The sequence below is a fragment of the Strix aluco genome, chromosome 28 (genome assembly GCF_031877795.1).
Source record: "Strix aluco isolate bStrAlu1 chromosome 28, bStrAlu1.hap1, whole genome shotgun sequence".
NCBI lineage: Eukaryota > Metazoa > Chordata > Aves > Strigiformes > Strigidae > Strix > Strix aluco.
This window is the reverse complement of record NC_133958.1, coordinates 4,522,497-4,800,633: the sequence shown is the minus strand read 5'-3', so window position 1 is coordinate 4,800,633 and position 278,137 is coordinate 4,522,497. Positions and strand designations below refer to the sequence as shown.

The following is a 278,137-nucleotide window of genomic DNA, read 5'->3' as shown; positions in this document are numbered from 1 at the left end:
CATCTTCATCCTCATCCTCACTCTCATCCTCATCCTCATCCTCATCCTCATCCTCATCCTCATCCCCATCCCTGTTCTCCTTCCCATCGCATCCCATCCCATCGCATCCCATCGCATCCCATTGCATCCCATTGCATCCCATTGCATCCCATCCCATCCCATCCCATCCCATCCCTGTCCCCATCTCCATCCCCATCCCCATCCCCATCCTCATCTTCATCCTCATCCTCACTCTCATCCTCATCCTCATCCTCATCCCCATCCCCATCCCTGTTCTCCTTCCCATCCCATCCCATCCCATCCCATCCCATCCCATCCCATCCCATCCCATCCCATCCCGTCCCATCGCATCCCATCCCTGTTCCCATCCTCATCCTCATCCTCATCCCCATCCCCATCTCCGTCCTCATCCTCATCCCCATCAGCGACACAAGGGGCAGAGGATCAGTCTGGGCTCACGGTGCCCAGCGAGAGCAAGCCTGGCTCAGACGCGGAGCGCGTCTGCCTCCTCTCATCTCCAGCTCAAATGAAACCCAAGAACGATGGCGATAATTTCCTAGAAGGATAAACATCCGATTGCTTTTTCTCTCCCGTTCCACCAAAAATAAACACACCAGCCACAAGGAATTAAAGGCAGGGAGGAAAGGATGACTATAGTTTGACTGCAGGATGTCAACAAAGCGTGACCTTTCATTTACACCGGTCCCTCCACATTAACCTAACGGGCCAATTACACCCTCAACGGAGGGTAAGTATAGAAAAAGAGAAGGAGAAATCCAACTTTAGCAGACTTCCATGACATCTCTAAGTGTCATTTCCTCTGCTGCTAATCTTAGTGCCGATGGCAAGCCGGGCAGTGTGTTTTGTATTTTTTTCCCTGCGTTGTGGTATGTTACCCAGCTTCCTTTTTTTGTTGCTCTCCTTCCCGCCATGTCCTGCAGCTTCACCCAGCGGCGTGTGCCTGAGGGACCCCCAGGCTCCCTCATCCTCCTTCACAGCCCCTCACCCCAACCCCCGGCAGAGCGATTCAGCCCCTGCGAGGTAAACAGCCGTTTCCTGCTGGGGGGAAAGTCCCAGCCATGTTTAACCCCCCCTCCCGACTTGGAGTGAAAGCCTCTGTCACTGCTGGGGAGCCAGGGAGGGCTCAGGGAGTGAGAAGGGGATGGCACAGACCTGTTTTCTCTCTTGCATTGGGGACAGGTTGTTCTGGGACAGAGCCAGGGGGGAGATGCAGCAACAGGAGCATCGCCATCCCCTCTGAACGATGCTACACCTCCCTGCACGGCCGTGGGCAAGTCACTCCCTCGTGCCTCAGTTTCCTCTGCCTGCAAAATGCTCCCCGGGGTCTTGCTCCCTGGGGTTTGTTCAAAGAGCTCCCGGATGTGGCCATCGGGGCCATCGACAGGACAAAACCAGCTTTGGGACAGCAGAGCCACCAAGGACACGCTGCAAGGAGGACTTGCAGGCAGGTGAATCCAACCCTCAGAGAAAACGGAGTCTTAGTTGAAAGCCTAATTAAAGAGCTAATTAAAGGGGAGGTCCAGCTAAGTGGCCAGTAGGCAGAGCTCTTCTGATTTATGGCTTTCATTTCGGTTTTGCTTTCCAAGAGGAGCGAGGGAGGGCAGAGGAAGGGCAGGGCCCGGTTCCCACGCTGCCACCCTGCGTCGTGCTGCCAAGGGACCCCCCCGGCTGGGCACCACGGTTCTGCTCCTGCACCGGACCCCCCGCGTGACATGGGGCCATGCCCCGGCATCGCCTGCACCAGGGTTTTACTGGCAAACTCCCCCCCAGAACTGCAAAGGGTCTACTCCATCCCATGGTGCTGGTGTGGACCCCAAAGCAACCAGATTCGCCCAGTGCTGGTCCGGTATCGCCCCCGGCAAGGAGCCCGTGCAGCCCTGTGTGCTCCATCCATGGTTTATTCTGAAAGCTGCAGGCAAAAAAGCTCAAGACCCCTGAGGTGCAGGCGGGACATGCTGGGGGTTGGCCAGAAATGGGTGGTGAGGGGAGAAGAGGGCCATTGGGACACTCAGGGCAAGCCAGGACACTGCTCAGGATGTTACCCTTGGAGGGAAAGAGAAACCCCCCCAGGTTTTGGAAGTGTTGAGGTTTCTGCGTGCATCTGGACTAGTAGAAGGGTGGAAGCATCCTCGGTGGGTCCCGGGGTTTTCTCTCAGTCCGGGCAGAGGTGGCTCGGAGGTGTGGGGGTGCAGCTGTGCAGGGGAAGGGCACGATGGCCAGCACTAATCCTCGTAGTATTTAGTGAGAAATTGGGTCGAGGCCACCGGGGAGCCCAGCTGAAACTGCTTCTCGAAGCTCTCCATCGCCCAAGCACCTGGGGAGAGAGGGAGAGGGGGTGAGAGGGGGCTGCGAGGTGGCCGGAGCTGGTCGGGGGGATGCTCCAGGGCCGGCTCCAGGCCGGGGCTGCACGCTGCATGCTGCATGCCATGCGCCGGCTGCTGCGCTGCCCGAGCCGCTGCAGACCACATCCTGCACACAGCGGCAGGCGGGGAGGCACCGGGCTCTGCCCCGTGGGGCCGGAGGGCTGGGAGCCAACGGGGAGCCCAGCCCTGAGCATCCCCAGCAGTGGGGGAATGGCGTTGGCTTCTCTCATGCCCTCCCTTCCCACTGCTTCCTATGAGCCCACTTTGGGGTGCCTGGAAATGCCCCAGCAGCGTGTGGGGGAGATGGCAGGAGATGCCCTGGCCCCCTCGCTCGCATGCACTGAGCTGCTGCTGCTCTGCAAGTTGTTGGAGTCGCGGGAGATCTTCATTCCTGACCCCCCTCTTCCGCTGCCAGCCCTCACCCGAGGGTGCTGGAGGTGCAGGGTAGCTGGAGCCAGCCTCAGTTTTTCTGGAGGTGGCAGGGAAACCCTCGCTGGGGTGGGCAGGAGGGATTCCCTTGGGCCAGAAATCCCCCTGCACCCTGCCAGGGTTTAGTGAGGAGCACAGGTCTGGCTTGTGGCCTGTGGAGCATCCTCCTCCCCGGCCAGAGGGGCTTTCCCTGGGCTGCCACCTCTGTCCCTGCCCACTGGGACGCTGGATGGGACACGGCTGTGGCGTCGGAGGAGGTGGGGAAAGGGGCCCGTTGTTTATCTGAAACCTGTCCTCCCCTCCTCTCCCCTTCCTGGCGCTGCTCTTTAATGTCACGCTGCAGACTGGCAGCCCTTATCTGCCTTCACATCTCAGCCCCAACTGGAGCAAAACCATCCCCTTTGCTCTTGCAAAAATGCTGAGCAAAACCCGAGCTGCTGCATCACCCGCGTGGGGCGGTGGTGGCTTGGGGTGCAGGCAGAACCCAGCTCCCCCTACCCGCCCCCCACCTTGGGCAGTGAGTCAGGCCCCGCCGTGAGTCACCCCACAGCTAAAAACCCCCCGACGGGCTCTGCAGATATTCCCAGTGCACCCTCCGACCTCCCGGCGCTGCAGGAGGATGTGGCCGGGGTGGTGGTGCAGTGCCTGGGAAGGGGGTGTCAGGATGCTCAGGCTGGACCCTGCACCCCAGCACCCTGGCTGGGAGCAGATGTTGAAATGCATCAGGCTGCATGTGGCCGGGGGGGGGTCCCAAATGTCCCCACGTCCTCACTGCCACCCGCTCTGAGGACCCAAACTAAGCTGAGGGCAAGGACAGACCCACCACACCACACCGGGGTCACTGCCAGCCGGGACACCCCAGCCCGAGGGGGGAGATGCCTCCACGCAGGAGCCTGAGGGGGCTTCAGGTTTGGAGCCCCCGCACACTCCTGCAAACACGTCCCTCCCCAAATAACACCCTGGCACGGAGGGGCAGCCGCTCGCGTTGGGGTCTCAATCCATCCCCCCACTCCCAACTCCGGGGGTCCTGGTGGTGCCAGGGGAAGGGGTCTCAGGGGGAGGATGCTCCCGCTGCACCCACAGCCCTTCGGCGGGCGCCTTTCATCCGCTGGGTTTCAAAGCGCTCGGAAAGCTCCTGGGGAAAGCGGCCGGTGCCCCATGGGAGCGGGGTGAGAGCGAGATGCGGCAGCCCCCCAACTCCCAGGGGTTCCGGGAGCTGCCATTGATGTTGGTGAAGCCTCTGGAGAGGCGCGGATGAAAGGAGCCAGGAGGAGGAAGAGTCGCTGGCCCAGGCTCTCGCCGCCACGCATGGGGCCGGGGTTTTTCCTGACCTACTTTCTTTCCTACCTGCCATCGCACCGGTTGTGCCCGTTGCTCCGGGGGAGCCAGGACCGGCCGCAGGGAAAGCCCCGGGCGCAGCCGGGGTGATGCATTGGGTGGTTACTGGGTTTGGGGGTCCACAGCCCCCACGCCAAGTCTGACCCTTTAGGTGCATCCCCAAATGGCCATGACCCCCTGCACCCCCCGGCACAGGGTGACATCCCTCTGCAAACTGTCCCAAATCGTGTCACCGCACCGGCCAGCTCCCAGGGCTGGGGACTGAGAGTCACCGGGACCACGGAGGGGTAGGGGGGGGCCGGTGGGGTCCCCTCTCCCCACCAAAACAACACGATGTTTCACCCATGGCTTGATCCGTTTTCAATCTCATTTCCCAGGGGATTATATCATCGCGCTTGGCCTTCATCTGAGCACCTGCCGGAGGAAGAGGAGCACCCACGGACACCCACACACGTGTGGCGGCCGCCTGATCCCTGAGCACCAGATGGGGAAACTGAGGCACGAGGCAGCTGCTGGGCTTGGGGAGCTCAGGGACCCTCCGGCCTCACAGGCGACGGGGGTTTCGCAGCCCTGCCATCGCACCCTGCCCCCCCCCCCCCCCAAAACGACCGGCCCCCGCCTCCCCCCGGCCCCGCAGCGCTGGGGGCATGTTGCCAGCTATAATTTATCAGCCTCATCAGCGGGGCCGTTCTCCCTGATAGGAGCCCTGATGCTTTTCTGCCAAGATTAATGATGTCCCAGCGGAGGTAGGCGGGAGGCCGCCAGCTGCTTTGGTCACCATTAAGTGACACCCGGGGACTTCAGCCGGGACCGTGTGCTCCCCGCAGCCCTTCGCTGCCTCCCATCCCAGCCGCAGCCTTTCCCTCCCCGCCGGGGCCCAGTCCAACCCGATTTTCCAGCTGGGTGGATCGGAGGCTCACAAGGTCGGCTCATGAGTCAAAGCTGCGGCCCCGATGCGAAGCCGGAGCTGGAGAGGGATGGAGCCACAGGGAGGGCAGCTGGCAGGGCTCATCCCTGCTCCCTGGTCCCTAAAACACTCGCTGCTCCCCATTTCCAGGAGGCAAAAATCCATTTTTAGTTATAAAATGTCTTTCTGGGGCAAGGGGAGGTTTGGGGATGCTGGGGAGCATCTCCCCACGCTCACCGGTGCGGGTGGGCATCTGGCACCGTGGCACGGCAGGGTGGAAGCAGAGAGAGATACGGCACCGCCCCGGCAGGTGCAATTAAGCCTCAAGATCTTGTGCTAATTAAAGTTCCCCCACAAAGGAAAAGAAGGAGGTGGATAACAAACGGTCTCCATCCTCCCGCGGGCTGCAGATGGGCGGACAAGATCCCCAGCACTGCCGCAGCCGGGGTGCGCCGGACACCCGAATTCCCCCGGCCGAGGGGGTTTCCCACAGCTCACAGCGGAGCCCCCCCGCCGCATCGAGAGCCAACGCCTCGGGATGCGCCGGGTGGCTTTGACATTTTGCAGACCACAAACTATTATCTTGCATCTCACCAAAATACAAACACTGGCTTGTAACTCTCCTGGCTTTGGAGGGAAGTGGGGTGAGAGGGGAGGAAGGGCCTCACAGCGCCTGACGGTGCCCGTGCAGCCTCAGGGACACCCCGAGGGTCCCCAAGTGGGGACAGGGCTGGTGCCCAGTGACAATTTTCTTGCATGGCTGCAGCACAGCCAAAAAAGTGGAGTGAATCAGACTCCGGTGGAGAAACTGAGGCTGCAGGAGAGTTATTTGCCTGAGGTCACCCAGTGAGAGAGCTGCCTGCTGCAGGGATTGATCAGAAACACTCACAGAGAAGGATCAGGGTGGGTTTTTTTCCTGATGAAACAAGTCTTTTTGCTCAAGAGCCACCCTGGAGAAACGCCTCTGCCATAAACACCCGATTTCACCATTGCCACCAGTGCCAGGCTCATTGTGAGGGGTGGTGGCGAGGGGACACTGCAGCCTTCCTCCAGCTCTGCCACTGCCGGCCTGCACGCCCTTGGGCATGACACCCAACATGGGACATCCCCACGGCTGGGTGGGCACCGGAGCCACCGGCCACCGCGGAGCCATCCTGGCTCCCTTTGAGCCACCAGCACTGCAAAGCCAGGCGGGGGGCGGGGGAGGAGAAGCACAGATTTATTTTCCGCGCTCGCCATTGCCCCTCGCTTTTTAATTTCCCAGGGATTTGCTCCAGGAATGGCTCTTTCAGAAGCGCAGGGACGCAGCGGCACGGGCAGGCCCTGGTTTAGTGCCCTCTTCTGGAGGCTGCACCACTGAGCTCCTGCCATCCCGCCTGGCACAAGACACCTTCCCCAGTTCGGCCCAGCTTGGCCCAGGACTTGTCCTGGTGCGGCCTCCAAAGCGCAGCCCAAGCCTGTGCTTGGGCAGAGGGTGACGGAGGGAACTTCTCCCCAAGCTGAGTGGTGAGAGAAATGCTCTTGTGGGGCTCCTTCTTCTCCCCGAGCGGACTCGACACGCTGCCAGAGGTGTGGATGCGTGGCAGGGCACCGTGCTGGTGCTGCATGGTGCAGGGACCTCCCCTTCTCCAGTCAGGACATCCCTCCCTCTCCAGTCAGGACATCTCTCCCTCTCCAGTTGGGACATCTCTCCCTCTCCAGTCGGGACATCTCTCCCTCTCCAGTCAGGACATCTCTCCCTCTCCAGTCAGGACATCCCTCCCTCTCCAGTCAGGACATCTCTCCCTCTCCAGGCTTAGCACCTGGTGATGATGGGTGCCACCATCTCTGGTGAGATGGAGATATCGCTGCTACCAGATTTAAGACAAAATAAAAGCAACAAGAAAGGGCTGGTTTAAGGCCAAGCAAGATGGCAAAGCCCGAGCAGGGCTGGAAGCTGCTCCTGCAGCATCGCCGGGCAAACCTGCATTTTGCAGGAGCCGTGGAGGAGCTGGCTGAGTTTCTCACTTGTGGTCACTGGGATCAAGGTCAGGCCCTCCTTGTTTCCACGTGCTGCCAAAGGCATTTGCTCCTCTCCCTCGTGTTCTGCCTCCGCACCGCAGGGACAGACCCCAGCGCTCAGCCACGCAGGGCTGGATGCGCCGGTGGTTTGATCAGTGTTGGCCCCACTGTGATCCCTGGGGATGGATTTATTTAAAACCCTTCAGACACCAAAATCTCATCCTTTGGCTGCTTTTAGGGCTCCTTCCCTGCTCGCTGGCTGCCCTGGGAATTAGAGATGGGCTGCTGGCGGGTGGTGGTTCAATCCAGCAGCACTGGCCGGACAGGCCGAGCCTGTGATGCAGCAGTGAAATGGTTAAAAATAACCTTCAACCATCTACTTAAATAACAGCCTCGGCCAGAGAGAGCCGCAGCTGTCTGACAACCAGCGATGCTCAGGCGTCGGATGTTGCAGAGAAAATATCCAAATATCCGCTGCTGTTTTAACGGGTCTTTCCCAGGGAGCCTGGGAAGGGCTGAGAAACTTGAGGATGGGATGGAGACGGCGCAGGGGGGGGCCACCCTGCACCCCGGGGGATGGGGGTACGGGGAGGGGGTGGATCTTCCGCAGGACACACGGGTCTGGTGGCTGAACCCCTTTGGGTGTGAAATTTGGGGGCTGGAGCGGCACATCCTGCTAATAAAAGGATTTATGGGGAAAAAGCTCTTTGGGGGTGTCGCAGCCTCCCTTTCCCAGCCCTGGGGTGCTGCGATGGGGATGTGGGTGCGTGGACCCCCCTCCTCCAGCCACACCGGGGCCAAGGGGCCGGGGAAGGGCCCCACCCTGCTGGCAGAGGGGGTGACTTCAATACATGTCATTAAGGAGCAGAGCTAATGAGCTAGAAAGCAAACTGAAGGGCAGAAATAACCCGCGGAGAGACGCGCAGCAGCAGCAGCCCGCTCTGGCCACGGGACAAACATCACAGGGTTTTGGGGTCTCTCCCGACACGGGGGGTCCCCAGAGTCACCCCGCTGCTGCCCGCCTTCCCCCGGGGCCGTGCAGGGTTGGTTAACAGGGTGCTGGGGTGAGTCAGGCCGGCGCAGACGAGACGCACCGACCTGACCTGCCTCTCGAGCTGCGCTCATGCGGTCCAGGCTGGGAAAGTTTTGAAATTTCCCTTGCTCGGGCCGTGTGAGCTGCAGCGCCCCGCGCCCCAGCGCCGACCAGGGAAGGAACCCACCAGGATGGATCCTCGCCCATGGTCAGGGCACCCCAGAGCTCAGGGTGCACCCATCCGGGATGAAGCAGCGGGGGACGGTCCCGCCGCGTTTTGGGGTGCTTGTCTCCATCCTCACCGCGTTTTGGGAGGCGGCGGCCCTGTCCCTGCACGGAACCGGGCGGAGGGGAGCTGGGAGTTGACGGGCGTTGTGTCAGCCAGGTTTGAGCAATCCCTTGCTAAACCTTCTCCACGGCTGATCCTTATCTGCACGCTCCGAGGTGGTGGTGATGCAACTCGCACACAGCTCAGGGGGGACGTGCCAGCCAGGACTGGGCCCCGACTGGCCCTCTCCCTGCTTCCGATCCCGCTAGCCAGGCCGTTACTAGCCATTTTGCTGAGGGTTTCTGCTGCCTTGCAAGGACTTAACGCCCCAAACCACGTCCTGTGCAAGGATTTGAAGTCCCTTCGCACCACGCGAGCATCCCCAGCCCGGCGCTTCGGGCATTCCCGAAAATGTGGTGTTATCCGTACCCCCGGGAAAGCTCCTGGGGGCACAGCGTGGGGCCGGGAGCGAGGGCACGGCTGCTCCTTACCCAGCGAGACCTGCTCCTCGGGGCTCAGGGCGATGGCCTGGTGAGCCGGCTGCTCATACAGGCGGAGCTGGTAGCGGTGGTACCCGCTGCGGGGTGGGGGCGTGGGCCGGGTGTAATCTGGGGATGCGAAAGAGAACGGCTGAGCATCCTCGTACAGGCAGCACCCGCTTCTCCCCACAACCCAGCGCCCATCGCCCTCCTCCAGGCTGGGAGCAGCACCCAGGCCCAGCACCCAGGCCCCTCGCCAGGTGTGGGGCAGCAGCTCAGGTGTTTCAAGGGCAAGAGCAGCTGCTCTGCCCCCCCCTGCAAACCCACCCGCTCCCTTCTCACCGCCCAGATCCCCCCCATCTGCCCAGGGCCCAGCTCCTGTTTTCCCTCTCCTGAAATAACCTGCCCACCTCCTGCTGAGCCAGCCACAGCCCTCTCCTCCTCCTCATCCTCCTCCTCTTTCAACTCCAGAGCCCCGGGGTGCTCCCCGCCCCCGTGCCGAGCACCCCGACCTCTCCTCCATCACCCTTCCCATCCCCACCAAAGCGGGAGCGACCAGCACACAGCTGCCCAGATGTGGGGCCTGCAGCTGGCTCGGGGCAGAGGGGGACATCCCTGGGGAGAGACCCCCTCCGTCAGGGACGAGGGGATGTGATGCCAAGGGACAAGAGGCTGAAGCTCCTCCAGGACTCGGGCGAGCCCCCGGCCCCTCTCCCCCACCTCCTCGGGGTGTAAACTCCGTGAGCCACATCTGGCCTGTTTTGAACTGAAAGTCTTTGTTCTTGCAACATCACAGAAGTTGTTGGGATTCACCCACTTTTATCTTGTGTTTTGCTTTTTGATTATACTCACACACACACCCCCTGGCCCCTTCCCCCCCCCTCTGCTGCCTTTTTGCACTGGTTTGGAGCTCTTCCAACCGCTGGGGAGTTTTTTAACCACTTTTGCCTCTAGAAAAATAAGCGAAAAAGTGGCTCCTATTTCAGGCAGCGCCCATCTGTGCCCTGCGGGAACCCCTCGTGTCCCTCCCTCGTGTCCTGGCGTGCTCGTCCCCACTGGGCACAGCCAGCTCTGCCACCGCCTCGCCGCAGCTCCCAGCCCCGGCTGCAGGACACCCCATGTCCCCCCCTGTCGGGGTCTGCACTCACCCGTCAGCACGTGCCCTTTGATGTCCCCAGTCCTCAGATCTGCACCCTGAAAGGACAAGAAGAGGGAGGTGAGGTGCTACCGAGACCCCCCAGGAGAAAGATGTGGAGGGGATGGACCCCTCCTGCTCACGCTGGCTGCACCCGCTTCTCCCCAGGGATTTTTTTCCAACATTTCGAGTGTTTTCCTTGCAAAGGTCATTAGGGAGTTGGAGCGGAGGGGTTTTCCTTGGCTATTTGGGATTTAGAGGCTCGATGCACGGTGCCCTGGCACACAGGTGCTGCCATCACCATGCTGTCACCTGCACATGGGGACCAGCAGTGATCCGGAGCGGTGATCCAGGCTGGGGCACACCAGAAAAGCCACAATAACCCCGGTAAAAGTCAAGGTGCCGCCGGGCCCACTGGTATTTGGGAGGGGTGGACCATGCCGGGTGGGAAGGGGCCGGCAGCGGCGATTTGCACCAGCGTTCCTGTGGCAAAGCTTCGCTCCATCACAGCAGTTTTGCTCTCAACCGAAACCCCTGCCTGGCGAGCAAGTCCCACCGCCCGGCACGCTTGGCTCTCCATCCCTGGCCTGGGACACTTCCCTGGAGGACGGGGGCTTTTCTGAGACCACCCAGCATCCCGCTGGGGCTGGATTAACGACAAAGGGACAACGGTGGGAGCTTCGGCTCCATCCTGGCCCCGCACAAGCCCCCTCACCCCTGACCTGTTGTGCTATTCCTGGCCGGCCCCCACCTCACACCGCCGCCGCTGCCAGCGCTCGTAAATCCTCTCCCACGGCACCCGTTATTCCAGTCCTGCCCACACACGCACCCCTGCCAGGGCTCCTCCGTCCTAACCTGCCCTGGGAGTTATTACCCCCCCAAAAAAGATGCATCAGATAACTGCAAGCAAAAGCGCACGCGGGGAACATGGTCGGTTCCCCAGCACTTGGGGATCAAAGCTTTGCTTTCTCCAAAAAGAAACCTGCTTTGCACTGAGTCACGGCTGGCGACAGCCTCCTGCGAGCTGCCTGTGGCACAGCAAAGGTCACCGGGAAGCCAAAGTGCCTGCTTGGCTCCCTGGCTATCGGCTCCCCAGGGCTGGCTTGCCACCTTGGCAGCCAGAGCTGAAAATATCCCGGTGACAGAGAGGTGATGAGTAAGATTTTTGGGCAGCGACTGGTGCGTTCGGATGCCTCAGTTCCCAGCAGGAGGGGAAGGCGGTGAGCAGATTGCAGGGTGGGGGGGGGAGAAGCACCCTAGGGGGGGGACACACACGAGGCCGCGGGGCTGCGCTGGCTGCTCTCTCCCTGCCTGCTCTGCCCAGATGTGCGAGCACAACCCGCCCAGATGCGCGCGCCCGCTCCATCCAGACGTGCGCTCCCGCTGCACCCAGATGTGCCTCCCCAGCCCACCCCGCCGCGCTCGCCCGCTCTGCCCGGAGGATGTTGCGTGCCTCCTCCATCCAGATGTGCACCTCGGCTCTACCCCCAGCCCCTCCAGCTGTGCCCGCTGCCCCAGATGTGCCGGGCTCGGCCGAGGAAGCTCACAGCAAACCCCGCACTCGCCATGCGGCCGGGCCGGCTGCCAGCCCCCGCTCTTCAAAGGCAGGGATTGAGGCTTTTTTTCTGTTCCGGGCAGGGCTGCTCCCGTGCGGGGACCTCGCTGCTATTCCTGGCTTTGCCATGGGCTTATCGGGAGAGGCCGGGCCTCCTCCCTGTTTTCCTGCCTGCTGATGTGGGTTGCCCGCTCGCCCCGAGATGCAGTGGGTTCTGGCTAGCCCCGGGGATGGGAGAGTCAAAGGATAAAGTTCCTTTTAAGAGGCGAGAACAGGAAGAGGGCGGGAGGGAGAAAGTAGGGAGAGCACAGTAAACCCTGCCTTTTTTTTTTTTTAAATAGTAAACAGCTATTCTGGAAGCAAGGGAGCAAACTCTGCTCGCCATAGGCACGGGCTGCTGGGCTGGCAGGGTCGGGTGTAAAACTCAGCTGCGCCCCAGGGCGAGGGGCACCTGCAGATGGGAAGCAGGTTTTTGCTAGTTTGGGGGGGGGGGGAATGGTTTGCAGGGAGGAATAAACCCCCCTTCCAGCCCGTTGCCCCTTTGCTGAAATGCCGGCGAGGGGAGCATCACACACCAGCAGCCCCCGAAGATCCCTGCCACGAGCGGAGCTAATGGACGCTGATGAGCTGCCGGGTTTATTAATGCCATTTTATGAGAGCATTAATAGTTCCTAATGACACCATTTGAGCTTCCCAGCCTTTTATCTTCTCTTTCTCTCTTTCCCCTGCCGAGGACACAGTGTAGGAGGTGGAATTAGATATTTCCACCCTCCGGTCCGTGCTGCGCGGTGTCAAGTGGGGCACGGGATGCTGGTGGGATGCTCGCGCGGAGACCTGGACAGCCTTAGAAATCTGTGCCGCACAATTTCTGTGCCAGGAGCTCCTCTCCGTGCTCTTTTTCTTGGCCAAAAGTGAGGAAAATTATTCCCCTCCATTCCCAACACCCCTTTGCCAAGCTGGACGCCGGCCACACCGGGGCTCTCCGGGAGATTGCGACCAGCCCTCGGTGTTGCCTGCTGCTCGTTGCAGCGTAGGGCAGGGGGATAAATAAATACAAATAAATTAAGAAGGCAGTGAGTCACATTTTGTTTTCCTCTTGATCTTTTTTTTTTTTTTTTTCCCCCTTTCCTTTCTTCCCCCTCTCCAGAACGTGTCTGATCCCATCGGAGAGGAGGGGAAAGGGATGGGTGGCGAGCGCGCCAGCGATTCGCCCGGGCGAGGACGGAGGGTTATGGAAAGTGGGTGTGGGAATCGGCACAATCGCTGGCAGGGGACCAGGACAAACAGATGACGGATGGGACCCAGGGCTGCGCAGCAGAGCGGGGCTGGGCTGCTGCCACCTCGCCGGGAGCGCGCCCCAGCCCAACCCTGGGGACCCCGGGGACCCCCTGGGACTCATCCGGGTGCTGGGGGCCGTGTCCCACGGGGCAGCGGCCGAGGTGCCGGCCCGGCAGCGTGCTGATACGATTAACCAACAATTAGCCAAGTCGGGAAGTTAATCCCCAAACAAACAGGGCTCCTCCTGCGCTGCTCGCTTACGGCACGCTAGCTTGACGGGGGGAAGGCGGCTTCAAAGCCGGCACAGCCAGGAGCCCAGATTTGTTATTTTCTCTTTCTGTGATCTTTATAATGAGGTCAGGATTTATGCATTGGCTCTCGGGAGTGCAGGGGAGCATCCCGGGAAGGGCAGAGCCGCCGGGATGGCAATCCAGCCTCCTGTGAGCTGAGTGGAGGCTTGAACAAGGAATAGGATGCTAATTGCAGCTGGATACGGATCTGTTCAACCGTGTCCTTGCAGGGGAGGTGCACACTTTGGGTTTTCCTCCTCGCCACCAAAGCCAGCACCGCTGGTGAGGATCCGGCCTTGCCCCAGCTCCCAGAAACATTCAGGCTCATCCTGCTTTCCAACAAAAAGCATGTGAGAAAAAAATCCGGTCCAAGAGAAACTCTCCCTCCAATTATTTCTGCGTGGAGGGAGGCCATGAGAGAGCAGGGCAGGGCCCGGCGAGCTCCCAACACTCCCAAACTCTGGCATTTCCCAGCTCAGCTGCCCATTTGCTTTTTAACTCTCTTCCACGCCGATCCCCGCGCCGGGGTGTGGGATGGTGGTGAACTGCCCCGGCTCGCCCACGCCACGCCGACCCTCTCCCTGCCAGCACGGCTCCAGACCACCCTTGCTTTTCCCATCACCATCAAGCTGGGGCTTTGTGCCCGAAGGAGTCTGTCAGCCCCTACCATACAAATCCTTTTTTTCATATAAATGTCACATCCCGTTATGCCAACGCTGTTATGCCACTGAATTAAAGCTTGGCGCGTCCCCGTCGTGTCCTCTCCATCGGGAAAGGAATTAGTAGAAATAGAAAAACACAGAGAAAGACATGGAAGGAGCTCACGGAAGAAAAGCCCACCAAGGTGGGGATGTCACCTCCAGCCAGGGAGGTCCCTGTGCTGTCAGGAGGGGAAGGGCACGGTGGGGAAGAGTCTCTCCTGGCTATATTACTCAGAAAAGTGTTTTAACAGCAGATTCCCAGGGCGAGGAATGACTTAGCACAGGTGATGGTGGGAAGAGACCCCGGGTGCTCATGGAAATGGAGGTTTGTGGGGAGCTCGTGCACACAGGGAGCAAAGATGCTCCCCGGCATCCCCGCTCTGGGACGGGGGATGCACGCGCACTGCGCCTGCTGCCTGCTGACCAGGGAAGTCAGGAAAATTGAGGATTACGGACATCCTGGCACCTCACACACTCTTTTGACTGCCCAACCCCAGGGTCGCAACTCCCTGCACCCCTCCTGTGGCTCCCCGGCACGTTCTGGGGTGCCTGAGCCCTCTCCTGCTTCATCTCTACGTGCTCAGCCCCAAGCTGGGACAACCCTATTGCAGAGAGGAGACCAAGGGTTGTGTCCCCAAGGCCACAGATAAACCCACGCCAAAGCCCGGCAGAGCACCCCGCTCCCATCGCACCCCAAATCCAGAGAAACCTCCCCCTCCCACTGGAACCAGACCAGCTTTCCCAACGCCAGATGTAATCCTCAGCCTCCCGCTTTCTGGTGCTTCCCCGTAGCCCCAGTTCCCGGATCCTCAGGATGACTCAGGGCCCTCAGCTCTTGCTCAGAGCTGGTTTCACTCCGCTGGCACTGCTGGAGATGTGGCACCGGCGACCCCGGACCCGAGGCAGAAATGACCCCCAGCATCTCACCGCTACTGAAACACGGGTACCCCACGCCTCCAGCCTAACTTTCCACCTGGCTCTTAATTGCTCAGATGCTTTGCTTTTCATGCATGCAAATGGCAGGAGATTAACCCGCCGCTCAAGAGCCTCCTGTTCCTCTCCACAGGCTCCGGCGATGCGGGGTCCAGCACCGTGTCCCTGAGGACCTGCCGAGCTGCTCAGGATATGTGCCATTGCCCCGGGGCTACCAATCCCCCAGTACCTGTAGCCCAAGCCCATTATTTTCATTTCCTTTAACTCTCACAGAGTCTCACCATTCCGGGTGATATTTGCCTTGTTCGCTCTCAGTCTGTGCATGAAAGCTTAATAAACTCCATCCGAGCCACGTATGGGCGCAGAAAGAGTGGAAAAGGTACATTTCTTTCTGCGGGGAACTTCTCTTTAGGGCAGATCCAGAACCTCGGTGGGTGGTGGGGAAAAGCTAAACCCAGGTGGGCTGGTACCCCACGGCCGGTAGATCTGCCTGTTTGTGGACTGACGCTGCTAAAAGCGCCAAAACGGGGTGTTTTTAATACCAGCATCGTGCCAGGACACCATTTCTCAGCAGGCAGTGACCACCAAATAGATGGTGCTGCATGAATCCGCTCCGCTGCACTACACAACCTCATCTAAAAAAATGAACCGAGGCTCGTTAGAGCCCCTGGGAAATTTCCAGGCACAGAAGCAGCTCAGGGGGTCCCGTTGCCACCCTTGGGTCCCCGGCTCGGAGCAGGATCGTGGCCACGTTGGGATGTCACCGCTCCGACACGGCTCCAAAGAGCCTCTCCTCTGGCTTTCCGGGGTCAACATCGCTGACGATTTACCCCGATTGCTTTTAGGATTATTAGGTAGCAATTACAGCTTCTTGGTGTGGCCTGGCTTTTTTTCTAGATCGCTATAAACGGGGAGGGCTACCATAAAAATATATTAAAAAATAAATATCAGGCACGGTTGTAATTTAAATTAATGCTTGTCTGATACACCCTAATGCCCCAGGGAAGGACATGCTATAGGGTTATTAAGTAAGCAAAATAAACATAAATCACCTCGGTGTTCGGCTCTTTGCAAGATTTTTTAATCTAGGAGCATAAAAGCAGCAGAGACAAAATGCTGCTCTTAATAACCCGAACCGATCAGGATCCGCACTCTGCAGAGACCTTCACCGGGCTCCTGCCTCCCTCCTAGAAGCCCAAGGACAGCGTTTCCAGCGCCAGAACAGCCCGTTTCAAAAGAGGGAGGCTCTGCTGGGTGGATTTCCAGCGAGCGACAGATACCTGCCTGGCTTAGGCGTTGCTGGCACACGCGCTCTGCCTATCTGCGCCTTTCCTTAGCAATCTAGGTGAGGGGTCCAAGCCAGCGGGGCGGAGGCCGTGATGACACTCGGATGGTTTTGAAACTTCAGCCAAAACACTTCTGTTGAAAAAGGAGGGTTTGTTTTATTGTGTTTCGTTGGTTGTGTTTTTTTTTTTTTAAAAAAAAACACCTGTGGTGTTCTAGAGGCAGAGGGTAGCGCTGGGATGGGGGGAATGGGATGCAGGATGCTGGGCTCCGGCCCCAGACGTTCAGCCAAGCCGCCGCAGGAGGGCACGTGAGATGTGGCTTTGCTGGGACACTCGCCACGTGGCTACAGGTGATGGATTTGGGAGTCGAGGTTGGCCAGCTTGCCAAGAAACTGCATGAAGGAGTTTTCCTGCTGCCCCTTCTCTCCTGGGTCCCTGGCAGAGAAGCGCCAGAGTTTAAGCGAGAAAATTGCACCAGTTGAACAAAAAGATGATTTAAATGAGCCTATGGAAAGGGCTGTACATGCTCTGATTGCTGTCTCCACCGGCTCTGCCTTGTTTTTGTTCACAGCGGCTGGAAGCCGGCGCAGCAGCGGGCAGGCAGCAGGCAGCAGCACCCGGTGGGGTGGCTGCAACCCGGCGCACCCAAAAGACCCTTTTGGAGAGCGTCGCAATCGCGTCCTGCGCGGTTACACCCCGTCTCCCAGCCCCTGGGCCTCTGTTGTAAACCGGGATGATAAATGATGGATGCGATTGCTAAGAACAACAGGGATGTTGATAGCAACCCCAGGGGCGTGTTAGGAAGCTGCGTGGATGCCGGGCTCCGTGGCTGGCTGGGTTTAATATCCCCGCGGTGTTGCAATTGCGGGCGAGCTCACGGCGGAGCTGGCTGCCAAATGAGTCACCCTGACCCACTGGCCCCGTGCTGCCCCGCCGAGGGGGGGGGCTGGGGTGGACTTCATCCCACACACGATCCACCCGGGACCCCCCGTAAGCATCCCCTGCCTCCTCGGTGCCGGTGGGATAACGGCTGCGTTGTGGGGGTGGGAAGCGGCGCTGGGTTTGGGAGAGAAGGAGGAGGAGGAGGAAGGCCTGAGGATGGCTCAGGCGCAGGGGGGGGCAGAAGGGGGAGGGCAGTTTTTGCACCTCGCTGAGTTTTTGCCCCGGTCGCTGTGGCAGGGTGGCACTGCTCAAACACGTTGCTTGCGACACCGATTTTCCCAGCAGCTGCCGGGCCACACCTGCATCGCTCTGCGCGGCTGCTTCGCTGCGCTGGGCTTCGGCGCAAGCGCCGTCCTTCTCCTGGTGGGCCCCCCCCCCATTCATTCACCCCATGGAGCCGGGGGGCAAGTGCCCCTCAATACCGTCCACGCGTGCTGGGGCAACCCCATCACCCCCAGTTCTGACGGGGCATCTGCAAAACGCTGCAAAAACCCCAGAGAAAGGTGCACCATGGGAGGTTTTAAAGCCACGAGCAAAGCCCCCAAGATTTCAACACAGGGAACAAGCTTGAACTGGCCAGAAAAAGGGCTGGGTAGGACTGAAAAGGTCTTTTCCATCCCAAGTCTCGACAGTTCTGGAGAGTGGAAAACTTGTTTGCTCTGCGTGCGTGTAGCTTTAAGATGAGCTTGCTTTTCCAGCAGCAGATTTCCGGAGGATTCTTGGAGAATCACCAAATTTTGCCTAATTCAGTCATTTAAAGGCCTGAAGCCCGATTCTGTGCGGACGAGAGCGGAGCCTGCGCCGAAACCCTCCCCTGGGGCCAGGCGTGGGACAGCCGGGAGGATGCGCCCGTGGGGAGACTCTGCCGGCTGCTTCGCCTTTGGGGACAGGAATAAATTTGCTTCGGCGGTTGCAAAGCGCCAGCACGTTCCCAGCCACTGTCCAAGCAGTAATAAACGGTAATAAAACATGTCTGTGGGGCACGTGGGCCTCAACATTTCACGCGTGAAACGTGCAACGCTCTGCGAGGCTCAGCTGGGCTGGCAGGGATGCTCCAAGCTTCCGAGGGGGAAGGATGAAGGAGGAGGAGGAGGAGGGCAGGAGCCCAGTGGGTGCTGGACGCAGCGGTGCTGGGCGCACGGGACGTGCCGTGGCTTCTCTCAGCCACGATGGGAGGCTCTTCAGGATGAAAATACAGCCTGGTCACCTCGTATCATGCTGCAGAGGCTTTAGGAGCACGGATAAAGCTGATGTTTTCCAGCCTTCCCAAAAGCAGCGTCCCCTCCCGCCTCTCCGGGGTGGTCCTGCATTTCAGAGCGGGTTTTTGCACCGCTGACGTGATGCAAAGGCCGGGTCCACGCTGACACACCCGCGATGACCGGGATTGAAAGTCCAGGCTGTGAAACTGGGGCACGAGCCCAGCTTTTGGGGGGCGATTCCCAGCAGAAGGGGGCCCGCGGGGTTGGGAGGCAGGACGCGGAGCGCATCGCTCCCCCAAACCCTACGGGGATGCTGCGTCCCCCCTCCTCCAGCAGCCAAGCCCCGGCGCAGGGGGGGCATCTCGGGGCTGGACGGAGGAGGGTGGTGGCTGGGGGTGCACACACACACACACCCCACAAACCTCCCCTGCAAATTCCTCCTCCCTGGGGTGTCTGATCCCCAGCCCAGCCACCTTCCCGGGCGCGGGGGTGGATCAAAGCCCGCGCGTGCCAGCCCTGCTACCGCTCTGGGCCAACTTGGCTATTTTGGCTTCGCTAATCTGATGGGAGCGCTGGGGAAGGAGCGTGGGGTTGGGGAGGGGGGGTTGATTTGTCTTTAATTTTATTTTTTTTTTTTAATTCCTCCTTCCGTTGGCCCAAAAGTCTCCCTTTTACATCTGATGACGACAGCCCCCGGCGGGGACTCGCCAGGAGGGGAACGTGCTGTCTGGCCCCCGCCAGCGCATCCGGGCTGCCGTGGGCTCGGCCTCGCCATCCCCCCCCTCTGCCTCAAGCCGCTTCCTGACGGCAGGACTTGGCAGCACTCGGAGGGAGAGTCCAGAGCTGCCCCTGGGACGGGAGAAACTCCAACAGGAAACATCCTTTGCTGGAGCAGCACGAGCTCTCCCCCCGCTTCCCTCCTGCTTGTTGTTTTTTTCGGTGAAGGGGGGGGGTTCTTGAAGGATGAGAGCTTTGGGACGCTCACGGGCCCTTTGCATCGATTTAGATGATGAGAAAGAACCAGGCGCGTCTTCTCGCCGGTGTTTTTTGCTGCTGAGCATCCTACAGCCCCCAGCTCACGGCAGACCCACACCGGAGTTGCTGCCCCCCCCCCCCTCGAAGAGCTGCCCCCCAGCAGGCAGCAGCTGCCTGAGTGCAGGAGCCGTGCGGGCGGAGGTCTGGCATCCCCCGGCTCGAGGATGAGGGGTTAACGGCGGCGACGCCGCTGTTGCTGCGCGGCTGGCGGGCGCTCAGCGCTGCGGCTGCCAAGGCTGCGCCGGCGGTGCCATGGACTTCCCTTTCTTCCATAAAAGTCCACCGGATCCGGGCTCCCGTGGGATGCTCTCGGCGCGGGAAGGAGGAGGCCGAGCCGCCCTACCTGGGGCGCGTGCAAGCGCCGGGGGCTGTTTGTGCAATGCCCCATGTGCCTCCCCCCCAAAAAAAAACCCACCTTGGGAGCCAGGAGCCAGCACTCGCCCTCCTTCCCTACCCCGGCTTGGGCTCTAGCAAAGGAAAACTCATTTTTTACGGATTTCGGGGGCGGTGAGGCGTGCAGCAGCCCCGTTTTGGCCCGGCTGGGCGAGGACGTGGGGGAAGGCGGGAGGCGATGGCGAGGCTGGGTCTGGGCAGCGCAGACACGTGCTGCTGCTCGTGGAGTTTCATCATCACTCCAACAGCCCTGGTCTTGTCCAGGCTGGGGCTCAGACCCACGGCTCCTTCTCCAGGGGGATGCAGAGGTGGTGGAGAGGCTTGCGGGGTGGGGGGAGAGGGAAAGTGGGGGGCTGCCCCCCCAGGGATGCTCATCGGTGCTGCTGGAGGCTATTTCTGTCTCCTTGCACAAACCGTGTTTTCCTGCCTCCCAGGGCTGCAACAACCCCCCCTCAGACCAAGAAGAATAGTTCCCTGCCTCCAGCCCTGATTATTTTGGCCCACTTGCAGGTGGTGGTGCAAATATAAAGACCAAGAGGTCCCTTCCCAGCCCTCTCCTCAAACCAAGGGGTCAAAACTGCATTTTCCCAGGTACTCGGATGGAGCAGAAACGATGATATAAGCCGACTGCAAGAGCTGCTGTAACCTACAGGGATGCTCGGGCTGGCCCCACGCAGGTACCACAGCCTGGTTTGAGTTCAAACCCCACAGATTTAGGACCGATCTACATCCTAACCCCTCATGAGCCTATAGTCAGGGCCACCACCAAGACCTGAAGCAGATCCCTGTGTTTGGGGGGGGTGGGCTGCGTGGGGGTCCTGCCCTGACCCTCAAACCAGCTGCCAGCCTCTCTGGCTTGCAGGTGGCACGATGCGAGCCCCGTATCAGTTACAGCAGCAGACAAGATGTCATCACACCAAGAGGCTCTTCTTGCATCAGAAGTGTCTTGCAACGAAGAAAGCCAAATTTTTACAGGAGAGGCGCACACGCTCGCTCTCACACACACATACACACACACCGAGCCTCGGTAATTAACTTAATAGGTTTCTTACAGAATGCCCCGTGAGTGATGCTCAACATATTCAAGTGTTGACAAGACGGCGCTGAACCCGACGCCTACACAACGGGCAAACCAGGCACCGAGCGCAGACACACCTTCATTGTCTGAAACTTGTAGTAAAACTCCAAACCCGCCCTTGTGAAATGGGGAGCTGAGCAGATGGGGCTGTGTAACCCTTCGCCTGCCGGCGCCCGGCCGCAGAGCTCGGCAGGACACCGGCGAGGTGGCGGCGGGTTGTCCCCAAGAGGGAAAAATGAATTTATAAGTGTCTTGAACAGGCTAGAAGCAACAGCAGATGTTTCCATACACAAGTTCAGGGTATGTCACCAATGGGTTTTACCCCACCAGGACCATTCGCTGAGCACTGAAATAAATTAGCAACTTTTCATTCATCTAGAAAAATATTCACCCCTCAGAAATTTGCTGTAAACCCAGAGGAGGTGAACACGGTGTCATCCTCTGGATTTGCTCCAGGTCAATATTTGGGCCATTAATATAAAAAAGGGATGAGCATCCCCCGGCACTGCCGGACGGTCTCTCCCCGTGTCTCACCTGGATTTGCCCATTCCCAGAGGAGTCATTCCCTTCCCCACCGCCTTAGGAAAGTTTTTTCTATAAAGGCCGTGATTTTGGCTAATCTGAGCTTGATGCCGTGGGTGGTGTCAGCCCCCAGCCGGGGAAAACCAAGCCACATCAACGCAGCACCATGGTCCAACACAAGACCAAACACCCTCCCAAAGAGTCAACAGCACCCACAGTCACCCCCCCCCCCAAAAAGAAGAGGAAAAAATAATCCCTGGAAGAGGGATTAATGGGGAAACCGGTTTGGATGGAGATGTTTTGTAAGAGGCAGCAGAGAGCCATCTCCTGCTGACTCGGGGTGGGATCTTGAGTCAGGAAAATTGCTTAAGAAAGGGTGGTCGTTCGTACAGGTTTCGCCAGGTTGGGAAACGTTCTCCCAGCGGCTGGGACCCGCGTTGTACAATGCGTGGAGCAATCGCCAGCGCTGTCATCATTATGCTGATGAGCTCCCAAACCCGTCGGGCTCACTCGGCGTCCCCGCCGCCTGCTCCGGGCCGGCTGGGTCTCTCCACAGCTGCACCCTCTCGCTATCGCACGGGGATCAGCTCCGGCAGGCTCCGGGGGGAAAGTCTTTCAGCGGATGCTGGCGATGCTTCACGAGCCTCGCAGCACCCGCCAGAGCAGGCAACGGGCTCATTCCAACATGTCACATCGGCTGGAAACGTTTCAGCTGGTTTAGAGGAAGGGAGGGCTGGCCCGGAGCCGGGACATCGGGCTTGGGTGGCTCCTTCCCATCCTCCCCGTCCCCCAGCGACCTCAGGGCACTGCCGGGATGCAGGACCTGTCGTTATTCCTATTTTACAGAGATGCAAAAGGCGTTTCAAGGATTTTGATCGACTCGGTAAAAGCACCAGAACCTGGGGCACAGCTATTTTAGGGGACTTTTCCGCCAGGAGCATACAGACCACATCCGAAGGGCGCGATGCTGCAGCAGGCAGCCGATGCTGCTCAGTGCAGACGAGCCCTGGGCTGCAGAGAGCCGAATTCACGGGGCTACGGTGCGCAGGAATTAAGGATTTAGCTGGGAGTTAGCTCTGTATTGTCAGGGAATTAAAGGTTTACCTGTGTGTTGCAGACGGAGGCTTAAAGGTTTTACAAACACATTAGATTTGCAGCTCTCCGAAATTTCGACACCGTTGGGTTTACCCTGCCAGGGAGGATTTTGACCAGGTCAGGACACTTCCCCTGACGAAACGCGTGCTGGTGGGAACAGCGGTGGGAGCTGGGGCCTGAGCTTTGCCCCCGGCCACGTGGCATCCAAAATCAACCCCAAACCCTGCAAAGAGCCTGTCCGGGCTCTTGCAGAGATGGAGCCAAGTATGATCAAACCCTCAAACAAGCCTGGCCCTCCCATGCAACATAAAGCCATCGATTCAGCACTCATTGGAGGGGAATCTTTGCACTAAAGTCTCTTTTCTCTCCCCAAAAAGCACAGCGGGACCCAGGACAGCTTGTGGAAGCCGGCGCATCCCTCCTGCCAGCAAGGGGTGCTGGGGGGCTTCCCTCGGTCCTTAAAGCACGTAACAGAGGTGAGACCCGGAGGGGGCCGCAGAGCAGCAAAGGCAGCAAGTCCTGCACACCCAGCAGCACCTTCCCGAGAGCTCTGAAGGGTGAAAACGGGTCACAACACTGTCATTTCTGGCTTCAGGTTAGTCCTTCGGTGTGATGTTCTTGGACTGGCCTTTGTCAAAAAGAGACGCTTTTCCAGAAGCTGTTCCCATTCATACGCCATTGTTCATGCCTTAAACAAAGTATGAAGATGCATGGTAGGTAATTTTAAAATACGTCTGCTTAGGCTTGTGTGAAGATTTTGAAAGCACTAGAATTTTATCATGATATAAATATTGGAGAAGTTGCATTATTTAAAATCAAAGATCTAACTATTTCAGAGGAAGGAGATCAGCTGCACATTGACACAAAACACATCCCAAGCCCCCTGCAAAGCCGGGCCTAGGCCGGCCGCACGCGGGCCCGCTATCAGCCGCCCATCGCCTATTGCAGGGCAGGCGGTGGCAGCCCGGTGCATGCGTCGTGCAAACACCCTGCGAGCTGGGCCAGGCAGAGGTGCAGGGGCTGTGCAATGCCAGCCCGGGGCGAGCAGGCTCACCCACACACTGGGAACGGGAGCTCTTGCTTGCAGCCCGGTGCGAGGATGAGCCCTGATGGCAGGCGGATAAGCCCGCCCTTACGTAAGGCTCGGGGTTGCGTGGAGGATGCGTGGCGGGAGCAGACTTGCTCTGGCCCTGGGCTACCTGCAGCGTGGCCAGCCCAGCCCGGCCGATGGCCCCGGGATGGATCCAGTCCCGCGTATACCCGCGCACGGTGGGATGTGCAGCGCCGTGCACCGGCAGAACCAGTGGGAAGGAGATCAGGGGCTCTTGTCCCCTGCTCTGTCCCCAACGCTGATGGTCCTCTCCCCATCCCGGTCCCTACGGCCGGCTGCTCCCTTCCCACTCCTTTGGTACAAAGAGGTGCAAAATAGGTTGTTGTTCACGAGGGCGCTGGTGATTATTAATAATAACTCAGCTCCTTCATGCTCCAGTTTCCTCAGCGCTTTGGCAGCGTGCCACTGGGGCCCAGTGATTTAGTGCAACTTAATTATTCCTGGCGTTTCATCACCTCTTGTTTTTGATGTCTGTGTCTCTGTCAGTGCCTCACCTTCGTGACTAAGAGAGCCGGGGAAACAAACTGGTAGAAAAGGGAGAGAAAGGGGGAAAAACCCCAAGCCGGAGGGCGTGGAGCCGCTGCGTGGTGGCCAGGTGGGCAGGGAGGCTCAGGAAGGTGTCCCGTGGGGATGCTCGGGGTGTCCCCACCGTGGCGCGGGGCTGTGCATGGGGATGCACGAGTGGGGAGCCCGGCCATGGGGGACGGGGGGTCCCACCCAAAACCGTTCATGGTTTCAAGCTTTGATGGTTGCTCCCAGCAGCAGAGCGAGCAACAGCCCGTGTCTGCTGCTTGTCGAAGGGGAAGGGCAGCGCCGGACCTCGCCTGCCCCTTAAACACCTTCTGGGAGGGAGCGAGCGGCTGCTCCGACCCCGGGAAATGTTGGATTTGTTGGATTTGCCTCGCCAGCACCCGGGTGGGCAAATGGGGGCTGCCAGATGGAAGCCAGCAAATAGGATTCCCGTGACTCCTGGTTCTCCATCCCCACCCTAAGGCCGGGCTTGAGGAGCCACCAGCAGAGCTGGGAGCAGCTCCTGGAATCCACCTGGCACCCAGCGAGCGGGCACAGGGGGGGACATGGGGGACGCGCAGAGGGACACGGCGGGGATGCAGGGGTGCTGCAGGGGACAAGCTGCTCTGAGGAAGGAGGGCTCGAGGCTGGCAGCCCACAGGCAGAGTGGGGCTGCAGGGGGGGATGAGCGATGCACAGCGGGGCCCGGTGCTGCCCCTGGTCTGCTGGATTTCCCTGAGGAGGTAAAGCCGGGGGCAGGCGGGGTGAGGTGGCCGCCGTCAGCTGCCAGACGTTTCACCCGGGACAGCAGGGCACATGGAAAACGAAAAGAGTCTCTTTGAATGGCTAAAGAGCCACTTCGGGGTGCAATAAGGTGCCTGAGCTGGGTCTCCCACCCGCTCCTCCACCCCTCGTCCCCCCGTGCTGGTGCCACGGAGGAGGAGGAGGGTCGCGACAGCTGGCGTGTCCCTTCCAGCGAGAGCTGCTGGGCAGCGGCGACAAAGCGAGCGCCGCAGCAAAGCAGCGGGGCTTTGTGCTGGGTAAAGCCACCGTGCTAAGCTAAACTCCGTTTTAAATAGCAATACTTCCTTTTCCTATAGTATTTTCCCTCCATTCATTTCCAAGCATGTTAGAAAAGTGGGTGGGTGTCAGTAACCACATTTTATAGGTGCAGAAGCGCTAGTTCAGCGTGTTCAGTCACTAAACTGGTGTCAGTGCTGGGATTAAACCACCTTCCTGCCCTGGCAGGCGCCTGGTCCCATCGCCATGCCCGTGTCCCGGCGGGAACATCCCCAACCGTGGCGGGGTGCTGCCATGAGAGATTGGGGGTCCCCTGCCCCCTCCTGCCGAGCGGCTCGGCCAGCTCGTTGGGTTGGGTGCTTCCGTATTCAGGGAAGCATGTACGGCAGCGTGGTGCTGCCGAGGAGAGCGGCAAGGAGGGGCTCGGCACCGGGGGGATTCAGCTGCGTATCCCCGCCTGCCTGGGAGGGCACCTGCGGGGTGAGGGATGAGATACAGGGCTGGGATGTAGCACAGGGATGAGGGGTTGGGATGTGGGGCGGGGATGCAGGGTTGGGATGGAGCACCGGGATGCAGGGTTGGGATGTGGGGCTGGGATGTAGCACAGGGGTGCAGAGTTGGGAAATGGGGCTGGGATGCAGGGTCAGGGACGCAGGGTTGGGATGGAGCGCTGGGATGCAGGGTTGGGATGCAGGGCTGGGATGTGGGGCTGGGATGTAATACAGGGATGAGGAGTTGGGATGTATCACAGGGTTGCAGAGTTGGGATGTAGCACTTGGATACAGGGTTGGGATGGAGCATTGGGATGCAGGGTTGGGATGTAGCACAGGGATGCAGGGTTGGGATGGAGCACAGGGATGCAGGGCTGAGATGGAGCATGGGGATGCAGGGTTGGAAGGTAGCACAGGGATGCAGGGCTGGGATGGAGCACAGGGATGCAGGGTTGGGATGTAGCACAGGGATGCAGGGCTGGGATGGAGCATGGGGATGCAGGGTTGGGATGTAGCACAGGGATGCAGGGCTGGGATGGAGCATGGGGATGCAGGGTTGGGGTGCAAAGTTGGGATGTAGCACTGGGATACAGGGTTGGGATGCAGAGCTGGGGTGCAGGGCTGGGATGCAGGGCTGGGATGCAGGGCTGGGATGTGGGGTTGGGATGTAGCACTGGGTACAGGGCTGGGAAGTAGTGCTGGGATCCAGAGCTGGGATGTAGTGCTGGGGTGTGGGCTGGGATGCAGGCCGGGATGCTCACACTTTGGGGGGCAGCTGGGCAGCTCAGCAGGCCCCCGGCCAGAGCGGAGGATGCTCCACAGGCTGGCCAGGATCCGGCAGCACCTTGCCTGCAGGGCCGGGGCGGTGAAGAGCCGCGGGACCAGGCTGGCTCAGCATCCCTGGGAGGGCACCCGGCGGCAGGGAAACCCGGGCTCCACTCCAGGCCACGCAAAACTGCGAAACGCCAGCAAACCAGGGAGCGGGGGACGAGAAAGCCAGGAATTTTCATTAAAGGGGGAGGGGGGAAAAAAAAAAGAAAAAAGTATTTCCAGTATTTCCCTCTGTGGCTTTGGCCTGGTGCAGCCCTTCTGCTCACTGCTCTGTTTATACATGATAGACAACTAATTAACATCCAAGCCTCTTGAAAGGTCTTTTCAGAGGTAATGTACTGACAGAGGATGTCAGTAAGGAGCAGTGATTTGTCTAAGCAGTGATCACATTGTTTCAGACTGAATGAGGTGAATATTAAACTGCTTTAAATGCACTCTTCATAAAGCACTAATTACATACTCCCGGGGGAGTACGGGCAAGGAATACTAAACAGCAGAAAAGTCAACAGAGTGCTTTTTATAGTATGTTGCTGGGTTCTGTGTTTTTCTGTCTTTCTTTCTCTTGTGCGCTCTCTCTCGCGCTCACTCTCTCTCTCTCTTTTACAGTAAAATCACAGCACGCTGAAGAATACACATTTATAGCACAATGGTTCACATCTAATTATATGGCAATCATTAGTTTTAACCTGGGTGTATTATATTTTCTTTGATATATTGTGCCCCCCGGCATCTCTTCGCCTAGAAGACTTCCAATGGCATTTTTTCCCCTCCCTTGAAAAAATGTGCTCTTTTCCATCATTAGCATTTGCTTATAATTTTTTTTTTTTCTCCCCTAAACAAAAATTTTAAATTGGCAGGAATAAAAGGGGCAAGGAGGGGAGGAGGAGAAATCCGTTTAATCAAAATAAGAATCTGTTCCCTCCCTCCTGGAATCGTGCACTTTATTATTACCAAGGTAACTCCGCTGGGTTTTTAAAGAGAAAAGGAAATACAGAATGGGCCATTAATGAATTCCTGCAGATCCTGCTGCACTCCTGATCTGGCTCGGCCTGACATCCTGATGGGGTGAACAGCTACTCCATGCATTATTTATGTTTTTAATAGGACAACATGGCTCAGATGCATAGGGTCTGGCTCAAATGCATAGGGCCTGGCTCAAACACACAAAGTATGGCTCAAACGCGCAGGGTCTGGCTCAGACACATAGGGTCTGGCTCAAATACACAAGGTCTGGCTCAGACACATAGGGTCTGGCTCAAATGCACAGGAGAGGTTCCATAAACATGGGTATGGCTCAATGCATGGGGTAGGATCCATAGGCATAGGGTAGGGTTCCAACGCATAGGTTTTGGTTCAAACACAGAGGGTCTGGTTCAAACGCGTAGGCTATGGCTCAAACACCCAAAGTCCAGCTCAAATGCATAGGGTAGGTTTTAAATGCACAGGGTAGAACTCATATGCATAGGATAGGATTTGAATGCATAGATTTTGCTGCAAACACCGCGTAGGGTATGGCTCAGACACACAAAGTGTGGCTCAAATGCATAGGGCACATTTTGAACGCACGGGGCAGCACACACACGTATAGGAGAGGGTTTGAATGCGTAGCTTTTGGCTCAAACATAGGGCACGGCTCAAATGCATAGTGTCTGGCTCAGATGCATAAGGTACGGCTCAAATGCGCAGAAGTATGTGGCTCAGACACATAGGGTCTGGCTCAAGTGTATAGGGTCTGGGTCCAGCGCACAAGGTATGGCTCAAACGCAGAGGTTTGGATCCATACACGTAGGGGATGGCTCAGAGGCACAGGGTAGGAGTCGTAACCAAGGATTCGTAACCAAGGGTAGGATTTGTGAAAAAAAATGATGGCTCAAAGGCATCGGGTAGGATTCATATGCATAGGGTATGGCTCAAAGGCATAGGGTATGGCTCAGAGATATGGGGGATGGCTCAAAGACATTGGGGATGGCTCAAAGACTTAGGAAATGGCTCAAAGATATTGGGGATGGCTCAAAGATATTGGGGATGGCTCAGAGACTTAGGGGATGGCTCAAAGACTTAGGGGATGGCTCAAAGACGCAGGGAATGGCTCAAAGACTTAGGGAATGGCTCAAAGACATTGGGGATGGCTCAGAGACTTAGGGAATGGCTCAAAGACACAGGGAATGGCTCAAAGATATTGGGGATGGCTCAAAGACATTGGGGATGGCTCAGAGACTTAGGGGATGGCTCAAAGACACAGGGAATGGCTCAAAGCCTTAGGGAATGGCTCAGAGACTTAGGGAATGGCTCAAAGACTTAGGAAATGGCTCAAAGACACAGGGAATGGCTCAAAGACTTAGGGAATGGCTCAGAGATATTGGGGATGGCTCAAAGACATTGGGGATGGCTCAAAGACTTAGGGAATGGCTCAAAGACATTGGGGATGGCTCAAAGACACAGGGAATGGCTCAAAGACTTAGGGAATGGCTCAAAGACATTGGGGATGGCTCAAAGGCATCAGGTAGGATTCATATGCACAGGGTACAGCTCAAAGGCATTGGGTAGGATTCGACTGGGCGGCTTTTGGCTCAGACACGTAGGGTACGGCTCACACACTCGTGGCACAGGCTCGGACAAGCAGGGTATGGTTCAAGCGCACAGCGCAGGGCTCGGGACACAGGGAGCGTTCCTCCGGCTGTGCACAGAGGTGCAGCTCCTCCCGCCGATTGATACCTTTGTTGCTGGCGGTCCCCTGTAGCGTCGGTCCTTCTCGCTGCCTCCGAGGACACCCCGCCACCCCTGCCCGAGCTAAACCCAACGTGTGGCCTCGGGTGCTCGGGCCGTGCCCGCAGAGTCCTGTCCCTGGGATCAGCCATCACTTTGTATGGCACAAGGTGCCCACGAGATCTGGCCAGGAGCCTCGTGCAGAGCAGGAGAGCCCGGAGCTGGCTGAGACCACGCGCTGCCTTCCTTCGAGGTGCAAACTTCATTGGAAAGGAAGAGTCATGCAGCCTTTAGATTTTTTTTTTTCCTTTAAAGAACATGAAAGAATCTGATAATTACTTCTATCTACCACCCAACTGTACTAATTACCAACCTATTTCTTCACAGTATGACAGACACAGGCTCTCCAAAACACATAGAGATAAATTAGCACTAATTGGTTTTCCTCTGGCTGTTTGAATTAGTATTTAAAGCTCCAATTACAAAGCAGAATAATTACTATTAATGTCCTGTCGCAGTACAAAAGGCAGATATCTCGCGAACGAGTCCAGGTGTATTATTACACTGATTACGGAATATTTAACCTGGCTCGTTAAGACAAAGACAAGGGGAAACTTTAAAAAAAAATACAAGAAAGGGAAAGAAAACTGCAGATGGCAGGAGGTCCCTGCAGGGGATGGAGGGGGGGTCTTTGAAACCTGGGATGAGAGAGGTATGAGGAGGAGTGAGGGAGAAAGAGCAAAAAAGGGAAAGACGAGGGATGAGAAAAGAGCAATTCTGTCAGAAACCAAAGGAGATATTGGACGGATGAGGGGAAATACAAACGTTGCCTTCGTTGACAGAGCCCAGCAGCACAAAAGGCAGCGAGCGCATGGTGCTGCCGTCTCCCCCTGCCCTCCTCCTCCTCCTCCTCTTCCTCCTCTTCCATGGGCACTGGAGGCTCCGCATCCACGGGGAAGAGCCCGACTGCCCCCTCCCCGGCTCCCTGCCCAGGGATACCCTGGAGCCAGTTCTGTGCCTGGGGATGAAGGGCCCTTGCAGCCCCCCGGATGGAGGTGGGCAGGGGCAGGCAGAAGCATTAACAGCATCCTCGACATCCCCGGCACCGACCCAGTGATCCCGAGTCAGAACGGCTGGACAGGCACATTCTGAAACAGGATTGAGCATCCCCCACACAAACAGCCACGACGGGCTCCCAAAACCCCTGACAACCTGGGGTCTGTGTGCACACGAGTGTGCTCCAGCTGCCAACACACAGCCCCATCCCGTATCTTTCCAGGAGAAAAGACGAGGGTCTGGCTGGTTTGTTGGAGTTTTGGCCGTGCCTGACGCCGCCAGACCTGTGCCACACTCTGCCTTCGCACCCGGGTGTCCCTGGGCTGTGGCTGGTGCTTGAGGAGGACACGGGCTGCCTTCCTCCTCATCCCCTGCCAGCCACTGGCTTCAGCCATCCCTGGAAAATCTGAATTGAGGGACTCTGGGCCAGGTTATCGGTGGCTCCGGCTCATTTGCTGCCTGCACTGGGGGCACCTTGCAGTCAGGGCTTCAGCTCCTGCATCTGCACCAGCACTTGGTGCCATGGGGTTACATCCCATGCTGGCAGGACAGCACGGGGAGGGAGGGAGGGAGGGAGAGGTGGGCACAGTGGCTTTCCCACCCGGGAGGCTCCAGGGCTTGCAAACAGGGGGCTTGCACACCCCCCTGCCAGCAACCACCCCAGGCACGCTGCCTGCCCTCCCAGAGTGTTGGGCAACGCTTTGCCCAGCGCTTCATCACTCAGGCACGGGCAGGGCAAGGTGTGGGCAGACAGCCCGGCAGTGCCCTCTGCTGCTTTTGCTCCCCTGCCACCAGTTGGGGACCACGGTGGGCTCCCCACTGTCCCCAGGGCGGGGGGCTTGCCCTGGGAGCTCCATCCTGCCTCGGCGGTGCAGCAGATGATGGGCAACGGGCATCTCCCTTGGCACGACGGTCATCGGGGCAGGCTCTGCCCCACAGCATCCCCATCCTTGAGAGGGCACCCCGGGGAGCGGGGGACAGCATCGGGAGGGCAGCATCCTCCCGCGGCCGGGGGGGCCCGTGGGTGTGCGGCGAAGGGGGGAGGACGGGGAGGGATTTCTTTTTAAGAGATAAGGTGGGTGGCGTGCGGGGATGCCAGCTGGCGATGGGCTATATTTCTACTGACAAGGCTTTACCCTGTAGGTGTGAGGAATTCCAATTAAATATTCAGCCTATTTGTCTGTGTGTGGGAGAGGGTTTGCTGTGCAGGAGGAAAGCCTCACATTCAGCTCGGTAGCTAACCATTAAGAGAGAAATTAGCTCAGTTCATCAAGGGAAGCCAGCGGAGGGTTTTCCTCGCTCTCCTACCTTGTTCCGGCCCTGGTTCAGAAACAGCGGGGAGTAAGACCATTGCATTTTGCAGGGGAGAGGCGAGCCGGCCGGCAGAAGCAGATCCCAGCCTGGGAAAAGCCTTTTTTCCCAATGCCAAGGGGATGCGATCCCAGCTCAGCCCACCCCATCGCTTCCCCAGAGGCCGCCGAGCGAGATCGATGCGTCGGGAGTGGGGTCGTTGGGGCGCGGGCGCTGCAGATTTAATTGCTCTCGCATTTACCGGCCACCTCCTTTCCGAGTCATTTACAATGCACTAATTAATCGGTGAGAACCAAAAGCCCTCGCTTGGAGATGATCTTTTTAAGCCTGCCGGCAGCACCCCGCGAGAGTTGATGCTTTATCGATGAAGGGCCCTTTTGCTGGGGCAGCGCTGGGCGGTGGCAGACGGGATCGATGGGGCTTCAACGATCGCCCCTGCCCACGCGCGGGTATTTGGGGTCGGGCTCGAGGCAGCGGACAGGGTGGTTGCAAATCCCCCGGGGTTACACCCGTGACACCAGCTAGAGGAGAGAACGGGGTGAAAAAAATGACATTTTGGTACCAGGGATGCTCCTTCGCACAGCACCAGAGCGCGGGTAGGATGGAGAAGGATGGGGCCGGATCCTGCACTGATCCGGGGGGGGATTTGGGAGAGAACAGTGTTTCCGAAAAAATAAAAGCTGCCATCGAGCTGATTTCACCGTTTTCTGGAACTTGACGCGTTTTTGCCCTTTTGAAATAGCTTTCAGTCTCAGAATACCCAAATTTTAAATAGAACCCAAAGCGACAAGAATAAAAAAAAAAAAAAGACGACTTTTTCACGAAACCACAAATGATATCCTGTTTCCCTCCTTCACGGCGCCTCTGTTTTGGGGAAGAGTTGTTCCTGACGGGAATGAAGCCATATTTTCCCTCTCCTGAGTGAAAGCCAACCTCCCGGCTCCCCCAGGCGATGGGCAGCGCCGGGGGCTCAGGTCCCAGGACCCACTCACTGCAATTTAAGGCCTCTGAAAGTTGGGTCCAAGCATTTTTCAGAGGAAAATGAAGCTGTGGGTGATGGGTGATGGGGTGCTACTGAGCGGGGAGACACGGGCATCCTCATCTACAGGGGTCCCGATGCTGCACCATCTCCTCCCTGATCAAACCAGACCACAGTGTGTGGCCTCACCGGGGCGAGAAACTGGCTTTAATCGGCTTAAAATCCTCACTGTACATTTCAGAGAGAAAAATTAATCCTTTGGTCAAACTCCAGCCGTGCCTCCTCCAGCCGCAGGGGCCGGCACGGGGACAGCCCTCCCACCCTGGGGACACGTTCGCTGTCGACTTTGCTGATGCATCCGACACGGCTCCAAAAGTAATTAGGGAGCGAAAGCCAGAGCCACGTCCCGTGGGATGCTCCCTGCCACGCCGAGCTTCCCGATCCTCGCCCCATGCACGGGATGAGCTCCCCGACCCCCTTCCCATACAGAGCATGTGGGAGCCTTACGGGGGTTTTTAACCACTACCAAATCTCCTTTGGCTTTGCTGTCAGCTTTACGGGGCAAAAAGCACCTTTTTGGGGCCGAGCACCCCCATGGAGGACAGAACCCCCCCAAGGCCCAGCCCCGCCACCTCCCTGCCCCGCCCGCGCTGCTCCTCCAGCAGCATCCTCAGCTTTGGCGTTGCTACATATACATTTTATTTTATTTTTCCCTTTCTCTTTCTTTTCAAATCAGAAGCCAGAAACTCCATAGCAACCCGCGGCTCCCAGGGTCTGACTCCAGCGCTTTGATCGCGCTGTCACTTCGTTTAAGGCTACACCCCGGTAGGTGTGAGGAACTCCAATTAAGCATTCAGCTGGCTTGCCTGTGTGGGGGGACAGGCTCTGCTGTGGAGGAGGGAAGCCTCGGCGCTATCGCGGTGACTAATCGCTCAGACACCGGTTGTCTGTGGCACCAGGGGAGGGCAGGGAGAGGGTTTTCCTTCACCGTGCAGCTGCCTCTGCAATTCCCTTTTCGGGAGATATTGCGGCTCCCCGCCGGGCTCGGGGGCTCCCAAGCGGAAGCTGGAAAGATCCCAAGCATCTTCCCGGCGTGGCTGGGACTCCGCCGAGATGCTGCTGCGGATCTCGCTGCTGCGGCCCTGGGTCCTTGCTGCTCCCCCTCGCGCAGCTCCCGGGGTCGCGTTTTCAGAGGGAAACCAGATTTCTGAGTTTTTAAGGTGCGTGTTTGTACCTCGCGCATCCCCTTGCCACGGAGGAGCGGTTGGTGTCTCCGCCCTGCCTGTGCTTATATGCCCTTTGGATGAGCATCCCTAAATTTAGGTGAGCGTCATTAAATTTGGATGCCAAGCCCCAAATCGAGTATCTGGCCCTTGCCTGAGCTCCCACGGGAAGCGGAGCAGAGGATCCCACCCTCAGCCACGAGCCCTGGCCCTGGCAGAGATCTGCCCGGTCACCAACAAGAGCATCATTTGCTGCATCATTTCCCGCATCCTTGCATTCCCTACGGAAACAGCCCGGCTCCGGGGATGCCGCAGCACACCGCGGGGCACAGCATCTCCCAGAACACCCCAAAACCACCCCCCAGGCCTCAGCAAGGATATTTTCCAGGTGGTTGCAACCCCAACTCCCTGGGGGACCATGGCTGAGGGTGATGGATAAGTGGGGGATGCGGGTGCCTCGGTCCCAGCCCGGGGATGATGCCCCACACCAGTGAGGACACCAAGGGGGGGTGGTGCTCAGCTTTTTTAAGCACCTGCATGAGCAAGGGCAAGAGGCGAGGAGCAGGCCAGCCGGCGCGGCTTCGCCCCCGCTCCCCGGGGAGGCGAGAAGGGGGCCGGCGGCCGCCCCCCGCCACCGCCGTGGGCAGCGGCAGGATGTGCTGTCCCTCCCCTGCACTTCCCAGCGAGCGCTTTACATAACTTCTGCTGCTTAGTCACAGCTTCGACTCTTTTTTTTTTTTATTTTTTTTTCCTTTTTTTTTTTTTTTTTGGAGCGATTTTCTCAGCCGCATCAGAGCGCGAGTCATTTCGGCAAGGGAAGTCCCTTCCTTTCTTCCGTTCCCTTGGTAACTGCACAAATTTGCCTTTCAAATGATTCATGACCGGGGTGCTGTAGGAGTTCCCTCCTCCAACACAAATCGCTCCCACACAGCCACACATGCCCGATTAATCATTGATTAGCGTCTCTTCCGCAAGGTAGACCCGGCGAGCACACAGTCCCGCCGCTCTCCTCCGGCCATCGCCACAGGGGTCCCCGGGTGCTCGTGGGGGACGCGAGCGAGAGTTTGCAAGAAATCCCATCCCTGGACACATTTCATAGAAATATCCCCAGGGTGGTGGGGACACAACGCCGACGGGAGCTAAGGGCTCTCCGTGGGGCCAGCGATGAAATCAGAGCTCAGCTCTGGCTGACGGCGATGGGTAAGCCTGCCCTCAACTCCTAATTGCCTCAGCACAACTTTATTTTTGATCTAATTCTTATTCCCCCCCCCCCAACCACCTTAGACTAAACAAGAGGTGAGTGGAACCGAAGGAAAACCCGGTGTGCCGCAGGGTCAGCCACCACCACGGCCAGGCTGGAGGGACAGAGCTCAGCAGCGAGAGAAAAATGAGCCAGAAAAGTCCTTTTTGGACCCGTGGTGAGGGAGATGCAACGAGGCAGAGCATCAGCCCAGGCTGAGCGGGGCCACGATGGGCCTTCACACCCGCGGTACCCGCACCGAGGCTTGGGAAGTGGGTTGGGACGGAGCCGGGAGCCAGCGCCTGGTTGCTGGGAGCATCTCAGCCGGAAAATAAAATTAAACTGCAAAATATCTCCATACCGTCTTGGTACATTCTATCTGATTTATTCTCTCCTCGTTAAGAGGAGCTAATTAACAAACCATCGTTTAAATAAACAGCAGCGAGAGTGTTTGTAACCTCCGCTTTATTGAATTGTGACAAATTATTAGCCTTTGCATGTTAAATGAAATAGAAGCATCGAGGAAAAAACCTTAAATCCCATCTGCATAACGACGATACCTGCTGCGGAGACGAAGGCAGAGGGACCAATTCACAGGGCAGCTCCCGGCGAGTGCAACAAACTGCGTGTCTGGCGCAGGAAAACATCCCGAATAACTCCAAAACCAGCCGGGTTTCTGGATGCTGAATGCTTTAGCACCGCGGCTTCAGCCTAAATTCATCCCTACGCAATGGCAGGGCCTAAGCAAAGCCAAGAGCATCCACGGGACGGGGCTGGGCTGCGCAGGGTTGAGTGGAAAAAACTATGAGCAGCTCGCTGCCGGCAGCCCGGGCTTACAAGAGCCTCTTTGTAGCCGTCGTAATCACCTCGCTCATCATGGATCCTTGGCAATATAATGATAATAATCATAGAACGCACGTCTGTCATCCCGAGTGCAGCCCCGAGCGCTTCGCTCGGCGTCGCCTGTGCAGAAGAGGAAGGTGCTGCATGGCCGGGGGCTGAGCCGGGTGCGGGGGCTGCGGCCCTGCCGCGGTGTTGGGGGGGCAAAGCCGTGTCCGTGTGCCCTGCGCAGTGCCCAGAGCGGGGCGGAGGAGGAGGAGGGGTGCTGGCGAGGGGCGAGGGAGGGAACTAGATGTGTTGGGGGACCCTGTGCTTTTCCCCTTTCCTCCTGGCCCCAAAATGCCCCAAAGATGTGCTCGGTCCCCGCGATGGAGCCCCGGCCCCCCAGCCCCAGCCAGGCTATGGGGCGGCTGCTCCCCAAGACACAGCAGAGCCGTTGCACACCCCCCCCCGCGTGCTTTTCTGCTGCGTCCCAGGGGGAATTGCTCAGTGGCAGCTTTTCAGGGGATTTGGGAGTGTAATTACCTGGGAGCATTAATTACAAGGCAGGCAAGAATAAGCCCAAGCGGCAGCTCCACAAGAGCCTAGCAGCAGCTCCCGTGGGGCGAGCAAGCCGGGCTTTGCAGAGACGAGCAGTGGGTTTAACCCTCTTGCACACAGGGCGGGGGGTTGCAGCCTGAAATTCCCCCCCGGGCAGAGCACGGGAAGGGACGGAGCACCCCAGGACTGACAGACCACGGCAGCAAAGGGCGGCGCAAGGACAGGCTTCCATCCTTCCCTTCCCCTTTCCCCCTGCCCGGGGAAGGCAGCACTTTGCCCCAGTGTTGCCCCAGAACCCCCCCAGCTGAGCAGCTCTATTTGCCCGCAGCTGGGCCCAGTTGCCCTTTGGTGGTGGTTCTCCCACACCAGTAAGTTTTTGCTCTCGTATTGTTCCGGCATCGCAGGCCCCAGGGCGGCATTGTACCGTACGCTCACTCACTGATCCTAACGCTGTTGGCTAAAGACTATGTTTAAAGGTAATATAAACAGTTTGCTCTTTAAAATACATTTGATCTATAATTTCTATACATCGTTTCTGAACTTTTATTTTAAAACAATTAGCCAAAAAGCCCTTTTCATGTGATATTTGCAGAGAGCCTGACAGTAACAGCAATTAAACCCCATCTGTTTGCAGAGCGTGAATAATAGTGGTTGACACTCAACTTGGGATACCGCTCACGGGAAACCTGTTCAACACAAACCTCGTTAGGGAAACACGTGCCCCAGGGGCTGGCGCTGGGTCCCGGCAAACGCCGCAGTGCCAAGGCTCCCGCCGCTGCCGCGGTGCCGGCGGTTCGGGGGGACTTGACCTTGCCACATGCCTATGGAGGACCAAAGATGCTTGAAGTGCGAAGAAAACTACACCCGAGCAGCAACCTCTTATTCTTATTTTGCTTTTCCTTAGGTTTTTTTTTTTTTTATTAATAAAGGCTTCATTAACAAGCAGCGACAGAAACTCACACCGGGGAACTGACTATTCCAAGGAGCCAAGTCATCAATTAAAACAACATTTCTCTCTGTTCTTTCCCTTTCAAACACTCATTTTAATCACCAAAAAGTAGAGTTGAAAAGGCACCGGAGAGGAGGAACAATACTACGGCACCAACAACTACATCTGCCCCGTCCCCCCCGCGAGGCAGCAGATCCCACCGGCGTGGTGGGGGTCGGTGCTCCCGCGGCATCACGGAGCCAGCCAGCGGCTCGGGGACTGCGGATGCCGGATGGCCACAGGATCAGGCCTGGCACACTCCGGCATCTCCCAAAACAGGGCTCCCTCCCACCCGCAGGATACCCAAAAGCTGATTTTTTATTCCCCACCAGCACCAATTAACCTACTAAAACACATTCCCTGCCCCTACAAGATTTTTCTCCTCGCTGGCCGGAGCTGAACGCACCCGGATCCCAAGGGCTCTGCGAAAGCGTCCCCGGCGCATCCGTCCTCCTCTCCCAGCAGCCGAGGAGCAGCTGGCGATTAACAGCCGCTCTCTATTATTTTTAATAAACCCCAGCATTTTGGATAAGCCTGACCCCCATACCATGTGCTGTATAAACACGCTACAGGGGAAAAGTTTGCTTTAGAGCACGTGTGTCGGTGTTGCCTTGGGAAGGGGATGTTCACCGGGGCAGGGTGCGGGGTCACGTGTGTGGGCGAGCACCTGACCCCCCGCAGCTCCCTTCCCAGCCTCTAATCGTGCAAAAATCCCGTAACTTTTAAGGTTAATAAAGCCCTTGTTCGCTTAAGATAGCACCTGTTTCTATGGTGACACTTGCAACCCGGAGCCTGTTTATCAGCCGGCAAGGAGAAACGCTCTGACAAATGCAACCGCAGGAGCAGGCACCGCGGGTGAGGACCAACGGTGGTGCCTGGACCTCTGGGACCAGGGAGGGATGTTGGGGTCCCTCAGCACCCAAACCCACCCGTCCTGCACCCACGGGTTCCCCATCCCGCTCTGCAAAGCCACGGGAGCAACCACAGCCCCAGGGGGGGCTGCACCCCAGCGCACCCACCCTGGGGAGAAAAGCCAAAACGTTGGGTGATGGGGTGGGGATGGCTCTTGCTCAAACTCTCTGTTGACATATTTCCCCCAGCTGACCCCGGACTTGCCTCCGACCAGCTCCGTGCCTCAGTTTCCCCAACCCCCCTGCCCGGGGAAGGGGTCGGCGGAGCGAGTCGGGCGGCGGCAGCACCCGGTGGGTCCCGCTTCGCTCCAGCCTGGCGCAGGATTTCTCCCGGCTGGCAGAACTGGTTTCCATAACGACTTTCTGTTACAAACATATTTTGATAAAAATAAAGTTAAAGCAGCGAGGCTTTAGTGGAGTACAAATTTGCTGCTCTCTCCCTCCCCCTTCCTCCTCCCCAAGGAGGGGGAATAAAGATGGAAAGCTTTCCATTTGAAGGGCAGTATTTTCTCCCTTCTTTTTCGTTCCCCCGCTGAATACAAAATGGAAAGCCTTGTTTACTGGGTTTCTCTGCAAACTGGTTCCGACTCTGCCTAGTTACCTGATGCTCTACAGTATACACAGGATAATGTGATAAATTCATTTCCAATTCACTGCATTATCCTTTGAATATTTTAATGACTCATTGAATGGAGTAAAAAAAAAAAAAAAAGCTATTTCAAATGAACAATTATGCTGCATTAGAGTAAAGGCTGATTATATTTAAACACTGCTTGCATGGATAACGGGACATATCGACCTCCGCCTATAAGAGCTAATTTGGCTCTTATCTCTAAATAATTTTACACTGCAAATTACCATGAAAACCTAAAGGGCTTTAAAAACATTCATCAAAAGATATTATTCCACTTTGTAGCAACATTTTTATTTAAATTATTTTGAATGGGAGTGAAAGCATCTCTCGTGTTTGACAATCGGAGGAGCGGCGGAGCAGCGGCTGATAAGGAACGGCGAGCGGCACGGCCGCGATGGGATGCTCCATCCCAAACCCCACCAAATCCCGAGCTGAATCCCAAACTTGGTGGCGTGCCAAGGTACTGCAGCACCTACCACGGCATTTAGTGCTGCCACGGCCGCGTCTCTCCAAACTGGGGGACGGCAAAGCCCGGGTGACGCCGGGGCGATGCCACGGCGATGCCGGGGCCCCGGGGGATTTTGTAGCCCCCCAGCCATCGCGCTGGCCGCCCCGTCCCTCCCGGAGAAAGGCACTTGAAAGCCCCTTTCTGCACCAAAGCAACAGAAGGTGTCATGTAAAGCCTACACGGTTATTTTAGAGCCAGTGTGCAAATAAGCCTGTCAGCTGAAGCTCCTCGGAGCCAAGACTTCCATATACCCCCCAACGATCTGCATTTCAACGAGACACCATGTGTCTGAGCCCGGGGAGCCGCCGGCTTCGCAGAAGCGATTTTTGGGAAAGCTCCGGCTGCAGCCCCCAGCGGGGGGATGCTGGGACCCCCCCCCCCCCGGCAATGGGGACTGGCCTCAGGGCTGGAGCAAGATGATTTTGTGCCGGTGCCCTGCGAGGATGATGTTGGGTTTGGTGGTGTCTTATAGTGCCGTGGAGATTTATACGCGTGTATGTGTGTGTATACATGAGAGATATATATGCACACACACATTATGTGCATATATATGGGATATATATATCATATCATTATATATTTATATCGATCATACCAATATATATATTTTATGCACAATTTATCATAGAATCAAAGCGTATCTCAAGTTGGAAGGGACCCATAAGGATCATCAAGTCCAACTCCCTGCACATATAGGGGTGTGTGTGTATATATATATATATATATTTATCTCGTGATGAGAAAGCTTAAAGAAGAGTTGGGGTTGGGGTCAGCCCCATCCCTGACAGAGACATGGCACGTGGAGATGGGAAAGCCTTCTCCTTCCCCAAAATCTCCTTTTTTCCCCCTCCTGTATGGCCTGGCAAGGAGCTTTCTAACCTTTTATACAGCAGATTGAATCGCCTGCCAGGGAAAAAAAAAAAACACCTTCCATTTGTGCTGGAGAACTGGTTTTAATCCTGCATTTCCCTTCTTTGCTTAAATGACCTTATACTCAAAAAAAAAAAAAAAAAAAAGAAAAGAAAAACACAATAATTAGCAATAGCGAATGCCTCAGAAGGATCTGTGTACAGAAGGGAAAACAAGAGCTTGGGCTTCTTTGCGTTTAGTAAATATTAAAATTAATGAGAGACTTTCAGGACCCTGTTGTTAGAAATGCAGAAGGGTTTCTGTGAAGGATTAAAAAAAAAAAAAGCCCTGTACACAAATCTCTGCAATTATTCTGAATGCTTTATATTTTTCAGCCAATTATGAAATTCATGGAAAGTATTAATATCCAATTTTAATTTGCTCAATATTCCCATTAACAATAAAAAGTCTAATTAAGGTATCTGTACAAAAAGCCCTTAGCAGTAATTTCAGAGAATAATAGAGGAGAATGACGAGATATTTCTTGTTAAATGCATGCTGCAAATTAATTGATATCTTAATTAGACTTTAGTACTAAGATTATTAGTTAGATTGATTCAAGGGCTGAAACACCTCATCTTTTAAAATATAAAAGCAAGCAGGAGAGGAACAAACTGATTTTCCAAACCCTTTTTGGAAGCAAACCAGCGATACGCCGGGACGCCCCGCTGCGGGGGTAGGGGCTCGTCCGTCTGTCCCGTCCGTCTGTCCCGTGACCACGGAGCTGGGAAACACCAGGAATTCAACCCAAATCCATTTTCCCCCTGTTTGCTTCCTTGGGCTGGAAACACTTTTAGTCACAAAAAAAAAAAAAAAAAAAAAAAAAGAAAAGAAAAAGAAAGGGAAAATTTGGCACTGGCGAGATTTTCACCAAAACTGCTTTTTTAACCAAAAAAAAAAAAAAAATAAAAAAGGCAGCGAGAGATGTTTGAAACGACCGGTTATCTCTGCAGAGAAAACTGGTGGTGGGGAGTTTTCAAAGCGGGTTTTTTTCAGCATTTCCTTAGAAGAAGTAGAAAAAAAAACAGCAATATTTTTGGACCAGCTTCGCTCTATATAGCCTGAGGAAGCACTCCCCTACCTACACGCCGAGCACCATTTCCATTTCTCTCGCAAACGCTCATCCTTCGGGATTTCACTGCGCCGCCGGAGAGGCGCATCCCGTGGGAATCCAACCCTCCGGGGCAGGAATGACGCACCCCAGTTCTCAGGGAAGCCCCGGGGCTGCTGGGACCCCAATATATGGACCCCGCGGAGCGGGAACTCACTGGGATGTCGGTGACCAACCAGTGCCTCCAGAAACGGTTCCTGGGGTTGGCTCTGCTGGGAGCGTCGGGGTCCACCAGCACCAGCACGTACTTCTTGCTCTGCAACAGAGGAGAGCGCGATCAGCACGGCATGCGGGACTTCAGCGCAAGCAAGGTGTTTTATCAGCCCCCAAAATGCATTTTTTTTCCACGCTTTCCCATGCACGCTCAGTCTGACGGCTGCATTCGCACCAAATCCACCGAGAAGGCGAGGGGTGAACGTGCGCCGGGGGGACGCGAAGGCCACAGACCCGCTGGGGACAATTTACACCTCGCGATCTAAATCTCTTCAAAGAGAGGATGAACAGGGTTGGTTTTTTTTTTTTGCTGCCCCCAAATAAAAGGCACCAAAGAGAATTTCCTCCCCTGCCAGTCGTCCTCTAACCACAGCGGCGCGGGGCAGAGCGATGCACCACAGCACAAGGGACTTTCCGCCGAGGGTTGCAATCCTTGGGAGAGGGCGACAGGATATTTTTGGGATTCAAATGCAGCTCCAGCCCCAAACTGGTGTCCAGGAACAGGCTGGACATCCCAGCCTCCACCAGGGTGGCTGCGAGGAGCTAAACTCTACCTAACAAACGCCAGACTAACCGAAAAATGCGCCACAGACGCTACAAGAAGGCAAAGTCGCTGCCTCACCACACACCCAGGGGTTCAGGTACTTCTCCTACGTGAGGGCAACTGGGCAAAGAGAGCAGGGACTCTTGGATGATGCTGGCTCAGCCCCCCAGCATCCCCACAGCCCACCCTGGGTCCCCCCCAAGGGGTGTCCAGCACCCAAGGGTGCCACCAGCCCTATGAGACAAGGTGGATATTTTGGTCCCCCGAGGATGGAGCTGGGTTTGAAGTGACCTCTGGAGGTTGTGGATAGAAAACGTGCTGATCTCAGGGGATTTGGCAGGACCTCAGGCGCCAGATTATCCTGCAAACACCCAGATTAAGGGATCTATATCCTAATAAAACCTCCAGGTGCATCTGTCAGCTCGCCAGCGGTGCCACGCACCGCTCCAGCCTGCCCGAGGGCTGCGGTTTCATAAACGGCTGGGGGATTTAGCCCTGCAATTCCCACCCAAATTAGCTGGAGCTCTGCGGCTAAATCCCCCCGTCGCTTGTGAAACCAAGGCAGGGATTTTCACAGCCAGTTTGTTGGGGTTGAGACAACCTTTTTTGCTCTGTTTCCCAACCCTATTTCCATTTAGGACAAATGGAGTAAGCAAGCCCCAGGGTGTTGCCGTACCCTGAGATCCCCTGTATCCCTTTGCAGCCCAGAGCCCCCCTTGCAGACCCCACCTTCACAACAACAACCGGTTTAACAAGAAAATGTGGATTTCAACCCATTTTAGTGAACAGCTTGCAACAGTGGCAGAGAAAATCCCAAACTCATGGGAACACCCTGCCTGGGAGCACGGCCCGGCAAGGCGCTGCTGCCCTGGTGCATTAATCCCAGCCTGGCTCAAGGCGTTTGCATCACGGGGGCAGGTTATGCCAAGCATGCAGATGCGTGCATGGGAAAGGGGCTGTGATGATGCCACCGCGTGAGGCCGAAGCTCAGGACCTCGGAGCAGAGCTGCCACCTCCCTCCCCGCGGCGCTCGCAGCTGCAGCCGGCTGCATCGCCGCAAGCATCCTAGAAAAAAATCAGCAATATTCCTTGCCGGCACTGAAATCAGCGTTTAATGGGAAGGAGGAGGGGGGAGAGAAGAAGCCCGACAACCCAAAAACCCTACGCTGGAAGTGTGAAGGAATTCGAGCTCTAACTTTGGGGAGGGTGCGGAGCTGAGCACGGCGTTTCTGAATCTCTCGGCTCTGCTCGGGAGCCCAGCTGGTGGGAACAGAACGTGTAGTCATGGGACTGTCATCGTGTGCTGTCCAGGTTAACATGTAGCATTTCTATTACTATTAACAGACTTTCTGCTCCTCACTCCATCTGTTCTTCGAAATAATTGCAGTTGTACAGACCATGCCTTCGCTACAGGCAGGCTCTGGGGAGAGGATAGTGCTTTTATGCAAAAAAAAAAAAAAAAAAAAAAAAAAAAGGAAAAAAAAAAAGTGTTAAAAAATAACAGCAAACACGAGAATAGAGTGCAAGCGAAGTTAACAGCAGGCTCGCAATTCGGTACAGATTGTGGCCTAGAAAGGTGGCGGCGCACGCGGCCGGGGGCCGGCGAGGCCAGACCCCCACGGGGACGGGAGCCGGGGTCAGCGGCCCCGAGCCGCGCTGGGACCGAGGGATTTTTCACCCTCATTACCTGTAGGCCACCCTAAGAGGCACAATCCCTCACCTTCCACCTAAAGATAGCAAAGCCCTCCACGACCCGAGTTAATCTCCCGGGGTTTAGGTGCCGGCGCATCCCGCGCCAGCAGCCGGGCGCTGCTCCCGGGGCTGCCCCAGCCCCCTCAAAATCACCCCAAAATCCAGGCAAACCTTCTGGCTGGTGTCCCCGCGTGGTGTAGGTGTTTTTTTGGGGGGTTGGTGTTTTTTCGTTGGCTCTGCTTGCAAGCAACAGAGCAGCCCCAGTGCTGGTGATTTTAGGATTTTTTTTTTTTTTTTAATGCTGAAATCCCTCCTCGACACAGGCTAACAGCATTAGCGGCTGTCAGGCTCCAGACAGGAGCCAGCCCGGAGTGACACGGGAGCAGCTCAGCTTTACAAGCATGAACCAGCCCCGGGGATTTTTGGAGAGGAGGAAAGTGGGTTTAGAGCAGAAAATTCCTCAGTCCTCCAGTGCAGAAGAACGGATGGCGTCTTACTTTGCAGAGGGAAGGGAGGAAAGGGGAGAAGGATGAAAAAGCCATTTTGGCTTGGCACAGCTGAAAATTTAGGGTCACAAAGCACCCCCAACACCTTGTCACCCTTTTTCAGGTGGTGCAGGGGACTCGGTGGGGACCCAGCGTGTCCCATCAGCAACAGGGACACACGCAAGGATCACTCTTCCCCACTCCCCAGCCATTCCTCTTGCCGGGGTGCTTTGTAATTATCATTTAACCGTTGTAACGAGCTGCTGCCGTCCCCGAGGGGTCGGAGCTGCAGCCGGAGCCACTGTTTGACCCCCTCCAGCTTTGCACCCCTCGTCCCCGGGCGCCGGCGTCCTGCCCTGCTTTGACACCCGAAACGGAGCCAAAGCAGCAGAGCTGGTGGCAGATGACAGCAGCGCTGCGTGTCGTGTTTTCCCTGCTAATTGTTTCTAGAGGGAAGCAGCAGCGATATATCCAGTTATTACTGCAGAAAGCATCAGCTACTCCAATTAGGCACAGGTTTAGGAAACTTGCTCCGAGCAGGCAGGGACTTTTCAAGAGGCAGGCAGGCAGGCAGGAGAGGGATTTGTGCGCTGAGGATACACACACAGCTCAATAGATCCCGCGGAGCCGGGGCTGCACAGGAATTAAAGACTTATCCAAATGAAAGCAAATAGGGTGTTAAGCGACACACATGTAGAGCGAGCGGTTTCCTTGGAAACCAGCGCACATGGAAGCGGCACACATGCAGCGCCCCGGCATTTTCGGCAGCGCCGGGGCAGCCGTGGGGCTCTGCCCTGCTGGAGATGCTGGAGCTTGGCTGGGGATGGAGCCGGAGCAAAGCCCCCTCCTGCCGGGATACCTGCTGCAGGGCACGGAGAAAAATGGCACAAAATGCACTTTCTCCTGGTTGTGAAGGGAAGCTGGACGGTGCCCAGCTTTTCTGGCCCCACTCACCTTAGAAATTCAATCCCAAAACTAAGGAACAGTGATGGGCAAAGCCTCAGCCAGCCCCCCAGCCCAGCCCCTGCTGCCCGGCACGGGCTATAAGCGGGTTTCATTGATTTTGAAAAGTCCACCTGGATCTTCCCCAGCTCATCCATCCCTCCGAGCTGCTCCTCGTCCGCGCCCACGGACCAAGGGCTGTTACGCTGCTCACAGCAAGAGCCGCTGGCAGCACCCAGCCCCTCGCCACGCGAGGAAATAGGTGAGATTTCCAGCTGACCTACTGCCACCCATGTCCTTTACAGCTGCTAACGAATTTACCAAGGTAGGGAGCTGCTGCAGAAGCAAACCACGGCACCGGCAGATTAAGAGGGTATCTGAGCCAAAAGGCCCTCCTCCGCCTTCCCCAGAGCCAAAGCTCGGCAGTGCGATAGCCCGTGTTATCTCGCTGCAAAGGATCTCAGGGTGACTGATGGCACGAGACGACGGAGACGGCGGCTGGCCAGCCCCCCGCTGCAGCGGTGGGATGTGGCGATGCATCCCCAGCACGCAGCGCCCGCGCGGGAGCTCGCGCCCCAGCACGACGGCCGGGGGAGAGCTCCGTTTATACAACTCTAGAAAATCTAAATATACCCAAAGCGACCTGCTAGAGCAGGGCAGGAGATCCTGGGCGGGCAGGGAGGTGGGCAGGGTGCCCAGCGTCCTGGGAAACATCATCCCGGGCGATGGCTCGAGGGCTCCAGCCCGCGTCCCGCCGGTGCAAGAGGCAAAGCGGTGCTGCTCCTCCCGCGGGGTGGAAGCGCTGCGAGCACCAGCTGAGAGCTGAGAGTCAATCTGGGCTTTTTTCTTGGCTTGTCCCCAGTACTAAAAAGTTTCTATAACAGGCACATAGTTAGCAATTCTGCTGCTGATGCTTCGCCAAAGAGAAATTCTAGCTCCTTCTTCAGTGGCTAACAGCACGGGGGGTGAGGCAGGGAAAAAATTGTTTGCAACCGAGTCCGTTATTGTGGCTTTGGGAAAGAGCTGCAGAGCGCGGGCAGGATTTTACCTTCCTATTTTAAACCAGCACCTCACCGCTTCCACGCTCGTCTCCCCTTGCAAAAATAGGTCAGCAATATTAACCCTACTCCGCAGGACTTGCCCAAGGGGACAAGTGGCACCGTCTGAACGCTTGACCCAACTCCCCCAGCCGCAGGTCTCTGCTCCCCCCGCCCGGCCCCGCGCTGCCGAAGGGAACTTCATTGACTTTCTAACACCCTGCGACTCCCCCCATCCCTTCGCTCTCCCCCGGGGCTCGCCGCAGCGAAGCCGGCCAAATATTTATGCAGCCTAATGTTCTAATAAGAATTGATTAATCCAGGATCATTAAAGCGAGTGTGTTAAAGGTCTGTTCCCAGATTAAAGTCTTGGGATGCTTTAAGGAGCGGTTTATTTGCTACAGAAGAGCAGTTTGTTTTCCGCCGTAGCAGAATAAACTGACTCCTCGCAATAAAACTGCAATGGGTGTGTTACACACTTAACGTAACGAAGCAGAAAGTGGGATGAAGCTTTTAAGGGGTCCATGTAAATACAGATTTGCAAGAGGAGGCTGTGCCTCTGGGTCACTTGTGGGGAGGAAGGAGAGCAACAGGTTGTGCTTCCTCACTCCGAGACCCCACTGCAGGTCACGCTCCGGCTTTCCCCAAAATTGAGATCCGTCTAAATCATCATCATCATCATCATCATCATCATCACCTGCAAGCTGACTGCCAGACACCCCACATCGCGGCAATGGGGCAGCATGTTTCAGCCCCATCACTGCCCGTCCTCCAACCAGAAGAAAACCACCATAAACACCAGCAAAAAGGGAATTAACACCCCAACAACCCCCCGACCCACGCTGCCGAGCTGTTGCTCCGTCCCCCCGCCTTTCCCAGGAGCTTATTTATTGCTGTTTGGGCTTCGGGGGCGAGCTAACGAGCGCCGAGCGCTTGTCCCTGGGCTGGGGACGCCGAGGCCGCGGCGCTGCCCGCTCCGCAGCCGGGGAGCCGCGAGGAACTCGGGGGACGCAACACATTTCCCGAGCGGTCGAGGAGGAGGAGGAGGAGGAGGAGGAGGAGGAGGAGGAGGAGGAGGAGGTGGAGGTGGCGGCGAGCAGCCGCGGTGGCAGAGCGCAGCCTTCCAGCCCAATTACTATCACGCGGGGGGACACATGGATTGGTGACATTTGACATTTTCCACAAAATATTTTGATGCAAAATGGCACCTCCGTCACAAATTATTTTCCAAATCTTGGCCTGGGTTTGGGTGGGTTTTTTTCAGTGTGGGTTTTTTTTTTTTTTTTTGGTCTGGGGGAGGGAAAGGATTGCACAGAGTGACATTTGCAAATGAGCAAAGGAAAGGATCCTCGTTTCCCCACCATGAGCAGAGGGGTCACCGTGGCCGTGCCACTGGGTGGGCAAAGCAAACAGCACCGGCGGGGGCTAATGAGCCAAAAAAATTCCAGGCTTTGTTCTGGGGCATCGCCGTGCCCCTGCACGGCCCTTGGGGACCCTCAGAGGACTTTTTTCCCCCCACTCCCTTCCACCCCTGCAAGGGAAGGAGCTGCTGCAGCTGCTGCCCCGGCCTGGGAGCATCTTGGGGCAGGAGCCCCCCCGCCCCCGGCAAGGCAGGGGTTACCAGTCAGACACCTCGGGAAAGCTGAAATGACTTTAAATGCCTAAACATTTTAAAACAAACCCTGGAACAATTCAGCTCCTAACTCCTTGCCTGCTTTCTCTCCCTCCTCGCTCTCTCTCTCCCATTTTTACGGTTTCCAGAGCTGTTTTACGCCTCATTACCTGCACACTGTGAGTGATGTCTGTCGGTCCTAGAGCTGTAAATACCTTAAATCATGCTTCATTAAGAATATCTATGGTGCTATTAAAGAGCTATAATAGACAACGAGTTAACAGATGATTAAATATGAACTCCATTTGTGTCAGTCACCAGCGTGCAGGAAGAGGCTTTAAGTTTTTTAAACTCGCTCTCATTATCTGGGAAGCAGGGCTGCAGGTGGCGGGGATGGAGGGGGATGGAGGGATGCTCGGATGGGGATGGTGGGATGCTCCTGTGGGGATGGGGCACGGGGATGGGACACCCTGGGGGGGACCAGCTCCTCTGCTTTGTGACTCTGAGCTGATGATTCCTGGCAGCCCTTCGCTCGGCTGTTCCCACCGTACAGGCAAACAGCACCCGGCGACACGTGCAACAGATTGATCTTTAGGGTCTGGTAGCTAGAGATTAAAAAGAAAATAGAATAAAGGAGGAGGAGGGCAGTGAGGAGATGTCAGGCTGCTTGGGATGGGATGGGATGGGATGGGATGGGATGGGATGGGATGGGATGGGATGGGTTGGGGTGGGGTGGGATGGGGTGGGATGGGATGGGATGGGATGGGATGGGATGGGATGGGATGGGATGGGATGGGATGGGATGGGATGGGATGGGATGGGATGGGGTGGGGTGGGGTGGGATGGGATGGGGTGGGATGGGATGGGATGGAGTGGGGTGGGGTGGGATGGGATGAGATGGGATGGGATGGGATGGGATGGGATGGGATGGGATGGGATGGGTACCCGGGAGGAAGGGCTGGAGGCCAGTAGGATGGATGGTGATGCAAAAGCAGATTAAGCACTGCTGTCTTTCTGATAAAATAATAGCTCAGCACAAACGAATTGCCAAAGCACAAATTAAATAATAATTAATATTATTAAAATCCCCTGAGCACACAGAAATACTGGGGAAAATTAAATAATGAGTGTTTTCTTATTTTCTGGATTATATTTTTCTCTATAGAAATAAAGAACAGTTTCTCAGGCAGCTTCATCAGAAGTGGATTATCCCACTGTTACAGTCTCACCTCCCTGCCGGGGCTCAGGGCCGCGGCTGATGCCAAACACCAGCACATGTGTCCCACCACCAAACCGGCCCTGGAGAAAGGGGGAAGAGGCGGGAGGCTCTGGGGACAAGGACAGGCCCTGGCTGTAGCAAAGCCAGCAGACCTGACAACTACCCCTCTTTAGCAGCGTGGCCGTTGCCGCAGCGGATGTCCCCACGGTCTTTGCAAGGATGCGCTGGGGCTCGTTACACCCCACGGCACGTGGGGACGAGTGGTGCCCCCCGAGCCCCTCGCCATCCCCTCTCCCACCCCCTCCTCCACCGGGATCAGCCTTAAAAACCCTCCAGACACTGGTAGAGCTGGCACGGCCCGGGGTGGGGGCTGCCTGGCTCTGCCCCACGCCCTGCTCTTGCTTCGCTTCGGCTGACGCTCACCCCTGTGTTACTGTTACTGATTTGTTGTTAATTTGAGTTGATAATTTTTGGTGATTTTGATAAGGAATGGTTAGGACTAATCAATTAAGTGGAATCTCACAGAAATATCCGTTTTTATAAACGATAGTGGTGTAATTTTAAGTAGTCATAGAGATGTTGTATTTAGTTTAACGTAACCGTACAACCAGTTACGCTGCTAGACGAGGTACCATTGTTAGACTGGTGAGGATGATTTATCGCCCTGTAGACCAGGTGTTTTAAAAGTTGTATTGTGAAAGGGCCTCGAAGCATGTTAAAATTGCAATGTGAGCCAAAGTCCTTGAGGCAAGGGCGTTGGAGGGTCTTTCTTTTAGGTCAGCAGTCTGTGGTGGTCGCAAAAGCAGCCCCCGACTCATTTCAGGACTCAAGTGCGGATGGCCGGAAAGAGGTGGGAATAAAAAAATGAGTTACGGGAATTGTCATGTTTATGCATGAGAACTTGATTAATATGTATGACTGTATCCTATATAATCAGCATGTTGCACGAGTTAGGGGTGCGTTGTTGGTGAGACGACTCCCCCGCGCACCCGGCCGTTAATAAAGGAGTGTCTGCTTATCTACATCCCATTGGTGTCGATAAGTTCTTTTATCCCGTTTTGGTGACACCTGTGCCAAGGGGGAGACACAGGATGATGCTGAGCGGGTACCACACACCCTCCACGGTCACCAAATCACACCGCTGCCTCTGTTTTCCCGGCCCCAAAAGGGAAATCACCTCCCTGATACCCTAATAACGGCAGAAAAAGTTCATATTCCTCCAAGTGCCCGGCGCTCTGCAACCTCCTTATTTCTCATTCCTGAACACGCCTCGACCCCTCACTGCCAGCCACGACCCCGCTTGCCGGCCACGGGCATGTCCGCCGGGACCCACGGCCACCCCCGAGGCCGTGCGGGAGGACGGGGGTCCTGGGCGGGGGGGGGTTGGTGGCGTGGGACGGTGGCGCTGGCAGCCGGCGGCTGCGTGGGGACAGTGACACGCTGCTCCCCGGGGACCGAGCTCGCGGGGACGGTAATTGAATCTCGGCACTTATATTCAGCCGGAGCCGGCGCGGTGATTAAGTTAACTGGAAATGCCATTTCCGTATTGTTCAAACTCTTAAGAGCCCCGAGCTTCTTATCATTTGCTGGCGGTCCCCTCTGCTCCTTCGCTCCGACCTCGCCTCCCCTCCAGCATCGGGGTCAGGCTGCAGCGGCCCCCAGGGTCACCGAAAGAAATTAATCCCGGAGCCCCTTGGGAGCCGGGCTGGCGCCTCGGACGCAGAGATTGCAAGGGCTGGGAGGGAAGAAGAGCTCTCCTCCTCCCCATTTGGGGAAAAATAAAAGCATTTCAGGAGCGGCGGGAGCTGCTCTGCCCATCTCCATCCCCAGGGATGAAGCGCCAGCCCACCCACTGCATCCATTTACCTGCCGCGACTCACCCCCAGCATTTTGAATTTGCTGCTCCCAAGTCACAAAGTGCTGCCGGGGCCTTTCCCCCACCCCTGACGCACCATCACCACTTGTTGATCTACACCCAGAAACTGCTTTGGCAAAAAAGACCCAAGAAATAACCCTCCCTGCTACGCAAACCGCTCTTGCCAGGAACAGGAGGGAAAAGATGCTCAGCTCAGAACTTCCCTCCCTAGTAAAATATTTAATAATAAACTAAGAAGAGAAGCCAACTGTCTCCCTTGGATGTGGTTTTCATTTGGAAGTTAATAGGATTTTTATTCCCATCCAAAAATCTCTCTCTTTTTTTTTTTTTTTTTCCTAATGTATGTTTTGTTCTAATATATCCATCTTGTCATGCTAAATAAAATACAAATCGTACCGACGTAGCCCAACCGGGAGCGATGAACGCCCGTGTCGCACTCCATTTGTCTCCAGCACACAGACACACCAGCCACCCTCTCCCAAGGTTCTGGGTCCCCATCACTTTGTTAATCGATACCGGTCGAAAGCTTTAAATAATATTTTAAATACTCCAAGTGAGAAAACGTCCACGTTAATGTGTTAATTTCCACCATGCCTTGTTGCTTTGAAATCCCTGAAAAATGGGAAGCTTAAATGAGTCCTATGAAAAGGAACAGGGCATCATTAACACAGCCAGATCCATATCACAGACTGCAGCAATTACCATCCAGTGAAACACTGCAAGCTGTGAAGAGCTTTCATTACCGGGGGTTTTACAGGTCATTCACCTCTGGCCAATCTTACGCTAAAACAAGCATTTTCTGCACCACGGATTCCAGCTTCATTTAAATCTGTAATTGCTTTGATTTCGGTACATATGGAGCACGGGGACTTCATGACTAAGAAATCTATTAGTCAATAAGTTGGCTACTTTTATGGACCTTTAGTCATCTTGCCTCAATTTCTTCCCAGGTCGGGTGATGGATGGAGATGCTGATTTCCACGGCGGGCGCGATCTGCCCCGGCTCCCCTTCGCTGCAATTACGTTCCCGGGTCACCGAGGGGGAATTCAATCAGGGAGCCGGGATGCTGCTTCTGCCTCGGAAACGCAATTCCCTGCTGCCGACAGCCCTGCGCGGCAAATAGCCCTTCTCCAACCTACAACGAATATTTGATGGTTTTTCATTATTTCCCAGGCCGTGCAGAAGGTGGTCGGTGCAGGGATGCGCGGGTGTGAACCAGGTGTGATCCCTCCATCACTATTTTCCCCTCTCCCATATCCCCCCCCCCAGAACAAACAGCTTTTTGGGGAGATGCGGACAAAACAAAAGTGTTCTCATGTTGTTTTTTTTTTATTATTTATTTGTATTGAAATGAGCGTGTTCACCATGCATATATTACAAAAATCCCCAATTTAAGAGCTATAAACCCCCAATTTAAGAGTATAAAACCCAATTTAAGAGTATAAAACCCCAGGTGAATTGTGTATCGCGGGGTTATCTATTCCTCCGTGGGTGCTGGCGGAAACAAGAGACAATAGTCTATTCTCCTCCGTACGGGTTCCTACCCAGCCCTTGTATCCAAGTGCCTTCCAGGAGTGCATTAAATGCTGCGATTAACATCTGTCACGTGCAGTTCAGTCTCTCATTCAGTCTCTCCCGGGGGAAGGAGCCGCACGTGCAGGGGAAGGGTTTGTTTTGGTGGGTTTATCTTCTTTTTTTGTCAATGCGGGCAGCGCGCGGGGGGGAAAAATGCATCTTGGTGGGCAAAGGGCCCTTTGCGTGCCGGCTGGAGCGGGGCTGGTGGGGAGGGGGTTGGCGTCTTGCAACCAAACCCCTGTTATTTGGGGTGAGGGACTGAGCAAAATGCTGGTCCTGGGGTGAGGGAGGGTGTCGGGGAAGGTGCAGGGGCAGATGCTGAGGGGCTGGAGGAGCCCGCAGCGGCGGCAGCAGCGTTTGCACAGGGCTGGATTCCCGCAGCAGGAGCTCCCTTGCTTGCTTACACTCAAAAGGCTGAACCCTGCTTTAAATAACACCCATTTTCTGCGTGTTTCCATCAGGAGCTGAGCCCGGAGCTGAGCCCAGCGGTTTTAGGCAACCCACTGACACCCAACTGCGGCCCAACCTCCTGCGGGTCCCAGCCCCGAAAACAAACTCAAATCCCAGCACCGTGCGGGCGCAGGGGTGCTGCCTCTGCTCCCCATCCTGCCTGCACCCAGGGCGAGCCCTCAGCTACCAAAAACTACCGGCCGCAACCCCGAGCATACGCTGCCGCCGGGCAGCGATGCTCCCGCATGATGACGCAGAGCCGGCAGCGATGCTCCAGCCTTCGGGAAATTTGGAGAGAGAAAAAACAACACCCTGCTCAGCCCCGCCTTGGGGGGGTCGAGCCCTGCTGTGACTTTTTTGGGGGGGGGATAGGATGAAGCAGGATGGTTGGGTCTTTATTGCATCTTAGCAGGACAGGCGAGAGGATGGGATGCTGCTCCCGCAGCCAGGATCCTCTTTTAATTGATTCCTCATGGTTTATTGCCTCCTCGCTTTAATTGCAATACAAATGTTTGCTGATGCAATTATCATGCATATGTGATAAAGCTGTTAGAGGGTGTCATTAGGTCGTATTTCTTCATTTATTTTAGGGCGTGCGAGGGAAAGAGAGAAGTGTGCTTCCTGCACAGATTTCTGGCGATAAAATGCAATTCCAAGGTGGGTTTCTTTGTGGTGGGGTTTTTTTTCTTTGGTTCAATATACTGAAAGCAAAAAAAATTTGCCTTACAGCAGCTCATCTGGGGGTGAAATAATCCACTCAACATTCAGATTATCAGCTAACGCGCATTTGCATTAGAATAGGGTAGAAGAGCTCCCAGGATGGAGCAAGATCCCTCCGGATCAGCCGCAGTCCTGGCACAAAACAGCAACGGATCCTGGCCCTGAACATAAAACCACTCATGGATGCGGCCCCTGACCCCCGCGGTGGGGAATATTCCTTGGGAAGGAGACCCTGCCATGGGAGAAATCCCACAGAATATTTAAATTTAGGAATAATGGGGGGAAAAGAGCAGAATTGCCCAGAATTGGCCAGGGCAACTCATTTTGAGCCAAATCCCCGAGCTCTCCCAAGGGCTGGGACGTGCCCCACGCCGGGATGCGGGCGCCGACCCCACGGCATCGATGGAAGACCAGCAGCTCTGGGTCCGTGCCCGGCTCAGCTTTAAACCACCAGCAAATTCGGGAGCAGAGGGTGAAAGGAAGCCGGAACAAAACGCCCTGAACGGAGCTGCAAAAACTTGAGCAGCGAGGGCCAAATCCTGCACACGGAGCAGCCGGCAACGGCCCCGGGAGCTCCGGCATTCACCGCAAAACCTGACGCTGCACCTTTCCCATCGCAGCTGTCAAAATGAAGCTGTCGCTGAGACGGTCTCCTCGGAGCCTCGTTAAAAATGTGACGGTTCCCTTAGGCTACCAGGGGAGACATGGCCAAATTAATGAGGATGTGACAGAGTTTACGGGTCAGATTAGACTCCTCTTCCCATGGCTGCACTTGGCATAAACCTGAAAATTGAGTGAAAAGAAGGGAAGCCGAGGGTGAGGGACCGCGAGGGGTTTGGGGAGCATGTGCGCTCACCAAAAGAGCAATCCTGTACTTGTCATAATTAATCAGGCACATGTTAGACAAGCAGAAAGCGCTCGGCCCCTCCGGTGAGGGAAGGGAATTAAACCCTCATCTCCTCACCCCACAGATCCGGCCTCCCCGGGATGTGCCGCACAGGGAGCAGGTTTGCAAACACATCCTTACAGCTCTCCTACTTAATTTCCCCATTTAAAAATAAATAAACAGAATAAATTTTTATTTATTTTTTTTCCCCTTCCTTTCCCCAATCTGGAAAAACAACCCACTTCCACCAAGAAGCTGTGACAGACCGGAGACGTCGCCGGCTGGGAGCGGTTGGGCGAGGGGCATCTCACACGTGCAGCGATGAAGGGTTTGTGCCCTGCGAACCCCCGGTGCCGGTGCGGGCAGCTGCCTAAAACATCGAGCATCTGCCTCCCGGCCCATGCAACAGGGGCTGGTACCTCTTGGACACGTACAGCATCCAGCTGGCCACGGTAGTGGCCACTTCTAAAAACCCCAGCGCCTATAGCAACCTATAGAGATACAACCCTACAGCCCATGCTGGCGGTGAGGGGATGCCTGTTAGCCCCTCTGCACCCTTCAGTAGCCCCTGGGGGGACTGAGGAACTTGGGCAAGCACTGAGAGAGTCCCGTTTGAGGGCAGCTATTCAATCTCAAACCCTTAAAACCGAAATAAAGCTTGAAACAATCCTGAACCAACCCCTCGAGCCCAAACAGCAGCGAGATTTGGGACCCAGTCCAAGCTCTGCAGCTTAGGCCCATCTCCAAATATCTCCCAACAAGTTTATTTATGGAAAATAAAATCAGTCCAAGATGTTCACAGCTCAGGAATATTTAATGCTATTTGGTGAGAAAGTATTTCCAGCAAGGAGGGAACCGCACGGCTCCCCGAGCCCGGCTCCCAGGCATCGCACCGGGGACGATGCTGGCATGGACCCACACCAGTAACCCTGGGAGCTCGGAACTGGTCTGACTGGATCAAATACCTCCCTAATTTACTTCATACCAATCCTGCTTAATTAATCGGGCCTGGAGACATAGCGATGGGCTGTCTGCTCAGGTGAGCTGTGGGAAGAGCCGGGTGCTGAAGCATCACTGTGGGGGAGCATCGCCCCTGGGTGCCCACCGTAGCACCCACCACTGGGACACGCTGCCGGGGACCCGACCAGCCCCATCCCGTTGGGAATGGGAAGGACAATTTCTCTGGCTGGGAAGAGGAGGAAGCAGTGGCAGAGCCAGGGATAACCCAGACGATGCTCAGATACACAAACCCCACCTCCCGCCACCCCTGTCGCAGGCAGCGATGCCGCCGTTCTGCGGGCACAAAGCTCCAACCGTAAAAAAAATCCACCTTTGCACCCAAAACGATGGGAAAGGGGACGAATCGCCTGTCCCCAGGCGGCCGAGCGGCAGGGGCGAGCGCAGCACAGGGAGAGGGGGGGGACACACGCTGTTGCCGATCCCCCAGGAGCCGTGGCCGCCCCGGCGCTGGGGTTAAACCGCCGACACGGAGCTGTCTGCCGGGGCAGCCCCGAGTCAAGGGCAGGCCAGACGCAGCGGTGATGGGAGTCACTTTAATAGACACCTGTCACCTGATGGGGAGCATTAATGCGTCCCCTGGCTCCCGCCGGACATGGATGAACATCCTCAGCCCGGCGAGGCCACCACGTCCCTGCTGCCACCGCACGACGGGCTGTCACCTTGGCGAGGGGGGGACACACAAAACAGCCGGGGAGCAGGGGAGAGCGCCAGGGCAAGGCCTGGCTTTTACAAACAGCTCTAATATCCCTGGAAGACATCTCCGAGTCATACACCGGGTTGGAAATGTCTCCCATTATAATTATGAGTCATTCATGACTCAGTGACATTTCTGAAATTAAAAAGCAGTCGCTGGCCCAGCCCTTTGCTGCGCTGCTCGGTGGCCGCGCGAGCGCTAAACAACTTATTTTTAATGCTGTTTCCCAGACAAACAACCCCCCAGACCCATCATCCCCCACCTCGGCCGCGCAGCTGCCCGGGGACGGTCCCCTGGGATGGCAGGTTTTGCGTTCACACCCCGAAGTTGTTTTTTTTTTTTTTTCCCGTGTGGAAAAAGCCGGGATCTGAGCCCAACTTTGCAGCCCAGGCTGCTCCCGGGGGCAGAGCCGGGTGTTGGGTCTGCCTGCGCCGAGGTGGAAGGAGCTGCCCCAGGGATGTCACGAGCCGGGCCGGATTTCCTAGAGCGACGAGTTTAAATGCATAACCCTGAAAATAAATAAAAGCAACCTGTTGGGTATTTCCAACAGCCCAGGACTTCGACGAAACCTCCGCTAGAGGACGGTGCACGCAGCAGCATGGCACGTGCCGAGGCTCGGTGCGAAACCGGGGCCACGTTGTTGTGCAAATATCTGCAAGAAAAAGGGAGTTCAGGGACCCTCGGCCATGGGCAGGGCTGGGACGGTCGCAGCCCACTGGTCTGTGGCCTCCAGGGACAGGCCATTAGGCCCTTTTTCATTAAGGCAGCCCTACTCTCATCGCTCAGTTTTATTCTGGAACGGCCAAATCCAGGGCAGGAAACGCTCTGCGAACCCATAACCCCCAATCGCACGATTATTTCCCCCCCTCTCTCCACGGTCCCTTTACAGCCCGAGAGCTCCGTTATTAAAGCACTAGATTTTAGAGGCTGGGAGGCAGCTGCCCTCATGAAAGGCATGGGGCAGGGATACTCGGGGGTCAGGATGCTCAGGGGCAGGGATGCTCGGGAGGTCTGGGATATTCAGGGGCTGGAATGCTCAGGGGGTGGGACGCTCTGAGGCAGGGATGCTGGGGGGGTCCAGGATGATCAGGATGCTCAGAGGCAGGGATGCTTGGGGACAGGGATGCTCGTGGCATCTGGGATATTCAGATGCTCAAGGACAGGGATGCTCAGAGGAGGGCGGGTTGTGTCTGGGTTGCTCAGAGGCAGGGATGCTCGGGGGTCCAGGATGGTCAGGATGCTTGGATGCAGGGATGCTCATGGCATCGGGGATATTCAGGGGCTGGGATGCTCAAGGGGCAGGGATGCTCAGGGGGAGGTGGAGGGGGTGTGTGTGTCTGGGTTGCTCAGAGGCAGGGATGTTTGTGAGTCAGGATGATAGGAGGCAGGTATGCTGGGGGGTCAGGATACTCGGGGGGTCTGGGATGCTCAGAGGCAGGGATGCCTGGAGGCAGGGATACTTGGGGGTCAGGGTGCTTGGAGACAGCAATACTCGGGGGTCTGGGATGATCAGAAGAAGAGATGCCTGGAGGCAGGGATACTGGGGGGTCAGGATGCTCAGGGGCAGGGACACTTGGGGACCAGGCACGGTGGCCCACGCTTACTGACATCCCGGTTGCTCCATGCAGGGACGAAGCTCCTGGGAGCCCGGCGAGGCAGCAGCAGGGCAGGGTCCAACACTGCAGCAGGACCAGGTCCCCGGGTCTGGGGACTTTGGGATCTCAGGGAAACCCTGCGCGGTGCGAGAGCCCTCTCTGCACATCGTGCTTTGCCATCTGCAGCAGGTGAAGCGCCGGCGCGGCTCAGCACGGCTCGGCATCGCGCGGTGGCTGGGGAACGCACGCCGTCGGCGCCAGGACATATCAGAGCAGAAATAGACCCGGAGCCGTCGTCCCCCCCGCCGCCCCCTTTTTACTATTATGTCTGAGAAGCGACGTCTCTCCTTTTTTTTTTTTTTTGATGATGATTTAATCGCTTGGTGATGAGGGCTGCCTGGCTGGGATACAACTGAGCTCTGGGCATCGCCAAAAGAAACAGGGGATATAAAAAGAGGAGGAAGCATCAGTAGCAGCGACGCTGATTGACAGTGAATGAAATGAAGCGGCCAAATTTCATTGGCGTGCTTTGAAATCCCAGGACGATGTGGATAGCTGATGGCTCCTTTCCTAGGGTTTTGCCAGAGCTAGCATTTGCCTTTCATCCTTATTTAATTCACTGTTTGGAGACTGCCATGGGTTTGTGTGTGTGTGTGTGTGTGTGTGTGTGTGTGTTGGTATTTTAATTGCACGTTTCCCTCTTGGAGGAGATTTTTTTTTTTACATACCAGCGTGTGTGTGTGCGCTGAAATGCAGCTGGGTGTGCAAAGGAGAGGGGCACGGTGGAGGCACAAGCCTTTTGCCCAGCACCTCGGCAGCAGCCCTGCCCCGTGGCCTCAGGCCCTTGCTGAGAACAGCCCTTAAGTGCTTGTGCAATTTATACCCTGGATGTGGATAATTAAAGGACTCAAGGCTGAGCTTTGATAAAGCATTTTCCTGGAAAGGCGGTGTCCGTTGGGGCTCAAACTCAGCACAGCCGCTGCCGGCTGCCGGGGGGGGGGACGTGGGTCACGTCGCCCAGGCAGGGGTCCCGCAGGAATCCCCCCCACTGCCTGCAGGTATCCCTCTCCCAGTTACTGGATCTCTGCTGGGAAAACCAAGGACGTGAAGGCCGTGGTCTTTGCGAGGGACAGAGCAGCTTTGCACATGATGAGCTTCAGGGGCATCTCCCTGGGAGCATCTTCCCTTCGGCCCCAGCAGGTTCCTGCCACCAAAGAGTGGCACCTGCGGTGATGTGCCAGCAAGAGAAGATGAAAAGGTGGCAAAAGTCCTATTTTCCAAGCCTTCCTTCCCTTTTCAGTGGGGAAAGGTGCCAGGCTGGCAGCGCTGCCATTCCCAGCGCTCGGGTCAGCTCCGGTCTCCCCCTCTACCAGCAGTTGAGCCCAGGCTGGCTCATCTCATGGATGGCCCAGGAGAGGCTGAACTCAGAGCATCGGCCCAGCAAGCCCAGAGGTGGCCAGGAGCAGCCAGCGACACCAGCCAAACTGGTCTGCTCCTCCAATGCCAAGAGCTCTGCTTCTCCCTCGCGGCCCGATTTCCACCCAAATTCCCAGGCTTTTCACTCCAGCTGGAAGAAATCTGGCAAATCCATCAACTGCATGTGACCTACCCCTGTGAAGAGGGAGATCTCCCGGGGACAGCGGTTCCCAGAGGGACGGGACTAAGCCCAGCAGCTGCAGAACAAGCCAGGGGCAAAGCCCTGAGCAGCAACTGAATCCCAACCCACAGTGACCCCCGCTCCCAGCCTGGCTCATCGCCCCCAAAAAAGCAGCCGGGTCCACGCAGCATAGTAAGAATTACAAGTTTTAGTAGAGAAAAGCTCTGCTTTTGCAAATTTAGTGGGTGCAATGCCGTGTCCCCAGTCCCCGGCTTCATTTTGCTCGGCCATCGCCCTCCCTTTGGGCTACTGTTTGCCTGGGAAGGGGCCGGGCAGCATCGCGGGGGGCTGCAGCATCGCGGGGGGCTCGGCAGCGCTGCCGCCTCCCCTCCTCCTCCCACTCGCCAAATATTTGTTTAATGAGGGAATTCCTGTCGCATGTACGTGGGCTCCGGCGCTGCGGGGAGCGCGGCTGCCTGCAGCATCCTCAGACGCGGGAAAACCTGCGGAGAGGGCGACGAGCCCCTCGCTGCACCGACACCAGGCCTGGCGCGAGGGTGACGGCCGCTTGCAGCGGTGCAAAGACCCTTTGCGTGGGGGTTACAGCTTGCTGCTTCCCTGCCGCAGCAGCGGGGCTGTGCCAGACCCAGAGCACGAAGCGCTGCAGTCCCCGAGCGTCCCCCGTGTCCCCCCCTGCCACCACGACACGCGTCGCCCCGCCGGCCAGCCCTGCTGTCAGCCCCGACCCGCAGCCTGTGACACGGCCACTTTGATCCGCTGCTTAATTCCTCCTTCCCATTAATTTCTGATCAGGCTCTGAACCTTCTCACAGAGATGCTGAGATCAAATGATTAGTTAAGAGACAGTCAGGCGAGGAGAACATGAAAGGGAGAAGTTTTGTTTAAGGATATTAACCCCGGCGAGGCGGCGCGGGAAGCGGCAGAGCCGCGAGCCGAGAGCTCCCTCTGCTCCCAGAAAACCCTCCACGACCACAAACGCACCCGCCGCACCGCGACCTGCCTGCTCTGCCCCTTCCTCGAGGCCCTGCAAACTCATCACAGCCCACAGGGAGAAAGGACCCGGGGCACAAGGCTGCTGCGCGGGGAAACCTTGTTCCAGGGGACAAGTTGCTGCTAATAAAGCGTCGACCAAGTGTGAAATGGTCACAAAACCCCCCCTGAGCTGGCTGGTACCCACTAGCACCCCGACTGTGCAACAGGGGAGACGCCCCCCGGTGCAAAATAGTCTCTATATAATATAATATCTGATTTATGATTTGATTAGAGGCAGCCCAACCCCACGGCGGCACTTCTCCCATCACACGAGCCCCTTCCAGGATGGGGGAAAATGAGAGAGTTTGTATTGCCAGCGCCGAAAGTGTCACTTGGGAAGGGAAATAAATAAATGTCAGGCCAAAAAGAGGGACTTGGGGGAAGGAGAGCTCTAGTACCCAAAATAAAGGGAAAAAGCAAGGAGCGGAAAATGATTATTTCAATTACAATGAAAATGTATTTTATTAGAAAATGTGGATTCGTCTTTGAAACTTGATACCAAGAAAAGCAATATCCAGGAATATAATACCCCATCTCCATGCAGGGAGAATAAGTTATTAAATCAGAAGATGAATGGCTTGCAGTGCAGCTAACTGCTCCGGTTAAGAGAAAAATAGTTATAAACTTACTCTTTGCCCCAAAACGCATTCCTCCCCCTCATCCCCAGGCCTCGTGTCTCTCCTCTGGTGGAGCTCACTCACGTGCCTCATTTCTATGGCTTGTAAAAATTCAGGAGGGGAAATTTTAATAGAAGTAAAAAAGGTGAATTTAGAGTTGTGGGGTTTTTTTTTTTAACTCCTCCCCTTCCCCCACCTTTAAGAAAAAGAAAACACACATGAGGAATAAAAATAACCCACATAGTTCAATTGTGGGGAAGTAGTAAGGATGTAAATGAAGGTGCATTCTTATGTATAGCAGTGCACCCAGCAGCCCCGTGGCAGGGCGACTCGCTCGGCGCCTCTGTTCTGCATGAATAAATATGTATAAAAATGTAACGCTGCGAAGAACTCAAATCCGATAACTGAGATAGCGTTTCTCAGAGGCTGGGAGCGTCACAAGCCACCAGCTTTTCTTACTCTTCCGTATTTATGTAAAGAACCATTGAAATGATAATGCACGGCCCCCCCTCCCCGTGCAGGGGTGTGCGGAGCCTTTTTGTAGCGATGGATGCAAAACCCCCCCAGATATTACGGCCGTCTGGTGACAGTGGCAGATAAGGGCTTTGCTCGCCTCCCGGAGAGGGCAACGTGCTGGTCCCGCGAGCTCCGGGCGCGCTCAGGATCAGGCCACCTGCTCCAGCGAGGGGCTCTGGAGACGTGGTAAATATTTCCCTCGAGCGTGGCACCGGATCTCATCTGCCAGAAAAGTCCCTTTGCTACCAAGACCCCAAGAAACGGAGATGCTGGAAGTCGCCCGCTGACTCGATGAGTTTCAAACACGTCCTGCACGCTCGGACACGCACACGCGTGCCAGCCCACGGGGTCAGGACCTCCCGAGCATCCCCAAACCCCCCGGGGGAGACAGCGGCAGCAGCAGGCACCCACCTGCCTCCTCTCCCCACAGCACATCAAAGCAGATGGGACTTTTTTTTTTTCCCAGCACTACAGACTTTTTCCCCTCCTTCACCCCCAGATATCCAACACATCCCCCAAGCAGGATACCCCGACCGCCTCCCCCCCCCCCCAGCCCAGCATCGCGTGGCAGCCCCCCGGCGCAGCGCGGCTGCCTGGTTCCCCGTTACACAACCCTGCTCGGGAGATCCTACGTGGGCAGACGTGGGTTTTCCTCTGAATTGACAACAGCTCTCGCTGCAGCTCAGCAGAGCATGAGCAGCTTACATAAACAGCGCTCAGAGTTACCCTGCGTGTGGGCTGCACGCAGCCGCCCAGGGTGGGGGGAAAGCAGGGAGCCGCCTTCCCCCCCCCCCCCTTTTTTTTTTTTTTTTTCCTATAAAACAACCCAAACCCGAACAAGCTTCTCCTTGTGGGGGAAAAGGCAGCGCGCGCGAGAGAAAGAAATGACTCAAGTGTTTTGTAACTTGTCACATTCGAAGCTGCAATTTGGAGGCAGGAAGAAGGGATCCAAAATAGTCGCCCCAACCCCAGCTTGTATAACCGAGATCCCCCGTCCCCTCCCCTCCATCGGGAAAATGGGGAAATTTCTGCCGCAGATTGGCAGCTGGAAAGAGGCAGGCGAGCTCGGGGTTGTTACAGCGCAGGAAGGAGCCCCCAAATTGGGAAGAATTACTCATCTGTGGAAAAGGCTCCTGAGCGCTGGCGGGGAGGCACCGGGGAAGATGCTGCAGGGGAGGAAGGCTCCCGAGGATGGCTCCTCCGGATGCTGCGGCTCCCAGCCCGAGCTCCCCGGGAAGCCGTCCTGAGCGGGAGGTGATGCTCGGGAAGCGCAGCCGGGGCGGGAAAGCAGGACAGAGCGGGTTTCCCTGCGGAAGAGGGACCTGGCGAGGGCTTCTCCTTGATCTGTCAAAGGGCATCAATAACCTCCAGTGCCCAAATTGAGCCCAGAGCAGGCTCGAGCCCTCCCAGGCACCGGAGAGGGGACGGGAGATGCTCAGATAGTCCCACGGGAGGGGTCCAGGTCAGGGTGTGTTTTATGGGTAGACATCTCTCCCGTAGAGCACTTCCCCCCCCGGCCCTCCTGGACCAAACCAGCAGCACCCAGCACTTCCCAGCTTTTTCATCCACGTGCTCAGCAACTCCTCACATCCCAGCAAGACCCCGGCTGCACCCAGGCCCCTCCGCAAAGAGCAGGGAGGGCGATACCTGCCTGTAACAGCCGTGCCTGGCTCAACCCCCCTAATTAAACATGACTTCAGACCCCACAAACTCAATTTTCAAGGCGCGAGTTCCAGGAGCACCCAGAGGAACCTGCCTCCTGCTATAAACCCTCCTGCCCACCCAAAGCGCCACTAATCTCTTTTGAAAAAGTCGAGGCAGGTCCTGGGGATGTGGCAGGAGACGCAATAAGTGTGACACCTCACCTCGGGGCTCATTGATCTGCCATCGACCCGGGGTCAAATCTGACTTGAAAGCCCAGATGGGCTTTGGCATCTGGCTCTGCGTTTTGTGGGGGCAGCGCTTCCTAAGGGGCTCCTCGAAAATGAAATGGGCAAGGAGTTTAAATGAGGGGAGGGCCGAGCTTTGCAGCCTTTTCTCTAGTGTCACCCCAGCGGAGGATCTTAAACCCCAAGTGCCCGACGCCCACATCGCGGGACAGCGCAGGCTGAGGCCGGCACCCGGAGCATCCTGGGAAAATCCCAAACACAGGGTGGGCTAAAAAAAATAAGGTTATTTTCAATAGATTCATCTGCTTCTACAATGCAGCTTGGCTTCGCAATTAAAAAAAAAATAAATTAAAAATATCTCTTTCTTTACAAAAGACCCACCTGATGGGTGCATCGGTGCAACTTTTGGATTAACAGGTTAAAGTCAAAGTGGTTACAAAGGTGCCCTGTGATGGCAGGGACTTGCCCGTGTTAAAAACCAGCATCACCGAGACAAAAAGCTGAATTGCTGACTCCTCGGCCAGTGCACGATCACACACTCCCCAGGAGGCACCCGCTGGGATCCCGTACAGCCCCTGGCACGTCCCAGCTCCGCACGCACTCGAGCGCCAGCTCCGATTTTAACAGAAAACTGGGTGATTCAATACGAAGTATACATCTGCAGAAGCAACTCAATTATCTCTTGGAGTTAAGCGTTGATGGATAGAAGTTTTAATTACCAAACCTTTTCATCCTCCCCCACACACAAAAAGTATATTTTCTGGCATGTTTATTTAATAATAAAATATGATAAAATTATATGTTAGTGGAATAAGTGCATGGTGTGTGTAAAGTACAAGCTGAGCTGAAGTCTGTTTTGTCACCAGAGCTGAAAATATTAGCTCCTTTGATCTCTTTGGCTCCAAAGCAGCTCTAGAAGGAGAGCGCAGCACATGGCAGGGCGCACCCAGCCCATGGCGGGGGTTTGGGGAGGGTGCACCCCAGCTCCTGCCTCTGCACGTGCCGGCGCGCTCCCCGCTCACGCAGGGCGCCGGAGATTGACAGCCTCCACTCCTGCACATGTCCCCCGCTCCTGATGTCCCCGACGAGAAGAGCAAGCACAAGCCGCCTGCCTTAATCGCCAGGGACAGGGCGAAAGGGTGTCCCTGTCACCCATCAGTATCATTGAGGGCTTGGGAAGTGCCCAACCCCCGTGGGGAACGCCCTTTAGACCTCCGTGTTCAGATCAGTCTTAATTTTTTTTGGTTCTTAACCCCGTTGTCTGGTTCACGGATCCGGGCTGCAGAGCGACGCTCCCCGCTGCGGCCGATCCCCCGGCACCAGGACGGGGACGCTGCCCCAGCCCAGGACCAACCCTCAGCTCCAAAACCTGAGTGTTAACGGGCAACAGCAGCAGCTACAGCCCCTTTGAGACCGGGCAGATACAGGTTACTCACTCCTCAACGTACAGACACGCGGAGGTTGAGGTTTCCCCCCTCCCTCAGCATCGCAGCCTACAAGTTAATTCTCCAGCAGGAAATTTCTCCCCCCACCCCGCCTTGGAAATTCACAGCCAACCTGCTAATGAGTCTTTGTGAAACTTGTGCCTTCTTACCTCTAATTTTACAGCCTGTTAGGATTTGAGCTCTGTGGACAGCCTCACATTTGGTTTCGAATTATAGGCTGAGTGGCTGTTCTCTCCTATTATTGTGCTGTCAATCTTGTATTAGCACATTATAATATGGTACACTGAATGCATCTGTTCTGTATATCACAAGTCCTAATTGTCATTTGTTGAATCACTTTGTCTTATACGATTGTTAAGCAATTATTTCATCCAAAGCAGCTTAAACTTTGATTACTGTATAGTGTTTACAAGGATCAAAGTAAAATCATCAGCTGCTTCAAACATTTTGCTGTTGAAATAGGCACAAGCGTCTGCCCCGCGCGGGTGGGGATGCCAATACATAAGCAATGAGGAGAGCGGGCTCGGTGACCTGTAGGTTCTTGCTGTCTCTGAAGCCCATCCTTCTGCCTGAAGGGGAACGTTATTTGTCCAGGATGGTTAAACGTCCGGAATATTATTTGTCCGGGATGGTTAAACGTCCAGCAAACATGTAGGTAATGAAAGGGATGTGAAGTGACATTCCTGCCAGGATTGCTCATGGAAGGAGTTGTCATCGCGTGTGGCACCAGCTGTCCCATCGGTCCCCTCCGGTGGGGCAAGGGCCCGTTGGGGAATAACACCCCGTGCTCTTCCAGTGCTTTCCATCAGGGATGCTCTCCCGGGAAGCTCTCCTGGTGCTTCTGAGGTGCGTGGGGGGGGGGAACTGCACCCCGAACCAGCTCTGCCACGCAACCCCCCACCAAAGCAGCGGCGTTTATACCAGACCCGGTGCGGGTCAGCAGAGGACACGGCTTGATGCAGCGCAGAAGAGCCTGCAGCGCACAGATTTTTTTGCTTTAACACCCTCAAAAGAGGCACTTGGGTAGCTCGCAGGCCTCGCACCAACCCCTCTGCTCAGAAGCTGCTGCAGAGCCGGGCCGGTCCCAGGCGCCGGGGAGCCGCTGGGTTGGCCGCCCTCTGAAGTCGGGGGTGCTGGTATGCCACGGCGCGGTCCCGGGGCATGGGAACCCAAACCAGCATCAGCTCCAGCAGGGCAAAAGGGAGGGGTTCATCACCAGGGGCTTGGGCTAATCCCCATAATATCTGGCTGACAGCATCGGGAAGGAATGCTGGGCCATTGTTTTTTAAGTAGCCCAGACAGGATTGAGAGAAAAAAACACACAGTGGTGGCTCCTTAACCCCAGACTGTTCTAGGAGCCAGCGAGGATACACAAACTGTCAGAAATCTTCTGCTTAAAACCATCTTCTTTAATGAGACTTGAATTTAACCTGAGTGCCACTCAAAAGCCCCCTCTTCCAGCCAGCTGCAAATCACTGCCTGACACAACTAGAGCACATCCCAATTAGGATATTAAGCAGACCTTCGCCTCCTTTTGTTAAAAGCTAATGAATTTCCTCATACGAGTAATTTTCCAAATAATAGGCCCCAGACCCTAGAGCACAGAAACCTTTATAAATCAGGACTGTCCCCAACCCAGCCACTAAGTGTTCACAAAAGGGGGAGAGTCAGGGCCAAGGCTGGGATCTAACCCGCGAGTGGACTTGGCCATGGACTCCAAGCTCCTGGGAGAGGCTCATTCACTCTGGGCACAGCTGCAATCCCGGCCAAAACCAGGACATGGGTGCCATGGCAGGACATCACCCTGGCTCTCCAGTCCGGGAGCAGCACCCCGGGGTGCTGGTTACAGGCTTAGGCATCAAAGAACCTGATGCAACCCATGAGGACATCATCCCATGGTTCACATGGCTGGGGGGGCTTTTCCAGCTGCCTTTTCAGCTCCAGCTCCTCCTTGCCATGGAAATGGTTTTAAATAAGATATTATAAAAATGTACAGTTCTTGAAAGAGCAGAGAAAAGGGGGTGATCTGTACAGCTGCAGGAAGAAGTTCTAGTTCATGGATGCGCAAGTTTTCAGACTAGTTTAGACAGGAGAGGCTTCTTGCAAAAACACTAAGTTTTAAAAAGTATAGGTGGGGGGAGGAACCCTGAAAAAAGCGCTTTATTTTTGAGACATCTGGTCCCTGGGACAGAGAGCAAGTCCTACCCCTTTCCCGCACTCTAAAGGAGCAACGGCACAGCCCAAAGAGACCTCTGAGGAAGTTGTCAAACCCTGCGATGAAAACAAATCTGGAAGAGCAGGTAAAAGGTAGCGCCGTAAACCGCGGCTCGAGAACATCGCGGCAGGTAAATTGCTTTTTAACAAGCAGACAAGTTCTATCAATAGCATCTACCGTATGTTTTTATAAAGTGCAGAAATATGTTTTTAAAAGGCCAGTAAATAAAGTTCCTATCGATTTGATCTCAAGCGTAATCTGTTTTTCTGTCTGCCACCAACAGTGGTAATAAAACAGAATCATGTAACGGCGTTCCGGCTAATGCGACTATACATCACGGCAGGGGCCGTGTGCTCGCGGGCGATCTATCATTTTCTATTGGGATTGCTTAGCTGCAGAATTTATAAACTTGCCCCAAATTGATGCAATGTCCAATTTTCTTTTCCAATTTATTTTTGGTTGAGCAAAGCAATATCAAGGCAGGACAAGGAGGGCGCATTTCCCGTCTATCCAGATGTTCTCCCCTGCTCCTGCCTCCTCCCTGGCCTGGGAAAGGGCCTGGCAGCAGCTCCTCTGCCGGGGTTTTCAGGAAGATGCTGACAGATCCTTTAAGTGCTGAGTTTGGTGTTTGCTCCCTGTCACCCGCTGCCCCAAGGCTGCCCGCAGAGCCAAATATCCCATGCTCCGAGGGGTCTCCCAGCAAGGACCGAGCATCCTCAGCACCGCAGGGCTGCATCTCGCCCCCACCCGGGCTTCTGCAACACCAGGATGGACCAGGGGGTGCTCAGCCGCAGCGCAGGGCCGGGGACAGGCACTTCCCACGCGCCCAAACCACGCGCCCGGGTTTGTGCATCTGTGCCCAGCAGTTCAAGGGTTTCCAGGGCACCCGAACCATCCGTCACCGGTCTCCCTGGTCTGGCGATGCAGCTTATTCCTTTGCCTGAGCGTGCTGCTCAGAGATAGCAGCCAGGCCTAACGGCTGCCTTCACGGCACTAAAGAAGTCAAAGATGGGTCTTTTGGGAAGTAACAGCGATGTTTGATAAAGCTGGCTGCCAGGCTGCAATGGCCCAGTGTCTAAAAGAAGCAGCAAGGGATGTTAAAAACCCTACAAACACACATAAGATGATGGATTAAAGTCCCCCAGGCCTACCAAAGCTCAGCTTTGCAAGATGCCGCCCCACTTGAAGGACCTTCACCCAAACACTCTGACATCACCTTCATCAAGGGGCATCAAGGCTGCGAGCAGAGACCTGGGGCACAAACAGGGTGAAACATGGCCCCCCCCAGACCCGTGAGCCCTATCTGGAACAGGGATGGGAAACTTCCCGTCCCCCCACCTTGGAAAACTGATAAATATTTCCGGAGATAAAAACAAACACTCCGCATTTGGCTTTTTTGGTGGTTGTTTTTCTTGAAGAGACAAAGTGTTCCACAGAAAGCAGACACTTCCTACACAAGTTTTCATACTCAAACCCCAAGTTTTTCTGCCACTGATTTTGACAGAAAAAGCGTAGCCAGCCCTTTACCCAGCCCATCTCTCACCACTCCATCCACGAGATCGCCAAGCCTCGGCAGGGCCGTAGCTGAGAAGCATCGCATAAATGGAGATAACTTTAGCAGAGTGAGGTTTCCCATTCTCACTTGGGAATAAAAAAGAAATAAAATCAAGTGTCCTGACCTTAGAAATCCCATCGTAAACCATAAAAAGCAACCGCGTTGCCTGTGCATGCCTCAGCCCTGGCATAGGATGAGGCAACTCTTGTTCCCACTCACTTTAGGGTGATTTTTTTTGGGAAAAAGGTTATCCCAAAGCATCCTTACAGGTTCAGGAGTAAGAAAAACATATGTATTCCTATAAAGAAAGCCTGAGGAAATTCAGAGCCAGTTCTCTGCAACGGATTTCAGGCCGTCCAGCCTCTTGCCCAAAATTAAACCCCAGTTTGCATGCTGCAGAAGCTGGGAGCCTCCCGGCTGCGTGGAGCTGGGGATGTGTTTCTGGCAAAGGCCAGAGGAGAGAATAAATGCAAACCAAGGAAGCAGCGGGGCCCGTGTCCTCAGATGCCGCCTCAGCGCAAGATGTGCCGAGTTGTCTTGGACAGAAACGGTGCCAGATCTGCCAGCGGAGACGAGCCATCAGCCAGCCCTGATGCCAGCGGGAGCTGCCGACCCTCTGCAAGGGGTTCCCCGAGGAGCTGCCCCCCCACAGTCAGCATCCCATCCCAAAATAAACCTGCACCAGGGACGCACAGCCAGCTCCCAAGCCCAGCCTGGGCAGGTTCACTCACCTGCTCTTGTTTTCAGTTCAAAGCCAGCGTCCCCCCGGCACGGCCAGGCAAGGGTCTGGCTCTGCTTGTCCCCCAAATCCTCCCCACAGCATCGTTTACCGGACAGAGCAGCACCCACCAGCATCACCACAGCCAAGTCCCTTCCCTTTCCAGGACAAAAATAAAAAGAAAAGCAACTGCCTACATCCCTGGGGAATTTCGAACTACCGGAACACAACGCACAAGTGATGGATGATTTTGTGTACAGCATCCTCTGCCAGGGAGGATTTTTTTTTTTTTTTTTTTTGGAAGAATCAGACATCTTTAAGGGAAAGTTATACTTCAAACCATGTGATCAACAGGGGGAAGAGACTTTCCAGACGGCAACGAAACAGCCAGAAAAACTGATTCTTAACACTTCAAGGTAAAGCCAAGACACCAAGAGCCGAGTTTCTCCCTCATTAGCTACGGCTGAAGCATCCGCAGCTGCCAGGGCTGGAGCTACTGATGGGGGAACCGCTCCTGGCAGTTATCGGGGTGCTGACGGGGCCTGCGCTGGGGTTCTGGGCACAAAGTCTCCCCTACAAGCCAAAGCCACCCAACTGGTTGTGGTCCCCAAACCGGGCAGGTCCCAGCGGGACCCTGGGGGTGCAGGGTGCCAGCCCGACACCCCGCAGAGACCCGCACGACACCCCACTTCTCCCCTGCTCAGGGCATCCCCCACCCCACCCCCCAGCACGGGTGCAGCCCCCCAGCAGGAGCCCAGCGGCTCCCAGTGCTCCCAGTCCGGCACAACTGGGGCTCGGGAAGTTCAATGCTGCCACCTGGCGACAGCGGGAGGGAAGAGCAGCCCCGGAGGGGCTGAGCAGGGATCGGGCCCCCTCCCCGGGACCGGTTACCACCACCCCCGAACCCCCATTAGAAATCCTACAGCCCCTGAGCAACCCGGGAGCTCACATTAATTAATCTGGTTTCTCCAGGCAGGCACCAGCTCGGGATGTAAACAGCCAGCCAAAGCCTGTTTGCTTTAAAAACTTTACAAGCAATTGGAGGGGGAAGAAAAAAAAAAAAAAAAAAAAAAAATCAATCTATGCTTGCAATTTTTTTTTTTTATATAAGGTAGTAAAAAAGAAAAAGTGTTTCAGTTTAAGCACACCCTCGGACCAAAACTCTGAAGCAATGGGGAAGCACTGGGGAAAAAAAAAAAACTAAAAAAAACAACCCACCTTAGAAAGTCACCCTGATTTCAGGCAAAAGTTTAACAAGCACAACCCGAGTGGCTGATGGCACTTGGGCCGGGGACAGCGGTGCCAAACCCAGGTCCCAGAGTGACCCCAGCACCCAGTGCCTGCACGTTGGGTGTCCCAGCCCAGCCCCCCGGCAGGCTCTCAGGGCCAGGCTCAAAGTACAAGCGCACGCGTGTGTAAACAATTATTTCCCACGGAATTCCTCCCCTGCGATCCAGCTAATTAGAGGTGTCTAATTCACACGGAGAAGCGTGGAGCAGACACAAGTCGGGACTCACCTTGTCAGCCTGGGGGTACCGGACGCGGGGGCTGCCCCACTCCCTGCTGATCCGCCGCCGGTACCGGTGGCACTTGGGGATGTACGTGCAGCCCACGTCGCCCAGCTCTGGGTAGATAATTTCTACATCCCCTCTGGGGAGAAAAGAGGGAGAAAAGAGAATGTAGGGCGAGAGCACACCATGCAGGGGGTGGGTATTGATGCCCCTTCCCAGCCAGGCTTGAGCTGTGGCTGCGATGCTGGGCAGGGGATGCAGGATCCGACCCTGCATCCCCTGCACCTTGTGCACCAGGATAACACCCTCTATGCTCCACCATAACCACGGTGTCTGCAGCAAGACTTTAAACATTCGTCACGGCTCAGCACACCTTAGATTATGCCCAGTGTTTTCCATAGTCTATAAAAATTCGTGGCCCATGCGGGTTAATCTGAGGCTTGAAGATGGGGAGCAGGAGGGCAAAGCTGCGCCCACTCCCCCTTCACCTCAGACAAACTGTTTGAACTCTGAGCCCTCCCCTCCCGCTATGAAAGTGGGGACAAGTCTCCTCTGCGTTTTGGGCACTGATAGTGCAATAACGGGTCAGATACCTCCAGCCTCTGCACCAAGTGCTTTCCCCTTCTGCGTTATCTGACAGAGAAAGGGGCCGCTGGAGCAAGCTGCCAGGTCACTGCAGCGTGCGGGGAGCGTGTCTCAAGGCCACCCTGAAGATTAGCTGCCACCAACGTGACCCTCGAATCCTGCAGCCCGGGAGGCTGCGGAGCAAACAGCGGCAGCAGCACGGGCCTGGCACAAAGGAGGCTGAGTTCAAAGCTCATGGTTTGTGGGAGGAAGCTGGGGCCAAGTGAAGTCTCTGCTTGCCTTAATCTAAAGCTTAAGTCACTCATTCAGAGAGTATTTTGGTGAACTGAGAAATAGTAGAAAGGATGTTTTTGATACAGAAGTTGCCAGTAATGCAGGATATTAAGAACCCCCCAAGGGCGAGGGGCACACGTGTGCCGCTGCTCGCCCAGCCCTGCCTCCCATCTCCAGCAACCCACAGGCAACAAGAGATTAAGCCAAGGACCTTCAGTCTCAAAACATTTGATAAGGGGGTGCATTCGGTGGCTGTTCAGCTGGGGGGGCCCAGCTGGTACAGCAGCAAACCGCCTGCTTGCAGCTCCAGGAGCAGCCCTCCTCATCCTTCCTCCTCTTCCCATGCCCACGCTCAGTAAACATTAGCATCTCCGCAGCACGGGGTGAGCTCTGCGGGATGGACTGTTCTAACAATTTTCTTCCCCAAAAAGTAAGTGTCCTTCCTCTGAAACTTTTTGCAGAAAACATTTGTCACCTCCGATGCCATAAGTTGCTTGAAAAACCTCTGCACAACAGACTAGGAAACAACTCGAGGTGACCAGAGACACCAAGATCTCAGCTTGCATAAAACAAGAGCTGGACGGCGCGGCAGGCGCTGCTCTGCTTCGCTCTGGCCCAGATTCCTGGCAAAAGGAAGAAAGCAACCAATATTTATAGCCCTGGCAAAGGGGACACTGGAATTAACTGTCCCAGGAGGTGACACGCTGGACAAGGGCAGTGTGTGCCTGGACACCCAGGGCTGGTGCACTTGGAGAGGAGACACCAGGGAGTCGCTCACCTGCAGAACTCGCTGTCCACACCGCTGAGCATCTGGAAGAAGCAGGTCCGTGGAGGCTCGTCCGGCCAGGGGGGCTGCTCCCCCCAGGCAGCAGGGCCGAGCAGGCCAGCAGCCAGCAACACAGCTCCCAGCAGCTTCATCCTGCCCTGCGGGGACCGAGGGACAGAGTGTCACAGGCAGAGCCAGGACCCAGCGCTGCCCCCCCCGAAACCAGCTCCAGGCAAAGCACACCCATCCTCACACATCATTTTTTATTCCCACTTCCACCAGTTCCACACCATTAATCCCAGTTATGCCAGAAATGAACTCCGTTTCCTGCTGCTGCTCTGTACCAGGAATCACCGAGCCCCCAGCAAGAACCTGCATCTTAGAGGACCCGTTTCTGCCCACGTACGAGGACGGTGCATCGCCCCCGTCCTGCACGGCGCCAGCGATGCCGCAAGCTGGGAATCCAGCACGGCCACGATCACTTCCATGTGATCGGCGACACCCCAGGCAGCACCGAGAGGGGACAGAGTTCCCACCTCCAGCTGCTGCTCTCCCTATCTCTAACGTGATGGAAAAGATGAAAAATTGGTATCAGGCTTGGTCATGGCCTAACCAAGGCCATTATGGATGGCTGCACGACCAGCCACGACACGCTGAGCAGCACATCCCTGACCCCAGGCAGAGCCTCTGCAGGGGAGCAGCACAAGGGTTCACCTTGAACCCTGAGCCAGGCCTGAGCTTCCCCTGCATGAGGACAGCCATGGCCACCCATTCTTCTGTACAAAGCACAAGCCAAGCCCCGAGGATGAGGGGAGCCGGGGTACGGGGTTTATAGACCCACAGCCCTGCCAAGCCCAACTCCAGCCCTCACCTCCCCGGGCTCTGCCGAGGTGCCTGCGCAGCCCGATGGACCCGGTGGCCAAGGCCACCACGGCTGGCCCTGCCGAGGCACTTACCCGCCGGGTCCTGAGGATGGGCGAGCAGCTCCGAGGCAGAGCCCGGAGGTTTGAGGTTGCCGTGGAGATGGTTTCCCTGGAATGAAGGGAAGAAGGGACTGGGAACAAAAACACAGCCCAGGGAAGGGGCAGCTCATCCCCTAAAGGAGCACCAAAAAAAAAAAATAAATCAGGCAACAGGTTTTCATCTCGCCCATCCCACAGCGATGGTCTCCAGCTGATCCACCAGCTCTGGGTCCTCACCTGGCTCTAATTCCCCTCTGCACTGACAACTTCCCAGCTAATTAGAAAGGATGCGACCCAAACATTTATTTGCACTAGCCTGTCTTCTCCATTGCCTAATCAGCTCTGGATGAGGCATATGCAAAAAAACCCACTGTCAGTTGGGAATAGGTATTACAACACATACTGTATCATTATATAATGAAGTACCGGCACGCAGAGCGAACACGAGTAAGTACTAGCGCCACTGTCATTACAGAGAGAAAAAGGCATCATGCTTAACTAATTAGAAACATTAATGTATTGGGAATGATCTGGAGGTTTAGGGGCTAATGGCTCTGGTTCCCACGCTACAAGATGGGCAAACCCCATAATTAGAGCCCTGATCCTGCAAACAGGCTCACGTGAGTAACGCTTTTCCCATCGGAGTCAGAAGCGCCGGTTTGCGTGAGTCAGGATCATCAAAGTGGGGTTTATATCCTCACCCGGTATCACAAGCCGGGGGGGGGGGGGGTTGATAATGGGTTGTCCCACAGAAGCCACGCAGGGGGGGGGATGGCAGCCCCAGGCAAGGCATGCCCAAGGACTGCTAATCATTACAGCTGCCCAGGGACTCTCCGCCGCGGAAAGGTGGGTTTCTTCAAAGCAGGACTTCCCTCGGAAAGCCGACAGCTCGGCTGAAAGCTTGGTGAGAGGGTGGCGGGGGAAGGGATGGTGGCTTTGACCAAGACACACACAGGGACAGAGCTACAGACATGGAAAAGGGACTCATCCTGCCAAAGTGACTCTCACCATGGCAAACCCATCCATCTTTACTGCTTATTTAAGCGTGAAAGCAGCGAAGCCAACACAAGGCTTGCATTGCCGCAGCCCTGGCAGCTCAGACCCCCAGGTCAGCCCCAGAGGAGCATCATCACTTTGCAGTAACCAGCTCCAAGCGGTTCCTGCAGTAACTTTGCAGTGATCACCCAAATAACAGCAAAAGCCAGGGACAGTGTGGACCCCAAACAGACGAAACAGGGGTATTTTATTTTAGTTTAAGCCTAGAGGCAGAGAGAAGCCCTTCACCCAGAGGCAACGTCAGCCACTTCCATCTGGAGACCTCCTGAGAGGATCCTCACGAAATGGGAGCAGCACAAAAGGGTTTGCCAACAGGCAAGGTGCAGAGGGATCCCCCAGGGATGCTCTGAAAGAAAAACCCGTGGGAGCAGCAATCTCTCCTGCAGCATCCTGTGTAAGACGAACTATGGCTTTCTCTCTAAAAGCTATTTGCAGAGTAATTACAAAGATCCTATTTCTCCTACTCAGGACTTGCGAAGGCAGCGGGAAGCCTGGTGCAGCAAAATGGCTTTGCTGCCAGGCCACGGCACAGCGGCCCCGACACAACCCTGCCTGCACAAATCCTCCAGGCCTGGCAAACCCACACAGGGGATGGGTCATTTCCACCAGCATCCATCTCCTCCGGTCTGCCTGCACCCGGAGCTCTCACAGGCAGGGAACACCAAGAACCCACGTGCCTGAGCAACCTCCCCTCTGGAGAAGGAGCCTCCCACGGGAAGACACGCACAGAGCGTGTCCAGCACGAGCCAACCTCCTCTCCCAGCAAGCCCGGGGTGTTTGCCTGTCGCCTCTCCTGACTAAGCAGTGCAGGACTGCAGGAATCTTGTCTTTCCAGCTGCTGGGAAGTCTCCGGCACGGTGCTGCAGCTATGTTCATCCAGGATTCCCCCCCCCTCCCACTCAGGGACGAGATATGCCCTCCACTTACAGACGCTTCACACTTTTGTAAAGCCATTGTTGAAAAAGCTGCTGTAAACCCCCTCCTGCTTCTCTGTTTTATCATTTCTGTACAGGCCAGGCACGGGTCTGCCTTGCCAGGCAGCAAAACGACCCTGGGGATTTAACCAAGCTCAGACTACGCACCGCACCTCCACACACGGAACCCCTCAGCTCACCCTGACCTTTCCTCCAAACCCCAGCGGAAGGAGAGGAAGGAATTGCTTTTGAGCCACAGTTAATTTGGAGGATGGCTTGAAACAGCCCTGGCACGGAGCCACGTGGGCTGTGCTCCCTGCCGTGCCCCCTCCTCACGCAGCTCAGGGTCACAGCACCAGGTTCCCGACTTCCAGCACGAACCAGTATTTGGGAAGAAAAATAAAGCTTTCACAAAGTACCAAGTCCAACCCGTGGCTTTTGGATAGATTCGTTTGGTTAATCAGATGAGAGAAGCAATGTTGTGAAGCCCAAGGAAGCAAAGTGCTGCATCCCACTACCACTTCAGCTCATTGGGAGGAGACAGAAATGCAATATATATCATCGAATCACAGAATCATTCGGGTTGGAAAAGCCCCTCGGGATCATCGAGTCCAACCCTCAGCCCGACTCTACACAGTTCTCCCCTACCCCACATCCCCCCACAGCTCATCCAAACGGCCCTTAAACACCCCCAGGGGTGGGGACTCCACCCCCTCCCTGGGCAGCCTATTCCACTCTCTGACCACTCTTTCTGGGAAACATTTTTGCCTAATGTCCAGTCTAAGTCTAATATAATTTCCAGCAAACCAAATCAGCTCCTAAAGCTACTAAAAAGTCTTTCACAGTTGGCAAAGCTAAAACATAAGCAAGGAAATCATCATTTTCTATTAATATTAGAGATGAAAATGTTCTTCATGAAAGGAAACTACCTTAAGGCAGGGAAGGAAGGGAGAAGTCTGGGGCTTGGTTTAACAATTGCAACAAAGCACAAGTGAAAGCCAGAGCACCTGTGTTGGGAGCCAAGTTACACACACCAGCTGATCCACGGGGCCACAAAACGGGTGCCTGCAGAGGGGAGGAGGGAGTGGCTTGTTTCAGAGGAGGCAGCAACCCATCTGGGTGCTGCTGAGCCCCCCAGTCCTTTGCAGCCCACTTGTTGACACTCTCCCATGGCCCCATCAGCTGCTACCAAGGTCCCAACGTATTTGCCAGGGAGCGCTGAGCACATTGGGACACAGCTCAACCAAAAATCAAAGTATTTCAAGGAACCCCGTGGACATCAGCTGAATCTGACAGGCTCTCAAAGCTCCCACACGCAAAACCTCCAGCTCTATTGCAGTTTGTTTACTTAATGCTGGGCTGTAATGCAAAACAAGTGTTTCCAGGTCAGAATTTCTCCATAAACGCTCATAAGAGACCAGTTTTTTTTACTCTGACATGGGCCAAAAACATATTGTTTGCGAGGTTTGGAATTTCCCACCCAAGCCACTGGCTTCCTGTTGATGTTAGTTTAAGATTAACCAGTGCCATTTACAATCCACTTCAGTGCTTCTTCTGACTTCACCCAGCACTTGGTCCCCGCGCCATAAAAAACTATTTTATTTCATGGAATCTAAGTTTACCTCCATCCCATTTCATTAAGCGACCTCGGCTCTCCCCAGACATTAGTTGCCCGCAGGGGCAGAGCAGGGAGGCATTGCTGGGTTTGAGTTTCCCCAGTCCCGTGTCACAGGAAGCCTGGCACCGTGGGGTTTTTTTTCCCCCTCCCAGTTTGTTTCAGGCCGCAGCTCACCACTAAAGTCCATTAGAAACTCTATCCCTTTCTTTCCACAGAGCCAAGACTGTCGCTTTGCTCTAATGCTCAAGAAAACAAGTGTTCACTTTGCTTTGCATGAGCAAAGACATTTCTAGGCAATAAATCTGCTCCTTGCACTCCCAGCCAAGACCCCCAAGCATTAGTCCAGCCCAGCTGCTGCAGAAAGAACTCAGCTCCTCCTTCAAGGTCCAGCATTTTCCTCTGATTCGGGCTCCTCTCTGCCTCAGTTTCCCCATGAGGGTCCCGAGAAACTCAGAAACCAATTCCTACAGTCTGAACAACAGCTGAAAAAAATATTTACACTGTTGATATCCACCAGCAAGACTGTAAGGACTTCGCAGAGCCTCAGCAGCCAGGGGAATTCCCTCAATCTTTGTCTTGCAGGAAGCCCATTTTTCAGATATTTTTTCCATAGCAATCAGCAAAGGAAGCAGAAAACCACATCCTCTCTCCCCATTCATAACCTGCTGCACCTCCAGCCATGCCCTGGCCACGCTGTGCCTCTTATCTCACCTCTTCATAGGCTGTCCTCACATTTCCCTCTTTGCATGGCTAACAATTTCATTCCCAGCTTCAACTGAGTCACCACAAGGTCGTCTTCACCTTGCCCCAGCCAACCCTCAGGGCAAGAGCTTTGTGAATTAAAAAAGTGCTTGTCCCAGAACACACCATAAATTTGCATCTGCACTGATCTGTGGGGCCAGCTCTCCTCCTTGGGCAATGTTAAGGTTCTGGGAAGAATTAAGGGGATTTAGGGGATGTGACAGCTTTATTTGGCTCAGGTGGTCTCCAGTTTTGTGGGGTCTGCCTAGTGCCACGTAAGGATCAGGAGTTAAAAGACCCAGGTTGTCACTGCAGAAAACAAAGCTGCCCTCAGCGAAGTGCCCAGCAGCAGCACCAGCCCTGGGGTGAGTTACTGGAATAAGATGAATCTGAACCTGCTCGGGGGAGACCGATGATATCACTGCTAGGTCCTACAAGTGCAAGAGTTCAATAGCTGAGCCGGTATTTCTTGGTGTCTACAGCGTTAATAAGATGCTGGGGCAAAATACAGAGCAATGTGGTTGCATTCAGCCCCCCCAAACCCCCCCTCCCCGAGCCTGCAGACTGCAACAGCAGAGCTCTGCAGTTTGCAGAACGCCGGGTGCAGATCCGTGGTGCAGCCGGAGAGATTAACAGAGAAGGATTTTTGGCTTTTCTCTTTTTTTACCTGCTAAAGCCCCAGGTCTGAACTCTAACCCTTGCCTGCCCCATTTTCCTGGCAGGCAGCTGTGTCCGGGCAAGCTGGATTAAATGCTGCCACTGTCAGCACCGGAGAAAGTCCTGAGTGACCAGGGGGGGAAGGGTCAAAGCCCCAAAGGGGGTTTGGACCCGCAGCACCCTCTAAGCAGGAATCTCTAGGGCATCGGGAGGGGTTCCACGGTGCTTTTTGCCCTTTGAAGTTTCTAGCACCTTGCAGGCTCCTGCCCTCGCCTCCCAAGAGGAGCAGATGCAGTGCAGCACAAACCCAGCAGCGGAGCAGACCCAGGACCCCCGAAGCCTTCCTTGGCAGAGCCCCCCAGTGCCAGCCCCTCTCCCTCAGCTGGGCACTGCAGGAGCACCCAGGAGAGGAAGAATATTCAAGATTTGCCAGGCAAGATGCACATAGAAAGGTGCAGTGTCGTCCCCCCCCACCCCAAGCCTGGCAGAGCCCACAGAGCCACCCCTGTGCTGCAGCACACAGGGATCCCCCCTTGTTCCTCCTGCCAGCCCCGTCCCATCCCAAACCTCAGCTCCAGCAGCACCACAAGCAGAAACATGTTTCAGCCTCTGCAGCATCCGACGCTGCCCTGAGCCCAAGCACTTGCCCCGGCATGCCTGCACGAGACAGCGGCACCCATGGAGCCACCCGCCTCTGCATCCCCCCCCCCACCTTCATCCAAACCCCGCGGGTGCTCTCCCCATCCACAAACTCCTCTCCCAGAGCAGCATCGGGTACCCCAGAGCTGGCTGGTGCGTTTTGGGGAGGATCACTGGGCGGCTGTGGTATGCACAGCAGCCTCAGGAGCAGGGCCCAGGGAGGTGACCTTGGTGGCCGGCGACCTCAGTGGCCGGCGACCTCGGTGGCCGGCATCACTGGGAGCCAACCGCTTGCACCCTCGCAGGCTGGGCGTGCAACGCTGCCCACCCACACCTGCCGGAGCCCACCCGGCCACGGCAGGCACCTTGTGACTGCTCCTGCCGGAGCTGCAGCTCTTTCTGGGGAAGGTCTTCTATTTTGGGAAGAATGTTTTCATTTGGCCTATATTAAGCGCATCCATTTCGCAGTCACAAGGCAGGCGCAGAGCTGTGCAGGAGCCTCCTCTCCTCCAGCGCCAGCAGCTCCGCAGCCTGGCAGCTCCCGGATCCCAGCGGTGCTGGCACACACGCAGCCGAGCCCGCCGCTCACCAGGGCACTGCCTAATGCAATTAGCTCCCATTTGCATCCCTCCAGCCACACGCTTGCTGAGAGGCTGCTGCAACCCACCGGGCAGCTGCTCAGCACTGATTTAAATTTCTGGCTCGAGCTCCAGCATTAAGCACCTTCCCCTGCTCCCAAAGACAGGGGAAGCCACCGAGCGTTGCTGCAAACACCAGCACAGAGCTAAAGCATTGAGAAACCCTCAGGTGTGGCCTCTGCTCAACCTACCACCCAGGGACTCTGCGTGGGCAGGGTACAGCACGGCGACTGGGTTATGGAGGGGTCACCTACCCCAGGCAGGTGCTTTCACCTTTCTTCCCTCCTTTCCCCCCCTTCTCCTGGACGCTGCACCCTGGCAAGAAGGTGTGTCTCTGCCCCGTGCCTCATGGGTGCCCTAATTGTGATTACAGCCCTTTAGGGATGACTGCAAAAAAAGAAAAAAAAAAAAAAATAAACAAGCACCCATTCCCAGCCCTTGACATCTCACCGCCTGGGCTGGGTGATGCTCGTGGGAAAGCCCTGGGGCAGCGGGTTAATGAGGAGCTGGGGATGAGGAAGAAGCATCCTCCGCTCTGACTCAGATTGGGCTGAGCCTGGCCCCACGGGTCACCCCAACAAGGTGCAACAGGGTGGTGGGACCCGGCTGCTTCACCCACCCGCAGCCAGCTGGGCACAGGGACCTACGTGGAATTTAGGCCGGCTGAGCAGGGAGGTCTATAAATAGCACTGTTTCAGATTCAGCCTGCATGTGGCTCTTCTCTTCAGTCCCCGGTTTATTTTCTCCCTCTTTCAGGGGCTCTCTGCAGCCCGAGAGGAAGGGGAGCGCAGCCTGGACCCTTCCTTAAGTCGTACAGACAAAACAGGGAGACAGACTAGTTAAATTGGGCCAAATCCCCAGTGGCGATGCACTTATACCAGATTAACCTTCACATCAATAGACTACCAAATCACACTAAACTGGCTTAACCCTTCCTTAAAGGGGTTTAACTGGTCTGCTGCAGGGGGCTCATCGAGGTGTAATGAGCTCAGCTGAGTCCCAGCAAGGGTGCTTCCCTGGGAAGCCCTGAGCCCCCCCGCCCCAGCTCCATGCAGAGGGTGGCCCCAGGCCCCCCCCAAAGCTGGTCCGTGGGCTGGAAGGAACAAGGGTACTTCCCACAGGTACCCATGGTTGGGGGGACCCCTGAGCAGGGGAGCCTTTTCCCAAAGGTTTTTCCAGCTTCCCCCTCCCCAGGCATTACCCCCAGACCCTTGGCACCCTGGCTCTGAAGGGGACCCCAAGGTGACCCCTGTTGACTGTCCCCCCCGAGCCCCCTGCCCTTATACCCCAACAAACCAACCAGCTTCAAAACAAGAGGGAAAACAGCCTGACACCCCCCAACACACAACAAGCCAGCCAGTCCCCCCCTTTTCCACCTACCCCTCTTTCCACCACCAGTATCCCCAGTCCCGCAGCGGTGGAGGAGCCAGCAGCAGAGGGGAGCCTGTGCCCGGCCAGGTCTGGCAGAGCCCCAGCCCCACGGCTGGTCCTGGCAGGGCTGAGCCCTGGAGCTGGCTCAGAGGCTGAGCAGGGGGGGCAGTTTGCAAAGTCAAGGGCTGGCACACCCCCCACCCCTTCCCAGGGTGACCCTCGCAGCTGGGACACCAGCGAGCACCCCAGTTTGCAGAGGTCAGGGCCGTTGGCAGGATGCTCGGCGTTGTGCAGAGCAAGCAGCTGCAAACCAGGCAGGGAACACCTTCCTTGCTCTGTGATGCAGCAAAACCAGGAGCCTTTTTAGTACCAATCACAAAATTAGGCATAAAAATCCCCCTGGCTTTCTTTTTGAGCTTAGCTCAGCTCGGGTCAGAGCAAACAGCTCTGCCTCCCAGGAGAACACGCTGCATGTGTGAGCCCTGGGTGCCAGGCACGCACGGCAGCACCGGCACCCGATGAGAAGGTGAGGCAAGACCTGCACCAGTGGGGAAAAAAAAAAAAAAAAAAAAAAAGCCATGCATGTGCTGAGCAGCACGTTCTGCCTGTTATCAGCCAAATCAGTACCTGCAGCCAGCATTCTCCTGGGGTGCTCCAGTCCCTCCAAGAGCAGCCTGAGCAGAGCTGGCTCAGCCCTGGGGGCTCCTCCTCCCTTTTTTAAAGCCCCTCATTCACCTGCTGCCCACCAGCCCATTACCTCCCTCCTCTCCCATTGACTCACCAGCTGGTCCCACTGAGTCACCCCTTGGAACAACCTCTCCTTTCCGTGGCCCGTGGCCATTTCCCTGGTCCCTTGGTTCCCATTGACTCACCGCTGCTCATCCGAAGCTCACCCTCCCCTTTCCATTCCCATCCTGGCCCCTTCTGGTCACTTGGACTCCCCCAGCCCTGGTACCAGCCTTCCTTCTCGCCAGCACCGTGCCAGCACCATCCCTGATGAGCTGCGAGGAGCGTCCCGGTCAGGGACCCCCGGGCTGAGCATCTCGTGGCTCCCAAAGCACCCTCCAACCTGTGCAGAAGTGCCATTGCCAAGCCCCAGGGCTGCAGGGAGCGTTTGCTTTTTCAGGGGCAAAGGATTCCCCTCCATTTCTCGCCCTGGCTGGCATCTTCTGCTGTGTTTTCTTCCACGGACTGTGGGAGAAATAGCAAATGATTTTCAGAGTTTAGATGTAATCAATGGCTCTAACGTATTCCTTCCCACTTCCCATCCATCCCTCCATCATCAGGTTCATTTTCTCCCGCTGCAATACAGGAAGCATTTAGGGATGAGTTCTGAAAGACTTTGGAAGTGTAGGGAAATGGGAGTTTGGGAGCGGGGAGACGTGGGCCCTGGCGCGTGCCGTGCCGCCGGGGCTGAGCTCCGAGTGGAAAATTCCTGTCTGTTGAGCACGGATTGTGGTTCAACAGGTTTTAGTCCCGGCCCCTTTATTTGTGTCAGTGCAAAAACTCATCCCTAGGGCATTTGTTTGGATCACATGGGCGAGCATATAAAAATGGGTCCTACCTGTCCAGGCCAGTTAGCACCTCGGGAAAGCGAAGGCAGCTGCTGGACCGGAGGGGAGAGCCACGGGACGGTGCAGAGCCGGTGCACGCAGGTAACCAGCTGCCAGGAGCAAATTTATCCCCCGTGTTTATCCCCAGGGCTTTGCTGAATCCAGCCCTGGTAGCGGCGATGGGGTATGGCGAGGCTGAGAGATTTCCTCCCCCACACCATGCTGGGGAGCTGCGGGGGGGGATGCGAAGGGGTGTGAGGGTTGAGGGTTTGGAAATGGGTGGGTGGGCTGCGCTGGGGCGGAGGGGTTTTATGCCACAGGAGTTGTTTGAAGTACCCCAGGGGGCTGTGGGGTGATGCAGACCCTCCGGAGAGGGGGGGTGCTCTTAGCCCCTCGTTCCCTCGTTGCCCCTTGGCTCCTTTTCAAGCCATGGAGAATTGGGCTGGCAGGCCCTGACGGGGCTCTGTGGGGCGTGTTGGTGGCCATCGGGGTTTCACGAGTAGCCCGTGGCTGGTGCGGGAAGGGAGGAGGGTGCTTGGGCAGAGCCACGTGTGAGAAGCCACCAAGTTGTGGGAGTGAAGAGTCTTCCAGCACGGGGCAGATGCCACCCAGCTGTCCGACGGGGACAAAGCCGATAAAACCGGTGACTCTCCATGGCCGCTGTTTGCTGCCTCAAAGAGGGGTGTTGGTGGCTCCTGGCAGGTAGTCGGGACGTCCACGCAGCCACCAAATGCTGCCGTCCCCTCCCTGCCCGCTGCCTGTGCGCCGTCTCCTGCTGCCTGCAGACGCCTGGCAAGGCAACAGGCAGCACTGCTGCCGCTTCGTTTGCCCGGGAGCCGTTGGGGTAGGAAGTGGTTTTGGGGGCTCGGGTGCTGTTTCACAAGCCCGGGCATGAGGTACGGCCGCTCCCCCGGGGGCTGCGGCTGGCAGCCGGGCTCTGCGGTGGGGAAAGGGGACGATGCTCCTGCTCACCCACCCCTGAGTCTCTGCCCCCGGTGCTGGCTGCGGGTGGTCTGACACCCCCGTGTCCCCTCTTTTCCTGCCTTTCAAACAACCATCGCCACTGAGACAGACCCAGGCAGCTCCTCCGCTCCCTTCCTCACCCCCCGGGTCATGCTGGGGGCTCTGGGACCCCAGAAGTTTTCTCCCTGCCCAGCATTGCTTCTTCCCCTTCCTCTGCTCTCCATCCCTACTGGAGACAGTTGCTTAGAAACAGACTCTTTGTTCTTTGATTTTTTAATTATTTTTTTTTTAATGTGGAGATATGCAGGCCCCCCCCGAGCCCCCCCCAAACCTGCACCATGCTCCGTGCAGGGTGCTGGCTGCAGCCAGACCCAGGGATAAGACCCAGAAAGGTCCCATTTTCCCCCTTCTCGCTGGGCATCAGTCCCCAAGCTGCAGCAAGCCAGCCAGACACCCTCCCCACACCCATAGCAGCTCCCTGGGTGCAAAATGAGAATTAATTTCTTGGGGTTGTTTGCTGGGGGGGGTGATTTTCCTCTGCTGATGAAGAACCCAAGTTCGTTGGCAACGCTATCAGCCTATTTTTTGCCCTGCTCTCCCCAGCAAGAGAACCAGGAGAAAAGGGAAACAGAGAAGCCACAGGATGCACCGTTATAAGAGGAACTTTCCCCAAATAGAAGCTTTTCACAGTTTTTTCACGAGGCGTCAGCAGCTCTTAATACTGTATGAAGCTGTGAATACTGCATGAAGCAGCGGGCCGGCGGGGAGCCTGTCAATGTTTCAGGCTGCAGCTGCAGCCGTCCTGCGAGCGTGGGGCCCTGCATGCCCAGAACCTGCATGGGGTGGCGGGGGGAAGCAGCTGGAGGAGCAGCCTTAGCTGCCATTTCATCTTGACAACGCTTTTTGCACCAAACAGGGTGGTAAATCCAATATATCCCAGCTGGAGGGTGCAGAAATCCTGCACGCGGGGACCACGAGCTTGAATTTTCACCCTGACCCGGTTTCTAGCTGCAAAAGACCCGTCTGGAGAGCTCCAGATGTTCATTAGCTCTGCGCCGGGGTAAAGGGAGGGATGCTTTGCTTGTGTAATATGTTGCATTTGATGCGAGTACATGGCTCCTTCTGGGTTTAAATATTTATAAACTGAGTGATGAATCCCTGAAATCCTGCGGCGCTATCGATGGCAGGATGAGTTACCGCCCGTGGAGGATCAGGTGGCCGTATTTCAGGGCTGGGAGATGGGATCCAGGCGTGTAGCTGGGTCATAACGTGCGCATGCAGTGAATTTCCAGAGCGCCCCAATCTCCTGGCTCGGAGATAGACCCTGTCGCTCTGGCAGGACAGGGGATGGAAGATGCAGAAATGCTCTTTTCGCTTGTTTTAGGCCTTTCCCTCTGGTATCAGCTCTTTCCTGGACTCTCCTTCCCAGTCTGTTCCCCACCAGCGCGGTGGCACATCCCATCGTGCCATCTCCAGCGGCACAGGGTCCCTTTGCCCCCCGTTGTTCCCCCACCACGGTGGGGTTGGGTTTTGCCATTTTTGCATTTGTCTGAGCTGCTTTTTCCCTCACGGGTTGGCCGGCGAGGGAAGGTTGAGCTCTCCCAGTCCTGCTGATGGGGCTGGGGAGCCCGCGTGGATGCCTGGGGCAGCTGCCCTGAGCAAGGAGTCCCCTTGTAGCATCACCCAGGAAGAAAAGCTGCAGGATTTGGGGTTTTCGGAGCAGCAAAATGCAGAGGTGACCCTAATCGCTCTTCCAGGGTGGGTCTGGGGAAGGACTCAGCACTCTGGTGGGTCTCTGAAACCCGCTCCCCCTCCCTGGCAGGAGCCAGGCATCCGCTGGGTTTGCCAGGAGCGAAGCCCAGGCTGGACTCTGCTCCAGCCTGACGTGTGCAGGCACCATTGATCCGGTGACAGGAGAAGGAGGGGAGAGCCCTGCCTCGCTCCGGAGCTCGCCGGAGGGGAGTGTTGGCCAAAGCAAACATGCTGGAGGCCTTGGTGGGCTGCTGGCCACCAGCCTGGGAGCCCGGCACTGCTCGTGGCACCCGTGCCCGCACAGAAGGCTGTTAGCCCAAGGGTAAGGTGCTAGGAGCAGGGGGGGGTACTGGGGGACCCCTCAAGCACCCTGGCCAGCCCCTGGGGCCGACGGGAGGTTGTCACTGTGAAACCCAGCGCAGGGCTTCAGTGAAGGGGATGGGTCTGTGCGTGCCTGTTGCAGGTATCTGTATTTCTCCCCCTCGGCTGCTTTCTATGGTGAAGGTGGTGGCCCGGGGAGGGCAGCCTTGGCAGGGGGCTGGAGGGATGGCAGGCAGAGACGCTCGGTAGATGAGGGACAACCCTCTCCCAACACAAGGACACTTCCTAGGTGGCTGTGCAGGATTTGCCTTCCCAAAGGACTTTCCGTCCCCAGGGTAGCAGGGTGACACCGTGCAGGAGCGCGGGGAGGCGGGGGGGTGGCTTTAGGACGTGAGTCCATGCTCAGGGTGTTTTCACAGAGCCCTTCTGCTCTCTCCTTTCAGAGTCGGCCAAGAGAAAGAGATGGAAACCCAAGGGAAAGGCAACCCCGACGGGAAGATGACTGCCATGGCTCACAGCCTGTAAGTACCCCCCCGCCCTGCGCCGGCTCCTCCAGCCTCCTGGTTCAGGTACTTTTCCTCCGGCCACTTTCTCCAGGGGACTTTGCTCTTTGCTCCCCTCTGACACGCACCACTGCGACGCCTCCGTTCCCCCACGGATAAGGCAGAAAATTCACAGCAGGGCTTAGGGCAAAGGCAGGTCCGCGGGGGCTGCGGGAACGCGTGGCCAGGGCTGCCGGAGGGCGTTGGGGTGTCTCCCCCCTGCTGCAAATCTGAGTTTGCCGGGGGGCTGCTGGCGAGGAAGGTGTTGCCTCGGTCTGTCGCAGCCCTTCAGGCCTCTGTAAGGTGAATAACGCTGAGCTCAGCTTTATATTTGGGGCTCTGGGAGGGGGGCATCGGCGGGGCAGAGCTGGGAAGGCCGGGCAGGGGCATGGGGAGCACCTGGGAGGGATGGAAACACTCCTGGCATTAAACCCGTGGGAGTCATAAAGTTTATTGGGGAGGGCACGGCCGGAGCAATGTCCGCTCGTGTCTAATACCCAGAGAGTTTCTTCATTCCTTGCTGGGAAGGGGGAGATGGAGGGAGGAGGATGCTACGGGGTGAAAATAGCTGCTTGTTCCCAGTGGTGGAGGCTCCCCCGTTTGACCCCCAGCGCTCAGCCATCAGGTTTGGAGCTCTTGGCCTGGGAGCGAGGGGGATTACGGAGCCGGGCAGCCCTTTGGGACAAGTTCAAGAGGTTTAAATCGGCGAGAGCCATGGGAGCAGGGAGTAAACGGCCTTTTAATTACAGCCCTGCCAGAGGCAGCGGCGCTGAGGGAGGGGAACTGTCGCCATGCCAGGCCGTGCCGTGCTGTGCCGTGTCATGGGCAGCCGTGCCGTGCCGTGCTGTGCCGTGCCATGGGCAGCCGTGCCGTGCCGTGCCATGCCATGCCGTGCCATGGGTAGCCGTGCCGTGCCGCGGTGTGGGCTGGCTGCGGAGCGGTGGGCTGCAGTGAGGCAGCTGAGCCTTGGGTTTCTCCTCCTACGGCTGCGAGTCACAGCCACCAGCTCCGTAGATGCTCCCGAGCCCCTTCCCCTGCCCCGTGCCCTCGCCGATGCCTCCCACCACCGGGTCTCTCCTGCCAGGAAAGGGCCCGGGCGAGCGCAGCAGCCGGGGTGTTTCGACTGCAAGTGACAATTGTGCTTTTGTTTTGCCTGGCAGGGAGGGGGGCAGGCGGGAATTCGGCTGCCCAGAGAGCTGCCAGGAACTCTTTATGCCACAATTAAGCACCTGCTACAAGAGAGCAAATAAAGCCAAATCATGCGGCTGGCAAACAAGCTTTACGTGTTCCTTCCCCGTGACCCACTCCAAGAAGAAGAAAGCTCAAAGCTGCAGCTCGGCTGCTCGCAGCTCCCGTTGCAGGGGAATAAATAGTTTCGCCGCGAAGCCGAGAGCTCTGCCGCTGGCTCCCGGTGCCGGCGTGGGCACGGAGGCAGAGCCAGGAGCTGCCTATGCCCGGCTCGAGAGCCAAAGGGCTTCCCCCTCCCCAAATAAGCGACTCCATCTCCTTCTGCTATGGAGAGAGAGATCCCCGTCCTGCGAGTTAGGTGAGGCGGGGGGCGATGCTGGGTGGGGGGGGTGCTGGGATGGGGGGGCCGTGCCGGGCGGCTGCGAGGCGAAGGTGTGAGGTGAGGCGAGCGCGGAGGTTTTGACGCCGGCTGACGCGGCCGTTGCATCAGTGTCGGCTGCGCCGCGGGCTGCCGGCCGGCCTGATCCGAGCGGAAAGGGAGCGGGAAGGGGGGGGCCGAGCTTAGCGTGGAGGAGATTGGGGTGGGGGGGGGGAAGGCAGCCGAAAGCCTTGGGAAAGGATGGCGAGGCATCACATGATGCGGATATACGGGGTCAGAGCAGCGGGGTCAGCGTGCCGGACGCCTTCCCGGCAGCCACGCTGCAAAGATGACTCTGAGTTTTTTTTATGCCCTGGGGGGGGGGGGGGGGGGCAGGGCTGGGATTGGGGGGAGGGGGGCAGCCCTGGGGGGGCTGCGGGGTGAGGAGGGGGTTGCGAGGAGCGCTGCGGGCTGGGGTTCAACGGCAGGAATGCAGAGTGTGGCCTGTGCTTGGAGAGTAGAGGTGGATGGGGCAGGTCTGCCCCCCCCTGGGAAAAACAGCCCTGCGAGGGGCTGGGGGTGCTCTGAGGGGGGGGCTGGGGCTTGTGAGTAGCCACATGAGGGGTCTCCTTTGGCACAGCTGGGCTGTTGGCCCGGCAGCACCACACAGGGCTCCGAGCGGGGGGAAAAGGTGCTCAGAGGAGGGGGCAGGCAGAGGGTGCACCCCTTCCCGGGGGGCAGGAGTTGGGGGGGACGAGGGAGAGTGGGGAGGTGGGATGCAGGGGGAGGATGAGGGTTGGATGCAGCAGATGATGGAGGGCGGCGGCGGGGGGGGGGGGTTAGGGGAAGGATGGGGGTCCATCCAGGGTAGGGCTGGGGGGCAGGATGGGGGGGGCAGGATGGAGACCCCTCCGGGGGGCGGGTTAGAGGCAGAATAGGGGTCCCCCACTGCAGGGCAGGATGGGGGGGGCAGGATGGAGACCCCTCCGGGGGGGGGTGGGTTAGGGGCAGGGTGGGGGGTCCCATGCGCGGCAGGATGGGGCACCCCGGCCCCGTCACCCGCCTGTCTCCCCCCCTCTCCCCTCCCGGGGACCCCCCCCCGGGTCTCTCTCAGCCAATGGGCGATGTCGGGGGGGGGTGGGGGGGTGTCGGGGGCGGGGCCTCGTCGGGGCCGCTTGTTTTTTGTGAATGAAAGGCGGGGCGGCCCCGACTGCAGCGCGCCGCTCCGCGCAGGGCTGCTCCGCGCAGGGCTGCTCCGCGCAGGGCAGCGCAGCGGGGCCGCGGATGCGGAGAGCGGGGTGGCCGAGGTGCCGCTATGGGCCCCCGCGCCCCAGGCCCTGAGCCGCGCAGCGCGGCGCCGAGGCGCGCAGAGCCGAGCCGCGCAACTTGCGCCGTGGCCATGTCCGGAGGGGCGAGCCCGGCCCCGGCCCCTGGGAGCCGCCGCTTCGTCTGTGTTGGTGTAAGTACCGGGGGGACCCCCCGACACACCCCACACCCCCCCTCCCCTCTTCCCCGCCGTGCCCCGCTCCGCCTCCGCGCATCCCGGCCCGGCCCCGGCTGCCGGCGCGGGGGACAGTGGGGGCCCCTCCTTCACCGCCTTGCAATGCCCCCCACCCCCGGCCTGGGTGCCCCGAGCACCCCGAACCCCCTCGCAGTGCTTCCCACCCCCGGCCTGGGTGCTCCGAGCACCCCAAACCCCCTTGAACACCCCCCACCCCCGGCCTGGGTGCTCCGAGCACCCCGAACCCCCTTGATCACCCCCCACCCCCGGCCTGGGTGCTGCGAGCACCCCTGGCCCCCTTGCAATGCCCCCCACCTCTGGCCCGGCTCCTCCCCAGCCTCCTTGCGATGCCCTGCACCCCAGATCTGGGTGCTCTGAGCACCCCCAGCCCCTTTGCAAAGCCCCTCACCCGCTCCCAGTGCTCCCTGGCCCCCTTGCGATGCCCCCCGTCCCCAATCTGGGTGCTCGGAGCACCCCTGACCCCCCCTGCAATGCCCCCCACCCCCGGCCTAGGTGCTCCCCAGCCTCCTTGTGATGCCCCACACCTTCGATCATGGGTGCTCTGAGCACCCCGAACCTCATTGCAAAGCCCCTCACCCAGTCCCGCTGCTCACCAGCCCCCTTGCAATGCCCTGCACCCCCAATCTGGGTGCTCCGAGCACCCCAAACCCCTTTGCAAAAGCCCCTCACCCCCTCCCAGTGCTCCCTGGCCCCCTTGCAATGTCCTGCATCCCCGATCTGGATGCTCCGGGCACCCCCCCAGCCCCCTTGCAATGCCCCACACCCCCGATTTGGGTGCTCCGAGCACCCCTAACCCCACTGCAATGCCCCCCACGCTCTCCCGGTGCCCCCCGGTGCCGTGGCCAGGCCCGGCCGTTGCTGCAGCCCCGCTCGGGGCCCCGCTCCCGCATCGCCTCCCCGCCGCGGCCTGCACAGCCCCGGCTGCCTCCGCAGGGGCCCCCCGAGCCCCATCTCGCCCCCACCCCACAACTGACAGGAGGGTCACGGGAGGTGCCATGTTATTTTTGGGCGTCGCTGCTGTTTCGGGGAGGTTTCCCCCCGGTTTGGGGGTTCTCCTCCCCTCGAGAGGTGCGGGATGGAGGATTTTTAGCCTGGGAGTTGCTAGGCGACAGCTCCTGGGGTGATGGTGCAGTTGCCTTGGCAACCGCAGGCTGGGCAGCCTGGAAGGAGCAATTTTGGGGTTCTCCTTGAGTGAGGGGGGTGGAGTGTGTGTTAACTGGGTGCCTGTGGTTTGGGTGGGGGGCTGCAGCGGGCAGGGAGAGCGGGGCTGGGGGAGCAGCTGGCTGGAGCAGCCCTGCTCCCCAGGGAAGGGCTTTTACTGGGGGGGGAGCTCCAATGTCTGGGCATCTCGGGTTATTTCTTGCTCTCCGACGGGTTTCGGAGCTGTCCCCGGGAGAGAGACGGTGGTGGGGAAGGTGGGAAGGGGGGGCTGCGGAGGGGGTGACAAGGTGCTGCCGAAATTGTCCCTGCAAAGAGGCTCAGCCCCTTCCTGGGGCGATATTTTGTGGGTGGGGGGCTGTGAGCCACCCCCGCGGGGCCACCGGAGTTCCCCGCCGTGATCCTGCTTTATTCAGAGCCCTCATTTTGTGCCCGCTGTTGTCCCCCTCTTCCTCTCCTCGCCCGCAGGCGCTGATCCCATTAGGATTTAGCCCTTAATTCCCTCAGGGCGCCGGACTTTCCAAGCAGGCTCCCAAGTCCCCGGCGCTGGGCTGGGTGCGGGCTGAGCTCCCCGCGCGGGGCGAGCATCCGAACTGCCACCCGCAGTTATCCTCTCCACGTGCCTTCCCCCTTCTTCCACCGTCTGAATGAGCTCAGCCGACTCGGGCGCACGCCTGGCCCTAAAAATAACCGCAGCGAAGCTCCCCCAGCACGAACAACCTCCCCGGAGATCACCCGGCCTTGCCGAGCAAAGCTGATCCCTGGGAGGAGCAGGGCACCGGGGACGGCGATGGATGCGGGAGGTGAAAATGAATTTCTAGGGCCTAACGGGGAAGGAGACAACCTGCCCTGACTCCTTTTTGCCGTGCAAATCCCAAGGAGGTTGATATTTCTGGTTTTTGAGGCCCCGCATCCCAAAGGATGGAGGGGACGTGGCACGCGGCGTCAACTCCTCGGAGAAGTTTTGCCTTGGGACCAGCCGATGTCGAAGCGCTGGCACCTAAAGCCACCTGGACTCGTGCCACCCGCCTTTACCTCCGCTTGCCCAAAAGGCTTGTGGCTCAATCCTGCACGGTGCTGAGCCCTCTCACGTGCCGTCTCCTCCGGGCTGGCATAGCCAGGTGTGCTCAGCGAGCTTGCGCACGGGAGGGAGGTGCTAACATTGGAAAGTCCTTGCCAGGCTGCTAGTTTAGGGAGCTGCGTCCGTGGTCCCCGCGTGCAGGGCTCGGTTGCCATCGTTACCGGGTATTTTAGCTCCCTGCCTTTGCGCTGGTGGTTTATTATAGCAGCTCGGGAGGCCGGTGCCAGGAGGGAGTGACAAGGGGGAAGAGATCTGTGGCTTTGGGAAGTTCAGAGCAATTGGGATGTGGGGTTGGTTTTTTGTTGGGTTTTTTTTTTGTCCTTCTCCCCTTCCCTCAATCTCCTCCCCGCTCTTCCCCTCTGGAAATCCCGTAAATCCCAGGCTTGATGCTGCGATGAGTTAATTTTGGCTGATTTAGGCTCTGGGGCTCTGGGTGGGTGAAGGGTGACACGCCTGCCCGCAGGATACGGGCGCTTCGCAGCACCCACAGCACCAACCTCCTTCTGGTCCTGGGAGGTGCTGGGAGCCTTCCCAGACCCGATGGCTGGAAATACGAGTTTCTTCTTCGCTGCTCTTAGCTGGGAGCAAATATCCCCTCTGGGAAATGGGGTGGGGGAAAAGGGGGCAGGCAGGTGTCGAGGGACAGACCTGGTGCTCCCCCGAGGCGGGTGGCTGGAGGGACTGGCAGTGCCCGGGTGTATGCTCGGGCGGGCGGATCTGGAAGCTTCGCTTGGAAACACTGGAGAGGGAGAAAGGGGAAAGGAGGAGGGGAAAAAAAAAAAAAAAAAAGCCTCATCTCACATGAACAAGCATGAGCCAGGGCCGGAGAGAGAGACAGGGAGGGAGGAGGGTCGAATCTAAGGCAGGGCATGTGTCTGACGTGCGGCAGAGCAACGCACGCTGCCACGAGAACATTAAATTTTAAAGGGGACTGGCGGGGAGCGCGAGCTGGGGAGGGGTGGGCAGCTGCCTTCGCTTGCTGCCTTCGCTGGGGGCTGCGGAGCTTCCCCCGTGCTGCGAGCGTGAGGATCAGCAGCATCTTGCTGCTTCTCCCCCCTCAGCATCCCGTCCTGTCTGGAGACAGCCCCCCCCGGCTTGTCCCGGCGACTGAACCCCCCCGCTTCCCCCCCGCAGGTCCCAATTAATGGATTCTGACATGGATTATGAGAGGCCAAACGTAGAAACTATCAAGTGCGTCGTGGTCGGGGACAACGCGGTGGGCAAGACCCGACTCATCTGTGCCCGCGCTTGCAACGCCACGCTGACCCAGTACCAGCTCCTCGCCACCCACGTGCCCACGGTGTGGGCCATCGACCAGTACCGCGTCTGCCAGGAGGTGAGGGCTGTCGGGGAGCGGGGTGGGGATGCCGGGAGGGCTCGGCTCACTGATCCCCCACGGGAAGCCCGAGGAGATGGAGTTTTATCCTCCCAGTGGGGGAATTGTGAGTTACTCCTCTGTATCCTGCGCCTTGGGTGGACAATCCCGCTCTTGCAGGGCTCGAGGAGTCAGGAGCTGGATGGTGGTTCTGTTCCCGCAGGTGCTGGAGCGCTCCCGGGATGTGGTAGATGATGTTAGTGTGTCCTTGCGGCTCTGGGACACCTTTGGTGACCACCACAAAGACAGGCGCTTCGCCTATGGCAGGTAGGGGAGAGGCAGAGCCTCGTTGCTACCCTGGGCAACGCCAAAACACGGCGGCGTTGGCTCCATCACCAAGCTGGACCTTGACCTTCCTCTCCTCACAGGTCCGATGTGGTGGTTTTGTGCTTCTCCATCGCCAACCCCAACTCCCTCCACCATGTGAAGACCATGTGGTACCCAGAGATCAAGCACTTCTGTCCCCGCGCGCCCGTCATCCTGGTGGGCTGCCAGCTCGACCTGCGCTATGCCGACCTGGAGGCCGTCAATCGGGCCCGGCGACCCTTGGCCAGGTGGGACTCTTGTGCCCCGGAGTTGTCCGCGCCTGCCCGATGCTTTCTCCTTATCATGCATCTGGAGAGGTCTCTTCGTTATCTCCTCTCTTTTTCAGGCCGATCAAACCTAACGAGATCCTTCCCCCGGAGAAGGGGAGGGAGGTGGCCAAGGAGCTGGGGATCCCCTATTACGAGACAAGCGTGGTGGCCCAGTTTGGCATCAAGGACGTCTTCGACAATGCCATCCGTGCTGCCCTCATCTCCCGCCGGCACCTGCAGTTCTGGAAGTCCCACCTCCGCAACGTGCAGCGGCCTCTTCTCCAAGCCCCCTTCCTCCCCCCCAGGCCCCCTCCGCCCATCATCATCGTCCCGGACCCCCCTTCCAACAACGAGGAGCGCCCAGCCCACCTCTTGGAGGACCCCCTGTGCGCGGACGTCATCCTGGTGCTGCAAGAGAAGATCAAAATCTACGCACACAAGATCTACCTCTCCACCTCCTCCTCCAAATTTTACGACCTGTTCCTCATGGACCTGAGCGAGGAGGACCAGCAGAGCACCGCGGGGCACGGCTTCGGGGTGGCCGTCACTGCGGCCGCCGAGCGGATGCTGCACCAAGAGGAGAGGCACCATGGGCGGGATTTCCTCCTCCGAGCTGCTAGCTTTGATATCTGTGAGAGCACCGAGGAGGCTGGATCCGGCCAGCGAAAACCGTGCCTTAGAGCCTCCACCAGTGACGGGATCCTGCGGGGCAACCGCTACGAGAATGGGGAGCGTGGGCTGCGGCGGGGAAGGGACCTCTCCTCTTGGAGCCGGGCTTTCACCAGCATCCAGGAGGAGATGGCAGAAGACCCGTTGACCTACAAGTCCAAGCTCATGGTGGTGGTGAAGATGGATGCTTCCATCCAGCCAGGTCCTTTCCGGGCCGTGCTGAAGTACCTGTACACAGGGGAGCTGGATGAGAACGAGCGGGACCTCATGCACATTGCTCACATCGCTGAGCTGCTGGAGGTGTTCGACCTCCGGATGATGGTGGCCAACATCCTCAACAACGAGGCATTCATGAACCAGGAGATCACCAAAGCCTTCCACGTCCGGAGGACCAACCGGGTGAAGGAATGCCTGGCCAAGGGGACTTTCTCGGGTACGACTCCAGGCCGAGGGACCCCCTCTCCCTTCTTGGGGGGGCTCTGCTGGATGGATGGGGGGCTTGGAGCTCCTGGCTTTGCCCCATGCGTGAGCAGGTCCTCACTCGCCTTCCCTGGGCTTTTTGGTCACACTTTGCATTTCTGGGATTTTTATGGGTTTTTTTTCACCAGAAAGTGTGACTGTAGTGGCCCTTCCTCAGGGTTTCCTGCTCCCCAGCCGCCTGACAGCTCTGTTTATTTACGGGAGAGCAGCAAAGGCGACTTCCTTCCCTCCCAGGCCCAGATTTTCGCAGGGTCATCTGATTTACGAGGAGCAACGTGCCCTTGGTAGGACTTCCCCAGCTTTCCACCGAGCACCACGTGCTGCCGGCTTGTGCCGCAATGCTGCGGGGTGACGTCCCGGGGGGGTGTGAATGTCCCAGCCTGCCTCTGGCTGAATTTATTTCATGATGAAAGACCTTGATGTGGTCAAGCTGGAACTGTCAGGGGACAGATGTGAGCTGGCCCATGGCACACCTCAGGAAGAGCCCTGGTCCAGGGTGGGGAGCAGGGTAGGGCAGCAGGAGATCCCTGACATCCTCCCCAGCTCTCCCAAGGACTCCAGCTTGGGTGAGACATTTGGTTCTGGGGGTTTTTCCCTTTGCTTTCAAATGTGTCATGGTATCTTGGGAAAATCCCTCGGAAGAGCCAAACCCCCACCAGGGCCCTTCCCTGAGCTCCTCTGAGCTGGCGGAGGATGCTGGGAAGAAAAAAAAAAAGATTTTTTAGGACAAATAATAGGATGTGCCAGGCTCTGTCCCCTTCTCTCCTCTGTCCCTGGTGCGAGACATTTTGTGGCTGAGCCCTGGGTGATGGGACAGCCCCAGTAGCATCCCTCTGCTTGTCCCCAGATGTCACCTTCGTGCTGGATGACGGTGCTATCAGTGCCCACAAGCCCCTGCTCATCTCCAGCTGCGACTGGATGGCCGCGATGTTTGGCGGCCCCTTTGTGGAGAGCTCCACCAACGAGGTGAGGAGGGGCCCCAGGGCTTGTCCCGGGAGGGTGGGAGGGCTGGGGATGGCCGTGGGGTGACAGCCGCTGTGTGTCTCGCAGGTGGCACTTCCTTACACCAGCAAGAGCTGCATGCGGGCGGTGCTGGAGTACCTCTACACCGGGCAGTTCAGCTCCAGCCCCGACCTCGATGACATGAAGCTCATCATCCTCGCCAACCGCCTCTGCCTGCCGCACCTGGTGGCTCTCACTGGTGAGTCGAGGCGGCTGCAGCGGGATGGTGTCCCCCGCTGTCCCCAGGGCTTGGTGGCAGCACGGTGTCCCCGCTGTCACCCCATCCCAACCGCCCCGTAACCCCGTGTGTCCCCCACAGAGCAGTACACCGTCACCGGCCTGATGGAGGCGGCGCAGATGATGGTGGACATCGATGGGGACGTGCTCGTGTTCCTGGAGCTGGCTCAGGTAGGACGTGGTGGGACAGGACCCGGTGCTGGCAGGGCTGGGGATGCACGAGGTGCTCTCCTGGCAGAGAGGACAACCAGGTCTGGTCTGGGATGTCCGTGGAGGAATAGGACGAGTCCCTCCTGCTTCCCCGGTGGCTCTGACGTTGGGCTCCATCTCTTCCAGTTCCACTGCGCCTACCAGCTTGCCGACTGGTGCCTCCACCACATCTGCACCAACTACAACAACGTCTGCCGCAAGTTCCCCCGGGACATGAAGGCCATGTCAGGAGGTGAGCAGGGGCTGGGGCAGGATGATGTGGCGGGGGGGGGGGGGCCTGGTGGTCCCAGCACTGCCCTCACCTCCCCCGTCTCCCTGCAGAGAACCAGGAGTACTTCGAGAAGCACCGCTGGCCGCCGGTGTGGTACCTGAAGGAGGAGGATCACTACCAGCGGGCAAAGAAGGAGCGGGAGAAGGAAGACTACCTCCACCTCAAACGGCAGCCCAAGAGGCGATGGCTCTTCTGGAACGCCTCCTCCTCCCCTTCTTCCTCTCCTTCATCGTCGGCAGCCACAGCCTCCTCTTCTTCCTCTTCCTCCTCCTCCTCGGCTGTGGTTTGAAAGCCCATCCTTGCCCTGGCTCCAGCATCCCTGGGAGGAGACTGGGAGGAGGAGGAGGAGGACGAGGAGGAGGAGGAAGGGTGGGATGACCTGCCCCAGCACCAGGCGTGGAGCGGATGCCACCGGCCGGAGCCCCGGAGGAGCCGGTGGCAGCGGGGGCCCGTCCCTGCGGAGGGGCTGGGGGCCGGGCGCCAGCCCCCGGCGCTCCTGGAGCCCTGCTCTCCCCGCGCCGCGGCTGCCCGCACGCTGCAGGGCTGGCAGAGACCGAGCAGCAGGAGAAACTCATGTTTACAGGAGCACGAGGGCTGTGTTGTGGTTTTATTTTGGGTTTTGTTTTGGGGTTTTTTTGAACATCGGCAGCATGAGGAAGAAGAAGAAGAAGAAACCCATCCCGCTGCCACTTTAATTTGTAACCACAAGCTGTGGGATAAGGTTGGTTTGGCTGATGGCATCTTGCCACCCTGGGCAGCCGGAGCCGCTGTGGGGGTCCTGCCACCCCCTTTGACTTGCAGCAGGGTCAGGCACAGTGCGGGGGACCCCGGTCCCCAAATGCCTCCAGGCACTGCAGCATCCCTCCTTCTACTCACAAGTGGGGTCTGTCCTAATTCGGGGAGTAGGAGGGGACAGGAGCCCTCTCCTCCCTGCCTCTTAACTTTTCATTTTTGTTTAAAAAGAAAACTTACAGCAAAAAAACAAAACAAAAAAAAATCCCAAACCCACCGCCCCGCAACCTGCCACACCAGAAACCAACCCCAGGCCCTGGCCTTGGGATTTTAGCCTGGAAGGCTCCATTGTAATAAATGGTATTTTAAAAGCCCAGCGTGGTCCCTGTGTGTTTGGGAGGAAGCGGCTGGACATGGGGCATCCTTGTCCCCTGCTCGGGGTGACACCAGCACCCCTTCTCCAGCGCTCCTGGGCCGGACAGGGACAGTGGAGGAGCGTTGCAGGATCCAGCCATCAAAAACGTTTGTGCGACGAGAGGTGGCTTCACCGTCGGATTAACTTTGCATGTCCCACCTGTGTCCTTGTAGGTGCACAAACACAGCGGGTACCGGCAGGAGAAGGCAGCGTGGCCCCGGGGGCTTTGCGGGCCTGCCAGGCAGGGACCCAAACCTCCGCTCGCCCTCCCCAGCCGGGAAGGGGGAAGCTCCTCAGAGCTCATCCCTGGCAGAACCGGCTGCCGGAGCGAGCACGTAGGGATGCTCCCGGCAGGGAAGCTCCCAGCGGCGGCCGTGTTGCTCCAATTCCCGCTGGCCTCGGTCGAGCACCTTGGAGTCACTCGTTTTCGTATGCTCATCCTCAGCCACGGATGCAGGAGCGAGGTTGCAGCTCCAGCGAGTTTACACGTGGTGGTTTCACACTTTGCAGCACCAGCGAGCAGGTAGGAACGACAAATTTCTTTCCCTTTTGAACCTGGGCGCTCGTCGCCGCTTCCAAGTCCTGTTTGCCTTCCCCAGGCCAGGATCCGAGCCCCTGGGTCCCGGCACTAAATCCTGCATGTGCCTGGCTCTGCAGGAGCTCCCTGCACGCTTCGGGGGGGGCACACTGGGGCTGCCCGGGACAGCACCTCGGGCATGAAACCTCCTGGCAGGTCCCTGAGAGCTCCTGCTTTTAGCACTTGCCCCAGAGCTGCATTCTCGATAAAAACCCAGTTGCGGTGCGATGGCAGGCAGCTGACGGGGGGTTTCTTGGGCGAGCAGAGCCCTTTTCTCACTAAACCCTGCATGGATTTGCAACGCAGCTATTGCACCACACAGAGCCCTGGCTGGGCGTAGCCGGAGCGGGGAGCACCGCAGCCCCCCGGCAGCAGCAGCTCCATCACGGGGCGGGGGGTCAGCGGCGTCACTTGGCCCCTGCACGCTCAAGGGACTGAGATTTCAGCCTCCTGCTTTTGCAGGCGAGTAAAGAGCACAGGACTGGCGGCGTAAGGGGTAAAAGCAGAGGCCAGGTTTGCTGCTGAGGATTTTCCCTGGCAGCAGCAGCGCTGGTGGGGAGCGGTGCCGGCAGGATGCCGGCGTGGCAGAGCCCCGACACCGCGGGCTGGGTCCTCAGTGCCACGCAGAGCAGCTGCTGAGCATCTGGTCCAGCTCCTTTGGTGCCCACTGAAACCCAGAACAGACCATCGCCAGCGTTACGGCACAGCAAGGGGCGGGGGGAAATTAAAACAAAGATAAATCAGGAGGATTTTTTAAAAAGTTTATTCTTCCTTCATAAAGAGACGTGTAAAAACTGGAAATAGCAAACTGGCTGGGCCAGAGCTCTGTATAAAAACACACAATCATGCATAGTAAAAAAACAATACTATTTTTATATTAGCTTTTAAGTTAATATATGTACAATTACTAAATAAATACATAAATACAAACTGCTTGCATTTTCTAGACAGGGTTTTTTTCAGGTGTTGGTGAGGAGGGGGGAGCAGGGGTGGCAGCAGGGCGCCTTGCAGCACGGGGAAGGGCTGGCGCTGCCCCTCGCCCTCCGCGCTGGGGAAGGTCACAGCGTGGTTTGGGGGTGGAAGGGACCCTAAAGATCATCGAGCCTGGCGGGTCCTGGTGGGCTGGGCTGCACGAGGAATGCAGTAGTTTTGCCAGCCAAGCCGTCCCTGAGCTATGTGCGAGAGGCAGGGCAAGGGGCAGAGCGTTGGAGGAGCCGTCCCGCCGCAGGATGGAGGGTGGGTGCCCACAGACACGCCCCGACCTCGGTGCGTTCACGTCTCCACGCTGGCTGGAGGCAGCAAAACCACCCCCCGGCCAAGGGAATGGGAACCAACCGACTCGGAAGGAGGTTTCTGGCCCAGCAGCAGTTTGCTGCCCACATTCCCCATCCTGCTGCGAGGAGGAGCTCGCCCGCTCCCTGCACTGACCCTTTCCCCAGCGATCGCAGAGCAGGTAAATCATTCCCACCCTCCCCTCAAAGTCCAGTTCCGAACCGATTCCTAACAGCAAGCAGAACCACTATCAGCTAAAACCCAATTCAGTCAAGAGCTTGGAGAAAGCAACCCAAGAACCCAGTTAATGCTTGCCCACCAAGCGTACAGTATTAAGCTTGCTTGGCCAGCTTAGAGATGTTCTACAAGCAGAAGCCATTGCATGATGTCAGGAACCATCCCCCCCCCCTCCAAAAAAAAGGATGATCCAGTTAAAAACCCCAGGGATGCCTGTAACCTGCCAAGGCCCTTCCCTGCGCTGCTCCGTGTAGTACCAGCGTTTCCAAGCGAGACAGTCCCGGAGGCAGCTTGCAACAGTTTGAGGCTCTTTGCATTGACCCAGTGAAATCAAGGCAGCAGCTGGGATTTCGTAAGGAAGCACCAACATTGAGCCCGTTGCTTCGGCAGAGAGGAGCACGAGGTTTGTGCTTCATGAGAGGATCAACTCCTCCAGGCTCAGCTGAACTGTACAATGGCTTCAGAAAGAAAAGCGCCACAGGAGAGCTATAAAAAGAAAAAACTCAAGTGTTCTTGGAGGTATTCATGTCTGCAGCTTGAAGTAAGTTGATTCAGGGCCTGCCCTGCTCCTCAGCTCACTTCATATTGGAAATATCCCTGCTGGACCAGCTTGGAGGAGATGTCCTCTGCAATCCCACCAAGATTGATCTGGTGCAGGGTCTCCAGCAGTGTGTTGACGGAGGCGTCCATCCCTTGTCTGTTCTGCCACGTGTTGAGCATCTGGAAGAAAGGCTCCAGCGAGTACTTGTCGTTCATCTCCGCGAGGACAATGTCGTTCTCCAGCAGATCAAGGGCTCGGCCGAATCTCTTCCAGTCCTTGTAGGGGACGTCTTGGGCAAAGATGTCAAAAGAGCGTCGCAAAACTAGAGAGGGGGAAGGGAAAAGCTCAGAGAACAGGGTAGAGCATGGACAGCTGGGTCAGAAAGGATTTTGCCCCAAAAGCTCATCCCACAGGCTCACCCCAGCGTGTCCCTTGGGCCCCAACACTTACGGGTAACGGGGTCTTTTTCTGGCACCGGAACCAGATTCCTCCTGGGTTTCACACTGGGATCTGAGGACCTTGGCACCGTCACCTGGAAAGACAACGTCCTAGAGCACCCACCAAGCACCTGCGCAAATGCTGTCCCCAGGGCCCATTAACAGGAGGGTTGGAGACCCTCTCCCTCTCTCTGGGGGCTGTTGGGGCAGGAGATCCCCACAACCCTTCCCCGGGACACCCGTTGTTTCCTCGCTTTGGGATGACAGCAGGCCACGAGCAGGGGAGAGCTGCCTCATGGGTCCTGGCCAGGGAGAGAAGAACTGTCTGCTCAGCATCAGCATTAAATTTGCAGAGGACACTGGCAGCTGACTGCAACAAGCAGACTTTGCAGTCCTGAGCCCAAAACAAGGACAAGAGACCCCTCCGTGTCTCTGTGCAGAAATCGTGCTCCAGCCCTGGAAGCCCCCCCAAGCTGATCAGCTTGGTGAAGGCAGAGGAGAGCATCAGACCTCGGCCGAGCACGATGGAGCGGAGGGACACGACCACGTACCTCCAGCCCCGGCGCGCTGGGAGTCACCAAACCCGACGCCGTGGGGAGCAGCTGATCCCGGGAGAACTGCTCGTTGCGGATGTTGTCCTGTGTCCCCAGGCCCCCCCGCTGGTACCTCAGCTTCCGCAACAAGTAGTCCTGCCACAGGAGAGAAGCACCAACCAACTGAGTTGGGGGGTCCCAGGAGGGAAGGGCTCACCCAGGACGTCACCTACGGTGGAGGCACCCACCCTGCTGCCGTGTCAAGGCCACGGCTCGCTTGCTCATCTTGAACTTGAAGGGGTCCCAGTACAGCCCAGACCCCCCTTTAACCCGGGGTCCCCACCAGGGACCCTGGATGTGCCAACACCTCTGCCAGGGAAGGGTTAATGGCACTGGAGGGGGGCTGCAAGCCCCCCACATATGGCGGGGCACTACCAGAGACCTTCTGCTTGGCCCAGCTCTACCCCATCCCCAGGGCCCTCCCAGGAGTGGGGGAACCTCAGCCCAGCCCCTCAAATGGAGCTGCCACCCCCCCAGCATCCCCCTCAACTCACCAACACGCTGCAGGACTTCCCGCTCAGGTCTCTCCCGTCCCCTGGAAGATGAAAATGGTGCTGTGATCCCTCAGGCGGGTCCCTCTTCTCCCAGCCAGCCCACACCCACGCAGAGCCCCCCCCTCCCGAGGCCAGGATGAGCACGTCGGGGGTCCCCTGCACCCGGAGCTCACCTGGGGAACGGCGGCAGCAGTACTTCCAGAGGACGGAGATCAAAGCCAGCAGCATGACTAAGCCCAGCAGTGTGACGATCACAATCCAGTTGTCTAAAGCAGATAAAACAGGGCATGTGGGGAGGTGCTCCTGGTTTTTCTCAGCTCACACCTCCATCCCTTGGCCCGTCTCCCCTCCTCCACCAGCCCCCCACTTACTAGAGGAGCCGGAGAAGGTGTTGGTGGGGGGTCCGCACTGGCGGTCGCTGTGCGGCGTGCAGGGAGCCTGCTCCACTTCATCCTTGGGACACCTGGGAAAGGGGGGAGATGGGCAAGCTCAGCGGATGGGGCTACCAGCCCAGAGCCCGGCGGGTCCCACCGTGTCGCCCAGCTCACCGGGGACGGCACTTCTGGCACATCTCGCAGGGGTGGTCCGGGGAGCAGAAGGTGCCGTTCCTGCAGGCGCACTGCGTGTCCCTGACTGCCTGGCAGGGACTCAGCTGAACCTGATCTGTGGGCGAGAGGAGAGACAGCTCTACCCCAGCCCCTCCGCGCCACGCTCCTCCAACCGCTTCCTTCGTTAACGCGGCTAACGACCTGAGCTGACCCGCGAGCCTGGGGAAGACCAAGTCACTCTCCGCTGTTGAGTTTCAGCCTTACCCTTTCCTGCCCCACACCTCACCGTGCCCAAGAGAAAAGCCACGCTTGCATCAAAGCTCCCCCAGCAGCCTACAACGCTGCCGTGAGCCCCATCCTCCCGGTCCTTGCTGGAGGTCTCGTGGCCAAGCTTTGCACAAGGGAAGCTGCATTGAACAGAGACACAGGTCTGGCACAAGCTGCTACACCGATTCCAGGCCCAGCCCGCTCCCCGCAGCCTGAGCCAGCCTTTGGGGATGTTGCAGGGGACCGTGCTCTTAAATAGAGAGGTCTCCGCTCAGCTAAACCCAGCCCGTGCTATCAGCCAGCATCGCCCTCTTACACACCAGCTCGTACCTTCCCTACACGTCCGGCACCCAAGGCACTTGGAAAAGTCATTTGGGTATTCAGTGTATTCATCTTCTTTACAGGGCAAACACTTGCTGGAGCCATTTTGCTCTGCAACGTAGGTGCCTGCAAGAAGGGGTGGTTGGGGAAGGGGAGGAGAAAGAAAGGGTGTATCTGTGAACATAGAGCACAGGATGGAGATGTCTCTGCAGAGAGGGAGTTGATTGCACTGCTAGTGAAGTTAAGAGGCAAACTAGGAACCATCAAAAGGAAAATGTTCGCATAATGAGTCCTCAGATCTCACGACAGCAGAGCAGGGGAAAGCTGGAGCAGCCACTGTCTCCTCGCGAGGAGCAAGGACACACGGGCTCTGCAGGCAGAAACACGGCGAGGCTGCAGGTGGTGGGATCCAGGTCTGAGACCATCTTACCTGCGGGGCACTTCCTGAAATAGCGATTGCTGTCTTGACCTTGGTAAAACTCTTCCCCTCCACTGTTTGAGTCCCTTTTATCCAGTGCTGCTGCATCACTTCTGAAAGCAGCCTCCTGTTAAAAAAATACAGAAAAACCTGGGTTAAAAACCGCCCCAAGTCCACGGGGCAAGGGAAGAAAGAGAAGGGCAAGAGTTGCTCTGCCCAGAGTGCTCAGGCAAAGCAGGAGAGGAGCTCTGGGATGGCTCAGAGCCGCTGGACCTGGTGGCCAAACCTCCTCTTGACACAAGTGAAGGGCACTTTCCCCTACCCGGGTGGTTATTTCCTTGGCAAAGCACAAGGAGGAGGTTTGCAGAGGGATCCCTGCATGCCAGGTTATCAGCAAGGCAAAGGCCCGCTAACGCTTCCTTAGGATAACATCAGGCCCCCTTTCCTTCCCCAATTTCTGAGCGCACGAACCAACAGCACTGAAGAAAATGGAAGGGTAGGGAAGTGGAACAGGGAGGGCGTTTGTGGGGAGGAAACCAGCCCCGTGTCAAGGCTGGTACGTGGCTCCTGTGCCCACAAGAAACACCCGGGCTGCTCCGGGCTCCCAGGGGACAGCACAGCCTCCGGCGTTTCCGCATTATCCCCGTTATCTTGCTGCGGATCGGGAAGCCAACGGCCCCGTTTCCGCCAGCTCACCCCGTTTCTGCTGGCTCAGCTCTTTCTGTACTGGCTGGGTCACTCCAGCTGGGGGGGGGGGCAAAGCTCGACAGGAACGGCCAACTCGCCCCATCGGGGTTTGGGGGGCCTTTGGGTACCCCAATGTCCCCAAGGGGGACAATGCCCTTGGCCTCTCAACCAGCACAGGGCACAGCTGCTCCATGGATATAAATGGATATAAATGAATATAAATCTGCCCCGAGCTCCAGCTTCTGCCCCTCTACCTGGGGTTATGATGCCCGGCCATGCCGTGTGCTGCCCGGCAGTGACAGTCTGGCAGAGGCACTTTCCCCTTCCCCTCCCATACACAGAGTATGAAACCTGCCTCTTAAAGCAAATATTTCTTCTGTGAGTCAGAAGCTGCCTTGAAAGGCTGAAACAATAGAGACCCGAGCTGTCCCGCCATCCCCTGGGCCAGCCTGGCCATCTACGGAGCCGATCCCCCCCCTCCTCCTCCCCGGACACTTCCCACGCTTTACAAGGAAGGGTGTGAGCGCAGCAGGTCCAACGGTCATGGGGCTGCAAAGGGTGACGCAGACCCAAAAACGACGAGACCAGCCAGGCCATGGAGAGGGCGATGCTCCCCCCTCACCACGGCACAGATCCCCCGAGCCCCAGCCAGCCCGGGAACGGGGCCATCTCCAGACCCTGACTTGGAGGGATCAAATCCACATCCCTCCACCGGCTTCTGGCTCCGCGTCTCCCGCGGCTGCTTTCTCCAGCTGGGAGGGTTTGCGAGTTTATAAAGTGCTTTTCTATCCAGCTTAGGAGAAAAGTCTTGATTTTACTTCCCTGCCACAAGCAGCTCTCAGGGCTTTACCCACTCAGGGACTGAGGCTGGGCAACCTGTCCCTCTGCCTCACTGGCCCCATGAGGGAATAAAATGAGTCTTTCTTCCCCACTCAAACTCTGCCAGGCCATGAAGGTGATCAGAGCAACAGCACAGCATTATCTGCTGTTTGGAAAGGGCCCTTAGGCACGGGATTTCATTGCTTTGCATGAAGCAGCGACTCAGCAGAGCTTGCACAAGTGCACGATAAGGTTATCAGCCCACACCACCTTCCACAGCAAGTGCAGTTCAAGTACCTCATCCCCCCCCACAGCCCTTGGCAGGCGAGGGCTGCCATCCCTGACTAACCTATCAGTCTTGCAAAGCTCGGGGAGAAGCCAGGCTGGGAGCCGTGGGCGAGACGCAATGGTATTCAAGCGTAGTTTTCACCCACAGTAAACATCCCAAGAAAGCAACGTTGCCTCAAGGCAGAGGAATTACCAGGCACAGGAATCCCCAATACCCTCATCAGCTAAAAAGCCTCTTCTTTCTGGGTGATCGGGTCTGGAGAAAAAACTCTGGGAAGCATCAAGCTTTGAACTTCCCCTTCTTCCATCCCCAATTTGTTTTTCTCCTGAAGTGATCCCCAGCAAGGTGCTGGACCCTACAGTCCTGACCATCAATGAGCATTTATGCAGCATTAATACACAGCCCAGGACCATAGCAAGAGAGGCTCTTGGCCAACAGAGTTAAGGACCAGCGATAAAAGAGATGCCAGGCAGACACCCTGCTCCAAGGGCGCAGGTCTGACCAACGCGGGGATTTTCCCCCCAGCCTTCCCGCAGATGAAATTTGAGCTCTGGCAAAAGCGGAGATCCAGTGGCATTCCTCCTCAGGAGCCTGTGGCCCAGGTCCAGGCATGATGCAACAAGCATTGGTGAGGAGAGGAAGGAACTGCAGCCACAATATCGTATGATTATCACGTGGGGCATCATCAGTCCTGATCGGTTCCCCCTCCCCTTTTCTTTTATTAAAAAGAAGAGGGGGAAAAAGTAGAAGAGGCTGTTAAGAGCACACCCTTAGGTGATGGGTTTAGTAAGGCTTGAGTTTATCAGGCAAGTCTAAATAAACTCTGATAAATATAGGGAAGGAACTGGATGAGAAGCTGACTCTCTTTTAAAACCTGTTACGGGCAGTGCTGATTTAAGGGAGAGTAATTCCGGCGTGGGAGCAGCAACCACATGTCCCGGGGCCGTGGCTCTGCTGCACTCCCTCGCAGCAGCAGGGATTAACAGGCCAGCCCTGGGAAAGAGCTCAGGGCAGGATCCCCGGGATCAAACCCAGGGCAGGATCCCCCTGACTTCAGGTGAGACAAAACTTTAGGTATTTCTGAGCTCTAGAGCAATGCCCAATCCATGGGGAAACAGGAAACGCGCCGGTGGGGTTTTCTGTCCTAAAAGCCAGCGGCGCTCAGGGTTTGGGCACCATTTGGGCAAGTTGGAGAGGCAGCATTCCTGCAGCAGGCAGCCCGGAGCCGCCCGCAGCCCACCCCGACACCTTCAAACGTCCCGCGCGGTCTTGGCATGGCCACGAGATCCCGACACCGAATGGCAAACAAGGCTTGGAAGCAAAGGCAGCGGAAATCCCCGGCACAGGCTCGAGCCTTCCAGCCCCACGTCACCTCTGAGCCCCACGGCCCTCACACGGCCACCGGCCCAAGCGCCTGCGCGCTTGCCCGCTGCCCCACACCCAGGAGGGCTGAGATCACCCTTCCCGTCCCACCTCCACACTGCTGCTTCCATCCTGCCCCACAGGCCCCCCCACACCCCCTCCAAACCTGCCCAGGTGAGCCCCCATCGCCCCGCTCCCCTCCCGTGGGCCCTGCCCAAGTGAACCCCCCGGCCCCCACCTGCCCAGGTGAGCCCCCCCATAGCCTTGGCTCTCCCCACATTCCCTGGGAGCCACCCTACAGCCTCAGCCCCCCCACATCGCCTGCAACCAGGTGACCCGCCCCCAGCCCCTGCTCTCCCCTCAGCCCCCAGATCAGGTGAGCCCCCCCATAACCCCTGCTCCCCACATGGCCCCTGGAGCAGGTGAGCCCCGCTATACCCCCAGCTTCCCCCCATAACCTCTGACCCATACGAGCCCCTACCCTCCCGATGCCCCCCCATAAGCGCTTGTAAAGGGGACCCGGCTCTCCCCCAGGTAAGTGTCCTGTAGGACGCCCAGCGGCGCCCCCAATTCACACAGCCCTCCCCCCCCCCGCCTGAACCCGCACCCCCAGCCCAGGGAAGCCCCCAAACATCCCTACTACCCCCTCCCCACCTTACTCCCGCCCCTCCAGCCCCTCGCAGGACCCTTCCCAGCCCGGCGGACCATTCCCCTGGACGGCGCGGCAAGCCCGGGCATGCCGCGGCAACACCGGGCAGCACGAATGGGGGTCCCCGAGCCCCTACCCCCCCAAAATCCCCCCCCACCCCGGTCTCCGGCCCCACGCACCGTGACCACCAGCAGCAGAAGCAGGAGGCAGCGCCGTCGGGGCGCGCAGCGCAGCGCCGAGCGCATCTTGCGCGGGGTTGGGGTGGCGTGGGAGAGCGGAGCGCGGTGGCCACGGCAGCGGGCACGGCTCGGGGGCGAGCACGGCACCGGGCACGGCTCGGTACAGGCCCGGGCACGGCTTTGTCACGACGGGACGAGCACCTCTGAGGAGAGTGAACGGGATAATGTATGGGGCGGCGGGGCGGACCGCGCCTATATAGCCGGTGGGGGCGGGGGAGGAAGAGGGAGGAGGAGGAGGAGGAGAGGGAGGGCTGGCCCGGGACAGGCACCTCTACCAAACCTCCTCGTGCTCCTGTCGCCACCGAGAAACCGCACCAGGGTTTCAGTGTGGGGTTTGGTGACAGCCCGCTTCGCTGGGGAAGCTGAACTTTCACAGCACTTTCCATGTTTTCGCGCATCTTTTTTTTTCCCTTTTTATTTTACTTTTTTTTCTTCTTTTTCCCCTGCCAAAATTGGTTTCGAAGCTCCCAAATCAGATAGGAGCCATCAGGAATGTTGCTCCCAGGGTGTTCTCTGCTTGTCCAGATTGCATTTTTTCCCCATCACGCAGCAGTCGCCTCGAGCGAGTAAAGCCACGGGGTTTTGTTTTCCAGGGAAAAGGGGGTTACACAAATATGCCCTGGCGAGAAATCCCGGCCGCTGCCGGGACTCCCGGGGGGGCCACGGCCGTGCAAGGTGCAAAGGCACGGAGCGGCTCTGCTGAAGCGCTCGCCTGTCTTGCAAAACAGTCATCTTTTCACCTCTGAGCTGAAAAGTGGGGAAATTCCACCTCGGTTTTTGTTTGTTTTTTTTTTTTTTGTGGGGTGGAACTTGAGCTGGAAGGGAAAAAAATTAAAAAAGTGAAACCTTTGGACTTTTTGCCATTACACAACCAGCTCTTCTGCAGTCAGGTTATCTGGATAGTGCGTAAGAAAAATTACTCTGACAAAACTATGATCTCAGTGGCATCACGGAGACGTGGCGGGGTGAATCCTGTGACGGAGTGTTGGGATGGAAGGACACAGACTCTTCAGGAGGGACAGGCAGGGACACGAGGAGCGGGGCCACCCTCTGTGGCAGCGCCCAGCTGGAGCAGGTGGAGCTCTGCCTAGGGGTGGGCGAGGAGCCGACCGAGAGCTTGTGGGTCAGGATTAAAGGGCGGGCAGGGACAGGAGATGTTATAGTGGGGGTCTGCTCCAGGCCACCCCACCAGGAAGAGTGGATGAGGCCCTCTCTAGACAAACAGGAGCAGCCTCACGTTCACAAGCCCTGGTCCTCATGGGGTTCTTCAACCACCCCGGTATCTGCTGGGGGGACAACACAGCAGCACATAAGCAATCCCAGAGGTTCCTGGAATGCCTGGATGAGAACTCCCTTCTCCAAGAGATGGAGAAGCCAATGAGGAGAGGGGCTGTGCTGGACCTTGTTCTCACCAACACGGAGGGGCTGGTGGGGAGTGTGAAGCTCAAGGGCAGCCTTGGCAGTGGGACTGAGGCACCCTCAGCAAGTTTCCCAACGGCACTGAGCTGTGTGGGGCGGTGACATGCTGGAGGGAAGGATCCATCCAGAGGGGCCTGGACAGGCTGGAGAGGGGGGACGTGCCAACCTCATGGAGTTCAACAAGGCCAAGGGCAAGGTCCTGCCCATGGGTCGGGGCAATCCCAAGCACAAATCCAGGCTGGGCGAGGAGTGGGTTGAGAGCAGCCCTGGAGCCAGTCTGGAGGAGGCCACGAAGATGCTCGGGGGGCTGGAGCACCCCCCCTGTGAGGACAGGCTGAGAGAGTTGGGGGGGTTCAGCTGGAGAAGAGAAGGCTCTGGGGAGACCTTAGAGTGGCCTACCAGGACTTAAAGGGGCTACAGGAAAGGGGGGAGGGACTCTTGGTCAGGGAGGTAGGGATAGGACGAGGGGTAACGGGTTTAAACTGAAAGAGGGGAGATTTAGATTAAGTATAAGGAAGAAATTCTTCCCTGTGAGGGTGGGGAGGCCCTGGCACAGGTTGCCCAGAGAAGCTGTGGCTGCCCCCTCCCTGGAAGGGTTCAAGGCCAGGCTGGACAGGGCTTTGGGCAATGTGGGCTAGTGGAAGGTGTCCCTGCCTGTGGCAGGGGGGTGGGACTGGTGATCTTTAAGGTCCGTTCTAACCCAAACCATCCTGACTCTATGAAAGCAAAGCCAAGGCAGAGATGTGGTGACTTGTTAATTTTTTCCTAGCCCTGAACTCCAAGCTAACTAATTCTGGTGTATGTTAGCAGGATACAACAGCCCAAGGCTTCAAGCAAGCTCCCTTCCTCTCTCCCTCCCTCCCTCGCTCAGCAATGCCATGACTCACCGGAGGCTGCGGATGATTAACTTGTGACTGACTGATGCTTTTCTGCCCAAGGCAACTGCAGGTGAGAGCCTGAAAATGAGCGGCGGGGCTCAGGTGAGGCTGCAGGAAAAGAAGCTGCTCACAAGGTACAGAGCTCAGTGTATTGAAAATCTGGGTGCCAATGGGGCTGCGGACCAGCTCACCAGTGCCATCACCAGCCCCAGGACTCGGAGGAAGGCAGCGAGGCTCCTCGGGTCCAATGGGCTCAGCAGAGCCGTAGCTAACACACTCAAGATGTGGATATTTGGGAAGCATCTTCTCTTTGGTGACCGCACTCGTGGCAGAGTGAGCGCTCAGCCGTGCTGAGCAACAGAAACCTGGTTTTCTCCTTGCAGAAGTTAGGGCCTGTCTATGCTGAAAATAATTAAGCTGAAGTGTGATTTAAAGGAGAAGAAGAATTCCTGCTTGCTTCCTGGGTGGGTACTTCTATTACAAGCCCCAAAAGTATGCAGGGCCTTTTGTTTAACCAAAACCATGTGTTCTGTGCTCTAGATACCACTGACTTCAGCTGAAGTCATTTGGGTCCTTAGAGAACAATCAATTTTTCAGTTAGGTCAGAATAAATGCTAGTCCACTGCATCTCAATATTCTGAGCATATTCAGTGGGATGGGGAAGGACCCGATCCGTCCTCTCTCTCAAAAATGAACCTGATGTTCTTTAGGGAACTGCCGTGCATAAACTCAGACGGGAGGAGGCAGAACGCAGAGCAAGGGGGACAAAGTGGAGATTCCCAGTTTGTCCCATAGTTTATACTGGGCCCTCAGACACATCTCAGCAGCGGGAGACCAACCCTCAGCATCCAGACCCCTCATCCTTCTCCTACCAAACACTTGTTACGAAGCCGCAGTGCCTTCTCCGTCCATCTCAATCTCCCCATTTATAAAATTGGACTAGCAGTGTTATCTGTGCTGACAAACCACAGAAATAATATTTTTATACAGCTCCAAACAAAGATGGCTTTGTGTCTGACCTGTGGGTATTTAAGCTACTGAGCAAAGTCTGCGACGCTCATCCTCTCCCACTCCCCAGCCCTCCCGAGGGGTGGGACGCCCCGGTAGATACGTCATTCACCCGCCAAGCAAGAATTTCCACCCCAGAAGTGCTGGCATGCTGACTGTTTCCATTTAAGGCTGATTTGCAGGGCAGGCTCTGATCAGGGGTGAGACAGGGTGTTTATCACCCAGGGCCAGGTCTCCCGACAGGCACCCAGTGCTTATCGCCAGCAGCCCTCTGAACCAGGAGCCCCCCAGCAGCCGGGGAGGCTGCACCACAACAGAAGCGTTCGGGGTAAATTAAGCACATCGAGAAGAAGAGGGGACCCACAGTGGTTTTGGGCTACCAAATTCCCCCTCTGCTTCCTCAGCTCTGTTGCAAGTGGAAATATAAACTGAGCGCAAGGGTTTGAGCAGCACCATGGCTCGCCTCCCGCTCCCTCGCCGCGGGGAGAAGGGAGATTGGAGCCCAAACTGCCCACAGAGGACAGCCGTAATAAACGAAGCCTGGTCTTATCGGCCACGGTTAGTGGTTAACCTCGCGCGAGCTGGCTGCCCCTGCGGCACACGACGGTTCAGACCCTTGAAATATTCGTGTCCTGTCTAATGCGGCGTCTGTTTGCTCATCGTCCATTTTTAAAAGAGATTTGGGGGGGTGAAGTAGGCTCTAATCTCCCCTTCCAGAGCATCTCACTTTTAACTGTGATCCTCAGCACACCCCAGGGAGGTGATGCGGTACGTGCCTCTATGTATTATTTTTGAACACCAGCGTTCAGTTTTACCTTCAGCTTTTTGTTGTCTCTCGGCTGTTTTTGTGCCTGGGAGGGATCTGAAGCCGCCTGATAATTTTGACCTCCCCCCTCCCCGATAAACAAATGATTTGTCTCATAAAAGCCAGGTTCCTCTTTAAAAGAGGGAGGGAAAGGTCTTGCGGGCAGCCCAGGCTGTGAACTTCATGAGAACAGAGGCACTGCAGCACAGCCCCTTCCTTGAGCAAGCCTGGGCAAGCCACCCAGTCCCTCGGTGCCTCAGTTTCCCCTCTGTGGCAGAGGGATGCTCAAAAATATGTTTTCACTCCCTTTACCTGCCTTATCTTTGAGGTTCAGGAAATACTCAGGGCAAGCGGGTGGATTTCCTCATCCTTTCTCCCTTCACCTTTCCTGATGCAGCTTTCCCACCTCCAAGCACGCAGCCGCTGGGCAGGGGAAAGGGTTAAACGCTTCTCCTTCCCCTGCCAACCCTGACGGCTCCTAAAAGCAAGGGGAACTTTAAACAGCAAATGTAGAGTCTGAACTAAGATCTACCCTTTTCCCTTCCCTCCTCCCTTTCCTCCCCTTGAACCAGGACTTAAAAGGAGCTCTGGGATGAGGGAGAGGGGTGAGGGTGTTGCAGACCGGGAGCTGCAGCCCAGGCTCCGTACCCAAACCAAGGCACCCGCCTGCTTCAAAACTGGAGCAGAAACCTCTGGCTCGGCAGGTCTGTGGTTTGAAATAATTGATATTGCACAAAATCCAGCTTTCTGCTCAACCTTGGAGAGTCCCATCCCAGGTTAAATCTCCGTGGGGCGAAGCTAGGATGTTACAAACTCCTAGGAAAGCCTGTGGCCACCCCACAAATCACCTGCTCTTGCAGCCCAACTGCTCCAGCGGCAGCAAGACCCGTTTGCCTCCCGCCAAACCTCTGCCCAGCGGGACCAGTCTCATCTCCTGCCACGTGTAAGCCCTCAGCCTCCACGAAGAGACTGAGCTGCTGCTGTTACATCTCCTCACACAAAGGCAGATTAAAAATTGGTTTATACACTGAGGATGCCTTGAATCTTTTCCCCAGATTTCTCAAAGCACGAGATACATTCTTCAGCCAATATATATTTTTAATTTCTATCTTGTATCACAGTTTTTTCCACAGCTGAATTTCCAGGAGGGAGTTTCTCGTGTGGCAAGATCCTGCGGGATTGGCATCAGACCATCACTTGGCTCTTATTGCCGAGCATGTGATGTGCCAGTCTAACGGCCTCCAGTGTCACAGGTTCAAGGCCAGTTTTCCCAGGTGGTTAAACACAGCCCCGCGCGGTTCCTCTGAACGGGACTCGTGGTCAGATGCTGCTGTTCAGCTTCCTGGACGCAGTGTTTGCTTTGCTGATTGCAGCCAAAACGTGCCCTCTTTAGCAGGGAAGAGCCAGGCTGGTTTTTGGCAGAAGGGTCCCCGAGTATGAATGGCTTTGCAGTTAGAAGGCGACGTTATTTTGGGGCTAGCGCTGAAAGGATTCATATAAAATTTCAGCTTGACACGGGAAGCTTGGAAGAAGATAAAAATAGGCTCTTGCCTCTGCTGACTCATCTCGTGATTTAAAACATGGACTGGGGTGTGTTTAAAGGCTGCTCTGAGACCAGCTGCCTTCCCCGCAGGTCTGGCCAGGGGAAGAGAGCCAAGGTGTTACCAAACCCTCTGAATGGACCATCGCTGGCTTTTATTTACCGCTGTCAATGCCCTCTGCTCACCAAGACACTGCGAGTCAGCAGGGCTGCGTTAAGGACCGACTCCAACGATGAACGTGAAATAACCTCAATGAAAATGAAACCAGCAGCCACCCGTGGTTGCACGAGCACACCGCAGCCCGAACAGGCTCCGGCACAGCTGAGCAGCCTCAGGAAAACCTCGTAATAAAAACACGGGGTAAACTAAGCTGCACGTCCTGTATCTCTGAGGGCACAGCTTGGCTGACTTCTCCCTGATTTCTGGAGAAAACCTGTGGGCACAGGGTGGCTCTTGCATCCCAGTGGCTACAGGGTTAAGCTGAGAACTGCACACCACGGTCTGACTCAGAGCCCGCCAGAGGAATCGCAGCACAGACCACACAGACCAACCAAAATGCCTCTCCGGGAAGCCAAACACATCTGAGGAACCTGGAAAGTCCAAGCATGAGTTGGAGGTGTTAATAGTTCTGTCTCCGTTGCACAAGGGCTGATTAACCCGAGTGTGCGCACGAGGGACAGGGCACCCCCGCGCCGAGGTCCCAGACACAGTTTGATTCCCCCCTGCTCTGCAAGAAACAAGAAATATCACATATGGCGAATGCAGTGATACAGAAATACCCAGAACTTGGCAGCTCTGCTTAAGCAACAGTGTTTGCCTCCCCTTTTTTTAGTAGCGTTGAGCCTTGCTCTGAAAACATCGGACTTTGCATGAAGCAGCTCCTCTCTCCTTCCTCTCCTGCATCCCAGTATTCACGTGATGCCCCTTGGGCGATTGGGGAGAATGGCAATCATGCTGCCACATGAAGAAAAAAAAGAAAAGCAGCTGTGAAAGGACAGGAAAGCCAACATCTGTGGATGTTAGCTGAGACACAAGCTGCTGCCACAACCCTCAGCCGCCTGGCACGGCCAGGCTGGGGCAGCCCCGGTGTCTGCCGGGGCTGTTCTCAGTGCACACTCGTGGGACAGGGGACATCAGGCTGGTGCTTTAGCTGGGTGGTTTCTGCTCCTTCAGATCTCCTCCAACATAACAAGCACCAGCTGCCTGCAGCGGTTGGAGGAGCTGGTGCTGGGGAGGAACCCGCTCGCCACCGTGGTGCCACCAGCTCAGCCCCGTGCAGTCCACGGGGTCTGTGTGTGCACAGTTCACCTTTTGCCATCAATGATTGCACAACACTGCCTGTGCACTGTTACCAGGGCGATTTTCGCTAGGAAGGTGTGGTGCAGTGCTGCAGGTCCCCGGGATGACGGGGGATCTCCAGTCTCGGATGTTTGCAGCCACAATTGACCCAGGTGAACCATCATTTCTGTGCGTGCCTGGCAGTGCCTGTGAGCTGCACGCCCACCAACAGCCCGCGCAGGGCTTCACACCTCGCTGGGCCACAGCAGCAACACAAAGTGACAAAACATAAATAAAATTACAACGGCTTAGTTTTAACTCAGTCCCTCCAGATTCAAAGCAGCAACCGTGGAGGCAAATGAGCCCCTTGCCATATTAATCTTGTGTGGTTCACAGCACAAAAAGTCACAGAATCCCAGAATCATCTCGGTTGGAAAAGACCTTGAAGCTCCTCCAGTCCAACCATGAACCTCACCCTGACCGTTCCCAACTCCACCAGATCCCTCAGCGCTGGGTCAACCCGACTCTTCAACCCCTCCAGGGATGGGGACTCCCCCCCTGCCCTGGGCAGCCCATTCCAACGCCCAACAACCCCTTCTGCAAAGAAATCCTTCCTAAGAGCCAGTCTGACCCTGCCCTGGTGCAGCTTGAGGCCATTCCCTCGTCCTGGCACTGGTTCCTTGGCTCAAGAGACTCCTCCCCCCTCTCTGCACCCTCCTTTCAGGGAGTTGCAGAGGGCCAGGAGGTCTCCCCTCAGCCTCCTCTTCTCCAGACTAAACCCCCCCAGTTCCCTCAGCCGCTCCCCATCAGACCTGTGCTCCAGACCCTGCACCAGCTCCGTTGCCCTTCTCTGGCCACGCTCGAGTCATTCAAGGGCCTTTTTGGAGTGAGGGGCCCAAAACTGAACCCAGCCATCGAGTTGCAAAGTCACTCCCCTTGGCATTTTTGCCAGGCACCCGCTCACCTTTGCTCCTGCTTGGGTTGGGAGGACACAGAGGACCAGGCTGGCCCACAGCGGCCTCAGCCTCTGGGCCTGACTCCAGCAAGAAGGGGGAAACGCAGACCCCATTCTGCACAATGACATCATCACCCACAATGACATCATCACCCCGTGCTGACATCACGCACGCGCGAGGCCCGGGGGGTGTGTTTTGGGGTGCGGGGGAGGGGGGGCTGACCCAGGCCTCGCCCAGGCCCCCGCCGCCCTCGCCCCCCCACCACACGCTTGCCGCGATGCATGCCGGGAAGGCGGCGGCGCGCAGTGCGCACGCGCAGGGCCGTACCACGGCGGGGCGCGGGGGGGGCGGTGCGGGGCGGCCCACACAAAGGCGGCCGGGGGGGGGGGAAGCAGCGCGCGTGCGCCGTGTGGGTCTCCCCGGCAGCCAGGCGGGTCCCGGCCGGGCGGAGGCCGCGGCGGAGCCGGGGGCTCGCGTAGATGTGCAGCCCGGGGCAGGCGCCGCCTGGGCCGGCCCCGGCGGGGGACCTGCCGCCCGAGTGGGAGACGGACGACGAGCGCATGGCTTTCCTTTTCTCGGCCTTCAAGCAGAGCCGCGAGGTGAACAGCACCGAGTGGGACAGCAAGATGGCCTTCTGGGTCGGGCTAGTGCTGGCCCGCGGCCGCCGCCGGGGCGCCGTGCGGACCTGCCTGCGAGACCTGCAGCACGGCTTCGAGCGGCGCGGCAGCCTCCCGCTCGGCCTCGGCACCGTCCTCCGGGAGCTCCTCAGGTACCGCCGGCGGGCCTCGGGGTGGGGGGGGCTGGGCCTGGCCGCCCTCCCGCTGCGGGGGCTGGAGGGCAGGGAAGGCCGCGGGGGGGGGTCTGTGAGGGAGGGGAGGCCTGAGGAGGGGCTGTGGGGGGGCTTTGCGCCGTGGAGGCGGGCAGGGAGAGCTCCATGTCGTGCCAGCCTGGCAGACGCCCGCTGTGGGCATGGCAGGGAGAGCGCCGCAGGGTGCTGGGTGACCGGAGGGTGCAGGGGGACGTGAGGGAGGGCTCGGTGCTGCTTTTGGAGGGGTGGTTGTGCCTGCGTGTGGGAGAGCGTGAGGGGGGTTTGTGCTGTTCTTGCGGAGGAGAGGAGAGGCCCGAGGGAATACGGGGTTGTGCTGTGAGGGGGGAATTTGGGAGCCCTGGGCAAGGTAAAGTCTGGGCAGGGAGCCAGAGGAGCTCACCCTGGGGTTCAGAGGAGGGGTGGGAGAGCAGTGGGCCGTGGGGAGCGCAGGGGATCCCAGGGGAGAACTGTGCAGGGGGAGCTTTGTGTTAAATGAGGTCAAGTTCCCTGAAACGGTTGTTGTGATGCCCCAGCTGCGAATGGTACGTGGTGGTGTGCGGGGATGCGGCGCGCTGGTGTTTGCAACCAAGCGTTTTGTGTTGTGAAACTAGTCTGGGACTGGTACTCGGAAAAGATTCAAGAACAACAGGAGCTAGCTGTGGCTGTAACATTAAAAAATACAATTTCTGGATCTGGGAAAAGCTGTTTGCAATTTAACACATAATCGAAGTATCCTGAAATGTGCAACTGCCCCCTCTAAAAACTGAGCCTTGGTTGATTTCCTTGCTGGATGCCTCATCAGTTTCAAGTCAGAAAACTGTGAGAAACTTGTGAAATGGGAAAAATAATAAACAAAAGACCCTTGTGTCCAGAGGAAGCCAGAGCAGAGAGCTCTGTGCAATTTCATACCTAGTAGTAACACATCAAACTTTCGCTAGAAGCTGATGTTGGAAAACACCAGTAGGACTGTGGATGTACAAAGCATAGAGCAGTGTTTCAGTTAATAATTCTCCATGCTGGCATTCTTGCTTGCTGCCAGTGAAAAGGTTTAGACTGACCGTATTTAGTTCTGCATGCATGTCTCTTCTCTAGACGTGGCAAGCTGCAGAGGGAATCGGACTTCATGGCCAGTGTAGACAGCAGCTGGATCTCCTGGGGTGTGGGAGTCTTCATTCTGAAGCCCCTGAAGTGGACTCTGTCCAGCGTGCTGGGTGACAGCAAAATACCTGAGGAAGAGGAAGTTCTGATTTATGTGGAGCTGCTTCAGGTGAGTGTTGTTGAGAGCTTTCTCAAGCTTATGCGTCTCCAGAAAAATCGCATTTTATGTGCCAGCAAGGAGGGATCGGGGTTGAATAGACCTTCATTTGTGTTCCTTGTAGAGAGATGGATGGAATAACTCAGGGATAAGAAGTAGTTTATATCTACAGATGTTCCTTGAAACTAACATAATGACTTTTCACTGACTTCAAAGAAATGGCAGGGGCAGGCTCGCTTGTCTAGGAAGGCTGTGAGACCGCTGTAAACCTCAGGTTTGAGTTTGTGCAAGTGTAGTATACAAGAGAAACTTGCAGATTGAGTGCCATCTGTTGTAGGGGGAAACGGGTGACGTAGAAGTCGCTGGTTGTCAGTCCAACATATCGTCGAGCTGAACTCTCGTGTGCGTTATTAAAGGCCGCTTTTGCTTCAGAGCATGTGCTTTCATCTTGCCTTTTCAGACCTGATTAGAACCGCCCTTGGGTGCTGTCAAAGACCCTTTTCTTTGGCACGTAGTGAGACCTGTGGGTTGCATTGTGAATTCGCGTAACTCAGCGTTGCTCAGCCTGACTTTGTTGGTGCAGTGCTGACAGTTGGGATCTTGGGTCCCTCTCTGTGTTACTCTGTGACTATTAAAATGAGCACCAAGACTTGCTGCTGTTGCATGCAAGTGGTGTCTAAAAGACTGGGACTAGCAGAAATGCAAGAACCCTTTAGATGTGTTCCTTTATTTGTAGTTAGCCTGATAGCAGACGGTGTCTGCCCTCTGCAGTGGGTATTGTGCAGCCCTTTTCGGAGGGTGAGGGCAGGGGAGAGGGAAACCTTTAAAAAAGGTGCCTGGAAAACCACAAGCTTTGTGGAATCTGGGGGTGGATGGAAGGAGTTGTTTCTGTTGTCTTAAGTGGACCATAACTCTCACTTGAAATGGGGAAGACTTTTCTTTTTCCTCTGCCCACATACAAATGATGCAAAATGACTCGGTGAGCGCAATTACAGTGTGGATTAAAGAAAAGCTTTTACTGGGTTTAAACTTGGCGGGGGGGACGTGGAATTTAAGAAGCGCAGAGAAAGCCAACTTGCTGCCTGTGTAGTTCTGATGTTGTTCCATAGTGTTTGCACAGGGAATGTGAATAGTGTAGTTCGGGTTCTCATAGAAAACTGGACTATTTTTCATTCCATTAATGGTGATATTTTTAAAGCATTGTAATTGCTTTTCAATGTTACCGTACAATTCATTCTGAAAGTCTGGCCCAAAATACGATGCGTTTAACTTTTCAGCTTCAGTGTGTGGGAGGAAGCAGGTGTGGACTTGGCAGTTGTTGTGAGAGAAGGAAGAGTGCTTTGTAAACTAATAGACAGCTCTGTTGCTTCCTCTCAGGAGAAAGCAGAGGAAGTTTATCGCCTCTATCAGAACTCTGCGCTTTCTTCTCACCCCGTTGTTGCCCTCTCAGAGCTGCGTTCCCTCTGTGCCAGTGTCTGTCCAGATGAAAGGACGTTCTACTTGTTGCTTCTCCAGCTGCAAAAGGAAAAGAGGGTCACGATCCTGGAACAGAATGGAGAGAAGGTACAGGGTAAAGGTGACTGCTTTTGGGTGGTATAATCCCTGTCTTGCATTTCATCTGGCTGGAAAGAATACTTTACTGGCTAAATATGTGTGTTATTTGTTTGGAAAAGGAAATTCCATGTACTCCAACATTGTAACCTGATTATAGATGAGATTAAATCCTCATTCTTGCGTGACAGGTTCCTCAAACATTTGTAATATTACCTATGTAAATTAACAGCTAGAAAATTGGCAGATACTGTAGTTGTCTACCTGCGGGCTGACTGTTCCCAGCTACCCAAATTAAAATTGCTCCATGCTGCTCGAATTGGTGTTCCACTTTCTGTGGCAAGGTTTTCCTGTCTGTCAGTAACTACGGAGATGCAGGCACTCTCATCCCTGAGATGGCATGTTTCCCTGCAGTGCTCTGTGCTGCACAGTTCACTACTGGAGTACTCAGAAGTGTGACAGGGCCGTACACTGTTCAGAGCACCAGGACAGCTTTAAATCTTTAGGATGTTCCATTAAGGCTTTCTGTTTTCACACCGATGTTACTTGATCCTGTCTAGTTTAATCTTTGATTATACGGTGACTGGTACATCCTCATCGCTCTATTATAAGGCTTAAACTAGGGGTGTCAAAGCATCTTTTCCTCCCATCAGAGTGAAAGTATTTCTAGTGCAGATGCAGGCTCTGGAGACTTGAGCACATGGTTCTCTTTCTTTAGATAGTGAAGTTTGCCCGAGGTCTTCATGCCAAAGTGTCCCCGATGAATGATGTGGACATTGGAGTCTATCAGTTGATGCAAAGCGAACAGCTGCTGTCACAGAAGGTGGAGTCCCTTTCCCAGGAAGCAGAGAAGTAATTTGGGGAAGGGTGGTGGGAAGAACGTTCGTGTGATGTAGAACTTTGTATTCCTGTGACGTAGTTAGAACGAAGCTGCTTTCCGAAAGTGCAAGTTATTCTTTCCTGTTCAGTAAACATAGTAGTCACAGTCACGTGATAGGGCAGGTTTTCCAGTCTTTGTTCACTATCCCCATGAAAGCAACATGCAGTGAGTGGATGTCAGAAGTTTTTGCAAAGATTTGGAATGAGTTCAAGGACTATTTCTGAGAAGCAACAGTGGCTTAAGGGTGGTTGTATCCAAAATGCCTTGTTACTCGGTCACCTCGGGATTACAGCATGGTAGTGAGGACGGTTGCTGATTTGTAAAATAACTACTGCTTGCAAAGGAATAAGCTGTCTTTCCTTCTTGCATCTGTCCAGGTGTAAAGAGGATGCCCGGAGTGCTTGTAGAGCTGGGAAAAAGCAATTGGTAAGTGTTGTTCTACTTGGCAGTAACTAGAAGTTAAGTGTCTTGGAGTTGCTCCATAACTGCAGATAATGACCAGGGTTAGACACCGTATGCTTAATCTTAGATGTGCTGAAGTGGTGTTTCTGAGGCCAAAGGTCTCCTTAAGGTGAAGATAAGCATGTATTTGTCCAGAGTGAGGTGGTGAAGAGAAAGGGAAATATCTAGCTCTTAAAACCAGCCGTTGTGTATGCACCTTGCTGCACAGGGATTGCTTTTTTTTTTTTTTCCCCACACTTCTTTGGCTGCTGCCTGGTTTGTGATCCAAGTCTGTGTATCTGATGTCTCCAGGCGCTGAGGTGTTTGAAGTCCAAGCGACGGACGGAAAGGCGCATCGAAGAGCTTCATTCCAAGCTGGATGCGGTGCAGGGGATCTTGGATCGTATATACGCCTCCCAGACTGACCAGATGGTAGCGTGTTAATTTTGTCTTGTGCTTTTCACTTTAGCCCCGCTCTTCTCATCTCTGCTGCTTTGCCTGCTGGTCAGAGCTCCTGTCTGAGGGGTGCGGGCTGGCTGGTGGGGCTTTATTCTCTGCTCTAGGAAACAACAAATCGGCTGTTGGGGTTTCGCTCTGAATAAACCTGCTTGTGGCTCCATTTTCTGATTGTATGCTGATGTTTCTCTGAGGGTCCTGCTTAGATAAACGGGTCTTGAGAGAAGCTTACACTGCCTGTTGTTTGTTCTTAGCTACCATTGTGCATCTTTCTCTTTTTTTTTTAAAGGTATTTAATGCCTATCAGGCTGGTGTGGGAGCTCTGAAACTGTCTATGAAGGATGTTACTGTGGAGAAGGCAGAGAACCTGGTGGATCAAATACAAGAGGTACTGAAATAAAAGCACGTCTAAATAAACAACCAAGTGGTGCGTAGCTGCGCAAAGCAAGCTTGCTCAGCTATTAATGCTGAGACTTCTGGTGCTGTTTGGTTTCTGTTCTGTATGTCACCAGAGCAGCCTGACTTGATCTTTTTAGATCAGCAAGCAGAGGTCTTCAGATAACTGGCTGTTTGATTTTATATATTTGTGTTTATTGCTGGCTAGCAATCACAACTTAAGTTAAATTTGTGCATTTCATGTGTTCTTTGGGTTAGCGGTATTGTGCAAGCACACAACTTTCCTAGAAAATGTTTAGTGAGATGTATTAAAAGGAAATACAAGTCATGCCTTGGGAAGCTGGAATGCAAGTATGTGCATAAAAACAGGGTCTTAAAACTGCCTAACCTGTGATCTTCTGCAAGTCAGTCAGGGAAGGGAGACAAGTTTATTCGGAAGGAATTGAAATGAAGAGAGCAATCTGTCTGCATAAGCTGGTGTAAAAAACAGAAAAGGATTACTTTTTTAGCAACTTGAGCTTCATGTACTTAAATAGTGACTTCAACTAGTGAGCTGAGGGGCTGTCTGTAAAATTTCATAGCTGGGATGTATTGGTCTTTAGCTTCCTTATTTTGTGAGCCTAAGCTGCAATATAAGCTTGTTACTTATGTGAAAAAGCTAAAATTAGGGGGGATGATTTTTTTTTTGTACTATGAAATTCTGTTTCAGGTTTGATCCTCAGACATGCTACTTGGTCTTACAGCACTTTATTAAATAATCCTCCATGTTACTGCTTTTGCTAGTGAAAAAAGTCATGTTGGAAGTCTCTTTTGAACTAGTACCTGCTGCCTTTAAGTCAACTTTTGAAATAACAAACAAAAAAATTCTACTTTTGACACAGGTGGCTACAGTAAGATGTAAGATTAGTTTATGTTCTCTATCAAACACTGTGTATTTTTCCTCAGCTTTGCGATACTCAAGATGAAGTAGCCCAGACTCTGGCTGGAGTGGGGATCAATGGTCTAGGTATGTTTTGGGGTTTTTGTCCTTTGTTCACCTTCTCTTGCCACTGACCTTTGTGTTTCCACCCCTCCCCTGCTCCCTCCCCACATATGTCTCGTCCTCTTTCCTGGGAGGATAAACACTTACTGACACACCAGGGGTGTTGCTACTGGTGCCTTGAGAGGGCGTGAGGACTGACAAGTTTTCTCTGACAGTGGGTTGCAGAGGAATCAGCATTTGTGCGTCTCCAAATCCTTGTTGTCTCTAATTGCTGGTGGATTTCAGTTCAGAGTTGTCTAATGTTGATATAAATCTATTTTTAGAGTGGCTGCCGCTTTGTTTTTGAAGTGATGATCTTTTTCCTCTGGCTTGGGTGTTGCTGCAGCTTGTCTCTGCTGAAACGTTTTCTTGCCCTGAGCACAAAAGCTTCTAAAGGAATAGCTTCTCCCTGAGATCTGGGCAGAATTTTCACCTTCAGAAGAAGCACAGGGAGTTTCTTATTACTACGAGTGATGATGGATGGGAGTAATAATACCTCTATTAAGCTTGGACTTCGTGCTGTGAAGATGCTACTTGATTCTGCTTGGAACTGAATGTTTTCTTTAATTGACAGAGATGGACACAGAGGAGCTTGAGAAGGAGCTGGACAGTCTCCTCCAGGACTCGACTAAGGAGCCTGTAGATCTGCCTCCCGTTCCCCAGAACGTGCTGAATCCACCCATTTCTGATGCTGAGCTTGAAGCTGAGTTGGAAAAGCTCTCTGTTTCTGATGGAGGTATGGATGTCAGCAGGTCGTGTTAGCTAGCTGCTGGTAGGATCTGTGACAGCCTTGCAGAATGGAAGATGTCTAGCAGAACTGAAGTCTGAGCTAGAGTCTTTCCTGCTCCCAGTTACATAGTTGAAAGCAAGCTCTCCAGGTATCCCTGCCAGGTGCTCGGTGGCATTGTCTTTCGCTACCAGACTCCATCTGAGAACTACTCTCTGTGCTAGAAATTCTGCCTGGACTTTTTGCTGTGGGGTATAGGGCTTGATGAGGGAGCTAGTGCCTGGACTAATTATTTTTTGTCATCGTTTAATGAAGCCAGGCAGTGTTTTTTGCATGTTCTGTTAACAGTGATATCGTAGAGCAGCATTTTCATGCCTGTTGGTGCCAGACATGCAGCATCTTCTCTGTCCTGGAATGCTTACTACGTCTTATGTGTTATGGGTATGATGTCTGCTTAAACTAGTACTAAACTAGTCTTTATTTAGTAACAGTGAGCAACCAGAGATTATGGGCTTAAACTGCACACTGAGTTTTCCCTAGACCTGTTTTGGGCAAGGGTAAATAAACTTTAATTTTCCTTTCAGGAACCTGTTAATGAACAGTTACACAGGGCTGTCCATGTAGTTTTCTTCCTATTTGGCAGTGAATCTTCTCAAGTTTCAGAGCAGAAGAACGCTCAGCATCCCACACTGAACATGAAATGTGTTTCTGGGAGAATGCAATTGAATGTTGAAGCACTGAGATGCTCTGAAATTGTGTTCCTTAGTTATGGACATGGTTGATCTAGTCCATCTTACTGATGAAAACTGATCTCTCTCTGTTGCAATTTTCTTCATAGATTTGGCACAAAAGACTCCCTCTGCTTCCTCTGAACCCCAAACAGCTCTGGGACTGAATCTCTAAAGACCCAACAGTGTCCTGTTGCTGCAGTTTGAGAAGTTGTCTTAAGGTTCCTTAACTAATGACTAGAACTTCTGGGGAGAGGGGTAACGCTCCGCTGTTCTTCATGGATATCACTTTGCTCAGCAACAGGATCTCCTGCCATGACAATCCACTCTGGAACTGGCCCCAGCTGGTGTTTGTCATCTCTGTGCCAACATCTGCACTGGTCTCGATTTGACTTGTGATCCCAAGTCACTCTGCGACATCCAGTCTTCCCTTCTGGGAATGCGATTCACTAATCTGCCCAGTGAAGATAAACTTTTCTATGTCCATAACAGTGCTCTTTTTTTGGGGGGGGGGGGGGGCGGGTTGTTTTTTTTTTTTTCCCTTTGCTGTGGCTGATGTTGAGAATCTGAGTTGCAGCGGTATTGCAGTTGCTCAACATCTGGCTGTTTGTGTGGTTGTTTAAAACACTTGGCACATAAGTACTGTCCTTAACATAAGTTATCTGCAACAAGCTTAAACACCTGTTGGTAGTTCTATCCCTCCCTGTCTGTATTTTGCACGGTCGTGGACAACTAGACACTGTAACTGTTAAATTGTAGGAGATTTTGTTGCTCTAGGGGGCAGCAATTGCAAGCACAAGACAAAAATAATTCCTCTTTCTGTAATGTCACTAAGGCCTTAAAAGGGAGACCTGCAAAAGATTTTAAATTAAGGAGTTTCTTACACTGCCTGTTGTGACAGAGGCTTGCAGTCACTATAATACAATTTTCTGCTTGCTCTTACTTGAAACTTGAGCTGCTTGCTATTTTTGTATCTTCCCTGTTCGCAAAACTTCTTGGGAGCTGCAGGGTGATCTGCTTTGAGCTCTCATATTGACTGATTTGGGGCGGGAGGAGAAGGGGTGCATCACGTTCCCTTTCTGAGGGAACCATTTCAAATAACAGCCTTGACTTTGCCTTCAGTCTTGATGTTGCAATTCCACAAGGTTATGGGTTACCAGAAAGCCCCAAAACAAAACCCCGTAAATGTTTCTAATGAAAAAAAAACCAAACCCCAAGCACAGCAACTGAAGATGTTTTTAGAGGCTGTCTCTACCCATCAGATGTGAAATCGTCATCTTTTGCAGGTCACTTTTTTATTACGCGTATGCACATGGAAGAGCAGAAAGCCTGGTACCCACGGTGAATAAATGAATTCTTTCAGGAGGGGAATGTGCTATTAGCTGGGCTTTCTGCACACAGAGCCTGTGCGTGGCAGGTCTGTGAGTGGCTGCGTGTCGCTGTGTGACCAGTCCTCCTCTCCCTGACTCGGAATGTATTCCTGTCACCATTTCTGCGCTGCCTCCTGTCCCAAGCCCCGTTGCTCGAGCCACGTGGATGGCAGCTTGGGTGAACGATAAACCAGGGCTGGAGTTCCCATGTCCTGTTAATTATTGGCAACCCAGCTTTAGCCTCAGAGGACAGGGGAAGAAGTTACAGGTGTCTCTAGGGTGCTGTGTTGGCTCTGGCTTCTTTTGTCACTTTGTTGAAGAGTGCAGACTCCTGCCAGAGAAGGTGTGCTGTAGCCAGCCTGCAGTTTACCCAGGCTGCATATGGAATTATGTGAAATGACTTGAAGCTCTGTATTCCTTGCCTTTGTAAGTAAAGGGGAGAAAAACCACTGTGTTTTCTGCCTACGTGTAATAAAGGGGAGGAACCAGAGTCCCTTGCGGTGCCTCCTTTTCTTTTCTCTGTGCCACAGATCACTGCCATGTTGGTGCTGTTCCAGCTGTGCTTCTGCATCTATAAAACTTGTCTGCTGAAAGTAAACGGGCAGATTCCTGGGCTGCTTTGTAAAACACAAATCAAATAACTGCTGTACCAGACTCTGATTTCCCTGAGCCCTTTCTCTGTGTTTAAAAAAAGCCCAACAGTTACTATGTTTAAGTTGTCTGGTTTTACCAAGTAGCCTGTACTGGCTTCTGGTTGTGGCACCTTGGTTTCATGAGTATCTGTTTGGAAAGGCTTGCTGTTTTTCCTTTGCTTCAGCCCGTCTTATCTTTCCACTCCTCTTCCATCCTTGTGCATCTCAAACTAGTTTCAGGGTTCATGCAGAACACAGGCCTTTGCAGAAGCTGCCTTGCTGTGGCCGTGGAGGAAACTGCTCTGCCAGGAAGTCAGTTCTAACTGACCCCTTGGTTTTGTACTAAACAATACGTAAGCTTTATTCCGGGACAGTTTTTGTCCAGCTTTTTGTTCTGACTGTAATTAAGCAGTGCAGCTGAGGAGACTGGTACTGTTTTTTCCTCTGTCTAAAGACAATGAATCTAAACGGAGTAACCTGGTGTATAAACTACTCAAAACAAATTGCTCCTCCTTCCCTCTGGTACTAAGATGCCTGAAGTAAGCTTTGAATTTGCAGGCAGTCAAGCCTGTTTCCTCTGGGAGGAGGTTTGATCTGAACTGGCGTGCTCATCCCTGGAGAGCTACTGTGGTTTTTTGCAGGGCTCGTGTCTTGCCTACAGCCAGTATCGCTGGATTTTTATTTTAAAGGATCTGACTAGCTCTTGTTTCTCCTCTGCTATCAGAACTTGGACTTCTCTGGAAGTAAAGTGCAAAGTGATTTCTGTAGGAATAAATACTCTCCTGTCATTCTGTCATGCATCTGACTGAGACAACCATTCTGGAAGAGGCATTGAAGAGTTAAACCCAAGCAGCTGCTGCTTTATTTGAAGTGGCTTGTAATTTTCTTCTTTGAAGCAAAGTGGGGAATGTAATCAAGATGGCTGAATAGAGAATTTTTAAGTATATTTTGGTGAGACAGCAGGGAAGGGAAATAGAGGGCAGCTTCTTGCTGGGTGAGGAAATTAAATATAAAAACCTAGAGCTGAATTGCCACCAAAATGGAACCTTATCATATTTGAGTGCTGTTTAAAATAGTACTTAACTTGATTCTCAGAAAAAAATAGCAGGTGCTTATGTGAGGAAATGTAGCAACTGTTCAGTAATATAATGCAGCAGAACAGTTTTCTCAGTAGAGGAGATTGCATCTAGCAGGCAGGAGGAGTTAATCTGTGAGTAACTACCTGTATTTTGGTTTTGTTTGCCTACAACAGCAGCGCTAACGGTCCTTTCCTCATTAGGTGTGTTCTGAGAAGTTGGGTAACAACTTGGATCCCTTCCCATCCCCTCTTCCCCCCGCCAGCCCAGCTTTGAACGTCTGCCTCGGTATAAGTTGTGTGCAGGGGTGAGATCCTCTCTTTAAGATGTTTTTCAGCTCCTAAGGAGGAGGAAGGCTTCCTTGTATCTTCAACAAGGCCAAGTGCCAGGTCCTGCACTTGGGCCACAGCAGCCCCCTGCATGGCTACAGGCTTGGGGAGGTGTGGCTGGAGCTGTCTGGAAGAAAAGGATCTGGGGGTTCTCATTGACAGGCAGCTGACCATGAGCCAGCAGTGTGCCCAGGTGGCCAAGAAAGCCAACGGCATCCTGGCTTGGATTTAGAAATAGCGTGACCAGCAGAAGCAGGGAGGTGATAGTCCCCCTGTGCTCTGCACTGGTGAGGCCACACCTGGAGGGTTGTGTCCAGTTTTGGGCACCTCAATCCGAGAGAGATCTCGAGGGGCTGGAGCGAGGGCAGAGGAGGGCAACGAGGCTGGGGAAGGGCCTGGAGAATAAATCCTGTGAGGAGAGATTGAAGGAGCTGGGACTGTTCAGTGTGAGGAGGAGAAGGTGAGGGGAGACCTCATCACTCTACAGCTCCCTGAAAGGATGTTGTAGAGAGATTGGTGCTGGTCTCTTCTCCCAGGGAATTAGTGACAGAACAAGAGGGAACGGCTTTAAACTGCAACAGGGGAGGTTCAGACCGGACAGGAGGAAAAAATCTTTCCCAGAAAGAGTGGTCAGAGAGTGGAATAGGCTGCCCAGGGAGGGGGTGGAGTCCCCATCCCTGGGTGTGTTTAAGGGCCTTTGGATGAGCTGTGGGGGGATGTGGGGTAGGGGAGAACTGTGTAGAGTCGGGCTGAGGGTTGGACTCCCAAGGGTCTTTTCCAACCTGAATGATTCTGTGATTCTGAGGAATGATTTCCTGGAATGCTCCTGGCTCAGCGTGTGTGACCCGAGTGTGCGGTAAGCGGCCAGCCCAAGCCTGGTGATTTAATGCTGTGTGACAGGTCACCTGCCATCGCCGCCCTCTCGAGGCCCAGTGAAAGCATCCTGCTGTTGGGCTCTTGCAACTTAGATCTCAAAAATAGTTGTGCCCTGCAGAGGGAATATGAGAAAAACGCCCTTCGGGGCACAAAGGACGGTGCATCTGCACGGGTCACTGCACTGCCAGGGTGCTGCGGTGTCTGGGCAGTTGGGTGGCCCTCCTCTTCCTCGGCTGGGATCCTGGGAAGGAGCTGGCCTGGCCCACAGGGAAGTGCTGGGCCATGAGCCGGCTGCTGGTGCCATCTAGCTGCTCTTCCTGGCATAGGCACTTGGCAGGAGCAGGCTGCAGACGGTAGAACTAATGAGGCTTAATTAAACAAAGCCTTCAGAAGTAAATGCTGTGACATGCTGGCAACAAGTTCCTTTAACCTGCCACAAAGCAAGCGTGCTGTTTACTTTAGGAGTAAGCTGCTTGGTGCTGTATCTTCAAAAGAATAATTGCGCTCTTGTTGGAAAGTTGTTCTTGAGCAGCTCCTGCTCTATCTGGGCTTATGCAAAGCCTGGGTTGCAGGGTCAGCTTAATTAAATCTCAGTGCAGCTGAGCTGACGCTGTATAGATTGGCTGCTGCTTTCTTCAGAAGTGGTGTATGCGAGGAGCAAAGGCAGAGGTCATCGTGATACACTACAGCAGCTATTAGTGTAATGAGTGAATTAGTGCCGAACTGCCTGGTTGTTTTTTCAGTTTGACTGGGGAAAACCCTTGCTGCTCTCTCCCACCTTGGCTGGTTTACCAGCAAGGCATTTCTCAAAAGCAGGTCCCCATTTAAGCAGCTCTTACAGAGCTGGCTCTCGAGGAAATTTGCCTCTTAAAGGACTTCTCTGACATTTCTTGATCAAAGGAGCCCTTTTGCTTACAAAGTGATGGATTCCAAGTGCCTCCAAGGCTAAACTGTGCCTTAGTAGGTCAGAGCTGGTTCCTAATACTGTGTTGTTTTCCCCCTCAAGAGGGGAGAATCTTGCAGAGGCATTTGCTTGTCAGTCTGAAGTGAGAGCTTTAGGGGGTAGGAAGAGGAGTAGTTTTAGGGGGAGTACCCCTGCTCATTCCTCCGGAGCTGCCCCCAGTTCTGTGATACCACAACACCTGTGATGGCCGTTTTTCAGCCCCGGCAGAGTATCAGGCTGTGCCCCAGCCTTTGGCACGACAGGCTGGGGCTGTGGGGCTCTGCTCAGCCCTTGCATGGGGAGGCAGAGCTGTTCCTGTGCTTCTTGACAGATGGTTTAAGGGTAGTGAGGAGATCTCTCAGGGTGACCCCAGTTTGCTGACAGGGCTGGGTACTGTGCTGGGAAGACATCTTGATTTTCTGGTTAATGTTTGCAGCTGTCAGTCGATCACTGAGGTGATAGCTACTGTGGAATTGGCTAGGAATTAAAAAATGATGAACTTGAAAGAGAAGCTACCTTATATCACTTCACTGAAAGTACTCATGTTTATTCAGGATAAAAAAAAAAAAAGTAGTGATGTTCAGTATCCTCTTTGGTTCTACAGGTAACTTCTACTGAAAGAAAGACTGAAAACTGTGCTGTCTGATACTTTCAGAAAGAAAAAAATGTGTGGTTTTTTTTCCTTTTTTAAAATCTGTGGACCTGAAGGAATTTTGCAGTGGAAAGTAAATGCCAGTTTTGTACCACAATCAGCTGGACAGCTTGGGATGGGGGGAGTAACTGCTCTCGGGTCATGTCTGAGCTGTGGCTCAATGCCTGCGCAGGGAATTCAGGCGTGTCTTACTCAGAGATGAAGCACACTGAATTTCCATCCTGATTTGCACTGAAGACCCTCAAATCCCACTTGACTGTTTGTTATTTTACCCCTTCGATCCTATCGCCTAATTCCCAAGCAACTTACCCTGTCAGCTGCGGACTCCCCGTGCCATGTTCTTCTGGGCTCGAGAACCCACCTGGTGTGTTGGGGACCTGGTGTGCGGCACAGAAGGATCTCACCTGTGTGAAATCCAGAGGCAATCAGCAACAGAGGGAAGAGCAGACAGCCGAGCAGCCTGGTTTATGAGCAGGGAAGGTCCGTCTGGAAGAGCAGAGAGAGCTCAGATTCCCTCTTGCGTCTGGCAGCAAGTCCCAGCCTGGCCAGCGCAGAAGGGTTTGACTGGGATCCTGTAGCAGGCACCAGATCGCCAACGGGTGAAGAGCTGCTGAGAGGAGAGGGAGGAAGGCTTGCAGCAAAAACCCTCCCAGCTTGCTTGAGTGCCGGAGGTGAGTGCCAGCTCTTTGTGAACGGCAGGCTGCAAAGAAAGAAAAGTGGGGTGGGAGGCAATAGGGAAAAAAACCCAAACGCCACGCTGTCAGCAGCAGATTTGGAAAGGAGCGAGAGCTTCAAGCACTTTTCCTTGCGTCCGGCTGGGAGGATTGCAGTTGGTGCTTCCGAGATGGCAGCGGAGCAGTAAAAAGGGGGTTTGGATGCTGAAGGGTACTTGAACAGCTGTGAAACCTCTCAAGGGACTGGAACAAAGGGGAACCCATGGATGGATTTTACTCCTCCGCAGAAGGAGATGGGCAGGATGTGATCAATGACACCAGCAGTAGGAAGAGCTGGGCAGAGGAAGGCAACTCCAACTTGTCCTTCCGTGTGGTGACAGCTGCTTTACTTCTCCTTCTCATCCTCTCCACGCTCCTGGGCAACACCCTGGTGTGTGTGGCTGTGGTCAAGTTCAGACACTTGCGCTCTAAGGTCACAAATTTCTTTGTTATCTCCTTGTCCGTGTCCGACCTCTTTGTGGCTGTACTGGTGATGCCCTGGAAGGCTGCCACCGAGGTGGTGGGTTTCTGGCCCTTTGGGGCTTTCTGTGATGTTTGGGTGGCTTTTGATATCATGTGCTCCACAGCCTCTATCCTCAACTTGTGCATCATCAGCGTGGACCGTTACTGGGCCATTTCCAGCCCCTTCCGCTATGAGAGGAAGATGACGCAGCACGTGGCTTTCATCATGATCGGAGTGGCTTGGCTACTGTCCCTCTTGATTTCCTTCATCCCTGTGCAGCTGAAGTGGCACAAGGATCGTGAGCTCCTTAGCCGACAGGAACCAGGTTTTAACATCACCGGGGAGGAGGAGAACTGCGATTCCAGCCTCAACAGGACTTACGCCATCTCATCTTCTCTCATTAGCTTCTACATCCCTGTTGCCATCATGATTGTGACCTACACCCGCATCTTCCGCATTGCCCAGAGGCAGATCCGCAGGATCTCCTCCCTGGAGAGGGCAGTGGAACATGCCCAAAATTGCCACAGTGGCGACTGCCCTCACGAGGCCTCCCTGAAGAACTCCTTCAAGAAGGAGACCAAGGTCCTCAAGACCCTCTCCATCATCATGGGCGTCTTTGTCTTCTGCTGGCTGCCCTTCTTCGTGCTCAACTGCATGGTACCCTTCTGTAACCATGACCTGCACAAGCCAGGGGAGCTACCTTGTGTCAGTGAGACTGTCTTCAACACCTTCGTCTGGTTTGGGTGGGCCAACTCTTCCCTCAATCCCATCATCTATGCCTTCAATGCAGACTTCCGGAGAGCTTTTACCACCATCTTGGGCTGTGGCTGCCTTTGCCCCAGCAATGCAGTGGAGACAGTGAACTTCAGCAATGAGCTGGTCTCCTACCACCACGACACCACGTACCAGAAGGAAGTGGTGACCCTCAGCTACCCCCAGCTTCTCCCCCATGCTGCTCTGCAGATGGAAAACAACGAGGTGTCCTCTGACAAGGTTTCTCAGGTCTCCGAGCCCTCTCACAACACCTGCCCTGCAGTGACACACGTGGAGTGTGAAACGGCTGTCTCGCTGGAGAAGATTACACCTCTCACCAGCAACGCGTTCGATTGAGACGGCGTTGGGAACAGGGTGGTGGGATGGTCTTGAGAGATGGAAGCAGGGACGCTACTGCGCTTGCCTGTTTTCTGAGGAGGTTGAGGATAACATGGATATTGTACTCCGGGCAGGAGTTTGCGTTAATAAGTGTGGAATAGCCAGAGTGATTTTTCCAGATGGCTCAGGGGGTTCAGATACATGTTCTTGTAACTCAGTTTCAGATCCAGCCCAGGTGGGCAGTAGAGATCTGTGTCGCTGCTCTCTCTAGGTGACCCATGGAAAAATGCTTTCTGCAGAAGATGACAATGCAAGGCCTCGAAATCCACTTTCCTTGTGACTTCAGCTGAGAAAGCAGACTTGTGTGGTCTGCTGAGCCTCTCCTCTGTAGTCAGTGAAGTAGCAACGCAGCTGTGCTTGTGGGGAGAGAGGCTGGTTTTGCCACTGCCCGTGTCCCAGAGGCCGTCGGCCCAAGGTTGCCAAATGGGCACAAGCCAAATGCAACTGCTTCCTTGGTGAGAACTGCTGCTGGCAGAACTAGATAAGCCTGCCTTGGGCTTGGTGGGATGGTGCTGTGCTGCAGAACAGCCTGTAGCTGGGGAAACCCCCGTTTCTGGTGGGCTGTGCAGGAAGGAGGTGAGGGCCTTGCTAGGATAACTCTCCCCAGCTTGCCTCTGACTGTCTCTGTTGCTCAGGCAAATTATCCTGCAGGTCTGGACAGGTATGCAGCCACCTCTCCTGGAGCCCCGAGGCTGTGCTGGGTTGCAGCTTGTCTGGAGCATGTTGCAGGGAAGGATTCGGGGTGCTAAAGGTCTCTGCTGGCCCCTGGAGCAAGAGCCAGGCTCTCTAAGCTGGGACTTGCACAGGTGAGCGCAGTCTAGGATGAACATAAACTGTGTTTTAACCCCAGGACGTGGGACCGTTTGCTTGGAGCCTTTGGGAATGAGGGTGTCTGAGCCCTTCAGACTCTGGGGGTAGAGGAGAAAATCAGATGTTAAAGCAAGAACTTTGCTGTTTTGGTTTCTGCGCCTCCGCCACATCTTCCATCAGTCAGGTCCTCCTCCTTTTCCTAGACTATTTCTTCCCCCCTTTACTTTGTTCTCCCTCTTAATTCCCTTCCTCCCCCATTTCATTAAGGATCCTTCCACACTGCCTCCCTTGCTGTCTCATTTCAATAATAATGGCTTCTTAAGAAGCACTCCTTGCTCCCCTGTACTCTTTAATTAGCCTCTCCTGTGCGTATGGGAGCTTGTGTCTGGTTAGCTGGGGGTAGAAACAGCAAGTGAACAGCCCCCAGCATTTCACTGTGACATGGTTGACTTCAGAAAGGTGTTTTGATCGGTGCCTGGTTAAACACCGCAGCAGCAAGCGGCACAGCCACGTCGTCTTGAATCTGAGACATCTTTAGCTCCCTGGCACAGCAGAAAAGCCTCTCCCCCTCCCCAGCGAACGCTAACAAAGAGAAAAATCAGAAAGTGATAATTACGGAGTAACGGTAATTATTAAATAGAGCCCAATTATAGTCAAGTTACAGCATAATCAGCGTGGGAGGGGAGCAGAGCTCACCGTATCTCCAAGGTCGATGCGTGGATTTTTCTAGGGAAGCGCTGATAAGACTCAACTTCGTGTAGAACCATCTCCCCGTGGCAGTGGTGGCTAGCTGTCAAAACCGAGACAGTCTCGGGGATTTTCAGCTCTGGGAGGACGATACAGCCTAACGTAGAGAAGGAGTTGTTGTGCTGAGAGGGGGACGATCACCTGGTGTGTTTTTAGGAGGCCCAACGCGACCGATCGCATTTGGACGTTGCTGCAGGGTACGTGGTGATTTCCCACGCTGAAAGCAGGGTGTTGCAGCACGTGTAGCGTGGTTGTGCTTTACTTTGGGACTCCTGGCTTGGTGGTGAGATGGAGTCAGAATACCCAGCTTTTTTTTTGAAGTGATACTGTTCTGGCCTCCCTGTTTTTGAAGAGTTTACTCGTGGCAAAGTCCTGGGGCTTAATTCCTGACTGTAAAGAGACTGGAGAAAAGCAAGTAGCTCGATGTTACCTGTGATGCAGGGTGAACCTGCAAAGGAAAAACAATGGTGGGGGTGGTATGATCCATTTTTTTTTTTTGCCCATTTAACCTGTGTTGGGGGACACTCTGCAGTCCCCCAAGCGCTGGGGCTCTCCTACCAGAGGTGCAGTGCAGCAGCTCCCTCCAGCCAGGCATCTTCCCCGGGACTCCTCCGGCCACACGCGTGGCTGGTACCTTCCTGGCATCAGGAGACGTGAGGTGGTGACAAGGAGCTAAACCAAAAACGTCCAGGTTATGGAAAAAGCCTCTGCACATCACAGACATTTCTGTGGTCAGCCTGGGAAATGGACAACAGCTCCAAACTGGTGTAACTCGGGCTTGCTTTGGCAAAAATACACCTTGATTTTTTTTTTTTTGGCTTCAGGATGGGTTTCTTTTTTTCCTGCTGTGGGTTTCCTGCACAGGTCTCCTCTGCAGTTCCACTGGGAAGCATCCTCCTCCTCCTCCTCCCATCCTAAAGTCGTGCAGCGTACTGCTACATCCCTGCCTGTACTTCAGAGGTGGGTGAAATGAATTCCTACCTGGGGCTGATCCCGGAGCAGGGACCATGAGTCAGGGCTCGTGCGTGCTGTGGCTCTGTTCTGCCCTGTAATCCCAGGTAAACCAGTTCACTCTCTGGAGCTCTGGTTTTGCTGTGGGTGAACTGGGGGCACCAGCGCTGGCTCACCCTGCAGGCAGGTTGTGAAGACGGGTGGGTTTTTTTTGGGCTGTCGGGGTGAGCGCAGCTGTCAGCACTCAGCAGTCTAGATGAGAATAAAATGAGTAAATAGGAGCACAAATCCCATTCGGTGTGAGTTGGATTGTGGGGTTAAGGAACAAACTGGCATCTTTAATGCTCTGATGTCCCTCTGCTGCTGTGGAGGTATCAGGGCCCCAATGTTATCTCATTAGGTGCCTGGTTACATGAAGAGAGAGATCATTACTAGGGAGAGGTGTCCAGGGCCCATCAGGCACTCCCTAAGCCTGGATACACAGGGACTAGGGGAAAAGGAGCATTAAAATCTCAATTTAAATGGAAATTGGAGGCTGTTCATGACAGAGAAGGGGCAGCAGCTGGCAGCCTGTCCTGAGAGCTCAGCCAAGGCTGGTGGGACCGTGCTGCGACGCGGAGCTGAGCTGTTGGGGCTGGCCGGGACTCGGAGGAAGCGTGTGTTTGGGGAAGGGGGACCTGAGGTGGCTGCCGCTGGCCCCTCTATGGACGGCTTGAAGCACCTCACCAGGTGCTGCTGTGCTTTGCCTGCTCCTGTACCCCTCTATGCCCAGCCCTGCGTGGATAAAAATCCCATTTGAAGCCACAGTGTGCGTGGTCCCATCCTCCCGCCACACTCCTGGACTCTAAGCTCCTTCCAGCTCTGCAGGGTGTTTCCTCTTTTCTTTTCTTCCCCGTGTAGCTCCTGCCCCAGGGATGAACAGCGAGCACCCCAGAGATATTTAACACGGTTACCATGAGCCTAAACTGCTCCTGGAGAGTCTGCCGTGGAGAGACAAGCCTGTGGGTCAATCCTGCTCGCAGGTAAAGGCCAGCAGCGGTGTAAGGGGGGGCTCCGCTGCCCCCCGAGGCTGTGTGGGTGCCCGCTGCCAGCACCGCTGCGCTTTGGGGACACGGGACGGTGGCACCACGTGCCCTGACTCCGCTTTGCAGCACACGTAGCTCCCGTCCTGGAAGCCTGTGCCCTGGCCCTGTGTTCGGGGCGTTATCTCAGCCTGGCTCTAGAGGAAAAGGAGAGCAGGGATTTCGCATCTCAAACCTGGGCTGGAAATTGTGCCTCCCTGCTCGTACCCGTGTAGGTTAGAGAGGATGCTGGAAGGCTGGGGAAAGGGCGAGGTTTCACTCTGTGCAGTCACAAAATCGATGCACATTTTATGATGTTGGCCTGGGGCGGATGGGAAAGACTCTGGGAATTAACTGGGCGTGCGGGTGGTTGGTGCAGTCGCTGCAGACGGATGCAGAGTCGTGCCCATCGCTCCCTTCCCAGCCGGGTGGCAGGAGGAGCCTGTCTGGGGGCACAGGTGGGGCAGGGGATGGCTGCTGCCCCCCAGAGTGACTTTTTTTTTTTTCTTTCAGGTTTAGGAGGAATGGATTTAGCAGAGAAAGGGGGGAAACGGCGCAGGGGAGGGGAGTGGGATGTAGCTGGTGTAGGTTGCTGTTTTGCCTGACTTTGCTCCCAAATTGGAAACATCAGCTGCTCTCATCATCAGGAGCCAGGGCTGGTCTCCAAAGAAAGCAGCTCCAGACAGGGGTCGAGACTGGATGAGGGTCTCCAGATGCTTGGAGGAGCCTGGCAGAAGCTCTTGTGAAATCACCAGCCTGGCTTTCTCAATCTATATGGTAATTTTGAGCAATCAGTCAGCTATGGGGGGAGAGGCAGCAGACATTCACCCTGCCGAGGAGGATTTTTGGGAGAGCAAAGCCAGAACTTCTCCCCACACCAGCGTGGGGATGGCTCTGACGTACCGGCCGTGCTGCCTCGGCCTTGTCCCCGTGTCTCTGAGCGCGTGAAGGAGCCCAGACACGGCTCTTTTCCACCCCTACAAGAGAAATAATGAGGGACACTCGTTACCTTTGAGCGTATCGCTAACGAACCGTGCGGTTCGTTTGCATCGAGCTCGCTCCCGTGTTGAGCAGCGACTTAGCTGGGAGCGGCTCAGGGCCCTGCGGTGCCACCTCCGCTGAGCAGCGATGGGGACCGAGCTGGGGGACGGATTGTACCCCGGGAAAGCAGCCAGGTGATGGGAGGCTGCCCTTGGTTTGGTTCTGAGCCATGTTGGAAATTCTGGAGGCCCTTACTCTTCCCAAAACTGTCACCGGGGGCAAACTGCCCCCCCCGGATTTATGCGTCAACTCATGAAGGAATTGGAGGAGACTTTAGAAATGTTGGGTCTCACTGGTTTCACCTGGGCTCTTCTGAAACAGGCCCAAATCTCCAGTTAGTCGCCCCAAACCTCAGGCTCTCGGCATCCGAACTGCTCTGTGCCACGGGCTCCCTAAGAAAGAAAAAATGGTTTAAAAACGGGGATTTTTGGCTGGAGGAACCTGTGTGCTGTTGGAAAAGCAGGAATTTCTTTCTGGGGAAACTGGGCCAAGGAAAAGGAGCAAGTGGCAGTTTAAAGCTTTTGGGGGTGGTATCTGCTCCCCCTGCGCATCAGCAAAACCGTTTTTTTTTTTTTTTCTTTTTTTTTTTGCAAGATTTGGCATTTTGGGGCTATGCGGTCCCCCCAGGAACCAGACCCGGGTGTCAGCCCGGGGGTCCCCAGAGTGCTGCCCCCCCCCCCCCGCTTCCCTGGACACGCGTGACCGCCCCCCCCGTGGGGAAAAACCCGCTTTTCTCCCTATGGGGAGGGGGGACGGGGGGGGGGGCGGGTCCCCACGCGTGTCCGCGCCCCCCGGGCGGGGCGGCCGGTGCCGGGGGGGAGGAGCCGGGTCCGGGCGCAGGCGCCGCACCGGGAAACGCCGCTCGGCCGGGCCTGGCGGTGAGGGGAGGGGGGGGCGAACCCGGCCGGGGGGCCCGGAGCAGCCCCCGGGGGGTGTGGTGGGGCTGCGGGGTGTCGGGGGGTGCAGGGGGAAGGGGGTGAGTAAAGGGGGAGCGCGGGGGGTGGGGGTGAAGGGGGATGGGGGGGGGAATAGGGTGTAAAAGGCAGCACGTGGTGCTGGGGGGGCAGGGGAAGGGAGTGACGGTGCACGGAGCAGCGCAGGGGGGTGCCCGGGGGTGTCGGGGGGAAAGGGGGTGCAGAGGGGTGCGCCAGGAAGGGGGTAACGTGATGTAAAAAGCAGGACGGTGCTGGGGGGGGGGGCGCAGGGAAAGGGGTAACGTGGCGCAAAAAGCAGGACGGTGCTGGGGTGCACGGGGAAAGGGGTAACGTGGTGTAAAAAAGGATTGTGGTGGGGTGCACAGGAAAGGGGGTAACGTGGTGTAAAGAGCAGGATGGTGTTGGGGTGCACAGGAAAGGGGTAACATGGTGTGAAAAGCAGGATGGTGGTGGGGGTGCTCGGGGTGCCCAGGACAGGGGTCGGGGTTGCACGCAGAGGGGGGGTCGGCTTGGTGGGGGGGTGGTGGGCCCCCGAGGGGGCTGGCAACCATCTCTCCATGTGCCCTGGCCCTCCGCAGGCCTCCAGCCCGCTGCCACCCTGGCGCTGCGCTGCATGGACGGCGTCTTCCTCTCGCCCAACGAGGATGAGTTCGTGGGCAGGATCGCGGAGGAGCTGGAGCACTTCATGCTGCAGGGGCAGCACCACAGGTGGGTGCTCTGCCACAGCACCCCTGGGTGCAGGGGCCGGTGGGGTCTTTACACAGGGTGACCCGCTCCCCCCAGCCTGGCTCAGAGCATCCCCGGGGATCGGTGTGGGGTCTCTGCCCGTCTCTGTCCCTGCTCCTTCCAGCGCAGTCGTTTGGGACACTGGTGGCTCTTCCACCATCTCGCTAGTCGGCCTGACGAGTTCTAATGAATAGTTTTGTAATCAAACTGTTTCCCCTCTCTGCTGAGGGCTTCCTGCGCGCCGGATCCTCCTCCCCGGCAGGGAACTCCGTCACCTTGGATCGCTGCGGCGTTTGTCTTTGGCCAGGCTGGATTTAACTGGACCCAGCTCCTGATCCAGTGACCTCTGAAACCCTTGAGATGGCCCAAAAGAGGGTGTCCGACGGGAGCAGGGGCGGGATTGCTTCGTTCAGCTTCCTGCCAGCTTGTGAAGACCTTAAATATTTATTTCGTTGCTTTTTAAAAAATGTTTGAGAGAGAAAGTACCTGTGTAAAACGCTCAGGAACGAAACTGAAATTGTAAAAACGTGTCTAAATGCGATGAAATCAAACGTGGTGTTTATTCGCTGGTTCGATATTCTTGTAGTTGATGGTTTCTGGAGCGTGGTCGGACTGGGAGGCAGGCGACTGGGAGGCAGGGGACTGGGAGCAGCCTTCTGCTGGTGCTTCCCAGCCGTTCCCAGCACGGGTCCGGGCAGGAACGTGAGTCCCAGCCGCAGGACCGGGCAGTCCCGGCCGCCCCGCGCTCCCGCTGCTACGTGCGAAGCGATCGCCTCTGTCTAGACGTCGAGGATGAAGAGGGGATTTTGGCTCTTGAATACCAGAAAGTCCTGCTTGGCTTTTGGGCTTGATTTTAAACCCTACACTGGGAACGACTGGGGAAAGAGACATTAATAAATTCTTGCTCCTTTTCTATCCTTCTCCTTCCTGATGCCCTCGGCCCCTCTCTCGTTTCAGAGTGCTCCTGTTCCCGCCTCTGTCCAGTCGCCTCAGGTACCTGATCCACCGGACCGTGGACAACGTGGATTTGTTGAGCAGCTTTTCTGTGGGAGAAGGATGGAGGAGGAGGACGGTCATCTGCCACTCGGCCGTCAGGTGGGGCGCAGTCGATGTAACGGTGCTTCTCTTTCTGTGGCCGTGGGGTGTTTGTTCAGGCTTACAAACACAAAGTTTGCGTGGTGCTTCCCCACAAAGAGGAGGGCAGCTGTTACCGACAGCATCTTCCAGTCATTAAGGAAGCAGAGAGTCTTTTTTTTTTCTTCTATCTACTGATTTCTATGTGGATTTGATGCTTTTCCTTTTCTCTCTTATTTGTGAACATCGTGTTACTGCTCCCCGCTCACGTCTTGCCGTTCTCCCAGGCTGCCCACCGAGACCAGCGACCAAAAACCCAGCAGCAACCCCCCGAGACCGCAGCGACCTCCGCAGCCGTGGGGCCGGGGGGGCCGAGGCGGCAGGCTGCGGCACGGCGGGGAGATGCACGGAGACAACTCTCGAGCCTGCGTGGGCTCTGGCAGGATAAAAAGGCCTCCCAGGAAGAAGCCAGATAAAGCCCTGTACGTCCCCAAGGCGATGCGCAAGAAGGCAGAAGGGGGGGAGCAGGAGAGCCCGGTGGGGAGCACCGAGTGCAGGGGGGACGTGGCACAAGAAGAAATCGTCTGCCCTAAAGCTTCAGCTGGGGACGCCCAGGAGGAGCTGGGCAAGTCTGGAGGCAGCGCAGGTGGTGTCTCCTTGGCCCCTGGCGAGCCACAGGAGCCTGGCGAAGAGAGTGTTTCAGGGAAGAATAACGATGATGCAGATGATGAATGTCCTCCGTGTTGTACAGATGTCCCGTCGTTACAGAACAGTAACGATTTCTCTGGGCAGGAAAGGCAGGATAAAGACTGTTCAGGTTCTTCCGTACACAATAAAAACCCAGTTGAAGCAGAAGAGCAAGATACGAGCTGTGACAACACTATTATACCGGAAGGGAGCAAAATCCTGTGCCAAGTGCAAGCTGGAGACCAAATGAGCCGGGATGCCGGTGTGTCGGAGTGCGGCGAAACCTCCCCCCTGCCAGAAAGTCGCAGCAGGAGCTGCTGTACGGACCCGGCTGTGGCAGCGTCGGGTGCAGCGTCGCTGACACTGGAAAACCAAGATAAGAGCTGCGCTGCTGCCAAGAGCCTGGAGAGCGGCGGAAACGTGTCGCCGCCTGAAGAACAGGGCAAGGACTTTGTGAACGCCGGTGCGGTGGAGGGAGACAAGGGTTTCTCCGAGCTGGAAAGCCAAGACCAAGAGTGCCCCAGCGTTGCCCAGGTGGAGCAGAACCAGGACCCCCCAGAAGCCCAAAATGAGCCTCTGGCCGCCCCCGAGTGCGTCCCTGGTGCTGACCCGCCGCCTCCCGAGGCCCAGGAGCACTGGGTGGCTGCTGCCGTGCAGAACCACAGCGGGAAGGTGCCTGGGGAGGAAGAGGAGGACAAGGAGTGTTCGGGCTCGGCCGATGCGCTGTGGCGTGAGCCGCATTTGTCTGCGGGAGATAAAGAGGAGAGCGCGGGCAGCCGCGGGCAGAGCGGCCTCGAGGACGACTGTACCGCAGAGCTCTTTGCAGAGGTAGAGTTTTGCCAGGGGTGTTGCCGTGGGGAGAGACTTTGGGGAAAAGAGGGTGGCTCAGGAGTGGGCCCGAGGGGAAGGAATTAGTCTGTGGGTGGGAGGAGAGTCCCTGCGGCTGCTGAACCTGCTGGCAGGAGTGTGGCTGCAGAAGTGGTTTGCAGGGACTGAGGTGGGGCCCTGGAGGATTGTTCTTTGAAGTGAAACATTGTCTGATTTTTACTTATTATTAATATTCTCAGATTGTGGGTTATTTAACCGTGAAGGACATCAGCATTGAGAAGATCAGCGTTGATTATTCCAGCTACGGAGATGCACAGCTCAGCGAGGGGGATTTTGGCCACGTAACCGAAATCTATGACTTCTCCCCATCACTGAAAACGGAGAACCTGTTAGAAGTGTTCTCGGATTTCCAGTGAGTACCTCTCCGAGACCCTGAGCGCATCGGGGGGCGTGGGGGCAGCAGTATTCAGGCTTGAATGCACAACAGAATCTGATGGATTTTGAATTTTAGCTTTGCCTTCGTGCCCTTATGTCTTACACTTTCTGTGCCTTAAAGGACGCTTTCCGGCAGTTTACACAGGATTTAAAACATGGTTCTTCAGGGCTCTGTCATAGTTACCTGCGTGCAGGCTTATTCCTTCTGCTCTGGCTTTGGTGAGAGTCTTTAGGTGCTTCCTGGGAGCTTCTTTGTCATTGTGTCTTGGTGCCTGAGTGAAATCACTTGCTTACATAAGTCTTTGCAGGAAAAAGGGCTCAATCCTGCTGTTGGAGATAAGATTTATTATGTAAATATGGGGAACAGAGCCTTGTGCCGAAGGGAGTGACGCTGGGTTAGTGGCAGGACCAGGACAAAGTTGTGACAAACAGCAGCTCTGAATTACTGTCACTGCTGCCAGAGAGCGCAGACACGGTCTGCAGGCACCTCTCCCTGTTTTCCTCCCACCATCCTCCTCCTCTCTTGATAGACCTGGTGGATTAGATGTGAACACTTCACCTCTTCGGATCCCTTAAATTAAAAAACATGATTTACATTTTAAATGAGCTACTGTCTGTGCGTGTTTCCTCTAATGTGTTTTTTTTCCCCTCGCTGTGAAACTGAGCTGAAAATTGATGGATCTAATCTGAGCAGTCGATTGTATTCCCGGTGCTGCAGGAAAACCTTCGAACTCCCAAACTCACATTTTCCACTGACGCTTTATTAGATTTTTCACATCGGTCTCTTCACCCTAAGCTTTGTAAACCGCTTTTATAAATCACTTGCTTTTTATTGTAGATGTCTGAGCAATTGGGTGGTGTTTGTAAAGCGCTACATAAACGACAAACAGGATTTTTGTGTTATGAGACAGTCCCTGAAATTGAGGTTGAGTTTGGCCAAGGGTTTCTTTAAGAGGGAAAGGAGAGTTCTTGGGGGCAGCTGATGTGGGGATCGTACATTGTGGCCTTGAAAGGGGCACATTTAATGTTCTGATCCTTCCATTCCTTCTCTTTCCCCTCACCTAAAACGGGTATAACGCTTTGAAAAGCAGCAGCTGTCTACATAAAAATACAAAGTGCTCTTGATCACTCAAGGTGGCCGATGGGTTTTACTGCGTGGGGATTTTTCTTTCTCACTAATGAATATTATTCCGTTGTCTTTTCATTTTAGCGAGAGCGGTTTCAAAATCCAGTGGGTCGATGATACACACGCCCTGGGAATCTTCTCCAGCCTGTCTGCAGGTAGGGTGACTCGATTCGTGGCCGGGACGGGAGGACCCGAGCGCTGCCGGGGTTTCTCTGCTCCCACAGCCCCGGTTGCAGCGCGTGTCCGCCGCGTCCTGCGCTCGAGCGAAGCTGTTGCCAAAGGGAGTCACGGTTCGGCGCGTCTTTCTCCCTGCGCGCTTCCAACTTGAAAGGCTTTTAAGGCTTGAGAAGCTGGAATTGCCGTGGTGGCGTGTGGAAACTGCTGTGCAAGAACAGCAGGTTTTTAATGGGCTTGGAGAATAACCAGGGCGCCTTTTGTACAGGGAGCGACTCGCGCTGCACTTCTAGAAATTCATCTGGTTTGCCACTTCATTTTTTTTTTTTTTTTTCCTCCTGTAACTAGACACAATCCTGTGAGCACACGATAACCTGGGGCCCTCAGGCTCTGGCAAACTGACCCTTGCGGGGACAAACGCCCCAAGCTCGGGTCAGGGCTGCCCCAAGAGAAGTTTCCATCCAGCAGCGTACGGAGCCCAAAAGCTTGTGCTGTTTTCTTGGGCTTGAGTCTAATAGCGACGGAGCTGTCTTTGAAAACGTGTTTATATTTCCCTGAAAGGTGTTTATATTTCCCTGGGACTCTCCTGCCTGAGGAACGGGGGGTGTAAGCCTGAGGTGACCAGAATGAGTTTAGCTGCTTTAGTACAAGCCTTGAGAGGACACAACAGCTGCTGAAGCGCGGATGATTCGGTGTTCTCATGCCGTGTACTGATTTTTATGATTAAAGCCACCAATATTCAGGCTGCTAATTTCAGCAATTTTTGTTCTCTGAAGCATCTCAAGCCCTGGGGCGACGTTACCCTTCTTTAAAGATCCGACCGTTGATCCACGCAACAAAGCAGAGTAAAATCAAGGCACTTCAGCGACCAAGTAAGACTCTTTTTTGAAATTATTATTAGTATTGCTTTGTTTACGGGTCTTCTATATCCTGAGCGGTCACGACAACAAGTTAAATGGGAAAATATATATATTAAGGACCAGTATTTCTTTTTTTTGGTTTTTTTATAGCTTTATTGGCATTGCAGGACAGTGAGATGTCGTGTAGAGTCTTCAGTAAAAGCCTGCAGGTGCATTATTTCTTTTTTTCCAGCATTTTCAGCCACCTCTATCATAGTTATGTTAAAACTGCATCAGTAATGCTGGTTTGTGCCTGTTTGCAGCAGGCAGGAGTGGCTGCCACAGGTGAATGCAACAGCAAAAACAAATGGGCAGAACAAGACCGATGTTATATTCTATTTACAGGAGAGAACTACAGCTGGTACCTGCGCTTAAGTTTTCGGTCACTCTCTCTCCTGCTCTACAAGGACTGAATCAAAAAAAGCATCAAATCCTGTTGCTTTTTGTTTTCAGCTAAAAGTGGTTTGCTGAAATTCAGGCTCAGTCTTTGTTGTGTTTTTTGCTTCTTGTGTAAAGTTTTAAGCGACCGGTCGCGTTGTTCAGCGGGGGGGCGGCTGCAGGAAGACAAATCTATTACTCTGCAGGGTTAAAGGTGATAGAGGAGACAAAACCGATAGCAGTTACATTTTGTGGTTGGCATAATTTTATTCAGTATCAGGTGAAGGAAGAAATCGTTAAGCTTAGCCATTAACATTGTTTTATTTATTTTATTGCCTTTTAAAATCATACTGTAATCAGTTACACTTGCCACAGTAAAGAAATGCTGTGAATCTTGTAGCAGCAGAGACTTTGCTGAAGGTACAACTACACCGTGATTCCTACAGTACATTGCAGTTGGAACAGATTTCAGTATTAACGCTTTAAAGGGACACTGTCACAGTCAGAAGTTCCTGAGTTTTTAAGATTGCTAGATTTAAATGAAAAGGTCGAAGAATTGGATTTGTTCTTGCACTCTCCCCTTCATCTGTTTTCATTCCCACTTCCTGATTCTTGCTGCTGAAGCCTATTGGCACAATTCTGAATCAGGTCAGAAACTCCTCCTGGGGAACATTATATATAAACTCTGTTTATATTCAGTTTAAGTAGCAATTTTTTTTCTCCAAATACAAATTTGGATTTTAATTAGCTGACAGTGTCTCTTTTTTTTTTTTTTGTTTTTTTGTTTTTTGAGCTTTATCAAGAAAGAGTGGCAGTTTTATTTTCCAAGCTGTGGATGCTTTGAGTCTGCCTCTTTTTCTTTAAGCTGCTGATGGGCTGCCTTTAATTAATAAAACTTCTGAAAAAGCAAGCAAAGCCCCCATTGCTAACTGAATAATAAATTTGCAAACAGTTGCTGATAAATGATTAGGTAATTGCCAAATCCAGACTACTATGGACTTGGTAAAGTTTTGGTGTATTCATTTCTTGTAAGATGAAACTGTAGCAAGCCAGGTGTCTACCAGAAAATGGAGGTGACTGGCCCAAGGGCTTTCCCAAAGCATCGGATATATTTAGCTATTTTTTTTAAAATGCAGATTTTTTTTTCTTGCTGTTTTCTAAGGATTTAGACTGCTGGTTTTGATTTGATCTCAGTTTAGACTAACTTTCCTGTGCATGGATAAATGGGTTGGACTGTGTGCCTTCATTTTGTTCTCAGAGATGGGACTTGCTGAATTTTGCCAGGAAGGGGGTGGGAAGCTGCTCCTGGAAGCGAATGGGGAACAATTCTCTACCACTGCAGAAGAAGCCTGGAGCTTAATTGTAGCTAAATAGTTTTTGAGCTGTCATTGAAAAATCTTAAGTAGAAATCTGGAGGCATGTCTTTTTAAAAGAAAAGGCAAGTTCCTGGGTAGGGATAGAACGAGTCACTCATGCTCTGCAAAGGAACTAAGGAAATAAAATCAGCCTTTTTGTCTGCAAGTCCTATGGTTTAGCCACGAGCCTGCTCCTGAACAAGCACTAACTTCATGATTTTCACCCATTTTCACCTAGAGCTCCTTCACCTTGCAAAAGAAAGACCCCAGACTGACACGGCCGTGGCGAAGAGGCTGGTGACCCGGGCCTTGGGGCTGAAGCACAAGCAGCAGGGTGGCTCGGGCACCGAAGTGCTTCTGCCAGAAAGCTTGGACCAGGAGGAATGAACCATCTCGGCTCAAAAAAAAGATGTACAGATGAGCATGGCTGTGATATTAAACTGCATGCAGAACAGTGAGTTGCCACAGGGATGTTCTCTTATGGATTAGCACCGTCTTTTCTTTCTAAAGTTGGGAAGGGGAAAAAGTTCACTATTAATGAGACCTTGAGCTCAGGAGGGTTGCTGTGAGCTCTTCCTTATGGAGAGCGTCTTGCCCTACTCTGTTTCAAAGCATCTGTTACTCACTGGGGCACCTGCAGAAAGTAAGGCTGCTTACAGAAAAGCCTGCTCTGTAACGTTAAAAAAAAAATGCATTAGAGTAAGGGAATTGTATCTCATTGGCCAAAATTCAGCTGTAAGCAAAGGCAGAGCACCTGCAGGAGTCAAAGAAAAATCTGTTTGTTTACTTTGTTGGAATGTTATTGTTAAAATATCCCACAAAACTGACAAGCAGTGAATGCGAGTGAGTTTTGGGATTTTTCCTTGTTTACATAGAGTTTAAAGAGCCTGCCTTGCTTTGTTGCAAATTGTAATACACTGATGAGGAAAAAAACCAGAACTTGCCAGTTCTGCTTTGCCCAGAGCCTGGTGTTAAGAGGTGCTGCAGGACACCTCCTTGTGACATCCAACACAGCTCAGCCTCTGCTTTCGCTGCACAGTCCAGCATCTCAACAACAAAATGGAGTTTTCCAACTTACAGTAGGCTAAAAACCTTTGCTAGATGCCACCATCTGGGCCACTGGATAAACGACAGAAATACTCTGACAGGCATTAGCAAGAGACTTCTGCATTCTTTAAGCCTCACAACATCCCTGTGAGGTAGGTTATGGAGAGCACGAGTTAGGTGCAGCCAGTTTTGATCCCCCTGTGGATTGGAACGGTCAGCTGTAAGAATTCCCTTAACTTTAGCTGCTTGTAGAAGTCTTCCGTACAAACACAGAGGGAGAAGAAACTTCAGTACCAGGAATTGTGAACAAGGCCCTAAACTTCCATGGAGTAGAAAGAGACAAATGGCATATAAAACATTTTTCTGGGTAAAACACTTTTATTCAAGTAGCTGTGTCTAAAAATCTGTAGCAACGTGTCCTCAAACAAACAGAGGAACACGCTTAGCACCATTATGAATTTACCAAGTGTAAAAATCCTTTTGAAGACAACTTACACCGATGGGTCTGTGACAGCACAGGTCCAGGTCCCTGATGATGAAAGCCCTGAAGTTACCTCTGTAAGGTACAGTGATGATACAATGCCTTAACTAAATTCATCCTTGAAAGAAAAGACAGAGTGAATATCCAGCTTAGAAGGTCATATTTAGATGTACGTAGAATCTGTTGGGTGAATAGCTTACTGTGTAATGGAAATTTAGTCCAGTGGACTCATCATCAGGAGATCTGCAAGGTCTTGTAGATGTTCAGAGGGAGGTGGAGCTTCACAGAGCCCTGATGCACTTGGAGAAAAGTTCTGCATTAGCTGCTCCGCCTAAGAGATTGTGTTGGGAGTTTATTGTTGAATCCAAGAGTTTCACTGCGGTATTAAATTATGCTTTATACTGTTCTGCTTAGAAAAAGCTGCTCCAATTTTTTTTTTTCCTTTCCTGTATTTCTTTGCTAAAACGGCGTGGCAGTGCTGAGGATTAGCTGTGTTCGAGAAGCAGCGTCACAAACGGAGGCGTTTGCATCAATGGTGCGTTCAAGCTTGAGTCAAAAAGCTTAAAGATACCAAGATTAATGCCTTGAAGAAAACGAACAGTAAAGGCTTAGGTTGTTGGTACCCAAACAAAGGCAAATTGTGCTTGCTGCAGCCTGGACCTGTGTCTGCGAGTAAAGATGGTGCTGCAAAGTGGAGGGAGAAATCTTTGTGGAGAAGGTTGGAATGGTGAAGATACGGAGCCAAGCAGAGTTTAAAAGCCTGCTCCTAACTACCTCAGTAGTAGGGACTGGAGTTACAGGAGACAGGTGGTGGTCTGAGCACCTAAACTGGGAAGGAAGGCATCTTTAGAAAATAATTTACCTTGCTAATTTAGAGTTTGATTGTTTGCTTGATTTTTCTCTTTTGTGCAGTGGTTAGGGAAATCACCGAAGCAGGAAACCTCGCTTCTTTAAATAGTGGGGTGGGAGGCGATGCTGTTCTATCGGGTGGCCACCTTGTTATTTGTGAGTCCGCTGAAGTGATCAAACTTCTGTTCCGTTTCCTCGCTGAAGGAACCACCTGGGGAGTTCACAGAAAGAGCACAGGGTTGAGCAGGAGGTAACAAAGGCAGTTTGCAGCACACGGGGGGGGGTTTGTGCGATCTGCAAAAGATGCTGTGAGAAGGAAGGGCTCAAAGCGAGTACCAGAAGAGCAAAGATTTTCCTGGGCCAATTCATTTAGGGTAAGATTTAATTAACACATAACTGGAACAGCCAAGAGGCCCCAGGAGTACTGGGTCTAGTCTTTTATGTAGCTGGAAGACTAAACCACACACTACCCTCAATTTCACTGCTAACCTTTGTTGCTTAAAAAAATTTCACAGCAGGACCTGTGAAATAGTCTCCTCCTTGGTAAGTGGGTTCTGTTTACTCTTCTAAATAGGAGCATGCCCTTACTTTGTGCTAGTTGAGACACAATGAAAGCTAAGTACATTTCTTTTTAAATAGAAATATTTTCAAGCTCAGCTGGAGAGCCCATCCAACACTTAAGTGCCTGTTCATCCAAATAAAGTGGGTTTGGCTTTTCTGAACTAGGTCGTAATCTGCACCGTGACACACGAGACAAGCATTTTCTTCAAAAAACAACAAATTAATGAGAAAAATCAGTGGTTACATGGATTTTTTTCAGGAAAAACACTCCTTGAAGAATTTGAACCAGCTCTGGAAGTTGTCTTCACCACTGGTTTTATTTGGAGGCTGGCAGGCAGTTGCTGTTAAATTGTTTTTAACTCAGAAAATGTGTTATCTTACAAAGACCCCAACTTAATTCATTTTAAAATGGTCTTGACAATTGACTGTTAATGCAAATTTAAACCAGTTTGGCTTTGATATTTCCAAGACCAAAAAAAATTCAAAATTGATAATGTTTTACTTGTATTCAAGAAAACACACAGTTTTCCCTCATTCAAGGGACAGCAGAGCACTTTCATTTCTGGCTTGAGCAGAGGGCTCTTCTCCACACATCACCGGCCTTGTTTGCTTTTCAAGAAAAGAGGAGTTTTGGGGTCTGAAGAGTCAGTGCCAGGCTGGTAATAATTTGAGTCTGGGATGAAGGTGGGGTTGTTTGCCTGGAGCTCTTCAGGCACCCTGACCAAGCTCTCAGGTTGTTTCCTTGTCAGCGGAGGGAAAAACGCTCCTTTCCTTGTAGAGGAGATACACAGCTGGAACATCTGCGTATCCCCATTCCACCGTTTCTTTCACATCTTGCAGAGCACGCTGCTTTACCCACATTGTGCTTGCTGCTCCAGGAGCGTGTAACAAACCCTCCCCGCCCCCCTCCAGCCATCTCACTCTTTGCAACCTGGAGCAGCTTGACCCTGTCTGCCTTTGAACGGGCTACGGCCAATAGCACCAGCGTAGTTAAGCTCAGTTTTCATCTTTCCAAGCACGTACAAAGTGACAAGCAGCACAGAGACTTCCCGGTGAAGAGCCACAGTCTGATCTGTGCTTAAACCAGCCCCCGCAGCCGTGGGTCTCACCTATGTGGCAGTTGTACATCCAGATGCGCTGCCCGTCGTACCGGCTCCTGCATTTCATCACGTTATTTGAGTAGTCGGATTCAGCAACTTCATAGTTTGGGTTGATGACAACCTCGGGAGTGATGGAGAAACGCAGCACCAAGTTATTTAAAGGTGGACTGGGTATGACACACACTAGTCAGACTGAGACAGAATCAGCTTTTTCTTACACCATAATACTTTTTTTTAAACTTTTTTTTTTAAACTCATTTTGCAAGGAGACTGAAACTACTTGATTAAAGCCAAATCAAGATCACACCTTCCCCCACGCACCAAGCTACACCCTCAAACACCTTCTCTACATTTCACACGATAGCAGGGCAGACAAAAATAATAATTCTTCCCTTCACTCCTCTCCAGTTTAAGTGGCTGTTTTTAGAACCAAAGAATTCCCCCCCCTCCACCCACTTGCCCAAAACAGACTGTAGGCCCAGTCTTACCTCCTGCTGCAAACACCACCAGAATAGCACTATTTCACCCCAAGAGAAGGGAGCATTGCTTACCAACAGCTCCTCAGCTCGGTACAAGCCAACAGCGGGACGCTGCGCCAGTATCTAACGTGACACGTGCGTTAACAGCAGGAGCTGCACGTGGATTGTGTGGGACTACCCAGGATTGGCTGGACGTGGATTTCTCAAGAGTTATCATCTCCCAGCCGTGGTTATTAGTCCTGATTTTTCATTAATGTGATCTGGGAGCACTTTGTGGTCCCGTTAGGCAAAAATTCTTTCTCTTTTAGGATCCTGGAATATGATCTCTTTGTAAGCAGAAGTTTATAGTACAATAGGAGTTGTACAAATAAACTAGTTAGTCACATTCTTGACAGCCCTAACGGGTAAGAGAAAAGCAACAGCAGTGTCTCACACCCTCTTTTTCTTTGTACCTGGAAGAGGTAATCGCCTGGTGGGACGTCAGTGATATCGATCCACTGGCAGTCGATGTCGTGCCGGTACACGTCCCAGCAGCCAACTGTGATCCCCTGTTCGCCAAAATTGGCGCATTCGTACTGTTTTTGCACATCTAAACAAGAAGAGTTAAAGGCACAATGACTGCATTCACAGCAGAGCCAGGAATTTCCCACCCTCGGGCCCTCAGAGGAAGGGCGAGTTGTTCTCCATCTCCCGCAGAGATGAGCTCCAGGTACTGTATTTTGGGTGAGATTTAATGGAACAGTGTCTTGTACTGAAATCCAGGTACTGCTCAGTCGAATGGGAGGAGCTGCCCCTCCCCCAGGGGCATGCTTTGGAATTTCTCACTTTACAGGAATCAGAAAACACACACTTGGGTTTTCAGAGTAAGGATGGAAAGAGCTGAGGTCTGAAAACCTCAGCAGATGGGACCTTCAGGGATTCTCTAATACCTGCAGAGACCACTCCATACAGACAACCTCAGGATGGTTTCTGGCTCCTGTCAGGCCACGTCCCAGCCCTGCTCAGGACTTTGACAGCAGCTTAAAGCCAGTCACCTGCACAGGGACAGCAATGAATTCCCAGCACAAGGGGCTCTGGCAATATACCTGCTTCGCATTCCGTGTCTTCCAGACAGAAGCTGGCTTTGTGTCCTTCAGCCACCTTGCTTCCGTTGAGGTTCAACAGATCGTAGTGGGTAAAAACCTCCATGCTGTGGTAATGCCTGCAAGGCACAGAGAGGGACAATTATCGTTAGGGAAAACAGACACCGCTTTAATTACCAGGTCTAAAGGGCTGCACTCACCCCAGCAGGGACGGGCCAGTGGCTAGGGCACAACGACTTGGATGTGAGAAGCCCAGACTTTGTGCTGTCGCATCCCTCGGGCCAGACATTTCACCCCCCAGCCCCATCCCCACGGCCACGGGGATAAATAAATAAATACACAACAACACGCGAAGTGCCACGGCCCAGCGCGGGAGGAGGAGTGAGGGAAACCACAGCCAGGAAACATTCCCCTGGGCCTAATCCTACGTGGCATCGTGGCCCGTGCCACCTTCACGCTGGCTCCTGGCCCTGGTATTTGTTTACAAATCAAGTGCTAAAGCTGTGCCAGGGGAGAGCCTTGTCCCAGCCTTTGTAGGATCACGCCGTGTTTTCTAATGGCAAGAAGCAGAAATCAAAGCCATCATCAGCTAGGTCACCGTTTCTAACAGCCCTGTCACTTACCAGAACAAGAAATATTTCTCCTGCTCCTTAACAACAAGCTGCAAACAGAGCTGGGCGTACCCAGACCAGCAACCTGGCTGGTTTTATTTATTTATTTATTTTTAAGCAGCAGAATGTGAATTTGTTGGCAGAAAACTTAACAACAGATGGAACCAGCTTCTCTCAGCAGCCACTCCGCTCGCATCTGAACAACATAACAGCTGGGTTCACACATGATACGTTTCATAATTTTAAATGGGGAAGTGTTAGTGTCAACTCAGCCTGGGCTGGGCTGCAGCAGGAACGCCCCAGCACCCTTGGGCACAGCACCAGTTAGGAGAGAGCACACACTCAGGTGCTGTAGAGCCCAAACTAGCAAAGTTAGACCACAGCAGGGCTTAGGTGACATTGAATTTGGGAACATTGACCTTTTCTATGCCACACTGCTGGTTCAGCAAAAAACTAAGCCTGTGCTTCAGTCCAGTTGAAGTCCGTGGGACTTGCAGAGCAAGAAGCAGATGGAAGTACCCGATTAAAACTGTGTGTGCCACGTGGTCAGGGCTGGGCGCGTAAATGCGGTCATGCTGATGCAACACCTTGAATTTGATCCCAGCCTTGGAATTGGGAGCAAACCCACAGCGTGAGCATGTTGTGGGGAACAGGAGAGCAACTGTGGGTGCTGGGAGCAGAGCGGGTCCTTAAATCGCTGTGTGTCTACCCCAACCACGGGAACTCTGTGCTGAGACACACCAGGGCCCGTCGGCGTAGCTCGGCTCTGAGGAGTGAGGCAACTGCACAGGCAGGCTCTCACTCAAAAGCCATTGCTTAGGAGTTTAAAAAAATAAAGAAAAAAGTGTAGAAATCCTCTCCTTTCCAGCTTTAAAAATAATCACGGCTTCAAAACTTCCAGCCACCATTATTGCAGCACCACTCCACGCACATATTTACAGATAAAGGAAGAGCAAGGAGGGAAGGGGAGGAAATTTTGTGTGTAGAGAATGGGTTTCTTCTTACCTCCTCCCTGCCTTTCCCCTAACCAAAAAAAAAAAAAAAAAAGAGAGGAAAAAAATTGCCACCTGCCAGAATTTAATCACTTTTCACTCCCTGCCACAGGTCTTTCCCATTTTTGTTCTACTTCCACATCAAAAGCTAACTAAACAGAAGCTCCCAGTGGCAGAGTGAGGCAGCTAGGAAAGAAGAGGCATTCTGCAGTGGCTGAGCTGTTGACTTTGAGGCTAATTTGGCTGCCTCTGATAAAAGTTTGAGGTTCTCAAGTCTGACTCAGTTTCTGAAATATGTCTGAATCATTCAAAGAGGTGTTTACATTCTGGTGTTTACAGACTGGAAAGATTGAAGAGGAATTGAGTTCATCCTCCTCCATATAAACAGAATCCAGTTTAAAGCACACAGATGGCTCTCGGCCTCTTCCTGATCCCTTCTCAGTCTCACCTCACTTACGCAGCCTCTCCCGAAGAGCTCCCAGTGCCCTCCAGTTTAACCAGCTCAGAGCCTTGCGGTGTTCCCCCAGGGCCAGAAAGGCAGGTACTCCCTGCACTGGGCTGGGCTCCTCCTCCCCTAAACACACCATCACTTATTTACCTTCGGTTCTGTGCCGCTGAGGTTTTAGTGCTGCTCGTGCTCTGACTGCACGAGTTCCAGCCCAACCTGGACCATCTGCCCCACACCACAACCTGCAGCTTCAGACTAGTAGCTCTGCAGCGTTGCGACACTGAGATGCAGCTACCTACACCTCTCACCTCGCTCACACTGTTATAAAGGACTGTTAGATTTGAGAATTTACTGCTCCGGTGTTTTCCCAAAGCCAAAGGCTTACAACAGCGGCAGGATGAGAGCTGTGCACTGAGTTACTTCGCTCTGTTTTACCCCAGATTAGAGAAAATCAACCTTGTAACAAGCCATCGTTTCAGAGGCAAAGCATCTGGATGGCTTGGTCCCAGCTCTCTTTCCTCCCCCTGGTTTACTTTGGCTGAAACTATCAGCTTCCCCCTGAAAAATGATGCGTTTAGGGGGGGTGAGTTTACTGTTTGTCAAAAATAAGCATGAAACAATCTCCCAGCTGTACACAGTCTAAGTGGAACGGAGATGCATTTTAAAAAATTGCAGAATTCCAGCGTGTTCTCGAGTCCCTTCCCAGATGAGGGAAGTAGCTGCGACGGCGGCACCTCTCTACACACGGTGGGGCACGGGCACACTCTTCCTGCCTGGACACACACAAACCCCTGCGTAGGGACTGCCCCGGCATGTACGTCTCTCCCAGTGGGAGTTAAGAACAGAACAGGAGCTCTAATTCCTACTGTCACAAGCTGGTTTCTCTGCTGCCAGAGGATCACAGCTGCCCTGACACATGTTGTGGCTCTGCAGCCCTGGACTCCCACAGCAAAGCCGTCCCCCCCAGAAAGGGGTGGAAGGAGGCACCGACCATGCAAAACCCATCTCGGCGGCGCTCACCGGTGACAGTCGTGCCAGACCCAGGCGTGGCGGCCGTTCTTGGGGCGGAAGTCGGACTGGCCGTTGTTGTGGATCTGCGAGGAGAAGCGCAGCAGGCGCCGGTAGCCGGAGGTGAGGGAGGTGTTGACGGCCGAGCTGGCCAGGCAGTTCTCCTCCAGCGCGCACTGCAGCATGAACATCGGGCGGTCCTCCAGGTACGACGTCTGCTCCACCAGCTCGGCGTTGAGCACCAGGTCAGGGGCGGCTGGCAGGAGGGAAGGAAGGTTTGGAATGGATTTGTGGGCTACTAAAAAAACCCCACAAGTGGCTGTCAGAGATGGGGGTCAGCCCCTTCGCTGCCCTGTATTTCTCAGTCCCATCAGCAGCAATTTGCCCCTGTTTTGACCTGTCCCAGGGCAAACACGCCAAGATGGAAAAAAAAAACCAAACCCTGAGTTACTCACTCTCCGAGCAGGACACACCAGCACCAAAACGACCCCCTCCTCTGGGGCAGGAGACGTGGGCTCCGTCGTGACGACAGTGGGCCAGGGACATCTCTGTCCCCGAACACTTGACCCCGCTCATGACCACATTGTCAGCGCTGATGTCTCCATGCCAGTACCAGGTTTCCTGGGCAGAAAAAGGCATTTAACACACAATTCAGTGTTTAGAAGACTGCTGGGGGAATATTCATCCCCCTGTAACTTGTATTTGCCCTCCAAGGAAGATCAGTGCAAAAGCCCCTGCTACCGAGGAGACAGATCTTGCCAAAGGATGCTGGAGTGGAGAAGAAAAGTAACTTGGGAGTGAACCCAAATATGTTTACACAGAAGGTTGGTCAACCTGGGTTTTAATCAGTCCCATGTTCCCTGCCCTGAACATCTGACTGGCATTAAGCAAATCTCTCCTTGTTTCTGAGCTGGTTTAAATCTCTGTTTTTAATCCAGCTGTAAACTCACTTTTCCACCCTGCTCTGCCCATCCAGCTGATGAATTCATCTTCGGGCTGATTTAAGTCATCTAGGCTGGGCCTTTGGGAGAGATGCCCAGCAATTAAACCCCATCTGTCTTGTGACATCTGTGCACTTGGCAGAGCCACAGGTAATGCCAGAGTGCCTGCCTGCACAAGGAGGGGAGGCAGAATTAACAGCCACGCTGGACATGCCAGTGGAAACAAGGGATTTGAGGAGTACCAGGACTAACGGAGTCTACACCTCTTGGTTTTGAGGGGGGGTTCGCAGATGTTCAAACCCTGCTCGCTGCTCATCTTCATCACCCAGTTTTACAAAACTTGTGGGAATGACAGAAAATTAACTCGCAACAGAACACCGCTCACAAAACTAAGCGCAGTAAACCCTGATGAAGCTGCAATTGCAAAGCTTGGGAGAAGGTGAGGGAAGAAAGAAGGAGGAAAAAAAAAAAAAAAAAAATCAGATCTGTTAGTGTCAAAACTGGGAGCACGTTTCCAGGAAAAGAAAACCCATCTGTACCACTGCTTCCATTGCAACAGGCTGTTTGTTAACCCTGTTAGCAACACTCTTTGCACACCCGCACACAGGGCTGCCCTGTTCTACACAGTGTAGCTTTATGCTCCTGTAGCTGGTGCAGCCGGGATACGCATAAGGGCCTTTTCTGTTCTAAATACCAGCAGTCTCAGCTAAAGGAAAAAATGTCTTGTTTCTTGCTGGACTCTCAGGACTATGTCAATAGAGCCAGGCAGTTGGAAAGGCCAGTGTTCAAGGGACGTGGCTAACCTCAGCTCTGCTCGGCAGCTACGCAAGCAAATCAGCTGGAGGAACCAGCCTGCGCGGGGGGATTTGCTACAATAGTGGCACGGGCAGCTCCAGCCTCCTACCTCCACAGTATCCAACCCCAGAGTGACCTGCAGATCCCCTCTCTGGCCGTGGATCACAGTTAAATTGGTTGGAATCTACCTGCTCATGAGCCCAGCGTGTCCTCCTGGACCCTGGCTTGGTCACTCAAAGTTGTGACAAACAGGACACTGAAATCCCAGATACGTAACATTCCCTCTTGAAAGTGATGAGTGTAAAAAACAGAAATACTTCAGCAGTCCAGAATATACTGTCATTCTTTTTCCCCTGACTGATGGGGAAGGTTAGTTCAGGTTTCAGCTAGCAGGTTGACACACTTTGGACCTTTCAAACAAATGAACAAAGACCCCTCTCCACTCCAATGTTATAAACTCTTTAGTTAAAGCAGAACTTTGCTCTCTTCCTTGCCTCCTACTTCCTCATTATTTCAGATATCTCTATTCGTGACCCAAAGAAACAGCCTTTGAAGTAACTGTGTAATTCCACTGACACGCAGATTTAATTAGAAGTAGCATGAAACAATTTTTCAGGACTGCGCTCTCCAGGCAGAGCTTTAAGCATCTGCTTCCGCCTACGGTCTCTCCACTTTCTCGAGAGGCAGCCACAGCCCCGAGGATGCTGAGGCTGTTCGTCACTTCAGGGCCTTGTTCTTCCTCCCTGCACCAACCCAGCGGGCCATCAGCACAGACACTAATTCTCCCCAGGTTTATCACCACAGCCCAGCAGAACCGGCTGTGTCCGAGTGCGGAGCAGGTCAGACACGGCACGAAAACGCCGCAGAGCTGACAGGACCCCGGGCTCGGAGAACGGGGACAGCTGCCGCCCTCTGCAACCACATTTTACTTGTTTGCCCAAGTTTTTGATTTCCGGAAATTGTTCAGGGAAAATAGTTTTCCTTCCAGAACTGATCTAAGGCTGTTTTCTGTGTGCAGGTTTCCATCTATGTAAACACACATGAAGTTTATTTATTCTGCGGCCGTTTGAGCTTAAGTTTCCCCAAAGCTGCTGGCGATTGTTGATTCTCGGTTGAAATGCCTCAGAGGGGCTGCATTTCCAGAGCACAGCAAGACAACAAGCTCTGGCAGGGGATTACTTTGTCCTAGGGAGAAACCAGTTTATTTTAGGAGCCCAAATCCCCATTTTCCACGTGTCCGAGAACCACAATAAAGGCCCAAAAGTTACATATTTGCTTTCAAAAATCTACCATGACCCCTAGATGTGCCTGCCCCTCTTTCAGCTTGTGATCCCTGAGGGATGTATCAGTACAGAAGCGTGTCTTGCACCAGGGTTATCAGCCAACACCAGCTACTTACACCTGATGCCATTTATCCATCTGGGACCTGGGTGGGAAGCTGCTGCCCTCCCTCCTTCCAGCTCTTCCAGTTGCTGCTCGCTTTCCTCCAGCCAGCACAGCAGGCTGCCATTCGCTGCGCCAAAGAGCTTTGCTGGGAAAGAACACTTTATTCCTTTGTGGTTATCCCCAGCTCGTTAGTTGGTAGCTTTGATCCCTTTCTTAAGTGCCATTCTTAGTTGTGTGCAAGCAGGGAGGGTTTAGGGCGTTTGGCATTAGAGGAGTGAGAAACACAACCAACGTGGGGAGCCAGCACACAGCTCCGCCGCGCAGCAGTGTACGCGCTGCACCGAGAAGTAACTACAGGAGCAAAATCAAATTGTTTTCAAGTGATTTGACACCAGGTTAAACTTGGCTTTCACACTTCAGTCAGCCTGAGGAGTTCAACTCCCCACTGACTCGGGGAGGGACAAGAAACTGCATGTAGCCACCAACCCAACCAGGGCTAAGGGAGTCAGGCTTGCCAGGAAACCTGAGCAGCATGAAAACAGCCGCTTTGCCCAGAGCTGCAAGAGCTCTTCCTGCTCTGGATTTCCCCCACCGGCTGTTGTGCAATGAGGTTTAACCTTCAGGGTCCTTCCAGCTTTAAAGCTGCGGTCTGGGGTTTAATTTTTGTTTTTTCCTCCTCCTCCAGCAGCCCCTACTCAACCACGCATGTGCCATCGCGCCGAAAACACACGCACGGGAGGGCCCAAGGACTCACCTGGAAGGCATGGCTGGCGAACCCCAGGCCCAGCTGCCGACACACCACCATGGCCTCCACGGTGCTCCAGTTCTCACTGCAGACAGTGCCCCACTTCAGAGTGCCGTTGCGCTCCGCCAGAACCTCCACCCGGCCCTCGTAGGGGTTGCGGCCGCCGCTCAGACGCAGCTGCGGGGCACAGAGACTCACGGGTCAATAAACGTCACGGCAAACTTTATGGGGAAGATGCAACCGTTGGGCAAGTCACGCTCAGGGGCTTCTCAAAGCTTGTGGTTAAAGTCACCGAGCCCAGAAACCTCAGTTCAGCTGATGCAGTCTGGTGGTTCATCTCCCCCGTGGACAGGAAGCAGCCTAGCCAAGCCCAGCATCTGAAAGTGGCCTGGACCAGCTGCACGAGAGTAACACACTCCCTGGGGAAGTTTCCCCCTTCCACTCTCTTTGGACTTTTGGCAGGAGCATTTACTCCGAGGAACCTGTGTCTGCTTCTTGTAGTTAGTTTTTAAGCCCTACGTGGCAAAGAGGACAGCAGCACCTACGCTAGCAGCCACCCGGGTACACTGTCATGGTAACCAACCATGACCCAACCAAGACCCAGCCCAACTATGGTAACCAACCATGACCCAACCAACCAAGATACAACCCAACTATGGTAACCAACCATGACCCAACCAACCAAGATACAACCCAACTATGGTAACCAACCATGACCCAACCAACCAAGATACAACCCAACTATGGTAACCAACCATGACCCAACCAACCAAGATACAACCCAACTATGGTAACCAACCATGACCCAACCAACGAAGACCCAACCCAACCATGGTAGCCAACCAAGATCCCATCACAACAGGGACACACACCAGCTTTACAGGGCCACTGAACTGCACAAGTTGCAGCTGAAGTGACACTTCACCCCTTTATAAGGCCCTGTCACACTTGGAGGAGCTCAAAGCTCGGTACAAAAAGGGAGCATCATCCTTTTGTGCCCTCCTGGCTAATACAACGCAGATATTAAAATCTAAATTGAATAGGCACAGCTTAGGTGAAATGATTCCTGCCCAGACGCCCTGCGCCACACAGCAAGGGAGGGCAGGTGATGCTCCGGGATGAAAACACCTTGCCACGTTCATTCGGCCTCTCACCTGATTCTGGAAGCCCATCGCTGGAACGTTGCATCTCACAGCAGCATCTTCCTCGTGGTTACAGCCCTGCGACTCCGTGTTGAACTTGCAGTCCGTGACTGATTTTTCAAAGCCTGTGCAGTCGATTTCATTTAGATGAATTGGACCCATGCCTTGGGGAAGGAAAAAGAAGAGAGTCCTTACCTTCTGCCCAGGCTACTGTGTGGTGAAGAAATATCCGATAACATTATTAATACATTGCAGACATCGCACTGGCCTCTAGCGTTCAAAACAAAGTAATCCTGAAAAAATTCCAGTGATTTCTTGTAAAAATAAAACAAAAAGCTGCGAGATTATTATTAATAATTTTACCATTAAATTCTTTCCAGTAGTCTCTGGGACTCAAGCACGGAAGAACTGCAGAAAAAGCCAAGTTTCCATTGTTACATAATTTACAAACTTCAGCTGCAGGAATTTGCAAATTATGACCTTTTGGCTGGGTCTGTATGCGGGAATCTGCTCCCAATCAAGACCTGACATTTAAATGGGACATAGACACGTTTGCTGGGACAACAAAACATAACACCGCAGGGATGCGCGAGAAGTCAGTAAAACAACTCCAGAGCAGGTGTGTGACTCCAGCAACGCTGATGGAAACAAGAGAGTGAACATCATTTCACACTGCAGAGAACAGTCTTGAGGTGTTGGGAGTCAAATCGAATAATTTGGTTCCTCCCTGGACTAGCGGCAGCAGACAACTGTCATTTCTACCAGAGAAACACAGCAAGAGGAGAAGGCAATAATCCTGTCTGCAAAGCTCAGTTTCCAAACTGAGCCCAAAGCTGGTTAGAAAGAAGTGTGAGGGTGATGAATCAGAGGTTCCAGCAGGTGATCTTCATCATGGAGGAACCACCAGAGTCTTTCTTGGAGCCCGCATAATCCATGAGTAACACACCGGATAGTTTTGACAGGAGATCCTTGCAAGTAGCAGGTGTAGAACCTCTGGTCTCCAGCAGTTTCTAGGACGCTTTCAGAAATGGGAGGCTGAGAATAAAACCCCTTCTGAACTTTGCTGTCAACATGCTCTGTGGTCTTGCCGTAAACAGGTGCAATCAGGTGTCTAGCAGCCACCGTGCTCTGATCTGCAGCCCTTGGCCAGGCGCTTCGGAGCTGCAGGTGGAATCTGGGTGATGCAGGTAGAAAAGCAACTGTTTTCTTACCATTTCTGACAGCGACTGTTGATTCTTCCTCCCTGCAACACCATTCCCATCACAGCACAAGTGATGAGGTCTCTGCAGAGCCAGAGAGCTGTACCTGGCTCAAAGAGTTCGAATCAGAGAACAGCCTCCGTGGAAACGACATCCAGGCTGCTGGCTCCGCTTCTTTGTCTGCACCCAGAGATGACACAAATTGCCCAAAGTTAAATAGCAGCAGATTTGCCATCTGGGCTCTGATCAGCAGCCTCCTGGGCACGCACTGCCTCGCCACGAAGCCTTTTTTGCTCACTCCTCTGGAAAGGAAAATTTTACCCAACTTCAAGCCTGCTCCTTTTAGTTCAAAGCAAAGACTCTGGAAGGCAGCAAAAGGTAATTGGTTTTTTAACTGTAGGTGGGATCCTTTTGCTTAAAAACCTCTTCCTAGTGCCATCTGGAGCCTTTCTAACTCTATGTGGCAGCCAGCACACCTGTGACTCAGACACCTAACCGTGGGTGACAGGTTAATGATCTGTCTGCTGAACCCCTCACCACCTCAGACTTCTGCTGAGGCACAGGGAAAGCAGAAAACAAGAAGAAAAAAACCCAACCAAACACGCTCTCTAGCATATTTCCGCAATTGTGTGGTGGAATGAGTCAGGATGTGCCCTGGAGCCTTGTTCTGACAACAGCAGCAAGAACAACAAAAGCAGAGATGTAAAATGTATTGGGTTCAATCTCATCCACACAATTAATTTGGCTCTGGCCACGTTTTGCCCCTCAGCACTTCAGCCCGCCCTGCATCCACCCATCACACAAGGTCTGTGCAATGCAGGAGCAGAGTGCCAGGCTGAGGCCGCTGGGGAATGTGTATCTAGCCCTTTTTGCTTCTCTCTTATTAAAATCCTGTTTGTGGTCTACATCTGGAAATGGTGACACTGGCCTAGTCATTCCGCAAGCCACCGAACAGCTCGAGTAGGAGGAATGCCTTGATGCTGACCAGAATCGGAGGGTGATGCAGCAAGAATGCAGGATGGATCCAGTCCGACATTCTCCACTGAAATAGCCCGACAAAGTCATTCCGATGAAATGACAAAGCAGGAGGGCAGGGCCACGGCGCTGATCCACGTAACCCTGGCACATTTGCTTTTCTCAGGGAAATTCTTTTACAGCACATGGAGGCAGCAAGCGCTGTTGTCCCGGGCACTGAAATGCAGCCAAACTGCATGGCTGTACGTGCTGAAATATGGTGTTAAAAGTTATATTTCTTCCTAGGCCATTTTTCTTCAGCGGAACAGGATTAGAATGTACATCCAACATATTCACCTACTGCTCGAAGTTATTTTTTAATGTTCTCCTTCCAAGGACGTCACAGCGGACAACACATTCAGGAGATCTGAGCTCAGTATCTTCCTTTCAACAGACTCTTGTGCGAATAAAGGTAAATTGTTTAATCTGGGTCTCGGCTGCCAATTTTTAAAAGAGGGAGTAAATCTTCCTCTCCATACCCTGAACTCTTGGTGGTAGGCACTTGTCTCCCACAGGTCGCTTTGTCTTAACTGGGAGTTCTAGACACTGCACGCTGATTTAACACAGAGCCTGTCTTTTTATATTTTACCCTGTGAAATTAAATCCAACACAGCAATAACGAGACTGGTCCTTCAAATTAGTCTTCGAACACACAAATTCCCCGAGATGCAGCTGTAACAAAGCAAAGCATAAACACACAAAAGGACACAGAGTTTAACAGCTGCGAGACTCCCCTCTGCAACGGGAGCGTGGAGGTGAGTTTGGGCCAAAAGATCTCCTTTTCCTACCACAATGTGACAACCCGACTGCTGAAGGGAGTTATCAAGCGCTTGATATCCCAGAGGACAGTTTCGACAGGGTGCACTGACTGAGTGATGGCAAAGGAAGGCGTGTGGGAATCAGCAGCTGCTGTTAAGAGTTTCCAGGCTGCGGCCGCGGGAGATGGCAGGAACATCGTGTTCCTCCCTCACATGGCAGCTGTTCCCCCCCCATGATGATTATGCTGTTTCCTAGATGCATCAGCAGCTTCCTTCATCCCACCGCAGGATTTTTTTGGCAAATCCAATGGACAGGTCACATTTTAAAGCTTTCCAGATTTTGGACATCACCGCTGTGTTTTACACGTGTTGTTACTTTCCCTCCCCTTCTCCAAGCCGTGCTGGGCTGAAGAAATTTCACCCATTCATTTGGTCTCACAATAAAGGGTTTGGTGTCATTTTCTTTAAGGTTTACACCATGGGAGCAAGGTGGGTGAATCAGAAGGTGGTTTGAGAGGGCGTGCATTAGGCTTTGAGTTACCATTTACCACAGTTTGGGATTTAAACCAACTCCCAAATACAGGAAATCCAAACCCAAACCTGGCTCTGAACTGTTGAAATGCCCTTCTATTTATAATGGGCTAAATTAATGTTCTGGTCTTAAATTAGAGAGTGTTTGAAGTCCAGATCCAGGACCCGTTTTTGCCAGGAACCTTCCAGTAATGCATTACACCATGATGTGGATCTAAAGGACTCAAAGAGAATTTCAGAGCAACGGATGTGATAACGAAGAAGTAATTACTGGAACAGCTGTCTGAGGGAAAGGTTAAACTCATCATCACTAGACTTCTTTCAAGGAATCCTGAATATCTTTCTAAGTCACATATTCCAGTTCAGCCTCAAGCTCCTGGACTCAAGAGACTTATTAAGGGTAGAGAATAAATTCCTGGTCCCCAAAACAAACATCCCAGTAAAAATATGCTCTGCCCTGAATCATGAAAGGGTTCTTGGAGGTGGACAAGGCATGACCGGTCCCTGGAGCTCTCGTTGCTCTTACCTTGCCCGAGTCTTGCGCCCGTTATCGCTTCCTTGGCGCTCCCGAAGCCCAGCTCTCGGCACACCACACTGGCTGACACCAGGTTCCAGTTATCGTCGCAAACCGTCCCCCACTCCCCGTTTTTCAGCACTTCAACTCGTCCTTCGCCAGTGTTGGCTCCCCCTTTCAGCCTCACCAGTGGTTGCTGGAAGACACAGACAGAAGTGGTGTTACCACTGCCTAGGAGCAAAGTGTCCTTTCTTTACAGCTCTTATTTATGGTATGTGGCTGCAGGTAAGTTGTGGCCTGAAAAGTACTACCCTGAGGCACCTCAAAACCACCACCACATCATACAAAAGGATCAAAGCGCTGGATGAAAGGAGATCTTTATCTGCTAAGACCTATAGTATGCATAGATATATGTTTCTCACGTCCCTGGACATGGGCAGAGAATAAAGAGACATCTTTGTTCTCTGCAGTTTTAGTGCTTGGATTTAGGAGCCTTTTTCACACGAGCAGTTGTGCAACAGAAGAGTGCTGCTGCACACAGGAGTGGCTGGACACGCAACAACCCATGTAGTTCTCATGCCACATCCCTCGGGAGCCTTACAGGGAGCTGGGGGATCACACCGAGCCAGCCCGCGCACCAATCTCATCCAGTCGCTGCCTGTGGTTCAGCTGCTAGATGGATCCATCTGCTGTGTGCATCTCCAGATGTGTAAGCATCTGGGTTAACCGAGGAGACCAGCGTGGAGCTCAGGCCACGTCAAACCTATCTGTCTGCTGCAGTTACGACTAGTGGAATAAGTGATCTGGCAGGTTGCAGGCAGCAATACACAGCTGAGCAGCAGGTCCAGGTCCATTAATTTCTATTCTTCTTCTATTTCTCTTAGTCTCTGACTATACACCACTTACAGCTTTCCCCAGTACCAAGCTGCTGCACCTGAGATGTGTTGTTGTGGTGGGAGCACGGCGTCAGCTACAGAAACACCACGTGGTTTGTGCGGAGCCCGAGACCAGAAAAACCTTAACTTCTAAAACTGGAAGCATGTACAGTTTTCCAGGCTGGGGTCACACGAAGGACATCCAAAGCCTACACAAAGGCTTAAGGAATTAGTTGGCAGTGAGCGTGGCTCAGAAGATTAGTAATGATTTACAAGACCTTTCATCTTTGAGGCCTAGATTCTACAAGTTCTCGTGCAGAGAACTGCCTGGACTCCGGGCAAGCAAACCACGACAGGACTGCACTATTCCCACTACAGCAGCGTCGGGAGGTGTTGTCTGGGGTCTCCTCAGGTGCCAGGAGAAAGCTGGCTCCTAAAGCCAGAGGTACAGGGTGGGGGATGCAGGCTACAAGCAAGATCCACAGCACCTAATGCACCTTGCAAAAAAAAAAAAAAAAAGAAAGAAAAAAAAAAAAAGACCCCAAACAAACTAACCGGGCACTAAAGGAACCCCAAGATCACCCCTGTATCCTAAGGCTGCACATACCTTACAGCTGGAAAATTTCCCTTAGCATCAACCTAAACCACATTTGCTGCAAGTTAAACTGTTCTTTCACATTCAGTCGCCCCACTGACACTGAGAACAACTGACTCCAGGGTGATTTTATAACAGCCTTTTGCATATCTTAGAATTTTTACGCTACGCTCAGCCCTCTCCTCACTAGACTAAACAAACACAGCTTTTTCAACCTTTCCTGTAGGCCATGTTTTCCCAGTCTCTCAGGGCATTTCTTCGCAGAAGACACAGGGGTAGCGGAAACACCAGTTGATTTCCCTTGTACCTCTTCGGGAGAAACAACCCAGCAGTATTTAAGTGACTGTGAAACAGCAAAGCCCGGCAGCAACTGGGCACGCGTTCAATTGGCTTGAGCAGAACAGCTCAAACAGAAACGTGACAAATGTATTTCCTTACTACTTGCTCGCAGCCTTGCCAGCTGCAGTGGTGAGCCAGTCTCCCACCCTTCCGAGCCTGCAGAATGAGGCAAGGTACCACATATTTGTGAGGATAGAAACTCATCTGGGCTTGTAGCGAGAAAGGAATGCAAAGAGGGGACATTTGCACAACAGGCTGGTCTGTGGCTACGGGCACACACATGTTCAGGCCCTACAGCTGATAACTGCTGGTGAATAGTTACACCCCCAGGCTTTTCCTACTTGACAGGCTCGCTCCCTGCTCACCTCCTGCCTGAAGGCTTTTCGGAAGCCACTGTGGCTGCTGGGGGCAAAGGCGCGTCCCGGGACGCAGCTGACGACTGCGGGCATCCCGTTCTCACACGTTGCGTTCTTCTCTGCATCCACATTGAGGTGCTTGCCCAGTTTGCAGCTGGAGATATGAGCCTCACTCCCACTGCAGTCCATTGAGTAAGCCCAGTAATGCTGCTTCCTTCTGCTGGCAAACATCCTTAAAGAGAACAGGAAAATAAAAGTTTGGAATCCATAAAAACTGTACTGATGTAGCTACATTTGGGGAAAAAAACGCCTTGAAATAAAATGAGGACTGAACAGCATTATTGAAAGGCTGAGCCATTTATACACACAATGACTCTCTGTTAAGGTGTCACTTGGGAGTAAATAGGTCATCTCCTTAAGCTAAAGATCAGAGCATGAATCAACAGTGCAGCCGGAGCAACAATTCTGCACTGGAAGGAGAGACACATCATAGAGATCCCTCAGCTACGCCGGGGTCAGAGCAGTTAACTCAAAAGGCAGCTCACAAGCAGGGCCTGGGCAAAGAACGCTGGGGAGTTCGGACTGGAGAGGCCCCCAGAAGACCTCTCCTGTAAACGAGCTGCTTTCTGCGCGGGCCGTCACCTATCAGCTGTGAGAAGATGGCAGTCTGGGAAAAAGTCACGGCTCTCCGGCTCCTCTCAAAGCTGCAGTGTTAACAACTGTGAGCCTGAAAGCAATTTCCGAGAGCAAGAGCAATTCCCTTGATGACATGTTCACAGCAGAGGAGATTGGCAGCAGTTTCTGCTTCTTGCTCCCAAACTGTAGTACTTGCCTGGAGGTGCTCCAGGGACTCCTAAGGGGGAAGGGGCATGTGTGATAAACGAGAAAAGAAAGTAATTCAGCTTCATCCTGCACTGCAAGGCTGCCGGATGACTGTATGGGAGCTAGAAGAGTCAATGAAGCAAAAATATAGGTCAGATCATTATCAAAACGGAGATGTTAGAACTTAAGTTAAAAAATAGCCAAGGCGCAGAGGAGCCAACGCCCTGCTGTGATCTTGACGTGGCTTTGCGAAGTCCCTGCGCTGCTCCTTATTCCAGGACTAGCTGCCATGCAGCCCTGGCGATCCAAGGATTAGCTGTGATAAATGGCATAGCAAGGTGGGTGGAACCTGCTGGGAGAAAAAGCACCAATTCTGATTAACTGTAGCACATCCCTGCAGGACAGAGAGCCTGGTAAAGGGACAAAGAGCCTTTCACAAGTTGTTGGTTTAAAACTAAACTGGACAGGTTGAGGGTTTCCCAGCTGATGCCCTTTGGTGGTCCCATGTGGGCTAATTCGCACAGTCTCAGATGCTTGGGGGGGGGGGGGGGACTATCTTCTCCCCTTCTGCTTGCTAAGCTTTGCTGACAAGCTCAGCAGTTGTCTAGGCTCATATGGCTCACAGCCACTGACTAATCCTTTCTGGAACCAAATTTCTCTGGGTTGAGATTAGGTCCAAATACGTCCGGGCTAGAGATAGAGATGCAATTCATCACATGATGGGGAGTAAATGCTGTGCTGGAAAGGACGGGAGATGGGGCAGGGCTGAGATCTATCCCACAGAGCAGCGACAGGCAACCTGCCTGTCCTGTGGGTCAAACACTGGCTGTCAAACTCCAAGTCCATCAAAGCAGAGCTGTCAGGAACCCCGAATCAACAGAAAATGAATGAGAAATAGGAAGGGGGGACAAAAATTTAGAAAAAAAGTTAAAACAGAGGATGCAAGCAGAAAGGAAGTGCCAGCCACTTCTCAGTTAGAACATCTAGTTCAATTTGGACCAAACCTTGAAGACTTTTCTTTCTTTTAATTAAACTACCCAGGATACCACGTGTCTTCCAAAAAGCCATGAAAGCCTCTGCCCTCGGGCTGCTGGGGCTCAGCACTGAGGATCCACTTGAACACTGACGTACGCTGATGCTGGGAAGCAGCTGGACACCACCCCACACCCCCTCAGCACGAGCCAGCGCTGCCCCACCACCTTCCAGTCTGTGGGCTCAGCATGGAAGTGACAACCTGAAGGAGCATTTCCACTGAGGGCCCTCCGCAGACATGCGCGGAGAGGTCCACAAACTCCAGAGCAGACAAGAAACACAGCCTGTCTTAGAGAAGTAATTATGGGGATGCCTTATAATAGCAAACAATGACCTCATCCTGGAAATTTCATGAGGCATTAACATCTGGTTGGTATTAACAGCCCTTAGTAGGCTGGGGAGAAATAGCCAGAGAAAGCCCCACCTCATTTCCCCAGACCAAATATATTAAAAAAAAAAAGAATACAGATGATCTTTACAGATAGAAACTCAGGGCATTCTTGTTATTTACTTTTTAACACAGAAAGGGTGCAACCCACCTCTCACTGGCCTTGGTATGAGCCAAGAGCAATGCTGCTCAGATCAGAGGTGTGAGCGAACAGTCATGCTGTGAGAGCTCAGCCAGCAATGTTGGAGTCCAAACCATTTCTACTGGTGAGGAGAGATGGACCTTCATCACATAAGCTTTAAACAGAGACAGAGCTTAAGCCCAAAAGGGCTGTGGGAAATGGTTGAGGGTTTAGCTGAAAGAACCTTGCTATGTAAGAATGCATCTGAGAGGACTCGGGAAGCAGAGAGCAAATCATTACACACGTACATGCCAGGAAAATTCACCCAAAACACATTGAACAGAAGCTGGTGAACTCCTCTTCAAGGGTGTGAGCATAAAGTTTCTACCCTTGAGAAATGCTTCAAGCATTTACTGAAGTTAACAAGTTTGCTGTCTTCAGCCTCAGGGAGGCAGAAGAGAAGCCAGACCTGCCACAGGCCTTAAGAACCTGTCTTTGCTAGGGAGAACCCAAACCACGAGGATTTCTGCTACAAGTGGAGAAGCGATGAACCACCCCACACATCTGACCAGATTTATAATGTTACGAGCAGACTGGTTAAACTGGGAGATGCTGTTTGGACCAACATTGAACAAAGTATCTGAAACTGCTGAGCTCCCTCCATCCAACTCTTTGACAAATCACAAAGCTGTAAGGCCTCCAAAAGGCATCAGGTCCATCTCTCTGCCTTAGGCATCTCCCATCACTACCTTCTATTCTCCCCATCAGCAAAATGCATTTAATTCTACTCTGCTTTCTCAACCAGAGCAGGAACTGGGAGGAGGAGTTAACAAGCGGTGCCTATATAAAATCACTTTGAAGAACGAACAAGAACACGGAAACAACATTGAAATTTGTTTCGTTTCCTAACATAAATCATGCTGTCAACTCCAGAGTCTAAGTTACATTCAGGAATAAAACCCTGGCACTGGGACAACAATGAACTAAGTTGTTTTCTTTCAAGCGAGATCCATCTGCAAATCATTTCACCTCCCACCATTGTGCAGAAGCAGCGCAGAGCATCGGCTAGCTCAGCATGCAAAGCTGTAGTTTGCGGGGAGCAGGACTGGTGGGGATGTGGGAAGGGGGCACTCGCAGCCCCGGCCAGCAGAAACCTGATCCCAGCCTGCCTCCCAGCTGCGGAGCAGGAGCGGGAAAGGATCTGCTCTTGGGAGAATGGTATTTAGAAAATAGGGAGAGCAAAGCCTGAGAAATGAGAAGAACGTTTCTGAGGCTTCACATTCACATGGAGAGAGGGTTTAGAGTTCAACTGACCAGCCAGAGATGAACTCTTCCCTCTCCAAGACAGAATGTGACCAGAAAGCGTGTGGGATAAAGCACAGAGCAGTCTCTCATGGCCCAGGCGAGCGGGTGGTCATCCTTCCAGATCCTTCATCATGAAACAAAGATCACTCGTGAAGTTCCCAGCCCAGAACTGGGAGGTTTCCCTCACCAGTGAGGTTACCAGCAATGCTGGTTGTACACGATGCATCTGCCAGTAGCACAAAGCACAAAGGCAGATGCCCCAAGAAAGAACACAGCTTTTAAACTATGCTAACCAAACAAAACTGTCTAGCTGGCAAAGTTCTACAAGTTTCTTCCCTCCAATAAAATGACATCCTGTCTTCTTCCATCCTGGGATAATATTCAGCCTATTTTCCAAAATACCCTTCTGTGGGTTCAGGAGCCCAGCAAGCCATTACTGTTTGCCGAAAACACACAAAGGTGAGGGAGGTATTAGGGCACTTCAGCAACTCGTCTGGCTCGTAGCTGAGATCTCCAAGCCTAGCATTTGTAAGCGCCGAGTATTCATAACTCCAGTTCCGGGGAATGGGATTTTCAATGTTGCTGAATATTATGCTGAACAACTGTGCCTCAGTTTTTCCATCTCTACGTGTAATATCACAAGAGACAGGACAATTACCAAGCACCCTGTTATTTAAGGCAGATGGCTCCAGCTGCTAAAGTTAATGCTTTTCTTGGAAACACCATGACTGAGAAGCAGGAAAAATCTACTTTGTCTTACTAGAGGTAATTTATTCTGCCCTCCTGCTCTGATGCAGGGGATGGAAATCTCAGAGCTGAGACCAAGGGACACACTGCACTGATGGGAGCAAACGCTCCTTTAACTGGTGTCCAGGGCAAAACATGAGACTGCCTGGTAGCAATTATTAATTCACTACTCATCTCCCTGGGAAGCCTGAAAACAGACTTCCACTTGGGTTATTTATTTTATATTCTTTGTGCTGCTATGTGGCTTTACGCTATTCCAACCCAAGGACCTCTTCAATTGATCACGATCTTGCTAATGAAAGAAATGAAACGTGGCCAGCCAGTTCCAGAGGGAGCTTTCAGAAATAGCAATTGCACAGGCCAAAAGGAGCAGGCAGGAAAACCACAACTCCTGCCTGGAGAATTCAGTTCTCCCCCTAACCAGTTGATGCTTTCCCACTCCATAGGTCACAGTGTAGGAAAGAAACAAGACAGAATTTCACTTGAACTATTTTGCATCTGCTTTAGGGTGTTATTCCTAGGGAACAGTGTAGGAAGAACCACGTCTGTGATGAAGGCTGGTAACAAAATGCAGACTGAAGCAATGACAACAAAAGAGACCAGAGCTCCTGGCTTTCAAGAAACAGGAAACGCAGCCTAAACCGATCAGCTTGCAGCTCTGGAAGACACAACATTCTCCCTATGGATCATTATTTTCTTTCCTCATTTTAAAGCAATTTACCATTATAGGATGAAAAAGCACCACCGAAATCACAACTGCCCCAAACTGCATCCTTCTAGAAGCACCAGCTCAGACGCCGAGGAAGCAGCAGCGCTGGGAGGAGCAGCATGGATGCACCGCTGACATTTTCAACTCAGCACTCAGCTCAGAGCAGGCTTTAACGGACCGAGCAAGTTGTGCAGCTGGAGATGGCTGGCAGCTCTTCCAGCCCGGGACCCTGAGGAATTGCCAGTGCCAAAGGAGCTGAACTGGGGTTAACAACAACGGGAGAGTTACTGGGAAATATTCCCCTGCGCAGACTGCTCCTTTGTGGGTGATTTGGCAGCTGGACACCCACGAACCACGGACGGTGAGCCCCCACGAGAGCCAGAGCAGCTGGAGAATGTGGGTAAACATGTCACAAGAGGTGTGAGACCAGGAATTGCATGCAGGAGCAGGAAGGAGAAACGTGGGCAACCGAGCACAACAAAGGCCTGTTTTATGCCGAGATGATTTGGTTGGAGCTTTCAGTACATAGCAGGTCTGATCCTACAGCTGGCTTTCTGCAGAGGGAAGGGGGAAGCTGGTAGATTTTTCCTGCAGCTGATGGGTTTACTGGGAGATTGTGATCAGTTTGTTCACATCCATCCATCCCCTGCACACGACACAGGACCTACCACTGGTGGAGGAAATGGCTATCCTATAGCTGGTAAAAAAAAAAAAAAAGATTTCTTGAGCTAACTGTCTACATCTCCTATGATAGGAACTATCAAATACTACAACTGATAGTGCACTAGTTCTTCAGCCAGAACAGTGAGGATCAAACAACTCCCCTGTCTGCACACGGAAATGCTTGACATTTCAAATATTTACACAGAAGGAAAATCTGATCTGAAGGAATGAAGCAGTTGGAGGTTTTTCTACCTCAAGGTCTTCAGTGTCATTTGACAATTTGCATTTTTGAACAAGGCCCCAAGTGTTCAAAGAAACATGCTTGTGTCTCGTACAAAGCTCTGCTCTTACTTGTAGACGTTGGTGTTGTATTTCCTCTCGCTCGGAAATCCAAACATGCCACAGACAACTCGGGAATTTTTCATGGTCCAGTGCTTGTCGCAGATCTGCTTCCAGGTCCCTTCGTCTTTCACCTCCACGTAACCCTCCGTGACAGGCACCCGCTTGCGGTAGGTGGCCAGGATGGCACGGATCCTTACGTCTTCCACCTGGATGTTCATGTTCTGTAAGGGTAAAAGAAACACGAATGATGCTGGCTTGTAAGGAAACTGCTTGTGTAGCTTCGAGGTGGGAAACAAAAAACCAGCTCTGTTCAGGGCTGAACAGAGAGAGGCTGAAGGGAAGAGCTGTTTAGGGAAAGACACAACAGGGAAGCAAACAAACCTTTCCACCTTGTGCAAATCCATCCTCCAAAGGAGGATGCTTTTTCTTTCTTTTCTTTTTTTTTTTTTTTAAAAAAAGCATTATTTTACAAATGGCTATGTAACAAATCTCCTTTGTTACTTAAGTTGATTGAAGTGCTTGTTTCAGAAGCACAGCGGCCTTCATTTAGTCTCAGCTACTATGGAAGTGAACTAAGCTCAGCTTTGCTAGAGCCACCTTCATGCTGGCAGGGTGCGGGGATGTGGGTGCCCTGGCAGGGAAGGACAGGGGGGGCTCTCCTCAAGCTACTGGGCAGCCCTTCCCCACCTGGGAAAGCTGGGATCCCGATGTGCTGACACCGGCATTTCAGCGCTTCCCCAAGCCGGGTTCCTCCTCCAGCTGAAGCGTTACTTGGGACAGCAAATGAGTCATGAAGGTTGAATGGATTTCACATTTGGAGCCTACGTGAGGGCACTGCACAAACCAACCTTGCAGGGACCCGAGCCCAAAAGCAAAGGCTGACTGGAAAATATCCGCTGTGGCAAGCAATTACAAAAGAGCTACTGAAAATTTTATGACTTGCTTCCAGGAGACCTTTTCTTGTCAAAAATGTATAAAACCACGTGGTTCTGCTAACAGTTACATCAGAACTGAGGAATCCTCCCCTCCCCTCGCTCAAATTCAATCAATTGGAAAAGAAAAACGCTGAGAGCTTTAAAGAGAAACGGACCTCTGGTTCCCGATCAGCGGCACGCAGAGGTTCTGAAGCCGGGGGAGATCACAGCAGGACGTGCAGAGTCCTGCAAATTACACGTGGCGCTTCCATTCTCCAGATGCTTCCCCGACACTGATGCAGCTAACAGAGCCCGGGCAAAGGGAAACCAACTGCAGAGACAGAGCCTGCTGGGGCAGGGGCAGGCATCTCCTCCTCATCCACACCCCTGCTACTGCTCCGCTGCAGCACCTTGGGCAAGTCACTTAAGGCTTTTTCTCCCCCCACCTTTTCTTCTCTTCTCCCCCCCTCTTTTTTTTTTTTTTTTTAATTTGTCTACATTTACCACCAAGTTGTACAGCAAACCAGATCACTGATTCCTCCTCTCACCTTCAGCTGCAGGAGTTCAGCCTTCCAGCAATTTGGCTGGAGCATCCATGAGACACCCCCATGACCCCAGAAAACAGGACCCTGTGATTTACCCAGTAGGACAGTGCTGCTTATACAGGGTTCACAGTTTGGGCTTAGGTTTTGAAAGCCCTTATAGTCCCTCAAGAAGAAAAAATAACCACAACAATATCCAGGTTTGTTACATCTGAGACACTTTAAGGTGCTCAGACAAAGGGTCTGATGCAAGAGTAAACTCATACACCTCCTGTGCAGCCTGGGAAGTCCATCTGCAGTACAAAGGGTTTCTCCTGAATTTGACAGATTCTCTTGAAATAGTGCATAGCGTTTGATTACGTGCTGTCAGGAAAGTATCAGAGCCTCTGCGCGTTGAAGGCCTCCCCAGGCTGGTTTCCAAAGCCTGCAGCTCACTTTTCCCCTGATGCAGTTTATGAAATGTTTCCAGCTCTTTACTTGATGGAGAAAGCATGTTTACCTGGAGCTACAGGCCACTGCTGCCTGAGAGAGCACCTTGTTTCTCTGCTCCCTCTACCTTGCCTTAGTTTCTTCGCCAGGAACCAAGCAGTAATCAAAGCCTTCAATCCATTTGGAAATAGCTTTGACTGCTGAAGATCTAAAAGTGTTTTTAATAAAAGCCTATTATAAGGACAGAGCGCCAAAGCTTAAAATTGCATTGGAAAAGCACATGAAAAGATAGTAACTAAAGGAGGAAATTTGCATTGACAGCTGAGAAAGTGGGTGAGACAGCCTAAGTGAGTTTTTCTGTCTGTGACTGCAGGATATAGCCACCCTATATAAAGCTCTAAGTACGTTTGCTACACGTAGTTACGTCAGAGTCGGCCCTACTGCATATTAAAGTAACTGAAATGGAACATTTTCCCTGACTAGACTCAATGTCAGCAACATGCTAAAATCCACCTGTGGTTTTCACTGACAGCCACTTCCATTTTGCTTGAATTTAGACAGGCCGGAGGCTGCAGCCGGTCCTCGGCACGACGGAGAGGAGCAGCGTTCAGAACAAAGTGTGATTTCATATTCAGGAACGATGTTCAAGATGCCTGTGTGTTGTGAGGAAGCTGCACAACAGCAGTTGCTGGCCCCATTTGAATCGTGCAGAGTGCCGTTCCAGATGTGAAACATCTGTCTGATGCTTCCACCGCCGAGCTGCTGAACCCTTATTCTCACGTTGCACCGATTCGTCATTGTTAATACATCGCTATTCTCACCGCTGCACCAGAGGTCTTCACAGGGATGGAAGGTGGTGACAAAACTGGAAAGCCTCCAAGGTAAACAGGGGACTCAAAGGATGGGAGAAAGAATCCCAGAATCATCCAGGTTGGAAAAGCCCTTGAAGCTCCTCCAGTCCAACCATGAACCTCACCCTGACCGTTCCCAACTCCACCAGATCCCTCAGCGCTGGGTCAACCCGACTCTTCAACCCCTCCAGGGATGGGGACTCCCCCCCTGCCCTGGGCAGCCCATTCCAACGCCCAACAACCCCTTCTGCAAAGAAATCCTTCCTAAGAGCCAGTCTGACCCTGCCCTGGCGCAGCTTGAGGCCATTCCCTCTTGTCCTGGCGCTGGTTCCTTGGCTCCAGAGACTCCTCCCCCTCTCTGCACCCTCCTTTCAGGGAGTTGTAGAGGGCCAGGAGGTCTCCCCTCAGCCTCCTCTTCTCCACACTAAACCCCCCCAGTTCCCTCAGCCGCTCCCCATCAGACCTGTGCTCCAGACCCTGCACCAGCTCCGTTGCCCTTCTCTGGCCACGCTCGAGTCATTCAATGGCCTTTTTGGAGTGAGGGGCCCAAAAGCCATGATTCTGTTTCCCTTTGCAGATTGAGAAATACAGCGCAGAGAGAGCAAACTGCTTTTCCAAAGGCCACAAGGGCAGGAAATCGCACCCCAGTATCCTGAGGTCCCAACTCTAACCTCCACGTGAACTTCCCTCCTGCAGCAGGGAACATCTGCGACACTTCCAGCATGAAAGCACTCACATTCTGATAAGCACATTTGGGGTTTTTTTCTCCCTCCTGCTCCACCGACCTAGCAGGAGCTGTGTTGCACAAAAACAAAGACATGCAGCCGGTCTCTGACAGCTGCCAATAACAGATGCTGAGGAAAGAGCATCTGAACGGGGCAACACGCTGCAACTCTTCCCTGCTGTATTCCTGCAGTTCCAAGCATCTGTATCTCACAGACTTTCCACACCAGAGGGTATATTTTAATGTTCAAAACCCTGGATCGATTTGAGAATTTCTTGCTGGGATTTATGATATCAGAACAACAGGCAAAGAAAGAATCCAGCCCACTGAGTCAGAAAAGGAGAGGAAAAAAAAAGTCACAAAGTTGCAAAAAAATTAAAACTCTTGAAAAAAAGCAAAGCTTGGGAACGCTGTTAGGGACCTGATGATTTGCCTGTTATTTGTGCAATTAGTTCAGCAGCTTAACAAATAAAACCAGGTTGTTTTGTCCATTTCCAGAAGAGCTCTGACCGCTGCAGGAGTGGCGATGTGGGATTCCCAGTAAAGGATCCCGGGGTGCCCGTGACCCAGTCTAGGACTGGAGGTGCCTGCATTTCCTACTCCCAGGCTGTGTGTTTGGGCACGTCTGTTCCACTCACCGCTCGGACTGGGTTGTCGTTGCTGGTCATTTTATACAGAAGTGAAAAATAAGGTGCAAATAGAATGGCTTGTACTTGGACTTGAAAAAACAGGGTCAGAGCCAGCGTGATAGCTCCGGCACTGCAGGCTCTGGTACAAAGGTCCCACGACACATCTCTCTTCCCCTGGAGATGCTGACGTAGACACAAAAAGAAATCCTGTTCTGACCTGGGACTTTGATTAGCAAATCTAACTCTTCTGTCGTGTTTTTTTTGCCTGTATTTGCCATGGAAGGGGGCGGGGGGGGGGGGGAAGAAAAAGTGAGCAAACTAGCAAGAAATAAGCCATCATTTAATTCCCTCGAGGGTATTTCAATCCTCAGATAGCTATAGCAGACCGGCATGCAATGACATTTTCATGATCTGTCTGGGAGCAAAACCAACCCACATCCAGTCCCCTTTCTGCTCACAGAGAGTAGCTTTAGAGCAGAGAATTATTGATCTAGGGTTTGCACTGAGCCTGAACAAACAGCAAAACGTCTGAGAATACAACACGCTGTAGACCTCAGCTGTATATTGGAAGATTAAAGAACAAAGGGTCAAAATAAGTATACTGTAGGTTTCTCAAAGAGAAAGGACCACTAAGAGCTTTCTCCCAGTAACTCTTTGCAGAATTGAATTGTTTCCTTTCACTGCAGAGTTTTTGTTGCACTGGGAGTATTCAATAATGCAAATACAGGCAGACGTATTTTATCTTCCAACACCAACGTGTAAAGCAGCTGGGCTAATGGTGAAAACAGACTCCACATAAAAATCAGAAGCAAACAATACTTAATAGCTAGAGCAGACTTTTTAAAATCACCCTCTCCATACTTTATGTACACGTGGAGACAAACGCCTACAACAAGCTGTCATAGCCACAAGGAAACCTCATCTCTGAAAGCTTTGCTTATGCTCACATTATTGCCATACACTGAAGCTACAGGGCAGGCTGGTAAATCCTCTGAAGGATATCTGAGGATCACAAAGCAGGTATCTGCAACCACCTCAGAAGCTGAATGCACATCTGGCAAGCTCCCACCCTGAGCATCAACCATAAAGTAAAGCCTTCAATATTTCAGGAGCCAAGCAGTCATTCACCAATACTACCTCTAGGAAATAAAACTAGGTTGACTGCACCCCAAATTACAGGTAGGAAAATAGAGGCCCAAGCCCCAAAGCCAGCAGAACATGGTTTGCTCAGTCTGAGGTTGAGGAACACAAAGCAGGGAGGGAGGGAGAAAACCACACACAAACCCACAGCTCAGCTTCCTTGATACAAGGGAAAAATGCTGCTGGGGATTTCTAGCCCCAAAGCAAGAGAAGAGACCAAAGCCAGAAGGAGTTAACTCTCATGGCTCATGCATAATAGTCCTCCCCTTCTCAGCGAGCCTTGCGAAATTTCCACCTATTTAGGCCAACAGCTGTGGAGATGTATGTGCCAGCCCTTTTCCTCCCCCCCAAACTCCAAGTCTTAGAATTCAGCTACTAGTATCATTCAGACCTGGCTCTCCAACTTCTCCTTTGCTTATGAAACAATCCCACCCACACACTCGAGGTTGAATCAGCTCTTGCCTTTGCTTTCTGCTCCCCAGAACGCTGCTAGTTCAGAGGACGGCGTGTCTTGTGTCGCTGACCCCGTGTGTGGAGTTTGCGGCTCTGCTCCATCACTACTGGGCTCATTCGTCAAGCCGCAGCTTCACTTTCATCAAAAACATAATTTCTGACATGGACAAACTCCATTAAGGCAGCAAGCACACAAGCAGTAAGAAATCCTAGGCACTCTTCTCCTGCTTAAGCCTCCTTAGCCTTGAAAGGTGTGAAGAAACAGAAAGCTGGGGATGGAGGGCAGGGGGAGGAAGTGTAGCACATCTATTCCTAGATTCAACGCTCTGGCTTCCACATCAACATGCTTTTCACTGGAGCCACTTGACTGCATACAGTGATATAAAAATCAGATCAAGCTAAAATAACTCTGTGGTCTGAGGCTGAAGAGATCCTGCTCAGTTCTGCCACAGATCTCCTGTGTGATCTCAGCCACAAACTCACTCCCCCACCTCCTCGCTGTCACCTCTGGCCTCTTGCTCACACTTCCTCGCCTCTTCTGGAGAGGGAAGACAACGCTAAGCCCATCTCACCTACTCTGAATCTCAAAGCCTCTGCAGCAAGGGCTTCACATCCATATTTGCCCAAAGCAAAGATGTGATTTCAGTTGGGACATCCAATATGACTACAATACAAATTAGTATAAAAACAAGGAGGAAAAAAAAGCATCAAGCTATTTGGGGTTGGGTCATATTCCCCTCCACCCCGCTCCTTTCTTCGCCGAGAGCCACGTCCCAGGCCCACACTGCTGCCCCTCCTCAGTCCCGGACACAAAAGCCCACCACAAGCCAACACGCTGCGCTCTGTTACGAAACCCACGAATCTCAGCTTCAGAAAGCCGGGGCCTGCCCAGAGACAGCAAAAAGAAAGGGGTTTGTTTTTGAGCTTTCACAAAAGGATTCCTGGCTCAAAAAGTTTTCACATGAGCCTCTGCTGCTTTTGTTTCCACTCTCTGAACCAAATGCTTCCCCATGGCTCCGGATCTGATTGCAAAAACTGACACAACTTTCATAACGTTTGCTTTCAGCTTTTGCCATCTGCTTTGGGTTGGCAGAACAATTATGCCCAGGACAGCATGTTTGTGTCCTCCTCCACTGCCCCAGCTCAGCGATACCCCCTCTTCTTACAACAGCCCTGAGGATGCCCAGGGATTGATACAGGGAGGAGATCCCGTTCCTAGAAACCCGACTGCTACTTGGCAGACTGCAGACACTACCCTGGTTCTGCATCACTGGCTCCTGGCTGAAAGCAAAGCCACAGCAGCTGGGGTTTCAGAGGGGCTCTTCGGAAGAGCATCTCAACACTCACTTTAAACCCACTCCTACGTGCTCAGTGACGACATTAAGAAACCAGCTAGAGACCTGCACGGGGCAGGCGGGTCTGAACAGCTATGGCTGTGTGTGTCTCCCCTGCGGCCAGAGAAACTGCTCCAATGCGGGCAGAAAGGTAACTGCAATGAAATTTTGCTTGTCTGTATTTTACTTTATTTTTTTTTTTTTAAAAAAAACCCAAACCATCACCATGAGTGATGCTAAGGATTGTAGAGCAAGAGAGTGGAGGGATCCAGTACTGGCTCTGTCAGCTATCTGGTCACGAGGTGATTGTACGAACAGCTTGGGCAGAGGTGCCCTTCTGACCACAGATCCTTGATTTAACAAATGCAAGGAGCCTGTGTGCTATCTCTGTCTCTGGCTAAGCCATGTTCATTGTTCTCCTGCTTTAATATCCCCTGGGATCCACTCAAACTGCTCTTTCCTTCCTTATGCCTGACCTATCCCACTGCTCCTTAGATGCAGAAACCTATTTGTATCATCATTTTTCATTTACAGTGGAGCTCCAGGATTTCTTGGCTTCCCAAACACCAAGACATTAAGGCTGCATCTTGGACAAGAAATTAATTGATTTTTTTTCCCAATTAAGAACATAACATGAAATCTTTCCACAGAGACTTTGTTCATCCCAGAGGCATCTTCTCCGCTGTATTTAAACCCTTCACTTCCACTGAAGTCTCAGCTACCAAGTGTTTTCCCTTGAAGATGACTTTTTTAGAAAGCTCTCTCTTCACATACATAGGAATGGGCGGAATCTGTTTTCATTTAAACATCTGGAGCTGTGCCTCTGAGTCACTAACACGGTCCCAGCTGTTAAATAAACATGGTGAAATAGATGCTGCAAGACAAAGACACATTGCCTATGGGGGACTGCAGTCCCCTGGGAACGTTACGCTGTATTGGACTGCAAGCACTTTTTGTTCTGGGTTTGTGCAGTATAAAAGGGCAAGGGATGAGAGTGCAATTCAGGATTAGGGTCCAGGAGTAAATACAGCGATTACAAATGACAAAAGCTGAGGCCTTTGCTAAGCCCTGAAACGCTTCAGCGGCAGCCTCGTGACTGCCCATGCAAAGCAGGCTAACGAAAAGCACCCCAGAAAGGAAACGCTGGTGACAGAAGCCAGCGAGAGAAGGCAGGAGCACTGAACCTGGGCGAAACTTTGGCACGGGTGGGAGGCCCAGCTTAGGACAGGACGCTGCTCTGTTCTGTGCACATCATGGCCTGAGGCTTCCTTGATGAGCAAAGCTTTTACATTCTCCATTTCCTTTCTACTGAGCTATTTTAAAGACAATCTGGATCAGACGCTGCAAGCTGGCCAGATTTATTACCTGACCTCTGCACTGCAGAACAGAACAAGCTCATACTCTGTTCTCAGGCCGAGTTAACTATCGCCTGGTGTAAGAAAGAAATGGCATCACATCCAGCACAACAACTCGGGCCCTGGATACAGTCGGTGCAAGGAGACAAACAGGTGAACTGTCCCCCGAGGAGCTGCAGTGAGCCAATATCAGCCTTGGCACTTTCTCAGCCCTGCCAGTTCCATAGCTCAGACCTCTCGCCAGATGACAAGCACCAGCTCTCTGCCCAGCAAACCCAGCACCCTGACATGCCACAAACCATCACAAAGAAACCATTGAGGCAAGAAGTTAGAAACTATCTCACACACTTTAAAATTATAGCACTAAAGAAGCATGGTGGCTTACCCCAATGGCAGCTTAATTAATATTTGTCTGGAGTTAGCTCCAGAAGAGACACTGAAGACCCTTCTAGACACAGAAAGCATCAGCATTTGTTACACATGGGTTTATGTTTAGAGAAGTAAACATTTACACCAAGGGGAAAGCAATTAGAACACTGTTGTCATAACAAACAGGCAAATAAACCTTTTATTGTCAAACATTCTTGAGAACTAGACAGCTGAGACAGAGCTCAAGTCTGAGATGGTGGTGACCTAAGTTGCAGCTCCCCACAGTATGGAGAGTCTCCACTGATTTGGGTGGCAAAAAGCTGGATAAGAGGAAGATCTATCTGTGTGCCAGGCCACAAACAATGACCCCGTCCTCCCCTCCTTACACCTTCCAGTCAGAAGTAGCTCAGTTTACAGGAGCATTTTTTATGGCCTCGCCCACAGAGCCCAGTTTAACTGAAATCTCCTGAGCAGGGCTTAGCAGTGCCCTTTCCCACCAGTTAAGAAAGTTGGACAATATAGTTCAACCCACTTTTAATCTCGCATAACCGGGGCCTTTGAGCCACTAGGCTTTGAAGTGAGATTTTTTTTTTATGCTTCACATACACCCAAAAGGAAAAAGGAGGACAGAAATAGCAGCACAGCCTGGTATGTTTAGCTAGACCTTGTCTGCCCACCGTCTGGCCAAAGCTACGGTCTAGTCTCAGGTACCGGATCTATTTGTGAACTTGTAATGGCTGCAGCAATTTGATATATTTAGAGTACGTCCTATTTGAAGCCTGTGTGTGTGCACACAGAGGAAGAGGGTGGACAACAAATATTTTATTAAGGAAGTTTTGGGGGATAGGTTAAAAAAAATACCTATCGTGCATTTATTTAAGAAATATATTAAGGGTAGGAGTTAGTTACTGTGGTCTCAAAATTGCTGGTCAACCCAGTAAAGCAGTCACAGGTGGGCCTGGGCTGCGTTTGGACAACACAAAGTGGCTACATGGACTGCTTGAAAAAAGCAGGGACAGCATTCCCTGCTTATGGTTTTGTGAACACACATGAAACCATTTTGATTTCAGAGCTCCTGGCATCCTGTAAAGACTTAGGAAAACTTTTGTGACTATGCCCACATTTAAACTGCAGGCTTTGGCACCGTATGAAGGAACCTTAAGGCAGGTCCACGCTACCCACCCGACCACTTTCAGACACTTGTGAACTGCAAGACAAGAAACGACTGACAGTTGTACTACACCTTCTGCACCGATTTTATCCTGCTCTTTATACCTTTCGCCATCGCACGTCAGCGCACGGAGGCGTGCAGTTCGGGACAGCCTAGATGCAGATTCTGCTCCCAGCTCCTTTCCTGCACTCAGCTAGCTCCCAGAACCTGGCTTGTTGGCTCCCCCCACCCCACCTGCGAACAGACACAGTGCTTACCTGGGGCAAAGACACAGCACAAGGCCCCATGTGCTCAGATATCTTTGGCTAAAGCGGCAGATTCCACTTGTTATATTTTACAAAGCTTGAATTACTGCAGTTCAGTGTATATATTTAAAACACTTACTGTCTGTCCCTCCCAAACTCCATCAGTCAGCAAGCAGTTTCTGCGTTCTCAGATATGCTTTAAGCACTTAAAACCAGCATGATTAAACTTTTCTTTTCCTCTAAGCTCCCAAGATACCACTCACAACGTGCCTGCCACATTGTAACGCCTACAAGAGTTACCACCACGACTAAAGTGGGTAACGTGCTCTGCCATCATGGTCAGACCAAAGTTGTCCATCAAGCCACTAATGTGAATTAGAGTAAGCAAAACAGAGCTTTTACTCCAGGCTGTGGCTAAAAAAGAAGAAATGCAAGCAAAATCAAACTCTCAGTTAAACAATGGTGTTGTTTTAACAACAACTTAGGCCCTGTCATACTGGACACGCAGATGCCTCCGTGGAGGACCACGTCAAGCAGGTTCAGCACCAACTTGGAGCCCCCCACCATTCACAGGGCTGTGGGCAATTAACCCAATTAGTGGGTTAAGCCATGCTCAGCCATACACTTGCAGCACTTCCAAGCACAGCTACTGTTTTTTCTTTTAACCCTTTCAGGATGTGCAGCTTACTTGCACAGAGCTGGCGTCCGTAGGAAGAGAGAGGCTGCGATACCAGCAGGGTATGTACCTGTTTTTCCCCTCCTAATGCTCCCGGAGACAAACAGGCAGTAACAAAGTCAAACCACAAGCCCTGCTCTCTCCATTCAGGTGTATTCAGCCTACATAATTTAAAGAGGAGGGGGAAAAGCCCCTCTGAAAAATGCACTTGATGTCATTACACTCGTGTCAGCATCAGACAAACGCTGCTCTAGATTTGAAAAGGTGGGCAACCTGCAGTGTTTATGCAGCCACTGAGCTAGAGGGGTATCAGGCTAATTCTGGCCAGGCAGCAGCCTATGAAAGGGCTGTTCTGCTCTGCACATTCATCACCCTCCAAGAAATAATCCTTTGAACAAGTCCCAAGGCTAAAAGCTGCAGTGGCTGCGGAAAACAGCAAGCAAAAATGATGGGAGCTTCTCTGCCCTTGAGCAAGAGACTGATGGATTTCAGACCTGTCCCAACCCTGGTCCTGTTACAAGTTAACCTCTTCCTGCCCATCTCCCATCTTCTTATCACAGCTCCTCCATCACTCACCCTAGACTGAAACATTTCACTTCAGCCTGTGACTGGCAACTTGTCTCACAGAAGCAAGGCTCAGGCACTGCCCCTTCCCAACAGGCAGGGAACGGGAAGGCTCAGGGACAGGAAGAGATATGACGTAACCCTCAAAATATGAGCCACGATAGGAAAAGATCTGTCTGAGCATAAATATATATAACCCAAGTGGTTTATGGTGGTGGAAAATTTCATCCTATACTACTTTATCTGCAGCTTTTCCAAACTGGGAAATGGATGTATGTACGTTGTCCAATATAAATAAACTCTGCTCAAGGGCTATCACGTTGCTTTTAAGAGTGTGAACTTTTTCCCTGTCAGATTTGAGGAAGCAAAGCCAGATTTGGGCAAATGTCAATTTGCACAGCCCCTCTGAGCTGGAGCCCTGTCAAAATGAAGTCAGATGTTGTCTTATACCTACGGACTTTCCACATCAAATCTTAGCAGCACGTGGCAACTCCAGAGAACTTAGCACTAAAGGGTCTTGAAGACACTTTCTAAAGGATAGATTTAAGATGGTCCGTCTGTCCCTGGCAGCACAAACACACAGAGCTCCCTATTCCAGGCAAGGGAAATCTGAGCGCGATGGCACACGTTTGGCGATGGGTTAACCAGGCTGCACAAAGCACATCTTTCCCCTGAATGCTGGCAACAGGAAAGCAGAACAAAACGGCTGCTCCTACCCCACCACAGCTGACTGAAGTCAGCGCTGGCTCCTGTTAGTCTGCTGGCTGTAAAAACATCAGTTTACATCAGTTAATCAGATCCATTCGGGAATCATTACAGTCGTTAGTAACTAGTGTGGGAAAGCAACGTTGGAAGGTGCAATTGAATACATCAGCTCTGTCCATCATCTTAAACCAGGACTATTTTGAGTAAAGCCTGGTTTTAAAAGCAGCTTAAGGGCAAAGGGAAATATCCTCCGTTGGAAATTTCAGTGGGAAATTTGTATTGGTTTACCTCCGTTAGTGCAATAGCTGAAGCCAGGGGACTGGTGGAGAGACCTGACCACAGCATTGCTGCTCAGTAGAAAATTCCAGGCCCCTCAACCCCTGATCTCATTCCAAAGAGAAAACATCACTTGGGCAAGCTGTGGGCTACAGACTAAAGAACCCAGAGGCTTACAAAACGGTGATGTTTCCTCTGGTGAATGTGAGGTATGATAGACAGAATTCCCAGGCATGTTAGAGAGGGCAAAGACTTTCAACTTGCATTCACACAAGCCTTTTGACCTCCCCGTTTTGGAGTTTATGACCCTATGAGTAACCCTGCTCATCATCTTTGACTCAAACTATGTCAACGCCAGCTGCTAATGAGATAAAGCAAAGATTAAGAGGAGGAGGAAAGCTGAGAGGGGGAAAGAGTTTAAACATCTGACAGCTAGCTGTGACTGAAGAGTAATTCCACAATGGCATCTTAAAAATTTATAGCACATCACCTTTAGCCTTAATCCTGCTGCAGTGAAACCAGCAGAAAAAGAATCCTTTCAGCTGCCAGTGATCTTGTAGGGATATAAGAAAAATCAGCTTGGCTTTGCAGAGCAGAAGCAATAGTAAGTTTTTCACAAAATTCAGGCAGCGATAGGAAAGGGAGAAGCACACCCAGACAGACATGGACACATAGAGCTGGGGGTGAGAGCAGCCACTGCCTAGAAAACGGGACACTATTTTCTACCACCAGGCCAAAGTCACAGGGACAGCCAGGCTGACAGCTCTCAGTTTAGTGCAGGTACATAAAATAAAGCTATTCTTCTATTTTACCTTTTTCCCCCCACCAGTTCAATGTCTTTATTCACCAGTGCCCCTCAGCAATTGCTGTGAATGCCATTACTTGTCACGTCAGTGGATGCCTTTGTCCATACGTAGCTCCCACGAGCTGCCAGGACGTGGGGAATGTGACTTCTTACACTTATTTCTCCTGAGTGACCCTGCTGGCGAGTCAGGCTTCTGCTGCATGGACTGCTTCAATCTCATGATTCATTTTACTTATCATACGTGCAGCTTAAGCCCCCACGCAGCACCAGCTAGCCCTCAATTACCCAATGTGTTCAACTCATTAGTCAAACTCCAGTGCTTAGCTAATGGAAAAGCAGAGCCCTCCGAAGCTTTTATGATTAATATCTGAAGCATCTTAGAATGAAGTGACCTCCGTCTAGACTAAAGCATCTTTTCTCCCAGGCCTCTGTTTTGAGGATTCACTGTGGCTTTGGGGAAGCAGCCTCTGCCAAAGCCATCACTGATGTTCCATGATCTCGCCTCATTCCCCGAACAACAACCGTGCCATTGACAGAGGCAGCTTGGGATCCCTCTGGGGAGGCTCCTCTCCCTCCTTAGCCAAGCGAGGCAAGGTCAAGGCAACCAAGAGAATTTCAGCTCTTGCATCCTGTATCTGCAGCCTTATACAGGAGCCTTCCAGGAAAGGGCTGAATGCTGCCTGCTCACCCATACAGCGCTCTTCCTAAAGCCTCAGCAGGGCAGCGAAAGCTTGGACTGAGCATATTATCCTCTCTTGTCAAGCATGCTGCACTGCATTAACCTCCAGTGGAAAAATCTGGTAGAAGAAAATGCTGGGAGATGCTTTCTAAATCAGTGGCTGTGAAGTAACTGCTAGAATAATTTTGTTTTGAAGTGATAAAGACAACTGCATCCATTGTTTCAGATCATGAACAAAGCCAAGATTCAGCCGTGGAAACCGCACGGTGATATACAATACATCCTGGATTCCCTGGCTGCTTAAAATAAGATCTGACTGTGGTTACTGGATAGGATCTTTCGATAAATTCTGACCAAGGGCAACCACTGAATTCACGTACTGAAACACCAGAGCATCCGAAACAAGGGAGATGTTAGCTGAGTCACCACAAATACTTTCCAACCTGAAAAGCTGAAGGAAAAAAACATGTTTCTTCTCTCTGAAGAGCTCAGCCCAACTTCTTTCCAGCCCAGCATTCCCCCAGCTCTTTATTCTGCAGATATCTAACCAGTCCACTGGAAGGTGATTCAAGCATTTTGCTTCTGCCATTTCCCCAAGAGTCTCAACCTCAGCCTAGCAGCTAACCCAGTCACAGCCCAGAACCCTTCCCCCAGGGACCAGCCCACATTTTCCTCTCTTCAGCTCCTTTCATCACTTCCAGTACTAATCCCCCATTCCCACTGTCCTGGTTTAACCAGGATAGGGTTAAGTTTCCCCAGCAGTGGGGGGGGAGCTCTAGCCGGGTTATTCAGATACCATGCAGACGTCACATCCTGGCAGGTCACATTTTTCCTGGCGCGGAGCGCGGTGCACTCGTGGTTTTGTACATCGTGCTTCAAACTGCTGTATTTGGTAGCTATTTTGCTCTGTTCACTGCTATCACTATTATTGTTATTGTTGTTGTTGGTTGTGTTGCTATTGCATTGTTGTATTAAACCTTTCCTTATTTCAGTCTTGGGGCTTTGTATTTCACTCCCTTTGTGGGGGAGGGGCAGCGGCCGCGTGGTCTCAGACCCCGGCAGGGGCTAAACCACCACACCCACAAATGTTTCCATACAGTTATCATGGTTACTTCATCATTGCTTAGCCAAACCGTGCAAAAATATCTTTATGTCTTTCCTTATAAATCCACCCATTTCAAGCCATGGTTGTAAGCTCAATTCACCTCCAATCCAACCCTACCTGCTGACCCCCCTGTTATACCAGAGACCTCCAAATTGCTCTCAGTAACAAAGGGGAAAGAAAACTCAGTAATTTAGTACCATGAACCAACAAAGTCATCCAGATGTAACGTCTGTGAATGCAGCACACGTCCTGTTTAAGTTATTAGAAACATAATAAACCAGTTTTCAATTCTGAAAATTGATTGTGGAACAGGAGCAATATATTTTCTGCTTACGCTATAAAAAAATCTTTCAAATTCTTATTATACATACAAATGCTCTGAACAGCTGAAATTGAAATCTGAAAGCTGCATCTTTAGCCAGCATCTAGGAACACTGTCTAGAGTTTGCTTTAACCACAGTGTGCAGCTGGGATAACTATCACATGCAGCAGCAGACATCCCTGTCCACAGAGGCTCCTGATCAGCAGCTTGCAGTTTTAAGTGTGTTTACCTCTATTTGGTTAAGCAATGAGTTGTCAAACTTGAAGCCAGGGATTCTCTTTTCACTGCAGACCACTCCCACGTCTTCGGTGTGTTTGCAGTCAGTTACTCCCCAGCCATTGGAAGTGCATGCTGCCAGGGTGGTCTCCTTGCCATTACAGTGGACATTGTCCATCCAAATTTTCCCTGAAGGGAAAAGAAAATAGAACTGAGACTCACAAAGAGGGTAAATCTGGATTGTACTGAAAGCAAGTAGGGCTGCTGTGCTCTTACTGTGTCGGGGAAGAGATTACTGCTAAAATAAGCTAAGGAACATCAGTGATCCACCTCAAGTACTTACTAACTGGAAACTGCTCTGCCCCACAGCTTCCCCCTCCCTTATCTGCATGGTAACAAAAAGCTACCACCAGCCTGCAGCAGATCTCCGCTGCAGTCCTGCTCAGAGTGAGGACTGACCTCCTCTGATGACAGCCACTTCAGAGCACGCAGTGTCACCGGGTCCCCTCCATTCGGCTGATTAGACCCCACCCTCTAATCACCCTCACCAAATCATCCCTTCTGAATTTAAGGCTTCTCTTTACATCACTTCTCATTTATCAAATCCTGATTAAATCTCTTGTAGGAGACAGCTCAAAGTTTTGATTAAATGCCCTAACTTTTTAAAGCAGATTTTTGCAAAAGCTTTAACAAACCACTATGGATTGCAGCCTCCTGTTATTTGTGTGCTCTTTGAAAACAAATTGCCAGGTCCAGTTTCCAGACTGTAATTACCAGTTTCCCTCCAGCAAAAAGTGTGTGCGTGTACACACGAGCATGAACATGTACATGCATATATATAGGATTTTTTAAAAATTAGGTCCCACAGAACTCCCTTGTAAGATGAGCAGACAAAAAATCAAAAGGTGTCACCTCCAAAGTTTAGGCCATGTTTTTCCAAGAGCAGTTGAGTGCAAAAGACCCAACAGCATCTCTGAGATTCACCTTTTCAGAGGGTTCATTCTCCCTTTGGAAATGTGCTGGGCACATGCTGCTCCCCTGCAATTTGCCACCTAAATTGCAGGGAGCAAGGGCCAACAAGCAATTCCCATACTTTAGGGTACCAAACACTTTGCTTGTCTGAAGAGTAACACGTCCTTTGGACAGAAGGAACTGCTCGACCCTCAGAGCCATGAGGAGATTCTGTAGCTGTTTCCCTTGGCTGTCCCAGCTTTGTTCCAGCAGCCCGAAGACATTCAGCTGGTTAATCACCTACCAGCCCTTGACGTGCTCCCCAAACAGGAGAGCAGAAAGAGCTCCCACAAAGCCTGGCTCTGTGGTTTGAGGAAGGTATGATCCCCCCTGCGCGGGCTCTCTGCATCAGGATTTACCCAGCAGGCAGAGAACGCTCTCGTTAAATCACATGGCAATCAGTTTCTGGTTTGTTTTCAAATGTCACGGCCTCTTCTTGCTTGGAAATCTCCTGCTCTACCCCAAGAGCCAAAATCCACAGCTTGGGACAACGTTCAAGGTTTTACATTTCAGTCAAGTCACTGTTAAGGCCTGCGTGCTCTTTCATGGGCAAGTTTATAGGTGTGAGCACTAACGAGTGGTGCTGAGTAACAGACACACAGCACGTCTATCCCTGCTGCAGTGGAAATAATCTGCCTGTGGGTTACATCAACAGTGTGCCAGGCTTCAATGCTTGCAGAAAAAATTCTTCTTAGGTCAACACTTAACTAACAGCATATTAAAAGACGACAATCAAATCTGTTGAGCTATATACTATTACAAAACTATTCTCTCTCAAGCACTATGATTTTAAGAATTCAGTGCTACAACTCACAGTCACCTTTCCAAGTCTTTGTTCAGCACATATTTGGGAACAGGGTGCAATAAGGTGCGATCTGCAATTATCCACACATCCATCAGGTACAATTTCGAAGAGCAAGAAAGGATGTACAGTTTGGGGTGAGGGCAAATAGCTTTTCCCCACCAGGAACAGCCTGAGTGCGTCCAAGAGGATTACTATAAATATTATTATAATAAATATATTATAATAAATAAATATAGGACATGAAGTATGCACACTCTTTTGGGTTTTTATAGGCTGGTCTGCACCACAGAATATGATGCATGTGCTTCTAGAGGGCTAACGGGGAAAAGAAAGATTTACATAGCATCGCATAGGCAGTCTGTTTAGAGCCTAAACAGTTGAGAGGAAAAAACAAATAGGGGGAAGGAGTGTTTAGAGGCCCTGTTTGACTCACTGCAAGGCAATGGAGGTGTGAAGAGGGAAATGGATCATCTCTACATTACACTTGTGGGTACAGCTTCCCTTTCGACTAGCTGCTGAAGAGTCTTCTGCCCTTAGCCACTGCCAGCTGCTCCCAAGCATCCCCTGCCAAGTTCACACACCGCAATCTGGTCCTTCAGCTCTTAATCTCATCATTCCTTAACTTGTTTCAGTCAAAACAAGCAATCACCTATTATTGAAGCTATTTAATCTGATTTAAAGAAGCCCTGCTTTCCCAGGAAGCTATTTCAGTTACAGTTGCAGGAATTATCACTACATCTTAAATTTGAGTGACAGGTCAAGAATTACTGGGGGTTGGAGAGAGAGCCAGTACAGTACCACTGCTCTGGAGTGACCTTACCTTCTCCTTTTCCATACTTGGAGCTCGGTAGCCAGGACACTGCCTCCACGTAGCCCAGCTCCCTGCAGACCACGTGCGCAGCGTGGATGGAGAAGTCATCGTCGCACACCGTGCCCCACTCGCCGCTGTAAAACACCTCCACTCTGCCTTCGTTGTGTTTTCTCTTCTGCCCTGCAAGCCGCAGCTGGATCTTGGGAACATTTGCCGGTCTCTGGGGGGGCTGGTACACTTGTGGGGGTGGCTCAGGGTAACTGGGGAGGTAGGGCCAGTGTTCGTACTGAGCAAAGCCCAGCGGGCTCAGGGAGATGAAGAACAGCATGATCAAACAGTGGTTATGGGTAAAACCCAGGAATCTTTCCATTTTCAGTGCTCACAGTTCTCAGAGCCAAGTCCTCTGCTAGCAGCTGCCAATCAGTGCAGGTAGGTACTGTGTGGCCGTCCTGAAACAAAAGGAAAGTTTGAGTAAGGCTTGGTAATGACACAGACTTCATACCTCTTGCTTCAGCAGGGAGTACAGCTATGGAAGAGACTATGTCCCATGCTGCCTGTAAAAACCAACGTCAAGTAAATTATTTCTTGTGGGGTGAACGAACAAAATGAAAAAAATACCCACCCACATTAAAACCATTTGTAAGTTTAGGTCAACTTGCCAAATAGTTTCAGCTGGAAAATACTTTTTTCCAGGCAAAATTATACAGGTTGTAAGTGCTAGCAATCGATTTCCCTATTTCTCCACAAATCCAGTAGTTCAGTGGCTCCAGCAAGATATGGCAAACCTTGGTTCAACTCCTACCAGGACTGAACTGGACCATTTTTCTCTCATACCTCCTTCAATAAAGAAGCCAAACCCATCACTTAAACAGTGGAAAACCAGAAGGGTAACGAAATGTATTACAATATGGTCAGAAGTGAGGTATTTATACCGAAGTCTGTTTTCCCAATACGGTGATAGAAGACTTATTTCTGTCACTGCACGTCCTGTTTCATCTGCAGAGAATCAACACATGTTACTGTACACAGACACTCTGCAGAAGTAGTCTTGGCTAACCTTGTCTGTCCGATGGTGTAGTGGCTAACGGTTGCCAGTTTTTGGTTGCTAAGTCTGGATAGAAACTTACTTTTGTCACACAAGTGCTATGTCCTTAAATAAGCTAGTCTTTTAAGGTATGAACCAGCAGCTTTTTGACTCATCAGAGGAATTTCGTCCAGACGCTGTGCAGAGTTTAAATCCTGGTCCTTTTCTGCCCACTTCCCACTCACATGCTCCCCAGCCTTCATTCAGTCACCCAGCACATGGAGTGGTCAAGCAGCACACGTGGGGGTTGAGGATTCAATAGTTTCCAAATGAAGCAATGCCAGAGCGCAGTGGGAAAAAGCTCCCCAGCCCTTTAAAGCTCCATTATTTCCTGGCAACCACCAAAGGGGAGGGAGAAGGGGAAAGACTTGGCTCCAAAACCAGATGTCTAGAAGCTAAAATCCTCCAGTATTTTTGCTAGGTCTTTGCTATCCCTACAAAATGACCAAAAGATCACATCCTCGTATGAAGACTCAGCCTTTCAAGCTGCCTAATGAGGAGATGTATCAGGAATCCAGGCAATTAGCCTGAAATCCAAGAGACATCAAACCTCAGCTCTGACACTGACCTGCTGCATGACCTCAGGCAGGTCACTTCCAGGGCTGTGCCTCAGTTTCCCCTTGTGTTAAACAGGGCTGGTGATCATGAGCTGCCTACTGAAGTGCTTTGGGATCTGGGGGTGAAAGGCATTTTCCTAAGGAACAGACAACTGAAACAGGAAGCGTATGGGTTAAAAGCACTGGCTATCAGGGGAGGAAATGGGAAAAGCAAGGGGAGACTTTACAACGGGTCTAACTAAATCCAGGAGAGGGGGAAATATATGGCAAAAAATTAATGGAAAATAAACATTTGGTTTCAAGGAGCCACGTACTTTCACATTGGTTTCACAAGACTGAGATTTGTAAATTTTCATTAGGCATTCAGAGAAATACTGCTACGGAAAGAAGGTATTTTTCAATTTTTTTTGCAGGTCAGGAGGTGAGGCTGAGAGGGAGGAATAAAATAAAGTCCTGCACCACGTCAGAGAGAGTTGGAGGGCAAAAGAGGAGGGAAGGGCAACTGCTTTCACAAGGCTGCTCCCCTCCAGCAGCAAACAAAGGGGATTTCCCCAAGCAAATGCAGTGGAGAGGGCAGGATACATGTGTTCTGTAAAAATAAAAGGCTCCTGAGTCGAGGCACATTAGTACTAGTCAGACATGTCTGACTTTAATACCTACTAGCACTGATTTTAAAAGAAACCTCTTACAACGTTTTTCATGGATACAAGATGGTTTTTAGCCCAGAGGATAAACACATGGGCAGAGCAATTGTCATGAACAGTATAAAAATCTTCGAGTAACCCCCTTAGCCAGATCATAGCAGAGAAGAATAACATATGTTAGTTATAAGTAAAATTACTGAAGGGGGGTGTGTAACTTCAAGCTTAGCAGAACTAACTTCAAGCCTAGTGGTCTTCAGAAAAATCTGGTTTTCAGTTTTAATCTTCTTTAAACATCTGTTTTGACCTGCTTCATTTTATGTGGCTGTTGTTTCTTGCTACCGCATAAATTGGAATTTAAAAGCTTCAGCAAACGTTAATCAAAAATTAAGCTGGACCGAAACAATCCCTCTCCAAAAACTAAGATGAGGGGTAGCAGGGCCCTGACTTAGCTTAAAGCTGTTGGGTTTCTAAAGAAGTCGTTAGAGCTTTCCCATGGCTGTCCCCCACACAAGAACACAGTGCTCTGTTTATATATTGCTGGGTCCTTCTGAAGTGTCTGGATGGCCTTGCTGTGTAGCAGGCCACACGGAGGATATCTGAGAAGGCCAAGGCAGATAATGTGTGGTGAGTAGCCCTACAGTCAAGTCCTGAAGGACCTCTGGCTCTCAAGAGATTAGAAGGCACGTCAGCATAATTAACAGAATATGCCAAATTCCCCTCTAGGTTACGGGTTTGTTTTATGATACTCCAGAAAGCTCAATAGTCAACTAAATAAGAATTTTTTACAGGAGAAAAGGATCAAGAAACAGTGTGTAACCAGCAGGTCAGCATGTTTTACTCATCCCTCTCGTGCCAAGGCAAACAATGACCAGCGGCGAGCTCTGCGCTCAGGTTAATAGGGGTCTTTCATGATCAGAGGCCAAGGAATAGCTAAAAGCTGTGCAACACCAGTTTCCAGACCTGCTTTCTATTCAAACCAAAGCTCTCGAGTCATTTTACTGAAGAACTTCAGCCAAAAGACACAACAATTTGGGGAAACCATTCAGAGGCAGGATGTAATAGTTACCAGCTGAGAGCGGTACTCCCTGAAGCGTTAATTAATAAAGCAGACAGACCACTGCAAGATGCCAGAGCCTTTCAAAAAGTCACAGCACTGGGAGACCTCATGGTCCATGAGCAGCTGGGGAGGAGGGTCACAGACTTCCAGGTTACTTTAATTGATACCAAGATTAGTCAGGGAGATATTAATTTAGATTATAGTAAACAGAGTAGGTGGAACTTTCACTCTTGGCAAAGCCTTGCTGAGTCAGACACCCCAGGAGCCCCAAGACTCCAGAAGGCAACTGTAGGCAGGTTTGCTTTTGTTCCCCAAAAGCTTAGAGACTTCAGAATCAGGCAAGACAAAGAAAAAAAAAAAAAAAAATCACCATTTACCATAGAACTGAAGAAAACCTGGCAAGGGAACGTAATGTTGCCTGAGAGCCCCCTGCTCCACAGAGGGAAGCATGGCTAGCAAAAAGGAATTTTAACAAGCCTGTGTGAACACAATCCCAAACCTTTGCTAAGGAAAATGACTCGGGGCACACACGTTTTGTGCTCAGGTCATACAACGTCGTAGCTCGTCTTTGTCAGGATCCTGCAAGGATCAGGAGGGGCTCCTTGAGAGCCCAGGGAAGGTCCTGGAAAAGCATTCAGAAATCTCCCTTCTAGTCCTATTCCACCTGTGGAAGCAAATCCTGGAGGAATTCTCCGTAAGATCAGAACAGCAGCAATCCTGCACGCTTCAGGAGACAACACTGCAGTGTGTACTAGCAACCACAGCCCGTTTTTCCTTCAGGTCATGTTACCATCCGCTTCAAAATAGTTACACACTCAAACATTAAGAGACAAAGCTTTCACAGTGTTTGCATTGCCCCAGAAATAAAACCTTCCATACCCAGAGGTCTTATTTATTGAGCTGCTTAAGAGAAACTATTCAGACTAAGTCACGACGTCAGGAAAAGCAGCGGAATTTGAACACAGGCATATTTTAGTATTTCCACAAGAAACAGCAGCCCAGGTACAATGGGGAAACTTCAGGAGCTCAGTGTGCTCAGCAGCGTCCGGGGAGGCCACCCAGCACTGAAAAGGGCTCTCAGCTTTCTGTCACCTATTGAGATTGGTCAGGAGGGACAACGGGGAGTTCTGGCACCGGAGAGGCTCAGGCATCTCCTGGCAGAGGCGTCCATCCACACCATCCAGGTCAGCTTTCGTTGGGAGACAAGCAGTAAAGCAGGACTGGTCTAGAGGATTGATCACAGAATCCATAAAGCAGCACAGAAAATTTTACAGCACTTCTTCCACTCCACAGCACAACAGGAACACGAGTCCTGGTTTTGTCCTTTCCTGGCTCCTCCTGAAATCTCTCTCCTTAGCTACAAGACATTCGTTTTACTGCACCAGATCAAAGAAAACTATCACTGCTCTCAGTGAGAACACACGATGCAGCAACAGGCTCCCTTAAGAGCATCTAAAGAAGCAAACATGGACAGTGTCACATAGGAGTCAACTGCACACACACATTTATGGAGGCATCGTTAGAAGGAACAATAACAAAATTTAATAAGGAAAATATTTAAGTAAACCCACTCCTCTGCTGCTGCTGTGACCAAGACTTAGACCCATTTTTTCCCCCAGTCTCAAAGCAAGTCGCACATGCTGAACTTCCTAAGAACAAATCTAGGCTTAGATTTGCAGAGCGTTTGGTTTGTGCTGGCTACTCCCTTTATTGTAGGGCTCATTCCTCCCCTCACACCCTCTCTTTAATAGCCTCCAGATTTATTAGTGACGTAAACCTAAAAGTGTATATTTTGGTCTCCCCATTCAAAAGAATCCAAGACAGAACATTAAAAACCTATTGAATAAAGTCAGTGGAGAAGCCAGGAAAATACTCCAGGTCTCCTGGCTCCCCATGCTGTACTTCAGGCCATAAGATGATTCTTCACCACTGCATTAACATGTAATTTAAGGCTTCAAGGCATTCTCCTGTTAGCTGCTGACTCAGTCCTTTTCAGGACTCCACTCTTAAGTCTTGAAGGGAACAGATGGACACAGGCTTACAGGGAGATGTGCAACAGTTTCATTTCAAAACAGTATCGAGCTTTTACTTCTTCAGAGAATTTACCAGGTGAAACTAATAGGCTATTCATCTACCCAGATCAAAAGCTTGCTCCTACCAGCAAGGATCCCTTTTTTAATTTCATCAAATCATCCAAACAATAGATCAGCTCAGACAAAACCAGAAGCCCCAGCTTTCCTGCTTCCGTCCTTATCCAGACAACAAAAGGAAATTCTGAGGGGTTGATGCGAGTCCTTTGTGACTGGAGATCCAGCAATGCTCCATTTGGCTTGGCATCCATCAGGAGGAAGAGACAATTAGCACTCTGAGCACTGCTGGCACGCCTGGGTCTTGGCCAGGAGCACCAAACAGTTGGTATTCAGCCACTTGAAACGGTACCGCCTGAATCGTACACCCTGCACTTCCACATCCATGCCCCATCACCCAACGCACATTCCTCGGCATCCCGCGCCCAGGGGCCAGGCTCAGGAATTCCCTCTACCACGGAGGCAGATCTCCAGCCAACTCAAGGGCAACACACACTGGGCCCCTCTCCAGTACTGTTAAAGTGAATAGAAATGCTACCACTCGCTTGGGCAAAGAGCTCAGACACACTCTCCAGTTGTTCCAGGAGACTCGGCCCTGCTGCGGGCACTAGGGCTAACGCTGTCATAGATTAAATCCCCATTGATTATAAACCCAGTGTAAACCACAAATGAGAGCCCTCCCATTCACACTCTGAAAACACTAAGACATAAAAGTCACTGGCAGGGCCAGATATACCAAGCAATGGCAATAAATCCAAGTCTACAGCAAAGACCCATTAGCTAGAGGAGCAATGTAAGACCAGTACTTACCCCAGTGGTTAAGGAGTGGACACAGTGAAGTGGGGCGATCAGAAAAATCACCATCCCTCTGAACCCTCTTCCTAGAAATCCCCAGGCATCCTGTGGATTGACTTCAGCATAACTGAACCCACCTCGGAGAGGAGCAGAGCAGCACGGGCTCGATAACACGACTTGTGTACAGCGTCCCGTGCCTGGGGTGGCCTCCTCGGGGGCGAGATGCCGTCCTGCTACAGCTGAGGGGCCAGGCAAACCCCTTCTGCTCTCAGCACACAGGCGCTTTTAGGAGAGGCAGCAAAGGCTAAGGCAATCCAAAGAATGTGCTGGAGGTGGAAGCCGAATGACTGAAGGAAACTGAAATGCTGCTGGGGTCATCTAAACCTGTCTAAACCTAAAGGTTTTTTTTCAGTAAAAGGCTGTACAGGATTGAAGGCAGAGCCCAGAACACACAGGACAGCAGAAATAATTTCAGGATAACAATTTGACATGCTACAAATCCAGAGACTCTGCAAGCCAGAAGGATGGCAATATAATCCACTAGCGATGACTCCAAGGAACACATTTCCTCTGGATTTCTCTTCACAGTTGAGGAGAAAAGAACCGATGGCTATCAGCCAGTACCACTGAGCTGTTGCCATTTGTTCACCCCTTTCACTCCGGCTCCCTGGAGCTCTCTGACCAGCGTAGGGCTTTCGTAAGTCCCTTTAGAGCCCTGTTGCTGCTCAGGAACTGAAACCTGCTACCAGGGAGCTGCAAGCTACCTTAAGAAAGAAAATTTCACATTATTGCAAACTGGCCAAGGACAACCAGTAGCAAATTCAACAGTTATTTACATCAGGGAAGCTACCAAATGCAATTTTCTGCTTCTAGTCTGTTGGGATGCTGCAGGGAAAGAGAGAGCAAAGTCCCAGTATGTCCTCTCGCAGCAGAGGTAAAACTTACACAATCCAAAGCTATAGACTTGCCGTGACTCTACCAGCCACACGATCTCACTCAAGAGAGAAACAACATTATTTAATGATTACTAAAGAACCTCTGACCTCTGCTTCACATTCAAACGTATCTACATACACGCCCTTTTTTTATTTCCTCCCGAAAGCTTACTGAAGTATGTACCACCTGGAACAGAAGACAGTTTGGAGTGTTTGCCAACCGATGAGGATACACTACAACAGGCAGCTCTTTGAACAGACAGCAAAAAATATGTATATAGCCCAGGAATGTGTGTTGGTTGCCATCACTTGCTATTGAAGCTAGACAGAAGAAGAGAAGCTCTGACGGACAAACACACTAGTTAGAGTAGGAACGAAAAGGCACTTTGCTTGTGTTTTCTTTTAAAATACAGCTGCAATCTAACAACAGAAAAATCAGTGTGTGTGGAAGTTGCCTGACCAAAGCCCTTTGCATCACTGTACGATTAGATCTGTGAGATCCAAATGTTTAGAAGCATACTGCTCTCCAAAGTCACAAGGAGAGTTGCAAAGTTGCAATTTTTGCAGGGCAAAACACCCAGATCCATGGTCAGCGTATTTCATGAAAGGGTTCAGCTGAATGCTTCTTACAGCTTCCAAATCCAGGCTGTGGCCTCTTCTCAGATCTACTTCTTCAGCTGAAGCAATTCACGTTTGCTTTCAGCTTCACCCCCCGATGCATTCAGTTATCTCAGAAGGCAAAACACTTGCCTGGGGATCAGATGGACACATGCAGCAGCATCTCTCCATGTCAGGATTGCAGTTCAAATATGCTTCATTTTGGGAAGTTCTTTATTTTCCTTAACTCTTCCCCTTTGCCTGGTGTTGGGGAATGAAGACGAATAGAGATGTGAATCATGACATCTCTCAGGCTCCTGGCCAGCACGAGCTGGCTGTTCCACAGAACTTGTGCTGTACTCTTAAAAGAAAACAGAACTTATTCCCAAATAGACTTCCAAGACAATTAAACAGAAAAAGTGATTTTTGAACCTGGTAGTAAAAATTCTTTAATTTGTAGCTAGTGGATGCGATTATGATGACCAAGCAATCTGTTTGTACTTCGCAAAAGCAGCAGTGGCAACTAGAGCTATATACTTCAACTCCTCTTTTCATGAAGTTTACACAACTAGTTCATGAATAACAACTCTACAAGAAGGTACCACATTAAAATCCACAGCTGACACACACCCTCACAGAGCCAGATACACGCATGACCTAAGTTTGAAGAGCATTAGCAAAATACTAGACATCCTCCAAGAAGGAGATCCCTCTCATGCCCCTGCATAATGCTGTCTTAATTAATACAGCCTAACCCATCAGCAGCGCAGCCACAGGACAGGTTGACTTGAGAACAGCACGTTGTTTTACCTGTGAAATATCAAACTTCCATCAGCATTACTACAGATTAGGAGCAGGACTTTTCTTCCTCAATGCGTATATTTGCAGACATTCATAGTAAACACGTATCTGCACACACACGGGCTCCCAGAGGGTTTCACAGAAAGTGCTTTGCAAACCAACTGACTGGTTGGTCTGATAAATCATTCCATCTACTGGAGCGACGATCTCTAGGAAAGGACATCACTGTGTTTTTAGACAGTACCAAGAATGTTATGAAACAGTTCAGGAGGAGAAAGAATAAAAGGTTAAAATAAACATATAAGCAAGAAACAAAAAAAAAAACCCCACCCCAAACAGAAGGACAGTTAGCAATACGGTAAAGACAATGAACTTGGGAGTCAAACTATTGAAAAAAATCCAGAGAACAGTACCTGGCATGCATTTTGGGGTCTCTGCTTCACTTGCAAAAGGACAGCTCTTTCAGCAAAATGCATGGCTTCTCTATCAAATCACCCTGCTGAAGACAAAGGATTGTCCTCTACTACACCATCAACACCCCCCTTCAGTCTTGGTGGCTTTTCCAGGCTGCTAAAACCTTGTTGAAGGTTTCTCTAAAGCCCTCATATCTCTGCCCTCCTGCCCCAGCACTCACAAACCACCACACTGGATTTGACTGGAGAACAGACTATCTTGGAGTCTCATCACCTGAAGTATCAAACTTCCTATTAGTAACCCATTTTTGGGGGTGCTTTCCAACATCATCCTGCACTTAGAACTAAGATCACATGAAATTCATTCCTGCAGCAACAAGCATCCAGCACGCTACGTTGAAGATGTGGTTTCTCCCTATATGCTTTGCTATTACAGTAGCTCATGCTGATATTTCATTTTATGTTTTCTAACTGCTCTCTAGCTTCCAACCGAGGGAATTCCATCACTGTGGGTGGTTCAATACAGATGAAATTAAACTGACAAGTAGAAACCCTAAAGCAATTATTTTCAGCCCCTGTTCAGTACAAACTTGAAAGCATGACAACATCATCTCTGTGAGCTGATTATAGAGATGCTAAACTGTTTTCCTACTACACTCCCAGATAGATAAACTAGGATCTTTCTCTATAGTCTTCTAAAGTATCTTGGTCTTTATTTATTTTTTTTTATTTTTTTTTTTTTTTACACGACACACCCCTCCCCCCCCCCCCCCCCCCCCCCCGTAATATCTGTTTAAACTAAGCAATTAAAATTAATCTAAAAGAAGGCAGAGTGTGCATGCTGAAGAATCAGAACTTGACCTGGACTAGGTTCATTGCAGAGAGAAACATCCCACATTCCTGGGCTGTAACTTTTCAGGTGGATACCACTGCCTGCCCTGGAGTCATCCTGAAAACTACGGCAATTGCTGCATGCTGGAACAGCCTAAAGAAAGTTGCTGGTAGGCTGGGGGCTGCTTTGCAAGGGGCTGTGAATCCCAAGCAATGACAGCAGAAAAGTTTTTTAACTAGGCACGTAACTGTTCTGCCAATGGGAAACATCTGCAGTGAAGCCTTTTCCTCTGAAAGAGCACAGTTATTCAGAGAGGAGAATTTAAACTGCTTCTGAAGTTTAGCTGGTAACATTTACACAATGCTGATGGCATGTACTGTAGCTTTCTGGTCTAAATCAAGCATATTTTAATAATATTGCAGAATACACATTGCCTGAACTTGCAGACAGTTTGCAACACGTCTTTTTTTTTTTATTTCATCTGTGTGTGCTTATGAGCAAATCTTTAACTCGGTCACAACATCTTTGCAAAGTGACACTGGGTAACTGCGTCGTCCCACCCCTGCCAAATCGAGTCTCAGGGGACAGGAATTAGAAGAAACGTCCACCTTCTTCCCAGCCTGTTATGTCTAAACATCATACTTTATAACAAACTGATGGGAGAGAAAGACAATAGGTTCAAAGAGAAAAGGGAAGAAGTGAAATCAAACTTTCAGCCCCGAAGCAAGAGAGGGTTAGAAATGTTTATAAACTAACTCATCAGCCCCTTCATCTCTGGCAATAACGCCACCGTGCCGGCCCGCGGTCTCGGCAGGACAGCGTTTACCTTGGAGTTAGTGGTAGGCTGTGCTGGGGGTGACCTCTGTCTTGTCGTGCTTCATGAAGTTCTTTCTTCTGGGCTGAGCGCGCCGTCTGAGTGGTCCCCTCTGCGCTGGAAAATATCCTGCAGCCAGAGAAATATGCTGCAAGAAGCTGCTGCTTCCTGGCAAATTTCACTAGAGTTAGTCAAGCAAACCCCTCCCCAGAGCCAGCCCCTTCAGCCTCAGCTCATAGCGGGTGATATCATGGGCTTGTCTTGTAATCTGAGCAGAAGGACTGCAAGCAGAAAAGAAATGGGGGGGGGTGGAATCTAGCCAGAGTTGCAAGGAAGGAGGTGGATTAGGAGCATGAATGCTTACTCAGGACGTTCCTAGAGAACAAATATTGAGAATCGCATTGATATCAGTGTTAAACAATACAGTGTGGTCACAGCAGCTTTGAAGCACCCCAGCTTGATTCAGAGCCTCACAGTGCTGAGCACTCTACACATACAGAGGAGTGCAGGGTCTTACAGTACAGCATCTTCAAGCTTACACCCCTCCCTACAGTTTGTAGAGTTTGCAGCATGCCATCTCCCCAGCTATTCAGGTATCCCCCACCTTAACCCTTCAGCATCCAGAAATTGCTTTTCCAGCAGCTCAATATTCTTAAAGCTCGTAACTACAGCCTCTCAAACCAAGGCACATACTTAAAAACCATCTAGATCTTGCAGTAAGAGTTAATCCACACTCCTTGATATCCCGAGAACTAACCAGATACTGAAAACAATTCTTCATAAAAACCCAAAAGATCAAAAGTCCTGACCTCTTCTGTGTCAGAAAATTCAGAGCATCTGCGGTGCAAACAGCTAGCAGTGAAATAGTAACGCTGGTCTGAGCTAGTTGAAATAGTTCTATCAACAAGTAACAGCTAAATCAATTAGACTTTATTCTGAGGCCATGTAAACTTCTGCAATCTTATCAACTAGTGGGGGTTGTGCGTTTTTAAAATTGTCCTTTTTTTCCCCCATTCAGGCTTTTAATGCATCATAACAATTCTATTCCCTTCTATTTTCTGTAACCATGAAAATAACAAGAAAACAGTGTCTTTCAAATCTCTATTACAGAAAAGACCTTGAAATTTTGTTTTCTGACCCAATTTTGGACAGCAACGCATTCTGAAGTGTCAGCATTTCCCAAAAAATGGAAATATATTTTCTCACCAGCTTTGACATTGGGTATTTAAATCTATGTTCAGTGCCTTTTTCATACAAGTCAGCAGAAAGTTGATAGGCACAGAAAGAACAGCAGGTATTCCCAAAGGCTAACTTTCAAAGGAATATTCCCATTTCTTTCAGCATATTCATATTTGTAAAGGACTTTCCAGCAAGCCCTTCCCTAGCACACAACTGCTGCCTATAGCATACTCTTCCAGGTTAGTCCTGCCGGGTTTCATATCAAATTCTCAAATTAATTCTATTAATTATTTTGAAAAGTTCAAGTGCTTAATCCACGTGCTTAATCCAAGTGCTTAGTCTGTCAGACTCTCCCCTTTTCCCAGGCTTTTCATCACTTCCTAAACACAATTTACCCACCCCAAGCAATGCCTGCTTCCTGCTCAGAGCACAACTCCATTTTCTCAACCCCAACCACAGGAAAAGCAGCATTTGTTCCTAGTCCCAGCTGCTCTGGCACTGATGTGCAGAGCTTCCCCACGCTCTGATGCCACCTCTTATTGGAAAGGGATATTGCACTGAACTGGGCACCAACATTAGAGGAACCTGCGACGTGCTGGCAACAGAAAGGAAGTGATGGAAGTTTGGAAGGGTAATGCTGCCCTGCATCATTTAAGCAAGGTCATAGCTCCTCACTAAACAAACTGACAATACCAGGGAAGCACAACCTTGCTTACAAGAGACCGTAAGGTTCAGCACAAAGTCCCTCTTGCTCCCTGTTTCACAGGCTCTGTACGTAGAGTAGTCTGGTCCAGAACTGAGGGTTCAGCCTAACACAAGAATGGCCCCAATACTTGCTGGCAACACAGGCTCTGAGATGGGACCCACCCCCCAGGAGACTACCCCAGCTGATAATATTGGTAGGATTGTGACAACCACATTCCCATGAGGTGGCAAAGCCTCCTGTGGGCAGTCCCCCAAGATCAATGGCGGTGTTAAAAAAAAAAATTAAGAAGAGGACAGTTATTTCTTGGTGTGACATAGAGGATAGCAAGAGGTCAGGACTTAAAGCCAGGATGCCACTGAAACAGAGCTCGGCTTTTCCTCCAGGGAAGCCAGCACAAGTGGTCAGCAGGAGGTTTAGCACAGCACTCCACAGAGCCCTAATGCTCCTGTACCAGGAACACTCATGAAAGAGGTGAAACACTGCAAATTGCAATTAGCATCGTGGCCATCAGCAGAGCACCACTGGGTGGGTCAGGCCTGGCCGGACTCACCTCGCTCAGTCCCAGGGCCATCAGGGGAAAAACGTGTCACTGCAGAAGCTCCACAGAGCTATTTCAGACTGGCAGGAAGCTGAAGGCAGTTTGGCCAGAGGAAGGAATGTGTGAGCGTCTGCTGATCAGGGCATGGAGAAACATGACAGCCTGACAGAGGAATGTTTGCCGAATGCCCGGGTCGGGTAAGGATACAAACAGCAAATGCCATGAAGGCTTCCAGCTGATGGAAGAGTTTGCTGGTTGCATAAAGCAAAACATTCAGCAGGAATTCAGCAAAGCTCTTCAAGGTAACGCGCTGGATTCAGGGAATTTGCTGCCCCCTTCATACTGCAGCTGGTTAAGACCAAAAGACAAGCACCAAGCAAACAAAAATTAGAAAACCTCTCAAAATCATATAGTCTACAGAAAAACGCTGCTCCAACTGGATTTGCATCATCTGATCATGCAAACAGGCAACCAGGGAAACCACTTGCCAGGCCCACCAGCCATCCTATCGCCTCCCAACCTGTTTAACTGTCACCTCGTTGCTCTCGGGGCTCTGTGGAGTTTGCTGCCCTTCGCCAGGAGGGAAGCACAGATCCACCACCCGCTCTTATTCTCTCCCCAGCAGGAACCTTTCAGCTTCTTCCAACCCAAGGGCAAAGATACACCCTTGTGGGCAGCAATACCATAGCTAACAGCAGGCACCCAATTTTCTGCATTCAGTGACTCCACATACAATGGATATTTTCATGCAAAATACTTGTACAAGCACCAGCTACAGCTGAATCACTCTTGGCCATACACTCAGCCACCATTTCAGGTCTACATCCCTTGCCTACGTGTTTTCTTCTGCATCTGCCTGAAGGACACGCCTTGCCATATGCACAAGTCAAGACTGGTTTTGACCAAGTAGTCACAGTCATGGTCCATGCTCCCAAAAATTAGGTACGCGCTATTAGGTTCTATAATCTCTCTTCTCCAATTTTCAGTTCTTTTAAAAGAAGAGAAGGCTCATTGCCTCCCCAAACCTTGTGTTTTCACCCTGTAGACTCTCTGGAGCCGTAGGTTGGCTTGACCTTTCAAATTCACAGAGCAGATACACTAAGCTCCGTAAAGGTTGCTCCGCACAGAGATGATCTAGGTGATACCTAAAGAACTGAAGGACCCGACTACCCTGTAAGAACGTTACTGACACGTGGCAACTTTCACACCAATTGGCTCTAGCGGAAAGTTCCTGCAATGTGTAATTGGAGAGCTAGATCCCTGCTTTTGAGCTCACAGGATGGCTAACAAACCATCCTATTGTCCAGCACTTCTGGAGAGTAGGTTTATGCTTCCCTCAAAAAAGGCATATAAGCCAATTTATATAATACATTTAATCCCTAATGGAATTTCTACAATTTCCACATCAGGAGTTTGGTACTGACCGAACTGACCTCCCAGACTCCCATCCCCTGCTATTTGGTTACTGCCAGGTGCTGTTGAAAGGACTGTAAACTTGTGTTGTTTCTCTTCAGGGAGGGACCGTCGCATGACACAGCTCTTTTGCAGCCAGCAAAGGTGGAAAAATGAGATTCAATTTCTATAATAACTTCAATCCTTTGAGATCTCTGTTTCTCCTCCTCTGCATGTGTTCTAGTCTAACAGTCAGTGCAATGCAGGTGATGAGCACAGCATGCTTCCTTCCCATCACCCACTTGATTTTCCATGCTTTGCAGTCACCCCCTCACACCTGCAGGCCTCAGAACTTCAGTCTTGCAAATCAAGCTCACTAAGGCACAGCTGACCACCATGCTCTAAAAAAACATTCCAAAACCATCTCTGCTGAAGTCCAGACTCTAACAAAACAGCACTTTGAACAGAAGTGCAGATCAGCCTTGTATGAGATCCAATAGAGCCGTGTCTTCCAGCTCTCAGTTTGATGCATCACCTAGAGAGTAACACACCTTCAACATCCATTAACTACACACCTATCTCTGAGCAAATGAAAGGCTCATACATGAAGGTGGTGAAAACCTGAAGCCCCAAGAAATACTCAGAGCAGATATATTTCTGTAGCAGGCGCAGGGGCTCAGAGATGATGCCTGTTCCTGTACATGACAGCAGCTGTTCCTTCTCAGCCCCAGGCAGCTTGAACAATAGAGCAGTGCACACCCAGAGAAACCACATACATCTTCCTTGTATTTCTCTCCTCCTTAACCTTTCAGGAAAGGGGTGGGGGGAGGCCAGTTAGTGCCAAAATCTCCCAACTGGAATGTGAGCTTCTGGTTTTCTTAGGCTAAGAAAGACCCATGTGCAAGGCACTTTGTGAGTACTTTCCATTCTCTATCTGTAGGAGCAATTACACAGCCATCCCAGCTGTCTTTGAGCACTGATTCAAGGAGTCAGCTGTTGAAAGGCAACTTCCCCCAAGCAATCTCCTGACAAAGTGCAGGTGGCATACAGTTATCTGGGCAGCACACACCAGTGTCCTTCCCCATACATCCAGGTTCCTGACAGAGTCCCTCTGTGCAACTCAGCCATCCAGGAGATGAGTATAGAAGGGTATAAACAGAGTTTTGCCCCTAAAAAATGTGAAAAGAGTGAGATTTCTAGAAAGGAAAAGAGTTTGAGAAACCCAGCATCACCAAGTCAAGGCAGTGACAACACTAAGGGAAAAGGGAACCTCAACCCATCCCACTACCAGCTTGATGCTGGTGCCAGCAAGAGATGCCCAGAGCCTGGAGAGGGGTCCCAGGGCAGCAGGAGAGCACCTGGAGAGCAGCACAAAGGAATTCCAGCCAGTAATTCAGCTTCATCAGGGGGGCGACTTAAATGCCTCTATGCAAATGCACGTATTGTGGGGAATAAACAAGAGAAGTTAGAGATGTGTGCACTTACTGGCAGCACAGAGCTATGGTGGGATGGCTCCTGTGACAGAGTGTGGGGATGGAAGGACAGGCAGGGAGAGCGGGGAGCGGGTTGAGAGCAGCCCTGGGGAGAAGGATTTGGGGGTATTAGTGGATGGAAAACTGACTGTGAGCCAGCACTGTGTGCTCACAGCCCAAAAAGCCAACTGTGTCCTGGGCTGCATCCAGAGCAGTGTGGGCAGCAGGTCGAGGGGGGGGGATTCTCCCCATCTGCTCTGCTCTCATCAGACCCCCCTGCAGTGCTGGGTCCAGCTCTGGGGGCACCAACAGCAGAAGGACACGGACCTGCTCGAGCGGGGCTAGAGGAAGCCATGGAGATGCTCGGGGGGCTGGAGCACCCCCCTGTGAGGACAGGCTGAGAGAGTTGAGGGGGTTCAGCTGGAGAAGAGAAGGCTCCGGGGAGACCTTAGAGCGGCCTCTCAGGACTGAAAGGGGCTACAGGAAAGGGGGGAGGGACTCTTGAACAGGGGTGTAGGGATAGGACGAGGGGTAACGGGTTTAAACTGGAAGAAGGCAGATTCAGATTAAGTGTAAGGAAGAAATTCTTCCCTGTGAGGGTGGGGAGGCCCTGGCACAGGCTGCCCAGAGAAGCTGTGGCTGCCCCCTCCCTGGAAGGGTTCAAGGCCAGGCTGGACGGGGCTTTGGGCAACCTGGGCTAGTGGAAGGTGTCCCTGCCTGTGGCAGAGGGGTGGGCCTAGGTGATCTTTAATGTCCCTTTCAACTCAAACCATTCTAGGATTCTAATCCCACACGTGCAGTGAAATGCACTAAAAGTCCAGGAGGGAGGGTTGCATTTTGTCTTCTTATCCTGAGGGATGACAGAGGCCCTGGAGGTTTACCATCCCCTCCCACTAGATGGCAAGAGTCCCCCTCCTAACAGCAGAGCCTCTGCAAGCACATTGTGTGCAGGAGCCAGAGAAGGGGCTTCTGGCCCTGAAGAGCACTGAGCAGATAGAACTGGCCTCCCACCCAGTCTGTCAGGATTGATTTTGCTGTGATTAAGCTAGCTATGTCCGGGAGCAAGGGAGAAGAGAGGAGGAACTGAGCAGAATAAGATGGCTTGGTTGCACAAGGGGAAGGATGCTCAGGAACACAATGTACTGGCCTTCATTACTCCCAGGCAAATGCACCAAATCCCTCCTCATCCTTAAAAGGCGTTATGGAAACATCTGGTTTAATGTCTTTTGTGCTGATTCACTGTGACAGACCAAAGAACATGCCCTAACAAGAACAGCCTCTGCCAGCGGTTCTGCTCTTATGCAGAAGCTTGAACAATTCGTTCAAGGACAGAGACTCCCCTTGCTGAATTTGTGAGAGAGCTCACTGCAAGGTCAGGACACAGGAACAGCTATGTAGAGATGCATTACACATCCTCACGTCTGATCCCACTGTTTCATTAACACCCTTCGTGCCTACGTGACCAGCAAGGAGCTAAGGACCCTCAGCTGTCATGGCAGGCGATACCTTAAGAGTTACCTGAGATTACTGCCTTCTGCTGTTTATTACTGCCTGCCAAAATCTGGCCATGGCAACCTAGAGAGACCACCTAATGGGGAAAAAACCTGGCATCTTGTCTGCAAGTCACTGTGGGACCTATCAGCAGAGGAGAAATGCTGGTCAAATGCCATACACACGAGACCTGGGAACAGAAGACATCTGTAATCTATCTGTAGGTTTAAATCCAGCCCTGCTCTGCACATTATTTGTGGCAGAGAGTGTAGAGCGAGTAACCTCCAGGACCCTGGAAAGCATCTGGAGTTCAGGAAAACCTGGACATCACATTGTGTCTTCAGTGCATTTGTACGTTGCCTGAACACTCCCCTTTGAAGATCAGGGCTCTAAAAAGCATCTCCAGCAACACATCTCACTCATCATCTAGGAAGACACTGCTAACCCAGTCCCGAGCAAGTTCCCACCACCACTTCCTACCAGCCCAAAGGCCTTCAAGCACAAGCAGGTGAGAGTCATTGTCGTCCTCCCATTCTTTAAACAAAGGGAGGGTGACCTGAAAAACAACTGTCAGGACCAGGTCCCCTGAACACTACACACAGAGAGGCCGGTGCCCAGGGAGAGGGACACAGCAAGAGCTCATTTGGGCTTTCAACCAGCTTCATGCATTATTTAGTAGCAACAATGGCTGAAACAATGGGACAAGAAAGAACAAGGTGCCCCCGATCAGGCATGCCACCAAGTCACTACTATTGACTGTCCCCCTCCCTAAGTGGTGCAGAGAGAGAAAACCCTTTTGTTTCCAACAAGCTCCCTACCAACAAGCACCAGCCCCGAGAGGAGACCCATGTGCTTCCTCCCTTCCCCACCCTCCCCTGCCTTTCTCATGGGTATACTTTTGTCTCCCAACCACTTCTTCCATTAGGGGCCACGTTTGGCCATGTTTGTTTTGGACATTTTCCACACACAAAAACATAACAACAAAAAGAAGAGTGATACGTTTAAGAGGCCGTGAAGCCAAAAGCTTCAGTATCATTCGCCTGTCCATTCCAGGTCACTGGGATAGGTCAAAGAGCAGTGCCCTTGCCTCCCCTCTGTGCTTTTCTGCATGCCTTACCTGTCCTTAATGGACCTGGAGAAAGGACAAGGTGAATAGGAGAAGCAGAAGAAAGAAAATAAAGCATGTTAATGCAGAAACAGACACAAACAGATAAACATTACCATTGTGACTTGGGAATCCGAGCCTAGGAACGGGCACTGAGTGAAAACAGGTATTGCTAAGTCTCCTAAAGGAATCATGTTTCCCCTGGTGGTGTCGCTTACTGTAGTCTCTTTGGAGCAGGCTTGTCCAGGGGTAGGATGGAAAGGCTTCCTTTTTTATTTTACCCCTTCATCTGGAGCTGCAAGAAGAGCTGCAAGAATAATGGTTTTAGTCTCCCCCTCAGGAGATGCCACAAAGTTCTTCCTCCTCTTCCAGAGCCCCTGCCCTATCCTGCAAACCCCTAGGGAGGGGAAAAAAAAAAATGAAATAACAAAAACCACCACCACACACACACATTGTAATTCTAATTATTGGGATACTACAGCCAGCTTGTCAAAGAAGGCAAGAGCTGAATTTGCAAACACTTGCCACAGGATAGTTCAAGCACCAAAAAGCACAGCAGTCTTGTAAGTCCAAGCATTTAGGTTTGGCACTCAGCTGATTGCTTTTGAAAAATCTGCGCCTCCCTCCCCATGCCTTGTGGGCTTTAAGCTCTTAAAGCAATTAAAGGCACCCGCTCATCTGTCAGCCTCAATAGAGCAAACACTAACACGCAGTGAACTCCCACAAAGCCCTCACAGGAAGGGCCTCACGCAGCCCGTGGGCCGAAATCTTGTGCTGCGTTACACAGGACGGCGCCTGGCTCCAGCTCCCCCCGCGCTGGGGGCTGGATGACCAACATCTCGTTAATCAGCAGCACTTGGGCACCTCCTCTGGGGTGCTCCAGGAGGAGCAGACTGTTCCCCAATCCCAATCCTACCCCACAGGCCATCCCCTTGGCCTCGCAGACACACCAGCAGCGAGACCATGGGAGCAGAGTGACCTGCAGGGTGCTCCAGCTGCTTCCTGGCACAGACATACTCTGATCACACCACAAACCTGCACATAAATATACAATCAGGTTGACATGCTCAGCACCATTTTGTTGCCCTACACTGCCCTGATGGTCAGGCTGGTACTCAAAGCTGGTTTTTAACATCATTTCTTCTAAAACACACTTTCCCAGCACAAAAATCCTACTCTCTTCCATACCCAAAACCCAAGCACACCCCAGTTTCAGCATTAAAACCACCTCCTGAAAGAAGCAAAAGCCAGAGGTTCCAAGTCACTGATGCTCTGCTCTTTCCAAAGGCACAATCAACCATTTCAGAGCCACAGCCTAAGAATTTGCTGAAATTCCTCTCAACACATGCACTTCTCTCCAAGCAATAGCAATCTGTCCCAGGACAGCTGCTAAAGCAATCCAAAGCCACCAGTTTTAGGCTTGGTTTTCTACTTCAGTACCTCACCGCAAACCACTCTGCACGCTTTGCTCCCCTCCACAGCATCCTACCAGACTTCTGCTGCACCTTCCCCATGGTTTCACAGCAATGAAAACAATCCCACCTTTCCTCCAACAGAGCAAAATCCTCCCTTTGAAGCTAGAATACCTCAGATAAGCAGTAGCATGTCCAGAGAGCACCAGAGCACAGCACCATCCCTCCTTCCTCAGCCCTCTGTTCTCCCAGCCCTTATAGTCTCTTGCTTCTAACGAGTATGATGGCTCTCTCCTGTGCACCTTGAGGAAACTTAATTAAGTCAGCTGCCTCTGCTGTGCCCCCTGTACCTGTGGGAGATCAAGGGGCTTAACCCCCAGCTTGCTGGAAAATAAAGAGGGTCCCAGTTCTGCTTCCCCCTTGTGCTCAACCCCTTGAAGCTGACTGTACTACCAGGGTGTGAGACTGTGTGGTCATGGATGGAATGGCTGAGAGGCTGGGTTTAAAGAAACTCAGCCTATTCCCCTCAAATCTTTCAGTTAGCATCACAACCATAAAGACATAATGCAGCAAAAAACCTGCACAAAGAAATACAAATTGAAGAAGTAATTGGGGAAACAGTTTATTGGAAGAAAAAACAAACAAGCTGTGAAAGTGAGACTCAGTGACTGGCATTACCATGACAAATTGGCCCTTCTCACACACAGGGAGGGGCAGCTGAGCATCTAATGAGATTTCTTAAAGACCTTAAAAAGAGTTTAGGAAAGCAAGTCCCCAGGCACATAAGAGCCAGCTGGTTTTAGTTTTGAAAAGTGTTCACCCCCACTCACTCTGAAACACCTTGACACCTGCTCACCTTATCAAGCACTTTACCACCCAATATCTGAATGAAGCGGGGGGAAATACAGATATAAACCAGGCCTCTGTGCACTATTTTGCATGAATGAAGAAAGCTTGTTTAAGTTTCTAGGCCTTAGGCTTGTTTGAATCTGGTTTTTCATGCACTGCTTAGATTTTTAATGAACAGTAGCTGCTCCCACAACCAATCTCTGCTGGCAGTATCTTTTTTACCATTACAGGAGGAAATTGCGTATTAGGTTATCTTTATTCTGCCCTTCCTGAACCAAACCACTAGAAAAAGCAGGACAACACTGTTAGTATCCTGGAGCAGAAAAAAGACAAAGGAAAAAAAAAAAACCAAAAAGAGACACTGTACACAGCAGTGCAGTCAGGGGTACATGGGAAGTATCCTGCCTCTTCACACCCCATTTTCCTGATCACCTTCTCAGCACCATTCATCTCATCTCTCTTAGTACTTGGTATCTTCACTCCCCATTGTGGTGCTTTCAAAAACGAGCGTGGAAACCCTAAATCAGGCCCACAATGCTTTACATGTAAGCACCAGACCACTCTGCCTCCGTTATCCCAGCGCTGTACCTGTCCCTACTGCATTCGCCAAGCTTCCTAGCTGTTTGTTCTACCGAAATCTTCTTAAGCTCTGGGGGCCATAAAGCACACACTTCATTGTGCACAGCCACAGTTTGTCCATCCTACAAAACAAGAAAGCAGTATCAAAAGCCTGCACTTGGCTCCACCAGGACAAATTATATAACTTTAGACAATTGCTTTTCCTTTCAAAAGTGTTTATACCACCTTAGTTTAAGGCCAGAATAGTTTCCCCCATGACCATCCGTTATTTAATAAAAAACAATCTTCTCGTTCTATTAAAGACTCAATTTTAAAGTTATACGTTAAGATTTTTTTTGTTTTGTAGTCCTTTTCATGTTCAGAACCTCGCTAAAAAGAAAATGCTGCAGCATCTAAAAGGAAATTCTATTTTAGGTCTGAAACATTCTTCCTTCAACTTTTTCATGTTTTTATGATTTTCCTAAGTTTTTCCATCGGCATTTATTGGGTTGGTGGGTTTTTTTGTTTGGTTTTTTTTTGTTTGTTTGTTTTTTTTCTTGCTGCATTTGAGACACTAATCTCCTCTGCTAAGAGATGCTTGGCATCTGCCTGGATTTTGCCAAGTCACACCCTGATACCTCCTCTCCACTTTAGCACTAACATCAGCCCTGGTCCAAAGGGGGCCGCTTTATCTAAGTGTGCAATTAGAGGCTCTCTACTCTAGTTTTAGGCATCTCAGAAACAGGAAGTACAGGCTCTCTAACAATTGACAGTGTCAGTTTTCTGATAATTCTTATCAGCCTACAAGCGCAACAAGTTTGTACCACAGTTCCAGACATCAGAAGTGAGAGGTGTATTATCTAAGCATTCACTCAGATGGTGCTCAAAAAATAGCAAAATGCAAACCAGACTCTCAGCTGGTGAAGTGCTTAGACTTGTCAGGTACAAAAAAAATCCTTTATAAAAGGAAGATGCTATTTGTTATTTCTGAACATTCAGTTAAAGATTCCGTTGCCATTTCAAAATTCCACCACATATCCAGTTAATTCTTATGACTGCAACACGGCCGTCTACCAGCCACAGGATGGAAGAGGCAGGAAATTTAGCACCTAAATTTAGCTGTAGTTCAGCAAATCAAGCCTAAATTTCCTAGACAAAGGCAAAAGCAAGTGTATCAAAAGGATACTATAAAACAATTCGAAGTATCTAGATTTTTAGATGAATAAACTACACCTTAAGTATGACAAAAATGGTATCAACGCATCTAGTTCTCCAATACTGAAAACAGCATCCAGTTTTCCATCATATTCACACCTACTAGAAGAGAAGAAAGTTTTGCCAGTTGGATACAAACAGTGAGAACAGAAGTGGTACTGTGCAATAAAATATCCATAGACCAGAAGCTCATATAAATCCCACTTTTAATCATGGACAAATTTACTTTCAAGTAAAATTAACAGTTTTAAATAAAATATAAATTAACAAAACAGAGTACTCAAAACCAAAAAGAAGACACTGTGCATGTCTACTCTAGCAGAAACAAAAGCCTAGGCATATTCCAGTTCTCTTCACCTTACTGGAATTTCAGGGAGATCTCTGAATGATTTTGAAACAGAAATAAAGGATTAAAAAGTAGTGACTTTTGCCACTATGAGGATATAGCTTTCCAAGACCAAAGGGGAAACTGTCACAAACAAACAAAACTGATTTAAGCAGTTTTGTGGAAGCACAGCATTGGGTGCAATAAATTCTTCTTCTCCATCACAGTACTTATTCCAGAATATAAAATCAGATAAGCTGTCCTAAAAGGTTGCTTCCTTACTGTTTTTGAAAACCCTGCACTTCCTTTTCTTTGACTGAGGAGACTCAGAACTGACAAGTCAAGTGATATCAATCCTGGAATCTGGAAAAGAAAATAAAAACAGTCCTCATTCACCCTAGCTAACAGTATTTCACAATCTCACCCAAAGGATGAGAATTCACACTCATTCTCTTACCATACGTAGCTTAAGCTGCTGCTACGCATTTACTGACGAGCCTTTGCTCGTCCCATTACACACAAAAGTGCAATATTAAAAAAAAAGTAATTTTTGGCAGATATTGTCTGATGAGACTAAGCCAAGTTGACCCCATTTTCCCATATTTCCAAAGCCTAGCTGTATTACACGCTCTGGGCAATCTGCTTCTTCAATGGTTTAAAGGGACAAAAAGGAGGAACCCTGAGGCAAAAATGGCTTTTTGTGTAGCAAGTCCAATAAAAGCTCTTCATCACAGCATCTCATAAGGGTCCTGCGATCTTCTGTGGTGGGAGGCCTTCCTCGATCCATAGGGAAGTAGCTGAGCTGTTATGCAACATTCTCCTGTGGATCCGTCGGAGCCTCAGCAGGTAAAGCAGGATGGAGAGCAGCACAATCAGAAAACAGACAAAAAACAAATAGTGATTGTAAACAAAGGAGAAGCTCCTCCAGTGGGAGTGACTTCCACGGAAGTTTTCTTGCTGGATGTCTCTGAAAAGAATCCAAGGGATAAGGGACATAAGTTGCCAACCTAACTTTGCCTCCAAACTATCTTACCATGGGAAACAGAGCTCGTTTTAGTAGAATAGTCTTCTTAAAGCATTACTTGAGCTGCTCGAAATATGTGCTGAGGTTAGATCTAATGCTCTACAAACAACATCTTGTCTCCCCCTACCCGTCAGCTGCTTTGCTACCACTGTACCTCTCCCCCCCCACCAAACTCCCCGCACCTTCCACCCAAATGCTCTTTCTAGACACTTGAGAAAACAACTGGTACCTTAAAGGTAAAAACCGTGTTCGGTAAAGAATGGCTCCCAAGGTCCATTGCACCTCTTTGTCATAAACCTGCAGAGCTGTTTTCAAATTGCTGTAACTCGCAGGAAAAGAGAAACCACTGTGAAATACTTCATACATCCAGGCAGACTTAAAACACTGGTACCTATAGAAAGAGTGGCACAAGGTCAGGTCAGCAGTTAAGAGTCCCAGAGTACTGAGGACACAATTAAACACATAATTATCAGTATTTTTTTTTATGGCTGATGCAATATTTAAGGTTATATTCACACCTTCAATGAGTTCATTAAATGGATCATTTGGACATGACCCTGACCTCTCCCTGGCAGCTCTGCATGAATGACTTTGCTGTACAAACACAAATACTTACTTCAATCTGTGGAGATCAGCATGTGATGCATAAAGACCACGGTCAAAACGTTCTCGTAGGACAGACCACTTAGTGGCACAATAATCCTTCAAGAAGAAAAAAAAAAAAGACTTCAACATTGCTTCTGCCTTAAGAAAAAGATGCGACTAGATAAGATGCTCTGCAAATACTGAAAACTAGAAAAGTCAAGAACATCATGGTATTTTCTGTAACATTTTGATCCGTACTTGGCATTTATGGTTAAATATTCAGTAACACTATATTCTCCAACTAACTAGACAACTTATTTTTAGGGCACTGACAAAGCAGGTCGTACTCTTCTACTCTATGTTGTAGCCTTACTTTAAACTGTCCCCAACAGATTGGTCCCTGTTAAGAGTAACACCTGGGAAACTGGTGCAAAATGTATGAAGCAAGAGGAAAAGAAATCCTTTTTCTAACAAGTCAGACATTCCTAAAAAGAAGCAAGGGGTGGAAGCAGCGTGGATTTCCCCATTATCAATATTTCTGCTGTAACGTGACTACCACAAGTCCGGTTCCCTCTACAGTGAGTCAGTTTTACTCTTGTGCCTTAAAACAAGTATTCTGAAAGAAAACACAGTGAGGAAGAGAGATGCCCTGTGACAGTTTATTGCCGGGTAAAAGGATTTTGGATCTTTAAAGGTAGATTTTTTGTTGCAAGAATTTCCGAACAAAATGCTTCTGGAGAGTAGATGTTTTGAATTAAGAGTTTCTCTCAAGAGCACTACCTTTGCGGCTTTAGTAAATTTAGCAGCATTGTAATCTCCTCCCATGCGTAACACGTCCTCGGTGCAGTAGTAGAACTCTGAGAAACCATAGAATTCACTGTTCTGAAAGTGCACAGCAGGCTGATAGACACCATTAAGAGATGTCTGCGTTTCATTAGTCTTATTCATGAACGGTTGAATAATTTCACGACACAGATTAAAATCTCCCGTTCCCCGCAGATACATTATCTGTCCGTTCTGCTGGATCTCATCCTGAGCATCTAGGGGCAGGCAAGGGTCTAGGTAGGGTGAATCAGAAGTCAGGCCAGTCTGTTTGCCCAGCAGTCTGTATAAAGGAACAAGCACAGTAACAACTGCATATCAGAAACAGCAAGTTCTGGGATACGACAGCATCAAAACAAAGCATCCTCCATTAAGGAAACTTCAGCATTGCGTGCAGCTGTAGAAATTAAGTTTTACGTCAGGACGCTTTACTAAATGTATTCAAGTTGGGGGGTTACTGAGCCTGGTGATGCACACGACCCGTATCCCCAAGGGGCTGCAGCCAGTTACCTGTTTTTAAGCACTGTGCTGGTAAACAGACTGTCTTCATATCGCTGGCGCGCTGCGTTTCCTCCAAAGCCAAGGAACGTTGCAACGTAGACTCTGTATACGTGCTCGGTTTGATGAGCATCACAGCCCAAGTTGAATTCTGCAAGTAAGTTTTTGGCTACTTCCTCCTGTAGGAACACAAGCACCAAGATTAGGTATAACCAGTATGAGCCAGAACCTACAGATGAGTTTTCTGGACAACTGGATGCTCAAAGACATCTTTAAACTTCACTCCTTACTTATCTATTTTGCTTTTCACAGGTCCACATACCTTCTACTTCCTAGGGAGAGCAAAGCATACTGATTGCAGAGAACTGCAATATCACTGCTGATACTCCAGGAATTTCCAGAACTGCTTCTACAGACCCTGAAGTATCTTCTCCTCTGAAAAAGTACGTGCTGTGGCTACTAATCTCAGTGCTACAGTCTCTGACTGAGTCCCCCTGCTGCTGATTGCTAGGCTGGGCAGATTTATAGGCTGCCCAGCAGAGCTGTTCTTCATTTTCCAATCTGGAGATCTCCAGCTTTTCAGGCGACCCATCAATCACTCATCTCTCCTCACATACCACACATCAGTCACTTGCAGATATTTATGAGCTGCGTAGCAGAAGCATTTCATGCAGAACGTGCTCAGAAATGGAGCATAACACTGCATGGCTTCCAACAGACACTGTGAATGAAGAACAGCACTAGGGCTGTAAGCGTCACAGTCAGTTGTTTGACTCTCTTGTCATTGTCTGGGAACCTGGAGAGGTTCCATGGCCAGAAAACCTATTTTATATCAGCTTATGCTCAGCTAGAGATGTACAACAGTCATCATCAACTGACTGCAACTCTTCTTATTTCCATTTCATATCTGACTGGGGCAATCTGCTCTGAATCTAAACGCCCATACTTCTGTTTAACAGCCCAAACTATTTGTTACACCATCTGTCTGAAAGGCAGTATGGTTATTAAAACCTGTAATAATGAAAATGCACCATTTCACAGGAAGATTTAAAAAAAAATAAATATATACAATCATTGTAACAGTGCACTGAGAGTCAAAACACAGGGCTTTTATGCTAGCCTTTAGATATTTCTCAATTAAGTGAATGGGAGATTATCCAGCTTCAAAAATTCAGGAATTAAGAACTCAGTGGATTGAAGCTAGAGCAACTTATGTTTAATTTAAGACTTGTAACAAAGAAATTTGCTTCCTGCAACAGATGAACGGTGCTGACGATGTAGGTGATATTTAAACAAACTGTACTGTTACCCCCATGTCCTGTTAATTCAGTTTCTACCAATCCAACTTGAAGGAAAAGTCGTATCTTATAGAAGTTCTTATATAAGAACCACCACACAACGTTTGGTTTCTAAACTCCAGAATACAGTCTCTTAAGTGTAACACAAATTTAAAAATTGTACATACATACATGCACACAAAGAATGCACTTAAAAATTAGTGGCAAATTATACTAATTGAAATAAACTTTCTGAATGAACAAAATACAAATGAATTGCTTAGCTGATGAAGGAACTTGTATTTGTCATCTTCTTTTGCCTTGGCTTTGACATGTGATGTAATGAGGAATAGGACTCAAAACAAAGAAAACAAAACAACAAATATGCATTAAAATAAATCAAAAGGAAAAGAAGAAAGTTGCACAGATAATAACCTGCTGTGAAGAGGCAAAGCTTACAGTTTTAGGGACTTCGTATGCTATCTGAGTCGACACTCCGCCCATGTCAAGAATACCCACTGTCCTCTTACGGAAGATGGCCTCTTTGTTTTCACTGCCTGGGACATGCACCTCCACAATCGCTTCATCCTCTGGATAAAATGACAAAAAGGTGTTAAGAAATACAACTAGGATGGGCCTAAAGCAGCAGTACACTATTTCTACTTAACTTTTTTGTAGCAATGCAGATCACTGGAACTTCACATACAAATTAAGCCAACATCAGCATCTGCACACACACCATTCATTAACATCTCTGTCTAAAAACACACCATCAACAGTGAAAGCACAGGAATGTACCTGAAATCCTTCCTAAAAATCCAATTCACAACGAAGGTACTTACCATCATCTGTATGTTCAAATCTTCCAAGAACAAAGTTGATGCCAATCCATGCATATACTCCTACATGCATAAGAAAACATATTTGGACATTTCAGTACATTCATCTGGTGCATATAATCTTAAAAACAAAGAGGGATTTTTTGCATATGAGTTAAGCTATATTGCTGCTCATATTATATAAAATACTTAGAAGTTAAAGATTCCTGACAAGTTATTCTAGTCCTTCTCTCCCAAGTCAAGGCTATGGTAAAAATCCTAATTCAATGTATTAAAGACAATTGGATGTGTACATTTCAGAAAAAGTAAGCAAGTTAGCTTTTAAAGTGTTTTTAAGCCTCTAGTGAGTTGACCACATCAAAACATTGCTCCTTTAGAAACCATTTTTCCCTGCAAGGTTTGTTCCATCAAGAATGTTATGCCTTATCCTTACCCCTCCCTCCCCAAACCCAGAGAAAATGGATTAAAATTCCTGCTAAACACAGATAAGTTATTTTCACTGCTAATTAGAAAACATTTAGACACATTAGAAGATCACAGCAGATGATCATCTCCACACTCCATATGTTGCTACTGAGGAATAAGGTCTCTCAACCAAACCAGAATTTTAAAAAGCAACAAAAAAAAAAGTTATCCAAGTTGTACTGTGAAAGTAATAAACATTGCAAAGATAATTTTTCCAACGTTAACCTACCTTCCTGTTTCCCTGAAATAACCTCTGCATGTGAGTCCGAAAACAGAAAATCAAAATGCACAGGAATATCAGTGAGCAGATCTTCAAGTATTGCCTTCTGCTGGCTGCAAAATTACAGTTTGAACAGTTAAAAATAGTCAGACACACCAGGATCGCTATTCTAAATGCTAAAAATAAGACAGCCAATAACCTTTCTGGCAGAATCCTCATTCCTGCAGTACACAGAATATAAAGAGGAGTCTCTTTGTGCTTTGCACGTGGCACATGTTCAGCAGCAAAGCTCAGAAGTGGAGAAATATAATCACTGACCTTTTCAGGAGAGCTGGCAAACTCCGAAATGCCTAGTGAAACAGATAAATAGGAGAGGGAAGCAACTCAAGTTTTGGGCATTTCCTGGAAAATCTTGATAGCCAACGCAGAGAGAAGAAACCAACAACCCAAACCCATGAAATCAACTACAAAAATGAGAAAAATAAGAATGAAGCTAACACTTGAACGTCCTCTAAACAATAAGCAAAAACCTGTGTTAGACATATTGCCTGTTTATATAAGTGGTTCAGATAGCTTTACAGAAAGCCAAGTATTTATTAACTAAATAAACAGAATCAAGTTAACTGACAACTGAACCGACAACTGTCGAGAAACCTCTCCCTCCTGCCCGTCAGGGTCATGTTTCAACCTTTAAAGCTGAACAAAGCTCTCTGCAAACCAAACCCAGAGAAATCTGGAGGAGTGCCATGCTGACAACTTGCAAGTGTCCTTTACCCAGACACTTTAAATATGGGGTTTGAAAAAGCAAAGTTAGGATAGGCAACTATCTAGAAAATTGCATCTAAAATTAACTTCTTTCCAGTACCTGGTTTAATTTTCATCACCACTGGTTTTCTGGTTTTGTCCCTCATCTGTTTGATGTCCAGCAGATCGTGTGGATTACCATTGTGCCTTGGCCAACAATACACAAAAATCCGAGAGCCACTGCTGCCACAGTCCACAACTATTCCATAGTTCAGATTGGGGTTGTTTGTATCTGTAGCTTCAGTGTCAGTTACTCGGGCAAGATATCTAGAAGAAAACTAGGCATTACTATGTGGCAATTAAGTTCCATATGGAAGTTTTTCTCAACATCAGACTCAAAACAGGACAACTGTTTCCATCATAGGAAGCACACAGTATTCACTGTTGAATGTTGCTGAAGAAAAAACAGTGAAGTGCCACCCATAAGAATCAAATTCTCAGAATAAATACCAAAAGTAATTTCCTAAATAATTTATTACGCAGTATTTTTGTGCCTATAGTTTTACTGAGCTGGTACAGATACATAGATATTAGAAAGCTGAATTACTGATAAATTAAAAAGTTAGATAAGAAAAGTTTTGTTTAAAAAGCAGGAAGTTTTACTCATACTTTTTCCACCCCATTCACGTATTTTACAGGCACAACCTGTCAGCGTTTCCTCTTTCACACCAAAACTCCATTTCATTCCTTTCCACAAAAGTCTTTTCAGCTCTCACCTGTGGAATCTTTTGTCCCTGTATGCACGCCCATACTTATTGCGGATGACTACCAGAGAGTAGTAAAGCAAAGAGACAGCAGCAGCAAGTATTCCTATCACAACGATCTGTCGCAAAGTGGTGTTGAGAATACGCGGACACCCCACCGGAGAGATGCTGAAGTGCCAGGAAGCGGGAAGCAAACATGAGATGCTGATCCTAAAATTCAAAGAGGATAATCTGCTTTAAAAAAGGACTTTAATACCAAAAAGCAGCACCATGCACTCTGAAACAACGTAAGGACAAACAGATTCTTCATAAAACTTTTTACTTTGCTCTACTCTAGCTTTGCTCACGCTCTGGCTTGAGCGTACTCAAGACACTATTCCCACCTTTGAATTCACCATTAGCCACGAACTCATGGTTAGGTTCCCTGTCCTTCACTTAGAAGACATCACAGTTTAATTTGACCGTTCTTTTGGGATTCTTACCTCCCCATTTTGGGATATGACCAGCAGAGAGAAAGACCAGCTGGTGTTCAAACATCAGCCGGTCACCTCCGACTGACAAGGCACACCAACCATTCTCAAAGCCATCGCTCTTCTGTCCCTGAGTTAAAAAGAAATCATAGGTGATCTTCTAGACAGCATTATGAAGAGCATTGCCACAGCAATTCAAGGGAGGGAGGTGATCCTTCCCCTCTACTCAGCACTGGTGAGGCCACATTTGGAGTGCTAGGTCCAGTCTGGAGCTCTCCGGGACAAAAAATATATAGAGCAAGGTCAGTGTAGGGCCACAGAGATGATGAAGGTACAGAAGCGGCTCTCACATGAGGAGAGACTGAGAAAGCTGGGCCTGCTCTGACTGGAGAAGAGACAACTCTCATTAATGCATATAGATATCTGACTGGAGAATGTGAAGAAGGAAGCAAACTCTTCTCAGTGGTGCCCAGTGACAGGACAAGAAGCAGTAGGCACAAACTGAAATACAGGAAATTCCACCTGAACATAAGAAAAAACTGTGAGGGTGGCGGGACACAGGAACAGGCTGCTCAGAGAGGTTGTGCAGTCTCCGTCCTCAGGGACATCCAAAGCCTGACTGGACACTGCCCTGAGCCACCTGCTCCGGCTGACCCTGCCTGGAGCACAGCTGTGCCCGGCTCTGCTCAGGGAGACCAAAGGAAGTTGGACACACAGCAGCGCACCTGCCACACAAGGTCTTCATAAACAGAGTATCTTCAGCTCTGCCACCACCTGCAAAGCCAGGCCCCAAAACGTGAAGACTCCAGACATAATAGAACATCGACAACATTTTACAAAAAACCCAACAAGTGCACAAGTGCTGACACCTCAGCACGGATCAGGACTGTCACCCTTTTTCCACCACCCCCAGCTGGTCTCACAGCCCTTCCACACACGCCCTATCCTTACGAAAGCGCCCGCCCGAGGTGCCACGAAGTCCCTGCGCGGGTGCCAAACCGCAGCCGCTCACTCCCGCTCCGAGCGGCGCCCACAACCCCGCACCGGGCGGCGGCAGGGAAGGGAAGGGACAGGGGGACAGGCACCGGCAGCCCGCGGGGCAGCGCGGCGGCCTGCGGGGGACCCCCCGCCCCTTCCTCACGCCCCCAGCAGCGGACAGGCCGCACGGCCCGGCCCCGCCTCACCCCCCACCCTGCTCCCCAGAAACTCAGCGGCACCCCCGGGAGCCCAGAGGCGCTCTCTCGCCCAGGCCCGCCCCGGAGGAGCCCTCCCTGCTGCCTCCCGCTCCCCCTGCCCAGCCGAGGAGCCCGGTCAGCCTCGGTCGCACTCACCTCCCGACCCGCCGCCGGCCCGCCGCATAGCAACCGGCCACCGCGCCACTTCCGGATCCCGCCGCCGGACGTGACGCACGCACGCACGCACACGCGTGGCGCCGGGGCTCACGGTGGTGGGCGGGGAAGGGATTCCCCGGGGGCGTGGCCGCGCGGGGGAGGCTTGGCGACGGGCGGGAGGGGGGCGTGGTTGCAGGTGGGGCGGGGCCAGGTGGTGGGGGCGGGGCCAAGGCGGGGGGCGTGGCCAGGGAGGTGGCGGTGGGTTTAATGTTAATTTATTATATAGCGCGGTGGGGGCAAGTTATCCGTTACACTGCTGGTACAGGCAGACCAAGAGAAACATCCAGACAGTATAGAGACGTATAAATACACACTTATAAATATAAATTATATTTAATATATAAACAATAAACATAATATAAATATAATAAATATAATATTAAAGGTAATAAAATACATATGTAAAAATTTATAGTTGAATAATAAATTTAAATATAATAATAGATAATAAATATAAATACCAAGTATATTTATAAATATAAATATAGATATAAATAGACATATATAAAGAGAAATGTTTGTAAATATTCTAAATATAAGGTATTATGTATTTGTATATACTATAAATACACAATGGCATTGTAGCACCTGTAATAAACATATAAATATTTATGATATAAGTAACAAATAAATTAATCTGCTTAAAAAACCAAGCAAAAAGCCTCTCCTTGCCTCGAAGGGGCTGAAAATCTGCCAGCAAGGCAAGGAACCCTCCTGCGTGTTGCCACTGAGCGGCAGCACAGCTTGTGCCCACACAGCTCCGAGATCCCTTCGGAGAACTGGAAAGAAAATGTTTATCCTGGCAGCTCTAATGGATTAGTAACAGGAATAACCTCGTGGAAAGGCTGGAGCTTTGCTGGGGCCTCACCTCTCCCGCGGGAAGCGGGTCCCGGGGTCCCGCCGTGAGCTTCAGCCTCGTCCCGGCTGCTGGTGTGAAACCGCGTGTGGCCGCGTGAGCAAACCCACACGCGTGGCGATTCATGCGTGTCCAGGCACGGGTCTGGAGGGTGTTGCATAAAGCTCCGGTGGGTTAAACGCTGCTTTTCCAGGGGTAAGCGATACGCCGGGTGATTTTCAAAGGTCAAAAATTGGTCCCCTGTGGTCCCGATTCATTTGCAGAGAGAAGGAGCTGGACCTGCCGGGCTGCTCCGGCTTCTCCATTTCTTCTCCTTCCTTCTGCCGTCACAAATTGTTTCGTCACAGACTTAATCTTCATCCCGGGGAGCCCAGCAGGAGGGAGTTGGGACACAACTGAACACCCAGCCTGATGGCTGCTGTCATTTTCTTAACGCACGCAGGGTACCTGCTGTTTGCCCGTCTGTCTGCCCACCACCCACCGCTGTAGTCAATGCCAGAATCACTCAGGTTGGAAAAGCCCCTCGGGATCATCGAGTCCAACCCTCAGCCCGACTCTACACAGTTCTCCCCTACCCCACATCCCCCCACAGCTCATCCAAAGGCCCTTAAACACACCCAGGGATGGGGACTCCACCCCCTCCCTGGGCAGCCTATTCCACTCTCTGACCACTCTTTCTGGGAAACATTTTTTCCTCCTGTCCAGTCTGAACCTCCCCTGTTGCAGTTTAAAGCCGTTCCCTCTTGTTCTGTCACTAATTCCCTGGGAGAAGAGACCAGCACCAACCTCTCTACAACGTCCTTTCAGGGAGCTGTAGAGTGATGAGGTCTCCCCTCACCTTCTCCTCCTTCAATGGCTCCTCACAGGATTTATTCTCCAGGCCCTTCCCCAGCCTCGTTGCCCTCCTCTGCCCTCGCTCCAGCCCCTCGAGATCTCTCTCGGATTGAGGTGCCCAAAACTGGACACAACACTCCAGGTGTGGCCTCACCAGTGCAGAGCACAGGGGGACTATCACCTCCCTGCTTCTGCTGGTCACGCTATTTCTAATCCAAGCCAGGATGCCGTTGGCTTTCTTGGCCACCTGGGATGCAAGGCTGTATCTGGGATGTCCCAGCTTGAACACACCATGACGGCTTTGCCTTTGGGCAGTGCAAAGCCCTGAAGCGAAGGAGCATGGAGCCTCTGCCATGCATTCCACGGGAGCATCTGGAGCTACTCCTGGTTTTTGAAAGTCACAGACACATTGGGAACAGAGAAACCAAATCTGGCCCGGGGTGAAGCAGCAGAGCCGGGACTGTCTGTCTGTCCCCTTATGAAAAGCAGATGTGACCAAGGAGCCACATTGCTCTGAGCGGGATCCTCCAGCTGGAGGGGACCGTGGAAGATGGCGGGTTTTCACACAAGTTCATTTTCTGCTGCGTTTCCTCTTCCTCTTTCTGTTCTCACACGAGCCACTTTCATCTTTGCCTCTCGAGCCGCTGTCAGCGCTTCTCAAAAACACTTTGACTTTTGCCTCCCACTCGGCGCGGAGCCGCCAGCACACCCAATTTTCCCCGGAGAAGCCTACTGACCGAGCCCAGTGCCGGGTTTCGTACCCGGGTTTTATGTGCTGGAGTTTACGTGACACCCTTCGCACGCCAGGTTTGACACGCTGGGTGTTACGCACCAGATTTTGCACACCTGGTTTGCCACACCAGGTTTTGTACACCAGGTTTGGCACGCTGATTTTTGCACGCTGGGTTTGGCACGCTGGGATATGCACGCTGCGATTTGCACGCTGGGATTTGCACGCTGGATTTTGGTACACTGGGTTTTGCATGCTGGGTTTTGCACGCTGGATTTTGGCACGCTGGGATTTGCATGCTGGGATTTGCGTGCTGGATTTTGGCACGCTGGGTTTTGCACGCTGGGATTTGCACGCTGGGTTTTGCACGCTGGGTTTTGGCATGCTGGGATTTGCATGCTGAGTTTTGCACGCTGGGATTTGCACGCTGGATTTTGGCATGCTGGGTTTTGCACGCTGGGATTTGCGCGCTGAGTTTTGCACGCTGGGATTTGCACGCTGGATTTTGGCACGCTGAGTTTTGCACGCTGGGATTTGCACGCTGGATTTTGGCACGCTGGGATTTGCATGCTGGGATTTGCACGCTGGATTTTGGCACGCTGGGTTTTGCACACCAGGTTTGGCACGCTGGGTTTTACTGGCGGATAACTGGGGTGGGGTCAGGGCTATGCTTCCCACCAGGCCTCACCGCAGCTACTTTGCCGTGCGCTGAGAATGAAGACGCTTGTCTCCAGTGTGTTTTCTCACAATAGTTAAAGTGCTCTAATGAACTTCTCATAGAAGCAACGCAGAAATATATTGACTAAGCCAAAGCAAGGCATGGTGCCCCGTGGAGCAAGGGCAGGTCACCCAGGCAGGGCAGGGGGCTTTGCTGGGGGCTAAAAGGAGGACCGCAGCCGTGCTCCAGGCTCTCCACGATGGCCAAGGCGTTGGGCTTCTTTAGGATTTAAGCACTGCAAACCTTGCCTGTGGGTATATATCCCTCATTAGTTTGGACCAAAGCAGAGCAGACAGTATTAAACTGGCAGGGAAAGTTGTGCTGGGTGTGCAATCCATCCCCAGCGCAGCTGGATGCGGCCCTGGGCAAGAAAGTAGGTGCTTTGGGATGGCAAAGTATGCCGAGGTAATGACAGCGCCTCCAGGGAGAAGGACCTCTTAGACTTGCTCTTGCTTTGCAGGAGAAATGCAGAGCCCTGGGGCAGCTACTGGAGCTGGTGTCAGCACAAGGGCTCAGAGGAGGGAGAAAACCTCTACCACAGGTTCAACCCGGTGAAGGTGCTGAGCCTGTTGTCCCATGGGATGAGGAGCACCAGGGCTTCCCAGGGTTTCCCTGTCCTCGCTCAGCACGGTGGACATTCAACCACCAGGCTGGTGGGACCCATCCTGCCATTGCACAGGCTCCCACTGACCACGCAGCTAAAACCCCAGCAGCTGCGGACAGCCCCTCAGTCCCTTTCCAAGTTTAATTCCACCCAAAAGTAGTTGCTGCAACTCGTGACTCTGGGGGGAAAGGCTGCAGGGCAGCTGATTCCCGATGCTGCCGTCATCTACGGAGACGGAAGCACAAGTAGGAGCATGTCAGCGGCGGCAAAGGCTTTGTGGAGGAAAAAAAAAGGAAAGAAGAAAAAGCCAGCGCTGACATCAAACCATGCAAACAAAAAAGCTGTGCTGGGGGGTGGTTTGCTGAGGGCTAAGCATGGCTTCTGAGTCACCAGCAAGCGTTGATCAGGAGTTGGCCTGGGCTGGGCTGGGTGTCAGAAATATCGAAGGATATGCAGAAATTGAGAGGTGCCGATAAACCCGCCATGGCCAGTCTGCAGGCGACACAAAATGGAGGCCTAGGAGGAATGTGCAAGTTGGTTTTGTGCATGCTAATTATTTCCAGATGCATGCTCTTTGCAGCGACGGAGAAAATATTAGTTGTTTGTGAATATATTTCACCCCACTGTTAACAGTATCATCAGTGGGAGTAAAACCTTCCCCACTGGCTGTTGCTCGTGCTGGTGAAGCGAGCCCGGATTCTGGCTCGGTGAGCTCCCAGTGTTTTGCATGAGAGGAAGGTTTCCTCCAAGCACCAAATCCTGTTTTGTTCCCCCCGTGCAGTTCAGAGGAAATCTGGGATAAAGCCGCGCTGCTGAAATCATCAGGCTCGTTCTGAATTGGTGCCTGGAAAAAGCAGCTTGATGGAGACCCAGAGCTCGCCGTGAGCGGGGCATTTGGGCATCAGCCATTTCCAAACGCCTCTAGAACACGCGCAGGTCGACCCCGACAGCCCCAGCAAGGTGTGTGCAGGGTGCCTGGCCCCTATCTCGGGTGAGCACGTCACCCGCCCCGCCGCACCCTCCCAAAATATCAGCCTGCAGCGTGCTCCGGGGCGAGCAGATACGGGAGCAGCTGGGGCGCGCGGCGGCTGTCGTGGCTGATCACGGTGGAGCACCCCGCTTTTGTGGCCGGTGGGGGTGCGAAGGGGGATGTGGAGGAGGAGACAGGGCTGAGCCGTGTCTGCCAGCTGGACTTTTCTGCTTGCATTTTTGTCTTTATTTGTTAAAACGCCCCTCTTCCCATTTCAAAGCCGGAGAGGCGTCCCCACAGTCCGACCTCCCCAGATGTGATGCCTGCTCCAGGGTGAATGATGCTGATTTTTTATTTGCTTGCATTGCGGCAGCAGGCTGGGACTGCTCGCCAGCCACGGCCCCATTTGCAGAGCCCTCATCTCATCCTTTTTTGCTCACCATCTTTTAATCACACAAAACCTTGCCCAGAAGAAGTGGTGAAGTCCATCAGAACAAAACGATTTGACCAAGGCCATGTGAGGAGTCGGTGGCAGAGCAGGATCATTCCCCAGCTTTAAACACATCCCCTGAACGACAAGCCAGGGTTTTCTCCCTCCTTTCTGGATCTAATTTTGCTAAGTGCTAGAAACAAGGCCAAAACAAAAAAAAAAAAAAGCCATGCCCAAACCCAGCAAACCCCATGGGATCCTTTCAGCCTCCTCTGCCCAGTGGCACCAGTCAATCCCAAAAGCACCACCAGCATGTGCTGCGCCTTTCCCATTGTTTCCCCGGGGCTTCAAACCAGAAAGGCAAGTTGATGAAAAAATTTGGTCCAGGAAATAATACAAAAGGCAGGCTTAATTATACACATTGGATATTGCCTCTCCCTGTTCCATTAATCCATTGAGCTAGGTAATGGTAAATTAGGCCAGATTATGTGAACGCTGAAATAAAACCCACAGGCCAAATTCCTCGCATCCACACCTCCTTTGCCTCTGAGGTTGCATAAATGTTAATGGGCCCTGGACCTGTCTGCATTGCTTCGGTGGAGCTGCAATGCTGAGTTTTCAGATTTCGGCTGTTTTGGCGTAGGAATAACCCCGCAGCATCATTAGGGCTCAATTCTCTCTAATTTACTTTGCATTCATGTTCATGGCCCTCACTGGCATCAACCTAATACCCTGCGGTTGATCTGCTACGTATAAACCTGTTATACACACGCTGACTATGAAATGAATACCGTGGTAACCTGGAGAGCTGCTCTGGTGAATCAGGGCAAGGAGAGATGCTCTGAGTTTGTACCAGAGCAGGGATTAATGCTCTTGATTTTCCAGTACTAACCTACCGACCGGCACCTTGGTGTGCTCAGCAAGGGCTTAAAACCAGGGGATGCCTTATGCTGATGTTCAAATAAGTGAGACAGTCCACCCCGAAGACAAAACAATACGTTTGCTTCTTTTTATGGCTTTTGTTAATGTAGAGATAAAAAATAACTGGAACGCATCGGGTTTCCTAGAGGCTGATATTTCCCCGCGATCGTCTCTTCTCAGGCGCATCGCAAAATGCACCCGGGTGGGCAGGAAAACCCAGGCTGGTGTCAGGGAGACCTTTTTCCAGGGCATCTTCTGAATGTGATGCTGCCTTTGACATAAGGCCAGTTCTGGGGAGTGAGGTCCAGACTCGCAGTTTAACATTTATGTTGAGGCTTGGAACATTTCTGAGCAGGGACAGGACTCATGGGGCTGGCGGTGGCCAAGTGCTGGTGTGCCAGGAAGGGGCTGCATCCTCGCCACGTGGGATGGGGAATTGGGGTGTGCAGGCGATTCCCGCGTGAAAACCATCTTTCCTCCAGCGTAGGCATCTGGCACGCAAGCTAGCTAAATAAAAAAAAAAGGCTGTGGGGACATAAAGCTCAGGCTGGTTGCAAATAAGATTGCAAACATATGTCCTTAACGATATACATTTGCCCTGATCCCTCTCCTAAAGTGAACCATAAACGGGTGTCTTTTCCTTTCCACAATTAAAAATACAGCTACCTGCTGCTAAACACCTTAATTAAAAAAACAAAGTCCTGTAATTTGCTGCCACGTGGCATTGTGCTGCTGGAGGTGAAGCAGCGTTCCCCCTCCTCACCCCCAATTCAGCACGCCACGGCTCCGCACCACTGCTGGCAGCCCCGTGATGGCAGGGACAGGTTGTGAAAAGGATAAAACCCACCCTAAAACAAGGTGTTGCTCAGCTGTTAGAGAACTTGTAGATTTGGAAAGTGAAAAAAAAAAAAAAAAAAATCCCACTGGATCTTGTAGATAAGCTATAATTTCTGTGGTTTCTGGTGTCCTCCTCCCAGGAGGACACTCCTGCCTTATCAGCCTGGGTGCAGCCGTGGTGTCTGTGATAAGCAAAACCGGGTCCTCCCAATCAGCTGCGGAGTGCCAGGCCTGGGGGCTGCAGGCACCTTCTTGGGGCAGGGACTTAGGAAAGCCAGGAGCATTTCACTTTGTTTTGCAGGTTGTTTCTCATTTCTCATGGTGTTCCTGGCAGCGTGTTATACTTCTGCTGTGTAAAAGCTGTCCTAGGGTGCAGAAACCCCATAAAGAAGGTGATGGCCCAGTGAGGACTCAGATCTGTCTGATTCATCCTTTTATTGAGCTGCTCGCGGTGACGCAACGCGTGTGCAGATTGCGGCGCTGTATTTCGCATCGACTTGTCGGCGTATAAATGAGCATGCTCCGTGCAGCCCGCAGCCAGAATGTGCTTTTAATAGCTTTGCCCTTCGCTGCTTCCCTGCCGTGATGGAGTCTGGGGCTCCTGGAGCACCTGAGGGACACGCTAACCCCGGGGGAGCTCCAGCACCCAGACGGGATGCACCGAGTAGTGCTTGTGCCCTGGGAGGCAGCAAGGGAATCACTGCACAAGACCAACCTGTTTCTAAGGAAGGTTTTGTAAATTGAGTTCCCTTTGTTGATGACCTGTGAGGGATGACTCTTATTTGCCAGGCAGGGATGGCAGGAAACCATCCAAGAGACACCTGCTGTTCCTCTTCCTGCCAGTGGGACATGTGACATGACAAGACCACAAGCCAGACCAGACTCCCTGCCCCATTTTCCCTGATGATGAGTAATTTTGTCCCTTCTTCATGAACACGGGGAAAACCCTCAGTCCATACATCTCAGCTTTGGCACCTCTGGCCACAGCAGGTCCCTGAGCCCCAGGGTGGCCCCTGACACGGGGCACTGAGCAGGAGCAGAAAGGATTCCTTGTGTCAGTCCTCCTCAGGGTTAAAATATAACCTCTTCCTACCTGGAAACAGCACCGTATTTCAGACTGATTCATACTATTTCTTATCAGGGAGCAAGACCTAAGACCATAGGGGAAAGGGCTCATTAAGGTAAGTGACACTGAAATTTCCCCACCCTCCTCTGCTCTGCCAAAAGCAATGGAGGGAGATTAGCTGCTGTTGACCGTTGTTCACGGAGTAGAAAACCTGAATAAACTGTGTGGAGCAATACTGGAAAGTGTCCCTCTTTGAGTTTTAATTCAGGCGTTTCCTTGAATAAAGCTGACTTAGAAGAAGGAAGTTCTTGTGCCCGTGTTTGATTTATGCCTTGCAGACATGGCTGATCACCAGGGAGCACTGTCTGCTGGAATCACATGTATGCGCATGGCTCTCCAGCTCCGAAATGTCATTTAAGCTGGAGAATACAGTGTCAAACCATCTGTCAGCACCATATATTTGGTTTAGTCTCTTTTGGAGGAAGCAAAGCTGTGATAATCCAGTGGCTTCTGCCAGCGGGCAAGATGGGGGGAAAGGACGGAGAGATTTAGCCCTTGCTGTGTCAAATTGCATGTTGTTGAAGGCCTTTTTACAGCCTCTGCTTTTTACAGGTTTCAGGACAGCTGATGACACCTGGGCTCACGGGAGAGCGTGATGGCTTGGACACGCCGGGACGGTGGCCAGGTCTCACCTCTGGCTCTGCCACCCCCTGTACAAGCGCTGCTCCGGGTGCAGAAAACGCTGCCAGGTACCCAAAATCAATCAGGAGTGAGTCACGTGCGTGTGATGCTGTTCTTATTGTTACTTTTTCCAGCAGCACCGTGTTCCCACGGAGAACAGAGGCTTCCCAGCACAAACACGGGGCAGAAGGGAGGAGGACAGCAAGTGCCAGCACCGGGTGCCCCAGCTCCGCTCCACAGCCCCTCTCCAGGTACCCGGATGGGAGGCGAAGATGAGAACAGACCAGGCTTTTCTCTCCTCGTGTGTATTCATTTCATGGTTAACAAAAAACCAAGCACTTCATTTTTCTGCTTTTTGGGGTCCTTAGAGAATGGTTTTCTTACTTGCTTCCCAAGGCTTGAGCAGCAATAAATTGCTTTACATTACCACGGTGCTTGGTGAAAATGGTTAACCTTGATTTCAGCACACGCTACGCAACAGCACCTTCCCAGCAAGGTCAAATTCCAAATAATCCTTCAAGGAGGAATGAAATAAAGTCGGTGCTGTTCCCGGAGCTCTGGGCCACAAAGACTTTGCCTCCATTTCTTTGAAAGTGTCAAATTTAATTGGTTTGGGCTCATTTCACGGCGGAACAAAGCGATCAAATGAAATCCAGGGGAAGAGGAGTGTTTGGGGGTGCAGCAGCGTGGGGTGAGCTCGTTCCTCCCGCAGACAGGCCAGGATTAACAGCTCTGCGGTGGAGCGGGAGCTGCGGCGAGGGACAGGGCACGCTGTGGATCCCATCTTCCCAAAATGCCTTTGCAGGGAAGGGCAAAAAAGCTTTCCTAAGCCATTCTGTGAGCTTTTTTCATCCCACGCCAAGGCTCAGGCCCGTGCAGGTGAGCTGACGGCACCTCATCCTGCTGTCCTGGCCCTGCCGGGCAGGGGGACAGGAGAGGGCACAGGGGTCTGTGCGAGCTGAGGCACCCCCAAAACCCCAAAAGCACCCCCAAAACTAAGCACTATTACAGGCAACACGCCCCTGAGACAAAGCGGCAGCTGCACAAGGCCTGAGATGGCCCCGTGGCTCGCGTTTTGGGGAGCATTTGGGGCTTTTTGGGGACAGGCATCGCCCACGTGCCAAGGGCAGCTTTGCTCCCAGCGCCACCGCATTTTCCAGGAAAAATATCACTTTTGCTCGTGCCACGCTCCCAATTTCCACCTTCCCCTTCCCGGCCTCACTCCACGGCACCCCAGCGCCCAGGGCTGGGTGCAGCCGGGGAGGGGGGGGCACCTCGGAACCCCCCCCCAAAGGCCACGCGTGGGAGCTCGCAGCACCCCGGCCGTGCCCCACACCTCGCGCCGCGGTGTGCACCCCAAAATTCAGAGGGGGGTGGGAGGGGTGGGGGGGGTGCCGCAGGGTGCCACAGGCCCAGGGGCAGCCTGAGCCCCGTCCCGTGCTTGCGCGGTGTGGGGGGGGGCGTCTGCTTGTGCAAGGAGCAGGTCACACGCAGGGTGCGCGTGCTCGCACGGGGGGCGCGCTCGCAAGCGGGGGAAGGGGGACGGGAAGCGGGGAGGGGAGGGGGAGCACATTCTCTGCGCCCCCCGTCTCGCCCGCCTGCAGCCGGGACCACCACTCGCCCTGCCGGCGCTCGCCGTTGCCCCCCCCCGCCTCAGCGCGCCTGGCAGCCGGCCCGGCCCCACCGCCCAGAGCCAATCACCGCCCTCCCGCCTCACCGCTCTCCTCGCCATTCGCCGTTATACCTGCCAATCCCGGCCTGTGACGTCACGCCGCGCACGCCCCCCCCGGCCCCACCCGCGCGGGCCCAGCGTCGCTCCGCGATTGGCGGACGCGGGCCGGGGCGGGGCGGGCGCGGGCGCGGCTTTAAAGCGGGGCCGGGGCCGCGCGCGAGCCCTGTGCGGACCCCCCCGCCCCCCCCCCCGCGCCCCCCCTCCCGCCGTTCCCCCCGCTCCTGCCTCCTCCGCCGTTACCGGGCGGATGGAGCTGAGCTGCGGAGTGGGGGGCAGCGCGGCGGCGCCCCCGGGGCCCGGCCCCCCGCCCGCCGCTGCCGCCGCCCCCCCCGCGCCGCCTATGGAGGGCGAGGAGTACGAGAGCCTGCCCAGCGGCGCCTCGCTCGGCACCCACATGATGGCCGGGGCGGTGGCGGGCATCATGGAGCACACGGTCATGTACCCGGTGGACTCGGTCAAGGTGCGTGGCGGAGGGTGGGGGGGTGGCCCCCGGAACCCCCGGGATCTGCCCCGGTGGCTGGCGGTGTCGGGGGGTGCGTGCGGTGGTGTAAGGAGAGGGGGGAAGTGTGTATGGGGTGCAAGTGGGGAAGGGGTGTCGTGGGGAAGGGGTGCGAGGAGTGTTGGGGTGCGCAGGGCTCCTGTTGCTCGAGGGGAGCGGAGTTGTACCGGGCTGTTGCGTGCAGGAGGTGCTGGGGAGGGGGGGTGAGGAGGAGCAGGGGGTGCTGCAGTGCGGAAGGACCCCGAGGTGTCACCCCCAAGGTCTCCGATGGAAGCTGGAGCTGCGCACCCCCCCTCGGACCCGGCCCTGCAGCCCCTGGGGTGCCGTCCCAGCACCCTCGGACCCGTCGAGCTTTGGCGTGCCCCGCGGTGCCAAGGTGTGCGCGGGGCCTTGCACCTCCCGCTGCGCCACGCACCGGCCTGGTGCTGCTCCCCGGGGTGCGAGATGCCACCGGTGCCCTCCTGGCGCGGGGCTGGAGCAGGAGACCCCCCTGGGTGGCTTTTCTGGAATCCCAGGAGGGAAAAGCTGGTGGGACGGGGTGGTCCGTCCCCCCACAAACCAGGATGGCTTCGAGCGGCGTGAACCTGACCTTCGGCGTCCCCCCAGCCTCGTGGGAGCGGTGGCTTTATCGTGGTTGGGGCTTACACGGCTGCAGATCTGGGGGTGGTTGGGTTTTAATGCAGATGAGCTGCTCGAGACTAACGAGACTCTCAGCGCTGTGGGGTAGGAAGCGTCACGAAGGGTATTTCCTCCCTCTCCCCTACCAGCACGCTGCTCTGGCAGCTTAAAAAAGAGAAAAAAGCTGAGAAAAGCCAAACTCCCTTGATACTGCCGGTGCTGACTCTCCATGGTCTGGTTGGGGAAGGCTGCAAGCAGATGCTCTAATTTCTTCTCTTTTCAATGCAGGGCTCCCTGAGAGAGTAGAAAGAGGAGAGGAAATGCCTTCACTTTGAGGCACTGGAGGTCTTGCCAGTGTGCAGCGATAAGCACTCAAAGGAAATATTCTGTGCTTTTTTTCTGTGCTTTCCCTCTGGGTCTGTGCCTGCTGGACGGTGCTCGGAGGTTTGGGCTGCTCTGCATCGCGGGGTCCGTGCCCACCCCAGTGCCTCCGTAGCGGCTCCTTTCACAAACGAGCCCGGTGTTTTCTGCCAAGTCACGGTCAGAGCAGCCTGTCGTCACTCTGGACTTTATGGTGGTGTTTAGAGGGCATTTCCTCTGCTGGGAAAAGGGAGAGGGAGAAAACGAAAGTTGTGCCTAGTTTCCCGGAGCGGGAGGTGCTTTGTAGGAAGTGTTGGTTGCACTGGGCAGTGGATTCCCTGGTTGCTTCAGGGCCAGCAGCGCCTCTACTAGGAGAGTGCTGGAGCGATGCCTTACGCTGGGAATAATCCAACTCAGCAAACTGCCTTGAAGTGCTCAGAAGCTGATAAAACACTCCAGCTGTTGGCTGGCTGCGGGAGAACTCCGTCGGAGCACGGACAAGGTCACCCCACGTGTCGGGGACAGAGTGAAATCCGGAGCTGCAGGGTTTGGGTGCTGCTCCTGCGATGGGCGCTCGCTGCTCGTCTGTGCCTGTTCTGTCCGTCCACTACGGGAAAAGGTGAGAACTGAACCCAAAAGGGCCTTTTTTGTAATAGGAGTAGCCAAACACTAATTAAGCTTGTAAGAGCAGCTGTCTTTCACTTTACCAGGGGAAATGTGCCACTCTCCTCCTACAGAAGAGCAGCAAAGCTCCTGCCTTAGTCTGTCTTTCTGGATTATAGTTACTGGGATCGGTGATGGCTGAGCGGGGCCCGTGGAGGAGGTGGAGGTTGTGGATGCTGCAGAAAGAGGCGTTTCAGGCACCTGGCTGGTTAGTGCTGTAGAGGAAATGTTTTGGTTCCAGCAAGTCATTTCCTCTGAAAGAGAAACTGAAAATGTTTTAATTTGGGGAATTGTTTGCTTCAGACACTTGCACAATTCCTGAGTTTGATGAGGTCGGGGTGGGGCAGGCTGCGAGGGGGGTGTCCTGTTGAGGTGAGTCAAGGCAAGCAGTTAAAACAGTGCCCTGTGGACCTCTGTGAAGGTCCTTGATACGCCTGTGAGACAGCTCAGAAAACACCCAGAGGTGCTGGTGGTGCTCGCGGTGCGACACGTGCTGGGATGTGATGAGGGAGGGTGTAAATCCGTGATGCACGTGCCTGCGTGCGGCCTCCTACAGCACCTGGCTGCGATAACCGCGCTGCGACTTCGGGCATTGCTAGTTGTACGTGTGTTTTGTACCAGTGTCGCTACTTGTTTAGAGGGGAAACGTGTTACAGGTTGTATTTACCTGCTAAAGCTTCAGTGGGAAGCTTGTGATCATCGAGACTTGGTGTCTTTTCCTTCCCATCATTTTCCTTCTAATGGGAAAAAACCCCTTTACAGCCTGAACTGGACGTTGGCCTCTGTCTTACCCACTTAACGCTGTCGTTGTATTAAAACACTGGCTTGAACAGGCTTTTAGATGTGTGCTGATGGTGTTTCTCCTACTGCTTAGGCTTGTTTTATTTTGTAGCTGCTGAAAACACAGCTGTCCTGGCAAGCCTAATTAGTCTCCAAATTAATTTTAGAGATCAGCGTGTCAAGGACTTCTTGTGATGGCAGCAGAAGGGAGTTTCTGGAGGACTCCTCTGGAGCCTCCTCCCACCTCTTGCTTAAGCCATTTGGTGGCATTTCTGCAAGGCTGCTGGAGCTGGTTTCCCAAGACAGGTAAAGTAACTGCCTTGGGGATGTGAAGAACAGTTGTTCTCACCTGGGAACTAATTCCTGATGTGAGACAGCTCAGAAACCGGAGATGTGCTGGGCTTGAACCTCCCTTCCTCACAGTGGGTGGCAGTTGCACTGATGACTAAAAGTCCTTGCTGCAACCCTAACCATGTTGCAGTCTACTCCAGGAAGACCTGAACCGCTCCTAACCAAGCACTGGTTTATTTAGACTTTGGGGTTAGGGATGCTTGCCTTGGCTTGGGTTTGGTGGTGGGAGGTTCTGCATCCACCCATCTCAACACAGGTCCAGGAGGAGCAGCTACTCTTGTTTCAGCTGATAGTGTTGGGGTGCTGGAAAGTCACAGCTAACCTGTTCGGCTGACCCTACGCTCTCCTCTCATGGGCCTTTGCAGACACGGGTGGGTGCCACACCAAGTTGGGGAGCCCCTTTAGCTGAAAAACAGCCTAGCAAAAATAATAGGGAGTTCAGAGCTTGCGGTGGGTCATGCAATAGCGAAGCCTTCCCTGGCCGGCAGGATCTGACCCGGTTGCTGCATAAACGCTGCTTATTTCCTGGTAAAAGCATATTGTGTTCTCTGTGTCTTTTGTTAGCTGTGGAGAGACCAGCGTGGTTGTCTGTCACATGAACATGCAGGCTGAACTTTGAGAAAGCATGCTGTGTTCACTAAAAAAAAAAAAAAATAAAGGTAAATTAGATCTGAGCTTGTTTGTACAGTGGCATGTCAAATCAGTGACCCTTTGCGAGAATATGTGAAACTAGAGACCTGACTCTTGTTAGTAAAACAATTCTAGATAGAAAACTACCCTGGACTATTCCTGTGCTCCAGGCAGCAGGAGGGCTGGGTCTGTAAAGACGGCGCTGGTCCACCAACAGCAGGGAACCTGAAGTTGTGACTTTTGGTGTTGCTTCTTCTGCCCAAACTGAAACCAGGGCTACCAGGATGCTTGTGGTTGTCAGTGCACTCTTGCCTTATGCAACAAGGATTAATCTAAGTAGGTGGAGAAGTATTTCTTGGCTGGTTTAACAGGGGGGTGAGGCTCTCAGAGGAGCTTGCTGGCTTCAAAGAGGTGGCAGGAGCTGGCTGGGGGTGAGGACTGCATAGCTCATAGCAAATCATCATCCTTCACACCATGATAAACTTATCCTGGACGAAAGAGAGCTGAACTTGTTTTCAGCTCTGTGCCTCTTGCAGCAGCCACACAGGAGATCCTGGTTTTGGTTACACCTTGGGCTGTTTGTCCTGTTTGTGTCCACAGCTTTAATGAAAGGTCCAAGCCTGCAGACCTGGCTGTGCTGGTGATGATGCAACTGCAGCGTGCATGGGTTAAGGGGGTGCAGTGTACACTTACCGCCCGCTCTGGGGTGCAGTATGAGCTTTTGAATGCCTCTAGAGTGGGCCAGATGATCATCAGAAAAATAAAAATTGATATTTATTCATTCTTTTGTGAAAGCAACAGGATCCTCAGTAAGGGTGGAGATACTCAAGGTTAGTTCCCAACAGCGCAGCACCACGTGCACATGCCAGGCTGGTAGTTTATTGCTTTACAGGAGCACTTATCCCTGATTACCTTTCTGATGAGATGACGCTGCTACGCGCTTAAATTATTCCGGCTGCTTCGAAGGCATCCCAGCAATAGACTGGGCTGAGATCGAGATCTCCTGGGGTCAGTTCTGGAGTCTGAAGCAATGCCTTCAAGTTAAAACTAGCAGAGCAAAAAAAAAAAAACCACACAAAACCACCAAACCAAAACCCCAGCTGGATGCGACCAGCCCGGCAGCAGTGGGTCGTGCTGAGTCACGCTGATGGTGGAGCCGCTGCCGGGAGTTTCTCCGGGGCATCGTGAAATCCAGCCCCTGCCCAGCCCCTCCTGAAGAGCATCCGTGGGACGGGAAGGTGCAGAGACCCTTGGAGGGGTTGCAAGGCCCTTACGCCCGCTCAGCAAGGGCTTGAGAGCCGCATTTAAAACCTGTTTTTAAATTCCAAGAGAATTCAGTGCAGTTGCTGCCTTAACAGGAGGATTTTTCTGAGCCTTTGGGTTCATTTCCAGCGCTGTTCGTAGGTTACAATGCATTTAGTGCTCTGAAACACGAAGCTTTGCTGGAGGCCGCCAGATTCCCTGTTGTAGGGTGATGCCTTGTCATGACCACCAGCCAATGCTTCGAAGTCTGAAATTCAGCTAGCTGCTGAACTAAGTCACTTTGCAATTGTAATTCCTGTGCAATTTTTTTAGAACATTTACGTGCAGAAATTTGTTTGACTTAGCCTCATGTATTGGTTTTGCTTTCATAGCCTGGTTTTATTATCCTGGGTGAAAGTCCTGAATTCAGCTCTCTTCCTTGGTCTCAGAAAGTGTACGTGAAAGTTGTCTGTAACTAGAGTGGTTTTGGGAATCGAAGGTTCAAACCTGAAACGCTTTGTTTGGCTTCATCTTGCCTGAAAGCTCAGCTGTAATATTGCCTCCTGGCTAATTACTGAAGTGAGTTGATAAGCTTGAAGGGAAGTGTCCTAGGAGGAAGTGTGGAGGTGGCATCGGCAGCCCTTGCTGTTTCAAGGGCTGTTGAGTCTCTGCCAAGGACTGAGCCACTCGTGCTCTTTTGCCTGCGAGGGCAGTGCCGGTGTCTGCGTGTTGCCAAATTGTTTGGGGGAAACTTTATTCTCAAGATGGGGTGTCCCAGCGGACGGTCAAACCCGAATGACATCTGAATTTTGGTTGTCAAGCTTCTCCTTAAAAGAGCATTAATTTGATGGAGCCTGTTGCAGGTTGCTAAACACCCATCTCCTGTGGCTGTGCCCTTTCCCAGGAGCCTTCTGTGTTTGTGTTTCGAGGCATGAGGCCACCACTGACGGCTGTATCCCTTCGGACTGGTTTCGGTGTGATGGGGTGGATCAGCTTGTTGCAGACCAGCAGGACTTGTGGGCTGCTCAGCAGGAGCAGCAGAGAACCCTTTGCATCTCGATTTGCTTGGTCCTGCCGGGATGATTGTAGGGGTTTAAACCCTGCCAGTGTCTCCCCCATTGCTGGTGGGAGGTGGCTGGGGTCTGTGCCCTGCAAACACCCATCGCAGGTTGGCATCATCCTTGCAAGGGCTTCGAGCATTGCTGGTGTGTGATGGCATCAGTCTGAAGAAGCCTGAAACAAGCTAAAAGAAGTCATTTTTCCCACTGTGCGTAATTAAGTGATGGCAGTGAGTTTAATAGGATGCTTTGGATGCCAGAAGCTTAGCTGGCTCCAAAAATCCATGGAAGAAAAGCCCGTCAAGGACGGTTGAACAAAGACACAGGTGAAACCTCCTGGCTCAGGCGGTTGGTGGCTCCGGGGCAGCGGGAGCTGGGAGGAAGACGGGCCGAAGGGCAGCTCTGCTCCCCGGGCTGCTGGGGGGCAGTCACCAGCCGGGTCTTCCTCGGGTCCCTGTGCAGGACAACAGGGTGGCCTTTACCTGCTGCTTCTTCTACGGGGGGAGTTACTGCGGATACCCCATTTTCTCAGCTCGCCCTTCTAGGAAACCTGTTTCCCAGTCGAGCGGGCTGATGCTGTGTGCCAAGTGTCACAAGCAGCTGAGCAACTGCAGGAGAAACAAGCTGGGGCAGAGAGCCGGGAGTGTTGTAAGCAAGAGGCAATTAAAGACCTAACTGTATTTCTTCACCGAGTCTTTTGAACAACTGTGCTAGCTTAATGCCCTGTACTTTCGATGCATAAACAAGAGCAGAGGTTACACTTCCCTCCGCCGAGCGCTTGTCTGAGCAGCCTCGTAACGTTTTGGTGTTGCAATGGGAGCACAGACTTAATCTTGCTGGTCTGGCAGGCGAAGCGTGGATAAATAGTGCCGTGGCCCCGGCGTGGGTGCAACCAGGGACTAAATTATTGCCCCCTCTAATGATCTTGGAAGCCTTGTAGCTCTTTATGACTCGAGCTTGTTGCATTAAAGACGAGTAACTGAGGCCTCTCCCTTTGTGTGCTTTGTTGCAGACAAGGATGCAGAGCTTGCAGCCGGACCCCAAAGCCCAGTACAGGAGCGTGTACGAAGCTCTGAAGAAGATTGTCCTTACAGAGGGTTTCTGGAGGCCTTTACGTGGGATTAATGTCACCATGCTGGGGGCTGGCCCTGCCCACGCAATGTACTTTGCCTGCTATGAAAAAATGAAAAAGTCTCTAAGTGATACTATCCAGCATGGAGGAAACAGCCACTTGGCCAATGGTATTTTTGGGTTTTGCACAAAAAAAACCACCTGCTTGCAGTCAGCAGCCTTAGCACTTAGCCTGGCATCCTTCGCCGTGCTCTGCTCCTGGAGGAGCTGCTTTAGGCGGCTGCATTCGCGCTGCCACTGTAAATATCCGTACGGGAGGATGCAGGATGCAAACGTAACCCCAGGCTTGCCCGTCTCGGCACCCGCTTTGGGAGTACTGGGGAGACAGGGGGAAGTTGGGTGGGCAAGTGCTTTGTGCTGGTCACCATGCTGCCCTGAAACCTGTGCCCTGTCTTAGGACTAGTTAGAGGCTAGAGATGTCTGGCTGTCAGCTGCAGAGTAGTGAAGCCCTTCCTGGCATTGTTGTGCACCCTCCAAAGTAATTTCTGCACTACTCTTTAATCTCAAATTATTGTAGCACAGGTAATCAGTACATTGGACAAGAGGTGTTAAGATGCATTCGCAGGCTCTTTCTGGCTTTATGTTGAAGGCATCATCTAAACCTCTGGAGGTTTGAAGTACAAGTTGTTCCAGATGTTGGAGCTCCAGCATGGTAAAGCGCACTCTGTGTGCTCACCCCTGTTAAAGATTTTGCTTCTACCAGGAAGGCTTTTGCTTTTAGGTCCGGTAATACCACCGCAACAGCAGAAACTCTCTAACTGAGCAGCCAGGGGTGTTACAAAAGGGTTTGTGCTGAAGACATTTCTGCCTGGTCCTTGATGTGATGTGGTGGTAGGAATCTGCCATGGCAGTCACTTGACTCAACCAACTCAGTTAAGGGTATATAATATCCTGGCTTGCTGCTTTTTGCTGGTAATATGCTTCCTGTGTTTGCCTTTCAAGTAGCTACAGGCTTTCAGTACCAGCGGGAAAACCGAAGCGCTGTGTTAATGAGAAATGACCGAAAGTCATTTGGGCAAGAGAGAATTTGAGATGGAAACCTACATCAAAGGAGAAGGTGTGGCTGGAGAGGCCCATCCTAGAGCCAACTGCAGATCATTAATGGCTGGCTGAATGTTTGCAGAATCCGTGCAATTAGTGTTTAAAACTAGACTGAGTAAATGGATGAAAATGCCTAATTATGGATGCGCTGAGCCAGTTCTAAACATTGCTCATCTCTCAGTGCGGCGCGGGCTGAGCGAAGCCAGCGGTGTCTTAAACAAAACCTTGGGTTGTAGGGAATAGCAAAGGTGATGGCTGTGGTCTGGTGAGCGGATCCTGGTTTCTGTCAGGCTGCTCTGGGTGGGTTTTTCTGCACTGGGAATGAGTCGTGTTGCTGGGCTGCAGCTCCCCAGGCAGCAGTACCCGGGTGCTCGAGGGGGTGCGGGCTGCCCGCACCATCGGCTGCTGCCTCTGCAGATGGCAGTGCCTGAGCAAGCCCCTGGCTTCTGAATCTTTTTTTTTTTTTCTGAAGGATGCTCTTGTGTTTTGCAGGTATAGCCGGGAGCGTGGCCACGCTACTCCACGACGCAGTGATGAATCCTGCTGAAGGTAACGCCCTGTGCTGTTGGGGAAGTGCTGCACCCCGTTAGCCTGGGAAGGCACCAAGGACACCCTGCGCCATCTCAGCAGTCGATGCCCTTTGCTTTAGTGACTCTGCCCAGCTTTCATGAGCTCAGACAAGCCAGTGTAAAGGGATAAATTCTGCCTGCCTGTTTTTCTTGCTTGCCAAGGGGTTGCACAGCATCTGTGTGGCTTATTGTGACTTCCCAGGAAAACTGGTGTCACCTCGATGCAGTTACTACTCTGCTAGCGCATCTTTGCTGGAGTGGTTTCTCTAAAGCTTTGGACTATCCAAACAAAACTGAACTTAGTCATGTTGTTAGACAAGTGCAGCAGCTGGTAGGACCATTGTGTAGCCTTCCCGGGTAGGTAGAGCCTGGCATTAAGAGGACTAACAGCAAAATTCAGCTAAAATGAAGACAATTAGCTGGACTGCCAGCTCTTCACTGTTTATGTATTGTACTTCTGAGTTGGCCCAAAGTCAGTTTTTTCTGAAGGAAAAAATATCTCTAGTGTTTCAAATCCTTTTAATCATATGCTGATGAAATGAATTAAATTCATTGGCCTTTTAAGTCAATGGAAGTTGTTATATTCAGGACTGGGGACTTTAGGTGGGGTCTGTTACACCTCCCAGGTGATGTACAGTTATTTAATCACCTTTCTGCCCTTGTCCTCTTGGCATGTCAGGATTACCACACAACAGCTCTCCATCCTTACAGATACATCTGAGGGTCCTTATCAGTCTGTTTTAATGCCTTTATAACTAGGACTAAAGGTTCATTAATTAAGCTTGAGGATTAGCCCGTGGAAGTAGAGGGCTGTTGAACCAAGGCTGAGCTCTGACCTGCTTCCCTTGCTTGTGGCGTTGAGTTTTTGGGGGGCACTGGGCAGGTTGTGCTGCCTTTTGGTAAAAGCCTGTCGATAAGCTCATCACTACAGAAATACCTGATTTATGTCGTAGCAGTTTGGACTTGGAGGGAGAAGTTGGCTGTGGTTGGGTCTGGGAGCAGGGTTTGGTCTGGGTGTTGTGATGACCAGGAAAGGTGTGTCTTAGCTAATAAGCTGTTATCTCCCTGTGTCTGTCCTGCCTGGTGCTGCCTGCCCTGCCTTCACCCGCCGCGGCCGTCGCCTGGACCAGTGGTGAAGCAGCGGATGCAGATGTTCAACTCCCCCTACAAGTCAGTCCTGGCGTGCGTAAGGACAGTGCAGAAGACGGAGGGGTTCGGTGCCTTCTACCGCAGCTACACCACCCAGCTCACCATGAACGTCCCCTTCCAGGCCATTCACTTCATCACCTACGAATTCATGCAGGAGCAGATCAACCCACACCGGGAGTATAACCCTCGCTCCCACATCGTCTCCGGTGCCGTCGCAGGGGCTGTGGCAGCCGCCGCCACCACTCCTCTGGATGTCTGCAAGACCCTGCTCAACACCCAAGAGAACATGGCCCTGAGCTCTGTGAACATCAGCGGACATCTCTCGGGCATGATGAACGCCTTCAAGACTGTCTATCAGCTGGGGGGCATCGCGGGGTATTTCAGAGGGGTGCAGGCACGTGTCATCTACCAGATGCCTTCTACGGCCATCGCCTGGTCGGTGTATGAGTTCTTCAAGTACTTTCTCACAAAGCATAAGCTGGAAAAAAGAACATCCTTGTGAAGGACTTACCGAGAGTGAATGTGAGGCTCTGTGTCCCCTCTGTGCGTGTCTGTGTGTGCCTGTGCCAGCTCTGGGTCTCTGCTAAGGAACGTGCCAGGTTTCTGGTGGATTCACAGCTGACGTCCACTTCTCCCTCTGCAGGGATTAAAGTGGTCCTCAGTCACGTGTTCCCCTCCTTGCTTAAACAATGACATAGTTTATAAAGACTTATAATAATATATATATTTAATAACTTTATTTTGGAGAAGTGAAATGGCTAACTGGTATTTTTCTCTGAATATTTGAAGATGTAGTTTGCTCCTCACCAGAAGGCTTAGGTTATGCAGCCTAGGCTGTTATTTTTTTTTTTTTTTACATCAAAGAAGCAAAATATCCTGTCACAGAACTTACTTTTTATATAAATATAAAATAGATGGATAATGTTTATCCTTTATTTTTCTATGTAGGCATTTGGGTTGTTTTTTAAATATTATTACAGCTAGATGCTAAGCTGTTTAAAAAGGGCTAAATTCTTCCATCCTGTGTAAGGAAGACACAAAAGCATTTATTTTTATAGCCAGATTGGCTTTAATTATACAGCATTTAGCCCCCAAATGGTGACCCGGATTATCGTGTGGGTGTCAAGGTACTTGGTAGCCCCTTGAGACTTGCTGGGATGGGGGGAGAAGGAATGGGGACACCACTTTGGGAAACTGTAGGACACATAGGAAGGGCACCCCAAAATACCTGGTCACTTTATGAGGGAGAGGGGGAAACTATCAATGCCATTTTTTTTACAAGGAGACTCTTAAAATAAAAAAGTAGATTTTAAAGAATAGTATTTTTTTTTTGCAAACACTTTTTTAAAGGTACATTTCTATGGTGTGTGATAGCTGAACAGCCTCCATCCTCCCTTAATTTATTCATACTTCTTCACTAAGGCCCTGATCCTGCTTACAGGAGCGACTGTGCACATCTCGATAGCCGGTGGGATCGAAGTGGGGTGCACAGAGTTTCTCTGCTCCCTGGGGAGGACCAGAGCTTCTGTTTACAGTTTGGCTACTGGGTCGCAAGGGTCACATCCTGGCAGCACCAAACCAGCAGCAGGTAGTGAAAGTCTTCCCTGCAGAACCGAAGCCACCTCCCGGCCCGTGTTTGACAATAAGCTGCTGCTCGTCTCTGTTGGGGAGGAAAAAAAAATAATGTAGAGAGGTTCCTCGTGCCTTGGGATTGGTTTTGCTGCTGCGGGATGCTGAGCTTTGCAGTGGCCAGCAGAGCTGTGCCTGCCTGGGAAGGGTGGCAGCCTTGCTGCATGCCCTACTCCTCCTGGGAACGGCCCTTTAGCCAGTTACTTGGGTGATTAGTAGCTAATGAGGGATTTTAGGGGCCTGGATGTGTAAATATAAATTACAGGATGCCAACTGGCAAATCTCCATCCTCCCTGGAACCTGCCCTGCCAGCAGCAGCTGATGGCTCAAGCCGGCACTGTCTCCTTACGGCGCAGCTTGTGGAGATGTGGCTTCAGCTTGTTGTCAGCCCTGGGGGGGTCTGCGGGGGAGCCACGGTGCGAGGGGCAGCTTTTGGGCTGGCACGTGTCGCTGGAGGTGTCCTGTCAGCCAGGCGCGTGGCGTAGGATGACACTAAGCAGAGCTGATCCTTTCGCTCCGTTATTGGGAGAAGGTGAATCAAAGAGCACCTCTCTGGGCGGTGTTGCTTGTGCCTTGTGTAAATGAACCTTGTACCACTGGTAATGGTGAAATGAGCTTCTTGATGCCTTTTTGTCACTTAAACTGAACGAATCACTGTGTCAAACGCACCCTGTGTCTTAAAGTAAAAAATTGTAAGCTCAAGGCCAAAGGTCTCGGTGTAGCTGGAGAAAGCACCCAGCGCTCTGCACGCAGAGATCCTCGAGGCTGGAGGTCTTTGAGCTCTCTGTTGGCCTTGGATGTTTTTTTTTCTATTGACTTGAGAAACTGGAGAGTCACTAACAGGAACCAGAACTGCACAAAATATTTCCATCGGAGATGGGCATAAACACTTAAGATGAAAATTTTGGGTCACTTTAATATTAAAAGAGGCAAACTGTAGCATAATGTGGAAGGTGACAGCTTTCAGTGTGACTTCAGTAGCTAGGAGTCATGCTCAGCAAGCGGTCCCCAGCGCATCATCCTCTTCCTCTGGCTGCTTAGCTTTAATATTTCCAACTTCACTTTAGCTATTCTGGGAGAATTTATCTCCCATTTGGAGTAACCTGTGAGTAGCTGGGACACAAAGGCTGGACTTGCCCAGGGTTTAGAGCGATTGGGAGGGTGGTTGCCCCCTCCCGTTTTGGTCCCTAGCCAGAAAAATGTGAGCATGTCCTGAGTTTTGAGCACATAAATAATTATCAACCAGGTTTTCTTAGGAACTTGCCCTGCCTCAAGCTGTGAGTGGGTGAGGAGCACTTGTATGTTTATAGAGCTCTTTACGGATTACCCCAGGTATCTGATAAAACCAGACTTCCCATTCTGCAGCTGGGAGCGTGCCCAGTTGGTCTAATAATTGCAAAGGTCTCACATGTTTAAAATGTTTCCTGCTGTGCGTAATGCTGGAGCCCCAGGTGAAAGCCCCTTCACCAAAGCCCCTCCTCATCTCTTCTAGGTTTGCATTTGAAAGTTTTGCTGCGAGTCTGAAGTTTTATTTTAACCTGGTATGTGAAACATGTACTGCTGCTTTGTCTGCAACAAACGCACATATTATTTAAGGGGGAGGATGAGTAACTTTGCAGTTCTTAATTTTTATTTTTTTTTTTGCCTGCCTTGGAATTTAATGTGTTTCCTTAAATGTGTATTTAACAATGCAGGAGTTCATTTGTGAAATGCTGCTACAGTTGTATCACTGGAGCTCAAGGAAATAAAATATTCTGATTTTTGTCCTTTTGGGCTCATGGTTGTGGCTTTCCTTAGCTGTGTAGTTGGTTAGGGAGCTCCAGCTGGGGCTGAGCAGCAGGAGGGTGTCATGGCTCTGCCTGGTGGCAGCTGGGCAGGCTGATCTCTGGAGGAATGGTGCCTTCTAGTGTTGCCTGAACACTTGGCAGGCTCAGCACCTCATCATCTGAGCCAGATAAAGCCCTTCGTCATCATACTGGAGGAAGAAAATACTTCTGGGAGGGGTTTTGCAGCCTGGCAGGAGCTGACATCTGTATCGTGGGCTCGCGCTCCTCTAGGAGCCGCTGAAGAGTTTTGAAACAGAGTCCTCTTGGCAGTGAACTGGCTTCTGAGATTTGCAAAGCAAACCCACAGACTGTGGCTTGTTCAGCAGCAAAGGAAATTCCCAAATTGGAATTTCTTCCCCCCCTGGAAGAAAGTGCATGGGGTGAAGGCCCTGGGGGAGCTGCTTGTTTGCTGAGGTTTCAGTAATATTTGCTGCATAATTTGGAGGGAAAAACCCAGAAGATATTAAGCTGCTTTAGATCTTACCTTCCCCCTTCAATAAAAAGGAAAAGACGTTCACTGGTATGGTTTCTGCACAGCTCTGGTGCTGGGGGGGGGAAATGCTTCCCTTAAAGCTGGGCTGAGCAGCACCAGGTTAATCAGGGTTACTGAGCTGGCCTAGAGCCTGCGACTAAGCTGTGCCCAGGGCAAATTAGACCCCCAGGGCTTGGCCAAGGTGGACTCTAAAGAAAAAAAATGAAGTCTTCACCAGAACGTTTCAACCATGAAAACTCCAGCGTGGAGCGACCGTTTCAGCTCCAGGTGGAAAATGTTTCTGGCCCCGAGGTGGCTCCACGCAGGGGTTTTGGTTTCTGGCTTGGTGTCTGACACAGGTAGCTTTGCTCTGGTCTGCTCACGACCAGAAATCAACTGTATTATTTGCCATCTTGGCAGCTGCTGTGGGAGTTTGGGGTCTCTGCAAGCAGGGTGGCATCGCTGTGGGCTGGGATAACCGTGCCGTGGGGCGGGCAGTGCCCCAGCAGCCTGGTCTGGACCACAGACTTAGCTAAAGTGGGGACATGTGCATGAGCAGAAGGAGTTCCTCACCTCTTCTGGTGGTGTTGGGGGGTTTTTTTTGGGCCAAAGTTTGCTCTATCCAAAGTCTACCATATCTTATTTCTAAATTTGACTCTTCCCAACATTGTCCAGAGGGTTCTTACAGGTCCTTTTCCTCCTTTCACCTCCAATAAACCTGGCAGAACTGCTTGTTCTCAGTCTAGCACAAAACCCAGGTTGTCTTAAAATAACATTTCAGCTTACCAAGCACTGTGCATCTCTGAATTAAAAAGGAGATTCTGAAACTCCTTAGGGTAAATTTCCAGCCTTAAAAATCTGGGGCTGGGTCTGAAGGATTATTTTGAGAGCAGCCTCGTGTAGTTATGACAAGGGGTTGGAGCATAATTTGTTTCCTATCAGTTTTGTTTAGAAAATGGCAGGTTTGGAATAGATGCTGGTCCCCAGGGTGTGCGCCTTCCAGCGATGTAGGAGGCATTGATTTCAGTGTGTTCCTGGTGCAGCAATTAAGAGATGCACCTAAAATCCTGAAGATGAACTTTTTTTGGGATGCAGCCAGCCAGCAGTTCTGTCTGGGCTGGCAAAGGGCAGCTCGGCTGGGAATAATAATAATTGGCAGGATTTAGCAGCAAATACCTACCCAGGGAGTCGGAACTGGCTGCAAAGGGAAGCAGAAGAAAGATGCTGCTGTCCTTGGTCCACCCCAAAGGAAAATGGACTTTCCCTTTTTCACCTATTTCTCTTTTCCTTTTCCTTGTTTTTTTTTTTTTTTTACTGTCAGTGAAAAATCAAGAAGGTGCAGGGGTCTGTTGATGTGCTGGGGAGGAGAGCAGGCTGCCTCACCTGGCTGATGAGCTTAAGAGACAAGATCAAAAGATAAAAGTGCTATTTATGCTCAGCAAAATGTTTTTAGCAGGTTTATATTTCTGTTTGCATTGTAGAGTAAATATTTAACCCCCCTTCCCCCTGTGTAGTAAATGTGCGTAGTCCTGAAAGGTGAGGCATATAACACACTTCATATATACCTCTAAAACGCTAAAAACTGTGTCTATATGAAGGCTGGTGAGGACACTTACATTTCTCCTTATCATAGTCACCATTCAGCTCCATCTTATTCCCAGTAATTCCCCAAGAAGTGAGAAATGCCCCTAATACGTGCCTGCACAGGAGGGAATTTTTGTGCTCGGATGATGTGTGGTTACAGGAGGCACTAATTACACAATTAAATGTACAGCTAAATTGCTGATAGCACCTATTCCCATCCATCCATCTTCCTCATTAGACCCAGAAGGACTAAGGGATTTTTACCCCTGAATTACTCAAGGCTGTCAAATCTCAGAGTTAAGTCTACTCAAATAAAGGAAAAACACCCTGGAAACCCAAAAACCCATGGAAAGAGACTCTGTGCCCTTGCAAGATGCCCTGGGAGAAGCTTTCCTTGCCTGCCCGAGAGGGAGACGTGGCTGCAGCCCTTCGGCCCCGACATCCTCGAGGGCTTCAGGCTGCTCTCCCTCCATTTGCCTGCTGAGTAATTTAAACTTTTCTTATGTTTACTCTGGTTTTGGTTTGCCTAAAAGTTGTCTGACTTCGTCAAATGCTTATTTTGCGCCGCGTCCTACTGGTGCTGCAAATAATAACGGAAAATGCGGCTGGTTATTGTGGGAAATAAAGAGATATTGTTTGTTAGGAGAGTGTGAGGTGGCTGCAGAGCTGGGAATGCCTGGGCTCAGCCCCAGTTTTCCCAGCAGGAAAAGGCTGTGGTCAGGAGAAGGGGATGATTTGTCCCTGGATGGAAAGGCTGGCTGATGTTACTAGAAAGGCTGAAGGATGTCTGCAAAACACCACGTCGATGGTTGTCTCTTCTTCCTCCTTTCTGCTTTAAACCTCTGGCATCTGCCTGGCTTGTTGGTGGCCATTAAGTGGAAATGGGGAATTCCTGCAGCTGAGCAGGACGGGACACGTCCAGGGGGCACACGGGTACCAAGAGCTGCAGCGGGAAGCAGTGAAGCAAGCAAAGCCCAAGGGCATCGCCCCGGCTCCTCCATCACCTCCAAACTTTCGGGATGGCTTCCCAGCAGGAGGAATGAGCTGCTGGAGGTGCCACCCATGGGCATGTGGCACTTGCCAAGAACAGTGACACTGATGTCCCCATCTCCCTCAGGGCTGGGTGGCGTTTTGCCCTGGGAACACATCCGATTTTCTAATTGACACTAATGGTTTCTTTGGCACTGGTACAGGTTATTGTGTAAATATCTTTTGAGGGTATTTTTAAATTATTTATCCAGTAGACCATAGCAACTCCTCAAACTTACAGGATTTCCTGCAGTGAGGATCTACAGGGCGGGGGGTGTTCGTTTCGCTGTGCTCAGCACTTGTTCGTATGTTGAAGTCTTGCGTTGGTACCAACAAATAAATTCCTTTCTGCTGTGCAGTCTCTGTTTTATAAACGTCCCAACTGGTATTATTCGTAGGAGTCTATAAGTATACAAGACAAGCAGAAGAGGGGGAAAAAATTAAATACAACTGTAATATCTCGACGGTTGTGCGGGTGAAAGGAAAAATAGTGACCGAGGGCTTTGCTGGAGGGTGGAAGGTTCACCCTGAGCATCAGTGGTGAGTACAGCGGGATGCGGGGGGACGAATGCTCCCTGGGAGACGTGGGCGGTGCTGATGGTGATGGCCACATCCCTGGGATAGTGTCTGGGGATGATGGCAGGGGGGATCTTCTGTCAGAGACGTTGGGGACAGTGATGAGTGCAACGGCTACATGCCCCACGGGACGCGGGTGCTCTCCCCTGTGCACCCAAAGCCCCGGCGTTTGGATTTTTATTTCAGTCACTTCATTAATCCAGGATCTAGGCTGTGTTTGTTCACCGCATATGATTATTATCTTTGTTTCTCTTCAAATATTGTTTCTGCTTTAAAGGGTAATGAACATAAAGACAAATATCTCACCTTTTCCCTCTTGAAATTTCATTAAGCTGCGTGTTTACCTTGGATGACAAGATGCAGCCCACAGAATGAAAGGTTTTCCGGCCTCACCTTAACCCGCTATCTTATTCTGCCACAACTGTCCACAAAGGGAATAAAAACACTTGTATTTATCCACAAGATTTGATTCCTTTTAAAAGACAAGGGATCCATTTGTAGAACAGGTAAGTGTTTTCCACGGAGCTCTGCAGGTGTAAAGCTGTCGTGAAGTATTGCAGTGTGGCCAGACCCTGGCTGGGGATGGCTGTGGAGGAGGTGAACGTAAATCCAGCCCCAAATATTGCCAATTTTGGGCCATGAGCTTTTGGTCCTGGAATTAAGCAGGTCCCCTACCCCCAATATGCACTATACATCCCCAGTGCAGCATGCTCACCTTCGCTTCACTTACCGCCTGTTTTGCTGCCGTCGCAAAGGCCCCAATATCAGTAGTTTTGGTGGGAGGAGGAAAGCCAGGCTTTCCCCCTGTTTTCCTTTTCACCTGCTAAAGTTTGCACAGCAAAAGTGCGTTTGTCGTTGCCTGGAGGTAACTGAACTCTCCAAAAACTCTCAGAGATGCGGGTCTGAGACAGCCAGCACAGCCCAGACACAACCACTGATCAATCGAATCCTCCAAGTGCATTAATCACCTTCATTCAAATTTTTCTATTATTTTATTTGCTTTAAAGCTTTGCCCACTGCGATGTTTCTTGCAAGTGGTAGGAGAAGCGTGCAGTGATCGGTGCCCCCGGGGCCGCCTTGCAAAGGAGATGAACAGTCTCCTGGTGAAAGAGAGTGTGGTAGATAAATACTGCAGTAATTCCTTCTTTCACCAGCGCAAACAGAGGATGAGGAGGGTTGATGTACCATCGGCACACAGAGAAAAGCGGCTTGGCAGGGAGGGGTGAGATATTGGTCATTTGCTAAATGATGCCCAGAGGTTGTTTGGGCTGGGAATGGGGAGACTGTGGGAAGGCTGTGGAGAGCAAAGGGTGCCCCGTCTTTTGCCAGTCACAAAATCTGGGTGAAAGTTGAGTAGGTCTTGGTGTCACAAAAAAAATTAGTTCCTTGGTCCCTCTTCTGAAGCCTGAGAGCTCCAGACCCTGGATGAGATGATGCCCTGGTACTCTGCTTGCTATCTGGTGTCCAGGTGTGGAGCTGCCTTGTCTTGAGTCTTGCAAAGGCATCTTGAAGGCTCCCCAGGTCCTGCTCCAGGATTTTTGCCCCAAAATTCTCCATTTGCCCATTAGTTGGCATGAAAAACCTCCAATGTCTCCACATTGCCTGTGGCGATGGGGACAAGGCCGTGGCTTTGGGGTGCAGTCCTGGGTCTGGGAAGTTTTGCTGCTGGCCTTAGAGGTGACCATCACCATCTCCTTGTTACATTAGGCTGAGCAGCTGGCTCTTGAATTGAGATGGGAAATGGCCTGAATCATTCTGGATTTAGCACCTCTTCATGCTCATGTCATCAAATACATCATGTTTTTGGGGAGCAGGGAACTGAGCCCCCATGGTGGTTTTATATGGATGCTTGGGGCTTCCTGGGGACCTGCCACAGGAGCAGTGCAGGATCAGTGCTGGTCTGTAAGTTTGTCTCCATTCCTCCTTTTTTAAAGGGCAAAAGGTCACCTTTTTTGGGAGAGTGCAGTCGACGCAGGTAGCAGCTCACTGGGGAACAGCATGGATATCCAGACTAAACCACTGGTATTTGGGGGAAACTCAGTTTCATCATGGAAACTTGCCTGGGAGCTGAGTGAGCTGCATCCCCCCGCCTCGTACGTGACAATACCTCGCAGCAAACAAATCCGGTAGACGCTGGCAGAGCTCCCGGCCGCCGCAGTGCTCAGAGTCTAGAAAAAGGATTAATATTATCTAGTTGGTACAAAGGGAGCCCACGTTCTTGCTTCAGACCCGGCTGTGGGGGAAACATCTGCACATGTTTGAGGGGAACATCTGGTGTCTGCTGCAGCCTCAGGGCTGCTCGGTCCTCCGGCAGCCCCAGCACTGTGCCCAGGCTGCGGAGGGAGCTTTGCCCTGGCCCCGACCAAGCGGCACAGCCGTTGGGACGCTGTTTGTAAAGCATTTGATCATCCTTCTGCAGAGGAAGTTACTCTGGGTGTACCCCAGAGTTACTCTGTCCTGTGTAAACCCTGCAAATCTCCACCCCAGAAGCCCAGGCCCTGCCATCCCCCATGAGAAAGTGGCTCCAAATGAATAATTGCTTCACTAGAGCTCAGCCGGTGCGTTTTCCCAGTTAACCCAGCCATTTATTCGCAGGGGAGTGGCGAGGAGCCCTGGGTGCCCCCACCCAAGCTCTGTTTGCAGAGAGACTTGTGCTAATCCCTTTGCTTTCCGGTGCGGCGCGAGCAGGACCCCGTTGTGCCGCCTGGGCTGGGCAATTCGCCGGTGGAAAAGTACCGTGGGAAGCTTTGCCGAAGAGCTGATATCCCTGCTTTTACCTCCTTGGTAACACAGGCTCTTCAGGACAGGGTCCCTTTCTCCTTCTTTGCACTGTCACTGCTGAGAGCCCTGATCCAGCCTTGCCAGGCTCAGACGATGCAAACTGTTAGACACAGAGGATGTAAAAACAAACTGTGTTGGAAACTGAGTCTTAAAAGCTGGGAATATCTCTCTGGGCCGGGCAGCCAAGGCTTGATGAGGGTGTGCACGGCCAAGGGGACAACGGCCTCGCTCTGAGGTTATACTACCTCAGGTCTGAAAAAAACTGCTTTTCTGGAAATCTGGTTGCCCCGAAAGGTTCTGGATGAAAAGAAGAGCTGGAGAAACCATTCATGGCTGATATCTCTTGGAAACTCAAACCCTAGTGCTGGAAAAAGCCCTAAGTGGGAACAGAATTTGGCAAAACCAACAGCTACAGCGCTGCGAGCATCCTCCCCCGCTGACTCTGCAGACATCCCCCCCCTGCTCCGACACCATCCAGTGGGAATGTCACGCTGCAGCCGGAGCCTCCCTCATGGCCTTGCCCTCCCCAACAGCCTTCAGAGCCAAGGGAAAGGCCAACTCCCCCGTGCAGCACGCCTGGAGCCAGAGCCCAGATGCTGCAGCTCCCTTCCATGCCCCTCAACCCCCCCCAGACCCAGGAAGGGCATTGCCGAGGGGTCCACGGCGAGGCTGCGGTGAGGTGACCACGGGTGACTGTTGCGGATGAAAGTAGTAACATGGTAATGATTTAACAGGAAATCTAGATTTATTAACAACTAACAGCACTTGATCATTACAAAATAATTCAGAAAATGTTATGAAAATAGCGACTTATTTACAGATTCTAAGATGACAAGTTTCACACTGACTTACTTGGTGGTATCTTAAATCTATCCCTACGTACATGCGCATACACAAGCACACAACGTACAAACACACACAGAGACAAAATTGTTCGGATGCAGTAGAATGAAGTATGTACCCACACACACCAGTAAGCAGAGAAAGAGCAGGTGGAAGAGAAGCGAGCTCCAAGTAAAATTTCCCTCCTCTCGAGTTTAGAGTAAATACAATGCCTCGGCATTCCTCAACGGGTGATAATTGAGACTCGAGCGGGTGGACCTCGCCCTGGCCTTCTGTCAGCTCTGGCAGCAGATGGCACCTTCAGGGTTTGGTACCTGAGAGGCTCCCAGCTCAGGGGAGATGCTGGTCGCAGGCTGCTGTGATCCAGGAGAGCTCAAAGGGTCTCCCTTGTGGTCCCAGTTTATAGAGTCCAAGATAATTGACTTTTCTCAGATCCCTTTTGCTCACGCCCAGCTCGAACAATGAAGTATTCTGGTGTCTTCCAGCAGTTGCACAAGAACTTGATGAATGTGCAACTCTGTTATTGTTCCCATTTGACCCCATCCCAGGCACAGGTGTGCCAGGCCGTTGGGAGATGATGAGCTGTTATAACCATTTCTGAGTAATCGGGAGGGCAGGAGCCAGGCTCGTTAAGGGAAGAGGCACCTTAACAGAGATTGGTGTATAGCTCGGGGAAGGTGGGTGGAATCACACCCAGCACCAAGCAGCTCAACAAAGAGAGGCGAAGGGGTGTGAGAATTGCACCACCACAGTGACACATGTGGTGCCCCTCTTACCCCCCAAAATCTCCTATTTTGGGCTGGGGGATAAAGCAACGAGCCTGAGTCTGCTCATACACCTGGTACCTGACTCCAAAAGCCTTTTTCTTTGCCCCGTTTCCTTTTTCTCCCAAGACCAGAGCATTTCAACACAAAACCCACCCATACATGCTTCGCTCCTGACTCCTTTTCCTGTAAAAATACTTGTCTTATCTCTTGACTTTCCCTTCTGTGAGTGGACCGCCATAAATTACCACAGGCAGACGGCTTTGGAAGCACTTCCAGGGCTATTTGCTGCGGATTTCTCTCCGCCTTCAGCTGCTCTTAATAAATGGTGCCCAGACCATAACAGAAGAAAGAGGAGGAATGTGCTTGGATTTTTGTGCGAGGCAGCGAAGGAGTTTCCCATGGGAACACCAATCTGCAAAGCTGCCTTTTGCCACATCTCCAAAGTTTGTTTTTTTTTTTTTTTCCTTTTTTCACCCTTTCCTTTTCTTTCCCCATCAGCTGTCCATCATGGTGAAAATCTGCCCCGATGATTGTGCCACTTGGCTTCTCCCGTGCTCCCCTGACCCCCTTCAGCATTGCTGCTGCCAGGATGGCTCCAGGTGGGAGGAAGCACCAAGTGGTCCAGCACCTCGACACGGCCGTGGGGCTCCCTGCTGCAGGTCGGCCTTGCCACTGAGGTGCTGGCTGGGTTAGAAAGAGATGGAGTGTACCTGTGGATCTGCAATAGGAACAGTAAATATTGAAAATCCTCAAGGTTTTTATGTTTTATGGCTTAGCTTGCTTCTCTCCTTGGGAAGCATCTACACATCCCAAAAGACACATCCTAGTGCTGAAAGGTTTTCTGCAACTAAAACTGGGGGGAAACACTGGTCTGCTGCAGCCTGGCACTTTGGGTGTCCTTGCATTTTCCATCCCCTGTTTAGCTCCATGTAGCGAACTTGTTCCCACTGCTCTGGTTTGCAAATGTTGTGTAGGTCAAGTTGAAGATTTTTCTTGGCTCCAGTCCTGCGAGTCCTTGCCAAGTATGTGGTTTATTGCATGCAAATGTTAGTCAACAGTTACATTATCCAAAGGCAGCCTTTTTTCTTTTTCTTTCTTTTTTTTTTTTTTTTTTAGCTTTAAATAAATGGTTTGGCACAAACAAGTGTAAATGTTATGTCAGCTTTAGACACTATTTAATCTTGATGGATATGTTAGCGGCGGAGCGTGACACTAATTGACAGACATTAAATTATGCTTTCTGTTTCTAGTTGGGTACAAACAGGAGTTCTGCTTCGTTAAGGCTGATTAAAACTCTACATATCCACATTTAGGGTGGGATTTTTCTATTCTGTATCAATCAAGGGGATATTTATCACCGGGAAAGCCTGCCATGTCGGTCCCCTTGTTGTGATTAATGCTTTAACACTCTCGGATGATTTGGTTATCCAAACGGTACAGCCCTTTTTTTTGTCCTTGTGCTTTGAAAAAAAAAAAAAAAAAGGGAAAAACCAACTGGAAGTCTATCTTCTGTCCATAAAGAAACCACTTGGGGGTTGCAGAGAAAAGGGTTGGGAAGGAGAGGAGGGAGGGCAGCGCTCGCAGCAGGGGTGAGTCAGCCAAGATGTTTCTCCATGGCAGAGCCTGCGAAGGAACCGGAGCTGCTGCCTGCATCCCTGCCTCCACCTGTACCGGTGTCAGACCCAGAACCTGCTTTGGCAGATGCCCACGCTGCAAAAAACCTGCACTTCACCATGCCTGAGTTGCAGCAAACTTTGGCTTTTTGGTCTGGGTTACGAACAAGGCAGATCCTGTGAGCAGGACCACGCCGCTGGCAGGATCAGTGCAGGGGGAGGAGAGCTGACTTCCAGCCCTGGCTGCAGGAGCTGCTGCTTGTCACCGCCAGTGACAAACGGTCACCCACGAACGGGAGCTGCTGTTCCCTTCCACGACGTTGCTGGGTGAAGGCGGCGGAGCCCGGCGAGCTGCGTCTGCCCGAGGATTTGGCTGCTGAGGATCCAGCACCAGCCTCTTAAGGCAATAGCAGCTCCCTGAGATGTCATTTTGCCATCTTAATGCCTGCTTTGGCTTTTGGGTTTTTTTTATTTTAAAGCAACTGAAATACAAAATTCAGCTCACTTTCCATTCGGGAAAAGTTGCTGCTGCCAACAGCAGAGGCGAGGGAGGGTGTGCACGGGCAGGCTGGGACCCAAGGTCAGTCCCTCTCTGCCTCTGTATGAGGGGGCAAACGTTCACGCCGACAGCTCCCAGGATGAATTCTTCTTCTTATGGTCCTGTGGAGCCTGACGCTGCCCCCGATTGTGCCGATGTGCTTGTAGGACTGGAAGGCAGGGGCAGAAATAAAAACTGGGACCAGTGCTTGTAGTGCAAAACTCTGGAGACCACTGGGATTGTGCTTAAATTGTGGGATTGTGAGTAATTTGGGGGTGATAAAGAAGTACTTTGCTATATAAACTCTTACTTTTGGGAAATAGTCACCTGGTTCATGCTCATCAGACAGTAAATGGGATTAGAGGATGCTCAGTGGTACTCTGCGCCTGGCTGGGTGAGTGATGGAGCAGCATTGGGTGTGGAGTACCTAGAAATAGTGGTGAATGATGATTTACCACCTGCAAAGCCTTGTGAGCTGGTGCTTGTGACAATTCATTGCACAAAACCCACGCAAGTGCAGCATCTGCAACAGTTCGTGTGAGAAGCCGGTGCTGGTGGGGCAGCCGTGGTCATTTGTGGCAGAAACAGGGATTCAAAGAAAATCCACACCCAGAGCAAAAACCCACAGAGGCAGCTTGTTTTTAATAAAGACTCTGCGCTCTTTATTCCAAAGGACAATGCACATCAGATAAAACGGTATCAAAAAATATGTACAAAAATAGCGACTATTTGCACTGGACAAGTGAGCAGTCAGGTGTTGAAGCAACAAGATGTTTTACTGGTTGTAAACCACCAGCAGGCAAACAAAAGCAGCTATGACACAAACATTTTCCCAAAGAAGCATCGTACCCATCCCTGCTGCTCTTCCGCTGTCTGTGCAGAGAACACACCGTGATCCCTGTTCAGGGGCAGCTCCGGGATGGTCAGAGCTGTTAATCCAGCGTATTTAGTGCAAATATAGTGTCTCTGCATTGATTTAAGCAGCGTCCCAAGGGTCCGGGTGAGCCCATGGGATTTCAGCAGGACTTTCTCCCCATGGAGCTGCCATCAGGAGGGGTGTGTGCCCTGCGGGGGCTTGGCTTTGAGGCCATAAGGGCTTTTTTTTCTTTTGTTCCAAGCAGCAGATAAGCAAAGTGCAAAGTGGATAAGCGGCAGGACTGGGTTTGAAACATATTGCAACAGTGCAGGGGGCTGAGCGCCGGCTGCGGGAGAACGGGCTGGGGGATACGCAGCATCCGAGAGCTGGAGCTGGAAGAAAAATGTTATCTCAAGGTATTAAGGGTTACTTTCAGACAATTAGAAAGCAACTGGTTGTCCTCCAAATTGAGCAAGCAGCTTTGCTAGCGAGAGCAAACGAGACTCCACCACAAAGGGTTTCAGTTTGCATGTTCTCCTCTCCCTGTCCTCCCTTCCCCTGAGTTTTTCCTCATCCACGTCCCCTCAGCAGCTTCGTCTTCGCCATGTCTGTGAGCTTGCAAGATCTGGCTCTATTGGCAAGGCAAAAGATCAGTTCCCAAACAATCTTCTTGAAAGGATCTAAGCAGTTTCTTAACATTCTTTAATTGTCTGTGTTTCCCTGCTGCAGGAGGGAATTGGACCACTGTGCTTTTTAACTCTCTTTCAGAAAGAACAGGCACCACCGGAACATTTCTAGAGGTTCACAGGGAAGAAACCTCCATGTATTTTTGTTTCAGAAGATTAAATTTGTTCCAGCACAGCTATGCTGGTTTACACTAGCTGAGAAAAAGCAGCTTATATATTTCCTCTCCTGGAAATTTCATTTATTTCTATACTTTCTCCCACGGACTTAGTGGCATCTAAAGTTTTAAGTCTGATTAGTTACAAAAAAAGCCCTCTTTGCTACTCTGTTAGTTGTTGTCTCACTAAAAAAAGTGATATTTTAAGTAAAGCTATCATCCTCTTGCTGCCCTGATGCCTCGGCACTGGGAATTGGACTGATTTCCCTCGCAAACAGGGATTTTGCTGCTTTGAAAGCTGACGGGAGTGTTAAACTCTTTGAGCTGCTGCTATTTTAAATAGCTTATATGGGAATGTTCAAACAGCGTCAACACCCGGATATGCAAAACTCATCTGTCATTGGGCTATTGTCCGTGTTCCCGAGGCTTTCTGGTTTGGCTGTTGAGGCACCGGCAGCGGCAGTTGGCATCTCAGCTGTCAAGGACTGGTTTGGGTGGGGGTAAGCTGGCGCGGGTCCAGCCCCGCCGGGGCGGCCGCCTTCGCTCAAATCCCAGCAAACCTGGTCCCCAGCTGCAGCTCCGCGGCCGTCAGGCACTGCGGGTTGATGTCACTCACAGCAGAAAGGGGTGAAATTCTCCCCAAAAGCCACATGCCCTGGGTAGAGGCTGCAGTGCTGCCTGACGGCCCACAGAAATTTTGGGGGGCTCTGAGTCCCCTCTGGCACCATTAGCAATTGTGGTGTCAATGGCAGAAATGCAAATTTTTTTTTGCTTTTTTTTTTTTTTTTCCAAGCCTAATTTTTAGATCATACAACAACAGGTGGCCCAAGTGGTCAAGCTGAGGCTGTACTGGTACCAGCCCAGGATCAGCAGTTTGCTTTTTGCCTGCTGGATCTCAGCAAGGGACAAAGGCTTCAGGGGGGGCACAGGGGATTTAGGAGGGGCAGAGAGGGGCGATCGCTGTCTCCAGGCCTGGACCATCCCTTTCTGTCCCTGAAAGAGCCTGCAATATTTTACAGCTGCAGATTGACCCCAGAGCAGTGCTACCAAGCATGCTGAATTACAGGCTTTTAAAATCTTGGTGGTTTTTTGCTTTTTTAGGGGTTTTTAAATTTTTTTTTTACTGTTAGTGACGAGAGAGGCTTGTGCAGCAATTAGGAGATGCTGATCATTACTGCGAGTGGGGTCTCCCTCCCCTAATTAGCACTAGAAAGAGTGACGCAGTATTAAAAATAAAACCATTTTAAGAGAAAAGGATGCTTTCTGCTTAAAAAAACGGTTACCACCACGAGGGACTCCAGCCGTTCAAGTGGTAGAGGTAAGGCAGGTACTGCCAGCCGGCCCGCAGCTCCAGCAGCGACGCTCCGGGCAGCTCAGCCGCTTTCTGCCTGGCCAGACGCGTGTCCAGTCTGGTGATTTGAGAAGCGACCTGTTTCCTCTTGGTTTTGTATCTCCTGTTCTGGAACCAGATTTTCACCTGGGTCTCGGTGAGCTGCAGGTTTTTGGCCAGGTGGGCTCGCTCGGGGGCCGACAGGTATTTTTGGTGGCTGAATTTCCGCTCCAGTTCGATGACCTGGGTGTGGGAGAAGGCTGCCCGCGAGCGCTTCGCCTGCTTGGGGGGGCACTGGGTGATGGGCAGGGGTTGCAGGGGGGGGTCACACTCTGACAGGTAGGTCTCTGCCGTGGCATCTGCAGGAGGAAAGAACTGAGAATTACCCACTTGGAAATGGCTCAAATCACTTGCTTTTTCCCTCTCAGAGAGCAAAATATTCAGAATAACTTGGAAATATTTTAACTTAATGGAGTGAACACTGTCTTAAAGTCATATAAGCGAGCTTTTTCTTCCTAAATCACACTTCCTTAATTCACATAATTCATATATCCTTGTATGAATTAAGCATGTAGTCAATATGAACATACATTCAAGGGACTAAAATATTACAGAAAGGGATATTTTGCAATGTTGGTGGAGGCCTGCCTAAAACCTCATGGTACTTGTTGTTACGTACATTATGGCATCAAGTGCTCTTGAGATTTTTATTGCAGAATTCATGCTGTTAGGCACTTCTTTGAAACATCCTCTCTGCTGTGCCTATGGGAAAATCCTGATGCCCAAAAAACCCAAGTTTCTATCCTCAAGCTACAGAGGATAGCTCAGAAATGGGAAATTGGTGCAGCTTAGACTGCAGTTAGAAAATACTGAAAATAAATTAATTCCTCTCTTTTCTCTTTCATGATTCCGAGGCAACGCCAGGAAATTTTGGGGCAGATTTTTAAATCTTCAGGCCTGGCATTACATATATAGCTGCAGACCTGGCCTCGGATCACAGCCCCGAAGTAGCATCTCAGTGTTTCCCTCCGACTTCTTTCTGATGGCACAGTTCGGCCGCCTGAGCTGTGCCTGACCCAGGAAGGTGCTGAGCTCCCTGGGAAGTGTCACCTATAACTGTTAAAACTTCTTAAGTCAATTTATTTATGCAGTTAGTTCCTTTTTGTGTATTACCCTGCTTGGGATGAAATAGGTCAAATTTTTTTTAAACCCTTAGTTATTTCTTAGTATATTTTCTTATGATGTGAACATAATGCTCAGGACAGAAACAACAGGCTTAACTCCCAGCTTGTGTAAATCATGGTTGTCCCACTGAAATCCCCGCAGCTGTGCTGATTTACACTAGCCACTTTCTGGGAGATTTGGTATGGTTTTTAATGATTTTCCTAATAATCAGCCCGGTGCTTGTTTCTGAACTTGCTTTTATGTAGATGCTTCTTTTAATAGAGTTGAAACATAAAGCCAAAATTCCCCTGGCAAGGGCTCTCTTCGCAAGCAAGAGCTGGTCGCTAGAGAGTTCAAAATTGCTTTTTTGGCTGTTGCAGCTCAGCCCAGGACGGTTTGGGCAAGGAGAGGCTGAGTGTCCCCCCCCCCGCAGCCCCGGCCGTGCTTGTGCTGCTGCAACGTGAGAGGCACCACTCAAAAAAATTTGCTTCTGAGTGTGATTTTCAGTATGTTGCATCTGCAGTGAGAGCTTATGGCCTGCGATGAATTCAGCAGTCGCATGCCTCAAAGGGATGCTGTGGCAAGAGGAGCAGCTTCGATATTAATAAACCACGCAAGGTACAGCGGTGCAGGCAGGAGCACACCGTGAAATCAGGGCTGAGCATGCGGGAAAGCTGAACCCTGCTGCAAACAGCACAAATTCAACACGAGGACTTTCAAAATATCCCCGGACCGGAGGCAGCGATGAGCTCGGCTGCGGTGGCATCGCTGTGCTGACAGCTGAAGGACTGGCCCAAACTGTCTGTCTGAGCTGGCAGCCCTAAGGTCCTCCCTTTGCTGGGGACCTTCTGTGTTAAAAGGAAACTTTATTTCCCAAGATATTGCAGAAATCCATCAACTGTTCTTTTTTTCTAAATGGTGTTTTAGACAGATTCAGTCCTTTGAGTTATTTGAAGCACCTGGCAAAAGGTTTGCATGCAGTTGCTATTTCTCTTACTTTCCCACTGCTAAAGCACAGATACTCCCTGGTATTTCAAATACGGGCTATTTGGCTCTGGGGTGCTCAAGGCAGCCAGGTCTGGATCCTGCCCCTTGGCTGACCCAAGCGTAGACATTGCTGCTCCGTTCCCCAGCCAGCGGGCTCAGTCAGGAACTTCCACCCCCTTACCTGTGTCCGCCTCGTGGGGTGTCCCTCGGGCTTGGGATGCTCCTGGGGGACGAGGGCTCCTGGGGGGGTGCACTGGGGCAGCCCCCAGGGCCGAGCTGCCCTCGCTCCCCTCCGCCACAGTCACCCCAGGCTCCCCGTCCTCCGGGCTGCCAAACCCTCCACTCTTGCCCCGCTCCGGCCGCGCTCCCCGCTCTGCCCCATCCCAGAGGATGTCTTGGATGAGGAAGGATGTCCGGGGCCTGGAGGAGACAGGCCTGGTCTGCTGGGCTGCTGTCGGGGTCCAGCTCATCCCTGCTGGGGTGCTGCTGGGTGATCTCTGCCTCCTTGCGGGGCGCACCCCGGCACTCATCCTCCTCTTCCTCTCCCTGCCCAGAGGCACGCTGACTTCCCACCCTCCCGGCTCTGCATTTATACGGCAGGCAGCCAAGCCTCCCCGGGCCTGATTGGAGATCCCTGGCAGGAGTCTACGCCCTTCGGTTGTGTCTTGGCTCCCGCGTTTTCTGGCTGCTTGCTTCTCCCTCTTGCTCAGGACACCCTTCCCCACGGGTCCACAGGGTCACAGCCAAGCCTCAGCCTCCTCCTTTGCCCCTCTGTTACTCCTTTGCTGGCAAATCACCCCCGAGCTTTTGCAATGAGGGAAGGATGCCTAAGTGAGTTCATCCTTTTGGGGATCAAAATGCTCCCAGGGTGGGGGTTTTGGCCAGAGAAGGGGGGAGCAGCATTGCTGCCTTGGAAGGATGCTCTGCAAAGGGACAGCTTCCGCATCCCTGGCCCCAGCCCCAGCGAGTCAGTGCTCTGCTTGCTCCTGGTTATGGAAATTATTTATGTCCAGGGGTAATCCCTAGAGATCTCTGGGGAAATGCTGTTTTCAGGGGAAAAAAGTAAAGAAAATTAAAGGATTGGCTTTTTTCTGTATTTTGGGGGCTTTGAGGGTTTTCCTCAAAAGCTTCCACTTTGATGCACTTTCAGTGTGTTGAAAAACAGGGAAAGTGTCAAAGACATTTTCATCAGCTTTGCAAAGCTGCTCTAACAAAGGCTTTAAAATGAAAGTTAAGATATAACAGACAGGGAGAGCGGCTCCAGAGGCAAATGTTTGCACAGAAAGGGGCAGAGGGTTCACATGAAAATTTAAGCCTAAACCTCAGACTAATTCCTCGACCAGCTGTGGAATGGGACAGCATTTATTTAAGAAGCCTTAGTACCTTTATACACCATCCTGCAAGGCGCTGTGTTCACAGGCACCTAAAAGGAGCAAAACCTTCCCGATTCCAAGAAAAACCACCAGTCGAGCGCTCTGTTATGACAGACTTTTTTCTGAGTATCTACTTTATTTGTAGCTGCTCTTCTAGAGTTTCTGTTTGGAAAACAACTCCCTGCTTGCCACACAAACAGCTGCGACCCCCCCCCCCCCCCAGATGTGGGCAGCACATGATTAAAAAATCACCTTGCCCCATCATAAGGCAAAGCAATCTGGTGGGGAAGCCCCCGTGGCAGCAGGGTTTGGCTCCATGGGTGCAGATGAGCAGCATCCCTGGGAACTGCAGGCACCCTCTGAGTGATGGATATAGATATATATATAGATATACATATACACATTGACCCCCTATAGCCCTGTTGTCTGCAAACTCCTTTTGCTGTTGGACTAATGTAGCACTGATCATCTCTTCTATTCCTAAAGCCTTCACTCAAACCCAGCCCCTCGTCCTCAGCCAAAAAGCTTAGGCATGGTTTTTTTTAACCTTAAAAAGGGAAAACAATAGATTTTCTTGAAATCCCCTGAGGACTGTGTTGATTTTATAGGAGGGTGTTTGGTTACGGCAGCCCGAAGCCCAGAGCAGGTTGTGCAGATGTGCCCAAACCCTGCTTTTAACCTGCCCTTTTCCCTCATTCTTTAACCTGCTGATGCTCCTGGCTTAGAAATTGTCCCCCTCTGTTCACTGCATGCTTGGAAAACTTCAGCAGCTTCAATAATTCAGCCTCATTATCCTCCTATAGTCTGAGAAAGGGAATTTGGAAAGATTTATGAAGCAGTTGGAGCCCAAGAGTATTATTGCAGCCATGCCCCGGCCGCTGGCCCTCTAACCACCCAGCCTCGGTTCCGGAGAGCACATCAGGAGCTGGCGTAAGGTGCTTCTGTGGCCGTGGAGGGTGGGGGGCTGCCCCACGGCTCCCTGCCCGCCTGCTCCAGCACTTAATTAGGATCCCACTGTGCGACCCAGGGGCACTTGGGATGGAGGGGGAGACCCAAGGGGCACCGGTGGGTGACCTGGCAGGACCAGGGCTTGCCCAAAGGCACGTTGCCCAAAGGCACGTTGGTGTGACTGTGAGCACAGCACCGCGCAGGGACCCTCGCTGGGGTCAGGCAGCCGTGCTGTGCTCATGGGAACCAGTTTTCCCACTGCAGAGACCCTGCCCCTGCTGATTTTAGGCTGCCCTTGCTGCTGTCAGAGATCAGCACACCCAGGGATTCAGCGTGTTGTGCATCCACAACTATTTTGGGCTCTAGCACAAATACTTGAACATAAGACCCAGCAGAAGAGTTTCTGTCCCCAGAAGCTGGGCAGTTCCCTTCCTTCCAGGGGGATTATTTCATTTCAGTTAAGAATTTTCCTGCAAGTAGAGCTGAGCTGGGACACCTCTGCTTTGCAGCCACAGCTTTACCATAACCATTAGTGAGATCTCTTGGTGCTGTCTGCTCGACCCCTCTGTCTGTACGTCTGTCCTTCTCAGCCTCATCACATGGCTCTTTTGTGGTCAGGTCTCTTTTCCCTTCATTTCTGGTGCCACAGTCTTGACTCGCCCGGTGAAAATAACCCATAGCTGATGAACAGTAATTTGGCCCAGGACAGGAGTTCTGTTCTGGGAGAAGGCTTTGGGGGAACACGAGCTGGTTTGTGTGCCTGTGTGTATTTGGGAAAGCTCGTTTTTGCAGCGGTTAGTGTAGCGGGTAATTTTGGATTTGGGCTGGAAACAGGGGAGGTTTAAAGCAACAGCCCTGGCATGTGCTGCAGAGGGACAGGTGACAGAGGGGATCTGGCAAACACCACGGTTTTAAGGGTATCCCAACCCCTTCCCTTTCAGGAAGCCCCTCCAAAACATAGGAATGGACATAAACGACGCCTTCAGCACTCATGATTCCCATTTTCAGGCTTTTTTTCTGAGCTGGGGAGGGTAGCGATTTCCTTCTTGGATGCCTGTGTTTATTTGGGGGGACTTTCATGTGATTTCCCTCATTTGATTGCTGAACCTCAAAGGAAAAACCCTTGGTGTTGTTAAGACTTGCAGGTGAGCCTGTGCACCGGGGATGCCGCTGTCTGCCGGGGCTTTCCCCGACGCCGGCAGCATTTCCCAGTGCAGGGACCCAGTCGAGTCCCCTGGCTGCTCCAAAGCCGGGACAGAAACGCAAGATTTTGGGAGATATCCCCGAGTGAGTGCGGATGGAGGAAGGGGAGGAGACGGGGCAGCACCCAGCGTGGCTGTCGCCTTACCCAGTCCTTTCCAGGGTCTCGGTGGGGCTGCAGAGCTCGGCCCGGCAGGACGGCGAGCCGGCTGTCTCGCCGAGAAGGTTTTTCTGGTTTGATTTGGACGTCAGGGCTGTCCCATTTGGGAAGCGAGCAAACGCCGGAGTGATGGGGCTGAGTGGGATTAGAGATAAAAGCTTAATTGCCTCCTGCAAGTCTCTTTTCATCAAACACTGGGAGGATAAGAAGCTGTCGGGAAAGGAGCGGGGAGGAGGGGGCAGCAGCTCGCTGGGGAGGGGAGATTTTGCCTGTCCCATGTGGTAGGAGTTGTGTGCAGGTTGCTCTCTGGCTCCATCACTGGGATATCTCAGCCTCGTAGTGGAAAGATCTCTGTTAAACCAACGTTTTGCATCAGGAATTGACCTTTGTGTGTGTTTTTCCCCCCTCCCCGATATCAGTAAACCCTGCACTGGGGGTCATGGGCAGCTGGATGAGTGGGTCGGTCTAACAAGGTCTCAGTGGGTTTATTCTCTGAATGCGAGGCTGTGGGTTCGTGCTGCCTGTTCGGGAAGGGGCTGTGCTCCCCTTCGATCACCCCGGGACACTGCAATGGCATCCAGCTCTCCTGCGTTTCATAAATATATATATATATATATAAACATACATACAGTCCTTTGATCCAGGGAGGCACTTGATGCTGATGGATCCTGCACCTCTTGGCTCAGCACCGGTGGTGTTGGTGTAATTCAGGCAACACCAACCCACCGTGTGATCCCGTAACTACGGGGCTGCCCCTCGCAGCTGCCCCACCAGGTACCTACAAACCCATTTTACCTGTAAGGAAACGGCAACAGAGAGCTGAAAACACTGAAAACTGCCAAGAGTTAGAGAGGGGGTTAAAGCTTGGGAGCTCCACAAGCTTGGACTACAAGGCAATTATCTTTCTGCGTTAATTATTCAGACTGATTTTGTTCAGTTGTTTTTTTTTTTTTTCCTTTGGGTCAGATTTTGATGCTCAAACGCGAGTTGTGGATAGGAAAAGTCAAAATACTAAGTGAGGAATGGCGAGAGAGTGAAAACACACAATTTCATCGATTTGTTTTTATTTGCAAATAATAATAATAAAAATAAAGACAGAAATTAACACCTGCGCTGGGAGATATTAAGAAATATAAATCAGAAATGTATCTCAAAAGATTAGAGGAACTCAAAACATTAAATAGTGTTCATCAAAAAGTGAATGCACAGTGATGTGCACAGACCCTGTTTTCCAGTTGTCCTTAGGAAGAAAACCAGTGTTCACACCCTCTTGATGGCCTGTACTGGCTTCCTGGAAGATCAAACCCTCTGAGAGCAGGAAGGGCCAGACTCCAAAAGGTTTGTGTTTAAATAAATAAATGCCCTTTGCCATGGGGTCCCCAAAGCCACAGTGCCGGAGCGGCAGCGTCCCCCTCTCTCCTGACCTGCCTCTGCAGAGACGTGACCGCACGAGCTGCCTGGAGGGGACGGATGCTCCGTAGATGTCCCACTGTCTGGAGTGTCTGAACCCTCCAGATTTGGTTCCCGTCCCGACGAAGGCTGGGTTCTGGAGCAGAGGGGGGCTTTCCTTGGTGCTTTTCCAGCGGTCCTGACCCCCGTGGTCACCTACCAAGCCCTGCTGCCCGCTGGCACGGTGGCTTGCAGGCACGCGGGCTGGTGCTGAGCCACGCTGGCCGTGCCCAGGCTCACGTTCACGGCGGGGCTGGTGGAGGTGGTGTTGGGGGGCACCCCGGTGTACCCCCCCCCGTAGCTCGCACCGTACGGGCTGCTGCTATAGGCACTGTAGTAGGAGTTATAGGGGTAAGGGCTGGCGGTGATGCTGTATGGGGCTGGGTAAGGCTGGGAGCCCCCAAGACAGGGTTTGCCATCCCTGACCAGCACAGGCACTGCCACCCTCCGCGGGGGCAGCGGGTGGGCAGCCAGCTCCAGGGATTTATCCTGCCGTTGCCTCTTGCACTTGTACCTCCGGTTTTGGAACCAGATTTTCACCTGCGTGGAGGTGAGTTTGAGCACGCTGGCCAGGTGCTCCCTTTCCGGGGCGGAGAGGTATTTCTGTTGCTTAAATCGCTGCTCCAGTTCAAACACTTGAGCTTGGGAGAATAAAACCCGGGGTTTTCGCCGCTGTCGCTGCTTGGGGTGGTGGCAGGGGTCAGCTTTCTTCTCGTCCACCTCGAAGGGGTGGCCAGGCAAACATTTTCCTGCAGCAAGAGAAACCCGAAGCGAAGTGAGACCCGAGCGTGGTTCTGTCCCCAGGGAAAGTGTTTCCCAAGGAGGGATCGAATTGGGAACGGGCCCCCTTGGGAATACGATGAAGTAGGGTTTGAGAGTTGATAAATTTAATATGATCTTTCCTGTGATGTTTAGCGGGAATTCAAGAAAATTCCATTTTTTTTGGATGGAATGAGACTGTTCCATGGATTTTGGATAATGCCTCCTTTCAGTCCCACCCGTGCTGCTGTGGGTGCTGCCACCGTGGCAGCCCCAGCCTGGAGGGACCCAGGGGAAGTGGGGTCCACTGCATGTTTGAGTACCCCAAAACACAAATCCCCTTCCCTCCCGTCCTGCTCCGGAGGGATGGAAGTGATTGCAGTCAGACCTCTGGCAGGATTTACCTCCGACACCCGAGGAAAGGGGAATCCTGCAGTTCTCAATCTAAGCAAAACCAGAAAAACAAAGGGGCTGGGAACGAAGGAGGAAAAATTGTTAGATCTGAGAGAAAATGCAAAGTTGGTTGTTGGGTTTTTTTGTGGTTTGGGTTTTGTTTTGGTGTTTTTTTTTTTTTTAATTTGCTGGATTTTTGTGTGGCAGGCAAGCTAGCTGGGGGTCCTGCACCACGATTGCTCCCCGGCTGGTGGGATGCTCTGGGGTGCCCTGACAGCCACAGCTGGGGTGCAGGGAATTTGAGGGGGTTCTTTGGGGAAATGGGGGTTCTGGGGCTCCGTCTGCATGTATGAAGCCGGCAAGGAGCTCTCCCCGGGCTCCTGTCACCCTCCCCGGGCTTCTTTCCCCCTCCCCGGCTCTCCGGCTCCGTGTCCCAGTGTCCCCCCGGCCTCAGGCTCTGGTTCTGCTGGTTTCCCCGTTTCTCCTCTCTGCAGCCACCGAGCAAAGGAAACTTTGTCGGATTTTAGCCGCGGGGAAAAGGGGGCCCCGTCCGAGCCCTCCCTCGGCGGCCGCTCCGGAGCAGCATCCCCGCAGCCGCCTCCGCGCCCCCGGCCCGGTCCCATTTACGGAGCATCGAACCGGGGGGTTGTGTCATCGGAAACGGTCGCGATTTGTGCCCTTCGGCTGAAAAAACCGCCGAACCAGCGATAGCTATCCCCCATCCCCGGGCCCAGTTTTGTTTCCCCGAGGGCAGCCGGAGCGGTGGGGGAGAACGGGGCGGGATGCGCGGCTGCGCCGGGGCTTGCCGGGCTGCCCGGAAAATGCCTCAAACAACCCCCAAAAAAACAAACCCTGGGGGAAAAAAAAACTTAAAAGATGGGGAAAAAAAAATAATAAAAAAAAGGAGAAAACCCGCCATGACCCGCAGCGGGGAACATCGGCGGGATCGTGGCTGGAGGGGGCGAGAGTGCAACGGGCGGCTCCGCTGCCCTCGGGTTTCCAGCCCGGGGGAACGAAAGCGGCTCCGCGGGACCCCCCCCCGGCTCCGCCACCCCCCGTCCCCGCGGGTCACTTACGCGGCGGCGGTGGCTCGTCCTCCCCCCCGGGGCTGCGGACAGCCCGGGGGCCGGGGATGGCGCGGGGTCCCCCGGCAGCTCCCGGCCGCTCCAGGTTGAGGATGTCTTTCACCGAGAAGGGGGTGGGCAGCATCTTCCAGGGCCGGGGGTTTGGGGTGAGGTTTGGTCGGGGGGTGGGGGGGCCCCGTCGGATCCGCCGTGCCCGCAGCGGGGCTGTGCGCTCCGGGACCCGCTCCCCTCCTCTGACCCTCCTGCTGCCGCCGGGCCAGGCACCACCCCCGGCCCTCGCCGCCGGGCCGGGCTCGGGGGGGGGGGTCCCCGGGGGTTGGGGGGAGCAGGGGAAGGCGGGTCGGTCCCCGGGCGTGGGGGGGCTCTGGCTGCTGCCCGGGATGCTCCGGCTCCCCGGACACCGGCTCCCCATTCGCTGCCCCCCCCCGCTTCAGCTCCCGAGGAAGGAGCCAGACCCCTTCCCCTCTGTATTTCCAAAACAAGGGGAAGCGAGAAGGAGGGGGGGGGGATTTGGGCTGAGCTGCAATAAAACAAATCAAGTCGATTTTAGCTCCATTAAGGTCACATTAGCGAGCGGCTTTGGGAGATAAGGGCTGATAAGGGGTGCAGACCACCTAGCTCCTGCGGGCTGCGGGGGGGAGATGCTCTGAGAGCCCCCACCAACATGGGCTGCCCTCCAACAGCACCACTGGGCCCCGGTTTCTGCCCCAGCTGTCCCAGTGCTGCCTTGGCGGGTGGGCACTGAGCTGGCAGACCCCCCCCCACCAGGGCATGGAGCGGGGCCAGGACCCCCCACATGAGTTTGGGGAGCGGGGCCAGGTCCTGGTAGCTCCGTGGGGCAGTGGGGAGGCAGTGGGGATCCCACCAGCCGTGGGGTGATGCTGGGCCTTATCTGAGCCCAGTGACCGGCTATTTCAATTAAAATTCCTGGCTGGCCTCAGGGGCTGGTGTTTGCTGATAGCCCTGACAGAGCAGAGCTAGTTTTTGTCTGGGCTGGGTCGGTATCTCCTGCACCACCGAAATAGCCAAACCGGACTGTTAGGGGAGGCTGAATAAATAAACTATCCAAACGCAGGCAAGGAAGTGAGGGGCTGGAACAGGAGGGAAAATAAATACAGTGGCTTGGGGAGAAAAGTGCTCACAGCCCACAGGTCAGTCCTTGTTTCTGCGTAATGCGCGGGTTCATTCCCGGCCCCTGGAGTCTGTGTTCGGCTCTGTGTGCATTCCTGCCCGTGGGACATCCCTGCACACAGTGCCTGATTTTCCGGTGTAAAGTGGGAATTATGAGCAAACACTTGGTGAGAAACTCTGAGCTCACTTTCCCCGGGAGGGTTGCAGAGTGTGTGGCGATGCCTTTGCAGGCCCCGGGCGCAGCTCCCCTTCAGCATCTGCTAAATCCCTTTGGTGGGGTAAAGCCCAGGCCCAGCTCAAGTGCTTTGTGTCGGGCTGCCCTCCTAGAGAGCGCTCGCTCTCCTCTGAGATGGCTTCAAGTTGTGCCGGCCCTTGCTGCGGGCCTGATCCTGCTCCCTCTACACTTGGTAGGAGCGTGAATTTTTCAGTGTGACTTTTACATGCTGAAAGGATACCTGGAGGTGCTTTTTTTGGCCTTTTTTGGGCTATTGAACTTGCTGCCCAGACCCCAAAATTTCTAATCCCGTACAGGAATGGCACTGCAGCTCACTTAAACCAGCACCAGCTCCTCGAGTGTGCTCCCCGCAGCCCCTCACCGTGGTCCCCACGGATCAGTTTAGCTCCCGCAAACCCATTCTCCAAGGCCAGGGCTGAGCCCCATTCACAAAGCCCCTTCCCAGTCCCCGGCTGGATTCATTGCCACGTCTAAACGGCTTGTTTGGGACTCGAAACACCAAAAGGCGAGAGCAAACAGACAGTAACATTACACCTTGGCTTGTTGATGGCGGGAGGCAGCCGGCGCCAAGGTAAAATGCTTGGCTGGGATCGAGACGAGCAGGAAGGAATTGGGGTAAGTAGCTTTATCCGCCCCTAATGACTCGGTGCGGCCGAGATTAATGGAGAGGCTGGAGTTCAGCTCTCAGGACGTGCGGAGAGACGCGGCACTGGGTGGGTCGAGTTGGGGGAGAGTGAAGGAAAATGGAGTTTAACACAGGGCAGCTGGCAGCGGGGCAGGATTAGTGCCCCACAACCACCGTGGGGCTGTGCTGGCTGCTCCCCGTCCCGCTCCGTGTGCCCCCACGACTGGCATCCAGCCCCCCCTTGCTTGTGGAGAAGCCAGAGGCTTGGATGAGGCGTGTAAATCATCTGTGTAGGTGCTGCCCTGCCAAAAACTGCTGCCGAGCTTGCTCAGCCCCGGCCCCACTCCCTGCCCCGTGCCCAGGAGCTTTCCCAGTGCTGTGGCCACCGGCACTGGTGGGGGCTCGGGCCCTTCCCACGGTGCTGGGGATGGACCGCAGCGCTCGGCCGCTGCGTTTTGGCAGCGAGAGGCCACTGGGGGATTTCTGGGAAGAAGACTAAGAGGATCTATCACAAGTGATCATAAATCATTGGCTTCTTTTTGACTGGCAAGTTAATTTTATTACAACCCTCCAGGGACATTACTCCTCTTTTTAACTAGGTTAGATGAAATCAGGAGAAAGCTGCTTCTAGCCGCCGTCGGGCGTTTAAACGGGAGGATTTCTATAGCAGCAGCGCAACTGCAGCTCCCAAAGTATCTGATTTCTGGCAGCTATCGCCGGGACGCATCAGGATCCCGATGAGATGTCGGAGAAGCATCCGAGGCCCTGGAAACCCGACTCTGCCTGCCGGGAGTGCCAAGGGGCAGCCAGCCCTCCCAAGGCACTCCTGCACTTTGTTTTTAAAGTGCTCAGAGCGAGGGAATAATGGGAATATAGACTATTGGGAATAATGGGAATATAATGGGAATAAAGGGAATAATGAGTGAGGTGGATGCACGGCGGGGTTGCAAGCACAAAGCACGTGTATAGACATTTCTAAGGAGTTTGCAAATACTTTGATGCAGCTGAAACTAAACTTAAAAGGGTTTTCTATATCCTCTTCTTTTTCCCAGCTACTTTCTGTCCACCAGTGGAATAAAACAAAAAGCAGAGAGAAGAAGTGATGGCAGAGAGCGGGCTGCAGGCGGGTGAGGGAAAGCAGATTCCTTCTCCAAGGCTTCCTAATAAACACTGAGGGGGAAAAAAAGCAGAAAAATGTACTTCTTTTCAGAATCCGTGGGATAAAAATAACTTTGAAACTTTAGTAACTTTTCACAGAGAAACAGCTTTCTGCCCGGCTCCGGGACGAAGGCCACGAAGGCAGAGGCAGGCAGCGGGTGTAGGCAGGGTGCAGGCAGGGTGCAGGCAGGGTGCAGGCAGGGTGTCTTGACGTGCCAAGCGCAGGCAATACGGGCGCAAGGCTGAAATGCCAAACTTGGGGCAGGCTGTCAGCTCCTGTTCTCTCTTTATCTCTTTTTTCCCAGTTTTAGTCAGCTCTTGCCCTTGAGACAAGCCAGGACTTCCCCGGCGCTCTGCTCCGCTCCTGGCTGCTTTGGGCTGGGTTTAATCACCAATTTTTTTTTAATCGATTATTTCTGGATTTTTGGGAACCTGTTGAAATCAGGGGAATTAAATGAAGGGGGGATTTCTCAGCTGCTGCTACAGCAATACCTGCTCGCGGGAGAGGTTTTCTGTGCCAGGAGGACTTTGGGATTGATTTAAACCAAACCTGTGTAGCAGCGCCCTGGCTCAAATCATTAGCCAGCAGTGCCCTCTGCTTGGACAGCGGAGATGTGCAGCTTTGCTTCTCCAAACTCCAAAGCTGAGCACAAAGGGGCGGGGGGGGGGGGAAATCCCCCCGTGCTCCTTCACCCACGCTGTTAAAGAGGAGTGGGTCAGCCGTGGGGCAGGAATTACACAATCATTCAGGTCGGAAAAGACCCTTGGGATCATCGAGTCCAACCCTCAGCCCTGAGGTTTCGGGATTTTCTGTGTCACGCTCGGGAGATGAAAATACTGTTTGGTGTTAAAAGTGCTCTCGCCACCTTTTGAGCTGGGGAGTTATTTTTAAAAGGGATTATTTTGGTGAAATAATGAATAATTCAGTGTCCCCCAGTGCTGGCAGATGGAAAAAATGTGCGCTCACAAAATTATTGTGAGTTCTTGTCTGTCACTTTTTCTAACGAGACAGCTGTGGGGAGCATCCTCCATCAAATCTTGGGGCTACCTGCTCCTTCCCTCGTGCATTTCCATGACGAAGCGTGCGACCCTCTGCCTCGCAGCGGGTAGACAACTGTCTGCATCTGTGTGTGTTACAGCAGCGATGGGCCGGGCTGTGCTGGGGCGAGCGCCGGGGCCGGTGGCAGCACCTGGGCTGAAGATGCTGAGCAAGGGCAGAGTCTCCCCGCGGAGGATTCGCAGCCTCTGGGCTGCCCCTTCCCAGCCTTTGGACTTGGCAGTGTTAGATTGACGGTTGTACTTGATCTTAAAGGTCTTTTCCAAACTAAATGATTCTCTGATTCTATACCTGGATGTTTTGGTCAGACCCTTCCTGCTTCCACCCTCCTTCCCTGCAAAAGCAGGTCTGGACGCAGGTGGGGTGCAGCCTTTCCCCACCCTCCTCTGCTCCTGGGGCCGCCTGGGTGGCTATAGGGAGGATGACCAAGGAGCAGAATTTTCTCCTCTTTGTGTTTTCTGGGATTTAGCCCAATTTCTGGGGATGCTTTCAAACCAGGGCTGGGCAGGAGGTGGCGGCGGGAGTGAGGTGAGAGGAGGAGGCACTGGGGGGCTGCTGCGGGGGGGAGGATGGGTGCGGGCAAGCCAAGCGGGTGCTGGGTGGTGGGTGCTGCGGTGTGGTGGGTTCACGGACCCATCGGCCTTCGGTCGGCAGATGGCACAAGAGCCGTGGCTGAGCGCCTTGGGCAGGGAGCAGAGCTGCTGGGAAAATATAATTGGGAAAAAAAAAAACCCAGAAGTGCATCACCCTGTAGCTCGCTGAGCAGCAAGGGTAGAGTCGGAGGCATTGCAGGCAGCCGACGCTGGTCCCTTCCAGCCTCCCCCACAGCTCCCAGTGAGTCCCAGATCATCATCTCTCCCACCGGCAGCTCCGTGAAGGTTGGAGCATCCCAAACTCATTCCTGGGCTTCCCGCAGCTGCATCCTGCTGCTTCGCTGGGCAGCGAGGCTGCGGAGCTCCTGGCTGGGTTATTCAGGAGGGAGCCGAGGGGTTATTTAGGAGCAGGGGGCTGAGGGGGCTTGTGAGGACGGTGGCAAGTCAAAAAACCCCTGGCTATGGCAAGGAAAATAGGGATGAGACGTGATGGGAAATGTATGGGGTGTTTGGGATGCAAACGCTCCTCGGGGAAGGGGGAATTTGGTCCGTGCCTCTTCGATGCTCAGCATGCACAGCCGCATTGCTGAGGTGTGCCCCCCCCCTTCCAGCCACGTAAGTGGGGTGCAAAATCCTCCGCCGCCCTCCGAGCCGCACTGGAGAGGTGTTTTGAAAAGCTCTGCAGGACTGGGGAAAAGCTGAGCTGGCTTATCCCCCAGCCTTCCAATTTCACCTCCCCAAACCTCAACATCCTCACTTAAAAAAAGGGGGGTTCCTCCTTCACCCCACGCTCTCCATACGTCCCCGTCGCAAGCTGCCCCACGGTTTGCAAGGATCAAGCCCTGCACAAGTGTTCTTTATTATTGGTTTTGACAGGCTCGGTTAAGTGGGTGGACGGGGCCTGGCAAACGTGCTTGGGTTTGCTTTCTGCTTTGGAACAACTGCGGGGCTCACCACATCTGTTGGGTTTGTGTTTTGTTTTGTTTTTCTTTTTTTTTTTTTTTTTTTTAATGGGAGACATTTATTTAGATTGAAGAAAGATCGCTTGGATGCTGGGCCAAAAACGTAACTTAAAATATCTGGACTAAATAAACTCCTAAAATAAGGAGAATTGCTTAATTTTTTTCTCTCTGATGTCATCTGTGGATGTCACACACTGAAATCCTAGGCATGATAATATTTAAATAAAATGCTGCCTCAAATAATTCACAGGGCAGGGGGAAATGCATCATGTGTTATCAGCTAATACATGTCATAGATTTCCTATTTGTCCATCTACCCACCCTTAAACCATATAAACTGGCTGTGAGTAACTTCCTGAGCTGGAGTGAAATACGTGCTGAAGCAATCGGAGGTCAACCCGAGCAGCCCATTTGGTGCTTGTGTTTGTGGTGTCCTCTCTGGAATTTAATTTAAAAAAAAAAAAAGAAAAAAAAATCGTGATTAATGATACAGCCACCAGCTCTGAGGGTGAGCAGTGTAATTTTCCTCTTTCAACTAAAAGGCTGCCAAAAGGAAGAGCCTCCTTAAAAACACAAGTGTGTGAATTGTGTGCGTTGAGGGTTAGAAACTCCTCTGTGGGTCTTGGCCTGACGGCTGGGAGAGTCGGAGTCTCCGGAGATCCCAGTCCCAGACCTGGCCCGTGTCCCCCTGTCCCAGCCGAGATGCTGCCGGGCTGCGGCCGTCCCCACGCTCCTTGTGTGGGCACAATCCCCCGGTGTATGCGCCCGTCCAGCCTCGCTGCCTCTATTTGCACGGCGAGTAACATTTCTCCCACTCCAGTAAGATTTGCTCTCATCTATTTTCACGTCACGGCAATAAATTTTGCCCTGGTTTGGCCTTTAAAAGTAACAGCACGCCGCAGGCATCTATTTCTAACGACCACAGGCATCTGCTGCCCGCGGCGCGAGCATCGCCCCTGCAGCTCCGCTGTGCTCGGGGCCAGAAGCACCACGTTGGTGCCCTTCTGCTGGTTTTGCTGCCTGCTCCGGCCCAAACCCAGACCCTCTTGCTCTAGGAGTCATACGGACGCTCACCAGTTTTATATCAAGCTGGGATTTACAGGGTACCCACTCCCGTTTGGGTGCAGGCAGCCCTGCGCAGTGTTTAGGAGGAGCCTGCGCTGCGTTAGAGGGGTTTATTTTCAGGCTGGGAGCAGCACAGCTAAAGTTTCACTCCATTATTCAGCTCAGAGGGAGATGAGGTTACGGAGCAGGGGAACGGCGATGCTGCGGGGCACTGCACAGCTCCTGCCAGGGGGTACCCAGGGCAGCATCCTCCTCCTGCCCGCAGCCAACGGGGCAGGCAGGGGAGAAGCTGCCTCTGACCGCTCGCCCCGGCCTCGGAGCGGGTCCCGCCACAGTGGCCAGATGTGGCGACCGGCAGCTGCAGCTGGTTTCTACAGCCGCCAGTTTCACAATATTTATTTTTGCCTTTCACAGTTTTCACGGGCTGTTGTTGCGCTCGGGAACCATTTAGTTGGCTTAAACATGGCCCGTGAGCCGGCGCTGGCTGGAGGAAAGAGCGAGAACTTGTGTTATTTCCCTTCACACCATTAAACCAGCAGGCAGACGCGGCCGCGGGCCACTGTCCCATCTCACCGGGCTGTCCCAAGGCTCCCGGCCCCACGGTGGAGCCGGGGGGTGCGTGGGGGGGTGTTGACCCTGGGTACAACCCCACTGCCCCACGGGGATGTATTTGCTCTGCTCAGCGCTAGTTTAGGCATCTCACTGAGTTCTCCCCAAAACCAGCTCTGCCAATGGCTTTTTTTGAGAGGTCGCTGCTCTAAGCTGGCCCAGCGCGGCAGCCAGGAGGGGGTCGCTGCACCCCTTCCCAGCTCCACAAACCTGCCACCACCCTCCTTTTGGGCTGAAGCAGGGAGGGAGCCGTGTCCCCCAGCCCACGCCAGAGGGTGAGCAATCAGGGTGACAAAACGGCACCTTTCAGGGCCAACACATGGGCACGTGGGCTCAGGGGGTGCGAGAGGAGAGGAGTGGGTAGCTTGGCTCACTTAAAAGGCTTTTAAAAATACAACAAAGTTTCTTTACATTATTTAAAAGCCTCTTTAAAGAGCAGCTGCCTCCTATTAATACCGCTCGGGCTGATAATCTTTGCTCGGATCTATCTTTAGAGCTCTGCCAGCATAAATGGGAGCTGGAGGTGCAGCGCGGGGGTGACGTCAGGCTGCGCGCCGGCTCCGGGGGCGGCCGAACCAGCTGAAAACACATCGGAGCCTCCCGGGAGGGGGAGAGCAGGGAGGAAAGCAAATAATACCCCTGGCTTTTGGGGTGGATTTGGAGAAACCAACCTTACAGTTGCCTGTTTGCTCTGAAATGTGTCTTTTTGTGACACTCGAGAGGAGTTTTTCAGGAGCAGTTGAACACGGCGGGGCTGTGCTCCCCGGCTGGGATGGGGATGCGGATCACCACGCGCTTTGTCAGCTCAGCTGGGAAATGGTTTAAGACCAGCTTGGGGAAAAGTGTGAAAGCGAGCATTGCTTTTTTTGCTGCCCAGTGCAATCTCCGTAGCAGTATTGGGAAACAGGCTGTGTTAGAGGCGGCTGCGCTGGGGTGCCAGCGACTGAACAAACCACACAAGAGTTTGCAGAGATGAGGCGCTGCCCCGAATCAGCCCCTGCTCCTCTCTGCCTTGAGTCCGGGCTGGAATCGAGACCATTCCCTGTTTTCAGGTGCCGTCCTTTGACGCAAGCACGGCTTCAAAGGGGACCCTGAATAATCCTGCTCTCCGGCGTCAGCGCCGTGGGGGGAAGAGGGTGAGCGGGATCAAAACTCTTTGACTTGCTTTTATTTCCTTTGCTTTCTTAATCGCTTCCTGACAGCCCCGGAGCTGCATGAGAAATCCTCCGGAGTGATGCTGTGCAAGGGCTGACGCAGCTTTCGCCCCGGTCCCAGCAGGGCAGCCGGGAGGGGTTTCGGTAGGGATTAGCACTGAGCTTCAGCTTTGCCCTTTGCCATGATGCCTGAATCCCAAACTTCTTGAGATTTTATCAATAATTGTCTTAAAATCAAATTGCATCTGAGCTGGGAGCTCCAAATGCCTCGCCGGAACAGCATCTCCATGTTTTCTTTCCTGTTGATTGCTTAAACCAAATCCATCCTTAGTTTGGCTCAGTTAGACTTATCCCAGGGGTGAACAGGATTTTTTGGGAGCTCAAATCTCAGCCGAGATTGGGATGTTGAAGGTGGCAGTAAACTGGGACAGTTGGCTGACTTCTTTTAAGGCACTTAGGGGCAATGAACGTGGCTAATCCTTCACTCAGCGTGCAAGAAACTTATTACCGCATTAAAACAACATTTACAACCTCAGTAAGGAACTGCTGCCTGCGTGACAAGCAGCCAGAGCACATCAGACCTCTCTGAGCACACATGTAATTTAGAAAAACCACTGTATTATTCATTCATTCATTCATATCATGCCCATCAGCTGAATATCGGGGCATGGCTGAAAAAACTAACGCACATCTTGCCAGAGCCTGGCCACACAGTGGGATGTGTGCTGCTCCCGCTGGCCTTTTGGTCAGTGTCTGCTTAGCAAATTGTTGGAAATTCAGGTTATAGGGAAGATTTTGCTCTCTATATGGCAAATGATGAGCTTTTTCTAACATTTTGTGTATCAGAGCAGAGCGTTTTTGCTCTTTTGGTGGCAGATGAAACCCTCAGTTGCTGCAAAATTGAGTAGGAGATGGTAAAGACGGGCACCGATGCGTGCAGGACTTCTATGACACTAACGTGACTTTTTTAGCTGTGCTTGGATGTGAAATTTGGGAAATGTCGCAGCCAGATGCTCCTGGCAACTCAGTTGCACATAAATGGGACGTGGGTGGCGGCTGTGGCTCGCTGCGATGGAGAAGGGCTGATGTTTGGGGTGGGATTGTCCCAGCTGGTGTCGATCTGCTTTTCCAGCCTTGCTGAATACCCGTGAGCTCAAACCAGGGCTTTGCCAAAGTGTCCTGAGTAGCCCCAAAAGGGGATGCTGGGAAAATCTTGGGTATTCGTGGAAAATTCCTCTGGGTGCTGATCTTCCCTGGAGCACCGAGGGGCCCCGAGGCTTCACACAAAAGGTCCCTCGTACTTGACTCTGATTAGTGACTAATGATGGGGGTGAGCGTCAGGCTCCGTGAACTCCAAATACACCCCTAGGAAGAATAAAGCTGCACAATGCTGGGAGCAGAGCAGAACGCCTTTCCACACCAGAGGAAAAACCAATATTGTCCTTCTGGTAATCTCATTTTTTCGGCCAGAACGTACCACTCCCCATCCTTAAGGGAAGTTTGCTCCCTGACCTGGGAATCCAGCTCCGGGGCTGGTGCATCTCCCCTGGGGCCCCTGTGGGTGGATCTGCCCGGAGCCCTTTCCTCTGATGCAGCGATAAAACATCTGCCCTCTCCAGCTCCATCAATCAAAGCTCTAACGGTGTCAGCGGGGCTCGGGGCTCGGGTGTCCGTCCCCGCCGGCACCCGCGCGAGTGACGAGGAGGAAAACGCTCGTGCGTCGTTGGGACTCTCTTGACTCACCGATGGCAGCTCCACCTAGCCAGTCACGCACTTTTCTGTGAGCCGCTGGGACTCTCAGCCTCCTCCTTCCTTCTTCCTGAGCACACTGTCTTTGCCCAAAGGAAGGAAAGATTTACCTCGGGCAGGAAAGATTCACGGCCACACGGCAGGAGCGTGTCCTGCCCGGCCAGGAGCCGGCGGGCGAAGGGGAAGGTTGGTGAGGCGGGCAGTTGAGTGATGCTCATGTTAACTTGTGC

At 52.5% G+C, this 278,137-nt stretch overlaps 10 protein-coding genes and 1 long non-coding RNA gene across 40 annotated transcripts; 6 read left to right on the top strand and 5 right to left on the bottom strand.

Moving 5' to 3' along the window:
* Nucleotides 1-1,901: 1,901 nt before the first annotated feature.
* Nucleotides 1,902-82,738, bottom strand: PEBP4 (phosphatidylethanolamine binding protein 4). Of its 5 annotated transcripts, none has more exons than XM_074808310.1 (8): nt 81,724-81,735; nt 73,457-73,596; nt 72,513-72,658; nt 70,883-71,015; nt 41,358-41,456; nt 9,988-10,033; nt 8,852-8,968; nt 1,902-2,335 (listed from the first exon to the last, which is right to left on the bottom strand). In XM_074808310.1, the coding sequence occupies exons 3-8, from the start codon at nt 72,650-72,652 to the stop codon at nt 2,244-2,246; spliced, it is 627 nt and encodes a 208-aa protein (XP_074664411.1). In that variant the 5' UTR covers nt 72,653-72,658; nt 73,457-73,596; nt 81,724-81,735; the 3' UTR covers nt 1,902-2,243. The 5 variants fall into 5 exon arrangements, with proteins under 5 accessions (XP_074664411.1, XP_074664410.1, XP_074664412.1 ...); XM_074808309.1 differs by lacking the exon at nt 81,724-81,735 and adding an exon at nt 77,762-77,779; XM_074808311.1 differs by lacking the exons at nt 73,457-73,596; nt 81,724-81,735 and adding an exon at nt 82,661-82,738.
* Nucleotides 82,696-99,007, top strand: RHOBTB2 (Rho related BTB domain containing 2). Of its 5 annotated transcripts, none has more exons than XM_074808302.1 (11): nt 82,696-82,751; nt 86,129-86,206; nt 92,669-92,870; nt 93,073-93,176; nt 93,278-93,463; nt 93,562-94,586; nt 95,481-95,599; nt 95,684-95,834; nt 95,955-96,043; nt 96,209-96,314; nt 96,404-99,007. In XM_074808302.1, exons 2-11 carry the CDS (start codon nt 86,148-86,150, stop codon nt 96,640-96,642), a joined length of 2,280 nt encoding a protein of 759 aa, XP_074664403.1. In that variant the 5' UTR covers nt 82,696-82,751; nt 86,129-86,147; the 3' UTR covers nt 96,643-99,007. The 5 variants fall into 5 exon arrangements, with proteins under 5 accessions (XP_074664403.1, XP_074664405.1, XP_074664406.1 ...); XM_074808304.1 differs by lacking the exon at nt 82,696-82,751 and adding an exon at nt 85,589-85,686; XM_074808305.1 differs by lacking the exons at nt 82,696-82,751; nt 86,129-86,206 and adding an exon at nt 87,585-87,773.
* TNFRSF10B (TNF receptor superfamily member 10b) lies at nt 98,825-107,432 on the bottom strand. The gene is made up of 10 exons (XM_074808307.1): nt 107,191-107,432; nt 103,218-103,332; nt 102,797-102,913; nt 102,200-102,314; nt 102,023-102,114; nt 101,825-101,917; nt 101,652-101,692; nt 101,116-101,253; nt 100,578-100,659; nt 98,825-100,449 (listed from the first exon to the last, which is right to left on the bottom strand). Exons 1-10 carry the CDS (start codon nt 107,254-107,256, stop codon nt 100,157-100,159), a joined length of 1,152 nt encoding a protein of 383 aa, XP_074664408.1. The 5' UTR covers nt 107,257-107,432; the 3' UTR covers nt 98,825-100,156.
* Nucleotides 106,563-111,107, top strand: LOC141916145 (uncharacterized). The gene is made up of 2 exons (XR_012621073.1): nt 106,563-106,693; nt 109,608-111,107. It is a non-coding gene; the product is annotated as an uncharacterized LOC141916145 (long non-coding RNA).
* Nucleotides 111,108-115,547: 4,440 nt separating this feature from the next.
* Nucleotides 115,548-125,258, top strand: CHMP7 (charged multivesicular body protein 7). The gene is made up of 10 exons (XM_074808030.1): nt 115,548-115,904; nt 117,036-117,210; nt 118,576-118,761; nt 119,468-119,601; nt 120,007-120,055; nt 120,383-120,502; nt 120,816-120,914; nt 121,868-121,928; nt 122,518-122,679; nt 123,509-125,258. The coding sequence occupies exons 1-10, from the start codon at nt 115,615-115,617 to the stop codon at nt 123,571-123,573; spliced, it is 1,341 nt and encodes a 446-aa protein (XP_074664131.1). The 5' UTR covers nt 115,548-115,614; the 3' UTR covers nt 123,574-125,258.
* A 2,316-nt stretch (nt 125,259-127,574) lies between these two features.
* Nucleotides 127,575-131,566, top strand: LOC141916041 (D(1) dopamine receptor-like). The gene has a single exon (XM_074808104.1). It carries the CDS (start codon nt 130,213-130,215, stop codon nt 131,560-131,562), a length of 1,350 nt encoding a protein of 449 aa, XP_074664205.1. The 5' UTR covers nt 127,575-130,212; the 3' UTR covers nt 131,563-131,566.
* A 5,376-nt stretch (nt 131,567-136,942) lies between these two features.
* R3HCC1 (R3H domain and coiled-coil containing 1) lies at nt 136,943-145,289 on the top strand. Its single transcript, XM_074808099.1, has 8 exons — nt 136,943-137,092; nt 137,728-137,857; nt 138,833-138,970; nt 139,237-140,464; nt 140,704-140,876; nt 142,110-142,180; nt 142,976-143,071; nt 145,070-145,289. Exons 1-8 carry the CDS (start codon nt 136,954-136,956, stop codon nt 145,216-145,218), a joined length of 2,124 nt encoding a protein of 707 aa, XP_074664200.1. The 5' UTR covers nt 136,943-136,953; the 3' UTR covers nt 145,219-145,289.
* Nucleotides 145,290-146,426: 1,137 nt separating this feature from the next.
* LOXL2 (lysyl oxidase like 2) lies at nt 146,427-210,375 on the bottom strand. 16 transcript variants are annotated; one of them, XR_012621056.1, is made up of 19 exons: nt 210,288-210,375; nt 199,568-208,473; nt 197,910-197,995; nt 197,506-197,705; nt 196,849-197,056; nt 188,949-189,388; nt 186,326-186,501; nt 170,818-171,029; nt 164,689-164,911; nt 162,527-162,710; nt 158,511-158,662; nt 157,366-157,533; nt 153,945-154,110; nt 153,502-153,745; nt 150,434-150,549; nt 149,801-149,937; nt 148,879-148,990; nt 147,222-147,419; nt 146,427-147,043 (listed from the first exon to the last, which is right to left on the bottom strand). XR_012621056.1 is itself a non-coding variant. In XM_074808090.1 (19 exons), exons 7-19 carry the CDS (start codon nt 189,307-189,309, stop codon nt 147,340-147,342), a joined length of 2,331 nt encoding a protein of 776 aa, XP_074664191.1. In that variant the 5' UTR covers nt 189,310-189,388; nt 196,849-197,056; nt 197,506-197,705; nt 197,910-197,995; nt 199,568-199,723; nt 207,555-208,473; nt 210,288-210,375; the 3' UTR covers nt 146,427-147,339. The 16 variants fall into 16 exon arrangements, 15 of the variants coding, with proteins under 15 accessions (XP_074664191.1, XP_074664184.1, XP_074664198.1 ...); XM_074808090.1 differs by having other exon boundaries at nt 146,427-147,419; nt 199,568-199,723; nt 207,555-208,473; XM_074808083.1 differs by having other exon boundaries at nt 146,427-147,419; nt 199,568-199,684; nt 207,555-208,473.
* On the bottom strand, nt 209,448-220,907 carry ENTPD4 (ectonucleoside triphosphate diphosphohydrolase 4). 5 transcript variants are annotated; one of them, XR_012621057.1, is made up of 15 exons: nt 220,837-220,907; nt 219,518-219,635; nt 219,048-219,245; nt 218,393-218,598; nt 217,727-217,877; nt 217,537-217,640; nt 216,846-216,905; nt 216,439-216,593; nt 214,739-214,905; nt 214,187-214,511; nt 213,438-213,523; nt 213,051-213,212; nt 212,080-212,764; nt 211,491-211,574; nt 209,448-210,400 (listed from the first exon to the last, which is right to left on the bottom strand). XR_012621057.1 is itself a non-coding variant. In XM_074808101.1 (14 exons), exons 3-14 carry the CDS (start codon nt 219,523-219,525, stop codon nt 212,536-212,538), a joined length of 1,851 nt encoding a protein of 616 aa, XP_074664202.1. In that variant the 5' UTR covers nt 219,526-219,635; nt 220,231-220,279; nt 220,837-220,871; the 3' UTR covers nt 211,662-212,535. The 5 variants fall into 5 exon arrangements, 4 of the variants coding, with proteins under 4 accessions (XP_074664202.1, XP_074664201.1, XP_074664204.1 ...); XM_074808101.1 differs by lacking the exons at nt 209,448-210,400; nt 211,491-211,574 and adding an exon at nt 220,231-220,279 and having other exon boundaries at nt 211,662-212,764; nt 220,837-220,871; XM_074808100.1 differs by lacking the exons at nt 209,448-210,400; nt 211,491-211,574 and having other exon boundaries at nt 211,662-212,764.
* A 10,582-nt stretch (nt 220,908-231,489) lies between these two features.
* SLC25A37 (solute carrier family 25 member 37) lies at nt 231,490-244,761 on the top strand. 3 transcript variants are annotated; one of them, XM_074808343.1, is made up of 6 exons: nt 231,613-231,735; nt 232,681-233,371; nt 234,363-234,501; nt 238,489-238,717; nt 240,141-240,197; nt 241,348-244,761. In XM_074808343.1, the coding sequence occupies exons 4-6, from the start codon at nt 238,495-238,497 to the stop codon at nt 241,866-241,868; spliced, it is 801 nt and encodes a 266-aa protein (XP_074664444.1). In that variant the 5' UTR covers nt 231,613-231,735; nt 232,681-233,371; nt 234,363-234,501; nt 238,489-238,494; the 3' UTR covers nt 241,869-244,761. The 3 variants fall into 3 exon arrangements, with proteins under 3 accessions (XP_074664442.1, XP_074664444.1, XP_074664443.1); XM_074808342.1 differs by lacking the exon at nt 234,363-234,501; XM_074808341.1 differs by lacking the exons at nt 232,681-233,371; nt 234,363-234,501 and having other exon boundaries at nt 231,490-231,735.
* A 13,239-nt stretch (nt 244,762-258,000) lies between these two features.
* NKX3-1 (NK3 homeobox 1) lies at nt 258,001-260,732 on the bottom strand. The gene is made up of 2 exons (XM_074808261.1): nt 260,384-260,732; nt 258,001-258,410 (listed from the first exon to the last, which is right to left on the bottom strand). Exons 1-2 carry the CDS (start codon nt 260,730-260,732, stop codon nt 258,001-258,003), a joined length of 759 nt encoding a protein of 252 aa, XP_074664362.1.
* Nucleotides 260,733-278,137: the final 17,405 nt, after the last annotated feature.

What these genes read in the sequence shown, in the direction of transcription:
- ENTPD4 (XM_074808100.1), bottom strand. An exon ending in AGCACAGTGCTTAAAAACAG is followed by an intron (nt 214,512 to 214,738) that starts GTAACTGGCTGC and finishes TCCTTTATACAG; the next exon opens with ACTGCTGGGCAAACAGACTG. An exon ending in ACACGGTTTTTACCTTTAAG is followed by an intron (nt 212,765 to 213,050) that starts GTACCAGTTGTT and finishes GATTCTTTTCAG; the next exon opens with AGACATCCAGCAAGAAAACT.
- SLC25A37 (XM_074808341.1), top strand. Translation starts at nt 231,523, where the DNA reads ATGGAGCTGAGCTGCGGAGTGGGGGGCAGCGCGGCGGCGCCCCCGGGG. An exon ending in AAACAGCCACTTGGCCAATG is followed by an intron (nt 238,718 to 240,140) that starts GTATTTTTGGGT and finishes TGTGTTTTGCAG; the next exon opens with GTATAGCCGGGAGCGTGGCC. An exon ending in AGTGATGAATCCTGCTGAAG is followed by an intron (nt 240,198 to 241,347) that starts GTAACGCCCTGT and finishes CGCCTGGACCAG; the next exon opens with TGGTGAAGCAGCGGATGCAG.
- PEBP4 (XM_074808311.1), bottom strand. Translation starts at nt 72,652, where the DNA reads ATGAAGCTGCTGGGAGCTGTGTTGCTGGCTGCTGGCCTGCTCGGCCCT. An exon ending in GGTACCCCCAGGCTGACAAG is followed by an intron (nt 41,457 to 70,882) that starts GTGAGTCCCGAC and finishes CCTCTGTTGCAG; the next exon opens with AGCAAGAAGTACGTGCTGGT. An exon ending in GGTTGGTCACCGACATCCCA is followed by an intron (nt 10,034 to 41,357) that starts GTGAGTTCCCGC and finishes TTGTCCTTTCAG; the next exon opens with GGTGCAGATCTGAGGACTGG.
- NKX3-1 (XM_074808261.1), bottom strand. Translation starts at nt 260,732, where the DNA reads ATGAGTGCCGGGGTGCGCCCCGCAAGGAGGCAGAGATCACCCAGCAGC. An exon ending in ACCCCACGAGGCGGACACAG is followed by an intron (nt 258,411 to 260,383) that starts GTAAGGGGGTGG and finishes TTCCTCCTGCAG; the next exon opens with ATGCCACGGCAGAGACCTAC.
- CHMP7 (XM_074808030.1), top strand. Translation starts at nt 115,615, where the DNA reads ATGTGCAGCCCGGGGCAGGCGCCGCCTGGGCCGGCCCCGGCGGGGGAC. An exon ending in GTCCTCCGGGAGCTCCTCAG is followed by an intron (nt 115,905 to 117,035) that starts GTACCGCCGGCG and finishes TCTCTTCTCTAG; the next exon opens with ACGTGGCAAGCTGCAGAGGG. An exon ending in GAGCTGGGAAAAAGCAATTG is followed by an intron (nt 120,056 to 120,382) that starts GTAAGTGTTGTT and finishes TGATGTCTCCAG; the next exon opens with GCGCTGAGGTGTTTGAAGTC.
- LOXL2 (XM_074808082.1), bottom strand. Translation starts at nt 189,309, where the DNA reads ATGGAAAGATTCCTGGGTTTTACCCATAACCACTGTTTGATCATGCTG. An exon ending in GTCTGGCACGACTGTCACCG is followed by an intron (nt 150,550 to 153,501) that starts GTGAGCGCCGCC and finishes TGTGCCTTGCAG; the next exon opens with GCATTACCACAGCATGGAGG. An exon ending in AGACACGGAATGCGAAGCAG is followed by an intron (nt 149,938 to 150,433) that starts GTATATTGCCAG and finishes CTTCTTGTTTAG; the next exon opens with ATGTGCAAAAACAGTACGAA.
- LOC141916041 (XM_074808104.1), top strand. Translation starts at nt 130,213, where the DNA reads ATGGATGGATTTTACTCCTCCGCAGAAGGAGATGGGCAGGATGTGATC.
- RHOBTB2 (XM_074808301.1), top strand. Translation starts at nt 91,375, where the DNA reads ATGGAGGGGACGTGGCACGCGGCGTCAACTCCTCGGAGAAGTTTTGCC. An exon ending in GCACCTGGTGGCTCTCACTG is followed by an intron (nt 95,835 to 95,954) that starts GTGAGTCGAGGC and finishes TGTCCCCCACAG; the next exon opens with AGCAGTACACCGTCACCGGC. An exon ending in TGTTCCTGGAGCTGGCTCAG is followed by an intron (nt 96,044 to 96,208) that starts GTAGGACGTGGT and finishes CATCTCTTCCAG; the next exon opens with TTCCACTGCGCCTACCAGCT.
- TNFRSF10B (XM_074808307.1), bottom strand. Translation starts at nt 107,256, where the DNA reads ATGCGCTCGGCGCTGCGCTGCGCGCCCCGACGGCGCTGCCTCCTGCTT. An exon ending in CACCTTCTCCGGCTCCTCTA is followed by an intron (nt 101,918 to 102,022) that starts GTAAGTGGGGGG and finishes TATCTGCTTTAG; the next exon opens with ACAACTGGATTGTGATCGTC. An exon ending in AGAAAAAGACCCCGTTACCC is followed by an intron (nt 100,450 to 100,577) that starts GTAAGTGTTGGG and finishes CCCCCTCTCTAG; the next exon opens with TTTTGCGACGCTCTTTTGAC.
- R3HCC1 (XM_074808099.1), top strand. Translation starts at nt 136,954, where the DNA reads ATGGGGAGGGGGGACGGGGGGGGGGGCGGGTCCCCACGCGTGTCCGCG. An exon ending in CCGCAGAGCTCTTTGCAGAG is followed by an intron (nt 140,465 to 140,703) that starts GTAGAGTTTTGC and finishes TAATATTCTCAG; the next exon opens with ATTGTGGGTTATTTAACCGT. An exon ending in GAAGTGTTCTCGGATTTCCA is followed by an intron (nt 140,877 to 142,109) that starts GTGAGTACCTCT and finishes TTTTCATTTTAG; the next exon opens with CGAGAGCGGTTTCAAAATCC.